Source organism: Gallinula chloropus (genome assembly GCF_964237585.1).
Source record: "Gallinula chloropus genome assembly, chromosome: 28".
Taxonomy (NCBI): domain Eukaryota; kingdom Metazoa; phylum Chordata; class Aves; order Gruiformes; family Rallidae; genus Gallinula; species Gallinula chloropus.
This window is the reverse complement of record NC_140113.1, coordinates 2,855,785-3,129,238: the sequence shown is the minus strand read 5'-3', so window position 1 is coordinate 3,129,238 and position 273,454 is coordinate 2,855,785. Positions and strand designations below refer to the sequence as shown.

The window sequence follows — 273,454 nt, the reverse complement described above, 5'->3', positions numbered from 1 at the left end:
TGTGCCATGGCGTGCTGTGCTGAGCTCTGCTGAGCTGTGCCATGCTGAGCTGTGCCGAGCCAGCCTGGGCCCATGCTGTGCCATGCTGTGCCATGCTGTGCCATGCAGTGCCATGCTGTACAATGCCATGCAATTCCATGCAGTGCCATGCAATTCCATGCTGTGCCATGCAGTGCCATGCTGTACAATGCCATGCTGTGCCATGCTGTGCCATGCAGTGCCATGCAGTGCCATGCTGTACAATGCCATGCAATTCCATGCTGTGTCATGCAATTCCATGCTGTGCCATGCAGTGCCATGCTGTGCCATGCAATTCCATGCTGTGCCATGGAGTGCCATGCCATGCAGAGCCATGCTGTGCCATGCAATTTCATGCTGTGCCATATAATTCCATGCTGTGCCATGCTGTGCCACGCCATACTTTGCTGCCAGGCCTGCCCCATGCACAACTCACCCCCCAGACCACGGCCCTGCAGCACCCACCATCACCTCTGCCCCCTCAGTTCCCCTGTGCCCCCCCTTGCAAACCCTGAGCTGAGGCCATGGGACAGGAGATGTGGGGGGACACCCCCCCCAAAGCTGGACCCCCCAGGGTGGGGCTGTCTGCATGAGCCCCCGTGCAAAGGGGCGAGCACAAGCGTGCCCATGTGTGTGTCCCCCGCGGGTGCCCGGCCAGGCAGCCATTGCCTTAAAAGGCCTCCGCCGTTCGCTCCCGGCACGGCGAGCGGCTCCTCTTCCCGTTGCCAAATTTGGCGCGAGCAGTGCGGGCCGGGGGTGTCGGAGGGGGGTGAGGGGGGTGGCCCGGGGCTCGCTCTACCCGAAATGACGTCAAAGCAGGGCGCTGGCAGCAGGACGCCCGGTGCGGCACATGTCACCGCAGGAACCTGAGCCACTTCCTCTCCCAGCCCCGGCTTCCTCCAGCGTTCAGCTACCCTCAGGGGCTTGGGGGCTGGCCAGGCCCCCCCCAGCCCCACGGCAGGACCCCTGGGAAGAGCCACTAGCCCCCGTGGGACAATCCTGCCCCAGGGTGCTGAGGCCCTCTTGAGCTCTGGATCATCCCCTCTGGCCCCAGGGTGCAGGATGGGGGCAACAAGGACATATGATGGTTTGGGGACTCTCCTGCCCTCTTCCCAAGTAACAGCCCCACAGCTCAGCCCTTGAGGTCGGGCTTCACCCCCCCACTTCTGGGGTGCATTGGGGACCTGGGGGTCCTGGTACCTACCATGTCACCGCATCCCCACACTCCAGCCCACGCTGACCCCAGCTGTGGCACCACCCAGCCCACCACTGCTCGCCAGCCTCCACAGTTTCCTCCTGGGGACCCCCGGAGTTGAAGGGGGTGGGGGAAGCAGGTGCTGACGCGTGTCCCAGTGCAGGATGGGGTGACACATGTCCCAGGGCCATCGCCAACCTCCCTGGGGTGTGGGAAACAAACCGGCAGGTGGGGAAACTGAGGCACAGCGCCAGGGATGGAACCAGGCATCAGGGCAGCAGCGGGTTCATGGCCACTGAACCCCCCCCATCCCAGCCTGTGGCTGCCCCACCATGACACAGGATGGCCGGCGAGGCTGGCGTGGGAGGGATGGTGCCGGCAGCCAGCCCAGCCGGTGGAACCAGCTCAGCTCCTCGGGGCAGCGGTGCGGCACCCTGGTGTAGCCAGGACCGCGCCGGGTTCACCCGGTCGGGCGAGCACCCCACAGCCCCACGGCTTAGGGACCAGCGCCTGGCAAGCGCTGGTGACGCCAGGCCCAGCACGTCCCCACAGTTGGGTGCCCAGGGCAGCCCAGCACCCCCTTCCCTCCTCACTTTAGGGGCCAGGATACACATGGACCCCCCCCCACACCATACATGATGCATGTGCAAGGTGTGTGCACACATGTGCAGTGCTGAGCATGGATGTGGGGCTGGACAGAGGGCTGTGGGTACAGGGAGGTGTGTGCACACACATGTCATGCTGAACACAGGTGTAGCTACACCCCACCCCTGAAGGTGAATGACTTCAAGGTGCCACAGCCAGGAGAGTTTGGGGTGGAGGGGAAAGAATGACATGGCTGCCCCTACACCCCTCAACCCACCCCACCCAGGGACACAGCCAGCACTGCTTTGCCTCCAGACTGCCCAAAATTTATTTCAAAAATAAAAAATAAAATATTAAAGACCGAAAGCCTCACGCTCTCTCCAACCCCCCCCCCTCCCCCCCAGAGACACACACACACAGACACACACACACAAAAAAAAGACTTTTACAGACAAAAAAAAAAAATAACCAAACCACATCACAGGGGGTTCTCTATTTGCACAGATCTCCTGACCAAACGGAAAAATAAAATAAAATTAAAAAAGAAAATGAACTCAAAGTGGGACAAGAACTGGGATTCCTACGGCCTAAGTGAGACTATGTCAGTATTGGCTCAGTCGGGTAATTAATGTCTATAAATATCAGCCCCACGGCTTGCAGACAGGGTTACTTTTTGGGGGGAGGGGGTGAGGGTGGTGTTTCCACCTTTCTTTGCTCTTTCTCTCCTTTAAGTTAAAAAAAAAAGACCAAAAAAACCCCCCCACACCCCCCCCCCCCCAACCATCCAAGCACAGGGGTGGCGGCGGGTGGGAGAAGGAGTCCAGCGACTCGGAAGTTGGTCTCGACCATGGAAGGGAAGGCACCGCTGCGTTCCCCTCCCAAAACAAAACTAAAACCCACCCCAGAACAAGGATCATCCCACCCCCCCACTGCACACCCCCCCCCAACCCACCTCCCACCTCCCCACCCCCAAATCCCACCCTCCCACCCCCGGCTGCAGCAGCGGGGCCGGTGGCACCCAGGCACACGCGTGTTTCCCAACCCCCCCAGCTCCTCCCATACACTCCCCCAACCCCAGCCCTACGCCCCATACCACCCCCCCCCACCCCACCCCCCCCCCAGCCCAGCTGCCCGGGGGGATCCCAGCCCCACAGCCGAGCGATGCTACATATAGAAGGGAAGGAAAAAACAAACGGCCCCCAAACCTGGGGGGGCCCCAGCACCTCCGAAAGAGACTTCATCTCCTCCTGCCTGCACTGGGATGGGGCGGGGGGGAGGGAAACACATGACACACACACACACCGGTGGGGGCTGGTGCCCACCCTGCTGCACCTCACTTCACAGCAAAGCAGCAGCTTCGATATCCCCCAGGGACCCCCCCCATCCAGGCACTGGGACCCCCCCCTCCCCGATCCTGGAGGATGCAGGAGGAAGAGGGGGTGGAGGGGAGGGGGCAGCACCTCCTGCTTGGCCCCCTTTGTCTCCCCCAAACCAAGCCCTGAGGGAGGGGGGGTGGGGGACACACACACTATGTGAAGGCTGCCCTCCCCCCCACACACACCCCCTACCCCTTTCCCACCCCCATGAAATGCTTCCCCCCACCACCACCCCAACCTCGGCACAGGCAGGGCTGGTCCCGAGGCGGCCGGTCGCAGGAGACAGCAAATCTGGAGGAGATCCAGCCCGTGACAACAGAAACGACACCACCGCCAGCCGGGGCGGTGGGAGCGGGTTCCCCACACCCCACACCCCCCCCGCCCCACCACACACATACACCCCCTCTTTTCACCCCACACCGCCTCAAGTCCACAGCCCCCGGGAGGCCCCTTCCCCGGGCACGGGGGGGTCTCTCTCTCTCTCTCTCTCTCTTTATGCTACGACAAACTCAGATTTCATGTCCGCCTTGACCTCCGGCTTCCAGACTGAGTCCTCGAAGTCCAGGTCCAGGCTGCCCTCGCTGGAGACGCTGCTGTTGCTGTTGGTGCGGCTGGACTTGCGGTTGGGCAGCCAGTGGTAGGGTGCCCGGGCGTCCCGGCGAGCCTTCCGGCGCAGCCGCTTCTGCTGCATCAGCAGCTGCAGCCGCTCCACCTTGCAGCGCGTCGCCCGGTTCTCCGTCTGCCGCAAGCGATCCCCTGCAAGAGGTGGGGGGAGGGAGAAAAGGTTGGGGGGGGGTCGCTATGGGGGTGGGGGTGGGGTATTGTGAGGAAGAACCAACCCACGGATCACCACCCTCCATCGCCTCGCGGCACAGCGCCGGCATCGCCAAAGCTGGGTCCCCTCTGGATGGGTAGCATGGGACTGGTCCCAACTGGGAGGGAGAAGCCCCTTTTGTGGTGCTTTGCCATTTTCAGGGGGGTGTGGGGGGTGTGTGGGGGGCTTTTCCCCAGTGATGGGGGAGCAGTGCCGGCCCTGGCTGCCTCCTCTGCCACGGCACGGCAGCCGGCGCGGGCCTGGCCCCGCTGCGGCGCGTGGGAGGACAAACAATTGAAGCTCCAGACGTGGGCTCCAGCACCGGGAAGAGGGAAAAAATGGGATCCCACTCCAGAGTGAACCTGGCTGGGAGAACCAAAAGCCCATCCCCCCAGCAGCTGGGCTGGGGGAGGGTTGGAGGGGAGGGGTGTGGGTCTTCTTGGGACACAGCAGAGCCACACAAAGGGGATGCAGCAGCTCTGCTCCTCTCCTGCCTCAGTTTCCCCCACCCCAGGATAGGGACACGGCTGCATCATCAGAGCCCAACACCACTGCTCCCTGCACAGCCCCCCCACCCCTGACACCGCAAACACGCTGGCATCCCCCTCCAGATCATGGGTGGAAAAATGGGGGGGGGGCACAACATACTCAACAGCCCCCCTGCAAGAGCTCTTTGGGGGGAGACCTGGGGGGCTGGCATCAGGCAGAGCTGGGGGTCACCCTGCCACCAGTGCCCCCAGCACTGGCTTCCCCATCATGGAGCCACGGCACAGGGCTGGCTGGAAGGAGGTGGGGGGGGGGGGGGGTACAAAACCACACTGAGGGGCTGGGGGTGCTGGGGGGGGGTCAGGCCAGGCAGGGTGAACCAGCCAGCGCCAGGAGGACACATCACTGCAGGGGGAGGTTCTCCCCAGCACCAGCGGTTTCACTTCTTTTCTCTAAGCAAATCGGGGGAGGGGAGGGGAAAGGGGGGGGGGGAAGGAGGGAGGGATGGGGCGGGCACCTTCCGGCCCCAGGGCACGCAGGTGTGCACCCCACAAGCGCCTGGGGGGGCTGTGCCAGGAGCCTCAGCCAAACCCACCTTCACCCCCAGGCCAGGCTGGCAGGTTTGCAAATGGGGAGGTGGGCAAGGGGCAGAGCCTCAGTGTTCCCCCTGCTGTCCCCCTTCCCACCCACACTATGGTAACTGAGACAGGGACACTCCAGTCCCCCCACACCCCATGGGGACCCTCTTCTCTAAAGGGTTTTGCAGCTGGTAGAGAGATCAAAGTGGGGCTGGGGTGGGGGGACCTCTCTCAGCACCCCTGGGGTACCACTATCCCCCCCACCTCTACAGGGTCAGACAGAAAACCTCTGCCCCAGTTGTCTGTGTCCCCCCTCTTGAGCCCCTCAGGGCTGTGGGCTGCAGGGGGTCCTATGCCCACCCCCATGTTCCTCAGGGCTGTGGGCTGCAGGGGGTCCTATGCCCACCCCCAAGTTCCTCAGGGCTGTGGGCTGCAGGGGGTCCTGTGCCCACCCCCAAGTTCCTCAGGGCTGTGGGCTGCAGGGGGTCCTAGCCACCCCCTCTGCCCACCCTGGCTGCAAACACCCCCCAGCCCCACAGGGTGGGAGGACCCTGATGCCAAACGGGAGGTGCCAAACCCCACATTCTCCCAGCACTGCCCATCACCATGACACATGGGCAGCAGCGTATCCCCCCCACACACACACCCCACCAGGGCTGGCATCATCCCCCCCATCCCCAAGGTGTGGAGGCAGCCAAACTTACCACTGGGCTTGCACATCCGGATCTGGCTTTGGCACTGGACGACGGGGTGCAGGGGGGGGGATGCTGCGGCCGCCGGCAGCGGCTCTGAGGTAGTTTTGGTGGCGAGGTCCGGGGAGGCAGGGGGCGAGGAGGAAGAGGAGGAGAACTGCGTCTGGCAGCGGAGCTGCGTCAGGGACTGGGGCATGCCCTGGTAGTGTCGCGTGGCGCTGAGGAGGTCGTTCAGGATCTGCAGGATGGTGCCGATGTCCCGCCGCGGCCGCCCGCTGCTGTCCTGGCAGTTGGGGTGCAAAGTGCCTGCGGGAAGGAAGAGGAAGGCGTGAGATGAGGAAGAGGAGGGCGTGAGGTGAACGCTGTTCATAGAATCTTAAGGGTTGGAAGGGACCTCGAGAGATCATCAGGTCCAACCCCCCCCTCTGTTGTTCCCCCTCCCTGCCCCAGCCCCCATGTCACCCCCCCTCAGCCCCCAGCAGCATCACGTACCAGAGAAGGTCCCTGAGAAGACCCCAGGCGCGTGGTTGACGAAGCTCTCGATGACCGCCCCGGGTTTGCGGGATCGGGCCGTGGGGGCAGGACTGCTGCCCGGGGGGCTGCTGCCGCGGGTGCCGCACTCCACCTGCACGGGAGAGACACGGCGTCAGCTGCTGGGCAGGGGGCAAGGTGGGGTGGAGGGTGGGGATGCAGCCCTGCTGCTCCCATGCAAAGACAGTTGGGCCAGGAGACCCCTGCAGCAGGCAGGGAACAGGGTGCTGCAGGTACTGCCCTGTGTGCAGTAGCACCCCCAGCCTTGGGGGGGAGGGGGTGGGGTGTGTGTCTTGGCAGATATTCCCACCCCAAGCAGCCGTGCCATGCAAGCAGGGGAAGCAGGGAAGCAGCAGCAGAGAGCGCTGGGAGGCAGCTCCTGCTGGGCCACGGGGTCAGGGATGAGCAAAGCAAGACCTGGATCGCACCACCCAGCCCTGAACCTCCCCCAGGGACATCCTGCAAACTGGGCAGGGAAGAAGTTTCCCCTTCTTCTGCATGTGGGGGAACTGAGGCAAGGAGGGGCATCGCACCCTTTGCTCCCCCCAAAAAGCAGCGGGACCCCAGGGGCTCAACTCACCTCTGAGCAGGAGGAGACCACGCTGCTGTTCACCGTCTGCGCGCTGGCCCCGTGTGACCGGAACATCCCGGCGGTGACAGGAGTGGGGTGAGGGGTGTTACAGTACATGGGGGGGGGCGGTGTGGCAGGCGTGGGGCTGGGGGCTGGGCTTTGCTGGCACGCTGGCACCACGGGGATGCGGGTGAAGCCGGAGCCGGTGCCGCCGTGCAGCGTCCGACAGTGGGGGCTGGCGGCAGCCCCCGCCTCGCCGCGGCTGGCGATGACGTGCCGGTGCTGGAGCTGCCCGCTGCTCTGCTGAGCCGCCAGCTGGAGCTGCACGAACATCATATGGTCGCCCACGCGCAGGGCCAGGGTCAGCGGGGACCGGCCTGACAAGAAGTCGTTGACCTGGGAAGAAAGAGACAACACCCCCCCGTTAGCCCCAGCACACAGTCTGACCGCTGCATGGACCCCCCACCCATACCCTGGTACCGAGCAGAGGGGGCTGATGCCCTCACTGGGGCCATGCTGCTGTAAGGATGGGGCAGCCCCCTCCCCACAAGTGCAGCCATCGCCCCTGCGCACCCCCAGTCTGGTGCCAGCTCCATCAGCTGACAGCTCAGGGCAGGGGGGCAGTTGGGTTGGGGGAAGGGGGGCATTTTCCTCCACCCTGCCCTCCCCACCCAATACATCTGCACCAGGCCGCCCGCGGTGCTGGTGAGCCTGCTGCAGCCAGGGTGCTCCCGCCAGCACCCGGCGGGCAGGGACAGGCAGAAGCCGCAGCCAGGGCTGCCACGCAGCCACACGCCCACCCCCAGGGCCAGTGCTGCTCCTCTGGCCAGCACAGAGCAGGGGGGCAGCCCCCCCCCCCCAGCACAGTGTGCAGGCTGTCTCGCCCAGGGGATGGGGAAGGAGCAGGTGAGGACACGTCAGGTCCCTGCTGCACACATTGCTGTGACGTGGGGATAGCCCCGCGTCTATCAGGCAGGAGAGGGGGCAGCAACGCCCCCCCACCCCCACAAAGGCAGCCCAGGGGAGGGGGGACACCCAGCATAGTGGCTGTGCGGGCAGGATTTGCCTTGCCCACCCCACAGGCTGCAGCGCAGGCAGGTGATGCAGCAGCTGCAGCACGGAGACAAGAGCGGGTGCCTGACCCTGCCCAGGTCGTGGCTGGGGAAAAGGGGGGCCCCCCAACCCCTCAGCACCTGCTATCCCCCCCTCCCCCAGACACATAAATCATTCGACATCTGTGCTGGGAAACAGGGGAGCCCCCCCCCAGTTCCACTCAGCATCACCCCCATCCCTTTGGGGGGGTGTGTCTGGGGCTGCCATGACATTCCCTTCCCCCCACCCTCCCCACTCCCCCCCCCTCCCCCTGCCTTTGTGTGCTCTTGGGGATGGAGGCAGGGGAGGGGTGCAGAGGGAGTGTGTGCCTCTCACCCCTGCCAGCGTACTGCCTGGCCGGGTGAAGGGCGCAGGCAGGGCTGTGGGCAGGACACCGGGTCACAGCTAATGGGGATGACGCCACTGCCGCCCCCCCCTCCAGCCGAGAGCTATTCTAGGGCACAGCAAGGACTGGCTTTCCCAGCCCGTCACGTGCAGCACCGTGCACGGCTCCCAGCAGACGTCACCCACCCACACCCCCACCAGCACCTTCAGGACGCAGCCAGCACCCGCAGCAGGATGAGGCAGGGGGTCCTGAGCAGACCCCACTGAGCCACCCTCCTCCAAGCTCCCCCCACGACCCTCCCCCATCCCCCAGCTGAGGGCTGGCACCTCAGCTAAAACACACACAGTTCCCCCTGACCCCCCTCCCCTCCTCCCTTCCTCCTCCCCAGCCCCATCCCGGCTCCCCCGCGCCCCGTTCCAGCGGAGGCCGGTTCTGAGAAGCCGTGGGAAAAGCAGCTTTAAAAATACCAGCAGCAAAGCCCCGAGCATGTCAGGCGGAGGCTGCAGAGGAAGAGGTGGGCGTGAAGGAGACACTGCAGCTCTGGACACGGAGGTTACGGGGCGAGGGGGCGGGAGAGGACGGCAGGCACACGCATGCGCGCGCACACACACGCATGTGCGTTCACACAGCACCTGGCTGTGCCACCCCAGGTCCCATCCTGCCCCGTGGCTTAGACCCTGCCTCAGTTTCCCCGTGCTTTGCAGCCGGGGATGGACACATGCTCAGCTGGCAGCTCCAACCCCCTGTTAACGCCAGGGCCCATCATGTTCAGTCACGACATCCCCCGGCTCCAGCCACGACAGCCTCTCCGGCATCACCAGCGCAGCCGGCACGACTCCGGCATGGAGCTCCCCGCGGGTGGCAGTGCCGGGATGGGCAGCGGCTGCTCACAGCCCCCCCTGACCCCCCCTGCTCCTGCAGCACCCCAGCCCTGCTGCTGCTCTTGCACGCAGCGCAGGTGGGATGCTTCCCACAGGGCACAGACACTGGGACCCCACAGACCCCTGCAGCGGGTCCAGATGGCAACCGCTCTCCCGACCAGGGTGCTGAGCCCCACTCCTGGCACCAGCAGAGCCCAGCCCTGTGCAGGAAGGGATCCCATCCTTCTCCTTTCACCCAGATCTTTAGTGGGGTCCTGTCACAGCCGTCCCAGCCCCCTCCCATACACCAAGGGGAGGCACCTGGGGTAGGACCACCCACACCAACCCATGATGCCCCCCCCCCACTACACCAACTGCCCCAGGTCCCCACCCAGGACTGCTGGGGGGAGCCCCACACACGTCCCCGGGGCACCCTGACGTCACCGGGGCCGCCTCCCCACTTCATCTGACTCACACCTGCCTGTGCCCTGCCTGACCCCTCACCAGCACTGGGAGAAACCAGAGCACCCCAAACCCACGCCAAGCCTGCGCTGCCAGGCACTTCTCCCATGGGGCACCACACTAACATCCCCCCCCCCCCCCCCCATCCCTGACACGTCTGGAAAAGGGGGTGAGGGGGTCTCACAGCACATCATTCCCACACCCCACAAGCAACTGGGAGCTGAGGCACAGCGCTGAGCCCCAGGCAGGGCGGCCAGCCTGGCGGGAGCATAGCTCCGGGGCTCCCAGCACCCGCCCCCACGCCGCTGCCAACCCCCCCCACCCCCCCGGCGAAACCGGGCCGCTCCAATGCAAACACGTCCCACCCAGCCGCCTGCTCGGCCGCCCACGGGCAGCCGGGAAGGACCCCGTCCCTCCCAGCCCGCACTGCCACGGGGACAGACCCATGGGGTGGGAATCTGGAGCCACCAGGCCCCCCACTCCCACCCCAGCACCCCTGAGCACAGGGGTCCCCCCAAGGATCCTGGCCAAGCCCTGTGAGGGGATCGGGCTGCACCGAGCTGGGCTCAGGGCCCACAGGGACAGGGCAAGTGTCTCCCAGCTGCTTCTCAGAAACACGGATGAGTCAGAGAACGCCGCATTCCCGCCTCGCTCCAACGCCTGGCCCCACGTCACCCCGGCCCCCCCACTCCCTGGGCTGGCAGAGAGCGGGAGCTGCCCCCCACAACACACACTCCCCCCCCCAATGCCCCAGAGACAGGGTGAGCAGCACCCCCCACATAAACACAGGTGAGCTGTCCCACTTTGGATCTGGACTGAGCCAGAGAGGAATGACTGTCCCAATCAGAGGATGAGGAGGGGTGCAGGAAATGACCCCCCCCAAGCTCCCCCAACATGCCCTCCAGCTGAGCACAGCTGCCACCAGCAGCCAGGTCCCACTGCCCCAACACTTGTGGGGCAGGAGGCCAGAGCCCCTCAGCTGTGTTCCTCCAGCATCCCTGCTCCCCCCACACCCAAGGAGGGGCTGCAGCCGCAGGGTGGGATGCCAGCTGCCCGCTCTGGTGCTGGGGCAGCGGGCACAGCTCCCTGGAAAGCGGGGGCCGAGCGTGCCTGGCGGAAGGAAGGAAGCGCGGTGAGCCCTTCCAGGAAGACTCCACGCCACTCAGCCGGGGCACAGCATCACCCACCCCCTGCTTCCCCACAGGGACCTGGGTGGGGAGGGGGTGGCAGCGCTCTGGTCATGTCCCCCCCCCCAACCACCCCCAGAGGAAGTCGGCACAGCAGCTCTCCCTGCGCTGCCGGAGGATGCGTGACGCAGGCAGAAGCGAGCAAAGCATGAATGAGAGGAGTGGTTTCCTGCCACCCCCCCGCCCCCCCTCGCCCCAACCCTCCCCACCCCCCACCCCCCCGCCCCCCAGGTGCTGGCGGTTCCTCCTGCACAGCCCCAGCTTCCTGAATCACCGACCCGGGAGGAACCTGCAGTGGGCAGGGAGGCATGGAGCTGCTTCCCACAGCCAACACCGCCCGCCTGCCGCGGCACACCCAGGCTGCTGGGGCCCCCAGCACCCCTCACACACACCCCCCGGCAAAGCCTTCAGGGGAAAACCAGCCTCCCCTGGTCCTGGGGGGGGCCACCTGACCACAGGCCCCCCCCCAACACCTCTCCTCTGCCCCTGCTGTGCCTGGCTGGGAGGGACTGCAGTCACCCACCTGATAGGAGTCAGGTCAGGCATTACAAACCGCCCCACATGCAGAGGGTACCCCAAGCACCCCTACTCCAGACAGCTCCATGGGTGCCCTGCTGCCCCCTCGATACATCCCACCTCACAGCCCCACCAGAAACAGTTACAGGGCTGAGGCCAGGACATGCACTGGGACCCCCAGTGCACCAGACCCCTTCCACATCTCTGCCCCCCAGGTAGGACAAACAGCACCCCAGAAGCAAACCAGGCTCCCAGAGGATTTGGGCAGGGGGTGGCAGCAGCAGCAACCAGCTTATTCCCTTGGCCCACACAGGGTTAAACCAGCTCCCGAAAGTCAAGGTCACCCCAGGCAGCCAAGAGCACTGCTGGGCACTGAAGGTTCCCGTGCCACGCTGGGGCAGCCCCAGCCATTGCCACATCCCCAGGGGGATGGAAGGAGGAAGGGGCGGGGAGGGGGGCACGGAGGCACAGTTGTGCCCCCACCAAGCTCCCCCCCTGCCCTGGGCAAGCCCCAGCACAGCTCTACCCCCAGCTTCACCACCCTCAGCAAAACAAAACCCCAACCAGACAAAAAAAAAACGACCCCAACACCTTGAAAAGATAAAAAAAAACCCCTAAACTGCAACGCTGGCCAGAGGAGGAAGGAAAAGAGTTGACGGCAATAATAAAGAGCCTGAAAACAAAGAAGCAGGGCCTGCACGGCTGGGGGTAAATTCCACCTTCGCGGCAGGCAGCCGGGGCTGCGCGCGCACCCGCCGCGGCTCACCCAGCCCTGGGAACGCTTCCTCCCCACAGGCAGCGGGCGGAGGAGCCCCCCACCCATGACACCTCCCGTGCTGAGGCCGCCCCACCAGCCGCCAAGAAACTTCACGGTTATTCTGAACGCGGCCCCCGCCAGCAGCAGCACCCCCCCCACACCCCCACCCCCCCTTCCCTGCTCCCACCCACGCACCCTCCTCCTGGGTGCCCCCGGCACAAGGCCGCTGGGGAAGGCGCACGGAACACTCGGGCATTCCACACACACACCCCTCAAGGACGGCTCCAAGGAGAAGGATGGGAGGAGAAACTGGGCTCTGCAACCCCTTGAGTAGCTCAGTGCCCCCCCCCTCGATGCGCACCACCAGCCATGGGGCAGGCAGCCAGCCCTGCCACTGCACCAAGGGGACAGGAGTCTGCTGCAAGGGGGGAGTAAAAAGGGGTTCAAGCCCTGCACCCCCAAGCAGGGCCCAGGGCTGCCCAGCTCTGCCGCCGACCTGCTGCGTGACCTTGAGTGAGTCACTTCACCTCCCAGCGCCTCTGCCCTCCCTGGCTTGTTTGGGCTGCGAGCGCTGCAGCGTGGGACCTCCCTGCGCTCGGCGCTGCGCAGGATGACAGTGCCCGCCCCAGGCACCACCCTCGGCACTCCCAACCCCTTCGGAAGGCGAAACCTAAACGAAGCACTAATTTTGGGGAAGGGAAGAAGAGTCAGGGCCCAGTAGTCCCTTCCCATCCTTTGTCTCCATTGCTGCCCCAGCATCGAGCCTCTCTCACCTGAGTTTCAGTTAAGCTTTCCAGCGCTTGCATCACCGACTGTTCGGGCCTGGACGCCTGGGACTGGAAAAAAAAGAAGGGGGGGGAAGAAGGGGGGGGAAAGGAATGGTGGTGGTGTGTGTTTTATTAACATTACAAATGCAGAGAAGGAGGGGGCGTCTGTGCGGCAGGAGGGGAGGGATGACATGTCACTTCCACTATTTCTACACGAGCCCTGAGAAAGCAGTGAAATATTAAACCTGCTGCCGAGCCCGGCCCAGCGCTGAGCTGAGCTGAGCTGCCTCCTCAGCGAGGGCTGGGGCCGCCAAGCCGCAGGGCTGCCAGCACATCCTCGCCCGGGGCTTTAATAATAGATGGGGACGAGTGGGAGGGAGGGAGGGAGCAAGAGGGGGGGGGAAAAAGAGAAAGGCCTCTTACCATCAAACCGGCCTCCACGGTGGGCACCAGCGTCAGCTTGCTTCCTTCCACGACCCCCAGGTCCTGCAGTTTCCCAGAACTGAGTCGGCTGTGGGAGGGTTGGGGAAAGAGGGGGAGGGAAGGGGAGAAGGAAGGGAGTGGGCAAGGGGAGACAGATGCCAAAAGCGAGGTCAGCACAGGCTCAGCAGGCCCTGGCTACGCGCCCTGATGTGGGGGGATACCCACCACAAGCTTGGCTGTTCCCAAGGGATTAAGTCCCCTCCAGTCCTCCACACCCCCCCCAAACATTTCTGACACCTGACAAGCAGGAGGGGACCCCAGAACCCGGCTGCCTCTGCCCCATCTGCCCCCTGCACTCCTAGGGGAGGCAGAACACACTGCTGGGGTACCCCTTCTCTGTGCACGGTACAAACGGGGTGTGGGGCAGGGCCGGGGGGGGCAGCTGCCTCCATGGGTAAGCTGGGAGAGGGAGCCGGTGAGTGACGGGGGGGGGGGGGGGGGGGGCGGGGGGAGGCCGGACACACAACACAGAGCTTCATGGCCCAGGAAACCTGCCCACAGGGGGAGGTGGGAGAGGCTGGGACCAGCAGGGGTGGGGGGAGGCGGCACCGGGAGGGGGGGTTACATGCTGCCTCCAGAGCCGTCGGTGCCGGCAGATGCACACTGTGTCCCCCCCACCTCACCGATCCGAATGAGACTCCTCAAGTTACTCCAGGCCGGGGCTGAGCACAGCGCCGAGCAGCCCGGCCCCACTCGGGGGATGCTGCACAGCCCCCTCGGACCGGGCCTTTAGCAGACAAAGGACATCCCCCACCCCACATCCCGCCTCCCCCCCTCCTCCCTACTCCCCCCCCCCCCCCCCCCCCGCCGCCGGCCGCCCCCGGCCCTCCCAGCGCTGGGGGTCGGGGCGGGTGGGAAGGGGGGGCCGGGCCGCGCCGCCGCCGAAGTTGAGCCCAGAACAAAGGGCAGAGCCCCCGCGGGGCACGGCCGGGGCCCGCCGCCCACAAAGGAGCCCCGGCAAGGGCCGAGCGAGGGGGCGGCGGCCGCGCTCCGGTCCCCAGCACGGCCCAGAGCCTCTCCCCCCACCCGCCGCCTTCCCCCATCCCTCCCTCCGCCCCGGCTCGCCCCCGCCCGCGGCCCCCCGGGCTGCTGCTCCCCCCCCCCGGCTCTGCCCGCCCCGACCCGCGGAGGAATGGGGCCAGGCAGGGGGAAGGGGGGCGGGAGCCTTTGTGCGGTGCCGAGCCCGGTGCGAGGGGGCCGCCCCCGCGCCCAGCCCTACTGCCGGAGGAGGGGGGGTGGCGGTGATGGGATGGTGTGGGGGGTGTGCAGACCCCGGCGGTCCCCCCCTTCCCCCCCCCCCCCCCCCGAGCCCTACCTCTCTTTGTGCAGCAGAGCCAGCCGCTCCTTGGGCACCTTGAGCCGCTGGGACAGCCGCCGCTTCAGCCCCTCCACCGTCTCCTCGGCAGGCACGGAGAGCTCATAGCGGGTCCCGGTGGTGGTGTTGATGTAGAGGTTCATGGGGGGCTCGTTCGGGACCACCTCGCAGGCGGGAGCCCCGCGGCTGCAGCTCCTGGCGCCGGGCTGCGGGTCCATCCGCCGACCTGCGGGGGGGAAGCGGCGGTCGGTCGGTGCCGGGGGGCGACGCAGGAACGCGGAGGGGAGGTGGAATGAAGGGAGGAAGCGGAGGGGAGGGGGGGGGGAGGAGGAGGGGGGGGAGCGGACAAAGGAGAGACGGGGCCCGCTCCGCCGCACGGCCCGCCGGTACCCACGGGAACTCTGGCTCCGCTTCAAGTCCTCCGTGCGGGGTCCGGGAGGAACCGGGAAAGGGGGAACCAGGGGTGATCCCCGGGCCGGATCCTCCGCGGCCCCAGCAAAAAATCAATTAAATAGGAAAAAAAATTTAAAATAATAATAATAATAAAAAAAAAAATCCCTCGTTCTCCTCCCGCTCCGCCGGCGGGGCCGCGGGGCGAGGGGAGGCGGCTGCCTGCGGGAGGGGGGCGGTGGAAGCAGCGCTGCCTGCCCGCCCTGCCCGCTCTGCCGCCTCCTTTCTTTCTCCTCTCCGCCGCTCTCCTTTCTGTGCGGGGCGTCTGGGGGCGGGGTGCGGGGCCCGGAGGCCGCGGCGAGGGGCGGGGAGGCGCCGAGGCCTCCTGGCTTTCCCCCCAGTCCCCCCCCCCACCCCCCCCTTCCCTCCCGCTTTTAGGGCCGGACCCGCCGAACCGGCAGCAGCCGCCGCCGCCGCGAAGCGCCGACCGGGGGGTGGGAACGGGCGCGAGCGAGGGGGGGAAGTTACAATGTAGCAACGTCCCGCGGGCGGGGCCTCGCCCTCATTCACTCCGGCTCCTCCGGGGGCGCCGCGGCCAATGGGAGAGCGCCAAACGCTCAGCCAGCCAACGGGAGGAGGGCGCGGGTTCCCCACGTGGCCCGGCGGGAGGGCGGCCCGGCCGGATTCCTCCCGCCCACGCGGCCGCGTGGCCACGCCCCCTCCCGCCCCCCGCGCGCCCTCGCGCCCGGAGCCATTCATAATCCCGGCCGCACAACAAAGGGGCCCCGGGGCAGCGGCGGGGGGCGGCGGGCAGCGGCCGGGAGCCGCCGGGATGGACCGGGAAAGGGAGATGGGGGGAGGATTGGCGGGGGGATGGAAGGTAGGGGTGTTGATGTGCGAGGCCCGACAGCCGCGGAAGGGGTGAACGCGGGACACGAGCGGGCGGCGGCCCGGAGCGTTGCGGCGGGGGCGGTGAGCGGCCTCCGCACCGGAGGAGGCTGCGGCGGGAGGGGACTGCCCGCGGGGCCGGGCCGGGCGGGAACCGGAGCCCCCGGAGTCGAGTGACGCGGGGACACCGAAGCGGAAAGGGCGGGGGGTACACGAACATACACGCAGAGTCACCCGCGGACGGTCACGCCCGGCCGGTCACACGCACCCGGCCGGTCACCCAGTGACGCCGTTACAGCTACAGGGAGTTGCTCTGACGTGGGGCTGAGCCCCCCACCCCGCGATTCCCGGACCGGTCCTGACTCCCCTCACCTCTCCCTCCCTCCTTCCCACCCCCCCAAATTCCGCAGCGGGGATCCCCGACCCAGCTGCTCCAGTCCCGACCTCCCCGGGAGCGGGGCGGCGGGGGAGTGGACAGGACACGACACGACACGCAGACGGACCGGACAAACCGCAGCCCCGGGGCCCCGGCTCGGCACCCTCACCGGGGCGGGGGGGGACGACCCGGGGGGCTATGAGTCAGCAAAGCGCGGGCGCCCTCTGCCGGCACCGCCGCGCCTCCTGCTCCCGGGGGTGGGGGGGGCCTCGGCGGGGGCCGGAGAGCCCTTGCCGAGACACCGGAGTCTGGCCACGGCGCGCCCCGAGGCCGCTGCCCGCCCGTCGGCACGGAGTGGATTGCCGCTGGCAGCCCCCCACCACTAGCTCGGCACGCCGGGGCTCGGGGCCTGTCCCCGGGACGCGGCAAGGAGCGAGAGGGGCTCAACCCCCTCACCGGGAGGCCGCGCTCAGGGTTCCCGGCAACCGGAGCGAGGGGAACCGGCTGCGCTGCCCGTGCCCCGGGAGCTGGGAAAGCCAGGAGTGCCCGGGGATACGGTGGGTCACGGCGGGTGGGAAGCGCTCCCGGACACCCCAAGCGGGGAGGGGGAGGGGGGGGCTCTGCCGCGTTCCCTCCCAGCAGTCGCCTCTCCCGCTCCGGGAAAAGCGAGCGCAGCCCCGGTCCGCGGATCCCTCCCACAGCTCGGCCCAGGACCCCCCCAAAGCCGGCCCGGCCCCACTCACCGAGCCCGGAGCGCTGCCCCGCGGTTCCCCGGCGCGGCTGGAGCTCAGCTGCCTCCGGTAGCAGGAAGGGAGGATAAAAAAAAAACACCCTCAAAACTTCCCAGGGGGGTCGCGGTGCTGAGCGGTGCCCCCTCCTGAGCGCTGGAGCCTGTCCGAGCGCAGCCCTGACGCGGAGCTGCCGGGGAGGTGCCCCAAGTTTTATCCCGCACCGCCCGGGGTGGAGCCTGACGGGGGCAGGGACCGGCCTGGCCCCGGCACCGGCCCCAGCGCCGGCCCCAGTAACCGGTCCCGGCCCCAGCGAGACCCGCAGGTGACGCGGCCGCACCTGCCCTCGGGGTGGGTCCTGGCCTCTGGTCCCAGTCCCTGTCTCTGCCCTGAGGGGGGGGTCCCAGACACCGCCTCCCGTTCCGGGTCCTGTTCCCGAGGTCCCAGCTCGGCGTCCCGCTGCTCCCGGGGTCGCGGCGGCCTTTCCCGGGGTCACGACTCTGCCCCGCCGGGGGTCCCGGTCCCAGCTCTGCCCCCCCGGAGCTCGGCGCTGCGCACGGGGCCGCTGCATCCCGCGGGCGGGCAGGGCGGGCAGGGCGACCCGCCCCCGCGGGCGGTGGGGAGGGGACAGTCCGGACACCTCTCCCTGCCCGGGTGCCCCATCACCGGGGTCAAAGCCGGCCCGTGCGAGGGAACCGATAGGCTGAGGTCTCCTGGGGGGAGCTGAGCTTCAAAGCGGCTCCCAGTGGAGACTCTCTGATCTCCAGCACCGGGGCTGGACCGCGTCCCCCCAGCCAGGGATCCCCTCTGCCAGACCAGCCAGGACTGGGACTCGGCCCCACACCATTTGCTGGCTGTTGCACCACTGGGCTGGTGCTGGGGCCCAGGTGCTGGGGCTCATGTCCCAGGGCCTGTGGAGTTTCTCCCCTGGACACAGTCAGCAGGGCAGGCAGCAGGAGGATGCTGGGGAGATGCTGCGTGACCTCAGGCTGCCTCCGCCGCTCGCTCCCTCGCAGACAATGCCCTGGCACACCGAGACACAAAGCAGCTGGAGGGAGGATCTGGCAGCCTGTGGCGAGGAGGGGGCTGCACATCCCCAACCCACGAAGCAGCAGTGAGGGTCTAGAGGGAGCCAGATAGAGGGGCGGGGGGGGCCTCTGTAGCCCTAAAATGCTGTGGCTGTTCTGCTCCCAAAGGCCTCCCCTGGGGTTGACGCAGATTGCTGCCGGAGCTGTGCTGGGATGGGAGCGAAGGCCCCTCCACGTGCAAGGAGCCGGGATGGAGGGAGGGAGGGAGCCTTTGTGGTGCAGCCTGCGGCCCCCCGCCTGCTCCAGCCCCCTCCGGGCTCTCAGCAGGGAGATGAGCTCAGGCGGCTCCAGCTCCAGCTCCTGTCATTGTTGTCCCTGGGAGAGGGGCCGGGGAAGGGACGCACCATTGTTCTCCTCGGGAGCTGCGGAGCCCCGGGCTTGAGAAGCCGCCCCTCCGGGGCCACGTCCCCAGTTTGCTGTGTGGGGTGAGGCCCCCGGCTCAGTGAGAAGAGAGAGGGGAGCAGCCAGGCCCTGGCAGGTTTAGCCCCACCATGGTTCAGGGTCAGGTGCCAGGATGTGCCATGGTGGGGACAAGGTGTCACAAAGGGCCACCTCCTTGGAGAGCAGCAGGGTCTGGCTGCTACCCGCAGCCTGGGGCAGGATCTGCAGGGAGGGACAAGGGGCCGTTGTGTCGTGGAGCAGCTGCTGTGGCGCTGACTGAGAGTGTGGCCTGATCGGGTCCATTAGCAAAGAGTGTCATGTCCCTGGGGCAGGGCATCTCCCGTGTCCCCACAGCCCATATGATCCCCATTCCTGGTCACCACCATCCTCATGTGGCTCCATCTCCTTCCACGGAGGAAGCTCATCTCCTCCTCCAAGTCCCACGACTCTGGGAGCCGGCGCTTGAGGAAAACCACACAGCTTTCAGTATGGTTGAAGGTATCAACCTCCGGAGACACAAGCTGGGAGATCCCAGGATTCCCAGCAGCCCAGATTTTGTGTGTTTAGTTTATTGTGTTGCCCTGGGAATAAATCGTTAAAGATGACAGTCAGACTTGGGCATAATTGCTGTGCGGCATCAGAGGCTCCCGCCGTCTCCAGAGGGAGCGTTCTCCAAACCCCACACGGCTTGGGGGAGAGGAGCAAATACCTACACAGATCCCGCCGCGGGCCACACGCAGCTCCCGCAATCCGCTTAGCCAACCTGGGCCCTGCGGATTAGCTCCCGCGGCGGCTCACACGCAGCAGCGCCGGGGCGGAGGAGAGGGGCTTACCCGGGGTACCGCAGGGACGCTTCCCACGGGGCCTGGCATCCCGGTGTGATGGGCAGAGTGGGGGACAGGACCGTGGTGTCGGTTCCTCTGCCTCCTTCAGCACTACCCCATCCCGCTGGCCCCCGGCTACAGCTGGGAGCCCTGAACCTTTTGGGGGCTGGTTCTTGGAAGTCCTGTCCCTCGAAGGAAGGGAATTCCCAGCCCTTATTCTTTGGGGAAATCCCCCACCAGCCCCAGGGCAGCAGCTTTTCTCCTTTCTTTCTTGCTTTTCTTTTTTCCTTTCCTTTCCCCTCTTGGATCGCATCCCTGGCTGATTTCACAGCTTTGGCAAACGGGGATTTTATCGCAAGTCTCTGCATTCCCTTTGCAGGCGCAGGGTCATGGGATTAGGGCAGAGCCGACTCAGGCTGGGGCGGAGGTGGGGAGAGCAGGGAAGAAGGGGGGTTCTCATTCCCATGCCTGCAGAAGCAGCATGTTGCAGACTGGGGGTCCCTTTACTTCTATGATGCTGCCAGCTTGGAGAGGGGAGCGATCCCATTCCCATGGGTGAAGGGGCCGATGCCGGCGGGCACAGCGCAGGCAGCTGGTCCCAGCCGCGTGGTGCCCGGACGGGATTTGGCTGTGGAGCTGCCGGCAGCGAGTGGGAGCGTTCCCACGGGCGTGGGGCCAGCGGCAGGGCTCGCACAGGGCACACCCCGGCAGGAGGGTGCAGCCGAACCGCTTCACCTCCGCCTGCCCACACCGGCCTGCCAGGCACCACCGGCATCGCCGCGGTGGGGGATGTGCAGGGCCGGCAGCTGGGAGGGTCCCAGTTCTCCCTCCCCATCCCCTGGGCCCCGAGGGGCCGAGCAGCTCAGCCTTAGTGACGGTGGCAAGCGGTGACTCACGTCACCCCAGCACACTCAGGTGAGCCGTCACTCCGCTGCTGTGAGCAAGGAGCTGACAATCCCACTGTCCCAGCACAGAGCCAGGCACAACCCCCCCCACCCCGTGGCTGCAACCCCCCCCATCCCACCAGGCTCAGGGCTGGGGTGGCTCGTGGCAGGCACGCGGTGTCCTTCGGCAGGACGGCAGCGCCGGTGACGCTGGCGGGGCTGTAAACACCCAGGCGTGTCCTTAGAAACACACAATCGGCTCCGTGTGTTTCCCGGCTCTCAGGGACGTGTCCCGGTGGCCCTTGGCAGCGTGTCCAGGCGTCGCAGCCTGGGGACACCCTTGGCTACTGGTCCAATGCAACCAGAGCCAGTGGCCCAGCCTGGCCTCGCCGGCTGTGCCCTGGCTCTGGGGCACCCCACACCCTCCGAGGGCTCTGCCCATCACCCCAGCCTCAGGTCTGGCTGAGGCCAGGCAAGCCCCAGAGATGATCACCTCTGGAGTGACTCAGGCAGCCACCTCAGTGTGGGGGACCCCAGCACCACACAAGGCTGGATGGATCCCACCAGACCCCAGGCTGAGGCTTGGCATCACCGAGGGGTGACTGTCCCCAGCCCCAGCAGGAATGGTGGCAGATCCCTCTGGATAGAGCAGCCCAGGTGTAGGGCCATACTTGGCTGTGCCAGACCACGACCCCACTGCCTGTGGTGAGGCCAGGGCTATTCTCGTCTTCCTGAGCTCACAGTCCACTTCAGGATGCTGAGCTCGCTGTCCCCGCTGACGCAGGGTGAGTGACTCCCTGCCTTTGGTTCCAACACCTCCCTGCCAGCCCCTGACGCTACTGGCACAGGGCTGGCACCCCCCACCCAGGCAGGAGTGGGGATATGACATGGGGAAACCACACACCCTGGCACCGGCCTCACACATCAGCTCTGCCGCCGCGGCCCCCAGTTCCCCGGAGAGCCCCGTCCCGCACCCCCACCCACGCAGGAGCCGGGGCCCCGTGGCGAGTGCCGGAGGCGGTGTGGCAATCGCAGAAATCCTGGGTCAAGAGAGGTCCCAGCAGTTGCATCAGCACCGCGGGCGCACGCCGACGGCTCGTGCCCACAGATGGACCCTCCCTTGAGCACGGGCTGGGGGCTGAGACACCCCCTCACCCACAGCGGGGCAGGATCTGGGGAGCAGCCCCTGCTAGGGTGGGAAGAGGCACTCGACACACAGGCCCCCACCAGCTGTGGCCAAGAGGAACCAGAGCCCCTCCGCCCCATGCCACTCCCTCCCATGAAAAGCCCCTTCCCAGCTGGGCTGGACCCAGCCCGTCGCGGCTCAGCACGGCGTGGTTGTTCCTTGGTTTGGTTTCAATCACTGGCTCCTGGAGTCAGATGACAACTCAGCTCCTCGTCCTTGTCGTCGTTGTTGTTATTAGCTTTAGTATTATTAGAAATGCATAAGCAAGTTGCCAGCCCATGGGAGGGGAAGGACTCAGGATACCGGTAGCCTGCTCGGGTACATGCTGAACCTTGCTCCTGGAGTGACCCAAGCTCATAAATTAGTGGGAAAGTACCCCGTCCCATCCCGTCCCATCCCGTCCCGTCCCATCCCATCCATCCCAGCCCATCCATCCTATCTCATCCTGTCCTATCCATCCCATCCCATCCCCCCAGCTCATCCATCCCATCTCATCCTGTCCTATCCATCCCATCCCATCCCATCCCATCCCATCCCATCCCATCCCATCCATCCCGTCCTGCCCCATCCCATGTCTCAGCTCCCACCGCAGGGGCTAGCTGGGGCAGATTGTGCTCCTGCCCGGGTGAGAGCGGGGTGATGGCTGCGAGCCAGCCAGCACATGGAGCTGATCCCTCAGCCCCACAGCCATGGCCCCCCACTCGCCCTGACACTGCCCCTGTTTGGGGTCTGTCCTGCCAGTATCGGCATCATGCGGGAAAGGGGAGCAATGCTGCTGGGGGCAGGGGCTCCGTGGGATATGAGCAGAGGCAGCAGTGCCATGGCGCAGAGCCAGGGTCCTCATTGCACCCCACCCCAGGTGACCCACGGCCTGGGGTGTGTCCCCTGGGACTACCCAGCCCATAATACACTGTGGCCACCCCAAGTGGGAGGGCCCGGAGTCCTGCACTGCGCTGTGGGGGGTGTAGTCCAGCTCCCCACTTTGGGGTGCACAGTTGGGGCTCAGCATCCTCAGCACCTAACCCTGCCCCATGGCCAGGCAGAGCTTGGTGCCCCCACCTGAGGGGTCCCACGGGGCATGGCCAGCTGCTGGGGGGCAGCTGCCAAAGGCGGAGTGGGACCGTGTGGGATGGGTCCTGCAGAGCGTGTGCCAAGGGCCGGGGGTGATGCCGGGGGGGTCCTGGGGCATCGCATCCCTCCTGCTGCCCCATAGGTGCACACCCATCCCCACCCACACCTGCCCACTCCTCCCACTCCTCATGGAGCCGCATCAGGAATGTGGGAACCTCACCCAGGCAGGGGGCATGACACCAGCACCCCCCTGCCTGGCAACCCCGCAGCACCGCTGGTTCAGCTGCCTCTGGCACGGCACGGGGCGCGGGATGGGGTGTGGGTGCCCTCGCAGACCTGCCCAGCACCACTCCTCCTGCCCCTTGCTGAGGTGAGCATCCACCAAAGCCGCCGACACCCGCGTGCGCTCACCCAGGCGGGTGCTGCACCCCCACCCCCACTCCCTGGCTGTGCCGGACGCTGGCTCACGCCGTGCACACACATCCCGTCATGGGCGCGTGCACCCCCTCGCTTCCCGGCCGGCCGCGCTCTCCCGCCAGCCACGGTTCCTGTTTACGGTGACGGAGCTGCCTCCCCGGCCATCCCTGCACTGGTGGGGGCTAGCCAGGGTGGGGGGGCACCCACCGTGTCCTGCCATGTGGTTCTGGCTGTGGGACACCAGTGCTGCGGCTTCGCCCCATGCCTGACCCCAATCCCGGTGCCGCGCGGGGCGGCGGGGTCAGCTCGTGGCTGATGGCCGTGCCGGGGTCACCCGCTCCCCCACGGATGCGGGGCCACGGCCTATTCTGGGAACGGCGGCAGGAAATCCTGGCGGGGGGGAGAACCGGACCCCGCGTGCCACCGGTATCACCACAGGGCCGGGCTGCAGCGGCTGGGTGGAGGCAAAGCTGCCGTGAGTGGAGCTGGGGATGCTGCAGACCCCCCACCCCATGCCATCAGGCACGGGCATTGGGATGTCCCAGCACCCAGGCGATCGCCCCATCTCCTGCCAGACCCCTCCAGCTACTCAGGGATGTCAGCAGGAACAGGCCCACCCTGTGCCCCTTCCCCAGCTGCGGGGGGATGGAGGGAGGTGCTGTGCTGTGCCCAGGGTTGGGGTGAGTCAGTGTGGAGCCAAGAGCAGACTGAGGAATTCAACCCTGGGCTGGACCCACTACGCCACATTCCCCAGCGCCGAGACACGCTGCGGGGAGACGGGTTCAGCTCATCCCCGGCGCACGCTGGCTGTGGGGAAACTGAGGCACAGAGTGGGGAAGTGACTCATCCTGCACTGTGGCCTTTTAAATGCTCTGCTCTGATTAGATAATGGGCGGAAGGATCAGAGAGAGCCGAACAACCCCTCATTAAACCTTTGTCTCCCTTCTAGTGCCTTCAGCTCCCAACGGAGACCTTGGCCATGCTTGGCCAGAGCCGGCGCAGCGCGGAGGCAGCCCTGCCCCGAAACACGCCTGCTCACATCCGCCACGAGGCCTGGGTGTGCTGGGCGGCCAGTGGCGTGGCAGCGCATGGGCTGGAGCGTGTCCTGGCACCCCACGTGCCAGCAAAGGCAGGCGCTGGCCTGGCCACAGTCGGGGTGCTGAGGGCTGTACCGGAGCTCTGCTGGACTCTGCTGCCTGGGGAGCCCAGAGCTGACTTCAGGTGCTTCCACAGCCCCCTTTCCTGTTGAGAGCATCCTGGGATGCTGCTGGCTGGGCAGCCCCTCCAGCAGGGCCAGATCATGGGCTCCAGGACCCCCCAGGGTTGGGGGGGCTGGCAGATAGGAGTCAGAGCTCCCAGTTGCATTAGCCATGGCGATGAGCCACGGCTGTGGTGGCAGAGCTGGAGCTACTTGTGATGGGGAGGGGGAGGAAGCACCATGGCAGGGGGCTACTCCCACCTTTCTCTCTCCCCTCCTTTGTGGGATGCAGCTGCTGCCCAGAGCCCGGTGTGAGGTTCCCACCATAGCTCCAACAGTTTGCAGGCAGGGCCGGGACAGCCAGCACGCAGCAGCTCCGGGACCAACATCCTGCTCCGGGGCTGGGGTTGGAGGCAGTGAAGGGCTTTGCCAGCGCCTGAACTCGTCTCACACCAGCTGCCAGCAGCTCCGGCACTACCCAGGCTGAAGAAGCCACAGGACGGCGAGGCAAGTCCTGCTCTCCTGGTGCCACAGCCCTGGCTCCCTGGGGGCTGCTGGCGTGACCAGGCAGTCACCCATCGGTGCTGCCGGCAGGACCGGGTCCGGCGCTGGGTGCTCTTGGCAGGATTAGGTTTTGAGGGGAAACGTGATACGGCAGCGATAGGTTAGGCTGCAGGAGATTAGATCATCTGTGGTTTTGGGAGCATCAGCAGAGTGGGGCTCTTGTGTAACCTCTGTAGCTCGGCGCCTGCCTCCCGCCACCCTCCCCAGCTGGCACAGCCCGCGCCGGCCCCCCTGCCTCCCCGAGCCCCTCATCACCCATCAGTGAGCCAAAAACGCAGCAGCGTCCCTTACAGCTCCAGTGGGAACCCAGAGCCCTGGGAGCTGCTGGCCTGTGCTTGGCGTGGGGTGGATGCTCAGCCAAACAGGAGCCGAACAAAAGCAAAAGAGAAACTTGCTTCGCAGCGGCCCCTGCGCCGCGTGTCCTTCTCTGGGGCTCCTGGGGCAGCCTTCAAACGACAAGCAGCAGCTCCCGTTTTACAGGAGGGGCATTTCCAAAGGAAAAGGCTGTCAGCTCAGCCCCCAGCACAGTTCCTTCCCTTTTCCTCCAGCCATTCATGGAACTTGAAGTGAATTCAGCAAGCTCTGGGCCAGCGCCCTGTGCGATGGCCGGCATGGCCCGGCTCCACTCATCCAACCCCTAAGGAGCAGGTATCCACAGCCTGTGGACTATGGCATCGCAGCTTGTCACACAGCCCCTCTCTGCCCAGCCAGGACTCCCACACCACGGACCTGCCCTGTGTATGGGGTGCTTCTGCTCCTGCATCCCATGGGACCTGGAGCGAGGAGGCTGCAGCAGAGCCAGTTCTTGCTCCCTTGACTGGGATGGGGGCAAAGAAGCCCTGGAGAAGATGGGGGAATGTGGGGCGCATGACTCCCCCTCTCCCCCACTGCTCATGGTGCAACACGTGCTCGTCCACACTCTGCACATCCCTAAAATGCCCTGCCTGCCCTACGCCCCACCAGGACCCCCCACCCCCCTGCCATGAGCTGGGGGGGCCATTTTGCAACCCACACAAGTGGGACCCTACATCCTTGGGGTGCCCAGCCAGGACACACGGTGCAGGGGCTGCCCTGGTCGGGTCCCATCTGCTGAGACAGGATGTGGGGACGGATGGGGGACACAATGTGGGGAAGCGATGAGAGGCAAGCAGGGACAGGGACATCCCACAGCAGCACAGGCAGGCTGGTCCTGGAAAGCCCCCAGTGGCAGCAGGGACGGAGAGGGGTCACAGCCTTTCCAGCCCCCAGCTCTGGGGCTCCTCCTGGCCCCTCACATCCTCCCCCTCCCTGCCACACTGAGCGCTCCCTGATGCCCTGCACCTGCCTGGCCTGGGGTGGAGAGGGCCCTGTCTGTGGGCAGCTGGGACGTGAAGGAGCTGGTTGGGCCGGGGTGGGAGCGGGGTCTGCTCAGCCCACACAGGTGTGGCTACCCGGCTGCAGGCAGCGAAGCTCCGCGCCCGGCTGGCCCCGTCTTGCTGGGTGGCAGAGCCTCCCGCGCCGCTCTCCCCAGGGCAGGCAGGCACACCCCGTCATTACGCCCCACAGCAGCTGCCGGCACTGCCCGGGCAGGGAGGGGGTGGCAGGGCCAGGGCAGAGCCGGCCGGCGTGGCCAGGTGGGGACGCGGGTGGCAGGAAGCCATGGCCAGCCCCACACGTGGCCCTGGCCTGCGTGCCTGGTGGGGAGCGGTGTAAGATGGGGGGGGGGTGTCGCATGTCCCCTCCCAGTGTGGGACACCCAGAGCTCAGCCCCAGCGTGCAGGGAGATGCAGACAGGGGTCAGGCTCAGCAGCTGCTCGGGACGTGCCGGAGGGGCTCTTGGTGCACAATGACCCCATTGAGGTCCCGCGGGGTGGCGGGGGAGGGACACCCAAGGTGGCGGCGGCAGAAGTGACTCCAGTGTCACACCAAGGCCTCAATCCCCACTATTTATACCCGGCGGAGGGGCGGCCGCTCGGCACACAGGCGGCCTTTGAGGGAGTGGGGATGAAAGCGCAGCCGGCACCTCCCCGCCGCACGCCGGGGCATCCCGCAGGGGCAGCCGGCCCCGACCCCCCCGGCTTCCCCTCCCCACGCCAGGCCCCAGCCCGGCGCCAGCCCCACCAGGAAGAGCCCCAGCACCGGGGCCAGCTGTAGCCGTTTCCTCCTGGTCTCAGCCCCGCCAGCAACCAGGGAGCCCAGGGAGGCTCCGAGCCCCCCCAGCTGTGCTGGGGCAAAAGGAACCGAGCAGTGGATGGAGCCCCAGGGCTTTGGGGGTTCGCTCTGGGGCGCCTGGGTGCTGGATGCCGGGCTCCAGCCGGGAACCTCCCAGCTTTACCAAGGGCGAAGTCCCGGCACATCAAAGGCAGGCGGGGGCAGCGGGAACCAGGGCAGGAGCCTTTGGTCCCTGCCAGCGCCTGGCTCCCCCACCCCACGGTGCTCCCGACGCCCTGTGCCGAGTCCTGCGCTGGCACCCCTGGGTGCGGGGCTGTGCCCCCCCCCCCCCGTGACGTGGCACCCAGCCCATTGCTGCAGCAACCGCCACCAGCTCCGGGTGTATTTTCTGCACCGGGGCCGCCGTGGGAACCTGGCCGGGCGCCACCTCATTCCGCTCGGGCTCTCTGGGCTGCCTTTGTAGCCGGCGTCGAGCCCAGCTGGCAGTTGCTTCCTCCCTGGCCTCCCCCTGCCCCGTGGGGGTCACTGCCCTGGCCAAGAGGGTGACGGAGGAGGGGGGGTCTTTGCTCAGCCCCCCAGCATGGGCACGCACACCCTCCTCCTCCCCCCTCCACATGCCCCATGGCTTTGGGACGGCTCCAGCGACGCCAAGCACCAGCGGCCGACAAGGTTGCCCTGAGCAAGGGCTGTGCCCGCAGCCCCTGAGCTCCTGCCAAGGCACCTGGTACCCTCCGGCCATGTGCAGCCCCCACTGCCCCTTGCCTGATCCTGGCAGCTCCCCAGGCCAGGGGGGAGGGGGGCATCCCCAAGCAGCACAGTGCTGCAGCAGGATCCGTGATTCTCACTTTCCCATCCCCCGCTCTCCACAGCCCGTGACTTTCCCGATCCGTGCCTCAGTTTCCCCAAGAGAGAACCTGCCTCGGGCCAAGGGTTTGCCACGCTCGCCAGCACAGCGCTCCGAGGCTGTTGGCCCAGGAGCTGCATGACAAGCACCGTCGTGCCGGCTACAACACCCGCCCTCCGCAACACCCGTTGGCACTGGCTCCCCAGCCTGGATTTTCGGGGGTGAGGCCGGGGAGGCTGGCGGGGTGACGGCTCCCCACGGCTCCACCGCCATCTGCCGGCAAATCACCCCAAAAAGGGGATGGGATCGAGGAGCCACAGCCGGGCCAGATCCTGCCCATCACCGTGCCCCGAGCCCAGGCCCCCTGCTCCTGCCTGCGGGGATTTTCCCTGAGCTCCATCCACGCTCCCACCGCGGGGGCCGCGGGCGTGGGAGGTCGGCGGAAGAGAAGCATTTTCCAGAGCTGGAAACCGAGAGGAAAAAGGTTGCAGGATGGAACAAGGGACGCAGCGCGGGTTAATCATTACAGCAGTGCTCCCCCCTCCCCCCCTCTTCCCCCCCCCCCCCCCCCCCCCCTCCCCGGAGAAGGAAGTTGCAAGGATACAGCCTTCCAGCCACCCAAGGGCACCACGGCCCAAGGACACGGCTGGGTTTGTGCTGGCAGCGTGCAGAGCCTCTGCTGACCTTCCCACGTCGGGATCGGGGCAGCAGGCAGCACCCTGTGGCCATGGGGGCTGGGGAGGGGTCCTGGCCAGAGCCAGGTCTGCACTCAGGTGCTGCAGGGACAGGCAAGGGGCTACCCAGTGCCAAGGGGCCCCAAACTCCTGGGGGTCTGTAAGTGGGGCTGCATCCTGCCTCCCATAGGACCCTGGGCAGCGGGTGCCTCCCTGGCAGCGATGAGGGGTGGGGGGCAGCCCGTGCAGCCCCCACCCTGATGTCAACGTGGCCAGTGAGGGCATGGGGCAAAAGCAGGCAGGATCCTGAGCATGGGGCACCACAGGTTTGGGCAGGGACGGGATCAGTCCAGGCAGGGCAACCCGGGGGCTGGGTGGGCTTTGAGGGCATGGGGAAGGGGGTTCCTGCAGAGGCACAAGAGCTCCGACCTCTCCCCTGCATTCGGGATCTGGGTGGGACAGTGGAAACGCCATGTGGCCGAGCACCGGGAGGATCCGGCCCGGCAGAGCCCAGCCCCTCTCGGAAATGGTCCCCCAAGAGAAGAGACGTCGGCAGCAGCGCGGGCAGAAACAGTGATGCTTCACTTTCCGAGCACTCCCGGCCCCGCTCCCCACCCTCCAGCTGGCAGCAGAAGCTGCAAGTCATGGGCGAAAGCCCTGGGTGGAAAGGAAGGAGGAGGGCGCCGTGCCGACCCCCGCCCCGCTCACGCCATTTCCCGGGCAGCCCTTCCCGCTCCCACCCGCTCCACTCCAAAGCCAAACACATCCCAGGCTCCCCCTGATAACCCCGCTGCGCCGACGCTCCCGCCCGCTCCCGTCCCACATCCCCCTGCCCAGTTGGAAGGACAGGGGTGAGGTGCTGCCCTGGCACCCACAGCCCCACACAGCACTAGCTGCATCCAGGGATGGACAGCTGGGAACAGCTGGGAACAGCTGGGGACAGCTGAGTGTCGTGCCAGTGCCACGGTAGCCAGATGACCCTGGCACCTCAGGGAGGAGATGTGTGGGGATTCACCGCTGAACCACGGCACGGTCCGGACCTGGACTCATCCCCATGGCACCAACACCGAGCTGGGAGCAGGGAAGGGCTTCACCTCCTGCACCAAGCAGAGGCAGAGACCATTTTCGTGGCATCCAGCAGGATGTGACTGATGGCAGCTCCCGGCGTGGGCAGAGGGAGCAGAGAGCTCAGCGTGGCGAGCCAGGGGAGGAGGAGAACGCTGCTCTGACAGAGCCAGATAATTAGCAGTGATGGGAAGGGGCAGAGGCAGGCAAGGGGCTGAGGCCACAGCAGCTGGACCCTGGCTGGGCTGCAAGGGGGAGCAGGGAGAGGCAGGAGGGCACTGCCCTGCACCCCAAACCATGGGGCAGGGAGAGCGTGGCTACGGTGCTGCTGGTTAAAACGCAAGCAGCCCCTGCCTGGCCTGGCCATGGCATGGGTGCTGGCAGAGCAGGGCTTCAGGAAAAGCCCCTTCCCCTGGCCCATGGGAGCCGGCAGCAGCCTCCCATGGCACAGCCAGAGTGCCTTGGTTATGGGGCGAGCCAGCAGCGCCATCACCACTCCCCCCAAACGCAGACTACAAATCCCAGCAGGCATCATGCCCCGGAGAAGCCATCTGAGAGCACCCTATGAGGGGGCAGGACCACATCCCTGCTGACCCTCCATCCCTCTTCCATTCCCACCCCCACACCCCCCCCCCCTCCACTCCAGCGCTGGCGGGAGGCAGTGGGAAGAGCTGGTGAGCGGACGCTGACGGAGACACTTTTTTCCCCCATCCTAAAAATAGCAGCTGGCCGTTTCCCCAGCTTCCCGGCCTCGCCAACGCTCTTCCATTAGCTGAAAAAACCCAAGCAGCAGCCAGCCAGCCACCTTCCATCAGGAGGAGAGCGGCTGCGTGCGTCGGGAGAGGCACCCGCCCCGCAAATAGAACCCGCGGACAGAGCGAGAGGGAGGGGAAGGGGGAGCAAGAGCCACCCATCCCTGCTTATTCCCCAGACGTTTTAATTAGCACTGGCTCTGCCTTGGAGGCTTTGCTTCTGCACGGTGTAACGTGTGACCTTTAAGAAAAAGGGGGGAGGGGGGAAAGGCAAGAGAGGGGAAAGGGAAGGGAAGGGAAGAGAAAAGGCGCTGGAGCAGCTCAGAAATGGGGAAGTCGGCTGAGCTTCAAATAGGCTCAGCGTCAGGCACTCAGAGGCTTTTAATAAGCTGCAGAGTGAGAAATTTAACACCACAGGCACTATTTTTGATCGTTTGTGGAGGGGTGGGGGGGGGGGTGGGGGGGAGAGAAAGACAGAGCGAGCGAGAGGAGGGGGAGGAGGTGGTGGCGAGAAGAAGAGGAGGCAGCCAAGATTACATCCTGGGTGGCAGGACCGAAAATAGCTGCTCTGAGCGCCGAGCCGCGGGGAGCCGAGCTCACCGGGAGGGCAGGCAGGAGGCCGGGCCTGCTGCCTGCTGACCTTTGCCGGAGCAGCTGCCCACACAGGCGAGCCAAGTCGTGTTCCCAGGCTGGCAGGCTGCAGGGAAAAGGGGATTAGAGCAAGGCTGAGGGACCGCAGCTCCGCTCAGCTGAGGGCCAGCGGCCGCCCGCCTCGGTCTCCCCCCGGCTGGTGAGCCCACGCTGGGGAGAGGGGGGGTGGGGGGTTGGTGCAGCAGCGGAAACCCAAAATCCCTCTGGGGAGGATGGCACCGAGTGAGGAGCGTCGTGGCAGATGGTGCCGCTGGCAAGATGCATCCTCGGGTGTCTGGCACAGACAGAACCGGCCCCTCACTCCTCCCCAGCCGCGCGCAGGGACCAGCGAGCTCGCTGCAGACACACCACCACCTCCTGCAGACCCCCCCCCTCCCCTCCCCAGGACAGACCTGGTGCCTCGCAAACCCCCACCCCAGCAAAGCAGCAACTTCAGCAGAGCAACACCATCAGCCACCCCCACCACACATGGATTCAGGAAAGACTCCCACCACACACGGCATCTGCTTCCCTCTCCGCACCAAGCCTGTCTCCAAGGAGCAGGAAGAGATTTCCCCCGCTCTGCGTGCCACACGCCCAGTGGATGGAAGCGCCGCAGCAGGGGAACGGGTCAGAGCCCAGGCAGCTGCTGTCCAGCTGCAAGAAGAAAAAAGCCCAGGCACCCTCAATTCCTGTGGACACAGAGCCAGGAGGCTGAGTAAAAGCCAGAGCTGGATGAGGTGGAGGAGCCAGGACAGGAAGCCTCTGGGCAGAGACCTGCGGGTGCCTCCTCCGGCGCTGCCATCCGCCGCCGTCCAGGCTGGCAGCACAGGGAGGGCTGTGCGCATCTCCAGACACGAATCTCCCATGGGAATCCCCAGCCGAACCCTGGAGCTGTGCTTGGAGGTAAACACCCTACCAGGGACACTGCACCCCCACAGAGGGACAAGAGCCATGCCACCCGGCCACCGGCGCAGCGCGGGCTGCCACGTGCTGCCTCAGAAGAAGGTGACACGCTACGAGACGGGATTACATTTCCTTTTAATTGATGAGAGCGTTTTCTCCGCCTCCATTTGTCCCACACCATCTGTACAATCGGGGAAAGCCAGGACAAGCAGGACAGGCTGGGGTTTCTCTACATCGATAGTGGGATTCCTGCAACACACAGAATCATAGAATCATAGAATTGTAGGGGTTGGAAGGGACCTCCAGAGCTCATCAGGTCCCACCCCCTGCCAAAGCAGCTCCCTGGGACAGGTCACACAGGTCGGTGTCCAGATGGGGCTGGAATCTCTCCAGAGAAGGAGACTCCACACCCCCTGGGCAGCCTGTCCCAGGGCTCCCTCACCCTCACTGTGAAAAAGTTCTTCCCCATGTTGGTGCGGAACTTCCTATGTTCCAACTTGCAGCCGTTGCCCCTTGTCCTGTCCCCACAGACACTGAAAAGGGGCTGGCTGATTCCCCCTGCATCCCCTGCTTCAGATAATTATAAACTTTAATTAGGTCCCCCCTTAGTCTTCTCTTCTCAAGTCTGAACAGCTCCAGCTCACTCAGCCTTTCCTCATAGGGGAGATGCTCCAGGCCCTTAATCATCTTCGTAGCCTCCTCTGGACTCTCTCCAGGAGACCCCTGTCCTTTTTATACCAAGGAGCCCAGAAGCGGGAGTCGGGTTTTAACACGGGGTGGGGGATGCTGAGTGCTTGGCCCCAGCTCCGGCCGTTAAACCGCTGCGAGGAACCAAGAACCACCAGTTCTCCCAGACCCAAGGTCCCAGCCAAACAGCACAGGGACCAGAGCTTGGGGAAATCCAGGGGAGCAGGTGCCAGGCAGAGGCCGCTCGGAGAGGCTTTCAGTGACTCACCTGCCAGGCACGGCACATGCGCTGCCACAGAGTAAATCCCCCGGCTGGGAAGAAGGGGGATGAGGCAGAGTCTTAGCAGGGCAGAGGGAAAAGGGGCCATGAGGTAAGCAGCCCAGCCCTGCCTCCCCTGAGGCAGACGCTGTTTGTTTTTCGGGAAGAGGAGTGCACAGAGAGCAGAGGCAGCACATTGCTCTCCCTGCGGGGCACCGGGCAACCAGCCTGTCCCCCAGCTGCCTGCCGGCACAGGCTGTCCCAGCAGGAACCAGGAGGCAGCAGTGAGCACCAGCAATTCCAGGCTGCCCCCCAGCCTGTCCCTGTGGCACAGCACAGCACGGTGGCACCACACAGCAATGGGCCCTGCCACCATCAAGCAGCTCTGGGCTGGCGTTGGGCAGGGACACCCCACAACTCCCCCTCCAGAGTTGATGCTCGAGTGTGGAAAGGGACAGCCCCGGTGTCACCGGTCCCTGGAAGTCAGGCACAAGGCACAAACCCCTGCCCACCCCTGGGCAGGTCAACAGCACTGACTGAGGGGAGAGAAGGGTCCCTAAGGGCAGCATGGAGCAGGAGCTCCTCTCCAGAGAAGGTCTGCCAATCCCAGGCAGGACACTGGTGACACTTACCTTAATTACTCCAGCGCTTTCACAAGGGCTTCATTAGCTTCTACTTTAATCTGAGCTTCTGCTTTAGCTGCTTCATCGGATGCTGCAGCCATCTCTGAAACAGCCTTCTCCAGGTTGGATTTCGCAGTCTGAACACGAGAGCACAAGGAACGTGTCAGGCAGAGACTGCTGCAGGACAAGGTGACGTGTCCTATGGCCCTCAGGTGACGTCTGTTCCACCCCTCCCTTGCTGCAGTCACTGGCCCTGTGTGCAGGGCCCCACAGACCTGACCATACAGCTGCCACATTGATGGGCCCTGCTGGGGAAAAGCCCTTTCTGAGAGGAAAAGAGGTGGGAAGGGGCAAACTCGGGATGCATCTGAGGGGAGGGAACCGGCCTGGAGAAGGGTGAATGGCTGTGTGGTTTCCTCTCTCCCCACAGCCTGTGGGGAGTTCACAGAGGAGGAGCTCTGAGCTCCTGATCCCCCTCGGCAGACAATGGGGAGCTTGTGATGAAGGCACAGCCCCTGATCCAGGCGTGCTTCCTGCAGCCACGGGAAGCTCCCAACAGAACCACCCCACAGGAGAGACCCGGGGAACAAATCCCCCTTCCCAGGCTGGCCCAAGGCCCACGGGGACCAGCTACTCACAGCCAGATCCAGCATGTCCATCGTCACCGCCTCCTCCGCCAGCACCTGCACCGTGGAGTCCGCGTGGACCGTGACGGAGCCGCTGCTCACTGCAAAGGCAGAGTGGTGGGGCTGGGTCAGGCAGCCACAGGCAGGGCTGCTGGACAGGCCTCTGCCAGGGGTCAACACACAGGACAGCGCTGGTGAGCTCATCCCGGGACCCTCCGTGATGCCTTGGCCACAACACAATATCTCCCAGGTCCCACAGGGACTCGTTCCCTGCTGAAAGGGAAGCTGGAAGCAGGGAATGCTCCTGGAGAGGCTAAGCAGAGCCAAGAGAAACCCAGGCCCAGGCCGTGGCCTCACACAGAGCCCCATCTTCCTCAGCACATCCCTGGCCCCACAGGGCAGCTGCCAGCAACCCGGGGGAGGCTGGGAAAGCAGAAATCCCTGGAAGCACACCAGGGCACACCTCGATCTGCACAGCCTCTCTTGTGAAAGCCCTGAGAACATCCCCCACGCAGCCTTTCCTCCCTCCCCAGCTCCACCTGCTTTACTTACCAAAGTACTTGGTGGCCGTGCCATCTTCAGCATAGACCGTCACGACGCCAGGCTTGAGGACCTGCAGGGTGGGGACGTGAGAGGCCAGGATACCGAAGGAGCCGGTCAGCGTGGGCACGTCCACCTGCTTCACGTTGGCGCCGTTGTAGAACACCTGGACCAGAGCAGATGGGAACAGTCCATCAGCAGGAAGGGAGAGGAAGAGGAAGGGTGGTTATCCCGACCCCAGAAAACAGAGGGATGTGGTGGGCAGACTGCTCCCACCCTGAGGGAGCTGCCCTCAGGGGGTTTAACACCCAGCAAGGTGTGACCTGGACAGCAGGGTGGGAGCAGGGCCGGTCTCCTGAGAAAGGGTCCTGGCAAACGGAGTGGGAAAGCGCTTGGAGCCTCCCAAAAGGTGTGGTGGTGGCAGGGAGGCGGCAGAAGAAGTCGGGAGCGGGCGAGAGGTGAAGGGCGCAGCTGGGAGAAGCCTGAGAAGAGCGCAGGGAGCCCCTGACGCCAAGTGACACCAAGTGTCACCGCTGGAGGTGCAGCCCCGCTGCGAGCTGCCCGCACGGCCCGGCCAGGGCTGCACAGACACCGCGGCCCCGTCCTGAGCGCCCTGCCCGGGCTCAGCAGCGAGCCCTGCAACCCCCGCAGCCCGGCGCGTCTCGGGGGCAGCCCGGGGCCGCGCCCCACACCCGGGAGCAGTGCCCAGGGCGGCATCCGGGCAGGGCCCGAACAGCCCCGGCGGCTCCGGTACAACGGCCGGGACTGGAAGAGCAAGAACGTCACCCCGCGGGCCCCGGCAGCGCTGCGGCGGCGGCGGGAGGGGAGAGGAGGGGAGGGCGGCCGGGGGCTCTGCGGCGGCGGGCGCGGTCAGGGCCAAGGTCAGGCCCCGCGGAGCCGGTGGCAGCGCGGCGGGGAGGGGGGGCGGGGGGGGTCGCGGCGCATCCCCGCACCCCACTGCCCATCGAGCTCGTCCCCCAGCCCCGGCAGCCGCCCCCTGACCCCCGCGGCACAGGCCTCGCCCCGCAGCGGGCACCGACCGGTCCCAGCGAAGCGGGGGCTGGCTCGGCGGGCCGGGGCAGGGGCCCTACCTGCGTGGGCGAGGCGAAGGTGAAGGCCATGGCGGCCGGCCCGGCGGCGGGCTCGGCATAGCCGCGGGCGCGGGGCGGCGGAAGGGCGGCCAGGCGCGGGAGGAGGCGGCGGGCGCAGAACATGGCAGCGGGGCGGCGGCGGCAAGGGCGAGCGGGCGGCGCGGGGCAGGCCGGGACGGCGGGACTACAGCTCCCAGCACGCCCCGCGCGGCGCGACTACACGGCCCGTGGGGCGGTGGGATCCGAGAGGGAAGTAGCGTCACGCAGCGGCGCCGAGGAGGCGCATGGGAGTTGTAGTTCCCGCGCTCCCGCCCCCCCCCTCGCCCGCCGCTCTTTGCCCCGCTCCGGGCAGGGGTTGGGACGGGACGCGGAGACCCCGCAGAGCCCCGGCTGGGCTCGGCCCCGCCACCCCGGGGGGATGGCGCCCGAGGGCAGCCCGCTTCTCCTCTCCGGCGTGGCCCCGACAGCTCGGGGGGCCGGTCCCGCCCCGCCCTTTGCCCGTCCCGCCGCGGGGGGGAGTTGCGGGGGGACTCAACCTGCGAGCGGGGCCGGGGAATGCGGGGGCTCGGGGGCGGGCAGGGGGAGGCAGAGGCAGGGGAGGCGGAGGTAGGGGGTGCGGGAGGGGGGGGGATAGAGGCGGGGAGGTGCGGGCAGGGGAGGCAGAGGGGTGCGGGCAGGGGAGGTAGAGGCAGGGGGTGCGGGTAAGGGGGGTGCGGGTAAGGGGGGGCAGAGGGAAGGGGGTGCGGGCAGAGGTGGGTAGAAGCAGGGGGTGCGGGCAGGGAGGTGCGGGCAGGGCTCGGGGCAGCCCCTGTCCCCACGTGACGCCCGCGCCGCGCGGGGGCGGCTCCGGTTCATTCATAAATCCCGGGGCCGCCCCGCTGCACCGAGCGCAGCGGCGGCGATGGAGCCCCGGTCCCAGTTGTAGGTGAGTGTCTTGGCCCCGCTGCCTCGCGACAGCCCATATCGCGACAGCCGGAGCACGCCACCGCCCCACCCGGGAGCTCCCGCATCCCTGCCGCCATCCCCGCCCCACACCCTGCCTGCTTCCCCCCCCCCCACCCCAGCGCTGCCCCACAGCCTGCATCCCTGCCTGCATCCCTGCCTGCATCCCTGCCTGCATCCCTGCCTACCTTCCGCATCCTTGCCTGCATCCTCCATCCCCGGGCTGGGGCTGGGGCCGGGGGGGCTCCGCACCCCGGGGAAGCGGGGCAGGTCCATCCACACCCCGTGGGACATACATACGCTTCGGGGTGGGGGGGATGTCAGACCCGCCCCGGCCCCCATCCCCCCCCCCGCCCCGCTCCCACGGGCACACACGTGTAGGAGCGCGGCAGCACCGGGAGCCCCCGGCCCCGACCCCCGCCCTGGGCACCGGCAGCGGGCAGGAACGCGGCCCCGTGCCCCCACCCCCGGGGACAGCCCCGGGACCGCGGGGACCGGCCCCCTCCTCCAGACAATGGCCGCCCTGTTCCCGCCGGGTCGCCATGGAGACGGGATTCCTCCATGATGGGGAACAGGAGGGATATTCTTCCCGCTCCCCCCGGCTCCCCCCTTCCCCCCCTTCCCGAGCAAGAGGGTGCCCCGCCGGATCCCACCCGCGGGGTGCCTGTCCCGCATGAAGCCACTGACCCCTGGGTCTGGGGTCCCCCCACACCCCCGGCAGAGCCGGGGCCGGAGGAGGGACCCTCTTTCTTCTGCCCCTGGGGGTCACGGGGTGGGTGATGTCACCCACTGCCAGCAGCTCCCAGATGCCCGAGGGCTGGTGCGGGCAGGGGGTCTCTCACCCAGGTGATCCTCAGCATCCCGGTAGCCCCCAAGGGGTCTGTACCCCAACCCGGGGCAGGGCTGTGACAGTCACCCCCTCACCCCCCCTGCTGTCCCCACAAGCGGCTTTTCCCACCCGGCTGTGGGGTCCCTTCACCTTTTTTTTGCTGACCTGATTTCGAGCGGTTTCCGGGTGCCCCAGCTGGTGCAACACCCCCCCCACCCCATCGCCCCCTGCCCCCTGCTCCAGGGCACCCCTCTGCCACCGGCGTTGCCCACCCAGCCCCCTCCAGCAGCCTGGACCACACGGATGGGGCCGCAGGTACCCTCAGCAGGAGCCAGAGCCCAGCAGCCCCCAGGAAGAGCCCTCCTGGGCAGGGGGGTTTCAGCTGGGGGGGGGGTTCTGAAGGCCGCAGGGTCTGTGCATGGGTGGGGGTGTGGAGGCATCTGTCTGTCTGTCTGGCCCCGGTGGGTCTCGCTCCTGGGGAGCTTGGCCCTTCCCTGGCAGCCCCGTCCCCTCCAGCGCAGGGACAGTCCGGTGACGGAGCCGCTGTCAGGCTGACTCAGAAGCGTCACCCGCCATGCTCCAGCGACACCCACGCCAGCACCGTTCGCGTGAGGTGTGGGGTGCCCATCTGCCACCCTTCCCTGCCCTGAGCGCTGCTCCCCTCGTGCTCCCATGGGCAGGGACCAGGCAGCCCAGACCCCCGGCAGCCCCATCCCCTCTGGCAGTGGGGGGTGGGGGCTGCGGTTTTGCCCCGTGGCTCCCTGGGGATGGCAACGGTGGGGCTGTGCGATGTCACCTCCTTCCCTCGAGCCATCCTGGGTGGACCCCCCCCCCCAGACCAAGGGCAGACCCCCCAGGCCAGGGACTGCCACCACTCCAGAGCTCTGGCTCCCTGCTGGCATGGGCAGCGTGGCCTCTCCGCACCCACTGCTGGTGTGGAGCACCATGGGCGCAGGGATGGGGGCTGTTCCCCACGCGAGCCCAGGGCTGGGTGCAGCACAGTAACGGTGCCCATGATCCCCAGGGGCTGGGGTCGAGGGGGCTCCCCGGAGAGGGGCAGTGGTCCTCCCTCCATCCCTCCTGACCACACCCTCCGCCCCTCCCTCCATCCTCCCTCCTGACCACACCCTCCCTCCATCCCGGTCCCTCCGGTCCCTCCCTCCATCCCTCCATCCCGGTCCCTCCCTCCCGGTCCCTCCATCTCTCCCTCCATCCCGGTCCCTCCCTCCCGGCAGCTCCGCACCGCGGTGCCGGGCAGGGCCCGGGGCCGGGCAGGAGCCGCCGCCGCCGCCGCCCCCCCGGCCCGGCCCCGCCGCCCCGGTCCGGTGCCTCCCTCCATCTCCCCCCCGCCCCAGGACGCGTTCGGGCCGGGACGGACCATGAGCGATGACCCGACGCCCTGGGACAACGCGACGGAGAGCAGCACGGTGAGCAGAGCCACCGCCCCCCCAGCCCTGCTGCCGTCCTCGGGGTGCCGGGCAGGGTGGGATGTGCATCCCGGCGTGGGGCAGTGCCAGGGGGCTGCGCAGCTGCCGTGGGACTGGGGTCTGCGCCTGGGTGCTCAGCTGTCACCTCCCTGTCGTCCACCTCATTCTGGCAGTCCTGGGGGTGGGTGACACCTCCCTGTGCCCTGCATGGCCCCCAGAGATGCTCCAGGTCCAGGGTGTCTAAGGGCTCCTGGGTGCTGTGGCTGCATCATCCTCTGTTCTGGGTGCTGCCGGCTGGAGGGGGGGGGTGCGAGCACTGACACCCCGTCTGGGGCAGGGCTGGGGTCCTGTCCCCGCTCCCACTCGGCGCGGGGGCCGCTGGCAGCTCAGCCCCCCCGGCTGCGGTTGCCTTGGTGAAGGCAGGTCCCTGGAGCCGGCAGCAGGCCCGGGGGTGGCGGGGGAGCGCGAGCGTCTCTGGGGAGCTCAGCATCAGCCTCGGCGCGGGAGGGGGGCTGCCCGGCACCCCGGTGAGGTAGGGCTTTGGGGGGTGGTGGAGGGGGGAGAGAGGCCGTGTTCCCCTCCAGCAGCTCAGCCCTCGCTGCCCTGCGCAGGTGGTGCCCGGCGAGGTGTCCCCCCAGGATGGGTACGTGCTGCTCCTCGCCCTGCTCTCCATCTTCATCGGCGGCACGCTGGTCCTGCTCTCCGGCATCCTGATCATCTGCCGCCGGTGCTGCGAGGCCGACCGCCGGCACTCCAGGTGAGGACAGGCTGTGGGGACAGGTGATACCGCTGTCCCTGGCACACGTGGCACTGCGCGAGGGGTCGGGGTGCTGGGGTGCCGGGGTGGGGCATGGCTGACCCCCTCCCCTTTCCCTTGCAGAGCCAGCGATGACCCTGAGAAAACCAACACCACCTACCTGGATGACTCGCAGCCAGCCCAGGGTGAGTGCCACGGTGGGGTGGGGACACTGCGGGGACCTGCCACACCGACTGACCACCAGTAATGCCACTGGACCCCGGCAGCCCCCACCTCACTCCCTTGGTGGGGGAGGTAAAGCAGCTCATGGTCCTTCCCCTCTCCTGGGTGTAGGCCCCAGCCGTGGGCAGGGATGGCTGCACGGCCCCCCATATCCCCCATTGCACTGGTGCCCCAAGTGCAGGAGCAGGACTGGCAGCCAGGAGCAGGGACCCACTGGGCTGGCATTGAGGCCCTAGCTGCAGCGAGTTTGCCAGGCCTCAGCTGGGGAAGCTGGCATGTGCTGCAGGGGGGAACCCTAGTTGCTGACACCCCCCCCCCCCTTCCTCCCCACAGATATCACCATCAAAGTGGAGGACCCCGACTGCCTGTCGTCCTCCAGCTACCGGGATGTGGAGAGCGAGCGGTTCCTGTCCTCCAGCTCCTCCACTGCCCGCCGCGTCTCCTTCAACGAGGCCGCGCTCTTCGAGCAGAGCAAGAAGACCCAGGAGAAGGGGCGGAGGTGAAGCACTGGACTAGACTGGGGGGACTGGAAGGGGGGGGTGTGACCGGGGCTGCCCCTCCTAACCCAGCGTGTTCGGCAGGTACACGCTGACAGAGGGGGACTTCCACCACCTGAAGAACGCCCGCCTGACCCACCTGCACCTTCCGCCGCCCGCCCTCAAGATCGTCACCATCCACGAGTGCGAGTCCAGCGAGAACAGCCTGGCCATGACACCCTGCCTGCCCCCTCCCAAGCCTGGCCTTGCCATCTTCCAGGTGAGCCCCCAGCACCCTGGGGGCACGGGGGTCCAGGTAACTGCTGGGCCTGGTGTGGGAGTCCCAGGGCAATGCTGGCTGCGGGGTAGGGGGGAGCCCCAGGCTGCGGGAAGCCCATCTCCATCCCTGAACCTTGTGCGAAGCCCCCTGAGCCCGCTCTGCCTCGCAGCCTCCTGCAGGGACCCTGCCCCAGCCCGCGCTCCCCAGCCACGCCATGTGCCCCAGCTCTGCCCTGCCTGGGGACACCTACAACTCCACGGTGGACACCAGCTTTGCTGAGGCCAGCCCGTCCGCCTCCTCCGACTCTGGGGAGAGCCCTTCGGTGAGTGCCGGGGTCAGGGGCTGGGACTGGGCAGGGGAAGGGGAGCTCCAGCCTTGGCAGCCTGCGTGGTCCCAGAGCCCCCTGATTCCCCCAGTGCAGAGCCAGCCTCTGTGTGTGTGTGTGTGTGTGTGATGTCATTCCCCCCCCCTCATCCCCAGTGCAGGGAGAGATGTGGGCATCCAGCTAGAAACTGGCTCTGCCCCCACCCTCCGCCTCGTCCCCTGCCCCGGGGGACATTCGTGCATCTGCTGCAGCCAAGCGGGGACAAAGGAGCCGAGCTGGGGCTGGGGGGGGGACTGGGGACCGAGGGGAGCACTGGGAGCCCATGGCACTCACTCCCCCGCCCTTCACCACTCCAGTTCACAGCAGCACCCAGGAGTGGGAAGGCAGCTGGGACGGGCAGTGCCGGTCCCGGGGAGCCCCCCCCGGCCCCCACCCAGGGCACCGTCCTGCAGTTCTTCACCCGCCTGCGCCGTCACGCCAGCCTGGATGGGGCCAGCCCCTACTTCAGGATCAAGAAGTGGAAGCTGGAGAGCACCCAGCGGGCATCCAGCCTGGACACAAGAGGTCGGGGGGGGGCACCGGGGTGGGGATGGGGGCACAGATCAACCAGGGGGGTGTGGGCATGGGGGAGAAATGCAGTGCCAGGAGGGGAGTGACCAACCCCCCTCCAGCCCTGTCCTGTAACCCCCCATCAGGGTCTCCCAAGCGGCGGCAGTTCCAGCGTCAGCGTGCGGCCAGTGAGAGCATGGACCAGGAGGACCGGGACCCCCACCAGACCGACATCATCCAGTACATCGCCCGCACGGATGACGTGGCTTTCCACCCCGCGGGCAGCCCCTTCCTGCCCTCCCCAGCCAGCCCCCCACCCTCTCTCGGCAGGTATTTTTCAGTAGATAGAGGGGATGGGGACGGGGGAGGTGGGCAGCGGGAAGGGGCCAAGGGACCCTGGGCTGCTCTGTGCATGGTGGGGGGTCCCGTCTTCACGTGGCTTTGGTGGGGGGAGGCTGTGGGTTGCCCGGGTCTGGGCAGAGGGACCTGGGTGATGCTGGAGAGGGTGTCCTTGGGCAGGGGCAGGGTGGTGGGGACAGCATGGGGGGGTCTGTGTGGCATCACGGCGAAGCCTGCGGGAGCTGGGTCGGTGTCGTTGCTCGCTGGGTCTGTGGGGGTTCCTGATGTGACACCAGGGTGCTGCCCGCAGGCTAGAGCCGGGCGAGGGGGGCGCGGGCAGCCCCGGTGAGGCTGGCGTCCCGGAGCAGCCCAGCGCCTACCATGACATCTGGAGCCTGCGCGCCTCGCTGGAGCTGTACGCCTCCTCCGAGCGGAGCAACGACCAGGACTCGGTGCGCAGTGACGGCGGGGACAGCGTCTCCTCTGCCGGCGGCATGCCCCCCTGCCCCTCCTCCTCCCTGGATGAGGCCGAAGGCCCCGACGAGAAGCTCTGGGGTCGGCCCAAGGCAGAGGATTCGGAGCCCGGCACACGCAAGCTGCTGCAGATGGACAGTGGCTACGCCTCTATCGAGGCGCCCAGCCGGGGGGGTGAGGAGGGGCCCCCCAAGGACCAGACGGCCTCAGAGAAGCGCATTTGCTTCACCAGCGCGGGACGGAAAGGCACCATCTTCGAGAGCTTTGAGGGCCGGGAGCCGGAGGAAGAAGAGGAGGAGGAGGAAGAGGAGGAGGAAGAGGAAGAAGAGGGGAGCACGGCCCGGGGTGCAGCAGGTGGAGTCCCCCCCCATCCCCACAGCCCCCTGGCCTGGTCTCCATATGGGCAGATGTTCCCAGGGCGCGACGCGCTGCCCCGGCGGGACTACAGCATCGACGAGAAGACGGACGCCCTGTTCAACGCCTTCGTGCGCCACGACCCCCAGTTCGACGAGTCGCCGCTGCGGGGGAAGCACCGCTCCCGCACCCACCTCCGCAAGCAGTGGCAGCACGCCAAGCAGTACAGCGACCCCGGCGTGCGCTACCCCGCGCTGGAGCGGCACCGCACGCCCTTGCGCCGCGGGGACAGTGCCAACTACCCCCTGGACGCCCGCTTCCACAGCCCCCTGCCCCGTATCGTCAGCGCTGGTGATGAGGAGGCGGCGGAGGCGGCCGATGGGGTCTCCCCTACCCCGGCGCTGCCCGATCCTGAGATCCAGGTGATCGTGGAGGAGCCCGGAGAGGTGGCCCCTGAGCCCAAGGTTGGCTCTGACCCCCCCGGGGAGGACGATTGCCCTGGCTCTGGGAGGTGTCTGGGGTTGGGCTCTGGGTCGGAGCTGATGGACAAGATCGCCGGCAGCCTGGAAGAGCGGCTCTACGGGCACTTGAGGAAAGTGGGAGAGAGCGCCGAGCCCACAGTGGCCGTGGCGGCCAGCGATGCCCCCCCTGACCACAGCCCTGTCTAGGCCCAGCGAGGGGGAGAGACCCCGGCACAGGGGGTCTCAGCTCCCATCAGGGTTCAGGGTTCCGTCCCCTCCTGCTGCCACTGGGGCGACCAGCCCGGTGCCCGTGGCGCCGTGGGAAGGGTGTCCCTGGCACAGGAAGGCCAGGAGGGTGCGTTGCGGGGGGTCCCTTGGCCATACCCCCCCTACACTGCAGGGGTCCGGTAGCGCGCCGAGCCCCCTCACTCCCAGGAGCGAGGTGCTGGCGGAGGACCCAGGACAGGGGTGCCCAGGGGTGCCCAGGGGTGCCCAGGGGATCGGGGCCCGGAGGTGGAGCAGAGTGTTGGCCGTGAGCTCAGTGCTGAGTGCCGCGGGCAGTGCCCCCGGCCCGGCCCTCACCGCAGGCAGAGCGCTGGAGCAGCTCCGTGCTCCCCTCACTCTCCGGTGTTCTACAAGCAATAACGCCTCCGGTCCACGCGAGGAGGGGGCCAGAGCTGGGCATCCTCCCCCCCAGGCTGCCTGGGGGATGCTGTGGTGCCACCCTGATGGGGGTTTGTGTGTGTGTGTGGGGAAGTTATTTGGGGAGGGAGAGTTGCCTCCTTGAGCCCATGATGCCCCAGTTCCCAGGGAGCCCAGGGCAGGAGGATGCTCAAGAGGCCCCAGGGGTGCAGGGGAGCTGTGGGTGCTGCAGCAGTACCCCGGGGAGGGGGGGGAAGCAGGATCAGCCCTGGGTGTCCCACTCCCCATCCCCTCTGCACAGGCGTACAGGGCGAGAGCAGAGTGTGGGGTCAGGCCAGCATGTGCCCTCCCCCACACCCCGCACCCACTCAGGTGTTCAGAGGGTACTTACTGGTTTTTACTGGGGTGGATGCTGGTGTGCCAGGGGAGGGAGAGGGGGAGGCTTTTTCTCAGCCATCTATTTCCAAGGATGGGAGGAAAAAAAGGAAAAAGAGGAAGAGCCCAAACTGCATTACCTGGGAGAGGGGGCAGTGGGGGTGGGGGGGTAAGTGTGGGGGGGAAGGGGCACAGTTGGGGCCCTGTGTGTTGTCATTCCCCCCCACCAGCACCCCAGTTGCATGCAAGTCAAGGGCCGGGCTGCTCCTTCCCTCGGCGAAGTCTCTGTCCAAAGCACTAACTCCATCTACAACTCAGCGTTTTTAAGTCTATAAACAAAGAAAAACAAACAAAAAAACCCCAAAACCCAACAACTGTGACTCCTCTGAGCTTCCTTCTTACCTTTCCCTCCTCTCCTTGTCAGTGTGTGTGTGTGTCCCAACCTCCTGGGTTTACCTGGGCTGGGGGTGTCCATTCCAACCCCCCCTCCCCATCCTTAAAAAGGAAAGCAGTGCAACCCCTTAAAGGAGTGAGGTTGGCCCAACCCAACCACCCCTTTATCCTGCTTGGAGCAGGAGGAAGGACATGAAACCCACCGTGCTGTTTTCACTTTATTTTTTTTTTCTTTAAAAAAAAAAAAAAAGGGGGGAAAAAATAAAGGGAAAAAAAAAAGGAAAAAGGAAAAAGGGAAAAGAAAAGAGACGCCGCACGCACCCGTTCCCTTTCCGAGCCCTTTTACAGCATGCAGGTTTAATAAGAGTTTCACTTTTGTCTTAATACCTGTTGGGTTTTTTTGTTTTTTGTTTTTTTTCTGGTTTTTGGGGGGTGTTTTTGGGTGGGGTTTTTTTTTTTTTTTCCTCCTCTGGTTTATTTTAAACACATGACGATGTGTAGGAATCTCTAAATATACTGCAAATATAAACAACAACAACAGAAAGAGAAAAAAAAAAACAAACCAACCCCCAAGAAGAGGAAAATATATAATATATACCAGTAGTCTAAAACATAAAGTGCACGGCAATGGCTTTGCACGACTTCTACACAGCCAGGGGGGGGAACGACACGGCTGGGCCCGGCGTGGAGAGGGTCCCATAGCCCCCCCCTTCCTCCCCCCAAACTCCTCCACCGTTTCCCCGCCCCCAGCTCTGCTCAGCCCACCCTTCCCATCGCAAAATGAAACCCAGAATCAGTGTCTTGATTGGCAAAGAGTGATTGGGGAGGAGGGGCAGCATCTTCGCAGCCAGAGGATTCATCTGCCAAGGTTGGGAGCGGGGTCTGGTCACCATCAGGTTCTGGTGGTTCCTGGCGTTGGCCGGAGGGGGTTTGGTGGGGGGGGTGTCGCAGGGAAGAGGTGGGGGGTGGGTTCCTTGGTTGGTTTCCTCTGGTTTCTTTTTGGATTGCAAGCACAGTCCGCTCCCAGGAGAGAGGCAGAGATGGGCGAAGATGGGGGGACGCAGGCGGGCCCGGCCCTGGGGCGCTGCTGGGGGGAGAAGGGAGAGAAGGGGGGTTAGTGGGGGGTAGTGCTGGTCTGGGGGTGCGAAGCTCCGTGCCCGGCCCCTGTTGTGCTCTCCCTGCTCCAGGTCTCCCAGATGAAGCTGTGTGGGTGGGACGAGAGGGTTGGGGCTCCAACACCTGAGGGGAAAAGGCTGTTGGGGAACATCACTGCTCCCTGGGAGCGTGTTGGGGTCAGGGGGTCTGGCTAAGGGGGCAAGATGGGGCGATCCCAAACTCCAGCCGGCCCCGCAGCGCTGGCGGGACGGGGAGCAGAGGCACCGACCCCAACCAGGCTCCAGCAGTGGGACAGACCCTCTCCCTGCCCAAGCAGCCAGTGCAGAGCTGGGCACCCAAGGGAGCGGGACAGGGCGAGAGGAGCAGCAGCTCCCCGGGGAGCCCCGGATCCGAAGCGGCTCTTTGCTTGCGATGCAGTGACTCCCCGTGCAGGTGACTCACTCCCAGCCATGAATTAAAGATGAAAGCAGCTACCGGGCGAGCGGGGCTGACAGCTGCGGGGGGAGGAACAGGCTTTTATTTCTGGCTTTTTTCACACCACAAAGCTGGTCGTGATCCAAACAGATAACGGAGCCTCAGCCCCACAGAGCGCCGTGACGAGCGCAAGCGTGAGGCCGGGGGTGGATGAGCTGAATATGAGTCATTGCTGGCTCACTTATGAATGAGGGGTGGGACGGGGAAGGGAGAGAGGGGGAGACGGGGCTGCGGCGCCCAGGGAAGAGCGGGAAGGAGGAATGGGAGAAGCAGGGAGAGCTGCTTGGCTTCCACACCAAGAGGAAGAGGCTCGGGCACAGCAGTGACCTGTCCGTGGGTGACAGGGTCACCTCTGGAAATGTCCCGATACTCATCCTGGCCCCTCCACATCCCAGAGGATTTGTGGTGCCCCCAGTTAGAGTGACTGAGAGCAGCAGGGAACAGAGCTGGGGATATGATGATGATGATTCTGGTGCCAGGGAAAGGGGTTGTCCTGATGCAGCCTGAAGGGCAGACAGGGTTGCACTGGCAGCTCTCGGCTGCAGCTTGCAGGGATAGAGTGGAGCAGGCAGGCAGCAGCGCAGAGCACAGGGACTGGGAGGGGGCAGGGGGGTCTCATCACTGGTCTCTGCCACCCCAACACCGCAGGGGACATCGGCACAGGGACGCTCAGGGCCCAACCTCTCCCGTCTCCACACTCAGGACCACCCAACGCCCCTTCTAGCTCCCTCCTGCTGCCCGCTGTCAGGGCAGGCCTGGATGTGCCCCCCACCACGTACCTGTGTGGAGCTGGGGGGCTCCTGCCTCACTGCTGCTTGCAGGTGGAGAGCTTGCGGATCTTGCTGCTGGCGGAGCAGGCCTTGCGGGAGGGGTTGGAAGAGGCGCTCGCCCGCCGCTCTGCCTTGGATTTGGTGCTCAGCTGTCCCGTCTCCGTCCCGTTCATGCACACGGCCTTGGGCAGCCCTTTGCCGCGGCTCTGCCCGTTCTGCCCTGCCTCCTCCTCAAGCACCTGTCCTGCAAGGGAAGGGAGATGGTGAGGCAGAGGAGGGCACGGCCCTGAGCATCGCTTCGGCCAAGGAGCGACCCTTCCCCATGCTGTCCCAAGGGATGGCAGAGCCCTGAGGCCACAGGAGAGGGGGGATGTGTGAGGCAGGACCCTGAGACTGCATCCCCCTCCCACCGCACGCTGGTTTCACTTCCATCTCCCCAACACCCCAGAGAGAAGAAAACCTGAGGGAACGAGCAAGAGCGTGGGCACAGCCAGGCCAGACCTCGAGAACATCCACCCCCTCCTCCCTGGGCAGCTGTCAGAGCCCACCCTGCACCCCCAGGCTCCTGGTCAGAGGGTAGCCGTGGAGGAAGTCACTCCTCCTCCTCCTCCCGAGGGCTTGAGGCCCAGCTCCATCCACACCCCCACCCCACACAGTATCCTGGGCCTTCACACCTCTTTGCTTCCCTGTGGGGGCACAGCCATGGCTGGTGGGGGCCATGGTGCAGAGTGGGTCAGGCGTGCCCCCATCCCCAGCCGGATCATCCAGGCAGGAGCCACCCAGCCCAGCCCCTTAGCCCTGGCTCGGTGTGGCAGAGGAGCCATTCCCAGAGGCACCTGCTCACTGCCACAGCTGGATGAGGCTGGGGTCACATCCCTTCATCATGGAGCAACAAAGGGACCCCCCACCCCAGCACAGCCTGGAGCAGGAGGGGATGCATCCGCAGCTCAGCGTGCTCCCAGGGGTAATGCAGCACAGCACCCAGCCGGACATGGAGCTGGAGAGAGGATTCATCAGGCTCCCGGCTCCCCCCCCACCGGATCCAGCCGAGGCAATTTCCTTCCATCGGGAACGTCACGCTCCAGGGCCCTTCAGTTATGACTCAGAGGTTTGAGTGGAAGCGAAGGCTGTAAGACGATTATGTATAATTTTCTTTAAAGGATGCTCAATCCTTTCTCCGCCAAGGCCGAGCGGCACGTCATCTCTCTGTACGTGCGCCAACGATCACCCCACGGCTGAGCTCGGGGAGGAGGGGGACGCAGCGGGGATGGGGGCCCTGGGAGAGACGTTTCTCCTCTGGAGGAGGAGATGGGGGTCCAGCTCACAGCCCTGCACTCTGCTTCACCTCGCTGCTGCATCCTTCCCGGGTACCGCTGCGGGGCTACCTTGAGAGACTGACCCTGTCGATTCATCTACAGATCAAAGCAGGCAGGTCTTTAAGCTGGTCAGCGGCACTCCCAGCTTGCTCAGTGCTGGGAAGCACCTTCCTGGGGCTGTGGTTTGGATTCTGGCATACCAGAGCCAGGACAGAACAGGGCAAGGGGCTGCTGGAACAGGAGGGCAAGACAGACATCCCTGCGGCAGGGCTGCTCCGGGTTCCAAGTGTGATGGTGCCGGTGAGCTGCCCCACGCACCCCTCCCTGTGAGGGCTGTGCTGAGCCCTGACCCAGCTCCCAGGCCTGCCTTGCTGCTGCTTACCTGAGCGCTTCTGCCTTGCCAGGGCAAGGATCGGCGTGCCGGGGACGGCAGCTGGCTTTGTGCAGCCAAGCCCATCACTGCTGGAGCCGGTGGCCAGCCTGGCGCCTCCCGAGAAGCGCAGCCCCAGCTCGCTGCCCAGGAGGCACCTCGGGGATCTGGTCTTACCTCAGACCTTCTGAAAACGCTCAGCCAGCCAAGAGGCTTGGGAGCACAAAGGGGTGACTCCAGCTCTGCCTGGCTCATGGACCTGCTATGGAGCTGGCCAGCCTCCTGAGGAGGAGGACCGGCTAGCAGCTGTGGGGTCTGAGCTCTGGAGCCCCTCCAGAAGAGCCCAGAGCTCCTCCGGGCATGGGGCTCTTCCAGGGAGCAGCGCAGCCATGGGGTAGGCTGCAAGCCCCTCTCCTGGCCATGCCCCCATCCCAGAACTCAGGGGTTTGCCTCTTCTCCCTCCATCCCAAGCACACGTCTGCAGAACCTCAAACAACCCCACTCAGAGCAAAGCGAACCCTTCTCCTTCCCCTCCCTCAGCTGAACTCAGGCCAAATCCATTAACATTTCTGACTGGGGAGGGGAAAAAAAACCCCAACCCCCATCCAAACAGCTCATTTGTCTTTTGTGTGACTCTTCCCTCTCCCTCCTCCCGCCCTGCTTCCAAAGCAGGGTCCCAGGAGTCTATTATGGATACCAAGGAGGGAGGGCGAATTGTGAGCTAATTTTACCTCCTTCACCAATGACAGTTGCTGACGTTCAAATTAATGAAAATAAAAATCCAACATGGGATGAAGTCTTGGCAACTGTCTGCCCACGCGGAAGCCGGTGACCCAGCGCTGTGTCTGCTCCAACAGCTCCATCCCACCTCCCCATCGCCGGCTGAGCGCTGCTATAAATACAATGAACCAAAGGAGGGCTGGGAGAGGCGTTGGGAACGCGCCCCTGTGTCCGTCCTTGCCACCTCTCACATTCCTTAATGGCTCCATCCAGCTCATTCAGGCACAAAAAAAAGGGTTTCCGAATAAAACCATGAAGAGCTTTTGAATTGCTGGGTGTGTGTTTGTCAGGAGAACACGTGTGATTTGAGGCTGGAAATGCACCTTTTCAAGTGCCTCCCCGGTCCTGGCTCTGTTTTCCAGCCTCCAGCTTGAATGTTAAGGGAGGAAAGCAAGAAATCCCTCTTCCCAGCAGAGGAAAGGGTTAAAGGGGAGGGGAGGGGGAAGGGGGGTGGGTGGAAAAAGCAGAGCACAGCCTTCTAGATCTGAAAGGCAGCACAAAAGCCACAAGCAAGATGCTTGCATCCATTTAGTGCATATGCTGCCTCTCTGCTCCTGGCCAGGATGCTGGTCACGTGCCCAGCGCCACAGCTACTCCCGGCTCTTCCCTGGGCTGAGCTGTTTAACACCGATTGAACCAGGGGCACAGAGCGTTTCCAGCTCTCTCCAGAGCTGCATAAATCTTTAAATAACCCTTTAAAAAAAAAATGAAAGCACATTCTCAAAGCCCCTTCTTCTTCTGAAGAAGGCGAGATTTAATGAGGTTCCCTCTTTTCCTCTCCCAAATTGAACACCCACTCCCACCTATGAGTCACTTGTGCTCTGGCTGCCCGGCAGAGCCACAACTCCATCAATCAGTCAGTTACAAGGGGTTTGGGGGGTGTTTAATTTTTATTTTAAGATGGTGTCGCTGCTAGAAATGTAACACTTGGATGGAGCTAGGTGAGTTCAAAAGGATCCCACAGGAAGACTCAGGGAAATTAAAAATAATAAAATGACCATTAATTCCCTGTGGAAGCTGCCCCCACCCCCTGGTGCCTCTGCAAATGCTGGGTCACCCTGTACCTGCGCTGGGCTCCCTCCTCCAACCTGCTCCTCATGAGCATCACACTTTTGGTGAGGGGATCTCTGTCTGTCACGAACATCCAACCTTCACATCCCACCTCAACAGCGTCAAAAGGGGAAGGAGGGGCTGGGAACAGCCTTGTTTTCAGGGATCCTTACAAGCCCTGGGCAGCTTGGCCCCCGGCACAGCCTGTTCAGAAGTTGTGGGGTAAAGAGAAGGATCCCCACGCCCCAGTTCTTGGCTGTTCTGTGCTAAGTCCTCATGGAAACAGGTCCTGCCACAGCTGGGCACAAGCTGGACCTAGTTGCTGTCCTTTCTAGAGTGAGCCAAGCCAGATGCTTTTTTTCTGGGGGAGAAGATAGTGTTCCACACTCAAAGATGTTCCCAAATCAAGGGTGGTAACGAGCCACGTGGGTTTAGACTCAACAACCATCCTAAGCCAGGGCCCTGTGGATAGCGGCGGCTGCTCGGGAGCATCACAAGCACATCCACAGTAGGGAAATCTTCCTCCAGATGGTTCCCTGGGGACTTCCTGAGCCCAGGCTCACATCTGGGCTGCTGTTTAACAGCCCCAAAGAATCCACCCTTCATGGATGCATCACAGTGGCCGACACTGCCAGAGCCTAACACCCAAGTGCTGGGAGGGCAGAGGACACTCAGGCTGGTGACATCAGCGCTTTGTTTCACTAACAGCAATTTATTTGGCTCCTCTAAGCAGTTAAGCAACAACTCTTGAAATAACAGACAGGTTAAACCTTGTTAAACCAGAATCATGTCCAGCCCACCCACCCCAGGTAACTGTAATGTGGGAAGGGTCGCTCTGCAGGGCCACAATGAACCATTAGGTCTCTGATTCCCCCCCCCATCCCTGAAACAGCACAAATTACAAATGAGAACTTAACAAAAAATTAATAAAACCTTCCAGTAATTTGCCTGTCATCTGCTGAAGTGACAGCTCTTATTTGGGTTTAAATACTGCTGTTTGCATCGGGAGTGTATAATAGCTGATATTACAGTGCTGGAGATGCTCTCCCACCATCAGTCACCTGCCTGGGTGTGGGGGTACACCCAGCACTGCCAGCAGCTGCAGGGCTGGAGGAGCTGTGGCATGGCCAGGCTCTGCCCAGGCTCTGCCCAGGCTCCTGGGCACAGTGGGGCAGCAGGGCTGCCCAAGGGCTGGGGTCAGACCCTGACATGTGGGCACAGCACTTACACCCAACTGGGTGCAGGAGGTACTGGCACCCCAAAGCTGCACCTGGCACCTTCTGCTGCTGTTCCTCAGAGGAAGGGCAGAGTGTGGCGGTGTTTTTCCAGGCACAGGTGGTAAGGTGGGACACCCAGCTGCAGGGCTGAAGGCTGGAGACCCTCAGTGACAAGCAGGAGAGGCAGCTCCGTGCCGCGCCTGCGGGACACGCGCTCACAGCGCGGTGGAAGCCCAGACTTCCAGGTTTCAATCCCACTGAAAGGCTTACAGGGGACAGCACACAGGCTGATCCCCACTGGAGAAGTGAAAGGGAAACAAAACGTTTGAACAAGAGCAAGAGCAGAGGGGAATTCACCTCCTGTACAGACCCATTGGTGGGGAAGGTCTGTAGGGAAGGCTAACCCGCTCTGAATGGGCTCACAAACCACCTTCCTCTGCAGTGTGCTGAACCCCTATAGCTCCCCTTTGCTTAAAAACAAAGCCAAAACCTACAGAATGACCCCTTGCATAGCAAAGGCCTCTGCTTTCTAAACAGAACCACTGTCCTGGAGATAGGCAGGAGCCTGCTGAAGACTGGGGGAATCAAGGAGATGATCCTGCCCTTTGCAGCTGCTGCCACGAGCTCAAGGCAGGGAAGCCAGAGAGGGCAGCAGCTTTGGGGCTGCAGCTAAGTGCCATGCTCCTCTTCCATGCCTGTGGCTGATGGGAACACAGCTTCCTCTGCAAACAGCTTGCCATGGCTGCTCACTGCTCTGCTCTGTCCTCTAAGCCCTGCCTCAGCCTCCTTCTCTGCAGCTGGGAAAGCACAGGGAAGCAACACAGTGCTGTTAGACAATGCACATGTGTCTCCTCTGCTCTGCCACCACAGGAGCAGGAGCAGACCCAAAGCCATAGGATGGTCAGTGCCAAGGGTGACAGATCTGCTCTCAGAGGTTATCTGCTCGGGACCCTGGCCCCAGGGCAGGCAGGGGCACATGGACCAGCCTCACCTTCCTTCTGCTTCTTGGAGCCCATGGGGAAGGGAAGCTATAAAGAGAGGAAGGGAAGCAAGCCATGCTTGCTGTGGATTTCCAAGCCTGGCTGCCTGCGACAGTGCTTCCAGCTTAGAAACTGAGAAAGGCCCAACCAAGCAAGGCTGTGATTCAGTGAGCATGCTGCATGTTTTAGAGGATCCCTCCTTTCCAAAAGGCTCCTCTAAGCAGCCTGACTGGTCAGGCTCCAGCACAGAAGCCTGTGGTACATCAGAGCAAAGGACAGAGCTCTGCAGGTCACCCAGCTGGCACTGGGACATCAGCTCGATTAGAAAAGGTTATAAATTACCCGACTGTCCCCAGTGAATCAGCACTTGGAAATAGATGGATCTCACTTTGATGAGCCTCCCTTCTTCTTGGCAGGCTCCACCTCCAACCCTCCTCCGTATGTGTTTGGTGGAACATCTGAGCAGCCACCCTGTTGGGGACTGTCACCAAGGATGTCACCTGGTGTGGAGCGACACTCTGGCTTAGCAAGCCGTGCTGGAAGCAGCCTCTGCCTACCCTGCCTAGGAAGCCAACCTTCCTTTGAGCTGCTGCCCAAATAAGTTTTAAGCATTGGGTACAATTTGAGGCTTATTACAGTTCTTCCTCCTTCCACGACAGTGCTTCAAACAAGCTGTTTCTGCCTAACCAGGAAACCAGGAGAAGACCAAGACCTTCACGTGCCTTGGTAAAACCAGACCTTGCTTTACTCCAGCCCATGGAAACCCACCCAGCTCCAGTACCAAAACTAAAGCCATCTGGTTAGTCCCGAGCTCCAGAAACCAGAACCTTCTCCATCACAAAGCAAGGTCAGCTGTGGGTACCTCTAATCACACTGTAATCAGCATCCCTACAAACAGCACATGAAACCTTCCCTCTGAAACAATTCAACTGGGCTGGAGCAATTTAGGGACTCTCAGTGCATCAGTGCAGGCCTCAAGGTGAGGATTAACTGATGCCTTGGTCACACAGCTCTGTGCCTGCAGCAGCTGTGATGCTGAGTGGCCACTGCCTCTAGTCTCCCCACAGACATGTCTGTCAGCCTTCTGCTCGCCACCGACACGGCTTAAGGGTACAGAGAGGCCAAGGCAGCAAAGCTGCTGGGGTACCACAGCTTTGGGAGTACTGCACAGTCAAACCCACACACAGCCCTGTCCTTCCAGCTGCTTGCCTTAAACCTACAGCAATTCCCTAATACTAAAGGAAGCAATTCTGCAAGGAGACAGTTACCAAGACTAGAGCAGGACAAAGGTCTAGGTAAGGCTAAAAGCACCCTTCTTCCCCAGATGTGCCATCTACTCTGAACACTGAGTCATTTTAGGGCTCTGCCCCATCTTGGCCTAGCAGAAGTGGCCAGAAGAATTGAGTGTGCTAAGGAGAGTCAGGCTGGAGCAAGCTGACTTGGGTCAAGGAAGGGGAATTGGCATGTGGGTCCCACATGGGAACAGGCACCCTGGCTGATCCAACCAAGGCATCCAGAGCAGCCTGGCATGCTTACTACGTGTCACTTAATAATCAGTAGGCTCCTTCTCTGCTGAAAGGATTGTTCAGACCTCAGGGCTTTTCCTAAAAAGCTTTAAACAGCACCCTCACCCCCCGGCCAAAAGAAGCCACCTCCACCTTACCCATCCCAGCATCATTCTCTCCTACCTGGTACTGTGAAGTCCTGAGTGTAGATGATATCATCTTCCATGTCATACAAGTCATCATCTTCTTCCTCATTGTAGCCATGCAGATCTTCCAGATAAGGCACCGCCGTCATACTCCTCCACCTGTCCTTTGTTTCTGGGCTGGGAGGTATGGGTACCAGAGCCTCTGCCTGAGCGTGTTTCTTCCGAAACCAACTGCAAAGAGCCCAAGAACAGAGTTTCATCAGTACAGCTGCCCTATTCAGGAGGCATGGAGAAAGCCTCAACACTATGAGAAGGTCCCATTCCACCCCTGTACTCAAAGGCATGTGCAGTTTGTTTATGGAAAACTTCCTAGCTGGTTTTATGCCACCATAGGTAGTTTAGGGTTTTTTTTTAGCGTGTAATAACCAAGAGAGATGAACACTGGGAAAGGCCAACGTGGCTGACAACGCTGCAGAGATGCCAGCAGCTGTGTATGCTGCTCCATGAGGTGCTTGGTCAGCTGCAGGAAGGAGCTCTGTGAGCTGCTGGCACACTGATGTCTGCTGCAAGACACACTAGTGTGCTGGATGCCTATGGAAGCGCAACTCGGGGCTGGGAGACAGCCTGTGGGAATGTTTTCTCCATCAGCAGCTCAAGCCCAAGCTACCTACTTATAAACGTAAATCAGAACGTGTCATTAGAGCTGCTGGAGCTCCCGAGTTCTAGTGCCAAAGGCAGCAGCAAAGAAGAAACTCCTGGCCTGAAGTTGAGGCCCATTCAGCACAAGACAACAAGGAAAGCCTGAGGAGAGCAGTACTTCCTTGCACGCTCCTTTAATAGGCAGTTTGCAACAAGACCCCAGGAAAAATGCTTATCCTTTATCTTTTTATCCCAGCTTGGTCCCAAGGGACCATTAAAACCAGTTGCCTTAGTGCTGCCATCTGCCCAGCAAAGGATATCAGTTCTGAAAGCCGTCCTTAATCCGATCAAGAACCCCAAAGGCTTGTGCCACACCAACATCTCCATACAGGCAGCCTCTCACTGTCCTATCCTGCTTTCATCGTGGGGCTCTAACACCAGACTGCCTCTGGGACACCTCTTGGCACCAGACATGGTCACCAAAAGCTCCCTGTAAGTCCTGCTGGAGCCCCAGCACCCCTCAGGACCTTCTCACAACGGGTGCAGGAAGAATTCTTGTCACATACAAGTCACCACATCAGCTGTGCTCCTGTGGTCACCTTGCTGCATGTTTCAGAGATGCCTCTTACCTGTGCAAAGGGACCTGCAGAGTCTTTCACAGCAGGAGCAGCCTAGAAAGGTGAAGCCTTTTTATTTTTTTAAGCCCTTCCCAAATTTACTTCAGGCTACAAACAGCTGCTGCTTTAGGAAGCAACTGGAGATCTCTGAAAACACACCTCAAAAGCAGAACAAGATGGAAACTCATCTCTTCAGGGCATATTTGCTTCTTGGCCCAAAGACTGCTGCCCTACACGAGCACTTTCCCCTCCATAGTTTGCAGGGGCACCCAGGAACTTCTGGTTCATCACCACTGGGGAGGGCCTGAAGCCACTCGCCAAAGAGCTCTTATAAACCTGAGCTGCCATCTGGTTTGTATCACTCCTGTTCCAAAATCATCTTAGGAAGCAAGGGTTGCATGAACCTCCTGCACAGAAGAGACGTAATTACCATTCTGTTCTGGTCTTAACGCTGTTTTGACAGCAGGTCTGGGGAAAAAAAAAAAAAGCAGCACTCTAACAAAACTCTCCAGCAAAAGCAAGGAGGTAGGAGATAAAGGAAAATCCTGGGACAACGAGCTAGGAGTCATAGGAGGAGGTGGCACTGCTGCAGTGAGGTCAGATGTCATCCCAGCTACTGCACTACCAGGAGGCTGGTGTGTCTGACAAACCAGGTTCTGGCTAAATTTTAGCCCAGCCTGTGGCTGGCTTCCTTGGCAACACAGAGGGCATTCCCAACCCCATCGTTTGATTTCCTTTCCTTGGGAGACTGTTTTCATCAAGGAAGCGACTGCCAAGGCAGCAAAGACTGATCAGGCCCAGGGGGAGCACCCAGCACAGGAACAGAGACCCAACACAGGCTCCACTGGTTTTGCCAGGGGCAATGAGCTGGAGGGACCTAAGGGGAAGGGAATAAACGGGACCAACGGGATGAGAACAACTGCTGTTAAAAGGGTATTGTGAAGGGATGAAATCTAGAGCAACTGGTGTTTATGTTTTGCTGTGTTTCAGCTCTGCCTCTTTCTTTCCTTCTGTCCTACTTAGCAGGGGAGTAAAAATAGGTTTTTATTAACAGCAGAAACCTGAATCACTGTACTCCAGTCATAATGCTTCCATCCTCTGGGAGGTGATTTCAAATACTTGCATATGCATATATGGTAATGAGGAGAGAGTGAGAAGAGAAATTCATTGAAGTTCTAAGAAAATCAAAGACCTCTTGGAAGGAGCCTCAAGCAATTCTGTATGGAGTAGCAGATATTTCCTGGCAAGCAATTTTCCATCAGGGACAGAGATACTGCCTTCTGCACCGATGCTCAGTGTCTCTAGTGAAGGTTTGCTCTTCACCTGAGGACTGCTGGCTCCATCAAACCCCCAGATCTGGTTCAAGGAAGTACTGGCCACTGAGCTGGAAAGGGGGTATGCTCCCACGGTGGAACCTCCACCACTCAGTGATAGATGAGACCACTTCATTCCTCAGTCTGCCTTCCCCCCTGACCCCAGCACGCAGGCTGGGCTAGCACAGTGCCCTATTTCACCATTACTCCCAGTTTCACCAATACCTTCCAAGCCAACCACCCTGGTGCAAACGCAGCTGTTTACCCGGTGCTCACAGGCTGCTGCTTTTCAGAGCTAAGGGAAAAGAAAAGCTCCTGCAGGTCTCCAAAGTGCCCCTGGCCCAGAATGTTCCCTGGAAGAGGCAGATTCCTCTCTGCTCTGTGAAACAGTTCTTAGCCACGCTTGCTGGAGAAGGGCTGGGAGGAGGGAGGGGTAAGATCATTTCTCAGTACTTTGCAAGCTTGTGGAGAAAGCCTGTGAAGCACAGGAACTCCAGGCAGCAGCAGCATGAGTATTAATTGTGATCCTGCCAGTTAAGAAGCGGTGTCCAGACGGGTTGCTATAATCTACAGGGAGATAAGGCAGTAAGGGTCAAGGACTGAATGAAAAAAGGGAATCTGGGTCGACCAACGCTTAATGAGCCCGTCTGGTTTGCAGCTTCCGAGCTCGAATTTTACATCAGAAGTCATCGCTCTGCTCTTTTCAAGTTTGGGGATAAGCAAGGTTAAAATAAGAATCAGTAAGCACAGCTGCAGCTTCCAAATACTCACAGCTAATTCCCTTCCCATTCTAGGTCACGAATATTCCAGTTTGCCTGGTGTGTATATGGAGAATTTTCTCTGAAACCAGACGTGGCTGCAGATCGCCACCAAGGATGGGTTCTGAATGCTTCTCCCAGGATACTGGGCAAGGGCTTTGAGCTTGCCAGGAGGTCACCAGCACCACAAGAAACCACTACCAGCATTCCAGTTTGATTCAGCCCTCTTGCAGACAGAGGTGGAAGGCACCCAGCAGCATGCCCTGGGGAAAGGCCAGCGATGAATACATCGGGCATCCCTGCAGCCGCTGCTCCAGCTCAAGCAGACATCTCTTGATGCCACAGAAGTCAGGGTCATATAAAAATAGATATGAGTAGGAAAGAAGCGATTCTCCCCCAGGGCCAAAAGGTGCAGCTCAGACTCCTGCAGGAGAGGTGTTTGTGCACAGATGGAGACTCACATTCCTTCAGCACGCCAGGCACAGGCACTATGAAACCCATGTGCAGACTGTGGGTAGAGACACCAAGGAGTCCTGCCCTATGCCTCCCGAAGGGAAAGGAAGCAGAGCCAGGTGCTTCATCAGGAAAGGAAAGGAAAAGAGCTTCTGTGCATGTTTCAGTGAGGAGAGATTCATCTGTAGTAAGGATGGGAGAAGCCCATGAGTATACGTGCTGTAAAGCACTGGTTTCCCAGTAAAGGGAAACCCCCCCCTCGCTCCTGCAAACTTGGGCAGAGAAGTCAAGGAGGACACTCAGCATCTGCCAAGGAATCCACAGTGGCAACACAAGGAGGGCTGCAGGGCAGAGCACCCAGCAGTTTCTCTCCAACCCTTCCAGAGGATGCTGAGGCAGGCACAAGCACCTGGGAGGGTGGCACAGAGGAGACACTAGCCCAGTGGGTTAATTTGCACCGCCACTAATCAAAGGTGGAAGTGCCTTCCCTTTCTGGCTATAAACTCTTGCAATCGTATCTATGACTGAACAAATTAAGTGTGACACTTCTGGAGAAGGAAGGCGAGATGGTTGCCTTGGAAACAAGGGACAGAGGTAGAATTCTGCATCCACTTCATCACTTTAAGTGCTGCAGCGGGGTCAGGGAATTAGTTACAAAATGCAGCGTACGAGCATTAAGCCCTTCAGCAAAAACAGGGGGTAGAGAGGAGATGAATAATCTCCAGGGAGCAGGCTGCTAACTCTGGCTCTCAGCAGCTTTTCTTCACTGCCCTGTGCCCCTCCCCACCCCCCCCAGAGTACAAAATATATACACAGGGGTGAACTAAAAGTGTCAGTTATCCATCGGTCATCATCCTAATCTGGGTCCTTCTGGGAAGGGCAGGTTTCGAGGCTTGCTCATTGTTATGCAGGGGTCAGCTTTGGGCTGTCCATAAACTCTTAGATGTCTGGCTGAGAGAGTTTTAATTCATTTCAATTTACAGCTCACAGGTCTGTGCTGCACAGGCTGCCCTGGCTTGGAAAGCCTTTGAAAGCAAAGCAGGGAATTTAGCTTGGTCCTGCTGAAGTAAAATGAAGTGCAGGAATGGGAGTTTGATGCAAGGGTCCAGCTATGGAGGTATCAAACTCTGCAGACTCTTCACACAGGGCTGCAGCTAAGGGGGTAGGGGGGGAAGTATTTGGAGTAGCTGACAAGAATAAAGGGAGGAATTACCATTGCTGGACCATAAACATGTGCCTGGCTGCCTGCTCCGCCTCCTGAAGCTCCGCTGCTGTGGGGAGTGATGCTCAGTACTTCCTCAGGGGCTCCCCTGACCTGCTGAATCTCAGCTGTCTCTACAAGCAAGTCACCAGTACCACTAACACAAAGAGCAGCACAGAAAGGCACCAGGTAGTTCTGGTCTGTGCCCGTATCCCTTGTGGCAGCGCAGCCCAGGGCTGGCCCTGATGTTTCTACAGTGTAGTTCCTGTGCATCAACACAGGTTTTTGTGGGAGGAGCATAAAGTCAACCCAAAATCATTAATGGCTATTACTCCCCCCCCCACCTCCCCAAATCTAAGGATTCTAGAAATCAAGTCTTTTCTTACTAAAATGCTTTCCAACCCCCCTCTGACAGTATCTGAATGGCTACCTGCTGTCCTTCTGACTGCTACAGTCCATTTAAAAGCTATAAAAAAAAAAAATCAGGGTCAGGTTAAGCTTCTCTTCTATTCAAAGAAAAGCCAGGAGAACCAAGCACTGGGTTCTTTAGCACAACGCTGCTCCACAAAAAGGAGATGGACAGACACATCCAAAGCCAAGGCTGCCAGCTCTGCTGTGCTTGATGTAATTATTAGGATGCCACAGCAGGAGGAAGGAGGCAATTACTAATAGGGGAGAAAAGCCTGTTAAGAAGCACTGGCTAAGCTCACAGCAAACTAATGAGAGACTAAGCCTTGGAAACGCTCCTCCGTTTGCAGGTAGAGTCTTTCTGCAGCCCCTCCTGGTGCTGGGAGATGAAAAGCCTCCCCTCACCAGCAGCCCTGCCCAATTTGAGGTCTGTGGCTGCCCTCTGCGCCAGCGGCACGTTCCAGTTCCTCCCACTGTCTAACTACAGGCAGGGTCTCTAGAGAAACCATTCTGCTTCCAGCTGGGCAAAGCTGACACAAAAACTCACTGCCACCCGGGAGAAGTAGAAAATTGAGCACACAGAGCTGGATAACTAGCTCAAATACCTAGCAGGTACCATGCCAGCACCAGCTACGCTGCCCGAGCTCTGGGGCAGCTCACTGCAGCTTTTGGGCTGCAGGAGAAAGCCCAAAAGCTTTCTCTCAGCCCTCCTGGTACAGTCCATAGACTGAATTCCTGCCATGCTTCCTCGTAGTGCTTACCAACAAAGCATTGGTTTGATGGCATGGCAGGCTGGTGGCCTCAGGACAAGCTGTAAGGAGCAGAAGCACTTCATTGCAGACCACAAAAGCACACAGTGCTCTGCTGTCTGGCTTGAAGCACTCTACTCCTCAGTGGAAGATGGGAGGACAGCGGGTAACAGTGGGAGCTATTGTTTCCAAGCCCAGCTCTGTGTGGCGCAGGGAAGAGGCCAGCCCCAAGCAGCCTCTGGTAGGGAGGCATGTGTGGGGAAAAGGCAGCTCCAGAAAGCAAATGCCTGCTCCCCTCACCTCCCAGACCCAGTGAAACAACCAACGCGCAGTTCTTGGCTGCTGATTAAGACAGTCAGCCTGGCTGCTTCATTAATTGCCTGGGCAGCTACACCAGGACCCCCCCTGTTCCCTGCCCAGCCTCTCTGATCTTCACCAGGGGCCAGGGGGCAGCTGCCCCTCCGCAGAACGTGTCTGTCGGGTTGTCTGTCCTGCGGCTCCCGCAGATGCTTCCCCATCCCATCACACCTCCCAGGCACCGCGGGCTGACAGGCTGACAGCGCACAGCCACCACTGCTGGCTTTTATCCCAGAGACACAAGACAACCGTGCTCTTCCTGCCCACAGGCAGCACGGAGCCGGCCCATCACCTTCCAGGATGGGAAGCTTGTTAAAACAGGGCTTCCCAAAAAGCTTTCTGGGCAAGCTTGCAGGCAGGACCTCTGCCGAGCAGCTGCAGTCCAGCAGGCAGCTCTGCGTGTCCTCAGAAGCACTTCCTATTCAAATAGGAGATAAGCTAATGCAGCCTCCGCGATGAAGCATCCTTATGATGCTTTTTGTTCTTGTACTTTTATCCGCCCAGGAAATCTCTGCTCAGAGGCAGCATGTTCAAACAGAGCCTTGAAAAAAAAAAAAACCAAACCTTTCAGAGATAACGGGGCCTTTCCCCCCCCACCCCACCCCCAGACAATGGCAAGGATAAAGGGGGAGGATATGGGGGAGGGAAGAGTATGACATTAAAGAGAAAGGAAAAAAAAATAATCATTTCCTATTGTCCTGGAGCGCTTCCCCACATACTGATTCCATATGGAGCAAATACCAGGGGATATTTCTGTCACCAGCCTGTCCAGAAAACCAGAGCTAACACACGTTACTAAACAGACCCAGCTCACTAACCCAGCTCTAAGGAACCCCTGTTCTGTTCCATTAGTGCTAGCTGACCTCTAGAAGACAAAAAAAAGCCTCATCCAGAACCCTTAATTATCAAGAACCAGTCATGCTGGAAGCATTTTCAACATATTCATTATTTACTGGTTAGCAATTCAAATGCTTTAACCGGATGCTCTAATAGGAGGGGAAAAAAAAGCCAAGTAGAGGTTGCCAGAGCTCCAGCAGAGCTGGAGGAAGGATATCTAGTGACTTCCATGTGTCTGCTGTCAAAAGGAAAAATGAGTTGAGAGCAATAGCACAGGTACATTAGCATAAGAAGCAGAAAGAGAATGACTAATAGGAAGAAGCTGAACACTCACTTGTGCTGCCTTATCTGCTGTATTGAAAATCTCTTGGCTGGGTCGTATTCAAGCATCCCTGAAAAGAAGGAAAAAAAGTCCAGGTGTGATCACAGATGCTCTCAGCCAAGTCGAAGACAGGAAGCATAAAGCTCTGCCCTTCCCTCCCACCTCCCTCCCCCCAGACAGAGACCGGTGTGCCCAGTCCTCTGGGCAGCTTAGGGAGCCTTTACCTCCAGCAAGAACCTGCTGCAGCGGTCACAGGACGTTCAGCACAAAACCCCAAGTCTGTTGCTGACTACTTGGTCAACTCTGTTCCTCAGTTTCCCCACTTCAGAATGGATACAACCTTTCCCTCCCTCACACTGTGTGAGGACAGAGGCTTGTACAACCCTGGATTGTATATCCAAGCATGTCTCCAGACAAAGGACATCAAGACTTAGCATTTCATCAGATACTGCTATTGAGTTTTCCCCATGGAAGAGCCAAAGCCCTAGGCACAGCATATATCCAGCTGCTCAGCATCCCAAAAACTCCAGTCTAGTGAAATGCTGTTCTGGAAGCACAGCTGGGGAGAACTGACAACACTCAATCCTACCGTCCATCCTTCTGCCCTAGCCAGGAGTTTGGTTTCTGGCATGATCTGCTAAGATAACTGGGGTGGAGGTGAGAAGAAGAGTAGCTTATCTGTATCCTCTCTAGGAGAGAGGGACATGGGTTCCTTAGACTCCTGAGATGCCCACTCTGATCCTCTGTTTGTAGAAAGCTTCACAACTCAACCCAAGGGAAGCAGCCAATTTTCCCTGTTCTTCAGAAATTAGGCAACAGAGCCTAACAAGTCACATCCAGCAGCATCCAAGATACTCTCCAGTGAAACTCCAAAAATATATTCATCACTGAATGGCCATAAAGTCTCTCTGCTGCACATTGCAAGGAGTTTTGCTGTTACTGGATGGCACCACCTTGTTGCTCTTGAAGCACTAGCACTGTCAAATCTTGCACAGGTAGCAAGAGAGTGAGGTTTAGGAAAGAGGTGAGAAGACAGGAGAACCCTGTCTCCAACAACCAGAAGAAAAGAAAGGTTGGGAAGCAGAACAGACTGTAAAGTGGGACTTAAGGAAGTTGGGACAAAGAGCAAACAGTGCAGAGTGCTGAGAGCCAGCACAAGGACACAGCGAAAACACGAGGATGGCAGATATGTTTGGATGGATGCTTAAGGAGAAAGGGCTGGAAAAAAGACCTTGTAGCTTGAGTAAGAAGCTGCAAGGGCTTTGCAGATGGATTTCTGCAACACTGTTGAATGAAAGCAGCAGAGAGAAAAATCATCAACAGCACATGTGAGAACAACAGCTGGTCCAGGAGGTCTTCCCTGTCAGTTCATCCTGGATCCCCTCACTAACAGTAATTAACGAGAGCAGAGAAAAGGTATAGCACAGAAGGGCTGAAGTTATTTTCCCCTCCAGAAACCAAGCTACACTTTACCATGGTGATTTGTACAGGTTTATCAGTGCTGATGACAGCACTAATAGCTTTAAGGCCGATGGGGTCACCACTGATCCCCGTGACATCGCTATGAAGTAGGTTAAAGCAGGACAGCAAGACCTCTCCAGGCTAGAGAAGGTCAAGTGCAGCACAAAGCATCTGGTTTCACACACTCAGGCAGGAGAGTCTTCTGAGCTCTGTAGATGGGAGTGAAAGAAACTGATACCTCCCTTGCTGGCTCCTGCTCCAGAGCTCTAAACCTCTGCTGGGGTGTCTCCCCACCCCGAACCCGCTGAAGCCCTATAAACACACAGCATCTGTCCAGGCTGCAGCTACAGACCAAACCTGCGTGTGGCAGGAGATGATTGATGCCAGCGGTGCTGCCAAGAGCTGAACAGCTCAGCTCCCAGCTCTGCTGCTGAGAACATGCTGAACAGGGATTTTTTGAGAGGGGCTCACAGCAGGGGTGAGAGGAGGGAAGATACAGGTGAGCCTCCTTCAGTGGGGGGGATCTGACCCCGAATCCTGCCGTCCTGCTACAAACCTCCTAATACAGGTAGATGCTTTTGCAGGGCTGCTTTGGAGTGGTTTCCTCAGCTGAGCTGCTGTTAGCAAAAGGACACTAGAGAAAGGCCAGAGAGTGCTGCAGAACAAACTCCCTCACTGTTAAAAAATATGTTACTGGTGTAACACCGAACACAGCCTTTACCAGGGATGTTCCCAACACAGGGGCCCTTGCAACATGTGTTCCTCCTTCCTCCTGTGCTCCAGTGTGTATGCACAGTCCCTGCCGCCTCCTGGGAGTCCCAGAGCAGCTGAGGGTGGAAGGGGCCTCTGGAGACCCCCCCCAATAGCTCCCAGTGGGGACAGCCTGCCCCAGACTGTGTCTGGGTGGGTTTGGAATGTCTCAAAGGATGGACCACCACCCAACCCCATCCCCGATGCTCAGCCACCCCTGCAGAAAAGGAGCTCTCACATTCAAACGTAATTTCAACTCACCTTACAAGAAAAGAAATAATTGGGAAACAAGATTGGAAGGGGATTCAGAGGAAAAAATCCCACACCTAATTAAATGACCTATTAATAACATTATTAGGCAGTCGCTTCACAGCTGAGCTGCCCAAATGTGTTGGCTTTTTATTTTTTAAAGAAATAGGACTGCAAAGACATCTTTCACAATGTCTAGGGGACACCAAGCAACTGCTGGCTAGGTTATCTTATGAATATCACCAGAAACAGGTAAGGCAGGACACCACCCCACCCCTCCAACTTATTTGAAGACCACGTTTCCAACTGATTCTGGAACCCAGTGTCTTCAAGTTGGGGGTACATTTCTGCACACCCATGCAGGTACAGCTAGAAACTCTTCAGTGGGAGTGTCCTGAAGCTCCAGCACTTCCACTTTGGGATGAGGCTCACTGGGGCACTGCAGAAGAGGGCCAGAGCACCCTCATAAGCAGCTCACAGTGACCAAAGGAAGAAAATAAACATAGAATCATAGAACCACAGAATGCTTTGGCCTGGAAGCGACCTCAAAGATCATCTAGTTCCAACCCCTCTGCCACGGCCAGGGACACCCTTACTAGCCCAGGTTGCCCAAAGCCCCATCCAGCCTGGCCTTGAACACCTCCAGGGATGGGGCTTCCACAACCCCTCCGGGCAGCCTATGCCTGGGCCTCACCGCCCTCTGAGTAAAGAATTTCTTTCTAACATCTAATCATGCAGTAATTCAAGCCCAGTTGAAGGAATGACCAGGCTACCAAAGTCATTTCAAGCACAAGATGAAACTGGTGCAAGCAGAGGCTAAAGGTCTATGGTAGGTTATCCAGTTATACCAGCACCAGTTGCAAGTAGCTACGGTGCAGAGCGCTTCGTTGTTCTCGAGGACTTAAAAGACATCAAGTTGCTAATGGAGCAAAAAGAATATTGAATGAAAGAGGATGTATCTTGGGGAGTGTTTGAAAGAAAACGGAAGGTCCAATGGTGGAAAATGTACATTCATGAGCTGAGCTCTGTGACTCACTCGTGGCAGCGCTGTGGCTGAAGTCCTGTACCGAAGAGAGACTTCGTCAAGACAAAACATCATGTACTATTCACCAGTCAAGTCATCCGAGGGTGTCTGCCCACAGGAACCACACACACTCTCTACCATTTACGGTAAAGATTTCCAGGCAGTTTATCTGTGAGTAGAGATGAAACACGCTGTAACGGGGCGACGCTTCAGGACGCAGCCCCCTGCTCCCCTGGTATTTCAGAAGGGCTCGCTCTGCCCATACATGGGATGTCACGCCTGCTGTGGCACGCCGACAGGCTCAACCCCCTTTCAAATGATGTCAACTGGCAAGCCAGAAACTGGAGCCTGCAAACCTGTCCTGAGCTCCTTACAGACTCCAGCCCACACACTTCAGTAATCCCGAACAAGCACAGCTCTCGAGCGTGTGCTGGAAGATCCGGCTTTCAGAAGCTGTCGCTTGAGAAGCAGCAAGAAATCCAACAGTAAGAGCAAACAAACTCAACCTGAATTTGACAGAACTAAAGAATGCTTTGGGTTGGAAGGGACCTCAAAGATCATCAAGTTCCAAGCCCCCTTCCATGGCCAGGGACACCCTTACTAGTCCAGGTTGCCCAAAGCTCCATCCAGCCTGGTCTTGAACACCTCCAGGGATGGGGCTTCCACAACCTCTCTGGGCAGCCTGTGCTAGGGCCTCACCACCCTCAGAGTAAAAAATTCCTTCCTAACACCTAATCTAACCCTGCCCTCTTTCAGCTTGAAGCCATCACCCCTGTCCTGTCACCCCATTCCCTGGTGACCAGCCTCTCCCACTTTCCTGTAGGACCCCTTTCAGTCTCCAACTCAGACTGACATTAAAAACAGCCGATACAAAGGCAGTACAAGTCCAACCTGTAAAAAGAGGCTGGATTTTTTCCCTCTCCTCCACGCTCCACTGGCCTCTGACCAGAAGCTGCCTCTCCAGACAAACCCTTGGCTCACCCTTGCCTCTGGAGGGGTTACAGGCCTTTGGGACTCCCTGCTACTCACACTGCAGCATCTCCCCCCACCCAGACACAGGCCTCTCACCATCCCGCACCCAAAGGGCACGGCAGCTCCACTGCAGTGAGAAAGCAAAGCGCCCAGGAGTTAAAGCACCTTGGCCCTGGGCACAAAGTCTGCAGCAGAGCCTGGAAATAAATCCAGGTGTTTAATGCAGAGGCTGCAGTATCAGAGCTTTCTCTTTCAGTTCAAGCATATTAGAAGAGGAGGAAGAAAAGCTGACCTTGTGCATTTTTCTTGTCCAGAAGCAAACTGCACACGAGTGAATAAGTCATGTGCAGATGGTGACAGAAGAACCTTAAGGCTATTTATAAATGCTTCCACCCTGGCACATCTTTACTGACTGTACACACAGATGCCAGAACAGTGCTTGCCCTCCTCTTTTCCATCAGTGAAGAGTATAAATAAAGCTTCATCCCTGATTAGGGAGACAAAAAGAGGAGCAGCATCCCAACTAATCTGCTGAAATACACAGTCGTTCAAGTCTCTTTACAAGTCAAATACCACAGAAGCTTTAAGTCCTCTAATTTCTGTTTCATCTGGAAAAAGGAAGAAGAAATAAAACCAAGCTCAAGGTGGGGGATGGGGTGTGTGGAACAGTGAAAAAAACCCAACCCAATGTAGTCAATAGAAGAACAGAAAGAAACTTAAGATGTGTATCCTAGTGTTTGCTGCACAGCCAGACCGGTGCTGTGGTCACGCAGCGCTCGCGGCCAGAGAGGAAACAAGCGCTTTGCAGCACACTGAATCCTTCCTCACAAAACCAGAGCAAATGCTTGCAGCACTGCAGAGCACTTCAAGGCTTTGAAAAGCAAGGCAAAGGCAAAACAAAGCCTCTGGTGAGACAGAGCTGAGCTGTGGGTGTCTGCACTGCTCATCCGAAAGCATCAGCCAGCCATTGACAATATCTGATCTCCAGGCTCCTGATTCACTTTCAACCTGCTGCAGGAGTAGCAGGCACCTACCAGGAAATGCAGATGCTCTGGAGGAAAGGCATGAACTAAATAAAGCATTCTGGTTCTGTCACCATAGCTACGTAGCATCACCGCAGCAAGGCTCAGCCCTGTCTGCGGGCCTGAGGATGCTCAGGGCTCCAAGCGCCGAGGGTGCCGGGGCAACCCCACCCCAGAGTTCAGTGGCCTCGGGTCCACTGCATGCTGCAACCACTGCAAAACTAAAGCATGCAAGCCAAACAGGGAGAACATCAGGAGTTTGCACCAGATTTTACTGTCTAACAGGCACATGAGACAAGACAAGGGGTGGGAGAGTGTTCTCAGGCGGGATGGAGGGAGGACAGTCAAAGGAACCCTTGGATCTTCTCACTGCTGCAGAACAAAGGGCCAAGTTGGTGGAGACATCCAGGCATGTCCCTGCAGTGAGCTCCCCTGCCCACTGAATGACACAACCTCGCTTCTCCGCAGCATCCAGACACAGGAGGGATGCAGACAGACAGCTGCTAGGATGAAGGAGGCAAGTCAGGCTGGAAGAGGCCAGCAGCTTTGGACAGAGGGCATCGGCGTGAGGCTCCTCCTTAAAGGGAGGCACAAGGAAGAGCAGGAAATGCCGAGGCTCATACAGCAGATGGAAAGAGAACTAAAGAGGGAGCTATTCTGCTAATGAAGCATAAGATTTGAAGCTATCAATATCCCCAGGATGAGGAACTAGAAAGCTGCCACACTCATTTTCTCTGGGGGACAGCACTAAGTGCAGCTGAGACCTTTATCATCAACCCCCCACCCCATGATTTCTGCCGGGTGCTTTAGACCGCTGGACTGGCTGCACTCAGGAGATTCCCAAGCTCGTAGGAAAGGCTGGGTTTTGAGTCAGCACTCACAAATCAAACCCCACACGTGGGTCAGGACATCGCTCCCTGGGGTGAAGCACATCCCAAAGTGCCGGGGCTGAAAGCAGCAGCCACGTTAGTGTCAGCAGAGCCGCCGAGACTGAAGCTGTGCCGCACGGAACGCTGCCCAAAAGCTGTTAAAGCCAGTTAAGGCTTTTTGAAACGCACGGAAATAACTTGTTTCATAATCGGCACGGGGCCAGATAAGCTAAAATAAGTCTCTCGTGAGCGGGGTTGCGGGGGGACTGCGAGGGGAGCCCCGGCGGAGGCGGCGGCGGGCAGAGCTCGGACAGACAGCACCACCTGCCGCCGCCACCGCCGCCCAGCACGGCACCGAGCGAGGCCACCCACGGTCCCCAGCGCTGCACCGGCCCAGGGTTCCGCAGCCGATGGGCAGAAGGCGAATCCAGGCTGGGGCTGCAGCTCCTCGCAGCCGCCCATGCACGCCCACAGGAGCCGGGGAGCCCATGGGCAGCACAGCCTTTCCTGTAGAGAGACACGACAGCGCCGGCGGCAGCACCAAGCGCAGCCACAAGACGCTTTGAAACTGTCACCCTTTGGTCTGGCCACAAACTGCCGGAGCAGCGCGGCCGCGCAGAGCGCACGGCGCAGCACCCAGCGCCCCGGCTGAGCGGCAGCACCTATAGAGCTGCCTGTGCTGCAGACAGGAGGGAGGCCGGCTGGGTTTGCTCTGCAGCCCTGCACCCACACTGACCTCCCAACCCCACGCAGCATGAGAACCAGAGAAATAAAGCTGAACCAAGAGAGCATCGGTTCCTGCTTGAGGTCTGCAAGAGGGAGAGCACAAGCCTGAGTGAGGGCTGGGTGGGGAGCACCAGCTCACCAAGCTGTTGCAGTGCCAAGAAGGAAGCAGGAATTCCGGTTGGGATCTCCCCACCCTGCACTAGAATTGCATCCTGCCTGCTGCTAAGTGGGTACCACTGAGCTGGCTGCTATGCACAGCACAACTGCTGCCCTGACTTTCAACAGCAGCAGAGGCCGTCCAACGCCAAACCTCAAACTGTTGCAGTAAGCAACAGGAACAAGCCCAAAGCCCAGCAAAACCCACAACCCTCCCATCCCACCCACAAAGTGCTGCTCCTGTTTCTTCCATGGCCCTGTTGTGAGAGCAGGCACCCGTCCCCCCGCCCCAACATCCTTGCAACACTAAATATGGGGGGAAGGTGACACCAGCTGGAACCAAAGCAAATAAATTCAGACAGAGGGTGATGAGGAAGGACAGCAGAACCCCAGCACTCATTATTTCACCTAGAAAGCTTGGGCAAGGAAGCTGAGTGTCCTCACTTGCAGAACCCACACCAACGTTGTGACACCATTCGAAGTGCAGCCTCTTGTGTGCTTTGTCTCTGGACTGAAAAGCTTCTCAGTGCACAAGAAACAGAATGCAAGAACCAGCTCTATAAAGAGCAGTGCCTGCACACCACACAGGGTTTGACATATCTTGGGAAAAATACCAGTGTCAAAGATCTTCCAACACCTCACAAATTTCGCCAAGATGATTGCCCTTCCTAACAGGATCCTCTACCCACATGGGACATCCCAAATGCAGCTCTGCCCTGGCGCTATGCAAGCTGAGTGGTTGTTGCATCCTTAACACATTACCCTTTTGTAGTCCAGTGGGACACTCACCTCTCAGGAGGTCTGAGAGCGGAGGACCACAATCCTCTGGAATTGTGTAGTCACCTTTCCCGATGTTTTCAAATAATTTATAGATATTGTCCCCTTCAAAGGGGTATAGACCCGTTGTAATGTTGTATCTGTAAAGGCAGAAGGAGAAGCTGTATGAGAAAATCCACACAGAAGAGGTGTTCAGTTCTTACGTGACTACATAACCAAAATAAAGCCAGGAGGAAGCTAAAAGATGAATATTTGACAGTATTTGGAATGCCGCTTTAAACTTAGCCTTCCTTTATCACAGTATCTTCATTCACATGAGTCAAAACCACCAAGACATCTCCCTGACAGGCTGGGATGGAAGAAACTTAAAAATAAATACTAGAGGTATTTGTGGTTTCTATTATTACAGTAGCTGCGCATCTCGGATGCTGAGAAGGGGCTGGCAGAGTTACTCACCGACAAAGACTACTTTCTTCAGAGTTACAAGCATTCTGCAGAACACACCCCCACCCAAAGCAGGGACCAACACTCAGACAACCTCCCTTCTCCCCCAACTGCATAGAGGAGAGCAGCAGTGACAGCAGGTAACACAAGACTGAGCAGGTTGGGGGCTTGTAGGGGGTTTTTGAATTGCAATTCGTGGGTGCTGCGTGCGTGGCACTTACAGTGTGACCCCTGCGGACCAGATGTCTACTTTAAAGCCTGAAAAGGTGTCAAGGCCATTGGCAATTTCTGGTGGCTGGAATGCTGGCGACCCTTGGCTTGTTCTGCATGTGTCGTCCTCTGCAAACGGATGCAACGCCTGCAGCAGGAGAGACCAGTTAGTTTCAAACTATCAAGACAAACTGGAACCGTTCAAAAAGCTTCACCTGGTGGGGGGTAATCAGAGGAAAACTCTGCCACTGATCACATACTTCCAAGAAACACATGGCACTACAATCACAAGCCATCAGGGAGAATTCTCACCCCACTCCTACCTAGCTGAGACAGGCTTCGTGCAGCCAGGATGAGGTTATTCAGCTTCTTGCCATTTCACTGCACTTTTGGGCTTGTCTAAGGCTGAGGTTTTCCTCTCTCTGCTTCCTGGGTGGAAGCTTTGTGCTGTTACCGACAAAAGTGTTTTGCCAACAACAATAAAGATTCAGAGTCACCCCAGAGCACTCTGCAAGTTTAACCAAACAGAAGCCTAAACACACCATAAATCAACTGACACCACACAAAGGTGACCTAAATCCAGGATGTCACGCTTCCCACACTCCTGACTTTGCTGCAGTTCTCACATACCTCTGCTACGCCTAAATCGGATATTTTTAGTGTCCCGTTGGTTGTTAGCAGGAGGTTCCCTGGTTTTATATCCTTGTGGACAATCCCTTGGCTGTGCAAGTATTCTAGGCCATCTATAAGCTGACAAAAGTACCTGCAGAAAGAGTTAAGAGGGAAAAAAAGTCAAGCACTTCCATAGACAAAGACTGTGTGAGGTACTGCTAACACAGAGCAGAGTGTGCTGTTACTGGCAACAGGTCAGAAAGGTATTTACATTTGGTGTTTTGGAACTTGAGATGGAACTGTGGTGTATAAGAAAGGGTACTTCATCTTCCAAAGCCCCCTTCATGAGCCTTCCTGCTCTGTGAGTGCAGAGCACCCCCACTGCACAGACCTGATGGGTAATTCTCACATCTGCTTCAGTCTGGGCTAAGGTGAGCTACCCAAAATGCTCTTTCAGCCACACAGCTTGCTCTACCAGGGGGTAGGGAAAAGCATTTCCTGGAGCCAGCAGGAAGAGCATTTTACAGGCTGAGCAAAGGTAACTTGATATGGGCAGAGACTCTGGGCAGGGCATTACTGTAAGGCAGCAAGCCTTGTGCACTGACAGTCTGGCAACTGTTGTACACGCATGTTTTCTGTCTCACAATATCCAGAAATAACACTGGACTTGATATGCCTGTATTTCACTGAGGCCACCCATAATCTCAGACACCTCTTTAAATACAACCATGAAAATATGTTACCACAGCTCTGCTGGGCTGCACTGCTTTGATAAACATGGCAGCCTTTGCATATCTATTTCCAGAATTCTAGGGTTCCTTTACTTGCAGAGTGAAAGGGGCTACAGATTATCCTTTCTACCAGCTAAACAAGCTAACAGATCATGCTGGATACTGCTGATCCTTAATCCATCCCAAGACCTTTAATCTCTTTGCTGCTCTGAAGGAGATGGTGTGCCTGCGTTTGGGCAGAGCAGGTCCTTACAGACCCCCTCCCCACTGTGCCCATCTTCACTGATGGGCAGAGCTGCAGGAAGGGGGCCAGGAAGGGTTGCCATGCATTTTGTGAAGCAAAACAAAAGCAACAGAAAACTCAAGAGAAAGATTGTTTTACTCCCAAGAATCTAAGGGCTGTCCCCACCACCACCTCCCTGGGGTTTCATATCTTCCACGGATGCAGAAGATGCAGTTAGCAGACCAAGCCAGTTTTACTGTAAAGTGCAGCCAGCAGTCTGAGCAAGAGTAGGATGAGCTCTTGAATTCAAGGAAGCACAACAGTGAGAGGCTAAGGCAGCCATGGGAATGGAACTGTACTTACCCGTGAGCCTGAAAAACTGGAAACCTCTTTTCCGGGACACTGTCCAGCATCTCCTGCATCCCACACACACAGTACTCCATCACCATATACGTGAAGGCAGAGTTAAGGAAGCTTTGAGGTTCAAAATGCTGTGTGAGGACTGCGGCCCCGCTCCGGCGCGGCGGGAGAGCTGCTGGTACCTGGTACACACACACTGGGGTGGCAGAGCCTGAGCTCGCTGCACCTCCCGGGGCAGCTGCCTTCCCCAGCTAATGGGAAGAGGCAAAGAACCCAGGAGGAAACTCTTTTGCTTATGACCAGGTAAAACTCTGACCTGAAACAAGATGTGAACTCCACAGAAATGAAGCTGGACATCTCACAGGAGAGACAGACATAGGATAAAACTCTGAAGGGGCTACAAGAGGCAAGGAAAGCCCTGGCAGAGGAGCCACAGGCTGTAGCATGCTGGCCCCATACCCTGGCTGTTTCGCCCTTGATGTAAAAGCAAGCCACCCCATCACCTCCCCCAAAGTTCAATGCTCTTCTCTTACCCTTTCAAAATGAAGTGGCTGTGTGAACTGTTCAATAGATGCTGCTCACCCCCATGCCCACAGCAGTATTTCAGGAGCAGGAAAAAGGATCCCTGGAGAGCTGGGAAGCTTTTTTGAAACTGTGTGGACTATAAAAAAGGCACAAGAGAACAGCAAGAGCTGGTGGCACTTTTGAGCATTTGCTCCCTTGCAGCACGTTTTAGCTTTCATCCCCTTAAGCTCTAACACTGGGGCTGAACAACAGCAACTACACCCCTGCCTAAAGCACCAACTGCCTCTGTGTCTCTCCTCCCTCTCCCGGGCTGCTCATGGCAGCCTGGGAGTGCAGAGGGGCTCATGGGGGGCAGTCCCTGGGATGGCTGGGGGCTTTGCCAAGGGAGTGCACCTTCAAGATAAACAGAACAGCCTGACCATCAGGAAGCCCAGTCCTCCAGCAACGCAAAGCCTTTCTTTGGTCACTCTAATTACTCCTGGCAGATGCCTTCTTAGCCTAAGCTGAAAATAAGTTCCTTCTGTCGCAGGATGCCATCCTGACTCTCCTGGCAGGAGAGGCCAAAGAGATGCCCCACGCTTTCAGCAGGATCTTTACTGTAGGGATTGCGTTGCCCTTTTGCATTCTACCCAGCTCAAACCAACATGCAAGCTTGTTACACCCGTGCTACACTCTCAGTGTAAGCTGTCCCTTCTTGGGATTTTATGATATGCACAACACCACCCAGTAAATCAGCAGAAGCCAGAACAGCAGAGAAAACACTCATAAAATACTCCCCTACCATTTCTTACTGTGGAAGAAATCTGTGAACTAGTTGCATTGGAGGGATGTGGAAGACGTCAGCTCTCTCATCTTCAAAAGGAGACTACTACCAGTAGATTATACAGAGGAGCTCCTGGGAAGCAAAACCCAGCGCTCGTTCTCATCTACAAAGAACAGCCTGGGTTGGGTTTCATCAGCTGCCAGGCTGCTCTCACCCCTTCTTCTGTGACTGAGCCACCTCCAGCACATCAGCCAGAGGACAGCAAGCTTTCAGGCTGGAGTATGATCTATTACAGGTGCCCCAAGAAGACTGAGGCTCTTGGTTCTTCCCCCGCACAACAGCACAAACTGGTGACAGAAGCTGTCGGAGAGGGGGCCAGCTGGGACGCTGCTTATTGAACCGGGTTTGTTTTCTGCCTGGATTAGCTCTCTCCATTCATCACCAGCTCGGTGTTCCCAGCCACAGCAGGCCATTGAAGCAGCCCATTAAATACAAAATGTAGCCAATATTTTTAATCCAGTCATCACGGCTTTCCCTCCACCAAAGGAAATCACAGAAGGCTTTGACTAGCCTGGCAGGTTGTTAAGACGCTGCCTTCCCGAGCTGAAGCCTGTGGCTCACTCCTGTCAGCAGCAGAACAGTCAGGTGAGTGCAGAACCCATCCTCTTCCTCCTCCAGGCCCAATTCCAAAGGCCACAACAGTCATTCTGGAAACAAGGACTTATTTTGTTAGTAAGGGAGAAGCTGACATCCCTCCCCTGTACCCCACTCAACCCTCACTCGTGCTGCATCCCGCAAGGTGCCCACACCAGCATGTACACAGCTGTACAGAGCCACTGGTGAGGGACCCAACCTCCACAGAAGCTGGCCTGAAAAGAAAGGTACTTCTTAGCTAGAGCTGTCCCCAAACCCGTGACATTTGTATGCCACATCCTTGGATGCACTGCACAGACACTGGGAACACAACAAGCTGGAGAACAGTTGAACAGAGAAGACAACAAACTTCTCTGGGTATTGCCACTCACATGCATGGAACAGGCAGGTGCAGAACCAAACTCTATGAGGGTACAGAAGCAGATAAAAACAGTGGAACCATTCTGCTGTGCTCGCAGGGGAAAGCACTGAAAAACAACGTGCTGTTTGGATTGGAAAGCACAGCAAGGAACCGTGTGTCCTGGCTGGGAGAGGTCCCATCTCAAGTGACCACCCTGGGCTGTCATCACCTGTTACCAACACACGAGGTCTCTCTCGGGCTCTTTTTCCCATGCTTCTCCTCCAGCATCCCAGCTTCTTATTAATTAAACAGCATCTTTCTATAGACAATAATCGAATTACAGTCCCTTCGGTCTGTTAAAGCTACAAAACACGAGCAAAAGTTGCCATGCTTTTTTTATACTAACGATTTGGTGGAAGAGTATTTGATCTAATTAAAGCATGCAATTAAATTACCCATTTTATGAAGTACTGTAATTGGAAGAGAGTATTTAGAAAACACTGTCAAAAATAAAAGCTGCCATTTACAACGGGAACTATGACAGCTCAGCTCAATAAGCTCGCGGACCAGTTCAAGTCCAAGTGCAGCCACCGTGGCAGATTCATTAGAAACCACCCAGCTACTCACTTGGCAGTTAAGGCACGTTACTACATACAATCATAGAATCCTAGAGGTTGTAAGGGACCTCAAGAGATCATCAGGTCCAACCCCCTGCCAAAGCAGCTCCCTAGGACAGGTCACACAGGTCGGTGTCCAGACGGGGCTGGAATCTCTCCAGAGAAGGAGACTCCACACCCCCTGGGCAGCCTGTCCCAGGGCTCCCTCACCCTCACTGGGGAAAAGTTCTTCCTGTGCTCCAACTTGCAGCCATTGCCCCTTGTCCTGTCCCCACAGACACTGGAAAGGGGCTGCCCATTCCCCCCTGCATCCCATACTGAAGATATTGATAAACATTAATAAGATCCCCCCCTTAGTCTTCTTCTCTCCAGGCTGAACAGCCCCAGCTCACTCAGCCTTTCCTCACAGGGGAGATGCTCCAGGCCCTCATCATCTCCATAGGCTCCTCTGGACTCTCTCCAGGAGATCCCTGTCTCTTTTATCCCAGGGAGCCCAGAACTGGACACAACACTCCAGGTGGGACCTGACCAGGGCAGAGCAGAGGGGGAGGATCCCCTCCTGTGACCTGCTGGCCACACTCCTCCTGATGCTCCCCAGGATCCCACTGGCTCTCTCAGCCCCCAGGGCACACTGCTGGCTCATGGCCACCCTGTCACCCACCAGGACCTCCAGGTCCTTCTCCACAGAGCTCTGCTCCAGCAGGTCATCCCCCAGCCTGTACTGATTCAAGCAGTTATTCCTTCCCAGGTGACATGGATTAACATCTCTGCACACATGGAGGGGACAGCACAGCGAATACCAAGTAAAGTCTGAAAGAGTCCTGGATCCGATTGAAGAGCTGAGCGGTCCAGTATCAGAGCCAAGATATCAATGTCACAGGAGCTACGTGCTGTTCGCTGCTTCCAGTCACTTAAAGCATGAGGGAGTTTCACACCAGCAAAACAGAGGGGGCTCGGGCAGGGTTGGGAGCTCACCTTTGCCTCCTTAAACCAGCAAAGCACCCCAGCTGCCCACAGAAGGCAGCGCTGCAGCAGTACAGACCTCCAAAGGGAAGCAGAGCGCTGCCAGCATCCGCGCGCCAGCCACCACGAGAGATGCTGTAACCCCACACATGAATCTTTCCCACCCTACACAAGCCTGCAGTTATGGCAGGGTTTCCATCGACCCAGGTTGTGCTAAATTTTGCCAGTCTGAATGCCACGGTCCTTGTTTCAGTCTCCACTGAACCATCCCCTCCACTGTACGCACTGCACAGGGTTCAGCAAAGAGACTGGGACAGTCCTTTCGTGTCGGGGACTTGCTGGGACTAATGACACTTCAATTAGCATAAGGTGCCTGGTAGAGAATTAGAAACACAAATTCCTTTTGGATTCTTTAGGAGGAAATCTTAAAGCAGCCCAGGCAACCAGAGTAGTAGGGTGGCAGGACCAGAAGGATGGTGTGAGTAGTTTACTGCATGCTCAGCCTCCTAGAATTTACTTAGTGAATGGCTCTTGAAGTAAGCTTTGTGTGTTTGCCCAGACAGGTTGTGGAAGCCCCATCCCTGGAGGTATTCAAGGCCAGGTTGGACGGGGCTTTGGGCAACCTGGGATAGTGAGGGTGTCCCTGCCCATGGCAGGGCATTGGAACTAGATGCTCTTTGATGCTCCTTCCAACCCAAAGCATTCTGTTACTCTATGATTCTTCTTTTGAGGGAAGGAAAGTAACATCTAAACCATTGCCAAGGACTTAAAAGCATTAGAAAAATTGATTTAACAATAAAAGGTCCATCTTTGGGGAGAGAAAGCCCTGAGAAAGCACTGCTAGGACAGGGGCATGGAAGCAACAGACCCACAGTGCTTTTTTCATCTCCATGTTGCTGAAGGTCATGGAGCAAATCATCAGATTCGAGGGACAGTTCCCCCCTCGTCCAGCCCTGGTCTGTAACCTGGGGACAGTATTTCCTTGCCTAACTGGGAAGCTGGGGAACTGAAGAAACGTACTTGTGTGGAAAGTATTCCAGACATCCAGAATGTTTAATACCAGCAAAAGCAATTTTAAGCTTAAGAACCATTCAAAGGGGCCTTAACAAAAGCAGAACTATAATGATTCAGCACGCTAGGAGAGAACAACGGGAATTCAAACCTTATTAGCAGCTGTCTGAAAAGGATATATTTTCTGCTTCTCCTCGTTGTATAACACATCTACCAACTGGATAACATTTTTGTGCCGCAATCGTCGCAGGAGCTGAATTTCCCTGCAGGAAGAGAGAAGGGAAAACGTTACGGTGACAAAGCCTATTACTGAACGTCTGCTGAACCACAAGGGTTTTAAAGACACTTCAGACCGTATCAGTCCCTGCTGCTTCACTCAAGACTACCCATGCACGCTGTGTAACAAACCTTCCCTCCCATTAAAGCTTTTCAAACGATGCTCACCATCCCTCTCCTCAGCTAACCCCCTAACGCCGCGTTACATTTGTGTTGACCCTCATATCTAGGACAGTCACTTCCAAGACAAAGCTTTTACGTTGGCACTCGGTGCTTCTTTCTACCTCAGTGTTATCCATAGTTATCAGAGCAGAAATAAAACTCCCTCCTCCATCAGGGGATGGTTGTAATCAGCATCCTGACCAGGAGCAACCCTGCAGATGACAGCAGAAGGCAGCACCACTCTTGCGGCGCAGGCAGCGCCCGGTGCCAAGTGCTGTAGAGGAGTCCAGGCACTACACAGCCCGTTTCAGCACAGATCTGCTATTTAGCTGGGAAGTAACTGGAATTAATCACTTGCCAAGAAAGAAATGGAAAGGTTCTGTGCCTAACGAGCAATACCATCTGATAGCTGTGGTACTGTGAGCAGACATAAGTCATTTAAACAAATATAAAGCCATCAGAAACAATTTAACCTACTAAAGAGGTGAACCAATGACACTAAATTGATTTTATTATGATACCACATATAATTCACCTGGGGCGGGGGGGGGTGTCAGCAGAACCTGATTTTCTCCAGGACACATAACGCATGGGAAAACTAGGAGATGCTCTTCACTGCTGAGGAGACAAGTGCATCACCAGAGGCACAGTGTGTGAAGCACGTGGTCTGCACCCAGCAGAGGGGAAGACAGTCAACATGCCCAAGGGGCACTGAGTTGCCAACGCTCTTGGCTCCCAAAAACTTCCCATCACCAGGGGACAAGCATGATGGGTGTTCAAAGCTGAGGGATGGAAGAACTCTACAAGTTTGGAGGCGGGAAATACCACTGGCTTCTCGGCAGCCCCAAACACTGCCTCGGCATCTCTCCAGTTCACCTCTGAGCTACCCAGAGACCTCTTGCAGCAACCACAGTGGGCTACTCAGGCAGTTTCCCTGTGTCCTTTATTAACAACTGGATCCAGACTGATCCAGAAATCCGCATGAAGTAGTTGCAAGATATATCAGCATCACTGAGACACGACATTAAATCCCAATTTTCAGTTTGAAGTCAAACTAACCAGCCTGTTTCAATTCAAACCTACTGAACCAAGTAGCCATTCTCATGTGGTTTTAGCCCACAGTGACTGCTGCACAGGACACACAGCTGGACTGGGCCCAGTGAGGTGGGACATCGGAGCCCCAGTGCATTTAGGTTGCTTCCCAACAAGGTTATCAACAGAGGAAGGAAAAAGAGAGCACCAGCTGCCACCACTCATCCATTCCATGGGTTGTCCTCACTCTGCTAGGGCCATCCGCTCTTCAAGCGGATCCCCCAAGAGTGGTCTGGCTTCCAGACCATGAAAATTAATCAGCCAATATAAGAAATATAACATTTTGTCCCAAGAGTGAGCCCAAAATGGAAGTTCCAGCTATAACTCCATTTCTCCCAAACTTTAGCCCTAACTTGCCTGAATGGTTCAGAGATCTGAACTGAGGCCTCTTGTTTGTAGAGGATAAACTGAGCAGAGAGACCTTTTCCTCTGGCTACAGAAACAGACCCTTGTGTGCCAACGTGCATCAGCTCTTTCAGTCTTTGCCTCTTGAGATTCCTTACCGTGCTCCAAACCCCATTTTCGTCTCTTTTGCATTAAACCCAGCCTGCAAATTCCCACTGGCAGCCAGCTGCAGAGCAGAGGAACAGGAGAAGCTGGACAGTCAGGTCAGGGTGGTTCTGCCAGTGCCCCAAGTGCAGGTACCGCTCTTGGCTGCTGCAAAGCCACACAGGGATCCTGTCTCCTTCCCTCCATGTTTTCCAGAGTTGCTTTAAGGACCATGGTTACATTTCAGCAGTTCACATTCTGGAAAGCAGCATTACCAAGAGCACAGAACACAGCTTGGGAAGCAGGAGCCTCTGCTCAGCCACCACATGCCGAGCTCAAAGCCACTTGTCCCTCATCTGCACCATTAGCCAGGTGCTAATAACAAGCTGTGGCCAGTACAAAGGCTTGTCAATGCATCATGTCTGATTAACAAGCCAGTAACTGCTCCTTCGACAGGCTTGGGAGGTGTGGGAATATAAGAAGGCTTTTTAAAAAACTTTTTTCATAGAATCATAGAATCACAGAATCACAGGGGTTGGAAGGGACCTCGAGAGATCATCAGGTCCAACCCCCTGCCAAAGCAGCTCCCCAACTCATATTGCACTGGTTGGCATCCAGACAGGTCTGGAATATCTCCAGAGAAAGAGACTCCACACCCCCCTGGGCAGCCTGTCCCAGGGCTCCCTCACCCTCACTGTGTAGAAGTTCTTCCACCTGTTGGTGCAGAACTTCCTATGCTCCAACTTGCAGCCATTGCCCCTTGTCCTGTCCCTACAGAGCACTGAAAAGGGGCTGGCCATTCCCCCCTGCATCCCATACTCAAGATATTTATAAACATTGATATGGTGCCCCCAGGATCTCTGAGCTGCAGCATTACTTTGCTACCAAAGCTGAGGCTGGGTACTCTTTCTTTAGTATATATTCCTTTAAAAAAAGTAATCACAGTAGCTAAACAAACCCCTGGGATAATAAGGCAAAGCTCGGAAGAGCGTTTTGTTTAATGGCAGACAGATTTGCCAAGTGATGCAGCCACTCTAATTATAGTAATGACCAAAAGGCTGAAGTGGATTAAATTAGCATGGAAACCACAGCCAGCATTAGCCCAGGTCGAAGAAGTTCTCTGCATAATGGAGGGAGCTGGGCTGAGCGCTCAGACCAAGTCAGTGAGAGAGGGACTGAGCACACCTACTTGGTACTTCAGTAAAACAACTTTGCTGTGAAGGCAAAGTAAGCTCTGACCTTAGGAAGGCAGCACCAATCCTGCTCCTGACAGCTCACTGTCTGCCACATGGCTCAGAAGCGCAACTCATTCCTTCCACCTTTACTGGACTCACATATTTCACACTTCTCTAATGATTTGGGGCTTGGGGTTTTTCCTCCCCCCACACCCCTCAGGAGACTTGATGCAGGGACAGATAGTGCCAGTGCAGTGCACCCACCTCGGGGGCAGAGGCCAAGCTGCCCATTTCCCAGAGGAAAGATTACTTCTATTTTTAGCTGCTCTTGCAGCCCCAACACCCAAGGAACAGCGAGCCAGACCAGTGAGCCAGACCAGTCACCGCCGATTCCACATCGGTTTTCAAACTTCACCGAGCAAGTGACCGTAGCTGCTCACCTCAGCACAAGGTGCCTATGTTTTATTACATTTATTCCCCCAAATTAACACCACCAAAAGCAGCACAGCCCACTGCTTGCCCTGCAGCTTGCCTGTGTTAACAGCGTTTCAGTTTTCAGTGCTGGGAAAGGGTTCACCGCCTTTACTCTGGGGCCAGGTGGCTTCCTGCCCTTCCCATGCCAGCCCAGTGAGTCTGCTTGGATGTTCAGGATAAATCGAGCTGTTCCAACTTTCCTGCCTGTCTCCTTGGCACCTTGGAAATTTAATGTTAGATTTAAACCACAGCAGCTCCTTTAGAGAGCAGCCCTGTGCCTGAGGCAGCAGGAGGGCTGTGCTGTGCTCCCTGTGGCGTGGCAGCCCCTTCCACTCCCCACACCGTTATCCAACAGCCAGACAGTCTCCAGCAAGGAATGCCATTCCCAGTTTTCCCAGACTAGAAAGCCTTCGAGTGCACAACAAGGCAGTCTGCCAGAGTACCAGGCCTGCTTCAGAGCATAACCAGCTTTGGAGGGAGGACAGAGATCTTCTATAGCTCCAAGGTCTCTGCGTGGCTCTGGCAGACCTGTTAAGCTCATCCTGACAGATTATGGCTGATCCCCAGCAAGGTGCCTGGCTTTGGCACATAACAGGGAGTGGTGATGTCACTTGGGCCTGCATATAACAAAGCTGCCTACTTCTGGGAGGTGCCAAGGACAGCCTGGGAAGCAGACATTCCTTCCTGGACCATCCCAGTACCAGCACATTTTCACCCTAAGGTTTAGCATTCTTTCTGCCACTCGTTTCAGGCCTCAGTTCCCTCAAAGCCAAACCTGCTGCTTAGAGAAAGATGAGCAAGGCAGCCAGAATTGTCGTTCCTTCCTTTGGCTGACAAGGGTCCTCCACAGCTCTGAGCATTTAACTGCAGGAATGAGACGGTGGATCTTTCCTGTAGGACCTACAGGGTCGGATCCCACATCAGAAATGAGGGTGTGCAGGTCTGTGAGCTCACCCTCACTCCTTGGCACATGGCTTCTCCACATAAAGGCTAAGGACATGGCCCAGGGCCCTGGCACAGCTCCACCCCAGTGCTGGTGCACAGCAAAGGGCCAGGATGTGCACAGCAGCAGCTCCATATGCCCAATCTGACACCCACCAAAAGTCCACTAACACCGTTCATGCCACAGGGGACTCAAGAATCACTCTGTCAGCCTTTAGGCAACTGAATGATGACATTATGTATTTATTTAGATTGGTTTCGTAATCCTGCATAGCCAAAGCAAGCTGCAATTACAGGTTAGTACCCTGATATGCCACAAAGCAGATTCACATGGAAAACATCTAGCCTGAGAACAGCCTTTTCCTGCTGATTGCACCGAAGCAGCAGCTCTCCCCTTGGAAGGATGGAGCTCGTCATCCACCCCTGTGAGAAGCTGCACCTCTTTGCTCTCACAAGCGATACTTCAGGTAAGAGATGGAGCAGAGCACCTCACCATTTCCTCCTTCAAACCACCCTCTGCACATCTGAAAGACCTGCTGTGGTGGATGAGGCCAGTGCTGACCTATACCTTCCAGGTTTTAGTACCCAAACCGTTCTTCTCTGGCCATTCCCCAAAACAACCAGGAGCCTTGCAGCATCTCCACTGCGCTCCCACCACCTCGCCCTGCCCTGAGGACACGCCTGCACCCTGTTTCCTGTCCCTTCTCTGTTTGGAGGAGGGACAGGAAATCAGATGAGTCAGTTTTAGCCCATCTTCATCTGAAGCACACACCTCTGTGGCTCACAACAAGTCCTTCCTTCAGTACAACTGGCATCCCCCCCATGCAGGACTCACCACTCGCAGAGCCAAGGAGCACACACTGTCAAACTACAAGCTTACTACACATCTGAAACCTCTGAGGAATTCTAATGAGCATATATTCAAATCTAAGTAATCACTGAGTGGGGTAAGTACAGCACAAGACACTTGGGAGACAGGCAGGAAGCCCCGAACACTTAATTAAAATGTGAGGCTATTAGCACACAGTTTAATAAAACTTGTGCTGCCAGAGACAAAGAGACTTCCAAATTTTCTTTCTTCTTTTTTTTTCCCAGTCTCATGAAACCCTCTTTTTGTCTTGGCTGGAGTGGTGAGGAGCTGCAGTGCTGCCTGGTCATCTAAACCAGCCCGACCTTTCTCAATAGCAACCAAAAAGAAACGCAGGTTCCCCAGACTGGCTTAGGGAAACACATCTCTCATGAGTTTAAACCCTCAGTGTCCTCGTGGGGATTCCCAGATCCCTTAAGCACTCATTTTGCAGGGGCAGAACTAGAATATTTTAGGGTAGAGATGAAACATTCCATTTTCTAACTCTCAAACATTTTTTTCAGTCAGAATTTCTGTGTCTTTCCTGAACCAAGAGACAAAAAGCTGGGGCAACCAGCACCTGCAGCACAGGGCTGCAGCCCCAACCTTCAAGGACTAACACAAAGCCAGAGCTGCCCAGCCCGTGGCACCAACCTGCACGGCCCTCCACAGCCCATCACTGCCATTACTCCACATGTTACGTGCTCAGGTAATTAATTACTCAAGGGCTAATAGTCTAGGAGCTGTTTTCTAGGGAATTTCTTTGATGACACACTATCAACGCAGGTTTCACCGTCAGGACAGCGCCACGACACCGCAGCACCCCATGGTAACAGTTCCCTGGCAAAGCCTCTTCCTGCATGGTCAGAAGTTCTGGGGATCCCTTCGAGGGGAACTCTGCAGGTGGAGAGAACACCAGACAACAAGGTGCTCTGAGACTGGAGTAGCAAAGGGCACTTCCAAGGGAACCAAGCCTGATGGCAGCCCCTTCAGTGCTCACACCCACTGGCAGCCCCCTTCTAACACACCCGCAGCGCCAGAGGATGAAATTTCAGTTTAACTAACTCTTCAGCAGAAGAATCACTAAAACACTTCATGAGGGGTTCAGAAGACCCTCACTCCCAACTGTTTCATTCACCATGACAGCAAACGCTTTGGAGGTGCCTTCAGCTCACACATCCCTCTGAGGACACGGGAGCACCGAGATGGTTTCATTCTGGTGACTGACAAAGAGATTTTTTTCATCTCAAAGGGCACCAACTGAAGTTGGGGTGTTTACAAAGATTAGACAACTAATCACAATCGCTTCTTGCACGTACCAAGCTGCAGACATCCTTGTCCAGATAAGGACAGAAGCTGAGTGGGAAGCAGCGCTCCCTAACCCAGGAGTTACACGGCCACTCCTTGCTGCACTTATCAAGGAGCTTCCAAGAAAGCAGAACCTGATGGTGCCACTCAGTCCACAACCTGATTTCCCTGCTGCTCCTGTCCACAGGAGCCGCTCGCTGAGGTATAAACCACTCAGCAAAGCTGCTCAGAGGCCGTTGTAGAAAGTGAAAGTTTAATGGAGCCCAGCCAAGCGACGTGACATTAAAAAAACCCCAACGTTAGCAGAGCACGTTCCAGCTCTACCTGGAAATACTGCAACAGTTTGCTCCCCCTGTCCATGCTGACCAGCCCAACCATACGGGTTTGGTGACTTATCTCACCACAGCAGGTTTATTTGGAGTGGAGACAACTTTCACTGCCTGTCGCAGAACTGCCAAAGGGTTTCTGTAAGGTCCACAGGGACCCCAAAATGCAATGCTTTGCCATAGAAAAACCTCCTCCCTGAAGAAGATAAAGCAAACAAATAAGGGAACAATGTGGGGAAAAAAGGGTAAAGTGACAAAAATAGGAACCTGAAGTGAAGTAAACCCTCCTTACAAGGCAACTTCTAAGATCTGCCCCGGTGTTTTGAAGTGGGTGCGGCTGAGCCAGAGAAACATCCCCAGCCAAACAGCAGTGCTTGGCTAGTCTGTGTTAATAACCAACCCCAACGAAACCCAACGAGACACAGACAGGCTCTGGGCAGGAAACAGACTCCTACAGAGTTCACTCCAGGACACGGGACCATTACCACGGTTCTGGTATCGGGAAGCTCTCCTGGTATCTGGTTCAAGTCCTTTTGCACCATGGGGAGGGGGCACATTAAATTTCAGAGTTGCACTAAGGAAGAAAAAGTCTCCCCCTCCTTCAGCAGCTCTCAGGAGGAGGGAGCAAGGGTGGAAAGGAACACTCACACCTTTCCCAGAAAAACATTTTATTACACATTAACCAGCAGCTTACTCTGATTCTGAACTCGAGCCAGCCAAGGAGAGAAAGGGAGGCCCTGGCATTGGGATCCGTGACTATTCCGTAGCTATGTCTGGCCCTGAAGGTTAGAAGGCAAACTTAAAGAGCTCACTGACACAAGTCCCAGTACAGGATGTGAAGTATCTCACAGCTGAGCTCGCAAACTCAAACCAAACTGAAAAACAGAAACAAGACTCTGCCTGGTCAGGGCTCTACACTCAGCATGTCACAGCCAAAGACGCAAGACAAGTCTCCCAAACATCTCGCAAGTTCAGCCTCCTGCTACGAGATAAACCCTGGCAGAGAGTTTGTTTGGCTGTGCAAGGTTCCCCTTTGCAGCAGATAAACAACCACCTCACAGGGCTGGGACAAACGGCCCCATGGAGAGGGAGAGGTCCTCACGCCCGGCCAGGACGGAGCTGACACCGGGCTTGTTTCATTAATTATCTGTGCCTTGACTAATCAGGATGTACCCAGCCCTTCGACAGCTCCCAAGCACAGATCTTGAGCCACCCAAATAAAAAAGGTTGACAACCTTTGTCCCTGCTTCACAGCTGCAGAAATCAACCAAAAAGAGCCCTGGATGACTTCCCCAACTCCTCAGTCAGAAGTGAAGCCAAGGAACACACTCCCATGCACACCAGGCACACAGTCCAGCGGGTCACGTCAGGCACTGGTACAGTGTGGGAGTGGGAACTGCCACCCTGAAGCACCACACGCCCCTGGACAGGCACAGGAGTAACGCAGGATGCAACAAACAAAGCTGTTTCTCCTCCCAGCTACACCTCTGCTCACCTTTCCTAGCCAGCAGCACCACACTTTACCTCTTCAAGGTGAAATCTCAAAGAGGGATTTCTTTAAGAAATAGGGTTTTGTTCTTTGAGTAATACTTACAAGAAAAAAAAAAGAGAGAGAGAGAGAGAGTGCCAAGCTGTTAGTTAAAATGCTACAGAGCTTCAGCTGGAAAATAACCACAAAGTTTAACCCCTCAGCTCCCAGCTACTGGAAACGTTTACTCACTTTTTCACATTTGCCTCCCCGTTGGGAATTCGGCGTAGTTTCTTCTTCTTCAGTATTTTCACAGCTCTCCTGCAGAGGGTTTCAGAGTCCAACATCTCCTTGACTTTGCCATAAGACCCTTCTCCAAGTAAGTCTCCCATCAGGTATTTGCCAATGAGCTTGGCCCTTTTCCGCCGCGGCTGGTAGATGACCTCAGTAGAGTCAATGCGATGGATAAAGGTGTCCATCCCCACAGACATCAGCTCACTCTCTGCAAACATACCCAGCTGCTGGGGTTCCTGCATATCCATCCTGGATTAAGTTCCTTAACCCGTTTTCCTTAAGCGCTCGGGGTTTTAATCCTGTTTGTTAGGTTCCACCACACTCCCTTTTACTCCCTTCTTGAAACAAAAAGTATCCAGAAGATTGTACAAACATGTATTTTTTTTAAAAAAAAAAAAGAAAAATTAATCAAAGCAAAATAAAAATAAACCAAACAAAACCAAAACAGACCTACAAGCTGCTTCCCAGCTCAAGTGGATGCTAAAAGATCCGGGTGTGGCTCCAGTAACACAAAGTCTTTTAAAAAGAATAAGTATCTTTGAGCAGATACCCTCAAGTTTGGGACTCACGTTGCTTCCGACCTGACCCCACTGGTAGGAGGGTTCTTTCAAGTCAACTTGGCCTTTACCTGGGTCCAGTTCGGTTCTAAGTGCTAGGTCATCCTCTGGGACTTCAGGCCGCCACTGCCGAGTCTCTCTCGTGGCTTTCCATCCCTAGCAGCTCAGTCACCGGCTCCCAAGAGGCGGCAGGGGAAGCGGTTCCGCCAGGTACCAGGGCAGAAAGGGGCCTTTCAGCCGTTGGGAAGCTGGAAGCAAGTTTCTTTGAAGGAGTTTTCAGGGACAATTCTAACGTCTTCGCTTTGCACGCCTACAAAAGTTTGAGGCCTTCGGTGCCTATGGAGATCTCCCAGGGGCATCCTTCAAGCGCTCCGATTGCGCCTGGCTCATGATGTGTCACCACCCGTCCAGGTCTCAGCTGGTGTCAGACAACCCAAAGCCTGCTACAGCCTCACTCCCTCCCCCCCCCCCTACAATGGGAAAGCCCGGGAGGAAGTCAGACCCTCTGCCCCACACCCCCAACGCCCCATTCCCTCTCCGAAGGTCAATGTGGAGGTGCCAGACCCACCCCCCCCGCGGGTGTAAATAGGGGCGGGGGGGAGATACACAAGGACCACCCGCTCCCACCCCTGGCCGGGCAGGGAACGGGCAAAGGGGGTGAAAAGCTTTAAGTGCGACCGAGCTGGCAGCGGGGCCGGGAGGGAAGGGGCTCCCCGGGGCGGGAGGTGACCTCTGGTGCGGCCCAGCCAAGCTCCCGAGGGCCCGAGGGCAGCCCAGCCGGGACGGGGCCCTTCACCTACGGGCCGGGGACAAGCCAAGTCGGGCAGCTCCGGGGCCTCCGCGCCCTGTTCTCGAATCGGGGGAGGGGGGCGGGCGGCCTCGTCCCCCCTCCCCACCGCCGGGCTCGGGAACCGGGCCGGGTGCCGGCGCCGCGCTCCCCCGCCGCGTCCCCCCCTCGCCTCAGGAGGAGGGAGCCCCGCCAACCGCCGTCCCCGCTCTGCCACCGCGGCCCTGCCCCGGAAGCGCACTGCGGCCGCCACCCCCCCACCGCCCGCTCGCCCAACGGCTCCCGCCGCCCCTTTACCGCCGCCAGCCCCGCAGCAACGCGCGGGCCGCCGCCATTTTGTTTACCTCCCGCCCCCGCCCGGCCCCGCCGCGCTCCCGCCGCTGCCCCCTCCGGGCCTCGCGCCTCCCTGGCGACCGACGTGCGCTCCCATTGGCCGCGCGGCCCGCCCCGCCCCACAACGCTCGCCCGTTGATTGGTTGCGGCGGCTGCCGCCAAGAGGCGGGCCCGGCGGTAGGGTTTTCGCTTCCGGTTGGCTCCCTGCGCTTCCCACCCACCCGCCCACGCCGGCGGGCGGCGGGCGGCTGCGATAGGCTGCGGGCGCTGCCTGTCACCGGCTGGGGCGGGGCTGGCGGCCGGGGGCAAAGGGCAGGGGGCGGAGGGCGAAGGGGAAGCGGGTGCTATGGAGACGGGGCGCGGGGCCTTCCCGGAGCCCAGCCCTGCCGGCAGCCGGGCCTGCCCGGAGCGGAGCCCTGCGCGGAGCCCCGCCCTGTCTGGAGCCGAGCCCTGACGGGAGCCGGGCCTGACCGGAGCCCCGTCTAGCCTGGAGCCCTGCCCTGCCCTCCCGGGAGCCGGTCTGCGTGGATCGGAACGGCGTGGGGAGCCGGGCCTGGCCTGCCCGGAGCGGAGCCCCGCCGGGAGCCGGGCCTGCCCTGCCCGGAGCGGAACCGCGTGGGGAGCCGGGCCTGCCCTGCCCGGATCTCCGCCCTGCCCGGAGCGGGACCCCGCCGGGAGCCGGGCCTGCCCTGCCTGGATCTCCGCCCTGCCCGGAGCAGAGCCCCGCCGAGCCGAGCCGGGCCTGGCCTGCCCGGAGTGGGACCCCGCCGGGAGCCGGGCCTGGCCTGCCCGGAGCGGAGCCCCGCCGGGAGCCGGGCCTGGCCTGCCCGGAGCGGAACCGCGTGGGGAGCCGGGCCTGCCCTGCTCGGATCTCTGCCCTGCCCGGAGCGGGACCCCGGCGGGAGCCGGGCCTGCCCTGCCCGGATCCCCGCCCTACCCGGAGCGGAGCCCCGCCGAGCCGGGCCTGCCCTGCCCGTCCTTAGGCAGCTCTGCAGCATCCCCGGGGTTGGGGTACCGCTGGGGTCTCCCCGCAGAGCCCAGCTGCAGCTCCCTCTCCGCCGCTGCCCTCCTTAAGCCGTACCCCCGACCCGGCCGGGTCCCGGTGCCCTCCCAGCCCCGCGGGTTGGCCCTGCAGCGGGGAGGGGGCTCCAGTCCAGCCGGGAAGCTGCTCCTGCCCTGCCGCCTTCCAGGAAGAGCCGAAACGCGGTACTGCGCCTTTCTGAGCAGAGCACCGAGCTCAGGGGCAGAGCACACACCCCTGGGGAGCCTCTGCTGCCCGTCTGGCTGCTGTGCTGTGTAACCTGGCTTAACTCCTCTTCGGAGAGCTCTCTGCAGGCAGGATGCCCTTTCCCTCCTCAGCAGCTGCTGACCTGCCTGCTCACACCCCATTTTCCTGTCCTCCCCTCCCAGTTTGACCCCTCTTTCCTCCCCGTTGCCGAAGCATTTTGGGAGTTTTCATGCTCCAGGATACCAAGCAGCACACGAAACCAAATGTGGGTTTTTATCCGTGACCCTCGGGGGGGCGATACAAGCACCGGGGACACCACAGCAGCCTCTGAGGTGAACCCAGCGCCCTTCCAGCTTTCCTCCTGCTGTGCCAGGTCTGCACTGCCAGCACCATCCCACACGGATGGGAAAGGAGGGTTTCCATCCAGCCAAACATGGTGTTCACGCTCCATGGCCATCTTAAAACCCAGCAGCAATCCTCACCACTCCCCCCAGCCCCACTCATGGGCAAAGGGCACAGCTGATGGCTAGGAAGGAGCTGCCTTTACTGGGGAATTTACCAACCTTGCTGCTGGTTTGCATTCCCTCCAGTCCCCTCCTCTCCCTTGCCTCCTCTAAGACTAATTTGCCATTATACTGCCAAGTACCAGTATAAGTTGGGGACTGGCCTGTTGGGAGAGCAGCGTAGGTGAGAGGGACCTGGGGGTCCTGGGAGACAGCAGGATGACCATGAGCCAGCAATGTGCCCTGGTGCCTAAGGTGGTGGCCAGTGGCATCCTGGGGTGTATGGGAAGGGGGGTGGTTAGTAGGCCAAGACAGGTCCTTCTTCCCCTCTACTCTGCCCTGGTGAGACCACACCTTGAATACTGGGTTCAGTTCTGGGCCCCTCAGTTCCAGGAGGACATAGAACTCCTTGAAAGAGTCCAGCTCAGGGCCACCAAGATGATGAAGGGAGTGGAACATCTTCTGTATGAGGAAAGGCTGAAGGAGCTGGGCCTCTCTAGCCTGGAGGAGACTGAGGGGTGGGCTTATTAATGTTAATAAATATGTAAAGGGCAGGAGTCAGGAGGATGGAGCCAGGATCTCCTCAGTGATGGTCAATGATAGGACAAGGGGACAAGCAGAGGAAGTTCCATGTGGATGTAAGGAGAGACTTTTTCACTGTGAGGGTGAGGGAGCACTGGAAAAGGCTGCCCAGGGAGGCTGTGGATGCCCCTTCTCTGGACACATTCAGACCCCTCCTGGACACGTTCCTGTGGGATTTAGTCTGGGTGATGCTGCTCTGGCAGGGGGGTTGGACTGGATGAGCTTTCGAGCTCCCTTCCAACTCCTGACCTTCTGTGATAAAGTGATTCACCACCTTTCAGCAGCAGCACCCAGGGATCTCCCCAGGCCCAGCAGGCACGTGCTGCCCTCGCAGATAATCCTGCCCAAACAGCTTATCTCCCAGGCAGGGACGCTGCTCCCACCACAGCCAGGCCTGAAACACAGGGATGCCAGGAGCCCCTGCTGTCCCTCCCTCCTCAGCACAGATCACCTCTGGCATGTGTTCATCCACCCTTTGGAAACCTTCCCACCCCCACCCACGTCAGCCCTGCGCTGCCTCTCTTGAGGGAGAAGGTTCCTAAAATGTAACACGAATGTCTCAGTGCCATAAATCTGCCTTTCCACAGGTCTCTGATTTCTCTGCCAGCACCAAAGGCTCCATCCTCACTCCCATGCCTTGGAAACCTCCCACAGCAATCCCAGCCAGCATCATGTTTAAAAGCCCTTTTCCTGGAAGGAATTTGGTTACTTTTATCTCCACTTATGGAAAGAAGGAAAGAGCCTGCTTGTCCTCATGGCCACACACGACAGCTTGGAGAAGACAAGGGGGGGGGGAAAAACAGGCACAGCAGTTCCAGAGATGTCTGTGGTTTCCTTCAGCCCCTCTGGATTTGGGCAGAGGGAGCCTTTCCCCTATGAAGGGAGGCTGGGGGAGCTGGGCTGGTTCAGCCTGGAGAAGAGAAGGGGGGGACCTTATTGCAGCCTCCCAGTCCCTGGAGGGAGCAGAGAAACAGGAGGGGAATCAGCTTGTTCAAAGGGGAGATAATGGCAGGACAAGGGGGATGGATTAAAGCTGAAGGAGGGGAGGTTAAATTAGATCTTAGGGGGAAGTTCTTTGCAGAGAGAGTGGTGAGGGGCTGGAACAGGCTGCCCAGAGAGGGGGTGGGTGCCCCATCCCTGGGGGTGTTCAAGGCCAGGTTGGATGGGGCCCTGGGCAACCTTGTGTACATCCAGGCCTGGGGGTTGGTGTCCCTGCCTGTGGCAGGGGGTTGGAGCTCTGTGATCCTTGGGGTCCCTTCCAACCCAGACCAGGCTGGGATTCTATCCCCCATCCCTCCTCCTCACCCCGGGCAAGGGGATGCCCTGGACTGGGGGGGGGGGGGTGACACCCAGGAAGCAGATGGGGCCAAACAGCTGCCAGCCCAGTGCCTGGCTCCATGGCTCTGTCCCTGAACGCTGGCACATCCTGAGGGGACAGGCTCGAGCTGAGCCCCTTCTCCTACAGGGATTCTCCACCGTCTCATTAGGGTTGGGCTCTGCACTGTGGAAGGGTCTCACTGGGTGCATCGAGCACTCTGCAGCCACCCTCCCTCCCAACCCAGCACCAGGGTTTGTGTTACAGCAGCCAGCTCCGGTGGGGCACAGCCCCTTGCCAGCTCCTGCTGGGGCACAGCTGGATCCAGATGCCAGCACACTCAGCCCATGCCCTGCCCAGCTGCACACCCACTTCCAAACATGCAGAGGAACAGAGATGTTCTCCGCTGCAGCTCCTTCCCAGGCCCTGCTGCACTGGCTGTCAGAAACCCTTTAGCAAAGGGCTGGAGCCTGGCTTGGCTGGGAAACACGCCCAGGGCACCAGCTCTGAGAGCCAGCCAGGACAAATCCTGCCAGGACAGGACAAATCCACAAGTTCTGCCTTTTCACGACCGCTACCAGCACTGCAGGGATCCCAAAGGTCAGGGATCACAGCCTCACAGCACAGCCCCCAGACCCTGGGATCCCCAAAGGCTCAGTGAGTTCCCAGGGACAGGGGGCAGAACACAGTGACACCCTGGGTCTTGCCCCAGCTCCGTTGCTGCTTCATCTGGAGGGTCCAGCGCTGTAACAACAGGAGGCAGAGGAGGCTCTGAGAGCTGCTGAGCATCTCTGCAGCACAGAAGGGAGGGTATGGGGGCACACTAAGCCCCCCCCAAAGGCTCCTGCATTTCCCTCCTGCCCCCTGCCAGGCTTATTTTCATGCTGGTGCCTGGCTACATGTGATTTCCTTCGATCTTGGCACCGAATCCAGAGTGCTGGAAAGCGATCACCCAAATTCTGGTAAGTGCTGTGTTTCCCCTTCTTCCCGAGAGGGACGTGTTCCCAGCAGCATGAGGGCAGGATCGATTGGAAAGCGTCCACAGCAGAGCAACTCCCATCGCTTGGGTTGCAGCTCCCTGTCTGTGTTGCATCAGCTGCACTCTGCTCCCTGCCTGTCCTGCTGCCTGTCCCGCTGGGGCGGCAGGGAAACGAGCTTCCCCAGAGTGAAGTCCTGCCCAACCCTCCAGGAATGGGGCAAACCAAGGTCTCCCTGCAAGACCCAGCTCAGCACATTTTGGAGGGGGGGTTCCCCATGTCCCTGTCCTTCAGCAAGGGCTTGTGGCTGCTTCAGTTTTCCCAGGCATCCACACCAGCATCTTCACCTCCATCTGGGAGGTCAACCAGCCCAGGAGCCAAGGGGAATTGGGCTGAGACCTGCAAAACTCATTGCACAAGGCATCTGCTGTCCATCGACAGCCCCGCTTCCCAGCATGAAGGGTCTGTCCAAACCCAAGGTGGATTTTGTAGGACACCCACCCCCAGGCCCCATCCCTGCACCATCCAGCCCCACCAGCAGCGGGGCAGTTGGGTTCCCTGGGGCTGCCAGCCTCCCCCACAGCTGCCCCTTCCCGAAGCTTCGGGGAGGCGTGGGGCCAGCTGGGTGCAGGGCTCCTCGCTCCTCACCCCGGCGGAAAGTCAGGGGATTTACAGGCTGTGGGAACAAAACAGGAACTGGCTGTGCAGAGCAGCAGGCAGAGCTCACCCACCCCGACACGGCCACAGCCCTGCAGCACGCACGAGAGCAAAGCCTGGGGGACCAGCATCCCAAAACCCCCATCTCAGACCCCGCTTCCCTGGGATCAGATGCCCTGCAGGGACTCAGCTGCCCAGGAAGGGCTTTTTCTGGGGAACTCAGATGATTTCCAGGGACAGACTTACCTCCCACACTCCTCAGCAGATCACATTTCTGCACCTCACATCCCACCGCCCCAGACCAGCATCATCCCACTCCTGCCTCATCCCCTTCTCAGAGGGTTCCTCTCCAGCTGCAAGGTCCAGGGCAGACAGGGCCACCACAGAGAGGGGACACCCCACATGGGGGGTGACAGGGAAGGCAGAGCCCTCTGCACATCAGCACCACCCCTGCCTGCTCCCCAGCTCTGGGGGCTGCAGCTGAAGGTGGCTAAACCTGAGCCACTCACTCACTGCCTGTGGCCAGACCTCTGCTGCAGCTTCAGGGCTTGGAGCATCTCACATCACAGCAGCAACATGTTCACCAAGAAAACACGTGCTGGGGCCTCCTCCAAGCTGCTGCCTTCTCCTTGTGCCACTGGAGCAATGTCAGGCTGGGGGGGTGGGGCACAATTATCCCCCACCTACACTTACCCCACAGCCTCCCAACCCAGGTGCCCTCCCCTGCCTTATTAAGGGGTGGTAATTAGTGCAGAGGCTTTATCTGCCCTGGGAAGCTGTGCTGGTGCAGAAGCATCCTCATCTCATTGCCCACCCACAGCTGGAGGGGTGGGGGGGCTCTGTGGGGTGCAGTGGCTGAACATTGAAATGTGGCAGCACCTCCCAGTCTCTGCTCTCCGCAGTGGGAACGCACTGGGATGGACCCTGGGGCTCACTGGGACCGTGGGCTGGGGCAGCGCTGGCAGTGGGGCCAGTGGGTTCATGTCTAAAATGGGAACTGAGGAGGTGTGTGTGTGTAGGGGGGGTGGAGGTGGTTGTGGTGAGTGAAATAAGTGGTTGTGGGCCCAGCTGCAGAGGCGTTGGTGGTTATGGGAGGGGACTGGTTCATTGCTGAATGGATCAGCACATGTTCTTCCAGCGTATCTTATTCATATTCAGACTGTGCTAAATAAGCAGCTCTGGGGGGGTTGGGCCCCTGAGGATGTATGGCCAGCTGGACTCCAGCAATTGCTCTCAGAGAAGGTGGCTGGTAGCCTGGAGGGGCAAATCATGTGAGGAACGGCTGAGGGAGCTGGGGGTGTTCAGCCTGGAGAAGAGGAGGCTGAGGGGAGACCTTCTCCCCACCTCCCCTGCCCTGCCAGGAGGGTGCAGAGAGGTGGGCGATGGTCTCTTCAGCCAGGGGACAGGAGATGGGACAAGGGGCAATGGGCTCAAGCTGCCCCAGGGCAGGGTCAGAGCTGATGGGAGGGAAAAGTTCTTCCCTGGCAGAGTTGTCAGGGCTGGAACAGGCTGCCCAGGGAGGGGCTGAGTCACCTTCCCTGGGTGTGTTTAAAAAAGGGGAGATGAGGTGCTCAGGGATCTGGTTTATCTTAGGATGGGAATGGTTGGACTTGATGATCTTCAAAGGTCTCTTCCAACCTTGTGATTCTGTGATGTGTTACTGGGACATGACCAAACAGAGCCAGAGCCTTTGGCTCAGGAGAGAGGGTATTTCTCAGAGCCTGACACAGTGGCTTTGATTAATTGAGTGAAGAAAGCCTTCCGCTCCCTGATGGGATTAAAGCCCAAATGAAAGGAACCTTCCCCTCAGGGCTGGGGAGGGAACTGCCCTTCCCTGTGGGGGTGGGGGTCCCGTTTTGGGGTGCTCCAGCTGTGCCGTGGGGTCTGAGCTCCCCTCCACCCTTGGGAGGTTCCCTGGCTGGTGTAAGGGGCCGGTGTCTGGGTTCAGGCAGTTGCCAGCTAAAGGCAGCAGGTTGTGGGAAAAGTGGGGACCCCGGAGGCAGAGACTTTGGACCAGAGCTCCCCAGGGTGAGGTGTTCAGCTCCCAGAGAGGGAACAGGACCAGCTGAGCGTGTCTGCGCCCAACCAAGCTGCTGCATGACACCCCAATCCTTCTGTTCCCACGTCTCCTTTGAAGACAGCCCCTTTGATGGGCACGATGCAGCTCTCGGCCAGCAGCCAGCACCCAGACAGGCTTGTGCTGCAGTGCCAGGGGCCCTGGGGACTCCTGGAACCCCTTCAGAGGGGGCTCGAGACCACTCAGCTCCCAAAAGGGCCTTTGCCCCCCTCAGCCTTGTCGGATTCGGATGTCCCTGGTCCAAGCTGCCCAGCCTGCGCCTCGCTGCGGCTTCACCACGGGCGCAGAGCCTGGGGTTTCCTGCAAGCCAGCTGGGATCCAGTATCAATGGGATTGTTGCCATACCGGAACCAAGAGCCTGGAGATTAAACCACAGCACCAAGCCTGTGCCAAGCACCGCACAGGACATGCCAGAGTGGCGAGTTCACCCCATTCCCCTCTCCTGCTGTGGTGCCACAGACCTCCCCAGGCAAGGTTTCCCCCTTCCCTCCTGCTGGTGCCTCTGCCAAGAGCCTGAGGTCTGGAAAGGCCAAGCAGATAAGGGTGTTATCTGGTCTGCTGGCGTTTTCCTTCTTGGGAATAAATCAAACCTGAGATGTCCTGCTGCTGCATAGGAATGCCAACGTAAAAATAGACCCTTCTGGCAAGCTTTACATGACCCCATCAGGGTTTCTGTTTGTGTCCTGGGACTTAGAAGGGGCAAAGATCCAACACAAGCAATGGAGAATTTAAAAAAAAATACCTAAAAAACGACTAGAAGGGTTGGGAGGGAGAAGCAAGGCATGGGGGGTGGGGGTGGGGGCAGGATTTGCCAGAGTGGTTTATCTCCCATCTCTGGGATTCAGCACTCCAGCTGATGCTTTGCACAGGGCTCTCTGGTGGCAGCGGGTGGGTGTCCCTGGGAAGTGGGTCAGGACTTAAGCATTCCCCCTCTCAGAATCCCAGAACCACCAGGTTGGAAAAGACTTTTAAGAGCATCGAGTCCAACCATTCCAGTCCTGTGCTAAACCACATCCCTAAGTACCAGATCTGCCCGTCTTTTAAATCCATCCAGGGTCGGTGACTCAACCCCCTCCCTGGGCAGCCTGTTCCAGTTCCCCATAACCCTTTTGGGGAAGGAGTTTCCCCTGATGTCTGCTCTGCCCCTGCCCTGGGGCAGCTTGAGCCCATTGCCCCTTGTCCCATCTCCTGTCCCCTGGCTGAAGAGACCATCGCCCACCTCTCTGCACCCTCCTGGCAGGGCAGGGGAGGTGGGGAGAAGGTCTCCCCTCAGCCTCCTCTTCTCCAGGCTCAACACCCCCAGCTCCCTCAGCCGCTCCTCAGAGGATTTGCCCTCCAGCCCCTTCCCCAGCCTGGTTGCCCTTCTCTGGACTCGCTCCAGGACCTCAATGTCCTTCTGATGCTGAGGAGCCCAGAACTGGACCCAGCACTCGAGGTGCAGCCTCCCCAGAGCCGAGGAGAGGGGGATGTTCACCTCCCTGGCCCGGCAGGGCCCAGCCCTCGGCACACCGCGGGCTGCCACCCGCCGCCCCGGCCCGCAGGGAGGAGAACCGGGGCTCCAGGGAGGAGAACCGGGGCCCCGCCTCGCCCGCGGGGGGTCACATCCCTTCCCCCGGCGCCCACTCGGGCTGCGGGCGCACGCCGAGGCCGCTCCCGGGGCCCGCAGGCGGTGCGGAGGGGCCGCTCCGAGCCGAAACCGAGCGGGACGGACCCGGAACCCGCGGGGAACGACCCCGAAGCCGCTTCCTAACGCCGCGGGCCCGATACCGGGACCCGCCCCGGCCCCGCCCCAGCCGCTTCCGGCCCGGAAGTCCGTGTCCCCCCAAGATGGCAGCCCCGCGGAACCCGGAAGCGCGGGGAGGTGGAGGTTGCCGGGCGGGAGCCTGAGCCCCCCGGACGCAGGTAAGGGCTGCCCCCCCCCCCCCCCCCCCGCCTCGCCACCTTCCCCCCGCCGCCCAGTCCCGGCTGCGGCGCTGCCCCGGCCGGGATGAGGGTTCGGTTGTCCCGGCCCGATCCCGTCAGCAGGCGGAGGGCCCCGGGTCCCGCTCCCGCTCCCTGAGGCCGGGCCGGGGCGGCCTGGGGCCCCGTGGGAGGAGCGCGGCCCTCCCTGCCGGGACGGGCCTGCCCTGCCCGGGGCCACCTGTAGCCGCCGTGGTGGGGTCTCGGGGGCTGGGAGCCGGTGCGGGGGCGGGAGCCGGTGCGGGGGCAGGAGCCGCAGCCCCCGCTTCCCTCCAAAGCCCGGCCGGGCGGAAGGCCCGTGTGTCCCCACGCGTGCCCGCGGCCCGGCCGGGGTTAGTGCCCTGAGACCGGCAGTTCCCGCGCTCCGGGGGACGAAGAGCCGCTCTGCGCCTGGGCGAGCCGAGAGCTGCCGCCGGGCTGCGACCGCTCCCTCTCACCCCGGGGCAGGGGAAGGACCGTTGCGGCTCTGCCCGGGAGGCAGCGGGGATGGCGGAGGCTGGCGGGCTCCCGGCCTGCGCTCCTCATCCTGCCGCTTTCACAGGAGGGCTGGGGAAGCCCGTACAGAATCGCCGTCCCGGGTTGGGGCTGTGGCAGCCCCGTGGCGCCCTGAAGAGCCGCTGGAAGACGCTTCCTTCCCCTCAGAGGCCGTGAGCAGCAGCGCTGGTAGCGCTCACCCGGCCTGCGCGGCTCTGAGGCTTAAGAGCTCCCTCCGCCAAAGGAGCCGCCGCTGCCGGCGGGAGAACTGCGGCTTCCATCAGCTCTGCCTCTTGAAGGGCCCGTTCTGCAGCTCCCCCGCTGGCATCCAGAGGCCCGGGAGGGTTTGTCTGGTTCGGGTGCTGGTGTAAGTGTGGTGGGCTGAGCGGGATCGGCCGTGCTGGTGTCTCCTGCACATCACCTGCAGGTTGAGCTCCCTCTGCCCGCTGTGGGTACGTCTCAGCTGCAGCGGTTGGTGGGAACGTGGTTAAGTGGAAAACTACCTACTGATACCTTTGCTTTGGATTCAGGGCGCGTTAAGCAGGGAAAGTGTTGCAGGATTTGTCAGCTGGCGCCTTTGGAAGGCTGAATTCTGTTCTCATCTCTGCCTCTTGCTCTCTTTATCAATCAACAGAGGTCTATTCACTTGGCATTTGCAGCTTCACTGTCTCCAGGCAGGCTTTGTACCTCCAGCAGCTCAGCTTAGGGAAAGTCTCCTTCCAGCTCTGGTGTGAGTACAGTTGAATGAATACTTGGATTGTATGACATGCTTGTTTGGTCATTGCCAAGGTGGTGCCTCAAACCATCTCAACTCTCAGCAAAGCTGATGTTATCCTGAAGTGCTGGAAACCACGGTGTGCTGCCTGCCCGGCATTAAATGTGGCTGTGAACGGGACTGTGATGGGGTTTTGTCTAATTGAACAGTGGTGGTTTTTTATTTGGGGCTGTTCCACGTGGTAGCAAGGAGGGCTGATGAAAGAAGTTGAACAAGGAAGGTGCATTTCCACTTCCCTCCATAGAGTTTGGCCTGTTCTTGGGGCCGTACCTGTGCTGCTCCTGGGCTTTCAGACCACCTGAGAGAGAGATTTCTTTTCTTATGAAGGGAAACGTCATGGTAAACCCACGTGACAAACCCACAGAACCTGTTGAGCAATTTTGCAACTTTCTTTATTCTTTAATGATTAGATCTCAAGCTTGATTCTTTAAAAATGTTCAGAAAGACTTTCCTGAGTCCCACGTGTGGATTTCTGTTACTTACGTATGAGCTCAGACCCACCAAACCTTAGAAAAAAATCCTGAGTGCTTTGCTAGAGGCCATTTCTTCCCACACTCCACCTTTTTCAGGGTCTTACACCCTCATCCTTGAAGAGGAACAGGCTTTGGAAACGTTGTCCCCCCCCTCCCCTTTGCTGCCTGGCTGCTTGCTGTTGAGTGTGGGTGTTTTGTGCTCACTGACCGCTCTGTGCAGCGAGTCCCTGCTGAAGCCCAATGACTGTGTTGGTCTCTGCCCAAGCTACAGGTGATGGGATGAGGGGGAATGGCCTCAAGCTGTGCCAGGGCAGGGTCAGAGCAGACATTAGGGAAAAGTCCTTCCCCGAAAGGGTTATGGGGAACTGGAACAGGCTGCCCAGGGCGGGGGTTGAGTCACCGCCCCTGGATGGATTTAAAAGACGGGTAGGTGAGGTGCTCAGGGATGTGGGTTAGTAGAGGGTGGAAACAGTTGGACTCGATGATCTCAAAGGCCTTTTCCAACCTGGTGGTTCTGTGACTTTGGAATAAAACCAGTGAGGCCAAGCATTGTGTTTCACCATGTGCCAGGTGTGGGACAGGCTGTGTCTGCCAGCCCGGTCGCTCTTTGGGACGCTACAGCCACTCCCCTTGCAGGGGGTTTTTTTAATGCTCAAGTACATGTTGGCAGGGATTTTTAACCTATTGATGATGTTTAAAGTTGTGAACATCTGGTGTGTTTGAGGGTTGTGTTTCCTGGCTGAGGAGGTCTTTGTAATGGCCGAGCTGCAGAGCCCTGAAATAGGGTGTAGAATAAAAGAGCTGACACAGGTTTAAAGCCTTTTTGAATAGTGACATTGGAAGGTGACTGTGTAAGCACTGAATGCTGTGCGATGATTTTTAGTTGTGAGAGTCTGGACCTCTCAGGAAAACTTTCTGTGCATAATTAGGAGCTTTATATTCTCCTGAAATGTTTTTTCTAGCTTAAAACTCTTCAGTCTTTTTCGGGAATGGGCTCCAGGTTTGTAACTGTGGCTTGAAGGAGGCTAATGTGCCTCTCTCCTAGACACAATGTATGTTGGGCCTTCCTGAAGGTGGGCTGGTTTGAAGTGCTCTTTACATGCTTACAATCGATGGCAAAGCTGGCTTTGATGTCCTGGTGTGTGATTGCTGCTGTGAGTGGCTGTGTGTCCTGCTCAGCTCCAGTGCAGAGCGTTCCTCCCAGCGCAGCTCATGACTGGGGAACGGGGGCAGAAGCGAAGTGTGATGAGCCTGAGGGTTGTGTGTTCCTGGCTTCCAACCTTAGCTCAGGTCCTGTGCTCTACTCCTTTCCCTTTAATTAACTAGCATAATAACACATGTCTACCTTGCAGTGTCCTTCTGAGGCTGACTTCACGGGTGCCGGACCACAGCTGCCGTGTTAGCTGCCAGCCAGCGCACGTTGTGCTCTCACCGTGGTTTGTGTTCTGCTGGGGCTGTGACAGGCCTGAGCAGAACAGCTCCAGAGCTCTCAGTGCCTCTTGCTCAGGCTCTGCCCTGTGGGCAGGGGGTGTTCAGGGCCCTGGTTTTGGAACCCTGTGTTCGCTGGGGGCTGGGCTGCCTCAGCCCGAGCTCTGCCTCGCGGGGCTGGTGTGTTCAGGCTTTGGAAGTTTGACATGTGGCAGTGTGAGGATGGTGCTGTGTAGATTTACACCAAAATGTGGGGAGTATTTCTTGGCAGAAGCACGTGTAGCTTGTGGGGAAGCACTTTGGCTCTGTCCAGAAACAGTCAGACCCGTTCTCCCAGGTGGAAGAGCAGGGGCAGATGGAACCTGTCTCTGCCCCACGCCAAATTTTGCTGTGGCACCATCTATGTTCCTGTTGGACCAATGTTTTGTAGCTCACAGCAGAACGCTGGATTTCAGAGAATTACAGTGTGAGTAGGCTGTGAGCAGAGGGAACAGCTGTCTGCTTTGCAGCTGCTTCATCCTGGGGAAGTAAGATGAAACTCGGAATGGTGAGATGAGGACCTGCTGCTCTGCTGCCAGAGAAAGGGTCTAGGGAAGCAGGAGAGATAACGGTCTGGAGTCAGCAGGAGCTGAATGAATGAGTAACAGTGAGGGCAGCACCGCAGGGTGCCTCAGCAATTAGCTTTAATGGTGCAGCCTTGAAAGAAAAGTTTCTGTGGAAGATTTATGTCGGTGGATAGATTAACAAACCTTTCTGGTGTTGCCAAAGCTGCTGTGCTGCTTCATCACCTGATAGCAGTCCCTGGAAATTTAGGGAATGGCACGTTGGGGCAGATGGCAGCAGCAAGTCTCTGGATTTGGTGTTTTCCCCCTCTCAGTAGTTTATTCCTGTGCAAGCATTGAGGCTGCTGTGACCCTTGGAAGTATCCAGATGGCACCAGGGAGCATCCTGGGGACAGGCAGTGCCAGTCCGGGTGCAGTATGGCCCTTGACTGGTGTGAAGATGCTTTATGCTGGTGTTGACCCTTCTTGGTGGGGAAAGCAGAGAGACCCTGGGGGTGTTTGGGAGTGGTGGGTGGGTGAGTGGTGGGGAGCTGAGCTTCCTTCCCCTACTGCCTGTGCTTGGTCCTGTGCTCGCACACTGTCTGCACAGCCTGGCTGCAGCGTGGATTCACGTGGGTGGGCTGTGTGAGGTGACTGTTTCTGTGGCAGTCTGTGTGCACAAACACTGTGCTCTTCCCCAGGAAGTTGGATACTGCCCTGTCTTTGTCATCTGCAGTTCCTTGCTCTGGTCCTTGTTCTTGCCTCTGCTCCTACAGCCCTTCCAGCCTGGCCTGTCTTGGAATGTGGTGGTTTTCAGCTTTTGTTTTCCTGGCACTTGGCTTAGTTAAACCTGTTAGGCACTAATCTAAACTTGCCTCACTTTAAGCCTACCTGTGTTGGACACTTAATATTTTCTTGTAAAGAGGATTTTTCCTTCCAAAAAGCTGTCTTTGGTTACTTATTTTTTCTTTTTCCCTTCCTATATGATCTGAGCTTCAAATGGGGATGGGGTGGGGGGGCAACAAGCACTTCCCCAAGGTCAGAGCTCTGCCTTTTCACTCCAGAAACGCCGCTGTCTTTGGAGAGCAACTTTGCTCTTTTGCCTGCGTCGCCATAAATCTTGCATAGATCTGGCAAAGAAGCTTTGGCATGATCTCAAGTCTCCTTCCCTTTGCTTACAGGCTCTCTAATTCCAGCAGTTAATCTGTCAAACAGATTGCTTCACGCTGCGGATCCGTATCGACTTGCAGAGCCCAGGTGAGCAGCGGGGTTTGCCCCGTGCCCTTCGTGGTGCTGCTCGCTGGCTGTGCTGTGCCTGTGCAGTGCAGGTGCTCCCCAGCACCTTCTTCCTTGCTGAAGGCTTTCAGGAGATCAGGGTGGCTTAAAGCACTTGGGTTAGGATGCCCTAAAGTGATTCCCTTTTCATCACAGGTAATTAGTTTAGATTGGTGTTACCCTGTGCGTTTGTAACCAGACTGGGTTGTACTCCTCATCTGCTGGAGGTCAGATCTGTCACCCCTTGTTTCTCTAACTCTCTCTGATATTCCTTGGAAGTTGTCTCCATCAGACACTTTTTTTCTCCACCCTCCCCACACCCCCAATGTCTCCTAACACACAAGTTTGAAGATGTATTCTCCCCTTTTGTGTTTTCATTGAGATAAGTGCATGGAGTTGGCATAACTCTCTTCCAAGAGAGTTCCTGGTAAGGAACAAAGTTTGGATTCTTTGGCTTTTAAATACAGATTGGCCAGGCTTTTGCTGACAAATGGAGAGCCAGAGTGAGTCACCCACGGTATTCTCTGTTTCTGCATTAACTTCTGCCTTCTCTGTAATTTAACTGAAAATTCCTTTTCCAGCAGTGTGTCAGATGCTTAAGCAGCGCTGCATTTAGTTTTACTCTGGATTTGCCTAACATAAAAGAGCAGAGAGAATGAAAAAATATATATATTTCCATTCATATTTTAACTTTTCCACAGGAAAAAGACCTGATAGTTCTGGCTATGTTGAACTTTCGTGCTCAGATGCTGCCTTTTGTCCTCTGGTCCCTATTCTATGATGGAGCCTTATGGTAGCTCTGCAAGAAGCCCATGATTGTCTCCCCAAGGTAGATCCTGGCTTCTCCATGGGTTTTCCTTCTGCTTGGAGTGAGTCGCTGCCGGTGGTGGTGTTGGGGGCTCTGATTTGGACTCTTCCCTTCTCATCCCTCAAGGCAAAAATGTTGTTTGGTCTAAACTGTCCAAAAATATGACAAGAAGCAACATTAAAGAGGAACTTGAGGCCAGCTTGGCGCTTGAGACGTGACAATGGCTTTTAGGAGTTCCGGAGCCCGGAGTTCCCGTTTCTGTACTCATGGCAGTGTGAGGAGCTTCCAGCTGCCACTCCTGCCCATGCCCATCTGGATGGACTGGCGATGCTGGTGGGAGGAGTGGATGGAGAGGGGTAGAGGCACAGTGGGTGGGCAGCTGGGAGGGGAATTAACCTGCAAGAGCAGAGGGAACTGGCTCAAATATCTGAGGTCTATTTGTCATTATCCAGTGCGTGGTAATTCATGATCAGCAGGTTTAGCTCTGACTGCTCCATGCATACCTGTGGTTTCCAAGCTATTTTCTTTTAGCAGAGCAATTCAAAACTCACTAACAAAGAGTGTGGCACAACAGGAGGAAGCGCTTGCGTTCGCTGAGTGTGCCGTGGGTGGCTTTCACCTCTCTTGGTGCCAATGCTCCTGATCTGAGCCCTTCCCCACAGCTCTATCCATCCTGATTATCATCCCAGAGCACTTCATTGCGTTTTTCAAAGTGGAAACTGCCTGCTGAGGTGCTGGTTTGCCACATGTCTAGAAAGCTCAGGCTGTTAGAAGTTGAAACGTGTGCTCCGTGACCTCGAGCTGCGATGAGTTCCCCAGGGAGTCCCAGCTGGAGCTGCTCCTCACCACCCAGCTGAATAGCAAACCCTCTTATTAATATTGAAACTGCTCCTATAGCTTAATCAGAAGAACTTGTGATATAATCAAATTGCTCATGGGGCTTTATCATGCTGCTCAGGGAACCAGTTTCATTATTAAACATGGGCTGCTCAGCCGCAAAGGAGCGAGTCCAATGGGCTTTTCATGCTTGTCTGGTCGCTGCTGGAGCGCTGTGGCTGCACCTGGGAGATCTCTTTGCTGTCTCTTAGCAGTGCTTGTGGAAGACAGTTAAATTCTTAGAGCTGGGAACACTATCCTCAAGCTTTGGGGTTCGCCCTGGGTTCTGGACCAGGTGCTGGTCTGCAGGTCTGGGGTGGTTCTATCCCAGTCTCTTACTGCCTTTATGGGATATGGGAGCTCAGCTTCAGCAATCCTGGCAAACTTCTCTGCTTGCTATGAAGTAACCAGCTTTACAGATTGTGTTTTGAGAGGTTTTTTAGGTAATCTTACAGGTGTTGTGGCAGGGAAATGGAAAATTAAAATCAATTCCAGTGATTTATTGGATTTTTTTTAGGGGATTTATCCTTGTCCTGTTTAGTTGTGGGTTTGGGTGCCCTGGGTATTTGAATGGGTTTGGGTTTTCTTTGCCAGCAGTGTACCCAGGCAGCCAAGAAGGCCAATGGCATCCTGGCTTGTATCAAAAATAGTGTGGCCAGTAGGTCTAGGGAAGTAATTGTGCCGCTGTACTGGTGAGGCCACACCATGAGTGCTGGGTCCTGTTCTGGGCTCCTCAGCATCAGAAGGACATTGAGGTACTGGAGCGAGTCCAGAGAAGGGCAACCAGGCTGGGGAAAGGGCTGGAGGGCAAATCCTCTGAGGAGCAGCTGAGGGAGCTGGGGGTGTTGAGCCTGGAGAAGAGGAGGCTGAGGAGCGACCTTCTCCCCACCTACAACTGCCTGAAGGGAGGTTGTAGAGAGGTGGGTGATGGTCTCTTCAGCCAGGGGACAGGAGATGGGACAAGGGGCAATGGGCTCAAGCTGTGCCAGGTCAGGGTTAGATTGGATATTAGAAAACAAATTGTTACTGAAAGAGTTGTCAGAGCTGGAACAGGCTGCCCAGGGAGGGGCTGAGTCACCTTCCCTGGATGTGTTCAAAGAAAGGGTAGATGAGGTACTTAGGGATCTGGTTTAGCTTAGGATGGGAATGGTTGGACTTTATGACCTTCAAGGTCTTTTCCAACCTTGTGATTCTGTGATTCTTGGTTGCCTTGCTCCCTGAGTGGTTATCGTGGCACTGTAGTGCTTCAGTTAACAGCCAAATGACATTGTAGTTACATTTTGATGCACTTGGGAAGCTTTCTGAAATTCCTTGTGGTGTCTGGTACCTCCCAGCACTAAGGACCTTTTCCTGCCCTCCCGGGATGTGCCGTATTCGGGGTTGGTTTTGCTGTGACACCCTAAACGTGATGTCTGTTGCCAAGCCCAAGGTGGCTGTTTTCTGTGATTCTGCATTCTCTGTTTTCTAGTGCTGTGAGAAACTCAGCTCAGCTCTCAGCTCTGGGGTTTGGTACTGATGCTCTACCTGGGTTGGTTTTGAAATTCCAAGAGTGAATAACCAGCAAACATCCCGAGTCTGGCTGCCAGGGTCTGGCTGCCAAAGGCTGGCAGCCCAAAGGAGAATGTTTTTCTAAAAGCTTTTTTTCATCTGTGACTTGTAAGACTTTCCCCTCTATGCTTTGAGTTTTAGGTGGTACTAGGGTTACTCTGAAACATCAGGAAAAATAGGTTTAGTTACATCATTTAATACTCAACTGTTAAGGTCAGAAGTTGGTATCAGCAATTTTTCATTCACTACTGGCCCTGGAGTTTTGATGCTCCCAAGTCAGATCACTTGCTGATCCTGGCTGGGGTTTTGGGGTTTTTTTAACCAGATTCTAGTGGGTCCCTAACATGGTTCTGTAATAGAACTGATCAATTGGAGAGCTCTGATTTCCCTTAATGGTGGGAACTGTTGCTGTGTTGGAATGTGGTCAGAGAAGTGGTGGGAAGAAGGTTTAAGGAAAGGTTTGCTGTAACTTGTGTGCTGTGGGTCTCTGTGTCTATCAGGTGTTACTGTTACAGTGACAGGATGGGATGTGGGAACGAGAGTGCTTTGGCTTGCAGGGAACTTGCTGATAGTCTTGGTTTTCTGTGATGAGGCTGCCTGGAGGAGGGCGGCGAGACAGGCACATGCCAAAGGCTCTGCCCACTTCTCTGTTCCCATGATGGGTGTTGTCCTGCCCTCCTCAGGCTCTCACACATCTCCAAAACTGGTGGTTGGGGGGGTTTCTTTCTTCAGTGTTTTCTTGGTGTTTGAGTGTGTCAGCAGGCTGGCAGCCCTCTCTTCTCAGGGTGTGAGCCTCCAGTCAGAGCTGTTACAAACATCCCAGGACCTGCTCTAACAGCCACGTTCCTGCGTGGGGAACGGAAGATTATTTTGCAGTACTGGAGCTTTGGCAGAGTGGGGAAGTCGGGTTTGGGGACATCCAGCATGTGCTCTGCTGCTGGTTACTGATGCTGCTCTGGTCGGACAGGAAGCACCTTCAGCATCCTCTGGCACTGAGGCAATGGATGGAAGGATGCAGGGTCTACAGGGATTTCTGGATGCCTCTTGCTTCCCATTGTTGTTGATGCTCAAGGTATTTTTATTTTTGCACTATACACTAGCTGGAGACCCCCCCCTAAACCAAGATGATGGAGTGTTGTGTCTATATTTGGACTTTTTTGGTGGTTTGTCCTGTATCCCTACATGCTGATGGGACATGGTTACGTTTATGGGAGCTAGTGAGGAGTTCCCAAGGGTTGGGAGCTCACAGCAGCCTTGTGGTGATTATTAAGCTGCCGTGTGACATCGGAGCAGTAAGGAAATGTTTCTCAGCAGCACGCTGGCTTGAGTGGACTAGGAGATGTTGAGGAGATTCATCCTCTTTCAGTGTGGCCTGGAAGACAAGATGAGCCCACGACATCTGGGTTTCATCCTTAACTGCATTCCTGATTCTTCTTGGCGTCTCCAAACAGAAGATTTTGGGTTGCCCATCCATAAGGCTGTGTGCTGCTCGCTTTGATCGCTTCAGAGGAATTATGTCATGCAAATCCAATGCATTGTCTTTTACCATCTGACCATTGCTCAAGCCTGGAAGTTTACAGTTCCTTAAGCAGTTTTCCTTCACGTTGCTAATTGGGTGTGATCTATTGTGCAAGAGTTTTCCTAAGGAACTAACTCTGCTTCGGAGAAAGGGGCTCTGTTCCATAGAGAATCCATCCGGTGAAATCTGGCCTTGCCAAGGCACGAGGTAATGCAGAGTGGGCAGGGACAATTCTGATATTGATTTTACCCTTTGTAATTTACTTGGGATGTGTAAGTAAAGCTGTGTATTTGCTACAGCTGTTACGGGAATAACTGCTGCTGATTTCCTACTGAAAGCTGTTACAAATGGAGGGGGTGTGAGGGAAGCAGCAACCCCCTGAAGTCTCCAGCAAACAGACCAGATACAGTATTTTCAAGGCACCAGAGGATGTCAATATCTCTAAAGCAGTCTGTGATGTTGACCCTTAGGTCGGCAAACCTCACCACCTCTATTGAGGAGCAGCTGGGTGGTAAAGGCAAACTGTCAGAGCAGCAGGGGCTGCCTCCCCTGCAGCCTTGGGCTGCCCACATCACTTGTGAGTGGGAAGGTTGGAGGATCTTAGGGCAGGCTGATGGAGGTGGAAGACAAACTGAATTGTGGAATTGCTGCTCTGCTGCCCCATTTGGGGACTGGGATGCTGCAGCACAGGCTTCAGGTATGATTTAGGTCCCTTTGTCAAACCTACCGAGAGGAGATGAAAAGCTGGAACTTTGTGACTGGGAGAAGAAATGAGGCAGGGCCCTGTTAATGCAAACCCTTCCATGTCATCTGTTCTGCATGCTGGAGATAAGAGGAATTGTGACAAATGTTTCTCTTAGTGTAGAATCACAGAATGTGTTAGGTTGGATGGGACCTTCAGAGCCCATCTATTCCCACTCCCTGCAGTGGGCAGGGACATCTTCACTAGATCAGGTCACTCAGAGCCCCGTCAAGTCCAACCTTGAATGTCTCCAGGGATGGGGCCTCCACCACGTCTCTGGGCACCCTGGGCCAGTGTCTCACCACCCTCACACTGAAGAACTTTTTCCTAAAACCCAACCTTAAATCTCCCCTTTTCTAGTTTAAACCATCACCCTTCATCCCATCGCTCCATGCCCTTGGGAACAGTTCTTCCCCAGCTTTCCTACAGGCACTTTTTGTCTCTCCTTGCTTTCCTTCCCTAGATGTAAGTTAAAATTTCATAGGATTTTAGAGAGCAGCTTAAAGGACCAGAAGAAAGCAGCACCAATGGTATCCTGGGCTCCATCAGAAGAGGGGTGGCCAGCAGGGACAGGGAGGTGATTGTCCCTCTCTACTCTGCCCTCGTGAGGCCCCATCTGGAGTACTGTGTCCAGATCTGGGGCCCCCAATACAAGAAGGATGTGGAACTGTTGGAGAGGGTTCAGAGGAGCCACAAGGATGATTAGAGGGCTGGAGCACCTGCCCTACAAAGAGAGGCTGAGGGAACTGGGCTTGTTCAGCCTGGAGAAGAGAAGGCTGCTGGGGGACCTCACTGCAGCCTCCCAGTACCTGGAGGGAGCTTATAGGCAGGAGGGGATTCAACTTTTTAAAAGAGCAGATAATGGCAGGACAAGGGGGATGGACTAAAGCTAAAGGAGGGAAGGTTTAGATTAGATATTAGGGGGAAGTTCTTTCCAGTGAGAGTGGTGAGGGGCTGGAACAGGCTGCCCAGAGAGGTAGTGGATTCCCTGTCCCTGGAGGTGTTCAAGGCCAGGTTGGATGGGGCCCTGGGCAGCCTTGTGTAGCTCCAGGCCTGGAGGTTGGTGGCCCTGCCTGTGGCAGGGGGGTTGGAGCTCTGTGACCCTTGGGGTCCCTTCCAACCCAGACTATTCTATGATTCTATGAGCACTGACGCCCCGAGAGGAGAGCAGCCCCTGGGACGATGGCGTGACTGTCGCGCTGAAGGGCAGGTTGTGTCATTGCTGCCTGGTGAAGCTTTTTACTGCATCTCTTCCCGATGGGCTGGGGGGGGTCAAAGTCTGCATTTATGTATCCCTGCTTGCAAGTTCTGTTGCAATAAATGGGGTGGCTCAGGAGGAAGAAGTCCTTGAATATTTTCATGTCTTTACAGTCTCTTTGAGCGCAGGGCTGCTTGATAGGTGGAGGCCAATGTTGGGCTGCCCGAGGGAGTTCATCTGCAGCCCCACATCTTCAGGAGATGTAACAGACAGCAGGTTTTCCTTAAATAATAGGACTTTGCTTGGTGCATGAGTGGGGCCAGAGCAGCCCTGGGTAATGCTGCTGGTGAGCTGACCTCTCAGGGAGAGCTGGGATGAAGCAGAGGGGGATAGACTGCACTTTGGGAACCCTCCCAATGCCTGGTTAATGAAGCAAGAGGCCTTGGCTAATAAATCAAGGGGCCTGAGGCCAGTGTAACAGTATTCATTAGGATGCTGTGGTGCTAGCTAAGTGTTTTCAGCTATTTTTTTTGCCCTGGGGCGTATGGATTGTAAAGCCTGAGTGTGGATTTTATGGTGTAATAAAAAGAAACACTTCTGCTTGTGAAGGAACGAGCCTGCAGTAAATCTGGTGTAAATAAAGGCACCGAAAAGGATCTGGGTGATCCCAAAACTTTGCAGCAAGTATTCTGTTAGCGACGAATTCAAGTGGCCTGAGCTTTTTGTAGCTTAACAGTCTTTTCAGGTAGCTGGTGTTACCTCTGTGGGTGTATACACCTCGTTCTCCAGAGGTGAGGTTTCGTCCTGCTTTCCTTGGGAAGGCGCTTGAGGCTCGGTCGCTGAGCTTTTTGCCTTGGCTTTTGGGTTTGTTTGGTTTTGGGGTTTTTTTTTCTAAACAATCTGTGAGGCTGTGGGAAGAGGAAGAGATTGAATTAGCAAACTCTGCAGCGTGTTTCATCCCGTGGCTGCAGGGAGATGGGAAGCTGCCTTCAGCTCTGCAGCCCCACCCCGGGCAGCCGCTGCTTTCGTCCGGTCCGTGAGCTTGCGCAAACCGTGTCCGTCCCGCTGTCGCTGCCTCTTCAGCTGAAATAAAAGGGGGAATACTTTTGTGTTTTAAACCACAAAGTGCTTAGCCTCTGGCAAATGATTTAATTCAGTCTGGAAGCCTGTGAAGGCATTTGTGTGCCTGCGGTTAGAGGTGCAGGGGCAGTGGGATGTCGGTCTCTGCCCAGAAAAGCCCATGAATGCGAGGGCTTTGCTGATGACGTTTTGCCAGGGGACTGGTGATGGCCTCTCCTCCCTGGGCCTGGGGCATGTTGGGGGCTCCACATCTTGCACACGTGAGCCCTGCTCTGACAGCTCCCCCGGCGTGGCCGCTGCCGCCAGAGAGAGAAAGAAAGAGTCACTTTAATTTCGCTTTCCATTACAACTGCAGAAATCGTTTTGTCTGCTGAAAGGTCATTTATTTTTAAAGGGACTGACTCAGAAATGACTTTTTCAAAAATATTCCTTGTAGCAAATAGTAACTGTTGGAGCTGGCATGTTTTCAGTCACAGCTTCGGTGTGTGGTGCTGGCTAGTGTGCTCAGTGAGTCTGTCAGCCCCATTCCTTCACTTGGCTGATGTGATGGTTGAGAGAGGTAAAGAAGGATGTGGTGGAAGTAAAGACGTGTTACAGATGCATTTCTCTTGCTTCTCTGGTTTGTATGGGTCACTTCTACCATCTTTCTTTATTTTCTTTCTTTTTCCAACTGAATTTAATAGATTTCAACTGATGTTCTGGGGAATTTAATAGGGAAATAATCAGAAGTTACCTTAGAGGTTTTGACTGAGAAGGTGCGCTGAAGGCAGCGGTGGTTTATCGCGGAGTTAATCCCTGCCAGAACAGTCCTCTGCTTTAGCAAGCACGATTCTGAAATCCCATCTTGCTAGCAACAGGGAAAACGTGAACACAGACCATAAGTTGTTATTTGTTAGATTAATGGTGTCCAGGCTAAAAATATACCATCCGGTTTGACCTCTGTGCACAGCACTGGCGAAAAGTACCGGTACACGCTGAGTGTCTGCTGTGAAATGAGGGGGATGCCAAAGTACAGTGTGAGTAGAGATGTGAGTGCTGGCTGACCCCTGAGGGACTGGCTCCTGGCTCAGCTGTTCTGTCTGTGTAGTGTGTATTCATGGCAGCCAGGGGTTGAGGGATGGATTGCCACCAGCTTGCTGAGCAGCCCAGAAGCGTTTTGTGGGTCAGACATGAAAAATCCCTCCCATTGACAACTGGTTGTGCCTCTACTGTGAAAGGGGCAGATGCCTGGGATGATCTGCCAGCCTCCTGCAGCGCTTGCAGTGAGGCAGGAGAGGTGTCTCCAATGGAAGTTCGTTGGTCTGGGTGAATTCCAGGTGTGGTGATATTTGAGACCTCCGTTTCCTGGTAAAAACCTCTCTTTTATGAAGAGGCAGCAGGCATTTCACAGGCTGACGTCTGTTTACTGATCTCCTAGCTACATTTGGTCTTAGAAGCAGGTTCCCGTCCCCCCACTCCCCCCACCTCCTTTGTCATAAAGTCTAAATGTGCCTTTCTCTTCCACCCTAGGACATGGTGCGGGGTGAAGAGCACAGATAAAGCCCCTTCGGCCACTCCACAGCCTTTTCCACCCGCCCCGAGGACTTCATGCGGCAGGACACAGGCTGATGCCTCAGCACACCCTGCCATGGATGGGGGCAAGAACTATCCGCAGCATGAGCACCAGCACTCAGACGACATGCTCTGCGACATCCCCCTCTCCCAGCTCAGCATGCCAGCCGTGGAGGTGAGGGGTAGGGAGATGCTTTTGGAGGGGCTCCCTGGAAGGGCTCTGGGCAGAGCAATCCAGCCTGTTAAGTCCTTGTGTGTGTTTACAGGAGCTGTTTAGCAGACTTTCCAGGCAGCTGTCCAGGGGCATGGAGTATTGATTGGGAATGCTGGAGGGTTGGGGTGCTGGCTGGCTGGCTGCTGCCTCTGGAGTGGGAGGAGACTGCAAGGCAGTCATTACAGCAGTGCAGCTCTAAAGTTGGTAGGTGCCAGGCTCCTTGGGGAAGCACTACAGAGTCCACGCAGAATTACAAACTCTATTTCCACCCCAGGTGGTGTCTGAGACACAGTAAATCTGTCGCTGGGCCCAGCCATGCCTCTTCTTGAGAGTGGCAGGGATGAGAGGGGTTGTGTTTGCCCTGGTGCAGCTGTTAAAATGCAACCGGGTCCATGACACGTTTCTTCTCGACAGGGCAAAAAGCAAACCTCTGTCCCAAAGCAGCTTACATGTTCCCACAGTTTGCTGTTAAGTTTTGGCACATTTAGGAATATAGAGGTTAGAAAAAAGAAAACAAAGAGGCCCATTTCACCAAGCACGTGTTGCTTTGGACCCAAAAAAGGACAGGTGAAGTGACCTGGAGCTGAGTAGTAAGATACCGTGTTCTCTCCACAATTGTATTGGTATGTGCTGGGCTAAAGGCTTCCCTTGGTGTTGGGGCTCTTTGGGGAGGTGGGAAGGCAGGAAGGGAAGAGGGATGTTTTGGGGAGTTTACCTGTGCAAGCCAATTCTGAGGTAAAGGTTGGTGCTCGCTTTCTGCAGAGGCTGAGATGAAAGGGCTGGGCAGGACAGGAGGTACAAAAGCTGAATGAGTGGAGCGCTTGATTTCTCCTCCTAGGGAGAATCACAGAATCACAGGGGTTGGAAGGGACCTCGAGAGATCGTTGGGTCCAATCCCCTGCCAAAGCAGCTCCCCAGCTCATATTGCACAGGTCGGTGTCCAGACAGGGCTGGGATCTCTCCAGAGAAGGAGACTCCACACCCCCTGGGCAGCTTGTCCCAGGGCTCCCTCACCCTCACTGGGGAAAAGTTCTTCCTGTGCTCCAACTTGGCAGCCACTGCCCCTTGTCCTGTCCCTACAGAGCACTGAAAAGGGGCTGGCCATTCCCCCCTGCATCCCACACATATTGATAAACATTAATAAGATCCCCCCTTAGTCGTCTTTTCTCCAGGCTGAACAGCCCCAGCTCACTCAGCGTTCTCACAGGGGAGATGCTCCAGGCCCTTCATCATCTTTGTAGCCCTCCTCTGGACTCTCTCCAGGAGAGAGGGAGAGCTGCCTGTGCTTACAGGAAGCACTGAACCAGAGAAGTCCTGAGCCTGGCCTCAGACCTGCAGCCACAGGTAGTCACAGTGCCATAGCTCTGCTGCTGTAACTGTTGGGTTTCTCCTTCCAGGATTCCATGCTGCCTAACGACTTGTGGAGTAGCTGCTACCCTGCCTCTGTCCCGACCTCATCCTTCCCAAGTGAAAACCAGTGAGTGCTGTTCTCCTTTGTATAAATCCCCTCTGCTCTAGCACACCCTGTGATTCAACTGTTTCTTTACTTCTTTCCTTGTTTACTTTATTTCACTAACTGAAATGGGGAAATAATTACATCACAGGCTGTTCTTGTGGCATTTCACAAACTGCCACATCTTGGAAAAAGGAGCAAACAGCTTGTTTGTTGGTTTGGGGTTTTAAGAGAAAAACTTTGATTTCTGGTAAACCTGGAGGCTGTGAGAAGGGAGGAACAGTCTTGGTTTAGCCTGGATTTGTTTCACTAATGGAGCTCTTAAAAACACCCCGTTAGCACCATCGAGCTGAGCAAACATGTCATGCAGCCTCTAGCTTTATTCAGACAGATGAGGAGGAAGGTATTGCTGGTACCAGGTGGCAGACATGCAGGGGGGGAGTTCATCTTTCACTGTGTTGGTGACTGGAAGCTGACTAAATAACAACCATCTCGTGCCTGTGTTGAGAACCGGTGCGCAGCCCCAACAGCTCAACCCGGAGCTCATCGAGTCGTGACTTTTTCCTCTGGTTATGGCTGATGTTGGTTGCTGATAACCTCGTCCCACGAGGTGTTGAGGGGATGAGCACGGGCTCCTGTGAGAAACCCTGACTGACTCAGTAGAGCTGCTGCGTACGCAGCGCTGAGCTGTGCTGGGTTTCAGCAGCCTCTGCGCAGTGACAGTGATGGGAAGAACATCAGATGGGCTCTTTGGATTCAGCACAAAAACTTTTCTAGACTTCATGCCCAAAATAGCTCTTTTGAGGGGGGGACTGTTGCACAACAAAGAACATTGGTCTTCCTTCTCCCTCCTTATGATGAATCTCTGTGGATCAGAAGGTAGGACAGGAGGTGTTTGGGACAACATAGATGGACCTCCTGCCACCACTGAGTGACTGGGATGTGCTGATTGTTGGGAGGAAAGTTTAAAGGCTGATCCATGGCTGCTTTGGTCTCTGTGAATGCAGGGAGTGGCAGAGATACACAGGATGTGTTTTTATTTAGGTCAGGGGTGGGAGGAAGGGAAAAAAAGAAAAGAAGCAGAGCTTGGGACTAAATAACTTGTGTTCTGGGGGCTCAAGGATTTAGTTTAACCCCCTTCCAAAAGGGATTTTAGCATCTTTATGGAAAAGCACAGATCCATCCTTGGCAGTGTCAAAGTTCCAGCCTGGGCAGCTGCAGGGAGGGTCAGGCAGTGTGCTCAGAGGGGTGAGATGTGCTTTGTCTCCATGTTGTCTCCTCCACCTGCAGAGTGAGGTGGCCAGCAGCCACGGGACGGATGGGGTAGGGGCTGCCAAGAAGCTGTCCTGCAGGTAGCTCTCTCCTGCTGGCTGCTCCCCGGGGTGAGGATTTGAGGAGTTAGCAGATGGGTATCTGTGCTCTTAGCTGCCTCTGATTGGAAGGGGGGGTACTTTTTGAGCACGATTCCTGTAAATTACACTTTGTGAATCCTCCAGAGAGCTATAACAGAATTTCTGTTTTGCTGCATCGAACCACAAGATTAGATTGTGTTTATCTATTGTGTTGGGGTTTGGGGTTTTTTTTTTTCCTTTGTCCATTTGTTCTGGTTTTGTCCCTTGCTTTTTTTTTTGCTGTTTGCTACTGATCTGCTGCTGGTGTCAACTGCTGGAAACACTATAGCCTGGGTCCTGCAGAGACATGCCTGTTTTAATGCAGATGTAGACTTGTTGACTTTGCTATAGTTACTTTCAGAAATGAGGCTCATTGTAGCAGTTACTTGGTAGAGAATGATTTAGCTGGGGCAGCACCTTTATCTTTCTGGGTTTTACATCCTGCTGACTGTAAAAATTACCTTTCAGGTGAAACTTTCTGTATCTGTGTTTCAGGGAACAAAACCCCACAATAAAAAGTTTGTCCTTTTGTATTTGAAAACTGCAGCTGAATCTTTTTTTTTTTCAGGTGGATTTAGGGTTAGGGTGTTACAGGTGGGAGTCCTGAAAGGGATGGAACCTTTGAAAATGGGACTGTAAAGGGAGTTGTAATTACAGCTCGTGTTGTAAAATAGAAAAATGCAGATGGCATTAGTGCTAGTACAGGTTTCTCCTCAAAATCCTTGCAGAAGAAATCTCATTTGCAAGTGGCTGTGTTTGGACAGGGCTTATTCTCATGGCAACAGCTCTGGCCTGAAGCAGGTTTTTCCTGTTTCTTTGCAGTTGTTAACTTCCATGCTAGAGAATTTCCTTAGAAGATACCCAAGCTTGCCTCTTTGTTTGGGATTTTCTTAACCTGAAAAATGCAAACAGTGTATTTCAGCCTTGCTGAAAGAACAATGAGGTCTGGGTCTCCCTGGGGCAGAGCCATAGCTCAGTTCATCTCTAAGGCCTCTGAAGGGGTGGTTTCCTTTGCAGCTCTAGGCTCAGTAAGTGACCACAGAACCCCTGACTGGTTTGTGTGGGCAGGGCCCTCAGAGCCCCTCAATGCCCCCCTGCCATGGGCAGGAACACCCCCACCAGCCCACGGTTCCCAAAGCCCCATCCAACCCTGCCTTGAACCCTGCCAGGGATCCAGGGGCAGCCCCAGCTTCTCTGGGTGCCGGGGCTTCCCTCCACTCCTTGAGAAGGATTTCTACCTCCCAGCTCCTCTCCAGCTGCCTTCCTGCAGCTCGAGGCCTCTCTGATCTTCCCCTGGCCTGAGATGTGGAGCCTGCATCTCCAAACAGGCTGGACATCAGAGCAGGAGGCCTGGCTGAAGCACACATAGGAGGTCTCCAGTGAAATCACAGCAGAAGAACTTCAGATGCATGGGGTGCATCGATGAGCTGCTGGTATGAAGTGTGTGAGCCATGCATGATGTCTCAGTGGTCCAGACAAGTGCTGCTGTAACAAGCTCGAGCCGTGCCCTGGGAGGGCTGTGGCATCGCTCGCTGCCCAGGTGTGGGTTCCTGTTGTAGAAAAGCCTGAGGAATGTTGCTTTGGCAAACTGTAGAATAAGTACAGTGTTTTTCTATCCCCACTTGAGGAATAAAAGGCTCAAGCTGCCTCATCAAGAATCATTTACCAAAGGCTTAAGTGGTCTTACGGGAAACTGAGGCCTAAAGCGAAGCCTTACGGTAAAAGGAAGGTAAAGGATAATTGTCAATCAAGATGTGTTAATAAAGGGGCAACAGTGAAGGGCTGTGGAAGATGAACAATGGTAAGATGTTGCTTTTTGCTCATTAAGCTCAGGAGTATTCTTCACTGAGGGGAAGCAGGAACCTGCCAGATGTGTGATGGCTGTTCTATTATGTACTGTCTGAAGGAGGTGCCTCCGTTGAGCCTGTAAACATCAGAAGTCCTTAACTCATGGGTAAACAAGGGATTTTGGTTGGGAATAGGGTATCAAGTGCTGAAAACTCTGCCCACAGGTGTGCTGACTTTGCTAGGACACCTGCTCTTGCAAGAACACATAATAAGTTGCTGCTTCACTAATACATTGACTGTGAGTCCTTTCTTAGGTCCTTTGGCATTTCTAACACTGTGAAGGTCTGTGGCAGTGTGTTCCTGTAGGTCCTTTGGCATTTCTAACACTGTGAAAGCCTGTGGCAGTGTGTTCCTATAGGTCCTTTGGCATTTCTATCACTGTGAAAGCCTGTGGCAGTGTGTTCCTATAGGTCCTACTGCCCAAAGTCCTGGGCTTCAGGAAAACTAAGAGAAATGACCGAGTTCTGTACAAAAAATAAATCAGACCATACCCAGTGTGTTAGAAACACCAATACTTACCGTGCAGTTTGCAAAAGCAGCGTTCCTCAGCATGTGCTACAAAAGCCACCCAGCAAAAACCCCACCCAGCAACATTCTAGTGGAGTCACCCTACCCTGAGACCCACTGGCTGGACTGACATCAGAATGATCTGGGTGAGTCAGGTGTGGGCTCAGGTTGGCCTTGTACCCGGCTCTTCCTCTGCTGCTATGTTTAGTGTGGGTGGCAGCAAAAATAAAAGCAGTCTTGCACTTTATAGCAATTGTTTGAACTTGGTACAACCCAGAGATGCTCCTCACCCAGCCCATAATGTCCCACCTCTCCAGGATGAGTGAGTTTGGGCCAGCTGCTTTGCTCCTTGAAGAAGGGTAGGAACTGTCTGTGCAGCGAGACTCCTGGTGCCTGTTGGTGTCTGACCGTTGCACACCTTGTGCTTTCCATTGTGTTTTCCTACAGAAAAATGTCCTCCTGGTTAGATTTCTAACCAGTCTTTTTCATAACAGTGGAATTTGGGGGCCTTACTTTGCTTGTGGGGTGGGGAATAGGCGCTGGTTTTTCTTAACCAGTGCCTGTGGAAAGCTGTGTACTGGCTCAGCACACGTAACTGCTTCTTCACACACTGCAATGTTGGGTTCTTCAAACTTGAGCCAGAATCCCTCTTTCTCCTTTGTGAAACACATTCAGACAGAGGCAGGAGACCAGCATTCCTTCCCTTTCACCTGTGCATCTCATCAGGTTCCACCAACCACGGTGGTGTTGATGCTGCATTGTGATGGAGCGTTCTTCTGGGGGGTGGCTGGAGCCAGTGCAGCCTCTGTCTGCAGAGCACAGTGCTTTCCCTGCCTAAACTTTAGCATGGAGTAATTTATCTTGGAACTTTATGGCTAAGTGTGTTTGGACATTGGGGTTTGTGGTGGTTTGACCCTGGCTGGAGGCTGGATGCCCACCAAAGCTGCTCTGTCACTCCCTTTTTCAGCTGGACAGGGGAGAAAATAGATATTGAGTAGTAATTGATGTAGGGCCTTGATTGCATTGATAGCCAGCCCCAATGGTTGAATTAAATTGATGGCTGAGGGGGACTGGTGTAGCACTTGCCCACAGTGTTGGATGGACCTCAAGTGTGCATGTCCCTGGCTGTCTTTATGTCCTGTCAGAGGAGTTGTGGTGCTGGGATGGGCTGGGTTAGCTGGAGCCTGGCAAACTGGGTGTTGAGGTTGGTGAATGCAGATGTTTCCAGTTGTCCAGGACAGCTGGTTCCTTCTGTAGTGCTGCAACTCCAAGGCAGATCTGGGGATATGAGTGCGAACAGGCAGTTTGTGTAAATCCAGTGGGATTAAACCCAGCATAAATTTCCTTTCTAAACTGATTTTTAGCTCTCCAGTGAAACCCCTCGACGTCCCTGAGCAGCTCCCATGGAGCAGTTTACCAGTAACCACAGCCTGGAGTGGGTGGGCAGGTTGCACAGGGCTCTCTTGCCATGGGGCTGTTCCCAGAGCTCTGCTTTGCCATGCGGCGCGGTTCCCGTACGCGGTTCTTCCCACTAACTCCTCTATTCTTGTGGCTTAACTCCAGCTAACATGTCAGCAGCCTTATGCCAGCTCCCCAAACAAGGGCGAGGATCTTTAAGCTCTGATTGAAAGGAAGGTGCAGCACAGCACCCAAGGTACTGAAAGGACGTTGGCAGACACCGCGTTGCTTGGTGGCTTTCCGAAGGATCTCAGAGCGGTGCTCTGAGCTGCTCTTGGCTCTTGTTTCACACTGCCAGGAGAAAGTGCCTCTCATGTTCACTGATTTGAAACCCAAGATTAAAGGAAGTAAAATAACACAGCGAGCTGGTCGTTCCGGGGCAGTTCAGGCCAGGGAGGCTGGGGCTGTCTCAGTCTCCTTCCTGTTACCTTAACTGACTCCTGTCCAGACCCATGAGGTGCTGGGGAAACAGGAGGCGGTCTTTCCTTTTCCAGTAAAAATACTTTCCCCCTTCCCTGGTTAGTTCATTAGCACTGGCCAAGCTCCATCCTCGTGGGAGAGAGACGGTGAGACCCCAGCAGTTTCAGCTTCAAAGCAGCTTCAACGAGCCTTCCCCTCTCTGTGTCCATTCATCTCCAGAACTGATGGGCAGATTTGAATTTGCCTGAATAGATTAGGAGGAGCTGGGGAGTTGGTGCTGGATTGTCAGAGCTGTGATAGTGTGAGTGAGCTCAGCCCAGCTCCGTGTTCACTCAGGGTCAGTCGCTGTTTGGTGGATCCCTGCAGTAGGAAAACCCAGTGGCAAAAACAGCAACTGGGAAAGAGGGGGTGGGGAGCTGATCCTTTCCAAGAGTATTCTCTTTAATGATGAGTAGGAGAAATGTATTTAGCAGCGTGAGGTAACTGTGTTTGTACATAAATACATATGCAAATCTTAAGCACGTCGTATTAATGAGCTGCTAGCCACACATGGCATTTTAATTGCTTAATAATACCTTGGCAGTGCACTCACTCCCCAGCTCTGCTCCTGGGTAGTATTTCTTTCTAAACTTTGCTTCTCCCTCCCCTGGTGCCTTGTTAAAGTTTATGGCTGTGGGTTCTGTAACCCTGGCGTTAGGAAGAAGGTACAGCTCGCCGCAAGAGGAAACCAGTCCCATGGGGTGAACGGTTTCAGCCGTCCCAGCATGCAAACGTGTTGGGTGGCGATTGCCCAAGCAGCCCGAGCACGCAGCCCTTACGGGAAAGATTACGAAGCACATTCCTTGCTCCTGCAGGAGAGGGAAAGGGCTTGTGTGTGCAGCAGTGAGCCCAGAAGACAGTCATGTCATAGGGGAAGGAGCTGCTTTTGGGCAGGGGGCAGGGACCCATCTCCTCTCCTGCAGTTCTTGCCTCCGATTTGAGGAGGTTGGTGCAGGGGCAGGGTGGCAGGAGGAAGCGCTGGTATGCGCCCTGCCCAGGAGGGAGCAGTCAGACCTTTGCTTTTGTCACTTCCTAGCCTGGCAGAGATCTTGCTTTGTGGCTGGGTATGATTGCTTACCTCTGGAATTCACCTCTCTGGGCTGATAGGGCCATGTGACCCCAGGCAGCGCTGAACCTTTCGATTTTACCTGTCTTCAGGGTAAGATCTGGCACCCCTGTGTGCACAGGGGGTTGTTTTCTTGCCCTGTCCTTGCTGGCTTATGGGGCTGTTTAGTTTTATGGCCCAAACTAGCGTTTGGGTGGGATATTTCCCAGAAACTTGATGCTTGTCCTTACATGATTGTCAGGATCCATCGCACCCATCAAACACTTGGTGCTGGGGTGTCTTGGGGGCTTGATTTTTGCTCTGTCGTCAGGACTGAATTATTATTTAGTCCCACTGACCACTTCTGTCTTAAATCCTTCCTGCTTTACACAGATACTCAATTGAATTCTTAAATCAGCCTTCCAGACTCTCATGCTTCTGAGTTTGGGAAGTAGTGTGTAACTACTAGGTGTATTGTTTTGCCCAGCTATTTCTTCTGGATAAACACAGCTTTTCTTAGTATCAATCCCATATATGTGTCATCCTGCACTGCTGCTGACAGAGTCTGAAGCAACCTGAGGAATCCTCAGGACTGACAGGAAATAACTGCTTTTCCCATTTCCTTACAGGCAATATTTTAATCCCCTTCCTGATTTTTGTATGAATCCCAGCAGCAGACCACATTTCTTCGATACAAACTATGCATCTGTGGACCCCACTGACTTCTTACCAAAAAATGGTGATTTTCCTCAGGTAAGTGCATAGCTACTAATGGCTTTGGGGGAGAACAGTGCTTGATGGTGTTGGGCTTTATTTTTCAGTCTCCTGGGGAAAGGATGAGACGGGCAATATCTTAAATCTGTCTGGCACCTGGTAGGGATTGTGTGCAGTTGGGATAGACTGACTGAGAACAGCAACTCAGAAGCTGTTGGTTGGCTTTGGGAAGAACTTCCCTGTGGTAAAACTCTTTTGGTCCTTTAAAGTGATGTTTGACAGGAATACTGATGGTATGTGGGACACCCCACTTTGCAGGAGGGTGTATTCCAGGGTAAGTGTGAGTTTGAACATGCTTTGGGCAGTTAAATCATTTGCCTCCTGAAAAACTCATCACTTGCCTGTGCTGCATGTGCTTTCCCACTGATTGCAAGTGGTGGATTCCTGAGTAGTGAATATTTAGGGATTACATCAGCCCAGTGCCTAGCAAACTGAGATTGGAGCCCATTTAGGTTCTGCAAAGCTGAAATGTGTCAGGGATGAACAGGCACCCTGGTTCAGTCTGCATCTCTGAGGACCTGGAGGGATCCTCACCTCAGGGATCTCTCTGGGTGGGAAGGAGCTCTTTCCATGGCATTTTGAGATGTTCTGGCTTTTGGCAATGTCTTGTGGTAAGACTGTCTGGTGGTTTGGCCCTGGCTAGAGGCCAAATACCCACCAAAGCCACTCACTCACTCCCCTTTTCAGTCAAAAAGGGAAGAAAATAGATATTGGGAGGCTCAGGACTCAAGATAAGGACAGAGGGATCACTCTGCAATTAGTATAATGGGTAAAACAGACTCAATGCAGAATAAAAGAAAGAAAAGTGATTTATTACACTACAGCTACACACCCAGTGACACCAGAGGTGGGTGATGAGAAGCATGGCCAGGTCTTAAAGCACCTTCCCCCCACCCCTCCCTTCTTAGCAGACTTAAACTTCATCACGATTTTACTCCCTTCTTCCTCCAGTGGCAAAATGCAGCTGCCTGCAGGTTTTTTTTCTCCTCCCTGTGATTCCCAGAGGCGCTGTGACCGTCGCTGATGGGCTGGGCCTTGGTCAGCAGCGACTCTGGCCTTGACATGGCTGATGTTTGCAGTCTGGGGCCTGCAGAGAGCTTCTGGCTGCTGCTTGCAGAAGCCATCACAGCAGCAGAGCTACACAAAACTGTGACAAAAGTCTGGAAGGCAGCTGATGTGCCAGAGCTGACTTGGAGCAAAGAGAGGGTGAGCTCTCTCTAGAAGTTAATATGGATGTTTTCAGTGCCTGGCTGTGTGTGTTCTTTGTATTAGGGTCTCCCCCAGCAGCTGAAGCGGAGTGATGAGTAAGTCACAGCAGATCACCCTGCTTTGACCTAGCAGGACAGCAGCTTTCAGCTCTCCTAGCTCAGTAAGTCCCTGTCTGGTTATTTGGGAGGCACGTGGGTGCCAGACACAGCCCAGCCCTGCTCTGTGTTGAGGTGAGAATGGACCTTTCTAGATGTTTCCCTCTTAACTCTAAAGGTGCTTTACACACATAGCCCTCCATGGCTGCACACAGCCCAAGGGACGCGCGAGGACAGGCTGGGGCAGCGCGGATGTACCTGGTGCTCACTCCGTGCTTTGACACCCTGGGCAGTGCTTTGGTGGCCCCAGCAGGGTGCTGTCAGCTTGCTTTGGTAACTGCTGGGTGTCAGTTCACACATATAAACAGAAACCTTTTCCTTTGGGCCTCTTCTTCTGCCCAGGGAAGTGGTGGAGTCACCATCCCTGGAGGGATTTCAAAGGTGTGTAGATGTTGTGCTTGGGGACATGGTCTGGAGGTGGGCTAGGCAGGGTCAGGCTGTGCTTGGACTTGATCTTGAAGGTCTCTTCCAACCCAAGTGATTCTGTGATTCTTTGATCAGTGCATCAGCAAATTGATGCATTTCCTGCTTCTTGAGGGGGGTGTGTCAATTCCCCCTAATTGCTCTTTTATTTTCTTGGCATGGCTGACTAGAGGTTTGGAACCTCCTCAGGCCTCTGATTTCTCCAGCTTTGGATTTCCATGTGCTGAGGATTTGTGTCCTTTGAGGTGAGCTGCTGGTGGGACAGCCCAAATCCATCTCCCTGAGCAAAGCTGCTGGGGCTGCCTCACGTTGGGGACCGGCCCGACGCAGCGAGTCTGGTCAGTCACCAGTAGCTGCTGACCAGAGGCTCCTAACTCAATAAAACCAGATAAGTAAATGAATTGTAATAACATTGATCTTTGCCTCTTGCAGAATTAATTGCCGGGGGAATGAGACAGAAAGGTGATCTCATCAAATTCTGGAAGCCATTTAACAGCCTGCAATGGGGAGAGGGAGAGAGAGTGGTCCTCTCCATAGGTCTCAGCTTGCAGGTCTGGTGTAGGTTGGTTGATGGGTTTAACGGGAAAAGGCCTTAATTATTTCTTTACCTTATGTATTTTCTAGTATTTAAGTGGTCGATCAGCTTCCTTCCCCTGCTGCATCACAGAAATTGATCCCAGCCAGCTTGGAAGAGCAGATTTTTGGAGATTCTTTGTGAAAAGGAGGTGATGCTTTGTATCAGTTAGGTGGTTCCAGGGCAAACCAGGCATAAACCATGTCAAATGATTTCCAGACCAAGAAATAATTCCTGTGCCACTTGCTTCCTTCTGTAAAGGAGGTGGCAGAGAGGAACAAGGTGATGGTGGGCAGTTGTGGTTTTGCTTGGACCTTTTCTTTCCAAGCCAACCTTTGTTAGACTGCACCCATGCAGCACGCTGAGAGTGTTCCTCTGTTTCAGGGACAGAAACTCTGCGATGTCTGTCTCTGGACCTGACAAGGCCAGGGCAGTCCTGACTCAGGTGTTACACTATGTAGTAGCAGGTGGTGCTGTGTGCGTTCCTCCAAGGAGCTGAGCATTTTGGTGGGTGCTTTTCTGCCCTGCCTGGTGGCTGTCTGTAAGCCTGTGCTCTGAGTGCTGCTGCTTGGGGCTTTCTGGAGATTGCTGCAGATAACCCGGGGCAGTGATGTGTCACCCAGTGTGCTGTGAAACTGAGAAACACTGAGCAAGACCTTTGTCAGAGCTTTGTTTTCCAATCTGAAACTGGTCTCTTGAGCCTGACCCTCTGAGGGATGGTGTCTGTCTAGAGCTGCCATGGGGCAGGGGGACAGCAGCACTCGCCAGAGTGTGGTGTGCCAGTGCCCACTGATGTGAAGTAACACTACTGTGGTGCTTCACCATCTCTTGAAGAGGCATTTCAGTCTTTAGTCATCCTCCAGCTTGTCCTGCTGAAGTATGGAGCCAGATGAGCCCTTCTGAACGCTTGGCTTTTGACTTTTGAGCTTTCTATGTGGCTTGCTCTTCATGTTCTCTCATATTAGGGTGCAGTAAGTATTAACATGGAAATCCATTGATAAAACTCAGGGCTTCCTGAGCTGCAAGTCATTGCTCATGTGAAGAAAAGCTGCTGATTATTTTCCACGGGAGCCAGAACTGGAGCCTGGATCTGGTAGAGCAGCAGGCAGTTAACTGGAGGCAGTGGCATCAGTCTGGAGTCATCCAGGAGCATCCTGGAGCTTTTCCATCTCTTGCTTCAGCAATATTTTCCACTTTACTGATTTCTTGTTGCCCCAGATGCCAACTGTTAAATATTAACAATCTGCCTGGAGAGCTGAAGCACGCCATTCAGAAGGTGTGGGAGCAGCTCAGGTGGTTACATCCTTCCAGGTGACTCCATAGGAAAGTACCTGTCTTTCCCACCCGCGCCTAGCGTGGTGGTGGTAGGAGTGGCAGATCCTGTTAAGCTCTGTGTTGTTACAACCATGCCAAACAGAGGAGCAAAGCCAAGGAGAGAACATGAGGAGCTTGCTGCGTGCTTTGGTAAGGGATTCTTGATTAAATCTGTGGTCGTTGAGCAGACAAGGTGAGTTGGGTGCCTATGCAAGAACCTGGGCTGCCTTCCTAGGTGAACATAGACTGCTCTCCTGCCTTTGCTCAGACTCCAAAATCCTGTCTCTGACAGGTCAGCAGTACGAGGAGCTTGCTGTCCCCGTGGGTTACAGCTCTTTGTGTGTCTCAGCAGCCTGCCAGCACCTGGCTCCTGCATGCTGGAAGTGTTGTCTCTGGCCCAGAGTGGAGCTCTGTGATCTCTGCCTGGGATCTGCCCTAAGCCAGTGAATGCTGCCTCCCCAAAACCTCCCTGGGCCATTCTGGGCCCCAGCCTGCCTCCAGACTGTGGAGCCTGCAAGCACTGTGTCTCCTTAAGGTGTTTTCCAGGAATGCTGAGAATAGAGTTAAGAGGTCTAAAGAGCAAATGAGTAATGGTTGTGAGGTGTTTGTGTAGTAAATATTTTCCGTTGGTGGTGGTGATGGGAGGGTTGTTCTGTGCCCTGGGTTTTGGGGGACACGAGGGCTCAGGAGTGGGAAGGTTGATGTGTTTTCCTCCAGCAGTGGCTTTTGCTCACCCATCTCCTCTGCATGCTTTGTTTCGGAGTCCTTGGCTGGCCTGAGGATGCCACAAGTGGGAGGTGCCAATTTTTTTAACTGCTCTGGGAATTGCTTTTCAGTGGAATCATTCACCACTGCTGCTCAGGTCAGTGAGGAGTGACTTCAGTGTGTATCACGGGGCCTCACCGAGCGCCTTCTGCATGCTGGAAAAGGTGTTCGTCTGCACAGCCAGAACAGCCAAATGTGAACTTGAACTGGTTTCCTCCACAGTATTTTTGGGGTTTGGCTTGCTCTTGGGTGATTCATCCTTGCCGATCTATTGGCATCCTTTATATAAACAAGAGGCTTAAATTGAGGTTTAGGAAATAGTTACACGAGGCCATCTCAGGGTCTGATAGCATTTCTTGATCTTGGGTGCTGTTGTCTTTGGCCAAAGTCTCTCCCTGACCCTGCAGTGGAACAGATCTCCTGACTGCACATGTGTCCTCGGAAGCTGAAGCTTGCAGGGATGCAGGTTTGGGTTTCCATCGCTTCTCTCTCTCTGTGCTCTTTATCCCTCCCCTCTCAGGTGCTGGCTCAGGATCCAAGCTTCACGTGCAGTGCCTCTGCTGCAAAGGCGTGTTTATCACATTGGTGGTATCTTGTTGCTGATGGTGAGAGCTGTTAATTGCCACCACGGAACTGAATCCAGGCAGTTTTGCTGGCATGTGGTGAGCTGTTGTCCCTCCCCAGAGCCTTACCATAAAAGCAGAGCAGCCTCTTCTAGCAAAGCATACCTGTCACAAAAATACTTGCTGCTTGTGGCTGCCACAGATTTTTCCTTAAACTTATCTGTTTAGTATGACTTAAAGCTGACTGCCTGTTTCCTCCAAGCCTTTTGGTATCTAAAATGCTCCTGCCTGTTCCTGAGAGTCAGTCTGTGTTTCCTTTCAATTTATTTGACTTACTCCTTGTGGCTGTCCAGGCCGGGGGCGTTTCTGAGCCTCCAGCAGCCTCCTCTTCTGAATCCTTTTGCTGTAGGTTACACTGAAGAAGGAATCCGATCTTTTTGGAGTGAGGGTGAGCATGGAAGGTGTGGATGCAGCCAGTGTCAGAGGGGGTTCTGGGGGAGCTCCTGCCTTTTTCCCTCTGGGAAGCAGGGCTGCCTATAAATGCTTCAGCTGGAACCTTGGGCACTCTTTTTAAAATTTGGGTCCTGCTTGTATTGGAGGAAGGAGGTCGGTCTAGCTTGACTTAACTCACAGGCACAGGGAGGAACTGGCTGCTCTTGGCTAGAGCCACTTGCAGTAATGCTGTAAAGATGCAGTTACAGCCTTGTTTGATCTGCTTGTGTGCATGGGGGCTCTTGACCGCACGTGTTAATCATAAACCAGCCCTCTTTGCACTACCAGCCCCTTGCAAGCTCCTATTAATCTTTCTTGTTAAAGGGGGGAGAAATTAACCCGCTCTTAAAAAAAAGTATTAATTTTTAAAAGGGCTTCAGCACGCAGAGCTGTGGTGATTTAAGAGAAATCAATGTAACAGTTATTAAATTATATGGAAGACTTGCTTCTGTCTGAAACAGAGCGTTTCCTGGAATAAGAAACGTCCTGGAAGTGCCTAGCACTGTCCTGGAGTCGTGTCTGCAGGGAATCCAGATCTTAGACTCAACTGAATCCTGGCTCTGGGGCCTTTGAGGTGTTGCAGGAGCAAGTTGCTTTTACACGCTGGTGTTGTTTCTGCAGTCCGGGGTTGGGCTCTTGGCTGACGTAATCACACCTCTCAAACGCCTTCGGTGAGATGCCTCACACTTACTTCAGGCCTTGGTTTAGAAAGATGAAGGCTGTGATGATAACGGCTCCTCTGACCCAGCTACTCTGAGCACGGTGAGGTGTTGGTGACGGCGGTGTGCGCGGCCCCGGCAGGACGGCTGTGAGCGTGGTGTGTATCCAACGCTGCCCTGCTCTCGGCGCCTGGGTGGCGTGGCCACGCTCCCACCGTGGAGCTGAGCGAGTGGTGACTGTCCATGTATGAGGAGACACTGGCATCAGCCCAGGCTGCTGGCATGTGTGAAGGGGGGAGCTGTGCTGGAGCCAGGGCGCTGGGCGCTGTGTCGTGCCCACGCGCTGGCTTCACCCGGCATCGGTGCAGGATTCACTGACCAAGTGCTGGTTGTCTCCGATCCTCCGATTTAACCGGCTTACTGAGGAGGAGGGATACATCTAGGGTGCTGCTGATGTTTTTCTAAAGCTGCGTCTCCCTGTGGTTGGATCAACCATGCTTTGGAGTAAATCTTTCCCTCCCAGGTATAAGAGGAGCTGTCAGGACTCTCTCAGATGGAGATACCTGTATTTAAGGGAGAGTAATTCTGGTTTTGCAGCGTCATTTGCTCTCAGTTGTGCTTGGCTGCGAATTGCAGGAGCCAGCTGAGATGTCCATGGTGTGGAGAGGGAGTAGGAGGGCCTGGAGGGCTCTGGTGTCTCCCTCCTTCTCAGACACATTAGTTTTCATCTGTGTTGCTGCCTTCAAAGAGGTGTTACATCCGGGCAGGGGAGGAAGGAGGAGGGCAGTAGGCGATGGAGAGTTGCCTTCCGAAGCTCTTGGTGAGTACTGTTCCTGCCCCCTTCCCTTCATAAAGCTAACCAAAGCGGGAAAAGCACTGCTCTGAGACGCAGAGTGCTCTTCAAAAATGCCAGTAATACCATTTCAGAGCAGACCACTGGGAGATGTTTTAAAATAGCTGCTTTAATTCAAAGCAGAATCGGTCTGAGTCAGTCTTCTGCAGCGAGTTCCCCCGGCTCCAGTTCTGCTGGCGGTAGCTGTGTGTCCTGACCCGTAGCGTGCTCAACGTGCCTGTGCCCCTACTCCAGCAGTCACCACAAGAAGTGTTCCCTCTGCCTCCACCACCACCTTCAGTCCTTTGCCTTTCCCTGGCCTCACGCATTCACATCTCTCTGCCTGCAGCCATGTGGTTCTTTCCTCTGGGCTCAGGATCACCTGCAAGAGGCGTGCGCTCTCATGCAGCATAAAAAAAAAAAAAGCCTGTGAGTTTTCTTGGTTTCTCTTTATTTTCAGAGGAAGCCCAGCCTGGGGCTTCCCCTCTGTGCTTGCTCGATGGCAGGCGTTCTCCTGGTCCTCTCCCTGTTCCTGAATGCCCAGCAATTGCCTTCCCAGCTTCCCACCCTCAAGGAGCCAGGTGCTGGCAAGGCTTGCCAATCTGACAGCCCCTCACACACGCTGCCTTTTGACTCTGGTTATAAAATACGTAACCAGCTGCTTCCTTATCCTTGTTCTTGATGTCTGTTTTAAAAAGAAACCATTTGTGGTCTTGCACTTGTCACAGCCGCTGGGTGCAGTCACTCGCTGTGCACCTTGCTTCCTCTTGCTTGCTTTTGAAGTCAGAGCAGCGGCTCCAGGGCTTGTGGTTCTCAAAACCTGAAGCCTTTACCTGCCTGGGGCCAACCAGCTGTACCACAGGAACAGGAAGAGCAAGGCACACTCTGTACCATGCACACTGTCCCTCTGAAACCCCTCGTGCTGTCAGGACAAACTGCACTGCTCAGGTAGTTGCTCCAACCCCCCCCAAGCCTGCAGCTCCTCTCAGGTTTGGTTTTGCAGATGCATTGCTGCGGTCTGGTGATGCATCCTCAGGGTGTGCGGGTGTCCTTCCCACGCCTGCAGCTGCCTCTCTGCACGGGGGTGGGGGGGTTCCCACCAGCTTGGCCCGCAGAGGCACCGGGGGCTCTTTTCAGGAGCAGCTCAGGAAGCTGAGCCTGGAGTGGCCTGGGGCATGTCTGAAAGCCCCCAGCTTTGGAGGGGGAGAGGGAGGAAATTCAGTCCTGAGGTCTTTGGTTGAGCAAGAGTGATGAGCAGCCAGATCTGTACGTGTGTGTCAGTCTGTATTGATTCATATCCCTGCTCTCCCATGAGCTTTCTGGAGACCATCCGCATGCCAAGGGGGCTGTCCCCTCGGACAGAGATGAGGAGCAGAGGGTGCTGTGGAGTTTGCCCAGCTAAGTAACCAGCTGGTTTCTGCATCTGGAGCTTTGCTGGGGGACAGCACTCAGATCAATGTCAGTGCTGGAATACTTCCACTTTCCCATCCCTGTCTGTCAGCACATGTGCTGGTGAATTAATGATGGGGAGCAGGAATGGGGTGGCATGCCCTGTGTCCCCCTGCGTTCCAGGTAGCAGTTCCTCAGTGGATTATCTTATCTTCTGTGATTATACTATGTGGGTTTGCAAAATCAATTTAGCAGTCCTGGGTGTCTCTAACGAAGCCAGACACTTTTGGCAGTCTGGTTTTGTTGCCCAAATTTTGCCCCATTTGTCCACTAATGGAAAAGGAAGAAGAAACAAACCACCTGCTTTTTAAAGGCTGCATAAATAGCAAGACCTTGGATGGTTTAAGGAAGGGTTGGTGGTTTAATCCAGGTCACCCAGCAAAGCAGTCACCAGGAAGTTACTAATTAAGACATTTCAAAATTGCATTTGGTCTCTTCATTTTGAATGTATCGTTAAAGCACCTCTCCCAAGCTCCAGGGCACTGACAGCTAATGAAACGCAATCAGGTTCAGATAAAAGCAGCAGCCAGATATCCCCGCTGCCTTTCTCAACCCCAAAGCAGCTGCCCACAGGAACCACCCACTTCATTTTCACCCCAGGTCCTGCAGAATGTCTCTTCTACCTGCAGCCTTCACCTGGGGCCCAGATGTGCTCTAACAACAGTAGGGGCCCAGCAGCGATGCTCTAGCTCCTCCTGGGGCAAGGGATGCTGGCGTTGCCCATCCTCGCTGTCTCTGGCCGCGGCACCGGCATCCCCGGCTACAGGCAGGGTGCAGATGGTTTTTCTTTCCTGATTGCTTATTGAGAAAGCTCCTTTGGACAAGGTGTGTTGCAAGGTGGATCCTCATTATTAAGGGCTCTTAGCATATCAATCCCTGTGGAACCTCTGTGCTGGGACGGGTCCCTGGCTGCCCTCAGGAAGGAGGATTTACTGCCTGCCCAGGGTGTCTTCTATTCTCATCCCATGTCCTAAAGCAAAGCTTACCCTCTGTGGTTTGTCCCCCTGATTCTTAGAGGGGATGGAGAGCACCTTGTTTTCTGCTCATCTCTCGCTGGCCTGGCAGAGGCTTGGCTGCTTTCTGTCACCCCAGAGTTTGGGTTTTTGAGAAGTGCCTCTCAGCACGGGATTTTCCAGCCGTTCTCTGCATGAGGCCCCAGAACACTTCACATTGGTGACAGCACCAAGGGCCAGCTCTTAATGCAGGGCAGTGACGAGCTGCCTGTCACTTGAAGCCGTGCTGTGGATGTACGGAAAGAGATCCGCAGCCAGCGCTCCTCTCCCCACGCTCGGTGCTGCTGGGGTTGTGCTCTGTGGGGTTCACTGGCCACGTTTGCTCCCTCTCCCTGCTCTCCTCCTGGCACGACAGTGTGTGGCAGCCAGCCTTGCCAAAGCCGTGCTCCTGAACCCAGAGCAGCGTCCAGCCCAGCTCTGAGCTGGGAGCAAAGGGCTAATCTTTTTCTAATTGGAGCCTTTGGGGTGGGGCAGATGCTGAAGACAAAAGAAAACACATGGTGGGGGGAGAACCCAACTTGCAAATCCTTTTTTTATCATCTTTTTCAGTTTGATTACTTCATCTGAGCCCCTGGCATCAGGCAGGCAGGAGCCCCCAGCCCTGAGCTGGTGGGGGAAACGCTGGTGTTTGCTTTCGTGGATGGGGTGGGAAGAGCAGAGGGCAGCCAGGCTCCTGCCCAGACCTCTCCTGCCCCGTATCTGGCTGCGCCTGCGGAGCGCAGCTTTGTTTACAGTGTATCTGTGGTTGAATTACACCACATACAGTAATTCTCATCGCATTGCCAGTAATTTCACTGACTTACCAAGCAGGCATCATTTCCTGAAAGTCAGCCCTTGTACTTAGAGGAAGTAAGAGCGCTCTCCATGACTAAACGCTATATGCAAATTTCCCCAGGCTTAGGACAGACGTGCTGTATGGCTGTCCTTTTTTCCTCCATTTTCACTCCTTTCTTCTGCATGTTAATTTTTAAAAACCCTTGATGAGCTCTCTTCCTGGCTGTCGCTGCCATCGCGGTCATGAATGAAGACCTTTCTCCGTTATATGCTGAAAAACCTCACCTCACTGCCTCATCCAAGTCCTGCTCTGCCGACAGCAAACCGAATGCTGGTTTAAAATGTCCCAGATGCAGTTTTGGCTAAAGTTCCCATCTCTCTACAAGGTAATGCCTGCTTTTTCCTTCTGGTTTTGGGTGGTTGGGATTTTTTCTTTTGTTTTTCTTTTCTCCCCCTCGGAATTCCTGGGGTGTTTTGTGTGCTGGGATACCCAGCTCCAGCAGCTCTCCTGGGCTCCTGTGTCTCCTGTAATTTTTGCAATGGCAGCAGAGGTTTCGGGGCCGCGAGGCTCCGCTGAAGATGTGATTTGTCTTTAGCTGAAGCCTGTGGTGCTTGGACACTGTTCCTGACGGTCAGAACTCTGGCACTAACTGCAAGACTTGGAGGAACAGGAGCCGTGTGGAGGATTTATCGGGGTCTTTATGGAGTGGTAATAGCTTTCAGGAGGTTTATTTTTAAACCAGATGCTGGGTACAGAAAAGGAAGGAGCCGCTCACCAGCCAGAGCACCAAACCCTTAAGCCTGCACGTTTTACCCCATATTTAGGAAGACTTTGGGGGTTGTCAGCTAGAAGATATTCTTTTAGTGATCAACTGCTTGCATTGCAGCTGTTAAATCTTGATTCTGTCTTCCCTAAAACTAATTTGTTTAATCTCTAGTTATCAAGGAATCCAATCTACCTTGTCTGGCAGCATTGCTCCGTTTTGTTTGTATACGTTGGGTTTAAATCCCCTGTGCTGGGCAGCAGAGCAATCAATAGCTGCTGTGCAGAAGGAAAACTTGTTTCCTCTGTGAGTAAATAAACTGTTTATATTGATGGCCTCATGGTAAAGGAATATTTTTCAGTTGCATCCTCCTTCTGTACTTAGACTTCACCTGTTCTTTCGTTAGTTTTAACAAAGCCCTTGTGTTGACTAAGAGCACCGAGCAGTTTCCAGGGGCTGGGAGTAGGAGGTTAAACTTTTGGGTTCATTTACCTAGATATTTATTACTTCCCCCCCTCCCCATATCTTTTCTCAGGAGTTCATTCTTGGTTTTGATAACTTTTCTGTGCAGGGATAACGATAGAAGTAGCGTGTGCTGTGATGTGGCATGGACAGGTGACTCATGTGAATCATAGCTCAGAAGTCCAGCAAATGATTATACCAAGCTGGTCACTAGAGCATCATCTGATATGAAGACCAGGTGATGATTTGTGATTCTCTATCCCTTTTTTTAGTACACTGACGTTGTTTCAGCTTCAGTGTAGAAAAGAACATGCTGGCAGGACCGTGCATGGCCTGTGCATCAGCTGCCTCTTGACCACCTATAAAACTCTCCATTAAGCAGTCACCAGTCATAAGGGAATCATCCCATTGCTGTTTTATACCGGCCTTCTGTGTGTTTCATCTCTGACTCCAGCAGCTCGTTCTGAACTGTGTTCTCACAGCAGACTCCAGGGTCTCTTTGTGTCTGTCCTTCCGTAACAGGAGAAACTGGGGGGGGGGAAAAACCTGTGCTGCAAGATGCCACACTCTAGGTTGAGATTGTAGAGTTTCAGCCAGGGGTTTGCTGTCCTGGTGCTGAGGTGTGTGGGGGCAAAGCTGGTCTGCCAGCCCTGGGGGGTAAGTCTTCTTTGCTGGGGTGGTCTGCAGTTTGGTTGTAGGCTGTGATAAATTGGAGGCCTGGAAAAAAAAAGACCAGGAAAGAAAAAAGTCCTCCCCCCAGTAAATAGCATAATTCCAGAAATAAGATCTGCACAGGGAATGGTTGCAGGATGGTGTTTGAAAATAGAGATCCTGCTTTGTGGATAACTTCCATCTGTCGCAGAGATCGGACCTGCACTGAAACGTAAAGTAAGTGCTGTTTGTGTAAAAACCTCTTATTTACAATGAGGAAAAAAATCAAATTCTTATTAATTAATTTTAAGCAGGGCCAAAATAACTTGCTCCAGATCCTGACGATGCAGACCTCTTGAGTGCTTTCACCAAGCAGCTTCCCAGTCTCGTGAGGTGAAGCAGCAGCAGGGCCTTTCCCCTCAGGTAGCTGGCTCTGCATCCCTCTGCTTGGCTCATCGTCCCTTCCCAGTGCCTGCTGCACCTGGAACCTCAGCGCTCTTCGTGATTCCTGGACCATCTCTTCTACCCCTGATGCCTTCATCTCTGTTTGGGCTCCTGGCTGTGTGCAGGAGCTCGGTACCTCTCACTGAGGGGCTCTTCAGACTGGGATCAGCTGTCCCCAGGATCGGGGACACGAGCCGATGGTCTCAGTGGTGATCCTTCCGTTCCTGTGAGGAGACGAAGGTGGCTGCTCCCGTTTGCTCCATATAAAGCGGTGAGGTAATTAGTCAGGGCATGGTTTATAGTGATTCAATTAGAGGATTACACTGCATCTTGCATAGGAGCAAGTCCAGTTCACTGGGGTTGCACTGTAAGCGCTGCAGGGTGGGGACCCAGCAGTGCAGTGCTCTTTAGATAGTGTAATTAGGTGAGGCCAATGGGAGGCTCTGAAAGTTTGTGACTAATAGTGCAAGAGGATGGGCTCACTGCAGTCATTTCCAGGACTAATACTATCTTCCTTCTGACTTGGAGGCTCATTTCCTCTTCCCCATTTCAGTCCAGTGCCCTGAGCAGGGGGGTGGTGGTGCTGGGGGTAGAAGGGGCTGGGCTTGGAGAGATAAAGAGGGTGCTTGGGGTTGTCTCTGGTTGTGTTACATCATTCCATGTGTCCCACTGTTACTCCAGCCTGGCTCTTCCCTCTCTTTGGGAAAGTGTTGCTATAAAATTGATCTAAATTGGTGTGATATGAGAGAGTAGCATTAGGGGAATTGTGAAAGTCTTCCTGAGCCCAGATGGCAATGGTCTCCGCTGTACACGTCCTGGCTGGATCTGAAGAGGTGTGGAAGCACACGAGTGTAGTTCATGGTGACAGTCAGAGGCTGTTGGACTCTGGCAGTGCTTGTTCTGTAAAAAAGACAGATCCTGGAGCGTGTCCAGAGAATGGCAACCAGGCTGGGGAAGGGGGTGGAGAGCAGCAAAGCTTCCAAGGAGCGGCTGAGGGAGCCGGACCTGGCGCTAAGGGGGAGACCTTATCCCCACCTACAACTACCTGAAGGGAGGCTGCAGAGCGGTGGAGGTTGGTCTCTTCGCCCAAGTGACAGATGATGGGACAAGGGGAAATGGCCTCAAGCTGTGCCAGGGCAGGGTCAGAGCAGACATTAGGGAAAAGTCCTTCCCCGAAAGGGTTATGGGGAACTGGAACAGGCTGCCCAGGGTTGAGTCACCGCCCCTGGATGGATTTAAAAGACGGGTAGGTGAGGTGCTCAGGGATGTGGGTTAGTAGAGAATGGGAACAGTTGGACTTGATTATCTCAAAGGTCTTTTCCAGCCTGGTGATTCTGTGGTTCTTGGGATCTTGGCTCCAGAGGAAGAAGCAGCAGCCTGGTGAGGACAGCAAGGGGAGGGAGGTGATGGCTTGTTTCTTGACTGTGAAACTGAGTCCTATTTCCAGACATCACTTAATTGCGGGATGATAAATCTAGGGGCCTGCTTCAGTCTCTGAAAAGCCGTGGTTTCCAGGCAATCCTAAAATAGCCACAGCAATAGCAAGAGTAAGAGCTGCACAGGCAACACTGCCCATCTGCTGCGGGGCACACATCAGCACAGCCTAACGAGCAGCCCTTCCTCATTAAGCCTTTGGGTCCCCCCAGTTGGTTTTTGATGAATACAAACCTCACACATCGTGCCTCCCTGTCTGTTCCTGCTCACCTTAGCACACGTTTGCACAGCTGCACCTATGGCTTTGGAGAAGAGAGACCATCTCCTGGGGTGTCAAGTGAGGAGGGTCTGGGAAGAAGGTGGGAATGTGTCCTGATGGCTGCAAACCCATGGCTCTTGATAGCAGCAGGGCAGTGACCCAGCTCCTGGCTCGAAGCCCTTGGGAGCAGCACAGGCAAGCTCCGCTGCTCCGGTTCTGTCAGGCAGGGCGAAGGGACTTTGGAAAACCTTTGGCTGCCTTTCTGGCTTGTAGTAGGAGATTGGCCCTTAACTGGAAATGAGCAGCGATTTCTCCAAATATCAGAGGCTGTGGCCATCCTCCAGCTGCACCACATTACTATTGGTTATCTGACCTGGCTGATAGCGGTTATCTGACAACCCCGACCCTTGTGGAGAGCCACAAAGCTGGTTTGTGTTGGCAGAGTCCTTGGGGGCACCGAGAAAGACCCATTGGTCTGTCCGCATGTTCCTTTGGGACAGAGGGACATTTCCAGCAGGACCTGTGTGCTGAACTCAGTGTTTCAAAGGACGTTGCTCTTCGTAAACAGCAGGCAAAGGGGTTTTTTTCTGCTTTGAAAAAGTTTGCAAGTGGTGTTTGATGTGAGAGCTTGAGGTGCTGTGGTGGACTTGGGGAAGGTGCTGTGGTGGACTCGGGGGAGGTGCTGTGATCTGTGCTGGAGCTAAGGACGTGGAGCAGGACGGCTTTTCAGCTGTTGGTTCTTGTCCCCTGAAATTGGAAAAACCAGATGAGGAATTGGGAGGGGACTGAAGTGGCAGACCCCTGATCCTCATCACTGCATCACATTCCCTTCGTGTCCGGACTGAAGCATGCCCTTGGGAAAAGGAATGGCAGATCTGCCAAGATTAATCTAGGTGCAAATCCCAAGGATACTGGCACTCCTTCCCCTCTGCTCCTGGCAGCTGTGTTTGGGCAGGACCTGCCACAAGGAGACAGAGGTTTTCCCAAAGTCCCCAGGTATTGCTGTGCTATAAATCATCATTAAATGGCTGTGTCGTTATCAAGGGAACTGGTACTTTAGGCTTCTGTGTGGGATCCTGGCAGGACTTTTCACCCCTCAGCAGTCTTTTTAGTCAAATACAATGTTGAGGTGAGTGACTCTTCCACTCCTCCATGCACAGAGATGTGCACAGTGCAGGATAGACTTGAACATGTTCTGGCACTTCTGGTCCAGCCAGTGGTTTTCCTGTGTTTGCAAGAAATAAGAGGTTTGAAAACAGCTGCTTGGGGCACATCCTCATTTACAGGTTAATTTCTAAGTTTTGTGGTGCATGAAGTAACGGAGCTGCCCATGTACCAGCAAGAAATTAAACTGCCTGGGTGGGTAGGTGTGAGGAAGGAGATCAAACCTTCTGGTCTTCTCATCCTGTCACTTCTCCATTTCAGGACTCTTCATACCTCGATGAGCTCTCCAACAACAACTCCCTCTTCTCATCCCCTGCGGATTCCCTCTCCGACATTGCGGATCCGAAGGACTTCTTGTCTGCTGATAACCTGAACCATGTGCCAACGATATGGGATGTGAACACGCCGCAGCAGAACCAAATACAGGTACAGGCTGCTCCTCCTCCATCCTCCCCATCAGACAGTAAATACCTCAGCCTTCATCCCGTGGTGTTTTCACCAAGGAATTAAGATTCCAACCCAGTTCACTACAGGGGCGAAGTTGTGATGTGATGATGTTATTTCGCTACTACCAGCTTCACTTGAGGAGGGAAGGGGTGAAGTGGTTACACATACTTTATTCTCCTGGAAGGAGGAGGAGTGCTGGACATACTCTGAGGGATACATGCGCTCTTTGAGTATGGCACAGGCTCTAGCTCTTTCTCCTGACAGCTGTGGCAGGTAGGTGGTCATCAGGAAGTCATATCCCTAAAACACTCAGCAGGACCAGAGCAGCCTGTGACAGTGTGCTCAGGGGTGCTCAAGAGATGGACTCGAGGTGAAACACTGGGACAGAGATCACAAACTGTCCCCGCAGCAGCTGCCACCATTTGTTTAATCTCCATGGCAAATGTTGTAGTAACAGCAAGTAAAAAACAAACTCTATCTCAGCTTAAGACTCACCATTTCTGTTTACTTTGGGAGCCCAAGGGCCTGGGAGCTTTCGCAGCTCGGAGTTTTCCTGGGCGTGTGATCCCCCGGCAGCCCTGTGGCAACATGTGGTTCTGTGCGTTTCCACCAGCCTCCTGCCATCTGGTTCCCCTCATCTGGTGGGACTGGTTCCTCACCATTGCACAACCTGGTGTCAGTGGCTGTGGGAAGCCCTGGCTCCTGCCAGAACCAGACTCGTACACATCTGCCGAATCTCTAGTGTCGGCTCTGGGGGTGCGTGCCCGGCCGTGCTGCAGGTTTCCTCAGTAGGTTGTTGCCTTAGGAAGATTGTGGGGGGGAAACCATTCAGTGTTCATGCCCCAGGAGACAGCCTGGTGTGCTGTGCTTTAGTCACCCTCATATTTTGAGGTCCTGTCGTGTTTTTAGAGGCTGTTTATAGTGTGTCTGGCTCTGTTTCCACCATGAACACTGGCTGGTTTTCACAGCGTGGCAGCAGCTCTGCTTTGAAGTCCTGCTGTGTGGCTCGGCGGCAGGTTGGCACTGAAGGAGTGTGGCTCGGGTCCTGTCCTGCTACTCAGGAAATCAAAGCTCCTGTCTTCCTCAGACTTCTTGTGAGCACTTAGGCCAGATCCTCAAAGCAAACACCTGAAGTCCTGCTGAAATCTGTGAGATTTGATGCCTTTATAGACCTCTGCAGCATCTGCTGAGCTCTCAGTGTGTCTGATCGGAGGCAGAGAACACTGCTGCCCTCCTTGCTGCGGGCGGACCCACTGGGGACGAAGAGCCAGGCTGCTGTGTGGGTGATCCACACAATAACTTTGGACCAGAGTGAAGTTTGAGACAGTGAGAAGAAGGCTGAGCTATTTCAACTGAAGGAACAGCTGGAGACATTGCAGGCTTGCAAACTGTGTGGCTAAAAAAAGCTAGGCAACAGATACAGCCCCCAGACACAGCAGGTGTGTGCCTTACTCCTCCTGTGTCCTGTTATTGTTGGGTTTTTAGGTAGAGGCCTAAATCACTACAGGAACAGTTCTGTAGTGTCCCATTTCTAAACCCATGAACTCTGCTCAAGATACTCGGTGCTGAAAGGAGCTTGTAGCTTTGTGTCTGCACGGCACGCAGCAAAAAGCTCCCTGGGAAGAGCTGTTCTGGATCCAGCCTGAAGAATGCACATGGAAAACAAATTTATGCCGTTGAAGTGTGAGACTGACTTTGTCTGACTGTAGCAGAGTGGCCATCTCAGGGTCTGTGGCCTGGTCACATGCTGTTCTTCACGTCCTCCCCTCACCCGTGGTCCTGCACTTCGGTTCAGATAAGGCTGAACAAGCCCTGGGAACTCTGTTAGTAAACAACTTCTTTTGGCAAGAATCTGGCTGCTTTATGCAGTGTCATGCCCTTGTCTTTGGAATACAGGGATGGGGGTTAGTTGCTTTTTTGGTAGGGGGGGGGGTTGACATTCTGTGACGAGGTGTCAGTTAAGTACATCCCAGTCAGGAGATTTCGGTTTTGCTTTGCCCAGGAGGCAGCGACTGGCAGGAAGGACACTGTGGATGTGGGTTGTCGGGGTGGCTCCTGAGTGGCACCTGCTTTATTACCTGCATTTCAGATGTGCTTTTTCAGTGGGTGTTAAAGGAGGCAAACGAGTGATCTGTAGTGAAATCCTGAGGCAGTGCCAGAGCAAAGATTCCTTACTGTAACACTCAGTACAGGACAGAGGCTCTGCTGATGTTCTGCACCGATGTACAAGCGGTTTAGATAACGTTTCCCTGCCCCCACATCATTAGGCCACCATGGTTCTCCATAAAATCACTGGAGTTTAGGCTTTTGAGGAGCCAAATTTTGTTTGCAGAGTGGAAACAGCAATCTCTGACCAGCCCTTATCCATGGTCTGTCTCCTGAGTGAAGCTGGATGTATCCTTCCTGTAAGAACTACACTTCGATCCTGGGTACAAGAGCAGCCTTGGACCTTGACCTCACTAAGGAAAGGAAAGGAAAGAAAAGGCAGATGAGCTGCCTGCTCTCACACAGCAATTTGCAGGCATGGCCTGGGAAAGACTCTGTCCTTATTTCAGCTTTCTGCCACCTTGCTGCCACCTGCCCCTCGCCCCGGGGAAGCGGGTTCACCAGTCACAGAGTGAAACTGGGGTGAGTCGTCACGGTGAGCCTGTGTGATGCCACACACCTCCAGCTCCCTGTGAAACCCTTCTCTCAAGTGCCCAGTGCCAGAGCTTTCAGTGGGGTGTTAGTGACCAGGGAGGAACAGACCTATACAGAACTCCATTTATAATACAGGAACGGGCATGGAAGGAAGAGCTGCTACCCTGTTTAATGCTCACAGGGGTTAGTAGATGAAACACACTTGCTTTGTTTGTGATAAAGTTGTGAAAAACCTTTTTGAAGTAGTTCATTGTGTTTCTTCCACAACTGTCTCCAAAGCCTGTAGCTAGAATTTTTGTGAGCTGCTGCTGCTGTGTTTCTTTTTCTGTCTAACTCATTCTTGGCACTTGAAAAAATGCAAGCACCCTTCTCCTAGCTCAGTCTGTGGGGAATGAATTGATGCAGGGGAGAGTTGGCTTGTCAGCCAGGTTTGACTGCTGCTGTTCCATGAAAGTCATGGCAAGGTGGGACAAAACAGGGAACAGTGGAAAGAGGGGAATCATAGAATCACAGGGGTTGGAAGGGACCTCGAGAGATCATCAGGTCCAACCCCGCTGCCAAAGCAGCTCCCTGGGACAGGTCACACAGGTCGGTGTCCAGACGGGGCTGGAATCTCTCCAGAGAAGGAGACTCAACACCCCCTGGGCAGCCTGTCCCAGGGCTCCCTCACCCTCACTGTGTAAAAGTGCTTCCCTATGTTGGTGTGGAACGTCCTATGCTCCAACTTGCAGCCATTGCCCCTTGTCCTGTCCCCACAGACACTGAAAAGGGGCTGCCCATTCCCCCCTGCATCCCATACTGAAGATATTTATAAACATTCATAAGGTCCCCCCTTAGTCTTCTTCTCTCCAGGCTGAACAGCCCCAGCTCACTCAGCCTTTCCTCACAGGGGAGATGCTCCAGGCCCTTCATCTCCGTAGCCTCCAGGAGATCCCTGTCTCTTTTATCCCAGGGAGCCCAGCACTGGACACAACACTCCAGTGGGGCCTGACCAGGTCAGAGTAGAGGGGGAGGATCCCCTCCTTTGACCTGCTGGTCACAATCCTCCTGATGCACCCCAGGATCTCAGAGGAAACAGAGTAAGAGGGAGTCTTTGTGTGGCTTCACTGAGCGACGTGTTCTCATCTGTGCTGTGTGTGGCTCTTCTGTTAATGTTTTTTAGGTATGTAGCATAGAGGAGGAGACAATCAAACTGGGAGGTGAGCAAGAGTAGAGAAAGGAAGGGATTGTACACATTTGGGCTGGAGCAAGATGATGTCTCGCTCAGTAGCTCCTGGTCCCACCTGGCTTGGCCCTCACAGCAGATTCTCAGTGATGGGGTTGGTTTTTCAGTGCCCCAAACCATGGGGGTTTCTGTCTCTTCCTGGGCAATGCCTGAGGTGAAATGTTACACCCCAAATCGGCTTTGCTGAATTGGGGGAGCAGGGATTTCTACTTCTGCAGATTGTGGGATGCAAAACCAGGGCTGCCTCAACGTTCTGCCAGCAGAGCTGTGTCGTGTGTCCCACTACTGCAGCAGGTCCCTGTCCCACTACTGCAGTGGATCGCTGTCCCACTGCCACAGCAGGTCCCTGTCCCACTACTGCAGTGAATTGCTGTCCCACTGCCCCAGCAGCTCCCTGTCCCACTGCTGCAGCAGATCCATGCCTTTCTTCCCGAGAAGAAAATCGTGTGCTGAGCTCAGATTTGTAGGTGGAGATGTTTCACCTGCTCTCCAGATTTGTTGGCACTGAAAATAGCTCTTCTGTCCAGCTTCCTTCTGGTAATTCTGACTCAGGCTTCCAGTAATGGAGGGTGTTTTTTTTCTTTTTTTTTTTCTTTTTTTTATCTTTTTTTTTTTAATTTTAAAAAAGGAAATAATCGGAGTGTTTGTGCTGAAGAACTTCCCATCTTTCACTTCTGCTGGTGGAGCGTGGGTCTCTCTACATCTGGCACTCTTCACAGGCTATAAACTTGAAGTAGTGCTGCTTCTGGAGTTGCTGATTGCTTTGGATGCCGTGAGCTGCTGGCTCGACCTTCCTCGCTGTCGGGAAATTCCAGTGTGATTTTGTTTGCTTGGGGGCAGGCAAAGGATCTCCTTGATTGTGCCTTCCCAGCTGGGAACCTCTCTGGGCTGGCTGCAGTGCAGCAGACTGGCTGGTCCAACGCCACAGCTAACTCAGAGACAGCCATACAGCAGCCTGACCCCACTGTCGCTGGCCTGGTGAGGGTCTCCATGTGGTTTGAGCTCCTGGGCCTCGTGGCTGGTCCCTGGAGTTGGAGGGTCCTTGGTAGTGGAGGTCCTGCTCTCTGCAGAGTGTGGTGAGCCTGTGGAGCACCTGGAAGTGGCTTTGGTGGTCTTGGGCAGGGGTACTCACATCAATGTGTGTGGGCTTTGGTGGTCTGAGCCTCAGGACAGCAGTGGATCGGTGCTGGCTGTGGGTTGTGTTCTGGTTCTGGGTGTCTTAACATTAAAAATGTGTTTTTAATGTTGAAAACAAAAATGCAGCGTTGTTAAGTAAATGGTTGACTCAGAGGCAGTGTGTAAGAGGAGTGTGTAAGAGGATGTAAAGTGTCAGTACTCAGTCCATTCTCAGCAATGGCTTTTGGTTGCAGTTCTGTTCAGCCTCTCTCATTCCTCCTCTTTGATCCCCTCAGCTCTACTGCAGTCCTTCCCTTAGCAAATCCACCCCAGAGCTCTCAGCTGGACTCACCAGTTCAGAATAAAACCCAAGATCCTGCCATGAGGATCTTATGCCTGAGACCTCATGTTCTAAAGGCAAACGGTGGCATTTTGGGATGACCCGTCCTGATGCTGTGCAGTTTGGCAGAAGGACTCCTGTCCCACAGTGTGGGAGGCCAGGCATCCCTGCAGGCTTTGGGCACACGTGCAAGATGTTCACACTTCTTGCAAGAATGTGTTTACCTTGGTCAGTTGTCCCACGTGTGTGTTGACAAAGGCGTGTGTGGCGTCTGCAGGATTTATTGCTCTTCGGGGTGATTGCCCCGGGGCTTTTCATTCTCAAACAGAAAGTATTAAAGTCCACTGACAACATCAGGGTGGAAAGGCTGAGTACAGAGCACAAGTATCTTTACTGTTGTGTTTTCACACCGGTGGGGGTTGGAGGGCTGAGGTTCAGTCTGCTTTCTCACCTGTGCCCTTTCTGTTCCAGCTCTTCTCACCCAGCAGATCGTTCACCGGCCTGAACAGTTTGAATGACCATGTTCCTGCCGTGCCCAGCACCCCGCTCCTCATAAGCTTACAGGTGAGAACAACAGTCAGATCGGACACCCGGCTCTGAACTTGGTGACACCCCAGTCCCGACTGTTCTCCCTTTGGAGGGAGTGAGACAAGGAAACCAGCCAGACACGAGTCACTGTCCCTGCCCCAGAGCGTGTGGTGTTTCCCTTGGTGGAGCCCCACTGGGTTAAAGGATGCGTTGGGCTTTCATTACGTTAAATGCACGCAGAGCTGCTCTCCCTGCAGTAACAGGACTTTGCTTTATGCTGCTGAGTACCATGCTGACTTTAAAGCTGGTCTGGGTCCCTTATGCAGCTCAGCAGGGTTCGTGCTTCCCCACAGACCCCTTGAAAAGGAATATAAACATCTCCCTAGTTTGGGGTGGGCTATCCTTTGGAAGTAGTTCCTTGAGGACATGCTGGGTGTCCAGGATGGGCTCTTGCAGAGGCTGTTCCTTGTGTTGCCACAGTCTATAAATGAGCTGGATCGTTGCAGGGTTTGTGAGGCTGTGCTGGGGTGGTTCATACGGCAGCTTCTGGCACAGTGCAGCACTCTGTGTGTCCATAGTTCAACATCATCATCAAGATTTGTTCAATGCTGTTTCTTCGCAGTCTCAAACTCCTGCAGAAGAGGAGGACGAAGGTGAGGAGGAAGAAACAGAAGAGTTGGGGCAAACGGAGACCTATGCAGAATATGTACCTTCAAAGTGTGAGTGTCTTGCCATCGCAGTGGCAGGGAAAGTCACTTAGCTGCTCCCTTGTTTTCCCACAAGTGGTTTATGGTCTTTGCTGTGGCGCATCCCAAGCTTGTGATCTTCTAGATGAACTCTGCCAGGGTACCGATGCTTCGGTGGTGCTCTGCCAATTAGCCAGAGTGCTTCCCTTGCTTTCAGGGAAGGCATGGCTCAGTTTTGGCAATCCAGAGTTGTTACAGCTTGAACAACGGTTTCCTCTGTTGTCTTTTAGCCAAGATTGGGAAGCACCACCCCGACCGCGTGGTCGAAACGAGCACTCTGTCCAGTGTCCCCCCACCTGACATCACCTACAGCCTTTCCCTGCCAAGCTCCGTTGCTGACAAAGGGTCCCTTTCTGCACTACAGCTGGAAGCCATCATTTATGCCTGCCAGGTATGGGGCTCTGCCTTGCCCAACCTGCATGTCTCATGTGAGAAGGAAACTGCCTCTTGTATGTTCAAGTGTGTTTTAACATCACCCATAGTGCAGGCACTAAACTACAGAACGAAGCATGATTAATGCCTTTTCAAAGGATTATTTGAAGCTGGGGGGACTTCTCTGGGGTCTGTTTCCCAAAGAGGCAAAACCCCTTGATGTCTGTCGCAGGGAGGACTGCTTTAGGTTTCTGGGTCCTGAGCTTGGCTGTGATGCTTGGCCATCCCTGCCCGTTGTTGATCTGCGCAGGAAACGTGCTTATAGCGATGGGATACGTGAAAGGGTTAAGTGGTGGCACTTACAAGCTTACAGGAAAGCTGGTAGCAAAGGCAAACCTAGTTTAATTTCCAGCTCTGTTCTTGATTTTGCAGCAACATGAAGTTTTATTACCCAACGGGCAGCGAGCTGGGTTCCTCATCGGGGACGGTGCTGGAGTTGGAAAAGGCAGGACGGTTGCGGGCATCATCTTTGAAAATTATCTTAAAGGGAGGAAAAAAGCTTTGTGGTAAGTTGTTGGGTTTGGGTTTTGTTTGTTTTTCTCTATTCCCGTAAGACCTTGGAGTTAGTTTGGATCTGGGGGTAAGGAATTCCTTAGTGCTGATGTTGGCTTTATAGTTGAGTCATGCTGTGGCCTTGGGTAAGTCGTTTCCACCTCTTTGTGCCTGTGAAATGGGACTATTTCCCCTGCAGCAGGATGACTCACTACAGCAGATTATGTACTGCTTGGAGTGCAACGTCAAGCTTAGCCCCACTGGCTTTGAAGTCAACAGAGGGGCGTTCGTGGACTTCCCTGCTGCAGACTCAGGGCCCTGGAGTGTGGGGTTTTGCAGCTGAAGTGGCAGACCAGAGTCTGCTGTAGGGATCTTTCCTTGAGGTGTGTGGGCTGTTGGAAATGAGACCTCCTGCTGCTTTAGTCAGAGCTATTAATCACCGCGCCTGCCCTGACTATCTCCTTAGGAGATAACCAGACCCACGTCTTGCTTTGCAGGTTCAGCGTCTCCAATGATCTCAAGTATGATGCTGAGAGAGACCTGAAGGACATTGAGGCCTCCCACATTCCTGTGCATGCTTTGAATAAGGTGGGGAGAGAAGCTGTGAGGGTGTTGTGCAAAGTCAGCCTGCGGTAGCAGTTAGAAGGATCTGCCTTAGCGTGTGCGGCAGCGACTCGTGGCTTCTGCCTCCGCGCAGCTGCTGGCACAGGCAGCAAGCTGCTCGCTCATCCCTTCCCTCAGCGTGTGCTTCCCCCTCTGGACTCTGGCTGCTTTGATGTGCTGCAGAGCTGTGCTGGGAGCACCACATGGCTTGGCAAGTGCAAAGTGCAGCCGGGCTCAAACCTTTCTCGCTGCTCCCAGAGAGCCCCGCAGAGGCTCCTCCTGTTAGTGGGGGCCGTGCTCTGCTCTCCTGGGCTGAGGTTTTGAGCCAGGGAGAGCATCTGAACACACAGATTGGTGCCTGGCCAGGGCTGCAGACCCACCGTGCTGGGGCTGAACATGCAGGTGTTTCCCCCAGCCTGGGTGAATCGGAGTGTTTTCTGGAATGTGATTTTGTTCCAGTTACTCAGTGGTGAGGGTGAAGCATTTCCCAAAAGACATGGCCAGCCCTTGTGCAGTGGCTCCTCACTGTGTGCCCATCAGCCTCATCCAGGCTCATGTTTGCTGTGCCACTGGCCAGTTTGCTGAATGGTCTCCTCTGGTTTTAATGGTGTTGAACAACCAGCTGTTAGGAGGTCAGCAGAAACCACGCGTGTTCGACGTCTCTGAGTGTCTCTGTTAAAGAGACTGGAAGGGATGTTCGTGTTCGGGCCAAAAAGGCTTCAAATGGAGTTTTCTTCAGCTTCTTTGTGCTCACCTGGTCAAAGAGAAGGTTGTTTTCTAGAAGTAGTTAAACCAGATGGGAGGGTTCAGCCTGATCAGTGTTCTCAACTGTCACTTAAACAAGTGAAGTGACAGGGCGCTGCGTGCATCCAGATGTGCTGCCACACTGCCTGCAGGAAGCTCGTCCAGATGTTTCAAGTCCCTGTTACTGCCACATCTCAGCACCAAATAGAAGTGCTGAAGGTGTCAGGTCCCAAATCTTCTGCTCACAGGCTGGTTTTGTTCTTGCAGGCAGGGGAGCATGTGCCCTGCACAACCACAGCACGGTCTGTGATGTTGATTGTGGGTGAAGAATGGGTGCGATGTGCTGGGGACAAATGTCATGAGCACGTGGGCTTTGTGCTTTCTTTCCACAGATTAAATACGGTGACACAGCTACCTCAGAAGGAGTCCTCTTTGCCACTTACTCTGCGCTGATTGGGGAAAGCCAGGCGGGTGGGCAGCACAGGACGCGCTTAAAACAAATTCTGGACTGGTGCAGGGAAAATTTTGATGGGGTTGTATCCTTTAAATAATCCCAAACACACCCTCCCCTCCTCTCGCCCCCTGCTCCCCAAAAAACAGCTGGAGAGAGAGAAGATTGTACTTCAGCAGGGAGAGGAGAGCTTGGGGCTGTCTGAAGTCACTGTGCCTGGGTGGATATTGAAATGCTGTAAGCACATGCATCCCCCCCACGCTCCTCTCCCCTCCTCTACAGGCTGCAGAGTTAGTGGGAGGAGGGGAGGAATGCAGCAGGGATGAACCTTTGCAGCTTGCTTCTCCCCCAGCAATACGAGATGAGGCACACCTTGGAAGTGGAGGGAGAGGGAAGGGGAGGTGACTTCAGGTTCTGAGGAGCAGCGGGCTAGGCAAAGCCAACAGATGTCACGCAGGGAACGAGTCAGTCCTGCTACCAGGACTGGTTGTCAGTTGGTTGGAGGAGGCTGGGTTGTATTTTCTGTCTGCTCTCAGCCTCAGGATGAAAATAGCTCCTTTGTCCTTAACTCACGTTCCCTGCCAGATTGTGTTCGATGAATGTCACAAAGCCAAAAACGCCAGCTCTACTAAAATGGGCAAAGCAGTGCTGGACCTTCAGAACAAACTGCCTGGAGCAAGGGTTGTTTATGCCAGTGCCACAGGTAAGCTTCTCTCAGCACTGCCTGAGTGTTGGGGTCGCCTCTGTGGTCTGCAGGGTGCCCTTGAGATGTGAGCAACACACTGTGTGTGCACACGCTTGTGTAAGAAGAGGTGAATGGTGCTGTGGTGTTAGAGCCCCAGGAGCTGCCCTGAGCTCTATCACTGCCATTACTCGTGGCTTTTTGGCAAGTCAGGCTCCAGTTGAACTTGTTCCTGGCCAATTCTTCAGCTGTAGGGTGACTCTTCCTGCCACGGTGTATGGAGGGTCTCCAAAGGCCCCATGGCAAATGACCGTCCTCTTAAGAGCTTGCTTGGCTGGGGTCAGATCGATCCACAGCTACTGTGGTTCTGCTGACTGAATTTTGTTCAAACAGGTGCCTCTGAGCCAAAAAACATGATTTACATGAGCCGCCTGGGCATCTGGGGGAAGGGCACCCCTTTCAGAGCCTTTGATGAGTTTCTGCATGCGATTGAAAAGAGGTGAGTCCTGTCCAGCCTCCCTTTTCATCTGGTATATGTCTTGTGGCAGCCTTGCTTTGGGAAATCAATGCCTGAGGATGGTGTCTGAGGGCTGCTTGAGCCAGGGGAGGTGGTGGTTCTGCTGAAGTATCTGCCCGGTGCTGCAGTGGAAGGGCTTTCATGGCTCTCTTTCTCTCCCAGGGGAGTTGGTGCAATGGAGATCGTGGCGATGGACATGAAGGTCAGTGGAATGTACATTGCCAGGCAGCTGAGCTTCACTGGAGTCACCTTCAGAATCGAGGAGATCCCACTGGATCAGCAGTACAAGATAGTCTACGACAAGGCAGCGAAGTTGGTGAGCTGGCCCTGCTGCGGTGGGGAGACTTAGCATTTAACAGCTCTTTGGGCACGGCTGCTCCTTGTGTGGGAGGGTTTTAGGCCCCCAGATGTGAGGATGACCACAAACTCAGTCTGTTTGTAAGAAGGGGATGGGGTACACACGCTCTGCTTGTGTAAAAAACCAAACTCATCTACTTTTTGGCTGGTATTTCACAGTTCTGTATTTGCAAACCAGAGGTGGTGCTGTCCTACTAATGCGGGGAGGGGCGAGTGACCAGACTTTCTGTTCAGCCTTAACACAGTGTCATAAATACTGATGTGAAAGCAGATTATCAACCCCAGACTGCTCCAGTAACCTCCTGCCTGCCAGGAATGAAAACCGAGATACTCACTCAGCCCTTCTCGGTATCGTCTGCAGTGGGCAGAGGCCTTGATGGTGTTCCAGCAGGCAGCCGACCGCATCGGCTTGGAGTCTCGGAAATCCTTGTGGGGTCAGTTCTGGTCAGCTCACCAACGCTTCTTCAAGTATCTCTGCATTGCTGCTAAAGTCCGGCGTCTCGTTGAGCTTGCCAAGGAGGAGCTGGCGAAGGACAAGGTGCGGTATCCGAGCCGCGCGGCGGCACCCATCAGGCTTCCCTTACAAAGTGATTGATTTTTTTCTTGTAGCCTGCAACCAAAGGGAGTTCAATCTCTTTAAGCCTGACTTGAAAGCGATCTCAGGCCTCTTGAAGGCTGGATTTCTCTCTAGATTAACCCAGCTGGGGAGCGGTGTCTGGGGTTCTGAGCACAGTCGTGGGAGATGATGCTGGGTGGTTAACACGGTCTCGTTTCCTGAGATGCTGCCTGCTGCTCGTTTATGGTAGATGTGGGCATGCAGAGAGATCCAAAAAGCTACTCTGGGTCACGTTCAAACCAGAACAGCTACCAGATCCTTTACCTCGAGCACAGCTCTGGCCCTTCATCCATCTGGCTGCAGAAACGACCTAGCAGAGTTAGCTGACTCCTGAAAGCAGAGTCATCCTCCCCACGGTGTGGTTTGGGATGCTGGTTCTTCACCAGGAGCCCAGCTGCAGCCCCCACACCTATGTGGGACACTGACCTGGGACTGTGGGATCCTGTCTCTTGAGCCTGTAGCTGTGGTACACCCTCCCTGACGCCTCTTTGTCCCGTCCCTTGTGTTTCCCTGCAGTGTATCGTCATCGGCCTGCAGTCCACCGGCGAGGCTCGCACCAGAGAAGTCCTAGATGAGAATGATGGGCACCTGAATTGTTTTGTCTCTGCTGCAGAGTGAGTTCAGAACAATCCCTGGTTTTATTTCTGCTGGGGGGTGCAGGGGAGGCGTGCTGGGGAAAGCCCTGCCCTGGGAAGGTCTTGAAATTCCGTGTCCCCACCACCTTGCCCAGACCAGCTGTGTCAGGGAGGACACGTGCATCCTGGAGGCACTGCCACTGCAGTGTGACTTCATGAGCTAGACCATGGACTTGGAAGTTTTCCTGTAGTCCAGACTTGTGTGAACAGCCTGATTCAACTGTCTACACATGTAAAAGGATTGGCAGGTGCAGGGATGCAAGCTCAGGTGTAGTCTGAGTGGGTCTGGCCCTGGAAAACAGGGCTATTGACAGTGAAGACATGAGCAAGAGAATCTCATGTACTGGCAGAGGCTGGGATGATGATGGGAGGTGGCAGGTGGAGCAATGAGAGGAAGGAGTGGGCCCGAGGCGTTTGCATTCACCAGTGTTGCCTTGCAGCGCGCGTACGAGGCAGGACTGGTGTCCTAGTCGTGTTGCCTTCGTTCTGAGCTAAAAGGAGACTTGCTTGTGCCTGAAGCAAGGCCAGTGGCAGGGCTCGTGCTGCCCTTTCAGCAGAGAAGGAGGTGTATGCTCCCCTCATTTCTGCACCTTTCCAAGGACCAGCCTGTCCCACGCACGGGGCTGTTCCTGCCCGACGGGTGCCGAGACCCTGGGCTGCGGGGTTGGGTTGAGTTGCGTCTCTCTGTGCCGCAGGCGGCGGGGCTGGCAGTGTTTTCTTTTGAAGTGACTGTTAACTCAGGTGAAAGCAGTGAGAGGTGCCAGAGAGAGTTTTTTAGGCAAAACTCTCCTCCCTGACTGGCAGAGGGGTTGTGTTGGGCCGTGTCACTGCTGTTCTCCAGTCCGTTCCCGCTGGTGACAGCGCACGCGGCAAGTCGTAACAACCGCTCGCGTTGATGTGGTGTCTTGGGATGGCTTCTGCACCACAGAACTCTGAGGAATCGAGTCTAGAGCCTGCATGGTGCCCTTGAGCCTTGCTCAGCAGGCAGAGGAGAAGGGGCTGCTGGCCATCACGCACAGCGCTCGGCTCTGTCCCCAGTTGGAGAGGCGAGAGCGATGCTGGCCAGATAACCGAGTATCTCCTGGCATCTGCCGAGCCTCCGGCTGCCACGTCCTGGTTTCACAGCACTGCAGGGGATTTCTTGAAGGGAGTGTGCTGGGAAGTAACAGCTGTTTAAAAGATGCTGAGAAATGGGGTTAAAAATAAACAGGGATTGCTCAGTGAGTGAATAGCAGCCCAAGCCTTCGTTTCCAGGGAAGGAGGGGAATGCCAGTGTCAGGAAAATGAGCGAGGTCTCATGGCAGGGAGGCTCCAGACCTGAGAGTGAGCTCTTGTGTTTTGAGCCCTGGGTCACCCCAGCACGCAGGGCCAAAGGACAGAAGGGCCTTTTCTGGTGCCTGTCATCGCAGTCGCTTCGCAGCTGGCGCAGGGCTCTGCCCCTTCAGGGAGCCGTGCTGCCTGTCCCCTCCAGCCCCTCACGCCCAGCATTCAGAGCCTCCTCCCCAGTTCCTGAGACTCCCTTTTGCTCACATAGGCAAGTTGGCATGTCCATACCTCTCAGCTGTCACTTTCAACATTTGCTTTGGTTTTGGGGGATTTTTTTTTCCAACCAGAGCTCATTCAGCACTGCCTTCTCATTGCACTGGGTGTACACCCCCACCCTCCCTGGCCCCAATCAGCATTTAAGCCTGTGCTCTTTTGTTTGCAGAACATCCCACCGAAAAGTTTGTTTAATTTCTGCCTCCTCTGATTTTTTTCCACTCACCTGAAAGCTCTACATATCCCTGTTTTGCCGCTTCTCTCTGTCCCGTGGGCAAGCGACCCACATCCCGTTCATCGGAGGACTTGGTGGAGCGCGCGGAGGACCTGGTGTTGGACAGCTTGGTGTGGTTCTGCTCTCCTAGCATGGAGAGGAGCTGAGACACTGGGACTTACTGGATTTTTTCAGTAGTGATGTAACACCTCCCCAGTGTAGCGTTTTCTCTTAATTGCTCTTTGAAAGTCCTACGACGTTGTCGTGCCACGTGGTCCATCGCAGTGTCTCCGTGGAACAGCCCTGCTCCTTCCCAGGCAGGAAGCCAGAGCAGACAGCATTTTCCCCAGTGTTACGATGCTGTGCATCCCCTCAGCACACCCGTTTCATGGCTGAGGATCTGCTGGCACAGCCCACACTCCTGTGGCCGACTCCTGCATCCCCCCAGCAGAGCCCTTTGGTCACGGCTGTCCCAGAGAGCCACGCCATAGCAGTGGCTGGCTGATCACCCACTAGTAGTTGTGGTGCAGGATTTCCCTCCCCTTTCATGAAATGTGGTGCTGTCTCAAATGCACATTGCTACGTGATAACCCGCAGATGTTCCTGTTCCTGGTAGCTAGAATAAATTTTGCATCTTACTTTCAGAGGCGTCTTTCTATCACTAATTCAGAAGCACTTTCCTTCAACCAAAAGAAAGAGAGAAAAAGGAACTGGCATTAAAAGAAAACGTAAGAGCACACTCCACTGCCCAGCATCTGACCTCCTGCCTTGCTGCTTCCCCCCAGCTACTCAGCTTTTTCTTTTCCTTTGTCCCTTTCCCCTACTTCACGCTTTTTGCTGCTCTGCCCTGGTTTCAGTTTGCCTTCCTGCACATCACCCATCACTTGCTCCCCTCCGGAGGATGGCAGCTCTAGGTCACTCACCCCCTCCTCCCTCTAACCCGCTTCCCTATCGCAGCAGAGGTCCTCGCTCCATCACTTGCCCGGTAGCTGTGTCCCTCTCCCTCAGCCGCTTCCTTGCCTAGGCTGGTGGGCAGATGGTGCCAAGAGTCCTGGCTGCATGTCCGAAGCCCTCCTGCCGCAAGGGGTGTTCTCTGCTCCCACTTCTAGATTGGGGGGGGGGGGGGGCGGTTTAAAAAAACCCCAAACGCTTCCCCTGCCAAATTGTTGGCTGCAGTCACAGGTAAGAAGAGCTGTGGGGTTTCTCTTCCATTGTGAAGTGGGAATGGGGAAGAGGGGGGGACGGGAGCGCTGGCAATTCTGGAGCTGATCCTGACTCTGCAAGCTGGTGTGTGAACCCCCTGGCGTAGCAGGGACTTGTCTTACCATGCTTGGAAGTAAACAACATCCTGAAACACCGGCACCTTCCCCTGTGCTGCACGTTCCTCCAGCAGTGGTCAAACCTGTGGACTCCTTCCTTGAGGAGTCAGCCTGACGTGTGCAACTAGCTGCAGCCCTGACAAAGTTTGCCTCGTTCTTCCTTTCTCCTTCTTCCTTTCCCTTTGTCTCTCCCCCTCCCTCCCCTACTGCTCACCACCCAAGGGGCTCAGTCTTTGAGATCAGCCTTTCATTTGGGGAAATCTCAGCTATTTTGTGATTTCTCATCCTCTTTCTGAGCTGGCATTGCTGCACAGAGCTTCGGAGACTCTCCCTTGACGCTGCTTGCTTTGCCTTGCAGGGAAGCAGAGGGGCCGCTGCGCCAAGCCTCTGAAGGGCATGTGTGACCCCGTGGGTGTGATCAAGATCAGTGATGACAGCAGCACTGACTCTGACATGGGGCTCCACAGCGACTTCAACTCCTCCCTGGAGTCCGTGTTTGAGACGGACGACGTCATCTTCATCGAGCACACCTACAACGGCTTCGCAGCCGAGGACAGAAGTAAGCAGAGCGGCAGCAGGGGGTTTATCTCCTTCCTCCTTCCCCTGCCAAGTCAGGGGAAAGCAGAGAGGGAATTTGTTCCGAGCTCAGCAGCATTTATTGCAAGTCAGGGTGTCTTCACTTGCTCTTCAGCCCATGCCCCAGAAGCCCTCTGGGACAGCTCTTTGCCCCATCTTTGATCCGCAGTTCCCAGCTAACTCCAAACTTGGGCATTTTGCATTCCAGGTAATTATCATGTGCTGCCTTCCCAAAAAGAGATGCACGGCCTGCGAGAGCTGGAGCAGGTGGAAAAGATGAAGCAGGACCTTCTCGCAAAAGTAAAAGCACTGGGCAAAGAGCTACCTCTCAATACCTTGGATGAACTGATCAATCACTTTGGGGGCCCGGAGCACGTGGCAGAGGTACTCCTCACAGTCAGGTCTATGTTTTGGTGGCACTGGGAGAGGAAGAGGGGCCAGCAAAGGTGGTTCTGCTAGAAGAGGGTTTTCCTCACCTCCTTTGGAAAAGCTGTTGAGAATTGACTTTCCAGACTGATTCACTGCACCGTGCAGGTCTCTGCCCTCCACTAACGGCCTCTCTCCTGTGTGCTGTGTGCAGATGACGGGGCGGAAGGGCCGGGTGGTTTGCAGACCAGATGGCTGCGTCGTGTTTGAGTCCCGTGCAGAGCAAGGCCTCTCTATAGACCACGTCAACCTGAAGGAGAAGGAGCGGTTTATGAAAGGGGAAAAGGTGGGTCGGGTTCGAGCTAAGGAAACCTCCAAACTTAGCCAATGGGAGCGAATATGCTGGGAGGGGAAGGAAAGGGAGCATGCCTCTGCATGCTTGTGCCTTGCCAACCTCAGGCCAGCAAGGCTTTGCAGCTGGCTGACCTGCTGGAAGGTGACCAGGAGTCCTGTGTCTCTTCTTAGGCTGGGGGTGGTCATTGCTTCAGGCTGTTTCTTGAAGCAGTTTTGCAGATGTCCAGGAGCTCATCCCCTTTCTCACCTGTTCTCTCTCTCCCTTAGCTTGTAGCAATAATCTCTGAGGCTTCCAGCTCCGGTATCTCTCTCCAAGCAGACAGACGGGTGAAGAACCAGAAGCGCCGGGTCCACATGACACTGGAGTTGCCCTGGAGCGCGGATCGGGCCATACAGCAGTTTGGTGAGCACTGAGTGTTCCTCATCACCTTTCTCCTTCCCCTGAGTGTGGTTTCAGACTGTGATGCCTGGGGCAGCCCTGGGAAGGAGAGGCACATGTGGCTGCCCAGGCCAGGCTCGTGCTGCGCCCGGGATGCAGCAGCTTGCGGAGCAGAGTGCTGCTGGCTTTTGCTGAGATGGAAGTTCAGACAGAAAGCAGTTGTGACTGATTTATCTTGTGGGGAAGGTTTGTATTGACTGGGAAGGGGGAACCCTCCAGTCCCTGTGAGCAGAGCGAGTGCATCCTTGTGGAACGTGCCGGGGGATTTCTGTCCCACCCTGGGGAGGCTCTGGAGGATGGGGAGGGGATGGTTCCTCACTACACATGAGCACAAAAGAAACAATCCACATCCTTGGTCAAACCAGAGAGGGTCAGGGCTACAGACTCAGCTCTTCCCGGTCTCGGCAGCACCAGGGCGGTGTGTGTGCCGCTGCCCTTTGCCCCCCGGGATCTCCTCTGAACACCAGCCGTGACATGGAACATTGTTTTGGTGTGCTTGCCTCTCCCTCAGCTTCCCTTCTGGTACCAGACAGGCTGTTCCAACCTCTCCTTTAGGGAGAGGTGATTGTGCCCCTGTACTGGGCACTAGGGAGGCTGCACCTCGAGTGCTGGGTCCAATTCTGGGCACCTCACCATCAGAAGGACATTGAGGTCCTGGAGTGAGGTCAGAGAAGGGCAACCAGGCTGGGGAAGGGGCTGGAGGGCAAATCCTCTGAGGAGCAGCTGAGGGAGCTGGGGGTGTTCAGCCTGGAGAAGAAGAGGCTGAGGGGAGACCTTATCACCACCTACACTGACCTGAGAAGGTTGTAGAGAGGTGGGTCTCTTCAGCCAGGGGACAGGAGATGGGACAAGGGGCAATGGGCTCAAGCTGCCCCAGGGCAGGGTCAGAGCAGATGGGAGGGAAAAATTCTTCCCTGAAAAAATTGACAGGGCCTGGCACAGGCTGCCCAGGGAGGGGCTGAGTCACCTTCCCTGTGTGTGTTTAAAAAAGGGTAGATGAGGTGCTCAGGGATCTGGGTCAGCACAGGATGGGAACAGTTGGACTTGATGAGCTTAAAGGTCTTTTCCAACCTTGTGATTCTGTGATTCTTTCACTGCTGTTCTCGTGTCCCTCTAGGTCGAACACACCGATCGAACCAGGTTTCTGCTCCAGAGTATGTCTTCCTGATCTCTGAGCTGGCAGGGGAGAGGAGGTTTGCATCCATCGTGGCGAAACGGCTGGAGAGCCTAGTAAGTGCCCAGCAACAGACAGATTAGTGTGTCAGTTCCTACTGGCACTGGTGTAACTGGTGCGGGGGATTGCATCACCCCCAACTGAAGGCATTGCTGTTGTGGAACTTTGGATGCTTTCAGCATCCTGGGATTTGGGAAGGGAAGTGAAGAAGAATACGTAACCAAGGCATCAGAGGAATTTCGGGGAAGCAGTACCCAATTCAGATGCTGGAATTCCCCCTCTTCTACGAGGAGCGTAAACCCATCTGTTTCCAGAAAGCTGCTGAAATAATGAATGAAATTATTGATTTGCTGCTGGTTTTTTTTTTTTCTTCACTTCCCATAAAGCCCCAAATGCTCTGTAATCCCAAGGCACGCTGCTTCCCGGCGGCACGCTCTTCTCCTGGCCTTTTCCCAGCCTTCTCTGGTGTCTTGCAGCAGCTAAAAGTAAGAGCCGTTTGCTTGTTCCACTTTCCCAGGGTGCCTTAACTCACGGAGACCGCCGGGCCACCGAATCCCGAGACCTCAGCAAGTACAACTTTGAGAACAAGGTAACACGGGGGTGCTCTCGGGGTAGCTGGGCCAGGGGGGTGTGGAGGCGTTTAGCAAACGCCTTCCGTGGGAGCTGCTAAGATCGTTGCTGGCATCTTCAGGCGGGATCTGGCCTAGCACCCTGCTCCCTGCCTGCAGCCTCCTGCACCGCACAGAACTGAGTTAAAATCCCTGTGGTGCATCCCAGCACCACGCTGGCGAGAGGCTTGTGCTCCCACGAGGGAGCAGGGAAGGGTGTCAGGGCCTTTATGCCCCAGAGAGCCGATACCATCACTGGGCTGTGGATATGTGGAGGGCTGTACTTGGTCCCCTGGGACAGAGGAGGCCCCTGGCACGTGGCTACTCCCTTGGCATGGCCACCAAGTCGGTGGCCCTTTTGGAGGCAACAGCTTTCTCAACCATGCCGGCAGAAGTGTTGTGCCGCGCTCAATACACCGCCTGGCTCCCAGTGTGGGCTCATCCCATGTGTGACTCTCATCTCCTTCCACAGTATGGGGCTAAAGCACTCGACAGAGTCCTGTCCACTATCCTCAGCCACACAGAGAACAGAGTTCCTGTGCCCAAGAGCTACGACAGAGGGGAGGCTGCGTTTTTCCACGGTAAGAACTGTACCAGCTCAGGTTTCTGCTATATCTTGCTGGCCATGTTGGGCTCAGCTTTGGGACACCTGAAGAACCAAACAGAAGATGAGAGGGAGGGAATGGTACTTTGCAGCCCATTGGTGGGCAGGGCAATTGGGCACCCAGATGCACATCACCCTGCCAGGTGTTGGGAGGGGAAGGAGTCTGGGAGAGACCGAGCTGTGAAGCAGAGAGGAGCCCTGTGGGGCTGCTGAGGGGAGGCTTAACCCTGAAATGCACAAGCTGTCTTCTGCCATTCCAGAAATGAAACAAGGTCTCATCTCTGTGGGGATCTGCTGCAACCAGATGAAGTATGGCACTGTCTCAGTGGAGAAAGGTGAGTGTTAAGCTTTTCCTGTCCACATGGGGGAGAAATGAGAGGGCTGGGGCTGTCATGGCCCGTCCAGTCCATCTGCACCAGCGCACAGCCTTGATGCTTGCTTTAGAGGGGAGGGTGGTTTCCCTGCAGCAGCCTAGAGCTGACGGCAGCCTGGAGTAACAGTGCTGTACTGACGTTGGGGGGCTTGTTGGGGGACTGTCTTTGGGAGCTGGTGGGCCCAGTGCCAAGCTGCACCATGTTCTCTGACCTGCTGTGCCCTTGCAGACTGCTCCATCACCAAGTTCCTGAACCGCATCCTGGGTCTGGAGGTGGACAAGCAGAACATGCTCTTCCAGTATTTTTCTGACACCTTTGATTATCTGATTGAAAAGGACAAGAAGGAGGGCAAATACGACATGGGCATCCTAGGTACGGAGAAAGAGGGGTGGCTGGGTCTCTCCTTCCTGCAGCCCTGAGGTTCCCTGTTCCTCTTGGGCTGGCTGATGGCTGTTCCAACTGGTGCCCTTGCCACAACCATCTCGGGCACTGCAGTATCCCTGCATGGCACAGACCCCGAGGCTCCTGCAGGGAGAGGAGGTGGTACTGGACAGTGGATCTTAGAGCTGACACATGTTTTGGTCTTTCCTCCTGCTGTAGATTTAGCCCCAGGTGTGGATGAGGTCTATGAGGAGAGCAAGGAGGTCTTCCTGACCCCTGGGCACCCGCAGGATGGGCAGGTCGTGTTTTATAAGGTAGGCAGCCTGCACAGCTGTCTGTGCAGTCCAGACATCTTCAGAGCTTCCCAGTCTGGGGCTGTGAGCTGCTGGGTCCCTGCCCTGTAGATTTGTGTCACATCTGTGCCACATCTGCCTTGGCTGTGAGCTGGTGACTGGAAGTTCAGCAGAGGAGCTGAGGAGAGGCCCTGCCCCGTCATGGGGCTGGGGCTGCTGTGTGCAGCGTGTGCTTCTGTGGTGCCTGTTCTGAGCTGTGGGAGTTTGTGTGGGGCTGTGATTTGTGAGATGGATGCTGATGGGTTTATCCTGCTCCTGAAGCTACAGAATCCCCCTGTTTATCCCTGTTTAGATCAGCGTTGACAGAGGCTTAAAGTGGGAAGAAGCTTATGAGAAGTCACTCAAGCTGACAGGATCATTTGATGGGTTCTACCTCTCCTACAAGGTGGGTTCCTGGGCTCTGCCAGGGGGGGACATCCCAGCTCAGAGGGGGCCTCCAGTACGAGAAGCTCTGCTGTGGGTCTGAGAGGTCTGTGCCTGACCTCTCACTGGGGGCTGGGAGGTGCCTCCAAGAACCTCCATCCTGAACTGAAGGGGCTTAATTTAGAGAAATATGGACTTGGGGAGAGAGGCTGGGACTGTAACCATCAGCTCTACCCCAACAGAGGCGAGGCACCAAATACACCTGTCTGCTGGCAGAGCAGAGCCGTGGGAAGAACTTCATCCTCTACAAGCCAAATATCGGGAAGCAAAGCCAGCCAGAGAGCCTGGACAGTCTGCAGAAGAAGTACCAGCGGGTAGGTGGGGGCTGCAGCCCTCCAGTGCAGGGAGAAGGAAAAGCCTCTTTCCCTGGGCAGGGGTGGCTTTGGAAGGATGTTTACTGTAACCCCCACAGCAACTCGTGGCCCCTGACATGGGCTGGGCAGAGCTGGCAGTAGCACCCGGGTGTCCTGACTCCCAGCCCTGGATTTCAGGTCTCTACCACTGTCTCTCTGATCTGCAGGTGCCACCAGAGGAAGCCAAGGAGCATTGGGAGTCCAGTTACCATTTCTCCTTGACGAAGTGTAACCATGCCATCTGGTAAGGCAGCCCTGCCCTCCCTGAGGTGGTGGGGAGAGGGTCCATGGCCGTGAGAAGGGCTGCAGGTGGGGAATCACGCTCTGCCAGGGATGCTGTGCTGATTCAGGTGGTTTTCTCCTGGTTGCACTGAAGGAATGGGAGCTGTAAGCTGACCCAGGAGAAGAAGAAGTGCTTCCAGGGCATGCGCCTGCGTCACTACTACATGCTGTGCGGTGCCCTGCTGCGGGTCTGGAGCAAGATTGCCAGCATCATGGCAGACATCACCAACACCAGCTACCTGCAGATCGTCCGCCTCAAGACCAAGGAGAAGAAGAAACAAGTCGGTGGGTGAAATGCTGGGGAGGGGTGTGCGGGGCCTTTTAGGAGAAGGAAGAAGAGGTCCAGCTGCCCAGTGCCAAAACTCCCTTCCTAAACAGGAAACAGGGCTGTGTGGGAATGGGGGCTAACCTGACGTGTGTTTGGGCACAGGCAGAGGGCGAGCACGAGGCCCGAGCCATCCCCTCGATGCCCACACGAAGCGGTGCTGTTGCTGCCAGCTCTGAGCTCGCCGTGAGCTGCTTTTGCTCTGGGTGCAGTCCTGTCTCTCCACTCCACAGCCCGGCCAAGGGGCAGAGCAGGCTGGGGGTGTGCTTGGCACACGGCTCCCGGTGCTGCTGCCCACCTGTCTGTCCCCACAGTGCCTGTCCCTGCCCAAATGGCTGTGGGGACTGATGTGCGTTCCTCCCCTAGGGATAAAGATCCCCGAGAGCTGTGTCCAGAAGGTGCTGGAGGAGCTGAAGCAGATGGATGAGAACGTGAAGCGGAAGCACAACCAGCTCCTCCAGGCCCAGGAGCAGAGCTCGCAGTTCCTGCCGCTGCACATCCTGCAGCAACCCCTGAACCTGCCGCAGACAGGGCCCACGGTCCCCCCACCCAGGCACTCCCTGTGCCAGGATGAAGTCCTGGACTTGACCTACAGCCCTCCTGGCAACAGTGTTCCCAACATGATGGTGAGCCAAGATCCAGGGCTGTGCTTCCCCTCGGAACACGTTCTCCAGTCCCACCAGCAGCACCAGTTACCCATTGGCTTCAGCTACCCTTCTGCCTTCAAGAGCCCAGCCCCTGGCCTTGAAGGGAACATGCCTCTGAGCTCCTCGCTGCACAGCCACCTGCATCCGCTTCACCAGACACCCTTGCAGACACTGCAGCAGCCGGAAGGGACTATCAATTATAGAGAGGTCCTGGAGGACCTCATGCTGAGGCCACTGAACGGGGGCTCCCAGGAACGCCAGAGCGTGATCCAGTTCAGTGGCCCTTTCTGAACACCAGCTGGGCACACCAGTGATGCTGGGGCCGCTGTGGATCCATATCCTTCGGTGCAGAGGTGAGAGCTGGGGAGCCATGGCTTTTCTGCTGGTTTCAACTGACCCTTTTCTGGATTCGAGGGAAGAAAAAAAAAATGACAAAACCCAACCAACCCATTCTTTTAAAGCAAAGTTTATTTATATATGATATTCAGTCAGGCGTCTATAGATTTGTATATAACATGCGCTATGCGGGGAGCTGAGCGGCGCCGAGTTTGGCTCATCCGGACTGATGGTCTCTGCTGTGTTTGAGTCCTGCACAAAGGTCAGTGCCCAGGCAGGGCTGGGACAGATGCTCCCTCCCCTGTGCCCGTCCTCCCCCCGTGCCCATTCCCCTGCAGACTACTGAGTTTCTGAGCTGGGTCAGCACTTTTCCCGGCTCTCCAGCCCAGAGCTCTGCGGCTGCTGCTGCCTGCGCTGGGCAGGGACACGTCTGGTCTCCATGGTGACCAGAGCGCTGGTCCCTCACTGATGGCTGTGAGCCTGGTGTCCCCAAGAGCAGACTGCAGTGGCTGCCCTGGCTGGGCTGCAGACCTTGGGGCTGCCCTAGAGGGCTGGCTTGGCAGGCTGGGTGAGGGGAAGGGAATGTGGCCCCTTGAGCCCCTGAGTTTGTGTCCCTCCGGGCAGGGCTGAGCAGTTAAACTAGGTTCTCTGCCCTTCCTGGGGAGGGACATGGCACCTCCGGGGCTGCTGAGCCTCATAGGAGAGGGCTGGACCTGGCTGCACCAATGCTTGTTTGTTGGTATGGTAGTAGAACTCATGAGTTTGTCAGAGCTCAGCCATGCCAGGACCGTGGGGGATTCCCTGGAGCAAAGGGCCGCTTGTCCCATCAGCCTGTCCTGCACTTTAGCCTCGCGGGGTCACTGCAGCTGGCTGTGCTTTGTCCAACTCGTCACCGTCACACAGTGTCCTTTCCCCCCACCAGTCCCGTTCTGCAGGGCTCGTCCTTGGCTGAGCCACGGACACAGGTCCCAGGTGTCTGGGTCAGAGTGACCCAGCTCCCGGCCCCTGCAGGGAAGAATTCCCCGCTGAGCGCCGGGGACACACAGTATTGCTGCTCGTGCTACGAATTCAGCCTCCCAATACCAAAGAGCAAAGGTCTGCTTTGCACAGCACTGCCCCAGCCACCCCACTGCCCCTCAGCCCTGTGCATCTGGGCCAACTGCCTCTCCCCAGGACAGAGGTGGCCTCCAGCCACCTCTGCCACCCTCTCCATCCCTGCAGCATCTCCCCTCGGCAGGTTCCGGGGAAACCAATCTAAAGGAGTCTGGTAGGAAGCTGCCTGCTGGCAGGAAGGCTCCAGGCCTGGCAGCTCCTCTGCAAACTTCCTCTCCTCTGCTGTGTTTCTTTGCCTTGAGTCACCGAGGCGTTTCCCAGAATTGGCACCAGGTTATTTCAGGGGAAGAACTCAGACCTTCCTGGCCCTTCCATGGGGAGGACCTGGGGCAGGAGTCCAGCAGGGAGACACCTCTGCCGGGGTCCCCCATGCCCTGACAGGGCAGGGTCAAGGGGGCTGGAGCTTTACAGTGCCTGGTGGACACCCCCTTACCCCCCATGTTGTCCCCAGGGCTTTGGGACTGGCCGAGCATTGTTTGCTGTCAGGTGCTTCGGGTCAGCATCCGCAGGGTCTGTGCTCCTCCCGAGACCAGAGCTCGCTTCCTCTGGTGTGTAAAGACCGTGGCCCTGCCCTGCACAGGGCATGAGTGGTGGGCTTGTCCTTGAGGCCACTCTGGTCCCTGCCCTTCGTTTTGGGGGAGCTTGTCCTTACCCCTCACCCTCCCCAGCCAGCATCTGCCTCCCAGCACCCTGCCTGGCTGGGGCCACTCCGAGCTGCATCTCGCTGCGTTCAAGGAAACCTTCTTACCTCAAAGTAGACACCAAAGATGGGGGGGGGGGGGGGGGGGAAGGAGGGGAGGACACGACCCCCTGTGCGCCCCCCACCCCGGGGCCCTGCTGCTGCCCTGAGAGGTTTGTGCTTTTCCTCAGCTTTGCCCACGGCAGCCGCGCTCGCCTCTCGCCCCGGGGACCGCTGCTTTCTCGGGGTGCCGTGACAACCCTTTCCCCATCCCCATCAGAGCAAAGGCTCTCCCCTTCCCAGGACCCCTCCTCTATTTAAAGTGCGTTCCCCGTCCGTACCGCTGGCGGAGAGGCCCTGCCTTCACCCGTGTGTCCTGGTTCATCCACTCAGCACTCGCCAAACTCCCCGGCGAGGTGAGAAAAGGGCACCAGGAAAACCCATTTCAGAGAGGCTTAAACTCAGGAATAGCCAGGAGGAGCTCTCCTCCTGCAAGGCACCCGCTGCCAGCCACTTCTCCACTGTCACCTGGAGCCTCACCCGGTGGCTTTCACCTTGATTTTTAAAATATATGCAATTGTCCCTCCCTGATCCATGGGAAGACAGAGAGCACCTTCGAGGAAGCCCTTCCCTGTCCCCATCCTGTGTTTTTTTTGTCAGCGTTAATAATATGTAACAATATCTTTTAACTAAATTATTATGCAGTGGTCCTACTGATTGTATGTATTTTTAAACCAGTCCCTTTTTATTCCTTCCCTTCCACCTTTTTGTTAGCACTTTTTAATCCGCTTGTGGTTTTGCCTTTGTTTTTCTATGTGTATTTATAATTAATTGAGATGTATATATGTAAAGAGATTTTTTTTTTTAGAATATGTGCCTTTGACTAATAATTCCTGAATTTTCTACTTGCCTCAGAAGGATAATTTTTCATTCTGCTCAGTAAAAATGGAAAGGAAGCCAAGCACCAGACTCCTGTAAGTACCAGCTCTGTCTGTCTGTCCGGCCGGAGGTGTAGACTTGCCCCAGGATCCCATTTGGGGCTGGGGTCATGATAGGGAGCCCAAGGGGCAGGGTCCTGCTGGCAGCTGGAGCTTTATCTCCCGTGTCACCTCCTCTGGTGGCAGCTGCAGGGGCTGTGTGGAGGGTCATCCCTGGAGCCACCCTGGCCTTGAGTGAGGCTGCTCCTTCCCCGCCTCGCTGGGGAGAGCAGATAAAGGAGCCGCTGTTCCAGCCTGTTCCTGCAGCTGGCACAGAGCTGGGACATCTCTCCCTGGTGCTGCCAGCCCTGCTCTGACCCCACGGGAGGTGGGAGGGTGGTTGGGAGCTGCAGCTGTTATGGGAGGACTCAGACCCTGGGGAAAACAGGAGCAGTGACGCTCCCACGCAGCACCTCGCCTGTAAAACACGAGCTCTCCCTGCCCCTGGGAGCCGCCGGCCCTCCATGGGTTTGGCCGGGCGCCTCTGCGAGTACCAACAAGCTGCAGCCACGTCCTCCTGAGGAGGATGGATGCTCCCTGGGTCCTGCTCCGTGAGGCACCACACCGTGTCCCAGCACGACTGGCTCTTGTTTTGCAGCAGTCGCTTGCGCCACTGTTGGAACCGGCCCCTGGCGCCAGGCCGGGGCACCAGGGTCAGGAAACAGCCAGAGTTTGCCTTTGGCTGTGCTCTGAGAACCCACCCCCCTGCCTCAGCAGGGCCAGGGCCCATTGGCTCGGGGAGGATGCACACCCCTTCCCCCTGCTCCCTCGTGACCCTGGGGAGCGGCGGCTGGCCCAGGCTTTGTGTGCAATTACCCACTCAGTGCTAAGGAGGATTATCCCTGCCAGGCTCAACAGAGCCTTGCGTAAGGTCTTGGCTCTCCTAGTAAAGCTCTGGGTTCCTACCCAGAGCAGGGCAGCAGATCCAGCCCCCTCTACCCCGCACCCAGACACAATCAAGCCTTTCTACTGTGTTTATTGCAAGGGGACAGCAGAGCCTGCTTTCTGCCCAGAGCAAAGGGCTGCCCAGCCTCAGCTGCCAGCCCTGGGAAGCCTTCCTCCAGCGGGTGCACGCCACATCTTCAGGTCTGCCTCACCAGCAAGCTGGCTTGAAGGCAGACCATCATTGGGGCTGGATGAGAAGACTCCAGGGCAGCAGGAGGGGCTGGTGCTGGGGCTGAAGGACAGTGCAGGCGTGAGGTGAGATCTACAGGTAGGCAGGTAGGTCCTTCTCAATCACCTGGGAAAAAGAAGGGAGCACTGAGCTACACAAGCATCCTTACTGAGCTGTGCCCTCCCAAGGCACAGCTCAGAACCACGGCCCCACCCTGGGCCAGGCACCTACTTTCCCAGGTGCTGCAGCCCCCCCCTTTTCCCAGCACCTGGGGCAGCCTTTTGTCACCCCCCAGGCAGAGGAAGAGATTGGAGATGTGGCAGCAGAGCCTGTCCCTGGTCAGGCAATGCTCTAACACTTACGTAGGGATCCTCCATGGGGCTGTACCTCTTCACCACTTGGCCCTCGCGGTTAATGAGGAACTGTGGAAGTGAAGCAACACCCAAGTGAGCAAGTCTGGCTGCACCAGGGGCTCTGCAGCCCCCCAAGAGAGGCAGAACCACCCTGGGAGCTGCTTATGGTGGAGCTGGGCTGGGGCTGATCTGCCTGTGGGGCCGTAGCTCCCCAGAAGCCCAGCTCCCCCCTCAGCTGGTTAATGCTTGCTGGGCTCCAGCTACCTGCTCTCCAGGCACAGGGAGGATGATGGTGCAGGAGCCCCTGAGGTCCCTCCCACCTTGGGGTAACCCCACAGCCTGAGCCATGCACGAGGATCCCCCCTCCCCACACTGCCTTAGGCCACCCCTCCCAGAGAGGGAGGGTGGAACCCAGGCAAATCCCGGAGAAGGCAGCTGTATCCTACCTTAGTGAAGTTCCATTTGATTGCGCTAGGAGAGAAAAAAACAGGAGTGAGATTCTGGCAGGATATCTATGCAGCTGGAGCAGCCCAGATGCCCCCCTTCCCACCTGCTGGGGTGCCTTCTGCATCCCCCCCTTTTCCTCCACACTCACTTGCCCAGGGTGCCTCTTCCTTTGGGCTGATCCTTCATCCACTTCCAGAGCGGGTGGGCATCGTCCCCGTTGACGTCAATCTTACTGTACATGTCAAACTTCACACCGTAGTTTTCAGCAAACGCTTTGATCTGAGCGTTGTCCCCGGGCTCCTGCAGCAGCAGAAGGGGCTGTGTGAGAGGCACAGGGACCCCAGCACTGTCCTCACCTTCCCAGGGAGCCCCTCTTCCCCCTCCTACCTGTTTCCCAAACTGGTTGCAGGGAAAGCCCAGGATGCGTAAACCCCTCTCAGCGTATCGGGCGTGCAGGTCAACAAGCTGAGTGTAGTTTACAGCGGTTTTTCCTCATTTCGAAGCCACGTTGGTGATGATACAGACGTAGCCGCTGCAACGGGAGTGAATCAGCACCCGGTGCCCGGCGGGACAAGCCGGGAAGGTGCCGGGGCTGCTCTCCCCGCCTTACGCAACGGCTCGTCCCAGTGCGGCTCAATGGGCCCGCAGCCCTCCGAGACGCCTTCCCCGCCCCCTCCTTTCCCCCGGGGCGCTCGGCCCTTCCCTCCTTACCGGTACTTCTCCAAGGACACGTCGTTGCCGTCGATATCTCGGGCGTGGAAGTCATAGATGGCCTTGGCCGAGCGCCAGTCGTCCGCCTGGGCACACTGCGGGGACACCGTCAGCGGCCCCGCCGTGCCTCACGTTACCCACCCGCCAACCCCCCCTCCAATTCCCCGGGGACGGCGGCTCCGCGCCCTTCGCTTCCCCGAGCGACCCGACGGAGGGATCGGCCGCGCCCGGCCAGGCTGCAGCACCCACCGCCTGCCCTGGGCGCTCCATGGCAGCCCCGGGCCGCGCCGCCCGGTCCCGACACCCGCCGGTAGCCCCGGCGCCGCCACCCGGTCCCGGCAGCCCCTGTTCCCGGCAGCCCCCGGTGGCCCCGGCCCCGCCACCCGGTCCCGCCAGCCCCTGGTAGCCCCCGATCCCGGTAGCCCAGGCCCCGCCACCCGGTCCCGGCAGCCCCCGGTGGCCCTGGCCCTGGCCCCGGCCCCGGCCCCGGCCCCGGCCCCCGCACTCACCATGCTCCGCACCGAGCCCCGCGCTGCCGCTATGCACAAGACGACCCGACCCCATCCCATCGCTCCCTGGCGCCTCAGCCAATCAGCGCCTAGAACGCCGGGAAGCGCCGCCCCTTTGGCCAGAACAACCAATCACCTCGCCCGACGCAATGATGGACGGGAAGCCGACCGATGTCAAAGCAAAGCGGGCGGCCTGAGCCGCCCCGCCTCTCAGCGGGACCCAGTGGACTACACCTCCCGGCAGCCCCCGCGGCCGAGGCCCCCTCGCAATCCATCCTTCATCCTCTTGCGACTGCCTTGGAGCCGCCTGTCGCCGTTCGGGACGGGCATTAGCTGGGGCAGCCCGTGGCGGGGGGGCTTTGGCTGGTGGAGGCCGCCATGGACGACGAGGAGGAGACGTACCGGCTGTGGAAGATCCGGAAAACCATCATGCAGGTGCGAGCGGCGGCGGCGGGGCTCGGGGCCGGGGCCTGGGATGGGGCCGGGGCCCGGGGGAGCCGGGGCCGGGGCTTGGGATGGGGACGGGGCCCGGAGGAGACGGGGCCGGGGCCTGGGATGGGGCCGGGGCCTGGGATGGGACCGGGACCGGGGCCGGGGCCGGGGCCTGGGATGGGACCGGGACCAGGGCCTGGGATGGGACCGGGGCCGGGACCGGGACCGGGACCGGGACCGGGGCCTGGGATGGGACCGGGGCCTGGGATGGGGCCGGGACCGGAGCCGGGACCGGGGCCTGGGATGGGGCCGGGGCCAGGGATGGGCCCAGCTGCCCCGCAGCCCCACCGGGCCCATCCCCGTCCCTTCCCCCCACCCCGTTTTTCCTGCCTTATCCCCCATCTCTCCCGGCAGCTCTGCCACGACCGGGGCTACCTGGTGACCCAGGACGAGCTGGATCAGACTCTGGAGGAGTTCAAGGGGCAGTTCGGGGATAAGCCCAGCGAGGGCCGGCCCCGCCGAACCGACCTGACGGTGCTGGTGGCTCACAACGACGATCCCACCGACCAGATGTTCGTCTTCTTCCCCGGTGAGCGGAGGGAGCTCTTGATGCCGGGCGGGGGCGGTACTGCTGTCTCTGCCTGGGTGGGTGGGGAAAGAAGGGGTGGGTCGGGTGTGGTGGGGAGAGGCTGAGCCCCCCCCCCCCCCTCCTCGGGAGAGGGGAGCCCCCCCCCCTCCAACTCCCGCCTGAGTCTCTCCGACCCCAAATGATCCCTCCGACCCCAGCCTGACCCCCTGCCAATCCCCCACCTGACTCCTCTGAACCCCCACCTGATCTCCCTGACCACTACCTGACTCCCCCTGACCCCCTGACTCTCTCCAACCCTCTGCCTGACCCCCCCTGACTTGCCTGACCCTCCCTGAGCTCCCCCACCCCTACCTGACCCCCCAACCTCATCCACCTGGCTCCTCTGACCCCTACCTGTCCTGCCTGACCCCCCCAACCACCCCCACCCCTACCTGACCCCCCGACCTCCTCCACCTGACCCCACCTGAGCCCCCCGACGTGCCTGACCCCCCTCGACCTCCTCCACCTGATCCCCACCTGTCCCCCTGACCCCCTCCAACCCTCTGCCTGACCCCCCCGACTTGCCTGACCTCCCCCCCCCCCCGAGCTCCCCCACCACTACCTGACCCCACAACCTCCCCCACCTGACCCCTATGACCCCCACCTGACCTCCTTCAACCCTCTGCCTGACCCCACCTGACCCCCCCAACCTACCCCACCCCTACCTGGCCCCACCCCTGATCCCCACAGACCCCTCCTGACCCTCCCCCTTTCCCGACCCCCTTTCCCCAGAGGAGCCCAAGGTGGGGATAAAGACCATCAAGATGTACTGCCAGCGGATGCAGGAGGAGAACATCACCCGCGCGCTGATTGTGGTGCAGCAGGGCATGACCCCCTCAGCAAAGCAGGTGGGGAGGGGGCTGGGGTGCTGGGGCTGGGGTGCTGGGGCTGGGGTGGTGGGGCTGGGGTGGTGGGCTGGGGTGCTGGGCTGCCCAGGAGAGCCAGGGCGCTGTGGGCGGGCGATGGGTGCTGGGGTGTTCCATGGTGCTGGGTTAGGTGAATAACAGCCACCTGCAACACCCTTCCCCAGGTAAAACCTTCACCAAAGCCTGTCAGGCTGACACGTGGGGTGTTGCTTAGTGCATGGGGGTGTTTAGATCCCACATCTCTGTCCCCACACGAGCAGCTGAGGGCCTGGGAGTCACAGGGATTGGTGAGAGGACAGGGGGCATTTGCCCCTCTGCTGGGTGAGCAGGGGTGTCACCATCCCTTGGTGCACCCTGAGGAGCTGATCTGAGCACAGGCAGAACTCTCCCAGAGCGGCACCACCACCTGACAGACCTTTCCCTTTTCAGTCCCTAGTGGATATGGCTCCCAAATATATCCTGGAGCAGTTCCTGCAGCAAGAGCTTCTGATCAACATCACGGAACACGAGGTGAGGAGTGTTGGGCAGCAGAGCTGGGGCAGGATGATGCGTCCTCAGTGCTGAGCTGCAGCTCAGGCTGCTCCCAGAGGCCTCTGGGCTGGAAGCAGCTGAGCAGGGTGGGTGTAGGTTTCTTCATGACAGACTTCAAGTCGCCTCTCTCACTGCTGGGAGGAGCCAGTCGCTTCCTCTGGTTCTCTAACCCCAGCGTGTGTCTGCTCTTGTTTACAGCTGGTCCCAGAGCACGTGGTCATGACAAAAGAAGAAGTGACTGAGCTGCTGGCCAGATAGTATCCTTTGTTTGCTCCCTCCCTTCCTGCCTGGGGGGAGGCATGCTTGCTTTGGGCTGAAAACAAACACAGCCACGTGTGCCCTGGGTTCTGGCTTGTGCCAGGGAAGCTCCTCCTTGACTCCCTGTGCAGCAAACTGAGAGAGAACCAGCTCCCCAGGATACAGGCCGGGGATCCGGTGGCGCGGTACTTCGGAATCAAGCGTGGTCAGGTGAGAGAGGGGTGGGCTCAGGCAGCAGCTCCCGTTGGGCAGGGTAAGGAGGGGGAGTTGGGGCTCGTGGGGACACGAGGGGTATCTCTAGCAGGCGTAAAGCTGCTGTAGGTTGGTGCTGCTGAGTGTGAGCTGAGCAGGCTCTGAGTAAGGCCAGAGCAGACCCAGCTGGTACCAGGCAGCAGCTGTGGCACCAGCCCTGTGCTCTGCCACCTGTGGTGTTTCCACACTGTGCCAGCTGAGGCAGGAGCTCAGTGCTGGTGTCCCTGTGGCCACTGAGTGCCGCAGTGAACAGCCACCCTGCCTGGGTCTGCACACACACCCAGCAAGGGGGAAACTTGCTGTCAGCTCCTCTCCCTTCTGTTGGCCTCCTAGGTAGTGAAGATCATCAGACCGAGCGAGACCGCGGGCCGCTACATCACCTACAGGCTGGTGCAGTGAGGTGGAGCTGTGGGGTAAGGTGGAGCACGAAACCCTCTGGCTGTGGGCAGCACCACAGGAATTAGGCTGGGGCTTTTCTGGGATGGACTTGAAGCGAGCTGTCTGGGAAAAGATTCTCTCAGGACTTTAAACTGACTGTGGAGGGAGCCCTGGGTTGAGAGGATAGAGCAGCCAAGGCTTGACCAGCCTCTCACCTCGGTGCCTGCACTCGGGATGTGCCTGTGGGAGTTCAGGGTGCTGGGGGGGGAACTCAGCCTTGGGGGAGGCGTGAGGTGGTTCCTGTTCCCAGTTTTCTTTTCTTCCCAGTGCAGGAGAGTTGTGAGACACCTCCTGATCCTCCCATCCGCCGTGCTCTGCACACCCTGAGCTCTCCATCTTTCCACTGATGGCCAAGAGGAGTCCCTGCAGCTCTGTTACTGGGCCCAAGTCCTGGTTTTGCAGCACAGGCTGTAGCTCTGTACCCTTCCTTAAAGGACTCAAGCCATGGAGTAACATGAAGCGACTTGCAGTGTGCAGGGAAAGAAGCAAGTGGAAAAAGGCTTTTGCTTTCCTCGTGTTTTACAGGATCTTATTTTTAATAAAGCTGTGTAGTGGCTGCTCCTCACGGGTCGTGCCCGTCTCAGCCTCTCCCTTCACCACAGCCCCCTGCGCTTCCCCAGTGCCGCGTTTCTCTGGCGCATCCCGCTGCCGAAGCGCCGAGGGACTCTCCCTGCAGAGCTCCGCTCCGCCTGGCGGGGGCAGTTGTGATGCTGCGGTTCAGACTTCCCTCCCTCTTTACCTCGTCCTTCTACCCTCTCCCCCTGTGTTCAGAGCACGGTGCTCCCCCCTTTTGTTTTAATCTCTTGAGGGGTTTTAAACTTCAGTTGAAACTCAGCCTCCTGCAGCCGTGGGTGTAGGAGGCTGGAACCCTGCTCTCCAGGAGACCTGGGTTGGAACACACTGCTTTTATTTATTTCATGTTATATACATATTATATATACATCCTTCAGCATTAACATGTCATTCTGAACACAGCAGAACAGGTACTGCAGCTCTGGGCCCTGCAGCCGTGGGGTAACACACACACTTGGCTGTCCCCAGGCTGGGTTAATAAACAGAAGGGTGCCCGTTGGGAAGTGGAGCTGAAGTGGAGCATCTGTCCCTTCCCCTCACTCACACACACCCAACACCCATCCTCACACACACACCTGGTACCGACATTCCTCTTGCTACCCTGGAAATGATCTGCTGGGAAACTCCAGCCTCCTGGAAGAGCTGTGAGCAGGGTGTCTGGGGCCGGGCTCCAGCCCTCCTTTGGCTCCACCCCAACCCTGCGGCCAGGAGTGAACTCTGGGGTTGTGTACCTTGAACCTACTGCACTGAGCTGCGTTTCCCTCCAGTCCTGGAGAGCTCTGGGAGTTGGAGTGTCCAGGCCCTTCCCCTGTGCTGGAGACTGACACTTGCTGGGCTCAAACTGGGCTGATTGCCCCCCTCCCCAAATGCTCCCCAGTGCCGGTGTATCTTCACTCCTGCTTCCCACACTTATCTTCTGGGGCCAGAGATCTCCCTCTGCCTTCTCACTGTCCTGCCACGGCGCTGGCAGAGCGAAAGGATCTGGCACCTGGGGTCCCAGCAAGGAAAAGGGACAGCTGATTACTGGGAAACAGCTTTGGATGGATGTGGTTTCCTGGGAGCTGTGGGCTTGGGGGGTGGTTGTGCTGGAGGTCTCATGGTCTTTGCTTGTCCTGTGCCCACCCGGGTGGGGGGAATCGCGGTGTGCTCAGCAGCACTGGCAGGGGATGCAGCCCAGGCACAAGCAGGTGATAGAAGGAAACAGCTTTCAGCTCTTAAGCTTAAACTCTACTCGGTTCTCTACGCCTCAGTGCAGAAAAGTCTTTTTTTTCCAAAAGTTTAGCTTTCAAAAAATACTTCAGTCTTTGACCCTTCGAGTTCCTTTGCCAACAGAGGTAGTAGAATCATGTTGAAGGGTCGTTGCTTTACCGAAAGGAAAATAAACCAAAAAGAAGCCTCTTGAGCTGGCAGGGGCTGTGACTCAACTCAGGCTGTGGAGGGGAGGAGGAGGAAGAGGAGGCAGCATCACCCCTTGGTGATCTGTGCTTTGCCCGGCCCCATCTCGGGGACAGCTGGAAGAGCTGAGCTCTACTCCTGGGTTTGCAGCTTCGATTTTTGGAGAACAAATCTCTACCTCCCACCCCAAAAATAAAAAGGAAAAAAATAATCCCTGAGAGTTTAGGCTGCTGCAGCCAGGGAAACCCCCCTGCCTGGAGGAGAAAGGCCCCTAAAGCCGAGGAGCGACGCAAACCCAGCGGGCTGAGCCAGGCAGAGCCCATCGCTGGATGGGGCCTGTGTCACCTGGAGCTGCTGAGGCAGCAAATTCAGCGCTGGGTGTCAGGTACAGTCAGTGATAAACGTCCCACGCACCTCGTGGGGCCCGGTGGATGCTGGGGGTGGCTTTTAGCTGGCGACACCGGACCCCTGCTCCTCCCGCCGGTGCTCCTCAGCCTTCCCGGTGATGCCGGGCAGAGCCTGTGCACGTGCTGCTCAGCATTGTCTGTCTGTGCTGGGTCTGTGCCCTGGTGTTGGGGAATCACAGCTGCATCACCTCCAGGCAGCCTTTGCCCCCCCTCCAGCCGCAGCCAGCGAGGAGGATGAGCTCCTCTGACTCCTCCTCGCTTGGTTTGTGCGGTAGCAGCTGTAGGATCAGAGCTGCAACGCTCAGCACAGCCCACTGCTCCTTCCCAGCCCTGGGAACAGCCAGGGAAGGCTCTGCCCGGCTTTGGGGGTTGCCACATGGAGTCATGGCTCCCAGAAGTCTCAGACACTGACCTGAATTTCCTTGCCTGGAGCCGAGAGGCTCAGGGTGGGGGGTGGTTGTGTGAAAACTCCAGCCAGGAAGCAGCAAGGACTTGTCCACAGCTGACACACCAACCCACCCCCACCCCCAAGCCCCCCAAGCTGCGCACAGCCCCGTGTCATCCCTCCCCAGCCCTTCACAGCTCTCTGAGGCCCTACAGCCCAGAAACTGGGGGGGTTGCCCCTTCACCCCCCCAGCCCAGCGGGCACAGTACTTCTGTTTGGTGGGTTTACATGAACTGGGGGGGCTGCTGCTGCTCGCGGCCAGCCCAGCGCCCGGCTGCCAGATGCCGGCCAGTGGCAGACGTGGGCACGTTGTTGGACTGGTTTGTGTTATAGTCCCTGTTGGCAGCAGCAAGGCGGCTCTCGGGGTATTCGTCTGCATCGCTCTGCTCTTCCACAGTGGGGCTGCGGCAGGGGAGAGCAGCACCCTCTGCATCCGACTGGCCGGCGCTGCAGCTCCGGCTCCGGCGCCCTTCGCTCCCGTCATCGCAGAACTGAGCTTCGTCCGTGCTGGTCTCGCTCTCCTGTTTGGTGAGGTGGGTGCGTGGGCTCCGGCCTGTGGCAGTTGGCAGCTCCCCACCGTCCTCCAGCTCGGAGTCGGAGTCCACGGAGCGGTCACCAGACTCTGTGGGAGAGAGGGAGCCCGGTGCCACGCTCTGGCCTTTGGCTGTGCTCAGCACACACGTGGTCTTCAGGAGAGGGGAAGGGCTTCGTGTTCTCACCACCTGTGACGTGACCTGCACCACCGTGTGCTTTTCTTTCACTTACCCACCAAGGAGTCGGCACTGTAATCCAAATTCCTCTTCTCCGGGGGCAGGTCCAGGAAGGGGACGCTGCCGGGGGGAGCTGTGGGCTGGCAGCCTGGCTTGGCCTGGAAGGGAGAGGTGAGGCAGTGAGGAGGAGGAGGAGAAGGAGGAGGAGGAGGAGGACAGAACTCTCATTCCCTGAGAGGCGGTTCCAGAAAGTGTCCAGCACGGAACCACCATCCTTCTGTCCCCATGTGGTAGCTCCCTCCTCCCGCCACCCGCCCGTCTCACCCACCCAGACTGTTCTTTTGGGGGATAAAATCACTCCTGAGGAGGGGTGGGGATGCACACAGGGATGTGATGAAGCGAGGTGAGTGTCCTAAGCAAAGGGCAGCAGTGTTGGTTGGCCCATCACAGGGCACGGCAGGGATGGGGAACGCTGCTGCCGCAACCCGCACAGCCAAACACAACGCCAGGGCACCATTCAAGGGGGGGTTGGGGGCCATCCCAGCTTATCTCCTCCAGGTTGCAAGCACAAGGTGGCTGCCTTGGCTGGCTCTGCATCCCCTAATGATCCTCCCATCCCCAGGGACTCCTACCGGGTTGGAGCATCTGGCTGCCTCCTCCGCGCTGCCCGTGGAGTATTTGCTGGGGTCGGCCAGCACCGCGGTCTCCTTGTTCTCAAAGATGGTGGAATAGAAGATGATCAATGCCTCGATGATGCGGGCTTGGTGGGGGTAATCAACCAGTGAGGACAAGGAAATCGTGGCGTCCGTGGGTCTTGGGCGCATCAGCGTTGGCCCGAAGACGATGCCCAGGTTGCCTGAGGTCATCTTGTTGTCTTGTTCCACTTCCACGATCCTGGGGAGGAGGAGGAGGAGGAGAATGGACTCGTGTGGGAGGGGCAGACAGGCAGGGCTGGCGGGAAGGTGCTGGGCTGCAGCACGGGTCCCCCTCTCGCTGCACACAGGAGTTTCATGAGCAGCACAGGAGGAGCTGCCGCCCTGGACCAACCTCCCAGCTCCTGGTAAGGGCTGGGTTGTCGCCACCACCAGCGTGGGTCCGTCAGGGAGCCTGTTCTTGCCTCCCCACCCCTGGAGAAGCTGCCCCAGCACCTGTGCCAGCTCCAGCCCTGCCCTTCTTACCTCCTCAGGTGCTGCAGGAGGTACTGGAGGGTGGCCATGTTCTCGCAGGGCAGCTCCTTCAGCAGCTCCTTCAGCCTCAGCACCAGGTTCATCACCACCTTGTCCGTGTCGGCCCCTTTGTCCACCAGCTCAGGGCCCCCTTTCCCGCTCTTGCCCTTGGCCTCGTCGCCCTGCAAGCTCTCCTTGGCCAGCCCCATCAGCTCGTTGTACATGCGGAAGGGCATTATGGGCTCCGGCAGCTGCAGGGGAACATGGGGAGGTGGGTGCTGGGGAGCTGTGCTCCCCCCACCCCCAGCCCTGGGCCCTGGGACCACCTGTCCTGTGGTGCTAAGCTGAGCAAACCCAGGGCCAGGGGCCGTGCCCAGTGCTGGCAGAGATGCCACCCAAAGGTCCTGCTGCTTCACCCACCTCCTGACGCGTGGAACCCGGGCTCGTTACTCCCAGCCAATTAACACCTGGGTGCTCTCTGCTGATGGGTGCCTCTGGCTCAGGGTGAAGGGACCCTTTCTCCCCCCCCCTCCCAAAAAGCCCTGACCTGAGGTGGACAGGCGGGAGGTGGCTGGGAAGGGGACAGGAGGGAAGGGGATGGGGATGGCTGGTTCTGGTGGGGGTGGGGGCAGGATGGCGTCGGCACAGCCTGAGTGACGATGGGGCTGTGCCCAGGCAGGAGCGTTCAGCCAGAGCAGAACCTTCGCTGATCCCCGCTTGGCTGAGGCCTTTCCAGAGCCTTAAACAGAAGGTCTGGGGATGGGCTGCCTCTCTCAGAGGTGTGGGTGCCCTCCAGCACTCACAGGGCCTTTAAACCCATCCGTTTGGGTCACGGCTCCATACCAACCCATCCTCTCTGCTTTTCCTCTCCAGAGAGATGGCAGAGGCAGGTCTGAGCCCTTCTCCCTGTGCAGTGGCCCAGGACAAGGCTCCGTCCTTGAGCTGAACCCCATGAGCTCCCGGGAGCCCTTCTGCAGAGCCAGAGCCGTGCCAGCCCTCCAGAAAGGCAGCGCTAAGGAGTTAAGCAGCAGGGCCTCAGCACGAAGGAGGAGCTGCTTCCTCTCCTCCTGCCTTGCGGTGGGGCTGTCAGAGGATGTGGGTGATGCCGTTGGCACCGGCCGGGCTCCGGATTTGCCTTTCGGCGTCTGCTTGGGGGGATGGGAGGGGTGGGGGGGAAGGGAGCGGTGGAGAGGTGCTGTGAGGGAGGGGGACACACACACACAGCACCCATCAACCCACCGCAGCGGGACCCGAGGGGACAGCCCTGCTCGGGGAGACGTGAGCTCAGCGCCGGCTCTGCCGCCAGCAGCGACCTTTGTGGGAGCACTTCCCTTTCTGCACGCCCGGTTCCCCAATCGCAGGGGCCAAGGGGGGGGTGGCAGTGGTGGGGGAGGGCTGTTGGGTTGCTCTGCACGTTATTTTTCTGGGGATATGAATGCCGTGGTGGCAGCAGCAGGGGGGGAGCTGTGTGAGGGCTCAGACGGGGAGTAGGGTGAGGGTTCCCCACGCACGCAGGTGGTGATGGGGGGCACCCTGGTACCCATGTTGCCACGGTTAATGAGCCCTGGGACTGCTCCCACCTGGCTCGCTGAAGCCAGGCTTGATGTCAGGTAGTTCCCAACCCTCTCTCCCCTGTTCCTCCCCGCAGAAGGTATCGCCAGCCCTGACCTGTCTCAGGTAGAGCTTCAAGACGTTGCTGATGTCATGTGGGGAGGCCTGGGACAGCTCCACCAGCTCCTTCCCGTTCTCAAAGGCCTGGCAAAGCTTCTCCACGCGGGTTTTGACACCGTTAACTCGGTAGATGCCCTGTGGAAGAGAAAAGCAGAGTGAGGAGAGGTGTTTCTCTTCCCGTTTGGATGAGGTGGTGGTGAGCTTCGAGGTCCCACCCTCTCCTCCTGGAGGGGAGATGCTTCTCAGAAGTCGTTTTGGGACATCCCCATCCAGCTGAGACGTTCCCATGACTCCTCTTTGGTAGGAAAGAGGGGGCAAGAGAAGTGAGGCTGTGAGGACAGCGTTTGGGCTGCCGGTGCCAAGGCACCACCCGGGACTTTCCACCTCCAGTAAACTGGAAAAGGGCTGGGCTGGGTTCCCCACCAAGGCAGAAGAGCGGTTTGGGAGGAGGCAGCTGAGCCATCTCAGCTGAAGAAGGGGGAACAGAGAGTGCGTCACCTTGGTTTTCAGCGCCCGCTTCTCAATCTCAGAAATGCACTTCCTGATGATGAAGGGGATGCCATCAGAGCTGCTCTGGGAAGCCTTTGTGAAGTCTTGCCCGAAAAGCTGCAGCTTCCCTTGGAGTTTCTTGTGCCCACACTGGATGGCCAAGGTTTCCAGACACTTCTTGTGGCAGGCCAGGTAGCACTGGAAGATACAGGGAGGTGTGTGTGGGGGTGGTTGGTGTCCCAGGCATCACGTTCAGGATGAGGAGCTCGTTGAGCAGGACAGGAGAAAAGCCTGTCTTGGCAAGACCAATGCCAAGTGTGTGGAGCCCTCCCCAAAGCAGCAGGAGGCAGATCTTCTGAGCTTTTGAGCAAGTCCCTGGGGATCACATCTCCTGCGCAGCACAGGAGTGGGGACAAGCCCTCCTCAGCCCCAGCACAAGAGGGATGGACCCTGAGCCACGACGGGGCACGAGCCAGTCCCAGAACTGGGGGGGGGGGGGGGGGAAGGAAGCAGCAGCAACTGGGAATGTGTTGTAAACACCAGTTAGAGCTGGGTGAAGGACATCCTGCCCCGGAGCTCATGCTGGCACCGTGCTTCCCCAGGGAACTGGGACCTCCTGGCCACGGTGCCGCCCGCGGCTTCGACCACGCGTGTGCCCCCAGAACCCGCTGCGGAGCGGGCGGCTCATCCGAGGGCTGGTCCATGGGCAGGTGGAGGTGAGGCCCTCAGCTCACATCCCACCTCATCCCACCCGCTCTTCCCACTGCTCCCAGCCTTACCTCCTCGCACTCTGCTCCCTGGAAGTAAACGTAGCTGTTGCACTCCCGACACTTGGAAGGGGTGCGGAGCTTCCTCAGCCGGTGAGTCTGGGCAGCCTTGGACAAGCCGATGTTTCGGAAGGGCCCGGTCGGAGCCGCCATCTCCGGGCTGATCCCGTTGATGCCTGGGAGGACAGAAGGAAGGAAGCCCAGCTGTGTGCTGGCTCCTGTGGACCTCAGGCCAAGCCAAGCCCGAGCAGCGGGGTCGTGTCACGGAGCGGATAGGCAGGGGGATGTGCCAGGTCTTTCAGTGGGTAACCTGTATGCTGAAGCGTGCAGCCCCCCGCCCATCTGTTCCCCCTCATCCCTCCCACCCCCCCCCTGCACTGCCACATACTCTGCTCAAAGGGGGTGGCACTCTCATCCTTCTCCTCCAGCTCTTCGTTGGATGACATGGTGCCATTGGAAGACAGCTGCTGGAGTTTTTGGCTGAATTCACCTGTCAAAAGACAACCCATGTGGCAGTGAGGTCCTGGCAAAGCTGTTTCTCTTTTGAGTGTGCTCTGATGCTCGTGGCTGGCTCCCACAGCAAGCAGCCACGTGCCTTGAGCTGCTGGGGGAGCTCAGAAAACGAGAAATTGGGATCTGTCAGGGATGTGCAGGCTGCAGCCAGTGTAGTCTAAAGCTTCAGTGGTCCCTCTTCCCATCCCTTCTCATCTCATCCCACCCCCTCAGCCCATCCTTCCCTTCCCTTCCCACCCCACCCCCTCAGCTCACCCATCCCATCCCATCCCATCCCATCCCATCCCATCCCATCCCATCCCATCCCATCCCTTCCCATCCCATCCCCGCCATCCCTTCCCACCCCATCCCACCCCACCCAGCCTGTCAGAGATGGGGACTGGAGCAGTTATTTACAACATGGTGGTGTTACAAGGCAGATGAAAAGGGGAAGTGGCAGGTCCTGCCTAACCGATGCTCTGGGTTTAGGTTGCCCTGGAAGGGGAAGCCCTGCCTGCCCTGGGCTGTTTTCTGTCTCTACCTGCGTTTGAGTCCAGGCTGCCGTCACCTTCAGTCATGGAGGTTGGCCAGGACTTATGGACCTGGTGTCCTCTCCCACCTGCCAAGAACACAGACAGCCCAGCTGAGACTGTGTCCTGCCAACACTGCAGGACAGCCTGGGCTCTGGGGGACACCGAGCTACTGAAGGAAGCTGCTTGGTTTCCTGCTGCCATCCTGGCAGAGGGGCTGCAGGGGTGTGATGCCTTCTGTAACCACCCAGCCAAGGGAAAGAAGGGACAGGAAGATGGGCAACGAGTTGTAAGGCGCCACTGGGCAGCTACAGCAGAAGCTGATTTTGCATCCTTTGGGAAATTCAGCTTGCAAAGCTTCCAGCCTGTCCCTCTGCAGCAAAGAGAAGCCCCCCCTTGGCACCATGGTGGTCCCGCTTTGCTCCCCACCGGGGGATGGCGATGCAGAGGGTCCCCTCTGCTCCGGGCTCACCTCTCCGCTCGGCCGCCGCAGCCCCGCTCTGCTGCTCCTTGGCTCCTGCCCCTCCCTCAGAGACAGCTGCATCCTTGGGCAGCCCATCGGAGCCCCCACTTGTGGAGAAGTCGTTGGCATTGAAGCTGCCTTTCCGTGCGCGGGTGAAGGGGGACCTGGCGGGCAGGACGGAGGGGAAAAGGGAATGTCCAGGTGGGTGAGAAAGAACAACTGAACAACTTATCCATGGCTGCTGCCTTCCTGCCCCAGGGTTTACAGCCCTCCCTTAAACACCACCAAGCCACCTCACCACTCAGAGAGGATACTGGAGCAATTCCCAGCCCAGCCATCCCCGCAGGAGCTACCTGGGGGTACCCAAGAGCACGCTGTGCCAGTGCAGGGTGGGGAGGTGGGGGGGGGGGATAAGCACAAGCCAGGAATGATCCCCCCTCCTCCTTTCCTACCAGGCGTTGTGTGACACGTAGGGCTCGAAGTCGTACTGGATGTCGGGCTCGTCTCCTCGCTGGAGCTGCTTGACGTGGGAGGCGTACTGCTGCCCGGGGTCGTAGAGCTTGCTGCTCTCACACAGCGTCTGGAAGTTGACAGGCAGTGGAGCTGTCTGCATGTGCATGATCTGGTAGAAGGAGATGGTGGCCTAAAAAAAAGACAACGTGGAGGAACCCCAACGTGAGCTGTGCAGCCACCTCGGGGCGTGGGGTACGAGGGAGCGAAGGGAGCTCTGCCTCCAGCCAGAGCTCTGCCCCAGCAGCAGCCAGACTGGGGCTGCTGGGAGGGATGGGGGGAGCAAGGGGCAGCCCTGAACCCCTGCTGAAGGCTGTGCAGCCATCCCACACAAACCCTACTCACCGACTTGATGGTCTGGTCGCTCTGTTTGATCAATTCGTGGATCTGCCTCAAGGAATTCACCTTGGTGTCCTCCAGCTCCTGCTTCTGGGTATTGGCATCCGCCACGCAGGTGCGGTACGTGGCCATCGCCTCTTCTGCCTGCGAGCGGGGAGAGCAAGAGCCCGGTGCAGGTTAAGGAGAGCAGCTCTCTGTGCTCACACTCTTCCTCCAGGCATCCCAGTGCCGTGCCAGATCCGCAGGGAACCCACACCAGTCCATTTCACCCCGGGGTGGGGGGGGGAGTGGGCTGCTGCTGCGTTAGGGCAGCGAGCAGGGTAGATGCTCAGCCAGAGAGCCAACGTGTTCCCACCTTGTTCTTGGCTTCCTCCTCCAGCCGCCTCTTCTTCTCCAGGGTTTTGGTGGTGATGCTGCTGGCCGTGTTCTGCTGCTCTTCCTCGGCTTTCACTGCCATGTACTTGGCCTTGTCGTGCTCCTCGCTGCGCTGCATGTATATCTGCTTGGCCTTGCGCAGGTTCACCTCTGCCTCTTGCTGCCAATGAGAGCAGACACCCAGGGTGAGGGCTGAACTCTGGGGTGGGGGGGTTGTGAGCTCCTCCAAGCTCTCCCAGGGTGCCCCCTGAGACAAAGCACCCAACGCTACCGGAGAGGGGATAGGTGCTCAACATCCTCAGAGGGGTACGTGGCACGGGGATGCTGGGTTTGGGGAGCACAGCCCCGGCTGCACCGTGAGCTCACCAGCTTCCTCTGGGCCCGGTGCCACTGCTCCTTGATCTCCTTCCTCCGCTTTTCGTGTTCGAGGCGTCTCACCATCAGCGGCTGAAGCGGGAGGGAGAAACAGCCCCAAGGTGGTGTGAGCCAGGCACGGCCGTGCTTCCCTTTGCCAGAGGCTTCCCCGTGGCAGGTGTTATCATCCCCAGCACATCTGGGCTCCCTCACAGGGAGGGTTTGTGTTGTGGGCAGAGACCTCCAGCCTGGGAGGTGCATACAGCCTGTTCCCTCACTGGATCAAGCTAACCCTTGGCACTGATGGGACATCAGTCCCCTCCCTGGCCAAGGGTTCCAGGGAGCGGCTCTCCCTAGCATTGGGGGAATGCAGAGAGGCTGGGGGGGAAATGGAGGTGGTGGCTTGGGGGCTTTCTCCTAACCATGTATCTAACCCCTCGATGGACCCAGTGACGCCCCAGCAACTTGCACTCATCTGTCCGCCGAGGCCAGAGTGGAGCCAGGGGATGCCGGCGGCTGAGCCGAGCAGCAACCAGACTCCAGCTTCTGCACGAGCTGCCTGCAGTGGGTGGGTGAGGAGACCACCAGCCCCTTCGCTGCCTCCCCACAGGGGGAAGCCCCTCACCTGGAGGAAGGTCTGGTGCTGCAGGGTGTTGGCTGCCTGCAGAACCGACGTCCCGTGGTCCATGTCCTGCTCCAGTGCCAGCAGGTAGATGGAAAGGAAGGGCATGTTGGTCTGAGGAAGGAGAAAATATGGTGCCCCTGAGCCCCAGCAGCAGGAGCCAGAGGTGAACCACCCTCTGGTGCTGTGATCGGGGATAGAAGAATGAGGCTGGGCATGGCTGGTTTGGCAGCATCCCATCCTGGACCAAGACAGTGTGGTCACAGGCTGCCAAGAGACTGCTCAGAGGGGGCTGTGGTGCTGCCTGCCCAGTGCCTGGGCTGGGGAGTGGGGCTTGAGGGACACCTCTGCCAGCTGCACGCCCAGTACAGCTGGGCAGAAGCTGTGGCTATGGATGGAGGAGGTTCTGCAGGGTCTGGGTGTTACACTTTGGGTTCGGCTGCATGTGCTTGCCAAGCACAGCCTGGAGAACTGCACTGGCTCACTGAAGCTCTCCAGGGCCAGGGCTCCTGAGACAGCCCAGGAGCCTGGAAAACGGGTGGCTTTAGGGACACGAGGACCCACCTCCTGACTAATGGTCTGCTTGCAGCTGTGGGCCATCTTCTGAAGCCCTTTGGCAAACTCCATCTCTGGAAGAAAGAGTCAGAAGTGAGAAGAAATGTGAGACCTGAGGATTTCCCCACAGATTTGGGCTCCTTTCAGAAAACAAATGGGCAACTTGAGGTGCAAAGCCCACGACTGTCCTCACAAGGTCTGGCTCCCACAGCCTGGCTGTTTGTAGAGGACCTTGGCCAGTTTGGGTGGTGCTGCAAGGGGCTAAGCCCCGCTCCAGAGAGCACCCACCCGCCACCATCCCCATCTCACCCAGCGTGGTCCTTTTCTCCAGGTATCCAATGAGGTCCTTCATGTACTTGGAGATGTTTTTGGCGTACTGGAGGGCAGCATCCACCCCCCCCTCGCAGCGCTGCAGCATCACATCCACTTCCTCGGCAGGAGGACGGCCTTGGGATGGGATGGGGCAGGGGGGAAGGCCAGGGAGAAAGAGGAGAGAGATGCTGGAAGCGCTGCTGTGGCCATGCTCACCCACCCGCTCCTTCAAAGGCCTCTGAATTCCCAGGAGCACGGGAACAGGTCACCTCTGGCTCAGCCCTGCAAGCTCCATGAGCTTTCAGTGCAACCCTCTGGGTGCCTGTGCTGGCATCGTGCAGACACCAGCACCTGGTGCCAGCAGCAGCTCTGCTGGCAGTGCTGCTCGGCACCACAGTGGCCATGGGGATGGGGAAGATGCTGGTTCATGCCATCCCCCCTGCTCAGCCATGGACCGCACGACCCAGGACCCTGCAGCAAGCCCAAGGGCTCACCTGTGTCACAGCTCTCTGTGCCCGATGACATGCCGTCTCCTCCGGGCCCGGGGATCCCACCATAGAGGCTCTCCACAGTCTGTGGGAATTGGGAAAGGAAAAGGATGGATCAGACTGGAGGAAGAGGGATAGTTGGCGGGACAGGCTGGTGGAGGGGAGGCAGAGCCCGGGGCTGCCAGAGCCCTTCTGCTGTTGCTGGAGATCTGCTGTGCCCAGCCCTGCAGGATTGCCATCAGGTAATGGGAATGTTGCTGGGAAATACCTTGCTCCAAGCAGAGCCAGAGCTGAAGCCCTGCATCCTGCCTCTGTTGGCAGGGATGCTCCATCCCTTCCCCAACCACCTTCCCCTTGGGTTGAGCTGCTGGGTGGTTTTCCCCACCCGCCCACCCCTGGGACAGTAGTGAGGACAGGACCAAAGCTTCTCTGGGCTGGGAGGTGAGCTGGGAATCCCACGCCTGCAGCTGGGTGCTCAGCCACTTCCCGAGCCAGGCCTGAGCTCCCTGGCAGCATCATGCCCACCGTGGCACGGGCATCACTCACCTGGTTCTGGTCGCTGGGCGGGATGGAGAGGATGGTGCTGCTGTCTGCCTCCCCCATGAGGAACTCGGACACTCTGTGATGGGAGGAACACGGCTGGGGCTCAGCAAAGGGTGGTGGGCAGTGACAAGCAGGACCGCCACCCAGCAGCACCCAACCCACATCCGAGGGACCGGGTGAGGACCAGGGATGCAATACTGGGGATGAGCCCAGCTCCACACAGTGGGGTCCTGGTAATTCTGGTGGAGGAGCAGAGCTTGGCTCAGCACTGAGGAGGGGCTGGGAGATGGATGGCTTTGGGGTTCCTCCTCAATGCTGGAGGGCTGGCTGGTGTGAGCAACAGGAGTGAGTCTGTTCTCCTCTCAGGGGTCTCTCCAGCCCCCAAACCAACCCCCTAAAACCAGCTGCTGCGTGTGGGGCTGTGTGTGGGCGAGGGGGCGGGGTGAGGGGTGAGATATGGCTGGTCTGGCAGGGGCAATGGGGTCCATCAGGGACCTTCTCCAGGGAGCAGCTGGCCAAAAGCCCCTTACGTGCTGCTGAAGGACACGGCGATGGCCTCCACAGCCTTCTCAAACTCCCACTTGTTTGTCTCATTGCTGGATTCGTAATGGAAACCTGGAAATGAGGACACACAGAGGCTGTCACCTCAAGCACTTGTCCCTATCTCAGGCACAAGGACCTGCCGACTCCTGCCAGTCCCAGCCCTGCCGAAGGGGTCAGGGTCTGGTGCCGGGTTGGGTTGAGGGGAGCAGTGGGAGAACAGGATCATCCCTGCGGATAATGGGCTTTAGCGCAGCAGCATCTCTGTGCCCTGTTTCTCCCAGGACTGACTTCCCTGCCAGCATCACTTGACCCATGTTTCTCTTCTCTCCTGTTACCCCAGCCTCCTGGAAAAGGGCTGCTGCCTGGGGACCTGGGGTCCTGCTGCCTGGGGACATGCTGTCTGGGGACCTGGGGATGTGGTGTCCTGGGGACCTGCTGCCTAAGAACCTGGGGTCCTGGAGACCTGGGGACCTGGTGTCCTGGGGACCTACTGCCTGGGGACCTGGGTCTGACAGCAGCTCCAGAGCCCTCTGCTCCGAGGCAGGATGGCTTCTTCCAGGACAGCTCTTGCCACAGCTGAAAGTGGAGCAGCTGGTGGCACTGGGAACCAGCACAGCCAGCACCCAGAGGAGCCTGGGCCAAGGGAAGCTAGCCAGCTGCCTGGGCTTCTGGGCAGATGCGGTGCCTTTAGGGTGGGGGCCAGCAGGCAGATCCCCCCCCCCCGGGCTGCGATCTGCCCAGGGAGATGGGCAATCTGAACTCCCAGCAGCGCAGACTCCCCTGCAGCAGACCTCCTGCCACATGCCACCAGGTTTCCTGTCCCTCGCTGCCGCTCCGTGTCCAGGAAGCAGCACGGTGACGCAAAATGTTGTGCTCGCTGCGGTTAGCGCACTCATCCCCCTCCTGCTGCTGTCACTGCAGGCGGGGGTGGTGTCCTGGCCAGGATCTGGGCTCCACAGACCCCACTCTCATAAACACGAGGTGCTGCCGGGACCAGGATCCGATTATTTCCATGTTTTTCCTGCGGCTGTGTTTGGAAACCCCCCCAGGGCAGGATCTGGGCTCTGTCATTTCTGACTCTACATCACTCTTAAATCTGGGACGCAGCGAGCAGCCCAGCCATGCTTTCGCCCTCTCCAGCCACCTGTGGGGCAGCTCAGCTCCCCGCAGCCCCACCATGGGCTCCCTGCACCCCACGTGTCCCAGCATGGGGCAGGAGGGAAGTGGGACAGGACTCCCAGCCCCGTTGTCTCACCCTTGACTTTGGAGATGAGGGTCCCGGTGGCCGTCAGGGTCTCCAGGGTGTTGAGCAGCGGGTACTTGTTGATGATCTGGCGCTGGATGCGCAGGGTTTCGCCCAGGCACTCGTGTGCCAGTGGGCGCCGGTTTTCATTGGCATCTGTAAGAGAAGGGGGGGACTTAAAGGCTGCCCCGGGTCCCTGTCCCACATCCCTGCCCTCAGAACCTCTGGTCTACCACCTGCCAGTCATGCCCCAGGCAGGGTCCTGCCAGACTGTGCAGCCCATCCCCTTGGCTTCAGGGCTCCCTGGGACTGGCACGGCCACATCCCGCTTGTCCAGCATCTCCCAGCTCTCCATTCCCATCCCCAGCACGGCTGAACCCGCTGGCACAGCCCCTGCCCGCTATCACAGTGGACCTGGAGCAGCCTGACCTTGTAGGCATATTTTTCCTCAGCAGTAACTTTTTCCCTTGAAAGCGGTCTGGGAATTTCCTCCTCACTTCCTTCCCTTCCTCCGAGCCGGATGGGCACTCCCAGCCGCCGGCAGGGACGTGGCAGGTCTGTCCTGCCTCCATGCCCCATCCAGCCGGGCTCGTCGCATCCTATGGGCTCCATCCCTGGGCACCATCCCCTCCCTGGGCTCCGGCTGCCAGCCCAGGGGTCCAGCCCAACTCTCTGCCAGCTCGGTGCCAGGGCTGGGGCTAGGAATGGGACTGGGAACAGGGCTGGCAATGGGGTTGGGAATGAGCCTGGATGGGTGCAGAGGCGAAACGGACTCTAGAAACAGACTCTCAAAGCTGTGACTGCAGGCCAGCCCTGGTGCAGCCCCGACCTCTCCCCGCCTGCCTTGGGGACAGCACTGTCCTGGCTGTCCCAGACCTGGCCCAGCAATAACCACGGACCACAAGCAGAGACAACACCAGCACGGTCACCATCCGGCTCAGAGCTGTTTCCCCTCTGCCCTGCAACACCAAACCTTCGCAGGGACACGGAGGCATCGCTCCCTAGCCCAGCAGCACCCGCCCCAGCTGCATCCCCACCGTGGATCCAGCCCCTGGCGCCATCGGCACCGCTACCCCGGGCTGGGTGCTGCTGTTTTTCACGGCAAGTGGGGATGTGTCAACGTGTTTGCAAAGCCAGTGCTGAAAAACACGGCATCATGTGACCCCCCTCCCCGCAGCCCCACCACGAGATCACCGCGGTTCCTTCGCCTCTCGGGCAGAGATGCCCACCCGTGGCTCTACAGCCCACCACACCAGGGCATTGGCTTCATCCCACTGACTATCCCACTCAGGCTGTGCCAGGGGGCTGAGCCGGTGCCCAGTGGGGCTCTGGGGGCCCTGGCAGGCAGCTGGCACCGCTGCGCTGTAAACAGGAAAGCAGGCGGATGAAAATAGCTCGCAGGCAGGAAGCTGGGTTATCCTGGCTCTGAGCTCCCAGCAGCCACCCACCACCCTCTGCCCGCAGTTCTGTGCAGCCCCCTGGGGTCCCGGTCCCCTGCCGCTCAGGGCAGAGACCCTCACCCACTGGTCTGGTGTGTCCCCAGGGAGAGGATGCTCCAGTGCTGGCCCCAGAGTGGTGGGTGATCTGGAGCTGCAGGGGTGATGCCGGCACTCACCGTCGTGCAGCACCACTTCCCGCAGGTTGTTCAGGGCGTCGGCGAAGCGGGACACGTCTGTCAGCAACTGGTCAATGTCCTCCTTGTCCATGAAGGGGCTCTCCCCGCCATCCATGGGGCTGTAGGATGCAGGGGTCTTGTGGCCCTTGGGCACGGCCCTGGGACCCCCCGGGGTGAGGGGGAAGCCGGCAGCACTGGCATGGCGGCTGAGGCTGGTGGGGCGCTTGAGGGTGCCCACAGTGCTGGGGCTGGTGCTGAGCTTGCAGCTGGCAGAGGGCAGCTCCCCCAGGCCGGAGCTGGGGGTCTCCAGACAATCCTTCCGGGAGAGGTCCTGGGGAGCAGGGACAAGTGTGAGAGCACAGCTGGCACCATGGGGATGGTGGGGGGGACCCCAGCTTGAGCAGGGAGAGGGCAGCACCCTGAGACCTCCCATGCCACCAGCCTAGAGGGACAGGCTCTTGTCTGAGGGACTGGTAGCTGTGCTGTGCCTCAGTTTCCCTAGGTCTGTACCCCAGCAGAGCCTGAGGATCCAGCCCAGCTGCAGCATGGGGATGAGGTGTAGCCCTCCCTGGCATTCCCAGCCCTTGAGGGGTTGGGGGTGCTGGTGGGGATGGACTTGAGGCTGTTCCACAGGTCAGAGACAGTGGCCCTGCAACCAAGCTGGCAGACTTGGGTGCAAGCTGGCAGACTTGGGTGCTCGCTGTCCCTCCAGTGCCGCACCACAGGCAGCACCCCCAGCAGCTGGCATCACCTGAGGCTCGTGGCAGATTAACCAGCCCCAGCACAGCATCGGGGGGACGGCACAGCATCAGCTGTGGTCTTGCCAGCACTCATGGGTTCCGGCTTGTCCCGTGGGGTGCACACACACTGAGTGTGTAGGTGACCCTGCCTTGTCTCCACCAGCACCCACTGTGCTGGAGCTCCCCATCCCCAGGGCCTGGGGGACCCTGGCACACACACAAGCACCAGCAGGATCTGGCCCTGTGCATCCCTTCCTCTTTTCAGCCTGTCCCAGGCCCGGGTTGGGCATGCCCCCCACCCTGGCAGGATGGGGGCAGGGACAGGGGCACCTCCCAGGCCACTCTCTGGAGACATGTCAGATATTTTAGAGATGGAGGCACCCCCATCTCTGGGGTGAAATAGCCTGGAGGGAGGGGCTGGCACTGGCACCTTCCAGGACTGTGTGCCATGCAGGGGCCACACTCCCAGCGAGGGTCCTCGCAGCTCAGGGAGGGGGCCTGTGGCCACCCTCCAGCCCTTCCCCTCAGCCGCCCAGGTGTGACATGAGCCTGCAAGGTCTCAGTACCCCCAGCCAGGTGCTGGTGGCTCAGTGCTGCCACTTCAGTGGGGCCGGAAGCCAGATTTAATGCTAACGAGCCAAACACCATACACCATCCCCTTGGGAGAGACCCGGCCGGAGCACGAGGCTGCTGTGGGTGATTGGTAGGACCTGGGGTGGTTGGTAGGACCACCACGGGGCTGCCCACAGCACCACCCCCCCACACACACCCCTCCCCCCCCACAAACAGCTAGGGCTAACCCAGCTCTGGAAAACCAGTCCCCATACATTGCCCCCCCCCCCTTCCCCCTGCCCCGTACCGTCAGCCACACGGGCGCGTGGGGCAGCGAGTCCAGGGAGCCAGTGGGCGAGTGGGCTTTGCCCATCCTGCGGCGCCCCACCGAGTAGGGGCTGTAGCTCTTCCTCCCAGCCGCCCGGCCCAGCATCCCTCCGTCCGCCACCCATAGGCCCCTCTCCCGGGCAGATGGGGAGGAGGGTGGGGAGGGGGATTGGGATGGGGACAGGGGATGCCCCTTATTAAGGAGCGGCGGGTGGGTTTTGGGGCCCCATAGGCTCCGTCTTGCCAACCCCGTCTTGCCCCATGCGCTGCGGGCTGGGGCATGGGCGCAGCGCAGGCGCGGGGCGGGCAGTGCTGGGGTGCGCAGTGTGGCCCCAGCCAGCGCTGTGGAGGCGAGGCGCTTCCTCCTGATCCCCTTCGGCACGGGGGGGAAGGGGGGGGGGGCCAGTAAATAAATACATGGCAGAGCCATGGCACTGGGGCCACCCAAGCCTGGGAATTCCTCCCACCTCTGTCCCCCAGGTAGTTTGGGGGTTTCCCTGCCCCCCTCAAACCTCTGGCTGTAGCCTCCAACACCGGGCTCCCCCACCCTTTGCCCATTTCCCCTCTAGTCCCGCTCACCTTCTCTCCTCCCCAGGCAGCTGCTCCATCCCCTTCATCTGGGGCAAAATCCACCCCCAGGCCCAGTGAGCAGAGTCCTTCCTCTGCTCCCTCCTCCTCCTTGCAGACCGCTGGCCATGCCCAGATCTCCCTTTCCCACCCCATGGGTCTTCCCAGCAACTCTGTGAGCACAGTGACCCCACAGCCCCCACGTCCCCTATGGCCCCCAAGGCTCCCACGGCCCCCACAGCCCCCACCCCAGCAGGGAACACGGGACACTCACCGGCAGGGTCTGTGGGACGGGGCTTCCTGCTCGGGTCTTCTTGGAGATGGAGGGGGTTTTCATCAGCTCCCGCTTCTTCCGGGAGAACATGGTTGCTGGGGTTGGGGGTGGGAGGGGGGGTGGCCGAGCCCCCTACCCTTGGCAGCCCTGGCTGGGACACGGGCGCGATGCCTGGCTGCCCTCACCGTGCTCTCCAGCACACCAGCCACATTCGGGGCTAAGTGTCAGCAGGCGCGTGTGACGCCGCCTTATTTCCTCATCAGCTTCACCAGCAAACCTGAAACAGGAAAAGCCAAATGCTCACTCAGGGCGCGAGGCCATGGGGGGAAGGGGGACCCCAGCTGCTTCTCGGGGGGCTGGGGCCCACCCCCAGCTGTGTGCTCGGGGTGGTGGGCTCTTGGCAGCTGCTCGCAGGGGGATTGGGTATACCAAGGGGTTTGGGGTGGGGGCAGAGAACCCCACAGTGCAGGACTGGGGCTGAGCCCCAGGGGACCCCAAGCCCTCGTTGGGGTGTCTGTCAGTCCAGGGAGGTGAGGGGGATGTGGGGCTCCATGCTCCCACTTGTGGGATGCTCCCAGCGCTGATCCCACCATGGGCTCACTGACCCCAGCTGCATCCCGCCCCCCCACCCAGGGGGTCACGGCCCTGCCCCAGCCCCCTCCACCCCGCAGCCTCTGCACACCCTCGGCCCCCACCCATGACTCACCCACCCACCCGTGACACTACGCAACACCTCAGCCGTTTGTTCACCCCCGGCAGCACCCAGGGAAGGGGTAGATAAACCCTGGGGGAGGGACAGGACGCATTCCCCACGCCCCGAGGTGCCGCTCCCGCAGCTCGGGGACCCCCGGTCGCTGCCCACCGGGCTGCTCGGGGCGGCTGCCGGCCCTCGTGGGGCGGCCGGGGGGAGGGAGGGATGGACGGAGACACCCCACACACACCCCTCGACCCCGCGGGGCCGCCTCTCGAGGGCCATCTGCCGGCTGTGGGGCGGGAGCGGGGCGAGGGCGCGGGTGGGGGGGGCTGGGGGTGGGAGATGTGTGCGTGGGGGGTGCGGAGGGGGTCTGTGGGGGTCGGGGATGTGTGTGGGGCGGTGAGTGGGCGTGTGGGGATGCTGCGTGGAGGGGTGCGGAGAGGGTGCGAAGGGGGGGGTGGGTGAGTTGGGGGTGAGTGGGGGGGGGTGGGGGGGGTTGTAGATGCTGGGGGGGTGCACGGGGTTTTGGGGGGGGGGAGTGAGCTGGGGGGTGTGACGTGCCGTGGGTCGGGGGGTGCGCGTGCCTGTGCGTGCTCGTGCGTGGGGGGGGGGGGGTGGTGTCCGCGTGCCGAGCTGCGCCCACGCGCGCACGGGACGGCTCCAGCCCCCGGTGCCCCCCCCACCCCCCCCCGGTGTGTCTCTCCAGGTCGCGGTGTCGGGGTGCAGAACCCACCCCCACACCCCGCGATCCGGCCGCTCCTGCCCTTATTTGGGCATTTCGGACCCGTCCAATCAGCGCGGGGGGGCCGAGCCCGGCCCCGGCTCCCTCCCCACCACCCCCCCCCGCCCCACGCCCCGCCCGGCCCCTCCCGGCCCCGCCGCTCCCCGTTCCCCGCTCCGGTGCCGGCTCCGCGCCCCCGCTCCCCGCCATGAGCAGCACCCAGTTCAACAAGGGCCCGTCCTACGGCCTCTCCGCCGAGGTCAAGAACCGGGTGAGTTCCCCCTCGGGACAGGGGCCTCCGGGCGGGGAAGGAGGGGTACGGAGGGCACGGGGCGGGGCGGGTCCCGGTGCTCCCGGGGGCCCTGGAGAGCCGGGCATCCCGGTGCCGCCTGGGGGTCCCGTTGTATCCCGGAGTCTCCTGAAGAGCCGCCGAGTCCCGGTGCGCACGTGGAGCTGGAGGGTGGGGGCCGGGTGCTACCGGGGGCGGCGAGTGAAGCCCCGGGGGTGGGGTCCTGGTGTGCAGGGGGCACTGAGGGGGGGATGCCGGGGCTGGACTTCTGGTATCGGGGTGCCCTGGCTGTGCCTGCAGGGTCCCGGGGGGATGTCTTGGGGGACCCGGCCTGGGAAGTGTCCCAGTGACTGGCTGCCTCCCCCAGCCCTGTCCAGGCCTGGGCAGTGGCCACTGTCACGCCCCCCAAACCCCGGGACACCGTTCCGGTCTGCTGCGGGGCTGGGGGCAATGGCCCTCGGCACTCCCCCTGTGGCTTTGACACCTTTAGCTGCTGCTCCCCACAGCTCCTCTGCTTCCCCACGGGATGCTCCAGCCCGGCCGGGGCCCCATGGCTCTCACTGGGGATGATGCTGGTGGCCCTGGCAGAGCACAGGCAGAGACAGCCCCTGACCCACACCTCGCAGCCAGGGCCCCAGCTGGGTGCACCCGGGGCACCCTCATTGCTCAGTCCTTGTGCACCCGAGATGCTCTCCTGTAGAGTCGCTGCCTCTGTTGGACTGGAAGGGGAAAGGGGAACCAGTGCCTCCGGATGGGCTGTTTGCACCCCGAGGAAGGAGCTGAGGTGCTTGCAGGGTGCAGGCAGCTGCCCTCCCATCCAGCACCAGGCAGGTGAAATCTCCCCTCGACTGAAGCACTGAGGAGGGGGCTGAGGTGCTGGAGAGCAGCACTGGATGCCCGTCCACACCCCACGTCTCCAGGTGCCGTCATCCCTGTCTTCTCTGGGCTCCATGCTGGGGGCTCCACTGCTGTGGTGGGGGCTCTGGCACCATGGGCACAGGGGTCCTGATAGGCTGGGGAGGAGCTGGGGGACGCAGAAACCCCTTTCCTTGGCCATGCTCCCTGCGCAGCCCAGGGTTGTGGTCCAGGCTGGGCTCCAGGGACCTCTGGCACCTGAGGCAGTGGGACAGACTGCAGCTGTGGTGCTGGCCATGGCTGGCTCCAGGCGGGCAGAGCTGGAGCTGTGGCCACCCCTGTCCCCAGGGCAGTCGGCCTTATGTGGCTTCACCCTGCCTGGGGACATGGGAGCTGCCGGGCTGCGGCTGGGTGCTGCCTGCATCACTGTGGGCATGTGGTGGCCACAGCTGGGGCAGGATCTCCTTGCCTGGCCTTGCAGGGAGATTGCGTTTCATCCTGGAGCGGAGACGGGTCCCTGCTTGCTTCTGGGCTGGGCTGCACCAGTGCTGAGAGGGTGGACATGCGCTGGGGCCTTGCCACTGCCTGCTCGCAGGTGCTTCAGCTTGATTCAGCAAGACTTAAGCCAGTCTAACTGCCCCAGTGTGCCTGCTGGAGGCTGACATCACCGACTGGGAACCAGTTAAACCAGTGGCACTCTCCACCCTAGCAGACTGGGATAGGGGGGGGGTCTGCTTTGGGGCTGGTCCCCTCTGCCCTGTCCTGTGCCCTGAGATACCCCAGCTGTGGGGTGGGAGCAGGAACCAGCACTGGCTGCCTACGCACCAGTAAATCAGCTGGTAGGGCACTGGGATTCCCCGTCCGGGACACGCGCGTGGTGCTGTGACAGTGACTCTGCTCGGCTGGCCTGTCCCGGCATCCCCTCCGGGCTGGGGCTGTGGGGTTGGCGTCTCTGCACTGGGCAGCGGGATTGGACTGGTCCCATGCTGGGGTCTCCTGGTGATTGGGATCCCTGGGGACTCACAACCCCAGTGTGGACCAGGACCAGGATGGGATGTGATGGGACAGGATGGGATGTGATGGGACGGGATGGGACAGGACATATGAGAGGTCAGTGGCTTCCTTGCAGCCGTCCTGGTCCTGGGGCTGGGCTGGGGTCATGGTGGCACGTGGGGCTCACAGGCTCTTCCCGTGCAGCCCCCTCCTTCCCACCCCAGGCCGGGGTACCTTGTACCTTGCCCTCCCCTCACGGGCCGGGGCCAAGGCGATGCTGCCGGTGATGCCGGCCCGGGCAGCTGGTCTCCATTTGGGAGGAAGCATCCGCATTCCTGGCATAGTCGTGGTGACCAAGGAATCTGCGGCCGCGCTTTCGGCCCCGCCAGAGGGGAGAGTTTAGTGGACGGAGGGGAGGGTTTAGTGGATGGGACTCCTTGGGACCAGGTTCCTGCAGACATGGGGGTGGGGTTGTCATTGGGGCAGTTTTCCCCCTGAAAGAGGGAGGAAGAGTCCTCGCGGGGGGAGATTCTTCCTCCCCCACCCTGGGCAGCTCCTCCTTATCCCCCTCAAAGGATTCAGAAGCCACTGGCCATGCCAGCACGGGGTCTGATGGCAGCACCGTGCTTGTGGTCCTGGCCCTATTCCCTTGCGAGGGGCACAGGCAGGGACGTGGGCAGGGATACAGACAGGGATGCAGGCAGGGATGCAGACAAGGGCAGCCCAGCTGCTCCCACTCCCAGGACTGTACATACAGACGGGTTAAACCAGCCAACGGGTGGGGATGTGGGAAGTGGAGGTGGGGGGTGTCCTCCCCCCGTGATGGGGTCACACTGTGGCTTCCGTCCCGACAGCGGCTCTTGCCACCCACAGCCCCCAGGGGGGGTTCCTGCGCTGGGGGCTGAACAAATATCCCACAGCACCTGCCTGGCCTGCTGTGCACGTGTGCCCCCCCCCCAGCTTTCTGGGGCTGGGAAGCAGCTGGGCTGTGGAGTGCACCCCACTTCCCTGCAGAGGTTGGGGAGCAGGCAGGTACTGCTGGCATCCTGAAGTCTCCCCAGGTGTGTGCCCAGGACAAGGCTGCAGGTCTGTGCCTGGGGTGGGGGCAGCTGCCCCTCCATGAGGGGTTCGGGGTGCCTGCAGGCCATCCCTGAGCTGCCCCTCGCTGTCCCCTCCCAGCTCGCCCAGAAGTATGACCCACAGAAGGAAGCTGAGCTGCGGACGTGGATCGAGAGCGTCACGGGGCAGCAGATTGGGGCCGATTTCCAGAAGGGGCTGAAGGACGGGGTGATCCTCTGCGAGTGAGTCCCGCCGTGCTCGCCCGGCAGCGCCCTGCTCCGTTCGGATGGGGATGCTCCAGGGGACCCCTGCCCATCCTTGCCGTGGGAAGGGTGGGGGATCCACTTCTGGGATCCACCAGCTGATAGCAAACAGAGGCTTCCTCTGTGGTGCTGCCTGGCCCGAGTCATCCCCAAAGTGCCTGTGTTTGGGGGGAGCCCTGGGGACCACCAGGGACCTCGGGGGTGGTAGAGGGATTGCCTCATGCTTGCAGGGGGGTGACCTGGGCTGGACCTTCCCAAAGGGTCCTGTGCTCCCACCACAGCCCCTGCTCCCCCTGCTCCCTCCAGGCTGATGAACAAGCTGCAGCCCAATGCGGTGAGGAAGATCAACCGCTCAGCTCAGAACTGGCACCAGGTAGGCGCAGGCAGCTCTGGCTGCTGCAGAGCCCCAGCTCCATCCCTGCCCTTCCGCTCCCACCTACTGGGGTCTCACCCCTGTCCCCTCCACCCCCAGCTCGAGAACCTCTCCAACTTCATCAAGGCCATGGCCAGCTATGGCATGAACCCTGTTGACCTCTTCGAAGCCAACGACCTCTTTGAGAGCGGGAACATGACACAAGTGCAGGTGTCGCTGCTGGCACTGGCGGGCATGGTGAGCACACCGGCACCACAACCTGCCGTGGCTGTTTGGGAGGGGGCACAGCCCCACCGGCTGGGAAGACCCCCAGCTTGGGGTGGTGCCCGTGGGCCTCCACAGCTCCCCACTGCCCAGGGAGAGGGGGAGAGGTCTGGGACCCCCCAACCCTTCCTCACCAGCCTTCCCTGGCAGGCCAAGACGAAGGGCATGCAGAGCGGCGTGGACATCGGGGTGAAGTACTCGGAGAAGCAGCAGAGGAACTTTGATGAGGCCAAGATGAAGGCTGGGCAGTGCGTGATTGGGCTGCAGGTGAGCTGGCCCTGAGGGCTGGGGGTGCTGGCTGAGTGGGCCCCAGTTTTACCCAGCCCGCTGTCACAGATCCAAGTGGGGCTGGGGGAACCTGAGGCTCACAGCACCTCAGGTGTCCTCAGGATCTGGTGCCATCTCAGCTCCGTGCCTGGCACTTGATGGCTGGGAGCCCGGAGTCCCATGGGGCCGTGGAGGGATGGGGTGGGAGGAGAAGGGGCACATGTGAGGCAGCACTCGTCCCTCACTGGACGACCCCCTTGTCAGATGGGCACCAATAAGTGTGCCAGCCAGTCCGGCATGACGGCCTACGGCACCAGGAGGCACCTCTACGACCCCAAGAACCAGATCCTGGCGCCCATGGACCACTCCACCATCAGCCTCCAGATGGGCACCAACAAGTGTGCCAGCCAGGTGAGCCACCGTGGCCGTGGGAGGGAGGGATGGCAGTGGGGACTGTGGCTGAGCCCTGCTCCATCCTGTCTCTCCAGGTGGGCATGACAGCTCCCGGCACCAGGAGACACATCTACGACGCCAAGACGGGGACGGAGAAGTGCGACAACTCCTCCATGTCGCTGCAGATGGGCTCCAACCAAGGGGCCAACCAGAGTGGCCAGGTCTTTGGTTTGGGCCGCCAGATCTACGACCCCAAGTACTGCCCACAGGGCAGCCAGGGCGAGGTGGCCAACGCTGCCTGCGACCAGAGCGGGGACCCCTCAGGGTACCACTACTACCGCGAGGAAGAGGAGAGCTACTGAGCGGGATGTCACCCAGCCCGTCTCACACCCATCTCATGAACAGACCATGCTGCCAGCACCATTCCAGTCTACTTCCATCATTCCCTCTTTTTAAACTTTTTTTGTTTATTTGGGGTTTGGTTTTGGTTTTTTTTTTTAAATGTTGGAATGAATCTATTTTTCTGAAGGAGGAAATAAAGAGCCCATTTCTAGACAAGAGCCCCCCAGCCTTTTTCCTGCAGCCCCCCCAGCATCCCCAAGCCCCAGCGCTGCGCCGGCCTTCGCAGCGGGACAGCGGCTGATGCTCCAGCGCTGAGGAGCAGACGGTGTCTCTGCTCCTACAGCCGAGAAGATGCTTTCCCACTGTGCCACCCCTGTGATGTGGCCACCGGTGCCTCTTCTTAACACCACAGAGGAGCTGTGGAGCCTCGGCTGGGGAGGGGGATTGTGTGAGTCTGTCTGTCTGTCTGTCTGTCTGTCTGTCTGTCTGTCTGTCTCTTGTGCAGAACTTGTAGGGACCAAGTTTTGGAGGCTGCGGTCTGTGGCCACAGCACCGAGCTGGGAGCCGGCACACCCGGGGGCAGCTCCACCAGCCGCGGTGCTCCCATCGCCTGGGCGCTGGAGCCAAGGTTCACTCCCATGGCCGCATCCTGCACCAGTGTGGGGAGCTGCTGGGGGTGCTGCTGATGCACAGCACAGCCCCTTGCTGTGCCCAGCGGCTGCTTCACCTTGTGCAGGGTTTTTAATGCAGATTGTATTGAAAAGCTTGTTTTTTAAACCCAACTTTTTAACTTAAGCAGGAGCTGGTTTCTGGTGCTGGTGCCTTGTGCTGAGGCTTAGGCCAGGTCCCCCCCATACTTGGGGGGTTTGGGAGCTGACACAGAGCTGGGCAGGACCCCGGAGCACCTCAGCCGTGGGGTGGGAGGCTGCACGCCGTGGGGCTGAGCCATCACGTATCCCCAGGGAGCCGAGCGGGAGCTGGGAACTGGCCCTGGGGTTAACGGTGTCACCACATGCTGGTCCCCAGGCTGTGTTGGCTCTTGCTGGGGTGCAGGGCAGAGCTGGGCGCTGCGGTTCACGTGGTGCAGCCACAGCCTGACGATGCTGGTGGGTCCTGGGATGCAGCTTTGCACCCAGCGCGGCCGAGGGACCTGCAGGACCCTCATCTGAGTGTGTCCCAGCAGCGGCCCTGGGCTCACAGCCCCATGGCTGTGCCCGCAGGAGCTCTGACCAGGCAGGCCCCACATTTTGGGGTGAAACTTCGCCTCTCAGAGAGCTGCGCTCGCTCAAGCACAGGGTGGGTGAGGTGGGGCTGGGGGAGAGGGACTTAAGCCCCTGGAAGGGTTTAAGGGGGCGTGGCCTAGGACATGGGGCGGGGCTTGGGAACCGGGTGTGGCCTAAGTGGGGGTGGGGCTTGTCCCAGGAGGCGGGGCTTGAGGTGCTGGGGATGAGGGCAGAGGAACCCAGTGGGTGAGGCTTGAGGGAGGGGCAGGGCTTGGGAGCCAGGGGTGGGGGTTGGGGATGCGGGGGTGGGGCTTAGAGAGGGGAGGGGGCATAGCAGGGGAACCCCCTGGGCGTGGCTTTGGGGAGGGGTGGGGCTTGGGGACCCAATGGGTGGGGCTTTGAGGATGGGTGGGGCTTTGAGGACCAAGGCAGTGGGACTTGGGCAACCCAATGAACCCCACCACCAAGGGGTGGGGCTTTGGGTACCAAAGGGGCGTGGGTTGTGGGACAGTGGGTGGGGCTTGAGGAGGGGCGTGGCCGTAGGAACCCAGTGGGTGGGGCTTAGGGACCCTGTGGGTGGGGGTTGTGAAGGGGTCGGGCCTTAGGGGACCCAATGGGTGGGGCTTAGTAAGGGGGGGTGGTCTGTGCTCAGTGGGCGGGGCTTAGGGACAGTGACTGGTCCTTCCCCCCCCTCCCAGGGTTGGTGTGTTTATGGGGGGTGGTGTGTTTATGGGCGGGCCCCCACCCCATGGGCATGGCCCAAGCCCCCCCAAACCATGTCCAAACACCCCCAGCCCCTCAACCCCTCCCAAACATACCCTAACCCCCCCTCAAAGCCTCCCATTCCCTGTGGGTCTCCTATGCCTCACTCGTAGCTACAATTGTCCTTTAGACAACTCATCCTGAACACACTATTGAAATAGTTACCGTCTTAGCAGAGGGAAATTAATGACTCTGTCTGAGGAGGTTCTATAATTAATCCCTGTGGAGAAAAAAATCTGCTGTGGAGGAGAAAATGAAATGAATAGGTAACTAAATTATTAGTCCTAAACAGAAAACAATTAGCTGTGGGACCTCTTAGTCTCCAGTTCGACGAGTTCTTGGTTCTCAGGTACAGTTCATCCAGCTTTAATCCGTCATAGTGCCTTAGAGCAACGCAAAGTGAGTTCCCTGGGAGTTCAAAGCCCTGAGCTGTAATGTTCGAGCGGCATCTGGTGGGCTAACAGGAGAGGTTTCAGGCCAGGAACATCCTCCTGTGCTGGCAGCTCTGGTCTGAGAACTATTCCTGGACCTTTATCGATTTGCACAGAGGATTGTCAAGTAATGCCAAGTTAGTTCCCTGGACATGGAAAGCTCTGAGCTCCAGTGCTGGTGGGGTACAGCTGGGCTAGCAGGGGAGTTTCCAGACCAGGAACATCCTTTCCTTATGGCTCTTTTTCCTTGGGAGCTCTTGCTGGGCGTTTAGGATTTGGCTGTCATAGTGCCTGGAAGTGATGGGAAGAAAGTTAGTTCCTTGGATGTGAAAAGGCCCAAGTCCAATGTTACTGGGGCTGCTGGTAGGCTTCCAAGGGAGCTTTCAGGCCAGCAACATCTTTCTGTGCACGTTTGCTTGGGGAGCTTTGGCTGGATGTTTAACATGGGCTGTCGTGGTGCTTGAAAGTGATGGCAAAGGAAGCTGTTCCTAGGACATGGAAAAGCCTGTGTCCCAGTGTTAGTGGGGCAGCTGCTGGGCTGCTGAGGAAGGTTTCAGTCCAGGAACATCTGTTGTGCTGGCTCCTTTGCCTGGGGTGTTATTGCCATCGGTTTGTGATTTGGACAGTGGGTTGTCATTGTCCCTGAAAGTGATTGAAAGGAAAGTTAGTTCCCTGGCCATTAAAAGCCACGAGCAGTTAGTGAGGCAGCTGGTGGGCTACCAAGGGAGCTTTCAGGCCAGGAACATCTTTCTGTGCTGTCACATTAGGTTGGGGAGGTGGTGTTGGGTGTTTAGTGTTTGGGATGGTGAGCTGGCTTAGTGCCTGGAAGTGATTTAAAGGAATCTTAGTTCCTTGGACGTGTAAAGCCCTGAAGCCCAATGTTAGTGGTGCTGCTGGCCGGCTATCTGGGGAGGTTTCAGGCCAGAGAGATCTTTCAGTGCTTGCTCCTTTGTCCTGGTAGATATTGCTGGTTGTTTAGTGATTTGGATGATGGGCTTTGTAATTCCTGAAAGGGAGTTAAAGTAGAGCTAGTTCCCTTGATGTGGAAAGCCCTGAGCCCCAGTGTTAGTTGGGCTGCTGTTGGGCAACCTAGGATGGTTTCAGGCCAGGAACATGTGTCAGTTCTGGCACCTTTGGGTGAGGAGCTGTTGCTGGGCACACAGTGATTTGGGTGCTGGGCTGTCGTAGTGCCTGAAAGTGAAGGAAAGCAAACTTAGTTCCCTGGACATGGAAAGGCCTAGTCCCAGTGTTAGTGGGGAGGTTCAGGCCAGGAAGCCCTGTCAGTTTGGGCTCATTTGAGTATGGAGCTGTTGCTGGATGCTTAGTGTTTTGGAAGCAGTCTTACTGACTGCCAGTAATGGAAGAGGAAAGAGGCAGTTTTGGTTAATGGCTCCTCCGGGGTCTGAGGGTGCCCCTGGCCCCATGGCTCTTCCCTGACACAGCCCCTGCTCCCTGAAACCCAGCTGGACACAGCAGCTTCCTGGGGCTTCGGGACGGGACAGGGCACCCGGTGGGGGATGCGACCCCCGAGCAGCCCCGGGACGGGACGGGTCACCCCGTGGGGGATGCGGCCCCCGAGCAGCCCCGGGACGGGACGGGGCACCCGGTGGGGCTGCGACCCCCCAGCAGCCCCGGGACGGGCCAGGTCACCCCGTGGGGGCTGCGGCCCCCGAGCAGCCCCAGGAAGGGACGAGGCACCCGGTGGGGGCGGCGACCCCCGAGCAGCCCCGGGACGGGACGGGGCAATAATAAAGGAAATAAAGCAGAATAGAAGAAAATAAAGTAAATGAAGCAGAATAGAAGGAAATCAGCAGTTGCTCCACGACGCCGTGTGCGGCGCCTGTCTCCGGCCGCTGTCCCCGGCCCCGCAGGCGGCTGGAGCCCGCGGTCCCTTTAAGAAGTAGTTCCGGCTGCCCGCGGCCGCGCGTAGGGAGGGATCGGCGGGCCGGGGCGAAGTGCTGCGGTGCGAGCGGGAGGCGCGGAGCTGAGGCTGCAGGGCCGGGCCGCTGCCGCGGATTCTCTGCCGCCAGCCAGGTGCGGGGGAGCGGGGGGGGGGGGGCTGTAGGCTGCGGGGGGTCTGGGGGAGGCTGGAGGAGCCCTGCCGGGTGTCGCCGCCCCCGCAGCCCCCCGGGGTGGGTGGCGGTCGGTGCCCTGGGCTGGGCTGGGCTGGGCTGGGCTGGGCTGGGCTGGGCCGGGCTGGGCTGGGTCAGGCTCTCGGCGTGCGGGGTCCCCGCGGCCGGAGGGAGCGGCTCTTGCCCGTGTGCCGGGGTCTGGTTGCGAGCGGGTTTCTGTTGGCTTTGCGCTCCCCGAGCTGGACAGTCCGGCCTGGAAACCCTTCCCGGGATGGGGGGGGGGACCCTTCCCGTCCCCTCCCAGAGCCGACCCGGGGTGGGGGGGGGGGACCCTTCCCCGAGCGGCCCCAGCCGGCGCTGTCAGCCCCTCCTCGGGGTCCCTGGGCGGGGGTACCCGGCGGCGGCACCAGCCAGTCCAGCATCCCGGGATAGGGGGACAGGGGGAAAGCAGCGGCAGGAGCGGGGGCTTTGCCGGCGTCTCTGCGAAGCCGCATCTGGGATGCGCTTGGGGTTGAGTCCATCTGTCCCCTCCCACCCCGTCCCTCCCCAGCGATGCGGCTCAGGGTTTCTCCTGTAGGGAAAGTGAAGCTCCAGCTCCTCAGGTCTGTAAGTGTTCGGGGAGGGGGAGGGAAGAAGGGGGAATTCTACACTCTTTTCTGCTTGTGGAGAGCGGTGACTTGGCTGTCTGGAGGGAGAAGGGTGCCTCTCAGAAACAAGCTCTTGTTCTGCAAGCAGAGGAATGCCAGGCGTGGGGTGGCTGCCCCCGCTGCCATCTGAGGTGCTGCTCAGCTGCTGCCGTGTGAGGGGAGGATGGAGAGAAGGGAAAGGGCAGGAAGTCTCTGGACAGAGAGGAAAGGGATTTGAAGTTGCCCAGCACGGGATGGAGGTGTTAGGAGAAAGCATCTCTGTTGTTCGTGGGTTGTGGCCCTGGTGAAAGGCAACTTTCCCTCCTCCTGGGGCTCAGAGCTGAAGTGTGGCCACACTTCCTCCATCCCTTCTTTGTTTAAAGCCCCTTTCCAGCCTGAAGGTCTGCCAAGTTGGAGGGCAGGGGGGATTTTCACTTGGGGAAGGGAGGTTTCCCCCAACACCTGTTTATCACAGTCCCCAGGGCTTTGTCCTTGTACTCTGATTCCATTCCAGGCTTTAGGCTGGCATCCAGTTCTGTTTATCTCCTGTTGTTCCTTGGTCTGTATATTCTACCTTTCAGATTCACTTTCTGTCTTACTCAGGTGCTTGTGGAGTGAACCTGGGCAGAAGGGCGAACCTGTAACCTTTTAACATCCCAGGAAAGGGAGGAGCAGAGGGCTGGAAGTTTGTGCCAGATTGTTGTGGCAGCAAAAACTGGTGCTCTTGATGTATGCTGAGGAGCAAAGCCCAGGGGCTGAGCTGGTCCTGTGCCTGGCTTGCCATTCAGAGATGCTCTTACAGACATGCTCTTTGGTGTTGTGCAGCTGTGGTCAGACATGGAACCAGGCTCTCCTGCCCACTTGGCTGGGGGAGCTCGAAGTGCACTGAGCATCTCCAGCAGAGCCCTTCCTGACTTCAGCTGTCCTCTGGCACAGGATTGTCAGGTGCTTCCTTGTCCACGTTTGGCTCCAACGTGGTTCATTGATGGGATGCAAAATACCACCAGAACATGGGCCAGGGATCTCTGTGGCCACAATCCACAGGGAAAAAATGCTTCCCTTGTCAGCAGTGAGAGCGTGTGGGGTCAGCAAAGGGAGGTTGCAAAGCCTAACCAGGAGGATGTGCACAGCATCCAGATCTGGGGGAAGAATTGCCTTCAGCCTCAGAGTTTTAATTTCTGATAAGACAGAAAAGTGTTTTATGATACTTGAGCCATAAGTGCTGCTGTAAGTGGATCCATAACCAGCTTTGCTGGAGGTTTAGGAGCTTATCTTTAGAAATATCCAGCTAATGCTTCCAATGAAGGGTGCACCTGAGGCTGCCTCTTTATCCTCTCTTTTCCAGATGCCCTGGGAGGCAGAGTTATTTGTGACTCCTGGGTTGGTCTGTGCCTTGCTTCCCTGCAGAGCTGGTGGTGTGCTGAAAGTGCTGTGGTGCTCCTGATGAAAGTGCTGTGCTGCTCCTGATGCAACAGGCCAATTGTAGCTCCAAGAACCTGAAGCAGCCAAGGAGCAGAGGGGATGGAGGCAGCAGAGGCCCCAGAGAAGCAGCTTGGGAAGTGTGCAAAGCCAGTGTGCAAAATCCATCAGAGCAGGGCAGCTTCTGACCTCCAGAGAAGTCAGGTGAAGCCTGAGGAGTCTGGTTTTTATCAGTGTTGAGTAAACCTGAGGAGAGGCAGAGGTGGTGGTACTGCCAGGTGGTCTGTGTGCTGCTGCTGCTCCAGGGCTCTGCCCACCCTCCTGCTGCATCTCCGTGCCCAGCACTTGCCTGTGCCTGCTGAGGGACCAGCACGGTGCTTCCCAGGGGCTGGCTGGGTTTGGGTGAGTCACAGTTGCATGTCTCTGTGCTGGTAGAAGAGGAGATGAGCTAGAGCCATCCAAGACATGTTTCTGTTCCAGGCAGGAGCCTTGTCAGGCCTGTGGCTGTTCTGAAAGCCACTGTAGTTTCTTTCTTCATCCTCACTGCAGGCTTCTCTTCAGGCTGCTGTCTGGGCCCTTTTTTTTCCCTCCTTCTCCCTCTCACTGTGTGGCAGGAGGTCTTATGATGTGGTTTCTCTTGAGGTGATCTCTAGTTCCACATCAGTGGGCTTATTCCTTGCCTGGAGACATGCTAATTTCTTGGGTTCCTGCCCATCTCCTGGTGGAGGGGAAAGAGCAAGCCTTGTGGGCAAGAAACAATACTGTGTTTCTTCTGAAAGCATAATGTTAACATGGGGAGAAGCAGTATTTGCCAGTGGGATTAGCCCAGCCTCTGGGAAAGGTTGACCCTGTAGCCAGCTCATCTTCTGGCTCAATCTCAGGTGAAGGAGCTCATGGCCCTGACATCTCCAGGGTTCTCCAACCCACGGCCACACTGTTGAGAAGTACCTCTTGATGCTGCCCTTTCATCAGCCTTGAGGCAAAACTTGTGTCCCAAACTGGTGTCACCTCTCACTTGGGTGGGAGCAGATCCCAAAGTTTGAGTAGATTCAAAAATATCCCTGCCAGGACAGTAACACAGAGCCTGCAGAAGCTGGAAGAACATGTAGCTCACAGCTTGGACTTGATAAATACCACAGAGTGGCTGAGGAGTCCTCCAGTGGGGTCAAAGCCGGGCTGGGGGACAGCCAAAGGTCTTCTTGAAGGAGCAGCCTGCAAAAATGTGGCCCCTCAGAGCTGGAAAAGAAAAAACAGGACAAGGGGCAATGGCCTCAAGTTGGAGCACAGGGAGTTCCCCACCAACATGGGGAAGAACTTCCCAGTGAGGGTGAGGGAGCCCTGGGACAGGCTGCCCAGGGGGTGTGGAGTCTCCTTCTCTGGAGAGATTCCAGCCCCATCTGGACACCGACCTGTGTGACCTGTCCTGGGGAGCTGCTTTGGCAGGGGGTTGGACCTGATGAGCTCTGCAGGTCCCTTCCAACCCCTGTGATCCTGTGATTCCTGTGGCTTAGGGGCAGCTGAAGAGACTGTCGTGCTCCTGGAAGGCTCTCTGGGAAATGCAGGGTGATGGGGTGGCTGCCCAGCTTCCCATTTGGGAATTTCCAAGTCATGCAGCAGATTTAACTTGCAGGCAGTGGGGAGGGGGGTGGCCAGTGACTTTGTGGTGGAATATAAAGGGCTCTTTGTTTACCTGGACCTTGGGAATTCAACATTTCATATTCCTGCTGGCAGGAGCATGGAGGAGCAGAGAGAAGAGGTGGTGCTGAGGGTAATGCTGGAGCATGGAGTGATCCTGCAGTAGGAAAGACAGAAACACTGCAACACAGAGCTTGTAGAGGGGAGTAATTAGCTTCTGGGAAATCATTAGCAGCTACCTGGCCTGGGAGGCCTGACTCAGTGCCAGGCAGGGAGCCAGCTGATGTGGAAGTGCCACTGCACCAGGAATATGAATGGCCAGACATGCCTGCTGCAGCCCTGCTCAGCCCTCCCCTGCTGCCCCATGTGCTCCTCCCAAGCTTTGCCCTGCTCAGGGGAGGCACCAGGACAGACTTGTGTTTCTCAGGTCCTAAAACAATTCAAAAGAGCAGCTGAAAACCTCTTCCCATGAAGGCAAGCCACCTTGCTTCGTTCTGGGCTGGCTCCAGAGGTGCAGAAGCTGGTGCTGCTGGTGCCAGCCCAGCCTGACCCTCACTCTCCATACTAAAATTTCTCCTTTGATTGTGGAAACCCAGGGTCAGCTTGTACCAGACACTGAGGATGGCCATGGGAAGGGATCTGTGAAGGGGGTTGTGTGTGTGGAAATGGGGTGTTCTGGAAAAAAAACCAGCCTGTGTGCATCTGGCTTTGGGGTTTTCAGTTGTCCTTTTTGAAGCCATTTGCTCCTTGGGTGCACACTCTGATCTTGGCTTGAAGCACGTGCTGCCTCTGGTGTCCTGTGGCTGCTTTTATCTAACTGCCATGGGTGGGTTTGTGTCCTGTCAGCAGCTCTGGCCTGAGCGATGGCATCACCAGTGGGTGAGGACACCAAAACCAGCTTGGGGTGTGGTGTGGGCTCACTACCCACCCCCCCCTCTCTCACCCTGTGGGGACAGGGTGGCTGGCACAGGTTTGTCACCAAATAGCTGCAGGGAGCTTTTGGCTGGGCTGGTGTGAGTGCAGGCAGGGTGGTGACCTGCTGGAGAAGGACCTGGGGGTGCTGGTGGGTGACAGGGTGGCCATGAGCCAGCAGTGTGTCCTGGGGGCTGAGAGAGACAATGGGATCCTGGGGGGCATCAGGAGGAGTGTGGCCAGCAGGTCACAGGAGGGGATCCTCCCCCTCTGCTCTGCCCTGCTCAGGCCCCACCTGGAGTGTTGTGTCCAGTTCTGGGCTCCCTGGGATAAAAGAGACAGGGATCTCCTGGAGAGAGTCCAGAGGAGGGACAGAGATGCTGAAGGGCCTGGAGCATCTCCCCTGTGAGGAAAGGCTGAGTGAGCTGGGGCTGCTCAGCCTGGAGAGAAGAAGACTAAGGGGGGACCTTATGAATGTTTATCAATATCTTCAGTATGGGATGCAGGGGGAATGGGCAGCCCCTTTGCAGTGTCTGTGGGGACAGGACAAGGGGCAATGGCTGCAAGGTAGAGCAGAGGAAGAACTTTTCCCCAGTGAGGGTGAGGGAGCCCTGGGACAGGCTGCCCAGGGGGTGTGGAGTCTCCTTCTCTGGAGAGATTCCAGCCCCGTCTGGACACCGACCTGTGTGACCTGTCCCAGGGAGCTGCTTTGGCAGGGGGTTGGACCCAATGAGCTCTGGAGGTCCCTTCCAACCCCTGTGACTCTGTGCTTCTTTGAGTAGTGATGCTGTATGGCTCATCCCCTGGCAGGGCAGCAGCCTGGCTTCCTGAAAAGGCAGCTTGAGCAAGGAGTGGTTTGAAGAGCAGCGTGGCTGGCTGGGGCTTGGGGCAGGGCTTCCCTAGCAGAGAGGCAGCAGGACACGAGCCACCCCAGCACTGGGGTGGTTGGGAGGGAAGTGGCTGTGTGTCTGACTGCTGGCCAGCCTGTGCAGAGCCCCACACTGCAGCTGTGCATGACACAGGACTTCTGTTTCCCCCTCCTGCCTCTGAAGGAGGAACCTCTGCCCCAGTAGTGCCCATACAAGTTGTCGAGACGAGCTGAGCAACTGGGGAGTAATCTGCTGAGGCCAGAAGTGCAGGTAGGAGCTTGCTGATGTGCTGGCTTGCTCTTTTCAACCTTTATTTTTCCCCCTGACTGTTGTTAACCCTGCATGGTGTTAACAGCAGTGAGGAGCACCAAGTGCTGCTGGGGCAGGCACAGGCAGAGCAGAGTGGCTGTGGGCTCCTGGAAGAGGACTTTGGCTGTCTCTGCTGGGAGGGCAGGGCCTGCCAGGAGCAAAAAGTCAGGAAAGCCTTGGGAAGGCTGTGGCTGGCTAGTGAGGGAAGAGGGTTTTGGGCAGAGCCCAGCCCTGAGTGGCCATCAGCAGAAATCAGCATTAGGGAAGGGAATAAAGGGGGGGAAAATGAGCTCTCTGGAGGGCCAGGCCACCCCTTGCCACCCAGGCACATCACCTCCTTAACCTGGATCATCCTGCTCCTGTCCTTAGGAACAGCAGAGGAGCCAGAGGTTGGTTTGTACCACAGTGTGGGGCTTTCTGTGGTGGTTGAGTGATGTCAGAGGGACAACCAAGGTCCTCAGCCCACTGGTGACATGTGCTGCAGTCATGGCTGGCAGGGAAGGAGGCGTAAACAACAGGCACTGCAGGTTTCAGGGGGGGGTAGAAGGGGGTGGATCTTTTCCCTTATATCTGAAGCTTACAAATACAGCTCAGGTGCTTTGCATGGCACGTATCCTGCTTGTTCCTCACCCTCCCTCCCTCTGGTGTGTGCAGGCAGCGTCCTAGTGCTGCCAGGGCTGTGAGTCCTGCCTGTGGAGGTAGGTGTTGTCCGTGTGATATCATCTCCCAGCAATGCCAGGGATGCTCCTGCTGTCTGCTTCTCTTCTTTTTCCCCTTCTTTTTTTTTTCTTTTCCCTAGAGCTAAGTGTTTGTTTTAGCTTGATTGCAGTCAAAGACCATAATTAAGTAGACTGCATCTGCTTGAAGTCTTAGCTACTCATTTTGCTAATGCCTTCAGACGCTTATTTGTCTGCTGAGACGGTTGCTGCTGCTGTGTTGAGCTCCCCAGTTCTCATGAATGATGTCTCTGTAGGAGGAAGGAGTTGTTTATAGGACAGGTCCTGCCTCAATACCAAATAAGCCATATTAAAAGCCTCTTCACCCTGCTGAAATGACAATCTCTGCTGGAGAATGGTTGGTGTTTGCTCCTTGATGTGCGTGGCCGAGCCCAAGGGGAGTTTGGGGTTTGTTTCCACTGTAGTTTTGCCATTTGGTTTCACCCCACCCTCTTCTCCATGGGGTTCTGCAGCCACAGCCTGACCCCTCCAGAAATGTGTCCTTGGCCAGGGACAGAGCCTGGCTGCAGCCTCAGGCCAGCGTGGATGTGAGTGTGGCTGCAGCCATCAGACAGATCCTGTTGTGCCCCTGGACTGGGCACTGGGGAGGCTGCACCTCGAGTGCTGGGTCCAGCTCTGGGCTCCTCACCATCAGAAGGACATTGAGGTCCTGGAGCGAGTCCAGAGAAGGGCAACCAGGCTGGGGAAGGGGCTGGAGGGCAAATCCTCTGAGGAGCAGCTGAGGGAGCTGGGGGTGTTGAGCCTGGAGAAGAGGAGGCTGAGGGGAGACCTTCTCCCCACCTCCCCTGCCCTGCCAGGAGGGTGCAGAGAGGTGGGCGATGGTCTCTTCAGCCAGGGGACAGGAGATGGGACAAGGGGCAATGGGCTCAAGCTGCCCCAGGGCAGGGTCAGAGCAGCTGGGAGGGCAAAGTTCTTCCCTGGCAGAGTTGTCAGGGCTGGAACAGGCTGCCCAGGGAGGGGCTGAGTCACCTGTTTAACAGACAGAGAGATGAGGTGCTCAGGGATGTGGGTCAGCACAGGACAGGAACAGTTGGACTTGATGAGCTTAAAGGTCTTTTCCAACCTGGGGCTTCTGTGATACAGGAAAATAGGTGGGAGCAGAGTCACACTGTGCCAGGGATGCTTCCAGACCTCCGGGGCTCAGCATGGAGGGCGATGCTCCCGCTTCTTCAGGGCTTCTTTGTGTTCCAGGGCATCTCTCTCTCCATCTCCAGCATAAGGAAACCATTGTGAGTGCTTCTCTGGGACCCATTTCCTGCTGGAAATCCTGCAGAGTCAGCAGCCTGCCATCCACATTGCTCCTTACCCAGAGGCTGCTCCTGCCACTGCCCCAGACGTGGCACCGTGGCTGGGGTGGGCACAGCCCCCCCAGTGCCTCTGCCCCGCGGGGTCCCCTCGTCGCTGCTGCCACAGGATGTGGTGAGGCTGTGACACAGCTCTGGGGAACCGTGGCTGCTGCCTCTGCTCAGCTGCCCCTCCGAGCTGCTTTGCTGCTTCCTCACCCCACGTGGTGTGTCCACAGGCCTGTGATACCATCAGACTCCTCCCAAGGACACGGTTGAGCTTGGGGAGGTTCTGCTTTTTCTTCTCTCTCCATTCCTGGCTCTCTGTGCCTTGCAGGGGCTGCAGCAGCTCTTACAGCACCAAAGGGGTGCAAGGCCCTGACTTCACCTTCCAGCCTGGGGTGGATCTCTCAGAACCACATTCAAATGCCTTTCTGGTTGCTCCCAACGTGTGTCATGGCCCTTGTTGCCACAGGAGTTTGGATCTCTGCTCTGGCACAGGGCTGCTTGCTGAGCCTGTTCCCATGGGAAAAGCAGCGCTGGGAAGTGGTGAGCTTGTTCTTCATGGGACGAACCCAAAGTGGTTTGGGTTTTCTCCTGCACTGCAGTTAAACAGGGAAACACAAGGCCTTACTTGAAAATATCTTTTAAAAACTCTTTTTCTGGAGGATAAATGCTGATTAGCACTGTGCAGCATCTGGCAGAGGTGGGCTGAACTCTGGCAAAGGCAGTCTTGACCTTGAAGTAGGGATTTTCTTGCCAACCTTTGAGAATACTATTTACCTATTTAAACAGCACTGTGGCTTAATGTAAATCTAAGTAGATTTCTGCTTGGTGAAAGGGATTTGTTCACTCACCACCTTAGACAATGATGGAAACTCTTTATTTGCCAGATTCTGGAAGGCATCAGCCTCAGTTAATTTCTGCTACTTGATTTGTTTCTCTGTCCAGCACATGTACAATAATATTTTGGGTACACTCAGCTCTCTGCCTTGAGCTTCCATCAAAGAGCAGCTGGACACAAATTATATGAGGGGATGGATGTGGGAACAAAGGAGGTATAATTAGCTACTGATAAACAGAGCTGTGTTTCTCCTCAGCATCCTTTCAGATCTTGACTTGTGTCTCAGCCTCTCAGAGCTCATTCTCCACAGACTGCAAGAGGAAGGTGAGCCTTCCCCAGGCTTCCAGCTTTCAGACAGCCCTCAGCTTGAAGTGAGCTACACTGAAATGAAAAACAAAACCTGTTTATGGTCTGTCTGCACCTGCAGAAGAGGCTGTGGCTGGTGGTATTTCAGGGTGATCTCTTTCCGGATGCCTGAGCTACGACTTCTTCTTCTTCTTCTTCTTGTTCCCCTCCACCCTTTCATGTCCTGTCACGGTGCTGTGACAGTGCAGCTGTCTCAAGTGACTGTGCTGTTGGGCTATGTTTGGCAATGGACCTGAACTTTGCTGTAGGTTGTCACAACCTTCCCTTCTCAGTAGGTTTGTTTCCAAAGAGGGGGAGGCAGCGTAGGTGAAAGACCTGACCCAGGTAAAACCCAGCTTGTTTTACCCTTCTCAGCTCTTTGGGGTGTTGGAGCTCAGTAGGTGGTGGTTTCTGCTTGTTGCTGTGGGTTTGGGTGTCTTGACATGGGGATGTGGTGGGACTGTGCCTTGACATCTTCCCTCTTCCTTGGTGCCCCCATCCCCACATCGCTCAGGGGGACCTTGCAGGGGTGACTTCATTCAGACATGCTGCAGACCAGGCTTGGAGGGAGGCAGAGGGGGGGAAAGCAAGCTGTCACTGGCCTCCCCTCTTTCTCAGATCTGGAGTGAGGGCCCAGATGGTATCCCAGATCTCTTCCCATGGGATTTACACAAGGTTTCCTGTCGAGAGAGCTGCTCCTAATCGCTGCCCTTCTGTGCTGCCTTGCAGATCAGGACCAGATGAGCAGAGGGAGGTTCCTGTGAAGATCAGAGCTACCCCAGCCCTGCCCTAGGAAGTGGCCCAGCAGTGCTGTGTCTCCACCTGTCATCACTACAGACCTGGAAAAGCAAGAAGAGGAGAAAGATGTCCCACGCCTTAAAGCAAGTCTTTAACAAAGACAAAACCTTCCGGCCCAAGCGCAAGTTCGAGCCGGGGACTCAGCGCTTTGAGCTGCACAAGAAGGCTCAGGCCTCCCTCAACGCTGGCCTGGACCTGAAAGTGGCTGTCCAGCTGCCCCCAGGAGAGGAGCAGAACGACTGGGTGGCCGTGCACGTGGTGGATTTCTTCAACCGCGTCAACCTGATCTACGGCACCATCAGCGACTCCTGCACCGAGCAGTCCTGCCCGGTGATGTCCGGGGGCCCCAGGTACGAGTACCGCTGGCAGGATGAGCACAAGTACAGGAAACCCACAGCCCTCTCTGCTCCCCAGTACATGAACCTCCTGATGGATTGGATTGAGGTGCAGATCAACAACGAGGACATCTTCCCCACTAACGTTGGTGAGTTCCGTTCCGCCCCGCGCCTTGAAGGGGGAGGGGAGCTGGTGCAGAGCCTCCTGCTTTGAGACCTCAAGCCCTGTTTCTGCTCCAGGAGATGCACAGGTTGCCCCTATGGCAGAGCTCTTTCCTTCTCTGCTGCTCAGAGGTTGTTAGTATTAGCAAGCTCCTGAGAAACTTCAGAGCTCTTCTGGAGAGCTAAACCACCCAGAGCTGTATCAGCTCCTATTTGGAGTCACAGGTACCTCAAGGAAAGCTGAGCTGAGCCTAGGCAGTGAGAGTAAGAGGCTGCTCTTAGTCACTGATGTGACTCTTGGGTGGTTCATGGTCTTCTGAAGGACAGTTCTCTTTGAGCTGGTTGCCAGCTGGGGTTCACTCCACGGGCTGTGCATCAGCCTGGTGACGGTGGCCACGCTCCCAAAACTGCTCTCTGGCCTTGGCTGACTCTGCCCTTTCTAGCTCAGCACTCCCTGGCCCATGCTCAGTGGTTGGTTGCAGCAGGCTGGGATGCTGCCATGTGCATGGAGGGAGGGAGGGACAGGGCTTCATCTGTTGCCAGAGCCACTGAAATGAGAATTTGGCCTAAGATACTTAAATCTGCATATCCACAGGCAGCTTTGGGTACTGGCTGTGGGACAGAGATGTTGAAGGACAAAGATGTTGAAGGGAGCAGAGGAACAGGAGGGGAATCAGCTTGTTCAAAGGGGAGATAATGGCAGGACAAGGGGGATGGATTAAAGCTGAAGGAGGGGAGGTTAAATTAGATCTTAGGGGGAAGTTCTTTCCAGAGAGAGTGGTGAGGGGCTGGAACAGGCTGCCCAGAGAGGGGGTGGGTGCCCCATCCCTGGGGGTGTTCAAGGCCAGGTTGGATGGGGCCCTGGGCAACCTTGTGTAGCTCCAGGCCTGGAGGTTGGTGTCCCTGCCTGTGGCAGGGGGGTTGGAGCTCTGTGACCCTTGGGGTCCCTTCCAACCCAGAATATTCTTTGATTCTGTTGGGTTTTCTGTTTATTTTGTGCTGAATAAGATGTGAGGATTCAGCATCTAAAGCTGTAAGTAAATGTGATCCATCCTGTTGAGAGCTCCTGTCTTTGAGATGCAGAAGACACGATGCAGCAGAGCTCCCTCCCTCCTGCCCTGGTGTTTATCCTGCTGATGCTCTGAGGAAACACAGCTGGCCCCTGTTTGGGACACATCTGCCATACAAGCATCAGCAGGACTCCTCCATCCCTTCCTAAACCTGCCATGAGCAGGCAGAGTGATTCTGTGATGCCTTTAAAGAGGACCTGAACATTTTAATCTGTAACCGAAGAGCTGAAGACATCCCAAAATAAGAGATAACTGTAGGGAGTTAACAGCACCAGCTTGTTCTCTTGGGAGGTTGTGTTTTGCACTGGTTTGTATAAACATGCCAGAGAGGAACAGAAGAAAACTGGATCAGGCTGAAACAGCTGCTGTTTCCAAGGTTGGTCACTTGCTTTGGTCACTAACAGTGATCAGTGGTGTGCAGCACTCTCACTGAATAAACTTGTGTTTTGAAAAGCCTGAGCACAGAATCCCCAGGTTGGAAAAGACCTTTAAGCTCATCAAGTCCAACCATTCCCATCCTGTGCTAAACCAGATCCCTGAGCACCTCATCTCCCCTTTTTTAAACACCCCCAGGGAAGGGGGCTCAGCCCCTCTCTGGGCAGCCTGTTCCAGCCCTGACAACTCTGCCAGGGAAGAACTTTTCCCTCCCATCTGCTCTGACCCTGCCCTGGGGCAGCTTGAGCCCATTGCCCCTTGTCCCATCTCCTGTCCCCTGGCTGAAGAGACCATCGCCCACCTCTCTGCACCCTCCTGGCAGGGCAGGGGAGGTGGGGAGAAGGTCTCCCCTCAGCCTCCTCTTCTCCAGGCTCAACACCCCCAGCTCCCTCAGCTGCTCCTCAGAGGATTTGCCCTCCAGCCCCTTCCCCAGCCTGGTTGCCCTTCTCTGGACTCACTCCAGGACCTCAATGTCCTTCTGATGGTGAGGAGCCCAGAACTGGACCCAGCACTCGAGGTGCAGCCTCCCCAGTGCCCAGTCCAGGGGCACAATCCCCTCCCCAGACCTACTGGCCACACTATTCCTGACACAAGCCAGGATGCCATTGGCTTTCCTGGCCCCTGGGCACACTGCTGATCCAAACAGGGTGGGGAAAAAAAGAGGGGAACTGGGAAACACCAGGTGCAGGAGCCCTTTTGTGTCAGAGCTGCCTGTGTGGCTGATGGATTTTAGCCCCAAGGAAGCAGTTTAACCCTGGCTGAAAGTTTCTCATGGTTGTGTCACCCCCAAGGTACTCCCTTCCCCAAGAACTTCCTGCCAGTGGTGAAGAAGATTCTCTCCAGGCTCTTCAGGGTCTTTGTCCATGTCTACATCCACCACTTCGACAGGATCACCCAGATGGGCTCAGAGGCCCATGTGAACACCTGCTACAAGCACTTTTACTACTTTGTGAAAGAGTTCAATCTCATAGACACCAAGGAGCTGGAACCACTGGTGAGTGTCTTGGATGGGCATATAGGGTGTGTTGGGGTCCACAGGAGGTGTGGGCTGGGGCTGGAGGAGTCACAGGGGTCTCTGGTACCTTCTCCAAGATTGGTGGCAGATTCAGCACATCAGTTGGCCTTGGAGTTGGGCTGTCCAGGATACTCAGGAGCCTGAGTGCAGATGGACTTAGGGGACTGGGAGCCAGGATCGTGTGGGCATCAGCTGGGGGATGTCAGCTTGTTTTCCAGGCCAGGTTGGATGGGGCCCTGGGCAACCTTGTGTAGCTCCAGGCCTGGAGGTTGGTGTCCCTGCCTGTGGCAGGGGGGTTGGGGCTCTGTGATCCTTGGGGTCCCTTCCAAGCCACACCAGGCTGGGATTCCATGATTCCAGCAACTTCCTTGTGTTTCTAGCAGCTTGCTGGCCCTGTTTGCATGTGCTGTGTCTGCCCAGCACTGTTACCCAGCCGAGGTGGGGCTGGTGTAACCCCCTCCCTGTGCTTTGCTTCCCATGCTGAAAAACAAGGCCAATACCCCCCCTTCACAGGGAGTCTGAGAACAAACCCAGATCCCTGAGGTGGTGATGGTGTGTGTCAAGCTGTAGGCAGCAGAACAGCCTGAATAGCTGAGGGCTGGTGGCAGGGGGGGTGTTGGGGCTGGTGGCAGGGGGGGTGTTGGGGCTGGTGGCAGGGGGGGTGTTGGGGCTGGTGGCAGGGGGGTTTGGGGCTGGTGGCAGGGTGTCCTACCAGGGGCTGGTGGCAGGGTGTCCTACCAGGGGCTGGTGGCAGGGTGTCCTACCAGGGGCTGGTGGCAGGGGGGGTTTGGGGCTGGTGGCAGGGGGTTGGGGCTGGTGGGAGGGTGTCCTACCAGGGGCTGGTGGCAGGGGGGGTTTGGGGCTGGTGGCAGGGTGTCCTACCAGGGGCTGGTGGCAGGGGGGGTTTGGGGCTGGTGGCAGGGTGTTGGGGCTGGTGGGAGGGTGTCCTACCAGGGGCTGGTGGCAGGGGGGTTTGGGGCTGGTGGCAGGGGGTTGGGGCTGGTGGGAGGGTGTCCTGCCAGGGGCTGGTGGCAGGGGGGTTTGGGGCTGGTGGCAGGGGGTTGGGGCTGGTGGGAGGGTGTCCTGCCAGGGGCTGGTGGCAGGGGGGTTTGGGGATGGTGGCAGGGGGTTGGGGCTGGTGGCAGGGTGTCCTGCCAGGGGCTGGTGGGAGGGTGTTGGGGCTGGTGGGAGGGTGTTGGGGCTGGTGGCAGGGGGGTTTGGGGCTGGTGGAAGGGTATCCTCCCAGTCCCTGGGAACAGGAGTTTGGGGGGGACAGAGGGGTAAACAGGGACCTTCCCAAGCTGGAGCCCTTAGTGTCACTATGTGCCTGAGCTGACTATTTGCTGCTAACCAAAAGTGTGGCTTCTTCATCCACACCCTCACCTGGCAGTCTGGCTCTTCAGTCTCAGTCCCCTGCCTTGTCTGTCCCTTTGGCAGAAGGAAATGACCTCCCGGATGTGCCACTGAGCCTGGACCTTCCTGCTCCCACCCTGGAGCCCCTCCTGAGGCCTCTGAGTCCCCTCCTGGGTTGGAGCCAGATGTGAGAGACGTTTTGTTAAAGAAATCTCTATATTTTTAATGAGTTTCAGTGTAAAACTGTGAGACTGCAGGAATATTTTTGTAAAGATGCTCTAGAGGAACTAGTTTTTTATAGTAATTTCTATATATATATATATATATATAAAAAAACACAAAAAGAAGTCAAAAATATCTTGGGCCTGTGGGTGGCAAGGCCCCCTCTCTGGGGAGGGCAGAGCTGCCCTGTGCTGCCCCCTCCCCTCCCCTTCCCTTCCCCCTGGCAGCACCCAGTGAGCTGAGCACCCAGAGATGCTTCAGAGCCTCTTGGTGCAGCTGGTGGTGCTGTGGAAGTGGTACTTCCCCTCCAGCCCCCCCATTCCCCACCTGTGAAAGGAGGTGATGTGGGGGTTGGGGAAGAACATGCTGCCTTGCATGGGGCTCCTGGGGTGCTGTTTGGTTCCAGTGCCTCTTCCACTGGCTCTGAGTCTGGTTTTTGGACAGAGCTACTTTTGTGCCCACCCTCCACTTGGCATCCTGGCCCCAAGGCTTGGCCCTCCTTGTGTTCCCTGCAGAAAGAGCCTACACCAGTGCTGATGGCATCTGTGCTGGAGCTGTTGTGGATCTGCTCTTGCCCCTTGCAGCAGCTTGGAGCTGAGCTGCTCCCCATGCACTGAGGGATGGGGACCTGCACCAGCAGCATCAGGCCAAGCAGACCCCTTCCTGGGGGGAAGGAGCAGCTGGGATGGGCAGAGGGAAGTAGTCTCCTTCACCTGAGCTTCCCCATCTCTGGGGTATGCTGACCCCAAAAGGCACAGGGCTGTTTTTCCCCCCCCCACTGCCCCCATGGACCATTTTCTGCCTCCCATCAGGGTACAGAGCTTCTCCCTCTTCCCCAGCAGCACGTCCCCACTCAGCTGCACCCAGAGCCCCCCCCACAGCCAGCACCCACTCCCCTGGCCAGCTCTGGTGCATGATGAGAGCCTTGTGGTGCCCCTGAGGTAGCAGGTTGCTCTACCTCAGATTTGGGGCAGGGAGCAGGGTTTACAGGAAGAGGAAAAAGGTGTTTCTATGAACAGTGACCAAACTCTCCCACTAACCACTTGTTCCTTGCAGAGCTTTTCTGTGTCCTGGAATCTCTGTACATATGTGACTTTAGTTTCTTGTACTACCCTTAGGACACCTGTCCAAACACCACTAGAGTTCTTCAAAATGGAACCAATAAATTATGTGATATTTACCTCCCATGCTCTGGTGCCTGGCTCCTGCTTCCAGGCTCATCAGGAAGGTTCTAGCAGCAAAGCAGACAGGGGCTGTTTGGGCTCCTGGGGCAGCTGGCTGCAGAAATGCTTCCTCTGCTTGCTGGAAGTGTGTGTGGTGTGTGTCCCTGGGGGGGTGTGATGTCCCTGGGGGGGTGTGATGTCCCTGGGGGGGTGTGATGTCCCTGAGGGGGTGTGTGTCCTTGATGTTCTATACCTCCTGCTCTTGAGGTGCCATGGCCAGGCTGGGCTGAGCCCCTTTCCCTTCTTCCCAGGTCTGTGGGGGCAGAACCAGGGGATCCAGAGCTCAACCAGCAGCCTGGGCTTGTCCTGACTTGTCTCTGCCCTGTCCCTGTACCCACAGGCTCCTGCTCCCAGCTCTGAAACGTGGATGTGTGTGTGGATGGGGAGGCAAATTCAAGCTTCCAGGCTTGGTGCAGGCACTCTGCTGCCCTGAAAGGAGCTGTGGGCACAGCTCTAGAGGCTGCCAGGGTCCCCAAGTTGTTTTCTCTGGCCTGGAGGTAAGAGGCTCCCAGCTGTAGCTCCTGGCTGTGCCAGATGTGGCTGTGCCAGATGTGGCTGTGCCCAGCCTGCAGCACCCTGTCCCACCTCTCCTTCCTGTGTGGTGAAGGAGCTGAGCCCCCCTCAGCCCCCTCCAGCCCCCTGCAGTGTTTTCACAGGCACAGAGCTGTGTCAGCCCCAGCTGGGTGCTGTGAGGTGGGTGCCTGGAGCAGAGACCCAGCGTTGCCTGGGGGGGGGAGCACAGCACCCCCAGCCCTGCTGCACACCAGGAGCCAGGCTGGGTGCTGTGCACAGAGAAGGGCTCAAGCCTGCAGGGCCCCAGGCTGTGGTGGGGCTGCCAGGAGGCACTGAGCAAGCTGGGGTCTGTAGTGCCTCTCACACCAACCTTGGGTGCTGGGAGGGTCTGGGTGGGAGCAGCACCCATGCAGCTGGCACCTGAGGGGTGCCAGCTCCCTTCTGGGGACCAGTCTGCCTGCTGCCCTGGGAGACTGGCTCAGCCAAGGGAGAAGGAGGAGAATAAAACACCTTCCAGGGAGAAGAGCTGCCCAGGCCCAGAGCTGCTGCTGCAGCCTCCCCATCCTCCCTGGCCTGTGGCTGTTGCTCAGACAGGTTTGCAGAGCCACCCCAGCCAGTGCTTGGCCTTCCTCTACCTCTGCCTTTTCCCCTCCACCACCCAGGCACCACCCTGCTTCACCTCCCTGTGCTGGGGGGGCCTTGTGTTCACCCACCCTGAGCCACAGCTGCCTTGCTGCATGGCAGAGTCTGCAGGTGAGTGGGCTGCAGCGAGCACCCAGAGCCCAGCCCAGCCTGGCAGAGGGGGGGTGGCTGTAACCCAGCCCCCCTGGGAACCATCCCTTGTCTCCCCAGGCACTGGGGGGGGGGTGCAGAGATGTCACAGAGACCTGTGTGAGAGCCCCCAGGGGAACAGGTTTTGCAGAGCTGCATCACAGCACCTAGTTTGGGTGGGTAACGTGCCCAGGGGCTCCAGCAACCCCTCTCTGTGGGGCTGACCCCTTCCCAAAATGTATCTGCCCTGGAGCTGGAGCAAGCAGAAGCTCACAGGGTGCCCTGCCCTGCCCTGGCAGGGAGGGGGCTGTGTTCAAAGGGAAAGATTCCCTTTCCCTGGCTCAGGGTGATGATGCCCATGGTGCCTGAGGAAGGGGCTGCTCACCCTGCACCCACACAGGTGGGGCACCTGCAGCCCCTGAATGCTGAGGAGCTCAGGAGCTTTAAGACCTCAATTCCTAACCCCCCTAAACTGGGGTTTGCTTAAAACTGGATGGTGGTCTCTGAAGCTGGGCAGCAGTGACAGCACAAAGCCCTTAGTGCCCAGCCCCAAGGGGCAGAGGGGCTGGGGGGCTCCTAGGGTGGCTGTGGCTCAGTCAGGGGACGTCCCTGGTGTCTGTGCTGGGTGAGGATGGGGATGTCCCCAGCTGCTGCTGCCTCCTCGAGCAGTGGGTCCTGCTCAGAGCATTGCTGGGGCTCTGCTGTGCCACTGAGTGTGGCCTCATCCCTGCCCTGCCCCTGCAGCCTCATCCCTCCCCTACCCTGGCCAAGGATGCTGCTCACTGCTGCTCTGGGCCCTGGCCCATGGCTGCCCAGTGTCTGAGAGCTGCAGCCTGGACCAACCCTTTTCCCATCCCCAGGAGCTGCTGCCTCCTCCTCCTCCTCCTTCCACCTTTGGGCTTGGGAAAACAAGGGCACAAGGTGGCAGAGGGACGTGTCCCTGAGCAGCTCAGCCTCCCTCAGACCTTGGCAGCACCGTGGCCACCCACTCCTCCATCCTCCATCCTCCATCCCTCGGCCTTGGGCAGGCAGCTGGCAGCTCTCCAGGTGCTCTGAGTGTGCTTTGTTTTCTTTTCCCAGGACAGCAGCTGCCCCTGGGACCGGTTTTACCCCCCCCCAAGGGCCCTGCAGGACCTTGCAGCCCCACAGCCCTGACCCACCACCCACCTCCCTCCCTCCCCAGGCAAGGGGAACGGGGGTGATGGGGGCTCCAAACCCCATCTGGCTCCCAGGGCCACCCTGCAGTGACTTGGCTGCAGTGGGTTGGGGGCTCCTCCTGTGGGTTTCACCCCCTTCCCCAGGGAATCTGGAGGATGGAGAGGTACAAAAAGAGCCTGAGGGGTTTAAGACCTACCTGGAGGTGCTTCTCCCCCCTGCTGCTGGCAACCAAGGCAGGACCCCCACTGCAGTCTGGCACCAGCCCTTCTCCACAAACACCCCAAAACCCCAGTTCCTGGAGCTCTTGCCACTGGTTTTCCAGGCTTGCAGGGAATTCCCTCCCTGTGGGGACTTGGCCCATCTTCCCCACAGGTGTCTGTACTGAGTCCTGGCCCAGCCCCCCCAGCTCCCTCTCCTTGTCCCCTGGGTTTGGCTGTGGCCCCATGAGGCTGCTGGGCAGTGGGGGATGCTCCCTCCAAACTCAAGAGGCTTTTTTTGGGGTGAAACCACCCTGGGGTGTGTTTCTACCCTCCCTTGGGGTCACACTGGCTGCTTCAGCTGTGGGTTATAGCTGCTCCTCAGCCCCACAGCCCCTCCTTTGACTGGGGAAACTGAGGCACAGCACCACCTTCCCCACTCAGTGTGTGGCCACATCCCACCACTATCCCCAAGACAAGCTGGGTCAGGCAGCTCTGCCATGGGGCTGCAGGGGGAGGGTGGGGGGGGGCAACCCCAAAACGTGGCTGCAAAGTAGGAGCTGGAAACCCAAGTGGGGTTCAGCCTGGCTCCTTTCCTGCAGCAGACAGGGCGTGAGGCACCAGGGTCCTTGAGTAAAGCTGGGATGGGGGGGGGGGGCAAGCACTGGGATTTGGGGGTGTGCTGGAGCCCCAGCATCCCACCCCCTCAATGGGGAGGCAGGTTGGGGGGGGGTCAGACCAGCCTGAGCACCACAGGAGCTGCCCAAATTCCCATGGCTGTGGCATCAGGGCAAGGAGGGATGTTGGGAAACCCTGGCACGTGAGCCAGCGTGGCCGTGTGCCCACGTGTGCCTTGGCCTTGCACATGTGTGTATCCCCTGTGGCCCACATCCCTCCCAGCCCAGCCCAGCAGTAGAACCAGCACTGGGAGGGACAAACCTCTGGGTTTGTGCCTGGCAGGAAATTCCAGGGGTTTTTTTGCAAGGTTTTTTATTTGAAATGGAGCCAGAGCTCCAAATCCTCCCCCTTCCAGGAGAGGCAAGCTGGGCCCTCCTTGTGTCAGGGAAATAACACAAGGAAAAGGGATTTTTTAGTGGCTTTTCCCTTCTAAATCAGAGCAACAGGGTAGGGGGGGGAGGAAGCTCTTCACACCCACGAGGGGCCACCCAGAGGAACCCCCTGCTCCTGCCCACGCTGGGGCTGACCCCCCATCCCTGCTCAGCGTCAGGGCTTCAGGACAGGCTGTGCCAGCTGCTGGAGGGGTGGCAGGTGGGCAGGGTGGGCACGGTGGCCGCCCTCCTGCCTCACACTCTGCTCCCCACAGCAACAATAGCCGCCTTCCGGGACAGCCCCGCTCGCTTTCCTGTTTTCCTTTGGCCTCTCCCAGCCTGTGGGGCTCCAGCAGCCCACAGGGATCCCCATCCTGGCAGCACCATGGGGTGCAGGGGCAGGTGATGCTGTGGGGTGGGGCCCAGGGGCAGGTGATGCTGTGGGGATGGGGGCCCAGGGGCAGGTGATGCTGTGGGGAGGGGGTGCAGGGGCAGGTGATGCTGTGGGGAGGGGGGTACAGGGGCAGGTGATGCTGTGGGGAGGGGCCCAGGGGCAGGTGATGCTGTGGGGATGGGGGCCCAGGGGCAGGTGATGCTGTGGGGAGGGGGTACAGGGGAAGGTGATGCTGTGGGGAGGGGGGTGCAGGGGCAGGTGATGCTGTGGGGAGGGTCACAGGGGCAGGTGATGCTGTGGGGAGGGGGGCACAAGGGCAGGTGATGCTGTGGGGAGGGGACCTGCTGCAGGCTCACACTGGCTGCCCTGAAAGAGGGGTGCAGCCCAGGAAACACCCCCCCAACCCCGACTTTCACCCCTAAAACACCCATGCACAGGGGAGCCCCAGAGGAGAGCAGCCAGAGTTGAGCTCTGGGGGTGGGGAGGGAGGGTGTAGAATTTGGCTGGACCCCACATGCACTGAGCTGTGGGAGGAAGAGAGACCCCAGCCTGGGCTTGGAAACACAGGGGATACACCAGGATGCAGGCAAAAAACTCCAGGGAGGAGGATGCCAAGGTGCTGGTGTGTAGGTGTCACATGCAGGGACACACGTGTGTGTGTGTGTGCAAACACCTGATGAGAGGATGCTGGGCCACCCCCTGCTTCACCCCCACAGTTCAGTGCACAGCAGCTGCCACACAGCACCCAGCCCCACACAAGGGCCTGTCCCCAGGGTGCTGGGGGATTGGGGGGGGTGAGTATCCCAGCACCAGCAGGAACCCCCAGCAAAGCTGCAGTGGGCACTCGCTCCCTGCCTGCAGCAGCCTGAGACCCGATGCTCTCGTCACACCTGGCTGCAAAGCTCTCACCCACAGCCCAGCAGCTGCAGGAACCTGGTCCTCGTGCCCCTGCTGCCTCCTGGGGCTCCTGGGCCTGGTTTGGAGAGTCGCCCCAACACCTCCTGGGTCAGGGCTTTTCATGGAGCAGGGGGGGACATGATGTGGGAGGCCTCAGATGGAGAGCACGCAGTGAGCGTGCAGGGAGCGTGAGCACGGAGCGTGTGAGTGTGCAGGGAGTGTGCAATGAGTGTGCAGTGAGTGTGCAGTGAGCGTGCAGTGAGTGTGCAGCTGGTGTGCAGCTGGTGTGCAGTGAGCGTGCTGCTGGTGTGCAGCGACTGTGCAGTGAGCGTGCAGCTGTTGTGCAGTGAGTGTGCACCTGGTGTGCAATGAGTGTGCAGCCAGCGTGCAGCAAGTGTGCAGCTGGTGTGCAGTGAGTGTGCAGTGGGTGCGCAGCTGGTGTGCAGTGAGTGTGCAGCGAGTGTGCACCTGGTGTGCAATGAGTGTGCAGTGAGCGTGCAGCGAGTGTGCAGTGAGTGTGCAGCTGGTGTGCAATGAGTGTGCAGGGAGTGTACAGCTGCTGTGCAGCTGGTGTACAGTGAGTGTGCAATGAGTGTGCAGCCAGTGTGCAGTGAGTGTGCAGGGAGTGTGCAGTGGGTGTGCAGTGAGTGTGCAGCAAGTGTGCTGTGAGCGTGCAGTGAGTGTGCAATGAGTGTGCAGTGAGCGTGCAGCGAGTGTGCAGGGAGTGTGCAGTGAGTGTGAGCATGGAGTGTGCAGTGAGCATGCAGCTGGTGTGCAGTGAGTGTGCAATGAGTGTGCACCTGGTGTGCACTGAGTGTGCAGTGAGTGTGCAGCTGGCGTGCAGTGAGTGTGCCCTGAGTGTACAGCGAATGTGCAGCTGGTGTGCAGTGAGCGTGCAGTGAGCATGCAGTGGGCGTGCAGTGGGTGTGCAGTGGGCGTGCAGCCGGCGTGCAGCCGTGCAACAAGCACCACGCCGTGTGCCACACGTGCAGCCGCCAGGCAGGGGCCAGGCAGGGGCCACGGGACAAGCCCGCGGCGCAGCCACGCGCAGAGGCCACGGTGACTGCGCGTGCACCACGAGTGACACGACCTGCCCGGCACACGGGACCCGCCAGCGGGCAGGGGCTACCGGCGCTGCGGCCCCTGCGCCGTGACCGGGAGTCCCAGGGGCTGCCCACGGGTGTCCCCACTGCACCCCCGGGTGTGTCCCCGGGGCTGTGGGTGCCGGCGCTGCCGCCCTGTCATTACCGGCTCCGTGACCTACATGGTGGCGTAGGCAATTTTGGAGGCATCTGCCTGTGCTGGAGCCGCCCAGAGTCCCAGCGGCCAGGGCACCCCAGGGCAGCATCCCCCCCCCCCCCCCCCCCCATCCCCATCCCCATCCCCATCCCCATCCCCATTCCCATCCCCACCCCTCCTCTAACTCCGGGAGCCGAGACCCTGCACCCCCCCCGCCCCATCCCCATCCCCACCCCTCCTCTAACTCCGGGAGCCAAGACCCTGCAACCCCCCCCCATCCCCATCCCCATCCCCATCCCCATCCCCATCCCCATCCCCATCCCCATCCCCATCCCCATCCCCATCCCCATCCCCTCCCCATCCCCATCCCCATCCCCATCCCCATCCCCCCCCATTCCTATTCCCATCCCCATCCCCATCCCCATCCCCATCCCCATCCCCCCCCCATCCCCCCCCCCATCCCCATCCCCATCCCCATCCCCATCCCCATCCCCACTCCTCCTCTAACTCCGGGAGCCGAGACCCTGCAACCCACCCCATCCCCATCCCCATCCCCCCCCCATCCCCATCCCCATCCCCATTCCCACCCCTCCTCTAACTCCGGGAGCCGAGACCCTGCACCCCCCCCCGTCCGTCCCGCACGTACGCGCCCCCACCCCCCGCCAGCCTAATTGGGCAGCCCCTCGTTAGCAGCTCATCAAGAAAGGGCCGGGGCGCCTCTTTCACTCCAGCTGCTGCCCGCGGGACCCGTCAGGACCTGGCAGAGGGAGGATGCGAAGGGATGGGGGGGGACACAGCCGGGACCCCCACTGCCAACCCCCCAAGCGGGATGACACGGGTGGCTTTGAGGAGCCGCAAAACCCCCGGCGACACGTCCCCTGAACAGAGCGGGGTGGGGAGGGGGATGTCGGGTTGCGGGGGGTCGGGGGGCTGCATCCCCGGGGGGTGCTGGCGCGGGGCGGCCCGGGGGAGGCAGCGGCGGGGGGTGTGGGGGGAGCCGGGTGCGCAATGGCGGCGCGGGGCGGGCAGCCAATGCGCGGCGCGGGCGGTGAAGTCATGTACCGCGGTGCCGCAGCCATTGGCCCCGCCGCGGCCGCTCGGCGCAACGAGCGCGTCAGTTCTCAGCCCGGCTCGGCGTCACGCGAAATACCCGGGGGGGGGGTGAGGGGTAGGGCGGGGGGGCGCGGAGACGGGCAACCACACGGTGAGGGTCTCCCACGGTGTCACACACCCTGGATTGGGGGGTCCCTGTCCTGAGCGTGTGCCCCCCCCCCCCTTCCCACCCCCCCCGCCCCGGTGCTGCTGGCCACATCCAGTTAGGCCTTGACGGCCTGCAAGGGACAGAGGGGGGGACGTGAACCCTGCGCCCCCCCCCCCCACGTCGGTGCGATCTTCTGGCTGCGGGGCTGAGCACCGCCCTGCTCGTGACATGGGTGGGTTTGGGTGGGGGGGCGCTCAGGGCCGGCCCCCACCCCCCAGCCCTGGGCCTCAGGGCTGTGGAAAATGAATAGGGCGCCGGAGTGTGGCTGGGTGTAGGGGGAGACCCCAAAGGGATGGCCCTGTTCCGGGGTGCACTGTGGGGTGCCCAGGGGGGGCCCTACCCTGTACCCGGGTGTGAAGTGGGGGAGGGGAGGGGTCCCGAGGGGTGTCATCGTCCTCTGGCGCAGCGCACAGCGTTCGGAGGGGTGTCCCTGTCTCGGGGTGCGGTGAGGGGGGGGTTCTGGGGGTGTCCCCGTCCCCCGCTGCAGGGGTGCACAGGAGGGGAGAGGGTGTCCAGGTCCTGGAAGCACCACAGCGGGGGGGAGGAAGGAGAAGGGGGAGGGGGAGGAGGAGCTCCGCAGCAGCGCGGGGGTCCTCAACGGCATCTTTGCGGCCGCGCTGCCCGGGGTCCCGTTTGTGTCCACGGTGGGTACGAGGGAGGCGGGGTGGGGGGGGCCTGTAGCCGTCCCGGGGCGCAGAGCTGGGGCGGGGGGGGTGCCCGGGGCGGTGGCGCCCGGCGGGGGCGGGGCGGGGCGGGCCCGTCTCTATAAAGCTGCCGTCGGCAGCGGCGCCGCGTCCCCTCCCGGCGGCGGCGCGGAGCGGAGCGGGCGGCGGAGCGGCTGCGGTACCACCAGCAGCGGCGGCTCTGCGGGGCCGGTGAGCGCCGCCGGGGACGGGCCTGGGGGTTTTGGGGGGGGGGCTGCGGCCGAGACTGCAGCCGCCTGACCACCCAACCCCCCCCCCCCCCAAACCTCCTCTCCCCGCAGGTCTCGGCCAACCCCCGGACTCCCCTCCGGCTCTGCCCCCCACCCCCCCACCGCGCCTCCCCCCTCCCCCCCTTCCCTTTCCCCCGCCCCGGTTGTTGTTTTTGTTGGTTCGGGTGGGTTTTGCCCTTCGCTCCCCCCCCCGCCCCGTCTCCCCCAGCAACGCCGCCCCCCGCCGCACCCCTCCCCGCAGCAAAATGGTGCAGAAGAAATCAGAGATCCCGGGTTTCCACCGCTCCTTCAAGGTAAGGTGCTGCCCCCCACCCCCCTCCCCCCTTCCTCGCTGCGTCCCGGGGGGGGGGGCTCCGGGGCCTCTCCGGGGCCGGGGTGCGGGCAGGGCCGGTGCGGGCCCGCGGCGTCCGGATCCTGCGCTCTGCAGCTCCCAGCGCCGCATCCCCTGTCCGGGGGGGGAGCTGGGGGGGGGGGGGGGGGGCGCGATCCGCGTCTTGCTCGCCGCGCCCCCTTCCCCTCCGCCCCCCACGACACCCCCAAAGGAGAGAAGGGCTGGGGGTGTTGCCGTCCAAATCCCTGTTCCCCCGCTTCCTCCCCCCCGGGGGTGCTCCCGGGGGTCGGATCCGCAGCCCCCTCCCCGGGCGGGCGCTGGGATGCTGCAGCAAAGCTTTGCTCACCCCGCTGCAGCTCCCAAGGGGGCTCCGTGGGGGGGGGTGGGGGGCGGGGCGTGTGTGGTCTGCACCCACTCACCCTAAACCTGCAAGCGGGGGTGCTGAGCTGCAGTGGGTAGGTGGGCTGCCTGCGGGGTGGGGGGGTCCGTAGGGGCTCAGCAAGGCCCAGCCTGGGACCTGTTGTACAAACATGGGAGGGAGAGCCGGACCCGGCAGCACCCCTTCCCCAGCCTGGGGGTGCCCTGGGCACTGTCAGCCCACAGATGTCCCGGCTGGTGTCATGCCAGGGGTGTGTGGGAGGGGGTCAGATCCTCTGGGGTCCTGCTCCCCTGAATGCTCCCTCTTGTCCTAGTGTGCGGCCCGGCAGCTTGGTGGGATCTTTGTTTAGTTTGGCTCCCAGCACTCCGAGGGATGCTGGGAGCTCACCCGAAACCTGCCAGTCTTATTTTAGCTGACACCTAATCCTGCTTTTAAGGCTTTTGGCTGGGGGGTTGGCTCCCACCACTACCACCACCACCACCCCCCTGCCCTGGGTGCCTGGGGGGTGAGGGGGGGGACACCTTGAATGAGCTGATGGTGTGCAGTGTCCACCCCATACCTCCAATCCCCCAACCCTTTTGTGTGTCGCTGCTGCAGCAGCTGGTGGGACCTCATGCCCCTCACCCCCACCCATGTGCTCCCCCAGGAGGCCTCATCCTGCCCCTTGTGCAGGGACTTGGGCTGGAGCTGCTGGTCCCAGGGGTTGGTCACACCTCAGGGGCCTTGGCTCAGGGGGGCTGCCAGCTGCAGGGCAGTGCTGCACTCACAAATCCAGATTTTCTTGGAGGGGTTGGAAGCTGGCAAAGCGCTGGGCAGGAGCGTTTTGGCCGCAATATCTGGACTGATGCTTGTTCAGGGGGGTGCTCCTGGCATGACCCCACAGCCCTGCATCAGGGATGGGGTTCTCCCCAGCCCCCTGACACTTCCCCAGGCAGTAAACAGGCACTTTCTGGCTTTTTCTGGCAGCAGCAGCTGGGGTTTGCTGTTCGTGAGACGTGCTGGGGCTGGCAGCTGGCCCGGGCACCAGGGCGGGTTTGGGAGTGCGCCAGGAGCTGCCATCTCCACCCAAACAGATTTTGTAACCCCACAGAGAACAGGACCCTTTCACCTCCCCGGCCAGGTGCCCCTGGCACTACCCTTCCTGCGGTGGAGTGGCTTGGGGTACTGTGAGGAAGAGGGTCCTGGTGTCCCCTTTGGGGTTCTGGGACTGGTGCCGGTGGGTTTGGGGCAGGGGAGCCAGTGGTTCCCACACCCTTTGCTGATCCAGGGCACTGGGAATGTTTGGGGTGGGGGCCTGATCCTGCCCGAGTCACCGGTGTCTCGCAGCCCCACAGGGCTGAGCTGGCTCTGGTGTGCTGTGACCTTGCAGGGAGCCGGGAGGACACACAGCAGGGTTCTGCTGGAGCCCATCCTGCTCGGGCCTAGTTCAGGCCTAGGGGGAGATTTGGGGTTGGGTTGGCTCAAGTGTCCCCAGCCCCCTCCTCATCCCCTGGCCTGGTGTGGAGGCATTAGCCCCACAGCACTGTCACCATCAGGAGAGGCAGTCAAACCCTTCTTTCTCTTCCTTCTCCCATGTCCCCCTGGCAGCAGCACGGCCAGCCAGTGTCCTGCACCGTGGGGACAAGGCCAGGCCCGTGCCGGGTTTCATGTCTGTACAGGATCTGCTGGCTGCCACCTCACTGCACTTCTTGGCCCTTGCAGGGACAAAACCCCTTCGACCTGGAGTTCGACCAGTCCAACCCCCTGGAGCCCGTCTTCAACTTCGAGTGCCCGTCCCGTCCCGGTGAGCTGCGGGGGCTCTCCCACAGCGCTGTGTCCCCGGGGGTCTCCTCCCATCCTCGGCCCTGGGATGTTGGTCCTTCGTGCTCCCCCAAAGGCTTTGGGGGGCTGCCCCGAGGTGGTGCTGAGGAGGAGCATGGGGCAGACGGGGGTGGCTCATGGCAGTGGCTTTGCTCCGGTGCAGACATGCCTTCGAGTCAACCCATCGACATCCCCGATGCCAAGAAAAGGAACAAGAAGAAGAAGCGCTGCAGAGCCACCGACAGCTTCTCGGGCAGGTTTGAAGGTAAGCGGGGGGCTGCCTGGGGGTACCCCTGGGCTGGGGTAGGGCTGAGGCCCTCCTGGTGTCCCCGGGTTTGGGGACAGCTCGAGGAGAAGGGGATGGATGTGGTGTGCTGTGGGGCTGGCAGCTCAGGTGACCTCTCCCCTGCCAGATGTTTACCAGCTGCAGGAGGAGGTGCTGGGAGAAGGGGCCCATGCCAGAGTCCAGTCCTGCGTTAACCTCATCACCAACAAGGAGTACGCAGTGAAGGTAAAAGCTCTGCTGCTCAAGGCCCAATTCCCTCCTGCCTCAGTTTCCCCCTCTGCTTTCCACATCTCGTGTTCTCCCAGCTCCCGTGATCTGTGCTGGCACAGAAGGGTGGTTTCATGGGCTGGAGGGGAAGGAGAGGGGCAGGTGGCACCCCGTCCCCTGCTATCACCAGGCTTTCAAACCTCAGTCAACCCCCTTAGCCACGCTCCTCTCCCTGTAGGTGAGGGTAGATGGGAGGTTAAACTAACACTTAGGATGCATCTGGGACTTGGGGCAAGCAGGGGCCTGTGGTGCCGGCAGGATGGCCCAATCCTGCTTGCCTGGGGGGGTCTCTGTGCCCCTGCAAGCACATGGGTGCTGGGGGGGGGGGTGGAACAAGCCAAGCTCTTTCGGTGTTGGGGTGGTGGTCCCACAGCCCACTACTCTGCACGGCCCCAGCCATGGGGTGGGAGGGGGTTAGGATGGGCCCCGTGTCGAAATACTGCCAAATTCAAGGGGCTCTTGATTTTCCCCATGGCCCTGGGGGGAGCTTTGGGTGCCCCAGTGGGGAAATCGAGGCAGTAGGAAGGGCCGAGTGGCAGTGGGGGTGCCCCCAGGGGCTGGGCCCGTGGGAGCACCCAGCTCTCTCCCAGCAAGGCTGGGGTCCCCACCCTGTGGCACGTCCCGCGGGCACCCGCTGTGTCACATGGACCTCGGCTTGGCTGGCCCGGGGAGGGAGCGGCTTGGCACAGCCTGGGAACAGCCTGTTCTGCTGCCTTAACCCCTTCGGGCACTCCCCTGCCTGCCTCCTCCCAGCTCTAGGGGTCTGCAGGGCCAGCAGTCGCTGGCCCCAGCTCCCACCCGCAGCGGTGCCGCTCCCTGAGCCTCCCCCCTTTTGTTCCAGATCATCGAGAAGCGCCTGGGACACATCCGCAGCCGGGTCTTCCGGGAGGTGGAGATGCTCTATCAGTGCCAGGGCCACAGGTACTGCAGGGCAGCCCCTGCCCACCCTCCCTGAGGGTATGGGGAGTAGGCTGAGGCCGGGCTGACACTCGTGACACCCATGGGCAGCAGCCAGCTCCCTCCCCTCTGCCTCTCTGGGAGCATCTTGAGGTGCCGTTAAGCAGTTTGCCATGATGATGAGGAGGGGGGGTTTGGTGGCCAAGTCAGAGGGGTGTTGAGTTGAGCTGAGCCGTTTGCCCATCAGCTGTGGAAAGCTGCTGAGTGGGGCTGTTTGTGGAGAGGGGCAAGTGAGCCAGGAGGGTCTGTGAGCAATTAGGGAGCTGGGCAATCAAAGGGCTTCCCTCCCTGGAATGCAACTGGGGGTCCCAACCACAGGGTTTCAGTTGCTGGAAGCCCCGTTGCCCCTTCCTGTGTCCCCACGGGGGTGTGGGAGGCTGTGGGGAGGGGGAACCCCAGGGGGGTTTTGAGGCTGATGCCCCCTCCCTGGTCTCTGCAGGAACGTCCTGGAGCTGATTGAGTTCTTTGAGGAGGAGGACAGGTTTTATCTGGTGTTTGAGAAGATGAGAGGGGGTGAGTGCCATGCCGGGGTGGGGGGAGTCAGGGGGATGGGACCCCCCACAAGCTCCCCCTCTGCTCTTGCCTGGCTGCAGGCTCCATCCTGACCCACATCCACCGGAGACGCCACTTCAACGAGCTGGAGGCCAGCGTGGTGGTACAGGACATTGCCAGCGCCCTGCACTTTTTGCACAACAAAGGTGAGCTGGAAGGGTCTGGGGTGCTGCCTGGTCCTGGGGGGGGTGTGGTGCCTCCCCCCATCCTCCTGCCAGGGGCCAGTGCTGGCCCCAGGCACAGGGTCAAGCCCAGCAGCATCACAAGGCGTTTTGGGGTGTGGAGCCTGTTCCTCTGGTTTGACCAGGACTTGGGGCCAGCAGCAATTTATTCTTTTGTTTTTTTTTTGTCAGGACACAGGTGGTGATTTGGGGCAGGGAGGGGTCCCTGTGCCACCCCCAGACCTTTTGCCATGGGCAGAGGTCTTAGGGGAGAACTTTTTACCCTCATCATCTCTTCTTCCCCTCAGGAATCGCACACAGGGATCTGAAACCAGAAAACATCCTGTGTGAGAGCCCGGACCAGGTGAGTGGGGGGGAGGGGGGGGCAGCAGGGGGGGCTGCTCCAGAGATGGGGGGGGGGTGCTGCCTGGTTGGGTGCTGCAGCATGTGGGGTGGTGTGAAGCATGGGATAACCTGGCATTAACGACCAGGCTGAGCCATGACAGCAGGGCTGAGGGAGCTGCTGAGTTGGGGGAGTGGGGGGTCACAGCCCAATTCTTCTCCCTCCCAGGTCTCCCCAGTGAAGATCTGTGACTTTGACCTGGGAAGTGGCATCAAGCTCAATGGCGATTGCTCCCCCATTTCCACCCCGGAGCTGCTCACCCCAGTAAGCATGCAGTGCAAACTGGGGGGCTGGGGGGGTGGTGGGGGGTGGGGGGGTGTTGTGGAATGTCTATGGGTGCCCCCTCCCCCCCACTGGCTGGGGACAGGGCTGCGTGTAGACATCCCCTCCCCTGCTTATCGCTCGCATGGCTGATGCTGCGTGTCCCCTCCCCGATGCGGTTACATAACGCGGGGGGGGCGGGACGGGGCGGTGCGGGGGGGGGTAGGGGGGGGCTGGCAGGCAGCCCAGGCTGCTGTGAGCCTTAGCAACAGCCGGCCCCGGTGGAGGCGGCTGCGCGGGGAGGGGCTCCCGGGAGAAGTGGGTCAGGCCAGAGCGTGGAGGGGGTTGGGGGGGGCTGCGTGATTCCCCCGGATGCTGGTGAGAGGGGGCTGGGGACCCCCCCCCGCCCCCCGCAGCAGTGTATTGTGTGCCATGCACCCCGTGCTGGGTGGGCACCCCAAAAGCTTCCAGGGTGACCCCTGCGCTGTAAGATGTCTCTAAGTCTGGAAGGGGGGGGACACACACACAGCCTGCCCCGCCCCCACGGGAAGCCCTGCTCCTCTTATCACCAGCAGCAGGATCCTCCCCCCCCCACAACACACACACACACCCCTCCCCGTGCAGGGTGTTGCCCTACACCCCCACGCCTTGTGGTTGCTCAGGCAGGGGAGGCTGATGCAGGCACACAACAGCCCGAGTGCCGGCCAAAACACTGCACCCACCCCCCTCCTCTATTCCTCTGCCCTGGAGCAGGGGCCACGTTTCTGAGGTGTCCCGAGTTTCCCGTTCTCAGCAGTGGGGGTGGATGGGTGGGCAGCTGCCCTGTCCCTGTGGGGTTACAGCCCAGCTCTGGGGCTGGGCGGCCTTGGGAGTTCTTTTTCCTTCTTTCTTTATTCCCCCCCCACGCCCTCCCCTTTTCTCCTTGGGTGTCATCAGCTGCTGGGGCTGTGGAGGCCTCTCGTTAGGAGGCCTCTCGTTAGGTTGCAGGGTGATTATCTGCTGGCTGCAGCTTTTTTTTCCCCCCCTGCCCTCGTCACGAGGCCTGTGTGGGCCGGGGGGTCACGTGCGCTGGAAAGCCCCAGAGTCCCGGAGCGATAGGGGAACAGGCCCTGGCTCTGCCGCTCCTTGCGTCAGCATTAACTCCTCTGGCACCGGAGCCCACACCGGGCAGGGGAGCGGGCAGGGCAGGCTCGTCCCTCTGCCTGCACACAGTGGTTTGCAGCCCCACCCAGGCCATGGGGCCTTCTCCTCCCTGAAGGGAGCGGAGGAACAGGAGGGGAATCAGCTTGTTCAAAGGGGAGATAATGGCAGGACAAGGGGGATGGATTAAAGCTGAAGGAGGGGAGGGTTAAATTAGATCTTAGGGGGAAGTTCTTTGCAGAGAGAATGGTGAGGGGCTGGAACAGGCTGCCCAGAGAGGGGGTGGGTGCCCCATCCCTGGGGGTGTTCAAGGCCAGGTTGGCTGGGGCCCTGGGCAACCTTGTGTAGCTCCAGGCCTGGAGGTTGGTGTCCCTGCCTGTGGCAGGGGGTTGGAGCTCTGTGACCCTTGGGGTCCCTTCCAACCCATGCCATTCTATGATTCAATGCTGCCATGCTGATCTGGTCAGGTGGTAATGGTGGCACTGACCCCCCTCACGGGATGCCTGGCAGGGGGTTACAAACCTTTATGCTTTTTTATTTTTAAGGGTGTCACCCCCCTTCCCTCCCACACCGAGGGGTGCGGCAGGTCTGTGGCAGCCCTCGGTGCTGGGGTATGGTGGGAGAACTGTGTGTGTGGGGGGTGATCCATCCTGGGAAGCAGCTGTGTCTGCACCCAGCTTTCAGAGAGCGCAGCCCTGTACCTCCAGCTGGACAACCCCCCAGCCCTTGTCCCATCAGCCCACCACCCTTCAAGGCCCCCGTGCTGAGGCTCAAACCCCTCTCCCCCTCCCTGCAGTGTGGCTCCGCTGAGTACATGGCCCCGGAGGTGGTGGAAGCCTTCAACGAAGAGGCAACCATCTACGACAAGCGCTGCGACCTGTGGAGCCTGGGTGTCATCCTGTACATCATGCTGAGCGGGTACCCCCCCTTCGTGGGCCACTGTGGCTCCGACTGTGGCTGGGACCGGGGCGAGGCGTGCCATACCTGCCAGGTGCGCGGGGGGGACCCCGGCATCGCCAGAACCCCCCCCCCGGCTGGTTTGGCAACTGGGCTCCCAGCTCAGCCCTTGTCATTCCTCCCCCAGAACATGCTCTTCGAGAGCATCCAGGAGGGGAAGTACGAGTTTCCTGACAAGGACTGGGCACACATCTCCTTTGGAGCCAAAGACCTCATTTCCAAGCTGCTGGTGAGAGATGCCAAGAAGCGGCTCAGCGCGGCCCAGGTCCTGGAGCACCCCTGGGTGCAAGGGGTGAGTGTTGCTGCCCACCCCTGCCACCCCACCCCCTGAAAGCCACGGTGGGGGACATCCCCTTGCAGGGCCCCTGGCTCTGACTGGCTGTGTTTTGTTGCAGTGCGCCCCGGATAACACCCTGCCAACCCCCATCATCCTGCAGAGGTGAGTGCTGGTGACCTTGGGGTGGGACACACGCCCCCTCCCCACCCCCTTTCCATCCTGGCTGCTCTCCCTGGAGGTCTGCTGTCCACCCTTGCTGCTTTCTGGGGGCTCTGCCACAGCTCTCACGGTCTGGGCAGTGGCTGTAGCGCACAGTTTGGGTTTGAGCCATGGTTTTGGTGCCTTCCCAGTGCCTTGTGGCATGAACACAAAGGGGGGGGGACATGACACACCTGATACTTGACCCTCAACCTCCCTCCACCCCCCCCATCCCCACCACTCTGAACCCCCCTCTTCCCCACAGGAACAGCAGTGCCAAAGAGCTCACCTCCTTTGCTGCCGAGGCCATTGCTGTCAACCGCCAGCTGACGCGGCGTGATGAGGATGAGGAGGAGGAGACGGAGGAGGAAGCACAACCCATCATCATCAAAGCTACCTCACGGGCCATGCAACTCTCCCCCCCCTCCGAGTCCAAGCTGGCCAAACGACGGCAGAAGAGCAACCTGGCCAAGGCGGTGGCCGCCGGGCAGCATCTGGTGGCCCCGCTGGTCCTGGTGGCCGACCAAGCCTAAGCTGTGCCCCTGGGACCTGCTGTACCCCTCCGTCCCCCACCTCTTTCTTTCTTTCTTCCCTCCCCACCCCTAGAAACCCACCGTTTCTGGCTAGTGACAAGATCAGGACTCGTCCCTGTGGCTGGTTTCCAAGGTTTTGCTGATCTTGTGGTCTGGGGGTGGGAAGGTTTGGTGAAGATACAATATTCTTATTTCTTTTTTTTTTAAAGGTATTAAATCAAGCGTGAGGTTGCTTCACCCAGGGCATACTCAAGGACATCTGACAGACACATGGACTTTTGTTTCCTGACTCTTTGTTTCTCCTCTGACATTTCCCCCCCCCCCCCTCTCCTCCTCCTCCCCAACGCCAAAGGACTCTTTGTATCTGCGGCTGCTCTGACGATTTCAGCTCATTTCATACTGTGAACAAAAGACCCTCGGTCGCCTTTGGAACAATGGGAGTCGTGTTTTAACCTTGTCCCTCCCCTCAGAGCTGCAGATCTTACTCCCATGTTTGGGGTACATCCCACAAAAAAAAAAAAAACAACCACTCCCCTTCTTGGGGAGTCCAGGAGGCACCTCCCAGGTACGGGGAGCCCCTCCATCCTGTGCCTGGGGGTGTCCCTGCCTGAGCTTTGGGGGGACACGGTGGGTGCTGTGCAGGGAACTGCTTGGGCCATGGAGAGACAGTGTCGGCAAGGGGAGCAGCACCCTGTCCCACCAAGCCACCCTCTCTCCTCAGCAGCCTGCTTCCAGAATAAGCTATTCACCCCCTTGTCTTCTCTCTTTTCTTTTTTTTTTTCCTTTTTATTTCTGGTTTTGGTGGGTTTTTTTAACTCTTGTTGGTTTTAAACTGCTAGCTGTGCTTCTCTACAGGGCACGGAGAAACGTCTTCCTTTCCTCCTGCACTCTGGCTGGCAGCTCCCTGGGGGTAAGGTCAGAGCTGGGGAGGGATGTGCAGGGATCTGGGGCTGTGCTCTTGTGCTGGGTCGGGTGTTGCACCCCTGGTTTTTTGGGGGGGTGGGGGGGTAGAGGGGTGGTCACTGGTGGTTGTGTGCCCTCACATTGGTGCAAGGAAGGGATGAGGTCTCCAGGGCAGCCAGAGTAGTGGAAAGATAAATTTCCCTCTGGGAACAGTGGGGTGCTTTATGGAAAGTGAAGGATCCCCCAAACACACTTAAAGAGCGTTGGGACCCGCTGCAGGGTGGTGTGACCTGGCGTGGCTTTGGGCTGGCCCCAAGGCTGCTGTGGATGGAGGGGTCTGGGGGTGCAGAGGGTACCAGTGCCCTGGGATGCTGGTGGGCAAGCAGCTAGGCTGGCAGCAGCATCCCAGGGACAGGGCGTTGGTTGGGCTCAGGATGTGGGGCTGAGGATTTGGGGTGAGGGCAGCAGTGCTGGAGCAGTGTGTGGTCTGAGGGGCAGTGGGGAAGAGTTGGGTGCACGTGTTTGTGTGTGTCCATGTGCATGGCTGTCCCCCCCTGTGCTGCACAGTGCTGCCCATGGAGCTCTGGGGAAGGGGGGGATGCATGTGGAGGGAGGACTCAAGGCTCTTGGCTGGTTTCTGCCATGCAGGGCTGGCTCTGGTGAGTGAGTAGCTCCCACACTGAGAGCCAGGCTGGCATTAGCTCCCCAAAACCCTCTGCACCCAGCCAGAGCAGCAACCCTTTGTGCCTGTTGTGTCCCCAAGCTGCGCCTGCTGCCGTCCCCGTGCCTCACCAGGAGGAGGGAGGGAGGGAGGGAAGGTGCCCCCTTCATTAGCAACATCCTCTCCCACCTCAGTGCTTTGAGCTTTATATTGTGGAAAAGCAGCCTTGGCCCATCCCGTGGGCAGGTGAAGGCTTTGGGAGCCTGGAGCTGGGGAAGAGACTCCCCTGGGTCCCCAGCTCAAGACAGTCACTGTGGCCAGAAAAAAAAGAGTTCTCTTTATTTTAAGACTGCTGACAGCAATACTATGCAATATATGTTGTTTTATGTTTCAGGGAGGTGTGTGTGAGTTACCTTAGGAGATGATGATCTTGGCTGTTGATGGAGTTTGGGGCAGGGACTGTCTTTTTTTTTCCACCCTTCCTGGCTCCTGCTCCAGCTTTGGTGGGTTGGGGAGGGCAGCCCCCTCCCCAAGCCACCCACCCCCTGCCATACTATCAATTTGCCCTCTTCCCTGGGTGCCCCTAGTCCCACCATGCAGGGTGGGGAGGAGTGTGTGGGGGGATGAGGAGGGGAGATCCCCACACACAAGACACAGGGACACCCCAGAGAAGCCTCCTTTAAAGGAAAAAAACAAAGCCCATCTTGATTGTACATTTGTTACTTTTTATAGCTCATCCTGTTTTATCAGTTGTAGATAATTCCTTGTTGTCTTATATTAAGAAATACTTGAATGGTGTACAGTAAGCGCTGCCTTGAGCTGGTATTGTGAGAGCTGTTGGTAATGCTGCCACCTGCAGCCTTTTTTTTCTTGTTTTTTTAAGGAAAAAAAAAAAAAAACCCAGCTGTGGGAAGGGGATGGCAGGGGGATGCCTCTGAAATGCTGTTTCTGTCCCCTGTGCTTGTGTTGGCAAACCATTCCTCTCCACTTCCCACACATAAGACCTGTCTCCTATATATATACACACACTCTTTCTCTCTTCTGATGGCTGGCAAGGGGCCTGGGTGACCCATGCTGTGTGGAGCTTGTCCCCACAGGTGCTTTGCTGAGGCGTGGGTGCCCTGGGCTGCTGGGGCTGCGTTTGCACTGAGGGGCTGGACATGCTGAGGAGCATCTGAGCTCTTGGCTGGTTGCTCAGCCCAGGTGTTTCAGCTCAGGAGTTGGGTTGGATGTGGACCTGGTGCTCCTGGCAGAGCATTCTTGGGTGAGGACCAGTGGTGAGCTCCCAGCAGCTGGTGTGTGGCAGGGTCTGTGTGTGTAGAGCAGCCTGGAGATGATCCTTAAGAAGATCCCATAGCCTGGGTGGGGGGGTTGACTCTGAAACACCTCTAGCCCTGGCTCGCAGTGGTGTTGGGCACCCATGGGTGCCTCAGCAGTGCAGGGCTCCATGGAGATGCTCCTGCCAGGGCTGGACATCCCCTCCCTGCTGCTGGTGCCTCTCCCAGGGTGGTTTCCATGCAGATGCTCCCCAACCCACAGTCTAGCACCAGCTGACCCTTCTTGTCAACACCCTCCTTCCTCTTCCTCTTTCAAAGCCTTTCCCCCCACCCCATAGAGCATCTGTCTTGGAAACCAACTTCAAAAAGTTGGGCTTTTTTTGTTTTGGTTGTTTTTTAAAGCTGGAAATTTTAGGCATTTTGGCTTCCTCTCCTTCCCCCCCCCCCTTCCCTCAGCTGACTAACTCGACTTAGAACTGGTTAGGAATGTTTACTGTGAAGCTAACTTTTTTTAATTCAAAACAGGAGAAAAAAAAACTAAAATAAAGGTTTCTCCACTTCACAACTGATGAAGACTGCCAAAGCTGGGTCAGCAAGCCACGTTAAGGCACTGTTGGTTTGATCACTGGCAGCCTCTGAGTGGGGGATGGCTGGAAAATCAAAAGGCAAATTAAAAGACACCCCCCCTTCCCCCCCAAAAAAAACCAAACCAAGCACTTTACTGTATGTACCAGGTGACCTGATACAGCTAAATTGAAGTTTTCCTTTATAACAATTGTTGATGCCAGAATTTTGTATTCTGTTTTGTAAGAATTTAATAAAAATGCATTGAGACCTATGTGGTGGGTGTGGGTTTGCCCCAGCTCAGAGCTGGGCACCGTGCAGCTGCTTGTTCTTTAAGGAAGAAAACCCCAGAGACCAGAACCTCAAGGGTTGGGGTAAGGAGAGTTTACTGGGGTAGCAGAGAGGTGTAACAGGACAGCATGTGGATGTGGGCAGCCTGGGACCAGCACTGGTTTCTCCAGGGCAGTGAGCCCCTCCACTGCTCCATCCAAGGGTCCTTCCCAGTCTCTGCCAGCTCTTTCTCAGCATGCTCCTGGTCCCTGGGAGCCAGGCAGGGCTCGAGCAGCAGGGTGGTGGGTTCAGGTGCCAGGAATAGAGGCTGGCAGTGGCTTGGGTCCTGCCTCACTTTTCCCAGCTGGGTGGTGTGACCCATCAAATCCCCAAACACAGGGTGGGGGGTCATGGTGCAGCCCTGTGCTCCCTGCTGGGGGGCTGGGTAGCTGCTGCTCCTGCTCTGCAGGCTGGGGAGGGCAGCTTGGAGCCAAGGAAAGGTCCACAGCAACTCGCTGCTGCTAAGTCTGTGCTTACAGCCTGATAACCAGTGCAGCTGTTTCCTGTGGTACCCGGGCAGGGTGGCTGCAGGACTGCCCATTCCCAGGCTGCTCCAGGTCCCCTGGATGCAGAGGATGAGGAGGAGCATGTCCCATTCTGCTGTGCTCTTCCTGTCTCTGTTGGATAAAGCTATTGCTCCCTCCTGTGCTTGGGGTCACCACATTGTGACCCTGCACATTTTACTTCCAGCTTTCCTTTCCCTCTTGTGTGTTGTCTCACCTGTGCTTGGACCCTCAGCTATCTGCTCCAGCCACCCTTCCTCTCCTGCTGTATCCTGCTGACAATCCACCTTCCAAGGTGCTGTGGGTGTGCCAAAGGGGGAGCTTTGCCATGGAGGGTGATTTAGGTTTTAATCTCTCTAAAACTTATTTGTGTGCCCTCCTCCCCTCTCCCCCTTCCTCCCCAACCACCCCTGGAAAGCACCTGGTAGCTGGAAAACATCTCAGGGCACGTGCAAAGAATGGCAGCTCCAAAAATAAACCAACGTTGAGTTAAAATAACCTGCCCTGCTCTGGTGCTTGAGCATCAGCCCAAAATAGGCTCTCCTGCTGGGATAAAGGAGCTATAAATAAGTCTCTTGTCGATTTGCATTGGAGAAAAGCCCTGAGGCAGAGGAGCAGCGATGCCACCCACGCTGGCCCGGTGGCTCCCAAGAGCCAGGGAGTCACTGCAGAGCTGCTGGGATGGCCCAGGTGATGTAGTGGGTCAGTTGGGCTTTGGGTGACGTGATGGTGTGTGTCAGGATTGAAGGGAGACCTTGGGTTGTGGGTGGCCGGTGGAGTGGTGCCTGGTTCCAGCACAGGGTGAGGGTGGGGGAGCGGGCACACAAAGTGTCTGCAGGATTTTGGGTCTCAGCCTGGCTGTACCAGGGACAGGAGACACTCCAGTTGATTAACCCCTCTTCTGGTGCACAATCTGCTTGGAAAAAAAATCCTGACATGAGGCCCGTGTGTTCCTCAGCCCCCAGACTGGTCTCCTAAACAGTTAGGGAGCCCCAAAACCACTTGGAGCATGTGGAGATGGAGGCGTCAAGGGCTATTTTGGATCGAAAGAAAGGTTTCATTGCTCCTTTCTATGTTTTTAAATTGTTTTATGGGATGGGGAAGAGAAGGAAAGAACCACTGTTCATTTTACATCACCACTCCTGCCCAGGCAGCCAAAACAAACCAATTTGGGGTGGGGTTTTTTTTGGTAGAACATGCTATTTTGGTGTCATTTTGTGGCTGGTGTGTAGGTGTGCAGGTTTACCCTCTGTGGCCATCTCAAGGATCAACATGCACCCTGGCAGAGCCCTGCCTGCGCTCATCAGCAGTTGCTGCAGCTGAATGCCCTGCTTGAGCCAGCCCCTCTGCACCAGGACAGGCTTTGGTGGCATGAGTGCTGTGCAGCCATCTCCTCCATCAACTGGAAGAGGTCTTGGTCGGTCTCCTATTTGTGAGGTTGGACAGTGAAGTGTGTCTTTTGGAGAGCCACAGGGTGCAGGTTCAGCTTTCCCTCAGGATTTCAGCTCCCCTGAGAAAGGGGAGTGAGCGAGTGGCTTGGTGGGCATTTGGCCTCTAGCCAGGGCCAAACCACCACAAGCTGCCTCCACATTCCTGGCTTGTGCTTGGGATACATGTTCCAAACTCTTTTTTTTTGCCTCTGAAAGGTAAAGAAAGGCCAGGTAACCTCTGCCACCGAATGCTGAGCCCTCCACTCCCACCGGTTTCATCCAGCTTGTACAGCTGAGCCCCTTGATTTCCCAACCTGTGTTTGGTCAGCCTCCATCAAACACCATCTGAATCACACTGACACCTCTGCCCAGAGCTGTTACTCTGGTTAGACTTTCCATTGTCTTGCCATTACCCCAGCTAAAACAGTGCTGCCTTTTGCTGAGTGCCTCACTTGTGAAGAAATCTGCTGGCTATCAGCTCCAGAAATAATGGCACTGGGCCATTTTTAGGAGTGTTTGTTCTCAGGTTTATTTTGGGGATGATAAAAGTCTCCCATATGGCACTATTATTTTGTCTCCCATATGGCACTTTACTTCTTTTGTCTAATACACAGCTCATCACTGCTGCTTTGCTCAGGGGACTCTGTAGCAAACACCTTGTCCCACCCCACAGAACCAAGACGACAGTGTCCCATGAGGATATCTGTGCTATCTGTATTATCCCTCCTTATTTCTGCAGCTCACTCGAGCCTCTGGGTACTGCCAAAAAATAAACCATCTTAGTTTATTTCATCCTGTGCCAAATAAATTGGATGTAATGACCCACAGCAGGGCCAGGAGGGTAAAACGGAGAAGGGGGGTGGTGCTGGGAAGATCGGCATCCAACGGGGAGGATCCGATTGCTGGCTCTGTCCCACTGCTGAGTATCAGATTGCCTTCTTGTGTGACAGAGAAGCTATGTCCTCCTTGGCAGGCACACCAAGCCCTCTGAGACATCACTGTTTCCTGAAGAAGGCCCAGCCATGGATTTGCTGAATTTAGGGAGCTGAGAGCAATACAACGGCGAAGGTTCAGCCATCCCCACCAGCACAGGCTGGGCTGGATGCTCACACACTGCCTGAGCAGGGCAGTGGGCTCTTGGTGACCCTCCTGATAGCACTTCTGGAGCAGAAGGGCTGTGCAAACACACACACACACACACACACACACACACATACACACACTGGTGTCCACCAGAAATCAGAAGTGTCTGTGTCCATCCCTCCAGCCACTCAGCTGGGCACACGCAGCAGTCTTTAGCTCCCTCTAATGTTTATGGCCCGAATGAAACAGCCAAAAGCCAAACAGGCCTGAGCAGGGACTGGGCAGGTGTCCAGACAGCACTTTTACAAGTCAAGGAAAAAAAGAAGTGATGCTGAAATGCGTGGAGCCAGCCCAGCCAGCAATGGGGTGTGAGCGTGCGACGTGCCAAGCACATGGTGTGAAAGACAAAATGATGCAGTGTTTTTAAATTAAAATGCACTTGTGTTTAATTCATGGTTATTATCTATGTAAGAAAGATTCTGCAACAAAAAGAGCTCTCCATCTAAAGGCTCCTACTCGTTCCTGCAGGCACAGACCAGGTGCCCCAAGGGACTATCAGTACGGCCAGCTCTGGACTCTGCAGAGCTGTGGCTACAGGAGTTTCCCAAACTCATCCATGTGAAGTTGTTACCCAGCAGTAAAAAAATGTAACAGAAACCTGCCAGCATGTAAGACAGCAGAAATAGCTAGCTGACAACAGGATAAAAACTCAGGTCAGAAATTCTCAATCAAAATTAGTGGTGTAACAACATCCACTGTCATGTGTCATGAGAGCATCCATGGTGGTTAACTGGGGATCCCTGAGCCGTGTACAAGGGTCTGAAAGCTTTGAATCGATATAAATAGCATGTCTTTGTGTACTACAGAAACTGTGACACAAAGGCACACAAACCAGAAGGGGCAGGCAGGACGTCTGCTCGCTGAACAGGACAAATCAAGGAGCACACATTTGCTCCCTAATGCACGTGCAGGCACTTCACAGAGCTGAACACAGACCAGGGGACGTGTAACAGAGAAAGGGGGAATCTAATGACCCCATGAAGAATAAATCCCTGTAATGGTTCAGTTACTGAGACTGTAGCAAGGCAGTTGTACAGCCTCTTAATTAATCTTCTGCTTTTTGGACTCCTCCTGCGATTTTCCACCTCAGGCTGGCAGGGCAAGGAGATGGTCATGGGTGGGGACCTGCTGGCCATCTTCTGGGGGCTCGGTAGCCATGGGGCACAACCAGGTGAGGGTTCAGGCCGCTGCAGATCAGCCTGTCCCTGAGGAGAACTGCAGCTTCCCGGTGTGTGCAGGGCCATACCCACACTGCTCGCGGTGACAGGGTGCTCCAGGCCTGGTGGCAGCGGTGGCAGCCTGTAACTGAGCTTGTTACTCTGAGGAATGCCCATGGCTGGGCACAAAGGAGGGTGTCCTGGGCACAGCGGAGGCTTGAAAGGAACGGCTGTTTTGTGAGAGCGGGGAGGGAGTGATACCTGCCGCCTCCACAGCCCCCTCCCCTGCCACCCCCCCCCCCCCCCCCCCCCCCCCAGGACTGTCTCCCCATCCCCCTGACTCCTCACCCCCTCACCTCCCAACCTCCCCTCCTTAAATTGCCGCCCATTTTCCTCATCCTTTTACCAGCTGCCCTCTGGGTCCCTCCCCCATCCTCCCCTGAACGCCAACGCTCAGGGGATGCCCCCCCCCAAGAGCCGGCCCTCAGGGCATCGCCCCTCAGCGATGGCCTCTCCTTCCCTTCCGGGGTGGCGCCGCTTCTCTCCCGGCTCGCCCCTCATCCTGCCGTGGGATCGGCTCCGCTCCCCTCCCGGCCCCGCCCGCCGCCTCACGCCTTCTCCCCGCCCCGCCGCCGCTTCCCTTCCCTCCCCCTCCCTCCTCCCTCCCTCCATGGCCCGGCCGGCGGCGGCGGCGGCGCCGCGCGGTGCCCCATGAGCCGCTGCTGCCTGTCTCTCTGCATCAGCCCCGGCAGCACCGCCCGCCCCGCCGCCGCCGCCATCGCCGCCCCTCTCCCGCCCGCCGCCGTGTCCCGCCCGCCGCTGCTGGTGCTGGTGCTGCTGCAGCGCCGCCCCGCGCCGCCCGCTCCTGCGCCTCCGCCGCACAAGATGGCGGCCGGTGGGAGCGGCGGGGGCCCCGGGGGCCTCTCCTCCTCCTGCCCGCAGCCGCCGCCGCCACCTCCGGGCAACGGCAGCGCGGCCTGTACTAACGGCGCCCCCCCGTCGCCTCCCGGCCTCACCTACAACCAGTGCGGCGCTGCCAACCCGGCGGCGAGCGGCGGCGGCGGCGCGGGGGGCCCGGCGGCGGCAGCGGCGGCGGCGGCGGCTGCGGGGGCGGCGGGAGCCGGCGGGGGGGCGGGTGGCCCCGGCGGGGCGCTGCAGCGGGAGCCGGTCTACAACTGGCAGGCGACGAAGCCGACGGTGCAGGAGCGTTTCGCCTTCCTCTTCAACAACGAGGTGCTCAGCGACGTGCACTTCCTGGTGGGGAAGGGCCGCGGCTCGCAGCGCATCCCGGCGCACAGGTGGGACGGGGTTTTGGGGGTGGGGGGGGGCGTGGGGTGGCACCTGGGGGGGCTATGGGGGGGGCTGCGGGGGACACGGACCGCGCAGGGGAGGCCTGGACAGGTCGTGGCCTGTAGGCCGTGCCGGGAGCCTGGCGAGATGGTCGGGGCTCCCGGGTCTCGGGTTCTCGGGAGTGGGGTTCGCCCAGGGGTCGGGCAGCGTCTGAGGGTGATGGGGTGGGGGGTGCGAGGCGGGCCCTGCCCTGCCTTCCCCAGGAGCGCTTGAGCTCGGGGTGGGGGGGACGACGCGCCGGCCTCGGCGGGGCCCAGCTCCGCTCCGGCCTCGGGGCCCCGGCTGGGTGTGTGGGGGGTGGGGGGGGCCGGTGTCCGCAGCGCGGGTGCTCCGGTTTGGTGTTTGGGGAGGTGGTTGTGTCTCTCGGCGTGGTCAGGCACCTGGGATCGATGCCGTGTGTCCCCTTTGCAGCGCCAGCCCGGGTGATGGGCTCCAGATTTTGGCTGGGGCTGCCCTCCTTGGGAGCGTGGGTGGTGTGAGCAGGGCGAGGGTCGTGAGGGGGGAGACCCAGGTCCCTGCATCCCACCGGGAAGCAATGCTGGGTTTGTGGGGAGCGGAGGAGAGGAGGAGGAATAGAGCCTGCCTGGTGTCTGCTGGCAGCCACAGGGATCCACGAGGGTGCTGGGCATGCAATGGTTTGACACACCAAACTCATTCCACCACGTTTAATTTCAAAAATAACCTTTATTGAATCCTTTCTGAAGCCCCCTATTATGGGGTGTAACCCTCTTCTGTAAGAAAAAACAGCTATGGTCCTTGGAGAGCTGCACTGAGAATGACATCTGGGCGTGAGGTAACCAGCTGAGGTTGATGTTTAAGGCTGAGCTGCCATTTAACAGTTTGCAGCTCCAAGAATTTCCTCCACCTGCATCATGCAGAGCTGATGTGGCTGACTGACGTTCAGCAGCTTTTTGGGCTAGCTGGGTGAATCCATGCATGCCACTGACAACCTGCTGCTCTGGGAAGTGCCTCCTGGGCTGCTTGGCTGAACCACCACAAAGACAAGAACCTTTTGCTCAGAAGACTGGACCTGCTTTCATTGGGATGGAGGAAGGCTTGTTGGTGTGCTTAGAAGTGCTGCTTGGCAAAGGCAGCCTCACCCCAAAGTATTTCAGACTGCCACTTTCAATGTACGTGCTCATGTTCCTGGAAGTTGCCCCTTAAGATTTCCCTTTTCTTCTTCTTTTGCAAACAAAACATGCTTGTTCTAGGCTGGTTTGAGCATTCAGGGTGTCAGACCTTCCCTGGATGTGTTCAAAAAAAGGGTAGATGAGGTACTTAGGGATATGGTTTAGCTTAGGATGGGAATGGTTGGACTTGATGATCTTCAAAGGTCTTTTCCAACCTTGTGATTCTGTCCTTTTATAATTTGAAGCTTGGTTAGTTTTTGAATAAGCTTGTTGCTGCCCTGGGAAGTAGGCTTCCTAGGTGGGGAGGGGCAATGTTCAGCCTAGGAAGAAATGGAAAATAAATGAAGCTTAAAAAAAAACCCACCCCAAAATAGCCCCAAAGTGAAATGTTGCTTAATTGCTCTGAAATCCATCTGGTGTTCTGGGTGGGAATGGCAGAATGGAGTGTGTCATGCCGTGACATCCCACTTAGGGATTATACAGATTTTTAGTAAACCTTTCCTTTGTGGTGTTACAGTTGGGAAGTGCTGATGATTCCTGAAGTGCTGTGGTTATTGCAGCTACAGAGATCTCAAAAGAAACCCACCCAGACCCTTTCTGTGCTCAGTTCTCATACATCCATGCTTAGGACCAAAGTGTCCAACATACAACCTCACCCTGTTTTTACAGACTGGGTTTATTGTGATGATTTTCAGGCTGGGCCAGTGTATCCTACGTGGGGATGTTGGGAGCTGGTGGAGCAGCCTGTAATGTCCCAATGTCTCAGTGTCTTTGATGGGGCTGCATGGTGCACAGTGGACTGGTTAACACAACTCTGAGAGGCACAGACCTGCAGGAGCTGGAGGTGGTAGTGCAGCTGCTCCCTGGTTGGGCTCCTCTGGGAAGGAGGAGCAGAGGTGGTGTATTTGTAGGATGGGGTAGTTAAATAACATGTGTGCTGAGTGATTGCAGGTGCTGGTCTCTGCATGTGCTCCTGGTTCAGGGAGGAGGTTTCTGAGCACGACAGAGCTGTAGGTTCAGGTGTGTTTCTAGGAGTTTGGGAAGTTCAGCAGTTTGAGTAAATCACAGAATCACAGGGGTTGGAAGGGACCTCCAGAGCTCATCAGGTCCAACCCCCTGCCAAAGCAGCTCCCTGGGACAGGTCACACAGGTCGGTGTCCAGATGGGGCTGGAATCTCTCCAGAGAAGGAGACTCCACACCCCCTGGGCAGCCTGTCCCAGGGCTTCCTCACCCTCACTGGGGAAAAGTTCTTCCCCATGTTGGTGTGGAACATCCTATGGTCCAATTTGCAGCCATTGCCCCTTGTCCTGTCCCCACAGACACTGCAAAGGGGCTGCCCATTCCCCCTGCATCCCATCCTGAAGATATTGATAAACATTCATAAGGTCCCCCCTTAGTCTTCTTTCCTCCAGGCTGAACAGCCCCAGCTCACTCAGCCTTTCCTCACAGGGGAGATGCTCCAGGCCCTTCAGCATCTCTGTCCCTCCTCTGGACTCTCTCCAGGAGATCCCTGTCTCTTTTATCCCAGGGAGCCCAGAACTGGACACAACACTCCAGGTGGGGCCTGAGCAGGGCAGAGCAGAGGGGGAGGATCCCCTCCTGTGACCTGCTGGCCACACTCCTCCTGATGCCCCCCAGGATCCCATTGTCTCTCTCAGCCCCCAGGGCACACTGCTGGCTCATGGCCACCCTGTCACCCACCAGCACCCCCAAAAGCCACAGAGGCAGACAGTAGATACCTCATGTAGCAACTAGGAGCAGACATACATTTTTTTACATGAGAGCCCTGTTTGTGGGTAAATAAAGTGGATGTGCAGGGTTCCAGTGAAGGTTCATCTGTCCTGTGAAGTATCTGCAGCCCTGAGAAGGTTGGATGTTTTCCAGGTTGAGGGGGCTCCAGGCCCTGCAGAAACTGCCTGCCTTCCCTGGAGCTCTGCACCATGGGCTCAGCTTGCTGCTGAATCAGCCATGGAGAAGGTGGAATGGCCTTAAGGGGTTTTTTTGGTGTCAAGGCTCAGAAATGCCAGACTGAGTAGCCTGCCTCAGAGCTCCACAGTAACAACACAGCCAAGGCCAACACCTTCATTAGGCCCAGAGGAAAAGGGAAGGTTGTTGGGAGTTTTTTTTTGTCTTTTTCCAGATCTGCTTCATCAAGCACAACACTGGTGAGATTAGAAACACCTAAACCTCATCAGCCATGGGTGTGATAACTAGGATTGTTCAGCTCATCCTGTCTTTTCTTGGATGCTTATTAACTTGTACCTCCAGTGTCGTGAGCCGAGGTGTCCTAGTGCTTGACTCCTGGGCTTGTGTTGTGAAGAGCTTCTCCCTGGGGATTTTGAACCTGCCTCCTGCTTCCTTCACCTGGAGTCTCAGTCCTTGCCCTGGAAGGATGCAGCAAGTAGCTGATCATTGTTCATTAACGTCTCCCTACCGCTTCACCAAGCTGCAGCACGTCACGTGTTGCTCTGTTCCTGTGCCAGCTCTTCTGGAATAGATATTTTAAGACTTCTCTGCAGTGGAAGGGATGGAGGAGGGAGGTGGTGTGTGGTGGCAGAACAGTCATGGTTCTCAGGTGGTTTACTTTATTATTGGTGTTACTGTAGTGCATGGAAAGGGAGCAGGACTGTTGGGTATAGAAATTAAACTAGGTGGCAGGTGGAGACACTAGTGTACAGGAGGAAGCTGAGAAGATGGGTGGGTAGGAAGCTACAAGTAGTGTAATGAAAGACATTTTCTTGCAGACCTTCAAAAGCCTTCAGGAGTCAACTTTGCATCCTCATGAAGACGAGTCCAATGATTAAACTTCATGGAAGTTCCTGTGGCTTGTTGCTGAAAGTCAGTGTGATTTGATTCTCACACATACAGAGGGGATGATGAGAAATCAAGTGTGGCTTTATGAGTTCTTTTGCTCACCTTCTGCTCACTTCTCTGCAGCTTTTCAGGCTTCCTTTATCTTGGCCCTTACACAGTTGTTAAAAATAACCCTCTGCATGAATTCTTCCTCTTACAAAAGTGGGTCTCTATGCTGCACTTAGGGTATGCCCCTGGACTGGGCACTGGGGAGGCTGCACCTCGAGTGCTGGGTCCAGTTCTGGGCTCCCCACCATCAGAAGGACATTGAGGTCCTGGAGCGAGTGCAGAGAAGGGCAACCAGGCTGGGGAAGGGGCTGGAGGGCAAATCCTCTGAGGAGCAGCTGAGGGAGCTGGGGGTGTTGAGCCTGGAGAAGAGGAGGCTGAGGGGAGACCTTCTGCCCACCTCCCCTGCCCTGCCAGGAGGGTGCAGAGAGGTGGGCGATGGTCTCTTCAGCCAGGGGACAGGAGATGGGACAAGGGGCAATGGGCTCAAGCTGCCCCAGGGCAGGGTCAGAGCAGATGGGAGGGAAAAGTTCTTCCCTGGCAGAGTTGTCAGGGCTGGAACAGGCTGCCCAGGGAGGGGCTGAGTCCCCTTCCCTGGGGGTGTTTAAAAAAGGGTGGATGAGGTGCTCAGGGATCAGGTTTAGCACAGGATGGGAATGGTTGGACTTCAGCTTAAAGGTCTTTTCCAACCTGGGGATTCTGTTGTTTCCTTCCTCAGAGTTGCAGGTCTGTGTCAGGCTCCTGGGGGTTAGGAGAGATTTGCTGTGTGCTGGTTGCTGCAGCACTTCAGAAAGTTAAGAGGGGAGGACTGAGACAGCCCTGTGACTCTGCCAGGTTGGCTTAACAGTTGTGTTTCTCCCATCTGAAACTCTTCCCAGCTCTTCCTTTTGCAGATCTGAGTGGTTGGGGCAAACTGTTGGACTGTGTAGGAGAACCAGCAAACATCCCTGCTTTCCCTGGCTTTAGGTGCCCTTTCCAGCAAGAGTAAGAAGACATCATCCTCTGGCAGGGGGGTTGGAACTCTGTGATCCTTGGGGTCCCTTCCAACCCAGACCAGGCTGGGATTCTATGATCATGAAGACAGAGATTTTCTTATGTTAAGTTTATTCCCTTAATGTTTTAAGGGAACTTGAAATTTGGGGTCCTCTGTCTCTCATTTGGACTTGATGATCTTGAAGGTCTTTTCCAGCCATGATGATGCTATGATTCTATCTCTGGCACCTTCTGGGATCTCTTTAGGGCTCAGCAGGTTTAAAAAAAATGGGGCTCACTTGTCCCAGAGTGAAATGGAACCAAAACTTGGAGAGTGGTGGGGTTGATTGGTATTTTTTTTTGATTGATGCCCTTTTCAAATTGCTTCTGAATACTGCTTGTTCACTGAGGGTATATGCTGTGCTGGCTGTAAGAATGTAATTTTAGAATGCAATTAATTTATAGTAACTTATAGTAATTTTTAGTAGCAAATAATGCCTGTGATCAGCTTGTTGCCATCACTGCTTTTGTAGGAACAAGGACTTTGGCTTCATCTGGCAACTCTAGCATTGGGAAAGAAGGTTTTTTATTTGCTCTTGACATTTTTCTTCAGAATTCTTTGACAAAAATATGCATATGTGTGCTTTTTTTTCTTCTTAGCTTTAACCACTGTGGTTTGTCCCTGGCTCTCTTAACCCATCAGAAACAGAACAGCCCAGCTTGTCAGCCAACTGCTGTGTGACAGCAAACAAGCCTGGCACATCCATGGCACTTGGCTCTGTGGTGTCCATGGAAGGCTTCCTCTGGATGGGAGGGGAGTGAAAAGTGAGAAAATGAAAAATGTTGGTTAAGAGAAGACCAGAGAGGCTCCTGTGTCACTGCCCACTGCAGAAGGAACTGAAAGGTGGCTTTTCCCAGGCTCTGAGTACTGGGGGGTGTTTTGTCTTGTGCCTTCTGCCTTCTGCCTGTGGTTCTTGATGCTTCTGTCTGTCCCAAGTCTGCATCAAACTGCTGCAGGCAGAGCACCTGAGTTTGCCATCTCCTCCCTTTGTGCAGCTGGTTGGAGAAGTGGTTGCAGAAGCTGCTCCTGCAGCCTGGGCTCTGCTTCCCCTGTGCTGCTGGACTGGGACCTTCTGGCCTGTGGTGTGTTTGCCTTGAGGGAGCTGCTTGGTGGCAGACACCAGGAATGAGATTGCTTGGGGGGGTGGGAGGGAGGGGAACTCCCCTCTTCATTTCCAGACAATAACAGTTCTCAAAATGGCTTTTCTGTGGCATAAGGCAGGTCCAGCAGCTTAATAACCAGGTCTGTGCCTCCTGGTAAGGTGGGAGGTGGTGTTTTATCATTAACATGAGCTGCAGTCCTGTCTTTGGTCTCTGTCTGAGGGAGCTCTTGCTTCAGTTTTCCTCAGTTCTGAGAAGGTGCCTCTTGCTGTTGGTGACCACCTAAACTCACAGCAGTGCAGGGAGGGTTTGTGTGCACCTCACAGTGCTGGTTTTCCTCAAGTGAGGCTTTCTCTGCCTTCAGGGCTGAGCCTGGAGTGGGATTTGCATGGAAGGAGATGGCAGTCTGCCTGGGAAGGGCAGCTCCTGGGCTGGGTGCTGCAGGATGAGCTGGTGTCCACAGCTCCTGGTGATGCTGCCCCAGTGCATTGTGTGTGTTCTGAGAGCTTGCTCTGCTGTCACCAGGAATGGAGGAGGGTGGGTAGCCTGCAGGGATCAGTTTTCCCAAAGCATTTTCAATATGTGACTGTGGGGAATTGCACCAAGACATGGGCTCTGCCTCCTGGAAGAACTTCAACTCCTTAACTCAGTTGGTTTTCAGCTTCTCAAGCTGAATGGTCTGTAAGCTCTACAAGGACTTTGCAACAGGCACAAATACACCCTTCTGTGATGCACAAAATGTGGGGTTTGGGGAGTTGTTTCTGTGCTGTGTACTGGGACAGGGCTCAGAATGAAGCTACTTGCAACTTTGAGTGAAGGACCAGAAAGCCTGACACTCCCTTCTGTTGCAAAACATCTTTGCTTGAACACTAGGCACAGTTTGCTTTCCCTGGGGCTGCCCTTGGGGAATAGCAGCTAGCCTGGGATTATTGTAAAGTGAATAGTGTTTAACCTGAGGTTTGCTGTCTGTTTGTTTCCACACCAGGTTTGTGCTGGCTGTGGGCAGTGCAGTCTTTGATGCCATGTTCAACGGTGGGATGGCCACAACTTCTACAGAGATTGAGCTGCCTGATGTGGAGCCTGCTGCCTTCCTAGCCCTGCTGAAGTAAGCCTCTTCTAATATACAACTGGAATAAACAGATATAGTGGTGAAAAGGGTATTTTCCATGAAAGCATTGAACCATTTTGCAGGGTGATTAAGTTTCTAAATGCCTCTTTGGTCAGTGTTTCAATGCTGCTGGTAAATCCCTCTTCTCCTGGGTCAAAGCCTGGTGTGGCTGCTGCACAAAGATACCTGATTGACTCTGTGCTTTGGTTTAGCAATAGTTAACACACCCTCATGCTGCTGATCTGCAGTGTGGGCAAAGCTAGACTGCATCATTTATAATTCTCTAAGTATGTCATTACATCTAGTTATGCCAGGCAGATGCAGCACTAGGGAGGTGTTTTGGGTAGCAGTTGGAATGCATGCTGGCCCTTGCAGTTGAGTTGATACTTGCCTGTTCAGACATTTATCTCTCAAAATCTCATTGATGAATTGCTTTGATTTGATCCAAATGATTGAGGGAAGTGGAGGAAAGTAATCCTCTCCAAACTCTGCAGGTTACAGATACTCAGAGCTCGTTCAGGCAACAGGCAAATGAGCAAGTTACAACAGGCAGACAAGGGTGTGAAGTCAGTGTCAGACATTCTGTGTAGTGTCTCCCCTTGGACAGGGATTTTTTTATTACTGCTCTTTCAGAGAGCTGGATTTGAATTTGCCAGTTCAAAGGAGGAGGAGGAAGGGGCTGTGACATCCTGTTCACTGATTTCTTTAAGCTTGGCTGGTGCTGTGTGACATCCAGCAGCCATCCTGAATGGATGCTGAAAAGCCATTGTCCCATTTCTATAGGATTTCTGTAACCTACTTCCAGGGGTTTCCAGTCCTGTGCTCTTGACATGTTCCCTGCTTGCTTCCTACTGGGAACAATGACTATATATAGCTTTGGCACGCTTCTTCCTTTACCTTCAGAAACTGCTGCTCATGACTGCACTGTGGTAGAAGATATTAAAATTGATCTTTGCTGGAATGCAAAGCCAGAAATAATAGGGAGCCCCTTGCCCCCTCCCCTTTGGCTCATTTTAAACCAGCACATGGGGAATCCCTCTAATTGGCACATGACTCCCTCAGCCTGGTGGATCTCTGGAGTGCAGAGCTAGTATCTATCTTTAAAATATAGACTTAAAATACCAAATTAGAGGCAAAGTAATGTTTCCTTGCCAGTGCTGGGATTTCAGCATTTGTATAAACAATCTGATCTTGGAAGAGAACCGTCATCTGGGAACACTGAAGTGCTGAGTTGAGGTGGATTTCAGTGGGAACACTGATGTTTTGTATAGGAGGAATTGTGTGGGGGTTATCCCAGTGCCTCCAGATTTCCCAGTTTATGCAGCAGCAGCTGCACATGTGGTAGGATGATATCTGAGATACTTACATCTAGAGTCAAACTGTCACTTTTAAGATGTTCAGAGATTGAATGTGCCAGAGGAACTCTGTTCCAGTGGGAAGCTTCCCATGTATGTGGTGTGAACCTTCTCAGACTAAAACTGGTCCCTCCAGACACTGATCTGAAATGGCAGCTGATCCTTATGTATGTCTCTGGGCTTGGTCCAAGCCATGACTGTGTAGGACCAGGAGCTTATCAAGGGACAAAGTGCCCACCCTGAGCATTCAGCAGAAGGTCCCTTCTGGACCCTAGACTGATTGTGTTTGTAGGCTAGTGGCCTTTAATAGGTCTGCTGTAATTGTGTGAGAAGGCCTTTTTCATTATTGTTATTATTTCTATTCTCCTGGTAACCCAAAGAACATGTTTGCAGTTACAATCCAAACCTCCTTTTAAATTGATACTATGCTTTTTCAGTTTGAGCTGCTTTTGTTACCCCTTTTAGCTGCACTGTTTGGACTGTTATAAAAAATCCAGTTGCAGTGATTGCAGTAAATAGAACTGGTTGTTTTTAGAGCAACTGTGTTCCTTTAAGCTTGTAATAAAAAAAGATTAGCTAGTGAAAATAGGGCTGGTGGAGGGATGTGTGCAGAATACATTTGTGAACTTGTGGCTTGATGTTGTTATTAACAGAAGCTCTAGAGCAGCCCAAAATTCTGCTTTCAGCAGCAAGGAGAGCGCTTCCCTGCCTCTGAATCCCCCTGTTCATGCATCCCTGAGCTCCTCTCCAGCCAGAGGACCAGGAGCTGCACTGCCTGGTGTGTCCTGAGAAGAGTGTGAAGCCTCCAGGAACAGCAGCCACGTGATGTGTTGCTTTGGAGAGGCACAGGAGAAGAAATTGCTGGGGTTTCCCACACACCCTGTGGAGTAGGAACACCAAGCACAGTTAATGTTACCCCTCTGTGCTTCCTGCCTTTCAGATCCTCATTGGCAAACGCTCCACTGGCTCAAGTTAAAACAGTAAACAAAAACTACATGGGATTGGGACTAAGATTAAGTGTGTAACTGGTTTTACTGAGCTCAGCCTGCCAGTTCCTGTTGCCTCTAATCAGCATGCTGGGGTAGGAAGAGGCTTGGTCAGGCTTCCTTTGTTTTTCCACGCGGAATGAATGTCCTTCCTTGTTTTGGCCTAACAGGGAAGGCTGGTGCTTTGCTTGCAGCATGGCAGTCCTTGTTTTTCATTACAACTAACAGTTAGCTGAAGTTCTATTGTGTGCTGGACTCCTGAGGGTTGTAAAATGAAGCCAGACAGGTCAGGGTGTAAAGTGAAGAGGTCGGGGGGGAAAGTTGGGTGTAGATAAACACACCTCGGCTGTAGTTGGGTGTATGTATTTGAGTGCTTGGAATGAGCATGTCAAATGGAGCTTCTCTTTTGAAGTAAGCAGGATTGATCTTTTTTTCCTTGTTTACTCTTAATTGAACAGCTAAAAATGTTAATTTTAAGGCCAGAGATTGTTCCAGCCAAGCTAGTGGCAGGCTGCACAGCTCACTGGTGGTGAGATGCTTCGAGGTGGTTTCCTAGCTGTGCCATTCAGTAACAGTTGCACTGTAAAGACTGTCTGTTCAGAAAAGAAAAAAAAGAGAGAAAAACCCCAAAACTTTTTAAACCAGAGTCAGTGGAAGGGATGTGCAAACCCTTCCATCTCTCAAGTTCAGGAGATGGGGCCGATGAGCAGCAGCACAAACATAGGGGTGGTTTTTTTTATGACTTGTGGGGGGGTTTTACCCTGTTTTCTTCCTGCCTTCACCAAAGCAATGTTTGTTTGCATGTTTCCAGATTCCTTTATTCAGACGAAGTACAAATTGGACCAGAGACTGTTATGACAACACTTTACACAGCTAAAAAATATGCAGTTCCAGCCCTGGAAGCTCATTGTGTGGAGTTCCTGAAAAAAAACCTCCGAGCAGACAATGCATTCATGCTGTTAACACAGGTGAGTCCCTTGAGCAAGGCCCACTTGGGAAAAGGAAGATTTTGGGAGTGTTACAGAGTTGATCATCTCTGTGGTTTTGAATCCTTCCTCACAAGAGGCTAGAGCTGATGGGTGGGTTCATTCCAAGAACAGTGAATTGCAGCAAGTGTTGCTGACCTTTCAGAACTGTTTAGTGTTTTGGTGGGGCAGGTGATTCCTTCCAGAGTGTGAGCTGGGGAAGAAATTAACGGTGTGGAAAAATTTCATCTGCCAAGAAGAAGAGTGAAATGAGAGGATTTTCACTTGTGTGGATTCAGGACTGATGTGATAAGCTTTATCTGCGCCAAAACTTGCTGGGTCTTGCTGGTCAGAGGTTCTCAGAAGGGCTTTTCTTGCAAGAGCTTCACTGAAATGGGGATGAAAGACAGAAAATACTTTTTCATGAGTTTTTCATTGGTTTATTTTCCTAGGAGACGTACAGAGTCACCTCTTCCTCAGCCTGTTCCAGCTCAGCCCCCTGCTGTGCTGAAAGCACCCACTCCTGGAATTTCTGTGCAGCTGTTTCTCAGCTCTTTGAGGGGCTGGTTATGCATCCTTGTGCCCCTCTGATCCCATCTGTGAGGGTTGGACTCCTCTTTCTTCCTCTGACTCCTCGAGGCAGCAGACCAGTGTTTACAACATGTGCTTAGTTTGGAGGAGATGAGACTTGGCAGGCGGGCTGATGAAAGAGTGTTGCTGTCCTTACCATGTCCCAGCCCCATCTCTTTTCTCTGCACCCTCCCTTCAGGTAGTTGTAGGTGGTGAGAAGGTCTCCCCTCAGCCTCCTCTTCTCCGGGCTGAACACCCCCAGTTCCCTCAGCCGCTCCCTGTGAGGTTTGCAAGTAATGCCTTTGAGTAAGGCCAGGGATGGCATATCACTGCCTCTCCTCTGCTGCAGTTTGCTTTGGGTTTGGCTGCAGTTCTGAGGAGGTGTCTTACACTGGCTGTCACCTCGTGAGGATTAGAGGTGTCAGCTTGGTGGTGGTGGTCTTTATTAGGGCCACAAGGATGATCAGAGGGCTGGAGCAGCTCCCCTACAGAGAGAGGCTGAGGGAGCTGGGCTGGTTCAGCCTGGAGAAGAGAAGGCTGTGGGGGGACCTCACTGCAGCCTCCCAGTCCCTGGAGGGAGCAGAGGAACAGGAGGGGAATCAGCTTGTTAAAGGGGAGATAATGGCAGGACAAGGGGGATGGATTAAAGCTGAAGGAGGGGAGGGTTAAATTAGATCTTAGGGGGAAGTTCTTTCCAGAGAGAGTGGTGAGGGGCTGGAACAGGCTGCCCAGAGAGGGGGTGGGTGCCCCATCCCTGGGGGTGTTCAAGGCCAGGTTGGATGGGGCCCTGGGCAACCTTGTGTAACTCCAGGCCTGGAGGTTGGTGGCCCTGCCTGTGGCAGGGGGTTGGAGCTCTGTGATCCTTGGGGTCCCTTCCAGCCCAGACCATTCTATGATTTCTGTGGCATGCTGAGTCTCTGCATCCTGACTTTGCTGCTTTGGTGAGGTTACATTTAGGTTCATGGTGACATCTTACAAGTCACAAAGGTGGTTCTTTGGCAAAAAAAGGAACTTGTAGGTGTCCTAGTTCTATGAATATCTGAAAAACAAGATACTGCAGGGGAGTCTGTCAGCTGTGCTGGGACAGCTGAAATGCCAGATGGAGACAGACTTTCCTGTTCCTTTTGTTTGTAACTTACCTGTCATAATTAATTATCAGTACTGGTATGTATCTAGTTTGTGTTTACTATTGCAGCATATCAAGCCTGTGAAATATTTGAGGCCAGGGTTCTTTAAGAAACATTTCTATATCTCAATGACTGGCTGCTTGAGGCACCTCACTTAATGGATCTGTTCTCCAGATGCTCTTGTCTGGTCATTCAGTGTGAAAATCAGCCTCTGCTTTCTGCTTTTACTGCATCAGATTGATAATTTGTACAGTTGGTTCCAGACCTGAGCTGTATCTTGTATAAAACATTTCCCAACAGGCTTAAGATTGTGCACCTCAGATTGCAGCCCCCCAAACCTTTGTGTGTGTCACTGCTGAATCCTGCTGGTCCAGCAGCTGTCACTGACAGCATTTCAAGCAACTGCAAACCTCTGGCAGAAGGATCAGTGGCAAATAGGTTTCCTAATTGATTGTGCCTCATAATCCTCTTTTCATGGCAGATGAACATGCAAACATCACTTTGATCAACAAGGAAATAATAGCTTGCCTAAAGCCACTGTGTGGGATAATGGTGTGTGATGTAAGCCCCTCACGTGTCAGAAGGGAGCCACTATGGCAGTGAAGTCAGAGTCAGTCTCTTGGCATCCAGGAGCACAGAAAGCTGGTAGGACTCCAGCCCTGGAAGCAGGTGGAGGCTGCTGGAGCATCCCTGGTCCCTGAGAAAATGGGAAGTTGTTCCAGCTCTCTCTGTCTCAGCAGCAAAGGTGGGTCTTGCTGGGTTCTGCAGCCTGTGAGCAAGGGTGAAACAGGAAATGCTCCATAGTGACTGGATTCCCAGCCCAAGCCACAGACTTTAAACCTCACCTGTGGTGGTGAGTTCAGGTCCCAGTGTGCTCCTGTGCTTGTGTTTGGTGTGATGTTAGAGCAGTTCCTTCCTGAACAGCAAAACCAGTCCTGGAAACAAGAGGTTGACACAGTGATGTTTGTGTGTTCCCATCTCACTGCTGTTGGTTAGGCACAGAGATGGTTGGACTTGATGATTTTAGAGGTTCTTTCCAACCCAAAGGATTGTGTGACTTTATGAATCTCTGTCTTGGTGGTCCAGGGGCATCTGAAGCACTAGTGAAATTATTAGGAGACTCTGCTTGCATTGGGCACAGAGACCCTGAGCAGTGGTCCAAGCTGTGTACAGGCTTCATGGGAAATAGTAACCTGTTGGGGGAGTGGGGGGGATTCATTAAAGTACTGAGTTTAAAGTAGCTGTTTCTGGGTGAAACACACAAATGCATTAAGCAGGGTATGTACCCTGCAAGGCTTTGCACATCCCCATGGGACACAAGCATGTGCTCACACGTGAGCTCAGTGTGTCTGTGTTCTTCCTCATATCCCTAGAGTGGGCAGGCCTGGAGCCTTTGGGCAAAGCTTTTACCTAAACAGCAAAATGATACAGTAAAAATTACTCATCCTCAGCTGACATGGTCATTATAGTGCTAGGAAAGAACTATGGCCACACTAACTGATGTGATGTAAATCTCTGAGACCAACAGGATGAGGTTTAACAAGGCCAAGGGCAGAGTGCTGCACATGGGACAGAACAACCCCCTGCAGAGCTACAGGCTGGGGGAGACTGGCTGGAGAGCTGTCAGGCAGAGAAGGACCTGGGGGTGCTGGGTGACTGCAGGCTGAATATGAGCCAGCAGTGTGCCCAGGGGCCAGGAAAGCCAATGGCATCCTGGCTTGTGTCAGGAATAGTGTGGCCAGTAGGGCTGGGGAGGGGATTGTGCCCCTGGACTGGGCACTGGGGAGGCTGCAGCTCGAGTGCTGGGTCCAGTTCTGGGCTCCTCACCATCAGAAGGACATTGAGGTCCTGGAGTGAGTGCAGAGAAGGGCAACCAGGCTGGGGAAGGGGCTGGAGGGCAAATCCTCTGAGGAACAGCTGAGGGAGCTGGGGGTGTTGAGCCTGGAGAAGAGGAGGCTGAGGGGAGACCTTCTCCCCACCTCCCCTGCCCTGCCAGGAGGGTGCAGAGAGGTGGGCGATGGTCTCTTCAGCCAGGGGCCAGGAGATGGGACAAGGGGCAATGGGCTCAAGCTGCCCCAGGGCAGGGTCAGCTCAGATGGGAGGGAAAAGCTCTTCCCTGGCAGAGTTGTCAGGGCTGGAACAGGCTGCCCAGGGAGGGGCTGAGTCCCCTTCCCTGGGGGTGTTTAAAAAAGGGGAGATGGGGTGCTCAGGGATCTGGTTCAGCACAGGATGGGAATGGTTGGACTTGATGAGCTTAAAGGTCTTTTCCAACCTGGGGATTCTGTGAAAACAAAGATGTGCCTGAAGACATGCACAGCTAAACCAGAACTGATGCCAAGTGCAGGTTTTTCTAGTGTTTGCTGCAGCCCCTGAACTGAGGGTGCAGTTGGGTGTGGTGTTGCTAATGAAGATGGCTCTGTGGGAGAAGGAGGGGGGGATCCTTACTTGGTATAAACTTCAAAATACCTTTTGTGTTAACAACTGTTTCCTCATTCCTAGGCAAGACTTTTTGATGAGCCTCAGCTGGCCAGCCTCTGCCTGGAGAACATAGACAAGAACACATCAGATGCCATCAATGCTGAGGGCTTTACAGACATTGACCTGGGTAAGCTTTGTTCCCTCCTGCCCCTGCCTGCTCTCCTAACAAGCTGCCCTCAGTTGCAGGTTAACACTTGGCACTTCTCTGCTGTGGCTCTGCTCTTCTGGAGCAATCTCTGGAAGGTTCATTCCCTGGAACTAAGTGCCCAGAGACACAGCTTCTGCAAAAGAGCATCCAGAAATACCCTGGAATCAGCTTACTTTGGTGCAACTTGAGTTTTCTGGGCATGCTACAAAGCCTGTTTCCTCTGTTGACGTTGGCAGGTTTTGGGTGGGTGTAACTTGCCTGCTTTTGTGGAGTTGGCATTTTCCTCTGAGTCTTTGTCAGGTTTTGAAGTTAAAAAGGTGCTGTGTTTTGCTTTGGAAGCAAGAACTGATTCTTTTAATTACCACATGCAGTTTGCAAACTTTCTGGGCGCAGTTAATTAACAATGAAAATTTAGACTTTAACCATCTCCTGCTGAGGTGGACTCAGGGAGGGTGCAGGTAACCTCCTGCCTTCCCTGCTGCTTGCTGCATCCAAATCTAACATCAAGTAAGTTGCAATCCCATTAACATGCCAATTAAAAGGAGTTGCTCTCTTGTGGAATATGCAGATTTCTCTCCCCCAGAGGCTGCCTGCAGCACTGTGGGGAGATGCTGATCAACTCCAGTGCTGCTCCCTCCCTTCCCTCAGCTGTACCTCGGGTGCTTCTGGCTACACAAAGCGGGGGTGACTGTAGTGAGTGCCTGAAGCTGTCCCTGTCTGTCCTGCCTTGCAGACACCCTGGTTGCAGTGCTGGAGAGGGACACGCTGGGGATCCGGGAGGTTCGCTTGTTCAATGCGGTGGTTCGCTGGTCGGAGGCCGAGTGTCAGCGGCAGCAACTTCAGGTGATTCCAGAGAACAAGCGGAAAGTTCTGGGCAAAGCACTTTCTCTAATCCGCTTCCCATTGATGACTATTGAGGAGTTTGCAGCAGGTAACTCAACAGAGGTGTTTCTGGCAACCCTGGTCTTTGCTTCCTCTGAACTACAGAGGATCAAGTACATGACAGTGGATGTTCTCTGTGTAACCTGGAGTAATTTGAGGTTGTTGTCCCCTCCCCTGTCACTGATCTACACAATCCAGTGTGCAAATGCTGTTTCCATCTGTGGTCACTCACTGTCTTGTGAAGAGGGTGGTTCTCCATCGTGGAGGAGCAGCTCATAGCTGACCATTAGTGCTCATGGTATGTGTAGGTGGGTGCTGTCTCCATTCAGCTGAGAGCAAAGATCCAAACAAGGGGTCACATACTTTCCTTTCACAGAATCACAGGGGTTGGAAGGGACCTTCAACCTCCAACCCCCTGCCAAAGCAGCTCCCTGGGACAGGTCACGCAGGTCAGTGTCCAGACAGGGCTGGAATCTCTCCAGAGAAGGAGACTCCACACCCCCTGGGCAGCCTGTCACTGGGGAAAAGTTCTTCCTGTGCTCCAACTTGCAGCCATTGCCCCTTGTCCTGTCCCCACAGACACTGAAAAGGGGCTGCCCATTCCCCCTGCATCCCATATTGAAGATATTGATAAACATTCATAAGGTCCCCCCTTAGTCTTCTTCTCTCCAGGCTGAACAGCCCCAGCTCCCTCAGCCTTTCCTCACAGGGGAGATGCTCCAGGCCCTTCAGCATCTCTGTCCCTCCTCTGGACTCTCTCCAGGAGATCCCTGTCTTTTTTATCCCAGGGAGCCCAGAACTGGACACAACACTCCAGGTGGGGCCTGACCAGGGCAGAGCAGAGGGGGAGGATCCCCTCCTGTGACCTGCTGGCCACACTCCTCCTGATGCCCCCCAGGATCCCATTGTCTCTCTCAGCCCCCAGGGCACACTGCTGGCTCATGGCCACCCGGTCACCCACCAGCACCCCCAGGTCCTTCTCCACAGAGCTCCTCTCCAGCAGCTCACCCCCAGCCTGTACTGATACAAGTGGTTTCTAACCATTCCAAGGGTTTAAACTACACAAAGCAAATGGAGCTGCAGATAATTGGTGTTGATTGTTGTTTGCTCCCAAAGAAATTAGGATGTTTCCCTCCATCCTCTATCTGCTGTTGCCTGTAATCCAGTGGCAGCCTTGGTCATGTCTTGCTGCTGCCATCCAGACAAGAGACACATAACTGAAACAAACTTTCAAAATACACTTTGAGCTGAAGGGCTGGTGTTGTTTAGTGTGGGTCTCAAAGTGTTTTTGAAGTTTATGTTAAGGTTTTGATCTACAAAGATGTCTAAATCATTTTAAACTGTTGACTAAAGTTGGGTTTTTTAAGGTGTTTTTATTTTCATTGCCTGTTACCTTTGACTTCACACTGGTGATTCTCTAGGGATTGAAAACTGGTGATTTAAAGAGTTTTCATGCTAAAACTGAAACTTGTTTTAGGCTGCAGTTATGTGTACAAAGAAGCAACACCACCAGTTCCTTTGCACATCACTTCTTGGGACAGAGATGGTGTTGGCTTCTTGGCACTGAATGGAGGAGTTTGTGTATACCAAGCTTGGCAGTTTTCTTCCAACCCTTCCTTCAGTTCTTGTGTCCTTCTGCCTCTCTGGGAGATAATTTTGACATATTTGAAGCCTTGAAAATCAACACTGCAGCCCATAGTGTCTGTCACAACTGCCTGTTCCACTTCAGCTCTTGCTCCTAAGTTTTCTCCAGCTGCTTTAACCTAAAGGATGGACAAAAGCAATACCAAAGCTGAGAGGCTGAGCTGGTCACTTGCTCCTTGACCAAGGGACTGCCTTGGAATTACTTCAGCTTCATCCTTTTTCCCTGTTTCTGAGTTATCTCTTTGCTGGTCACACCCCTCTCCAAACAAAAAAGGGATTTCTACAGGCAGTGGTTTCACCAGTTTGTTCTATAATCTGGCATCAAATGTGGAGTTTTGCATGAAGATGTTTTAACTGGCAAATGTGTCACTCCCTCCCCTCAGAGCAAGTAATAAGAAACATTTGAGAACTGAATTGCAGCAACACAGGATAAGTTTAGACATGATCAATGGCAACTAATTTTTGCTGAGCATATCCATGACTTCATTTATCTGTTAATTTCCTGAAATTCTTTCATCTCTGTCTATTGCAGCTTGGGCTGCCTTATGTCTGCAGAGTGTCCTGCTGAGTTTAACCAACTACAAGTTGCTTTAGACCAACAAGTAGCCAAGGATTTGCTCCCCACATTAAAGAGCCCTTAATACAGGTGTTTCTCCAGCATGGTCTGGTGAACAGAGTTGTGAAGCAGCTTTTGACTCTTATGCTAGAACACTGATTTTTACCTAGTTCCAGTTTTGAACTAGAATCATAGAATCCCAGCCTGGTCTGGGCTGGAAGGGACCCCAAGGATCACAGAGCTCCAACCCCCTGCCACAGGCAGGGACACCAACCTCCAGGCCTGGAGCTACACAAGGTTGCCCAGGGCCCCAGCCAACCTGGCCTTGAACACCCCCAGGGATGGGGCACCCACCCCCTCTCTGGGCAGCCTGTTCCAGCCCCTCACCACTCTCTCTGCAAAGAACTTCCCCCTAAGATCTAATTTAAACCTCCCCTCCTTCAGCTTCACTCCATCCCCCTTGTCCTGCCATTATCTCCCCTTTAACAAGCTGATTCCCCTCCTGTTTCTCTGCTCCCTCCAGGGACTGGGAGGCTGCAATGAGGTCCCCCCACAGCCTTCTCTTCTCCAGGCTGAACCAGCCCAGCTCCCTCAGCCTCTCTCTGTAGGGGAGCTGCTCCAGCCCTCTGAGCATCTTTGTGGCTCCTCTGACCCCTCTCCAACAGCTCCACATCTTTCTTATACTGGGCCCCCAGCTCTGGACACAGGACTCCAGCTGGGGCCTCATGAGGGCAGAGTGATTTCCCAAGCTTGAGTTCAGCATTGCTTTGGGGAAGAAAATCCAGTTACCAGAGGAAAGGTGTGAACATGTTTCAGCTCTTGCTGAAATCCCCAGTGTTTTTCCCTCCATTCTAAACTAAAGGTAGTAAAAAACCCCAAACAAACCCCAAACTGGGCTTTAAATGCCTGAAGAAAGGAGAGAGTCAAAGCAGGGTGTGAGCTAAACCAGCTTTGTCATGACAGAACGATATTCCTGTGCTTCCTAAGGGGATGATAAGCAGGTGCCATTCCTTCCCACTGCCCTTGGTAGGCTTTCACAGTGTCCTGTTAGAAAATACCAGTGTAGATGTATGAAAATTCCCATCTCTTACCAGTGCTGTCATCACTGGGGGAGCAGGGGCAGGGCTGCCAGCCTGGTGGGGGGTTTTAAACTGGTCACAGAATCCCCAGGTTGGAAAAGACCTTTAAGATCATTGAGTCCAACCATTCCCATCCTGTGCTGAACCAGATCCCTGAGCACCTCATCTCCCCTTTTTTAAACACACCCAGGGAAGGGGACTCAGCCCCTCCCTGGGCAGCCTGTTCCAGCCCTGACAACTCTGCCAGGGGAGAACTTTTCCCTCCCATCTGCTCTGACCCTGCCCTGGGGCAGCTTGAGCCCATTGCCCCTTGTCCCATCTCCTGTCCCCTGGCTGAAGAGACCATCACCCACCTCTCTGCACCCTCCTGGCAGGTAGTTGACTTCCCTTTGGGTTAGGACCTGCAGGTCCTGTTAGCCAGGAGCATTTCAGCTCTGCAGAGCTCTGTTTCAGGCTGTGGATGCTCCCAGCCCACGCTGGGCACACAGACACCAGGCAGCTCATGTCTCCCTGGGGTTTCTCTCCTGCCACCCCAGCCAGACACTGGGTGAGAGGAGGGTTTGACCTGTGAGTCAGATCCCCCTCCCCATGTAAAACCCCAAAGGATTCCCTCCTGCTTCCCAGAAGCTTGACAGCACGGCTGCTTCTGTGTCCCTGCACAGGGCCTGCCCAGTCGGGAATCCTCACGGACCGGGAGGTGGTCAGCCTGTTCCTCCACTTCACAGTGAACCCCAAGCCGCGGGTGGAGTTCATCGACCGACCACGCTGCTGCCTGCGGGGGAAGGAGTGCAGCATCAGCCGTTTCCAGCAGGTGGAGAGCCGCTGGGGGTACAGTGGGACTAGTGACAGGATAAGGTCAGCTTCTCTGCTAATTCTGCTGCTGATAGATGCGTGTGTACTGAGCTCTGAGCCTCCTCTAGACCTGAACCCACCAGGTTAAGTGCTAGACCCCGACTTCCAGCACCCAGACCCTGACTTCCAGCACCCAGACCCTGACTTCCAGCACCCAGACCCAGACTTCCAGCACCCAGACCCTGACTTCCAGCACCCAGACCCTGACTTCCAGCACCCAGACCCTGCCTTCCAGCACCCAGACCCCAAGGGGGAAAATGTTCTGCTGGGTGTAAAAGCCTCTCCTGGTGTGTTAAGCTGAGTGTGCAGCTGCAGACTGCCACACTTCACCTCTGTATTGGTAAAGACAAACTGTGGCCCTCCAGCAACTGGCTCTTGGGGGAGATTCTCTCTCTCCTTTTCAAGTGGCTTCCTGCAGCTGTACAGGCTTCCTCCTGTGCCAAACCAGTGCTCCATCAGGCCAGTTCCCTGCCCAATTCAAAGTGTAAATGTGCTTGTTGCAGCCCCTTAATCTCACTGATTTGAGGGAGGGATTAGGATAAAATGCTCCCTGTGACTGCTGTTCTGCTAACACCTAGTTTGTTTAGACCAAAACTTGTAGAGAAACAGCAAAGCCCAGTCCTGGTGCCACAGACATGGAGGTGTGGTCTGACAGGTAGTGGTGTTTCAAAAGCTCTGTGTGACCAGACAGTTAGAGCAAGACAGGAGGTCCTGGGAGAGCTGTGGTTCTGTCCTGTCTCTGGCCTGGGTGGAGGTGAGACTTGCTTTACTGTAGTTCTTTACATTTCTGAAGCTTTTTTGTTGCTGGTTCTCCTGCATATTGGCAGAGCTGTTAGTTGGATCCTCTGCTCCATTCATCCCCTTAGAGGAGATGCTAACTGGGAGAGCTGCTAGCTCCAAATGTTCACTGCTCTCAGATCTGCTCCTCAGTGACCTTTTGGAGCTTCAGTTTGTGTTCAGGCTCAACTGCTGCAGCAGAGACCTGTGTGCAGTTCCAACACTGAATACTTGGGCTGGTTGCAGAGCAGTGGCTTCTAGTCAGCCACAGGTGTTTTGTTCTTGAAACACACAGGACTGAAAGTGTTGATGGACAAGATCTCTTGGCAGTTTGGTGGGCACTGAGGGTTCCTGGCTGCCAGAGAAGACAGAGTGTAGCAGGGCAGTGGGGTGGATATCCTTGCTCCTGCTGCCTGGCACAGCAGGGATTCCTGCCTTCAGGAGCAGCAAATCTTATTTTCTACTCTTGTGTCAGTCTGCAGCACAGCAACATCCAGCAGATGCACAGGAGCAGGGCAACAATCCTCCAGTGCTCAGCAGGGACATATCTAAACTGACACTGAAAGTGTGACCTGGCTGGAGAGGCTGCTGCTGTTGGGGGAGTGGGTGCTGGTCCATGCTGTGCCAGCATCCCTGCCTGCACCTGCCTGGTGTTTTTGGATGCTGACATGGTACCACAGCCTGACCATGCTTTCTGAGCCTGGACTCTGAAGCCTGGTGATGGGATTGTGCAGCTTGATATTTTATGTGAGCAAACAACGTTCTTACCAGCCTGTTAGGACCCATTAAATCCAAGGCATAAAATCAAAGCCAGTGGAGATGTTTGTGTAGGATCCTTGTACTAAAACAGCACAGGAGTGGCAAGTTGGTCTGACTTTCCTCATCTGTTCCTGCAGGTTCTCAGTAAACAAAAGGATATTTGTAGTTGGGTTTGGATTATATGGATCCATACATGGGCCAACAGATTACCAAGTAAATATACAGGTAAGTCTCTGCTTTACCTCAATATCTGCTTCTAGAAGTGCTACCCCAGACATCTCAGTGGATATGCAAGAAAATCAGAAGTTAGACAGGACTGTATTTGTTGTCTAGACAGGGTGGTTGGCAGATGTAGTGAGGGCCAGATGGGGCACTGGGGATAAGAGGGATTACTGCTCTGGGTTTTATGCAGTGTCCTGTTGCATGCGTCACTGCAGCATCTCCCCAAGTACATCTTGGAGAGCTGTGATGCACCCTGAGAAGCTGAGTGTGTTTCCCCACACTGAGCAGGTCAGGCCAGTTCTGTTCTGCAGCAGCAGTTGGGTCTGGGGTGGTACTTGGACCATCTTTTGCTCTGAGCTGTGCAAATGCAGTGGAGCAGCCACTGTTCAGCAAAGGGAAAAGAATCCCAGCCTGGTGTGGGATGGGAGGGACCCCAAGGATCACAGAGCTCCAACCCCCCTGCCACAGGCAGGGACACCAACCTCCAGGCCTGGAGCTACACAAGGTTGCCCAGGGCCCCATCCAACCTGGTCTTGAACACCCCCAGGGATGGGGCACCCACCCCTCTCTGTGCTGGGCCTGTGCAGAGCTGATGTGCAGCCTCATGACATCAGTGTCCCACTCAAGATGATGAGTAGAACTGAGGGAGAGACCATGGTCACCTTGTTGAGACAGAGGTGGCTTACAGGAATCCTGTGGGCTTTGTTCTGGACCCAGCCTGGATCACTTGAGAAGACCCATCCCCAGGAAAGCTATCCCAGTGATGGGACAGGGGCAGTCTGTCTTCCCTATCCATCAGGTCTCCTCCTGGTGCCCTAAGCTCTTGGAGGAGAGAGGCAAGTGAAGGTCTAAGTGCAGAACACTGGCCTGCAGCAGGATGTTGGCTGGAGTCCTCAGTTGGGCCTTGGGATGAGGAGGGATTGTCTGGGGCTGCCAGGGACCCACAGCTGCAGCTGCTGGTGTGAAGGACACGAGCAGCGGGGGGTGGTCACCGCGGGGCTGGTTGCACCACGTCCTCAGGTTGGGTTTGAGGGGACAGGCTCCTGTGCTGGCACAGGGCTCAGCTCACCCTGCAGGTGGGAAGCTGACACGTGTCTTGCAGATCATCCACACAGACAGTAACACGGTCCTGGGGCAGAACGACACGGGCTTCAGCTGCGACGGCTCATCAAACACCTTCCGGGTCATGTTCAAGGAGCCAGTTGAGATTCTACCCAACGTCAACTACACAGCCTGTGCTACCCTCAAGGTACCGTGCTGGGGGGCACACAGGGGAGGGGCAGGGTGGGGAGAGGTGCAAGCAGCATCCTCAGTCCATCCTTCAGTGCCAGGTGGTTCCTGCTCTGCGTTTTTTAGGGCCTGTAGCGGAGTCTTGCAGGTTGGCTCTGCAGTCTGTGCAACGAGCACCTTCAGCACCAACACTCAGAGCTGGTTTTTAACTTGTAAGAGTGCAGCAATTAATGGGCCACAGCTGCTGATGCAGTGATGGGATTCATTTGGTCAGGAACCCAGAGCCTGCCTGCAGCAGCTCAAAGAAGTTGATGTTTAACTGTGGAGACCTGGTTAGAAGCAGCATTAAGCTCCGAGAGAGATGAGAACTTTGCTCAGAATACCTGAGGTGCAGAGACCAGAAAGAAAAGGGTGGTGCTGAGATCTCCAGAGCTTGGTGCTTCGGGCCGGGCTGGGAGGCCAGAGCTCACAGCAGGGTCTTGTGGGGCTCAACCCCTTTCTTGATCTGTTCTTCTCTGACCATTGCAGGGTCCAGATTCCCACTACGGAACCAAAGGACTGCGCAAAGTGATCCACGAATCACCAACAACAGGAGCCAAAACCTGCTTCACGTTCTGTTACGCGGCTGGGAACAACAACGGCACCTCTGTGGAGGATGGACAGATCCCAGAGATCATCTTCTACACATAGTGCAGCTGTGGAGCCGGCTCCGGACTCTGCCCTTCTCCTCCTCCCCGTTACCTTCCAAACTAAAGCTCTGGCTGAGTTTGACCACACCAATTGGAGCCACACTAGCCAAAGGTCTCAGTAAAATCATTTCAAAGCTCATGTTTTGCCTTTGTGCTAGTGATTCTGCTGCTATCATGTACCAGACTAAGTGATATCCCAGTATCATTTGTAGGTTGTCTGTGGCTAGTCCTTTTTCACTCTACCAATTAATCCTGTCTAACAACATGCAGTTCTTTTGGCTGGAATGAATGTCGATGCATTTCCACCGCTCTGAAGCATGGAGACGAGTGGCTCTGGTTGTGGTTACGCTCGCTGTGAGATGATGATCCTGCAAAAAGACACAGTCAGGGGCTGTGTGTCCCCCATCCTCTTCTGCTCCAGCTCCACAGGCGAGGGGAGATGGTTCCCCACACCTGCCGTGGTGGGGTTTGGCCAGCCCGTGCCTGGCGCCTTCCCTCCCGCCAGCCCGTGGCACCTGCCTTCTAAGAGTTCTGGAAAGTGCCCTTCTCCCGGAGGCTTCGCTGTATCAGCACTACGTGGGCTTGGGGGAGACCTCAGAACTCCAGCGGTTTCCCTGCTGTCCTCACCGATTGTGACAATCCTTTTATCGCGGGGGGTTGGTGACAGCAGACTGACCCCCCCTGCTGCTGGCCCCCTGCAGCGACTGGGAGCGGTGGCAGCTCTGCCCGGGCAGGTTCTCTCTGTGCAGGCTGCTGTGCTGCTTCTGAACTCCACAGCACCTTCCCCATGCCCAGGGAAAGGGACAAACCCCTGCGTGGCCTCAGCAGAGAGGTACCTGTACTGGCTGCTGTGCTGATCAACCCCCTTGGCAGACAGCGCCGGGGTTTGTGTGTTGCAGCAGGTGAGGGGCCGTTCCTCACCTGCCCTCACACCCCTGCCCCTGGCTGCTGTTTTCATGCACGTTTCAATGCATTTTCTCTCTTGTTTCTCTGCATTGCTGACCCACCCCTGGGCTGCTCCAGAGCCTCCTGCCCAGATGGGAAATAGGAAGAGGCTCCATGTGCAACTTGCCTGTTACCTAATAATGCAGCAGATTCACAGATCCTTGTCCAACAGTGGAGGAAAAAGGTTCCTCTGTTTGCCTGGGGATGTTTGCACAGTCTGCCTGTTCGGACAGGCAGGGGAGGAAGATGTCACCTGGCTTTAGGAGGGTGAGCTCACCCTGCTCTTACCTGTTCAGGGCTGGTCACTTTTCCCCAGCAGCAGGTACAGTGTAGCTGAGCAGAAGGCACTGGCACTGCCCTGACAGGGCTGGGTGGCTCCTACCTGTGGCTGCCTGACTGCAGTCGATGGGTGCCCGTGGTACAAGACTGTTCCTCCTCCTCCATGGAGGAAGCTGTAATTAAAGGACCACGTGGCCAGAGCCTACCCAAGCCTGCGTGGGACTTGCTGGTGGTGCTGCCTCAAAGCTGAGGTCCCCTTTGCAAACCTCCTGCTCTGCTCCAGGCACGTGGAGCCATCGTGACTCACCAGGCAGCAGCTCCCACTTCATTTCACTGCAAGAAGTTGAGACCTGGTCATCCTGGGCTGGTGCAGGTGGCTGGGACCTGCTCAGTCCCTGAGGAAGGACAACTCCTCCTGCTCCTTCTGGTCAGGCTCTGCCCTCTGTGGCTGGCTGGGTATCTCCTCCTCAGCCACACATCAGTAACGCTGTCGGGAACACCCTGCACCTCCTAACCAGTAGCTATTAGAGATGTTAATTAATAGTGTGTTACGTTCTCTAGGAAGATGTGTGTATCGTCAGCCTGCTTCAGGGTAGGATGTTCTAATATGGCCAGTACTGAAAGATGATGGGTCTATGATGTGGTTATTGAACCTGGCTCTGTGCAATGCAGCAGCTGTGGGACGGGCGAACAGCTGGTGGGCTGGAGGGGGCTGCACCCTGCTCCCACCTCTGCCCCTTCTCAGAGGTTGTAGGAACTGCACTGGGAGCACCTGAAGAGGTGTTTGGCCTGCGCTGCCCCCAGGCAGGTTGGCTGCTGCAGTGCCTGGAGGGGGCCTTGCTGCACATGGGTGGCAATAGTGGAAACATGGGATCGATTGAGAGGAGGAAAAGCTGCTCACGGGGCTGTGGGAAGAGCAGGACTGGCTGGCAGGTCTTGCTCAGCTGAAGTAGGAGCCTCTTCCCTGGAAGCATCGGGTTTTACTTCTGTAATGCAGATCCTCTTCCCAAATTCCCCCTTCCTGCTGTCACTCACAAGGTCTGGGGCCTTGTGCTGGCGGGAGGAGAGGAGTCAAACTGAACTCCAGCCAAGCAGCTTCTGTTCTTACGGCTTTTACGCAGTTGGATGCAATTCTGGCTTTTGTAGATAGATGAATGTAAGTCATTGTTGGACATGCTTGTTCCAAGAGTATGAGACATCCTGTTGTACCACGTCACCTTCTGAGCAGAGCTGGGACTGTCTTGACTCCAGTGCTGTACTGATGAATGTAGCCGATGCTCTCGTTCAGTGTTCACACTCTGCTTTTGGCCAGCTTTGTGATTTGTAAATAGAAAATCAATAAAGACATTCAGGTTGTCTTTACAGAGGTGTCTTTGTCATTTGAAGAGAGATGCTGCCCCTCCCTCCCCCAGGGTGTTGGGGGAAGAGGGTCCTTGGCCCTTGGCCCTGCTCTGCTGTGTGCAGCAGGAGCCGGGATGGCTGGGAGTGCTGGGGAAAGGTGGGTGCTGCTTGGTGACCCCCCAACCCTTGAAGGAGCCAGGTTACAGACCTGTGCTCCCTGGGGGGAGGAGAGCAGGAGGGTGCTGGGTGGGTGTTACCTGCCCTGGGGTGTACACTCAGCCTGCCAGCAGTTTTAACTTTGATTGGAGGGTTTTGACAGTTAAACACACGCTAGAAGCTGCCCTGGGCTCTGCAGGGGTTGGTGCCATCACTGAACTCAGGGACCTTGATTTAAGGGGCTGTTCCCTGTGGGACGGCAGCTCTTGGGGAGCTCTTGGGGGCAGGGAGCCCCTCAGCCTTGCCCTGCTGCTCTCCCCCATGGTTCACACCAGTGCTGCACTTGAGGAGGCACAAGGGCCTGTGCCTGGAGCACAACACCTGTCCTGGGCTCCCTCATCCTCAGCAGCCAGGCCGAGGGGTTCCCCTGTCAGGGTCCCTCAGGCTGGAGCTGGGAGTTGCCCCCCCAGCCCCACAGACCTCCCCACTCACCGGCAGGCCCAGCCCCTGGACTCAAGCTGGGCAGGGAGATGCCCAGAGCGTTTCCCTCAGGGCTGCTCCCTGACCTCCCCCCAGCCTGTCCTGCTGCTGCTGCTGCTGAGCACAGACACGGGGCTGGGGTTCCAGGGCTGTTCTGTGTTCTGCTCAGCAGTGGGACAGGCCCCTGGCCAGGGAGGGGGCTGAAGCAGCTCCTACCTGGGGACAGGGACCCTCCTCAGGTGAGCAGCGGGTGCTGGGCAGTGTCCCCACCCCAGGGCCACGCAGTCAAGCACAGAAGAAAATGTCCTGGTTTTAAAGAGGTTTGTTGGGGTTTTTTTAAATTATTTTAATTGCTTTTATATATATATATATATAAAAAAAAAAGCCCCTAAACTCTATGGCTTCCAGGAAGCATCAGAGAGATTTAAATGCCATTTCTGTACACTTTGTCTTAAAGCAGTAACTAAACTCACAACGGAACAAACGCCCTCACATCCACGCTCAGTATTTGGCCTCCTCGCGGGAAGGACTGTCAGGCTCAGGGGCCCATCCTCAGCTGCCCCCACAGCCCCTCCTGCAGCTGCCAGAGGGTGCAGAGATGGAGCTGGGCAAACACCCCTGGCTGCATCTCCCCCCCTCTCCCTGCTGCACCTTGGGCCTATGCTGGGCAGGGCTGAGCTGCTGCTGAGAACCAGCCGCTTCCAGTGACAGTTTAAGGCAGTTCTGTTCTGTTCTGTTCTGTTTTGTCCAAATTCTGCCTTGCTGGGGAAACAAGGCCAAACAACCCCCCCACCCCAGCCAGGGATGCAGCAGCAGCTCGGGCTGCCTTGGCTGACACCCCCCCTCCTGCCCCAGGCACATCCCTGCCCCACCAAAGTTGGGGCACAGACAGATTGAGGAAGAGGGGCCACAGCCTGGGACCCTCCCTCAAGGGCGCCCATGTGCAGCCACAGTCCAGGGGTGCCCAGGCAGGACAAGGTGAACCCCCTCCCTCCCCAAAAGGCGAGCACAGCCTCTCCTGAATCAAGGCCTCCAGCCTCCTCCCTCCACCCCCAGCGATGGGCAGTTCAGCCACATGTTTCTAAGCAGCCACAGACGGTCCCATCTCCCTCCCACCCCCCCCCCCCCAACCCCAAAAAAAGTCCTCAGGGCAGAACAGGGTTTGGTAAGGAGAAGTGCCCCCCCCCCCAATCACTACACACAGGGCACAGGTTCAGTCACGTGGGAAAGCTGCAGTGCCTGGGGGGGTGTGTGGAGGTTGGTCTGTCTGTGTGTGTCTCTGTGTCTGTTTGTGTGGAAGGTGTAACAAACAGCTGCCCGGCCCCAACCCAAGCTGGAGGTTGCCATGCCAACAGCTCCAGCAGCACCAGTGTGCACCAGTACACTGCTCTCACCCAGCCCACCAGCCACCCTACGCCTGCTGCCACCCCCGGGGCACTGGGAGGGGGGGAGAAGGGTGGGCTCAGACAAGTGACAACCAGTCTGTAAACCTACCAAGGGCAGGAACACCCCCCCACTGCCCTGCAAACACCCTGAACCACGGCAGAAACACAGGCAGGGTCAGGGATGAGGCCGGTGGGGCTCCCCCTGCTCTGCCACCACCCTCCCCAGGTCCCTCAGGTCTGGCGAGGTGCCCCTGGGCAGTCGGGGGTCTGGCTGTCCCCATCCCTGTGCCCTGGGGAGTCAGTGACCTGGCCCAGCACAACCCCCATCACCACCTGTACTGCTCGTGAAAGTGCATTGGAAAGTGAACTGTAAACGTGTTTCCTCCCCAGACCCCCCCACAAACCCCCCCACAACCCCCCCCCAACATCCCAGCGCTTCTCACCGTACCAGAGACCACACTGCTCCTCACCAAGGGCCTTAACAAAGGAGGGGGGGGACCCAGTGGGGGATGTGGAGCAGGGAGGGGGGGCTAAAGGAAGAGCAGGATTCGGTAACACTGCAGGTGGCGGTCAAAGACTGAGGACTCAGCACGCTGCACCGAGACTCACTTTAAATTAACTTAAGAGACAAAGAAGCAACAGAGAGGAAAAAACAAAAAACAAACAAAAAAAAAAAAAAAGAAAAAAAGAAAAAGAAAAAGGAAAGAAAAACTTTTCCTCCTTAGCCCACTGCTCTGGAAATTGTCTTCTGCTGCTTCTGACAGCCACGGGTCAGAGTCCGTAGAGTTGATCCCCATTTCCCATCTGGTTATAACTCAAAAGCAAGTGACACTGTGGATTTGTTTGGGGGTTGGTTTGTTTTTTCTTTTTTCTTTTCTTTTCTTTCTTCTTTTTCCTTCTTTTGACAGAGGCAGGAACTCAGCGAAGTTGGGGCTTGGTTGGAGTAAACGGCCACGCGCTGGGTGAGTGGCGGAGGAAAGGACAAGCAGTTTGGGGAGGCCCCGCTCCCCGCCTGCGCCTGGGGCGCTGGGGGAGACTGTCCAGCTCAGCTTCCCCCGGCCCCGGCCAAACCGAGGGGCTGCTGCCACCGGCTCCACGGGGCAAGATCCAGCCAGGGCTGGAGGGAGAGAGGAGCCATCGCACACGCTGCTCCACCCGGCCCGGCAGCTTCACTTGCGACGCTTGGTGGTTTTCCTCTTCCTTCTCTTGAAGAAACAGCAGCACCTGGGGGCAGAGAGGGACCCTGTGAGCACCCAGGCTTGGAAATAGATGGGACAGGGAAGATTTAGGGGGGGGGATGGAAACCTCTCAGCATCTTGGTAAGGCCCCACAGCTGCTCTGGGAAGGGCCCCAGCACACAATGGCAGCCACAGCAGGCAGGGGGGGCTCCTGGAGAAGAAAGGGCCTTGGATCCATGTGTGCCTCTCTGGGAAGAAGGTGTGATGACAGGGGGGAAGGTGGAGAGGGGTGGGAAGGGGTCGGGGCAGCAGTGGCTCTGCAGGGATGCCCCTGATGGGTTTCCCTCTCTAGAGCTGGGCTGTTCCCCCCTAGAGGGGATGGGACAAGGAGGGGAACAGCTGTGTGCACCCTGGGACCTGACAAGACAGGGGCAGGGGACTCTGTCCTTACTTTGTATCGTCTGTCACCTCCACCTCGGTGGGGGCTGTGATGGGGGCGTTCGAATGTCCTGCTGTCGGGTCGTCTGTGTTCAGCTCTCCGTTGGTGGAGCTCATCACCTGTGGAGAGGTGAGGGTCAGCGTGGGGCAGCTGGCGGGGCACGGGCTGGTCCTGAGCCTGGCCCCCTGCCCCGCAGCAGCGACATCCCAGAGAGGTGCAGTCCCAGAAGGCAGCACAGCCCCCCCCGGCCCTGCACAAGCCAGGAGCACCGAGGGCCCCAGGCAGGGCAGCAGGACTTGGCTGCTTGACCTCAGTGCCAAGCACTCCCCAAGCTGCCCCATCGCACACAGGGGTTCGATCCCCTCAGTGTCTCTGGGAGGATCCTGGTTCCTTGGACCCCCTTCACACCCCGCTGGGAGAGGGGCTTGCTGGCAGCCCCTTCCCATTGCCCAGGAACAGAACCCCACCAAGCTGTGAGCTCCAAGGAGACCTTGCCACGGCTGAGCAGCTGGATGCAGCTCTTGCTCCGCAGCCCCAAGGCCACTGGGCCCTGCAGGACTCAGCCCAGCCACCACCCTTGCGGGCTCCAGCCAGCTTTGAGGTGTCCCTGAGCTCCTGCCTGCTCCCTGGGGCAGCAGGGCCATGCACGCTGCCAAGGCCAGGAGGAGATCCAAGTCACCAAAGCAAGTACAGGGGTTGGCACAGGTGACTCAGACCTGCCTGAAACCCCCCTCCAGCACCCACTGCCCCCAGGCACCACAGCCAGGAGCTCCCAGGGGATGCACAGGTCCTGAGATCACCAAACTGCTCATCCCCATTGAGATGAGGAAGCCTTGACCAGACTCATAGAGGAGCTGCCACCTGGAAGCCACAGTGCCCAGCCAGCCTGGGTACAGCCCTGAGACCAGCCCGGAGACCCCCCCGTGCGTCACCAGTACCCCCCGCAGTGCCGGGCACAGGCAGAGGGTGGGGTTGGGGGGATGCAGAGCAAGAGCAGGGAGCAGGGAGTGGTCACCCACAGCAGGGGGTGGGGGGAGGATGTGGTACAGGAGGAGCAGGGCAGAGCACAAGCAGGCCCCACAGTCTGCCCCAGCCCTGCGACGGCAGCGGCAGGAACCAGGCCCAAGCCTGGGCCTGAGCACCAGCAGAGATCCACCGTGGAGCAGCAGGAATGAGCAGCAGCAGCAGGGATGGGAGCAGAGACAGAAGAAGCAGCAGCACAGGCCCAGCCAGCAGGACCCATCCCGGCCACCCACAGGGGCTGGCCCCCAGCTCCAGGGGGCTGAGGCGCGGCGGGCAGACGGCTGCAAGAGCGGTGAGCACACGGCCAACGGCGCGAGTGCCGGGCTGAGGCACGGAGACCAGGCTGAGGACTGCCCAGGGCAAGGAGGAAGAGCAGCACTCGGAGCCATTGCTCCGGTCCAACAAGGAGGCAGAGGGAAGTCCTCAGGTGGGATAAGGCCGTGTTGTCCGTCACTGCTGGGACCAGCGTCCCTGGGGGCAGAGCCTGCTGCGTGGCACAGAACCAGCGCTCTGTCTACCTCTCAGCACCCTCTGAGTCCCACCTGGCAGCACCAAGGGAGCCTGGCAGCCCCTGGCGAGCGGCACCAGCCTCATCTGTGAGCCACAAGCGTCAGGCACCACGGGCACAGGCAGTGCAGCCCCCGGGCCTGTGTGCTGCAGCCTCAGCAGGACCCTGGGCACGCGGAGCCCCCGATGCTGCCCTGGGCTGGGAGAGCGGGGCCGATCCCTTGGTACGGCCGGCAGACACACACACAGGGGCCTGCACCTGGCACAGGTTGGCTCTGCTCCCTCCCATGCCCTCCCCTGCCCTCAGCGCGTGGTTGCATGTACCTGGATGGACCCCCCGAGCCTGCCGGCTGCCAGGTGAGCTCCCAAAGGCTCCTCGGCAGGCTGCCCACTGGCCTGAGGATCCCACAACTCCGTCCCCTCGGGCAGCTGCTCGGACAGGCAGGAGGAACAGAATGAAAAGAAAACAAAAAGAGGAAGAATGGGGGAAAGAAGGGAGAAGGCGGAAGGAAGGGGCAGGGAGAAGAGTGGCAAAAAGGTAGTTGAGAAAAATAAGACATGCAAAAGCAAAAACATGACCGGAGCAGCTCGAGTTTGTGGTTGTGGAGGGCGCTGGCACAGCACTGTCCTGGAGGCTTCCCTGCAGTGACACCACGGCTCCACCTTCTCCCTGCTGCCACTACAGGCATGCACGCACCTGCTCCCCAGCGATGGAGCTGGGCTCCTTCCCCACCCCAGGAACGTCCTCCTGGAGCAGTGGGGGTACACTGCCCTGCAGAGCACGGCCAGCCCTGCACAGCTGTGCTGTGGAGCGTGCCGAGCCAGCAGTGCCACTCGCTGCCCGGGGAGACGCAGCCAGGCCAAGGTGACTGGCCATTCTCCACGTCCCAAGGTTGATGTCCCCACATCTCTGTGGGGTGACTGCAAGGCTGTGCTGCTGCTCAATGGCACCAGGTTCCTCAGCTGTCTGACAGCCAAACCCTGGCCACTGTGAGCGTGGCACAGCCCCTCTGCAACCCCAGGCTGGACACTGCTCCCACGCTGTGGGAGTTTTGTGGTTTTGCATTTCCCACTGTCCTCAAGAAGGGACGTCCAACATGGCATCTCTTGCAGGGTGGAGGCAGAGAGCAGATCTTACTGGCAACAAGTTCCCAGGGATGAGCCAGAGGCACTTTGGAGATGTCACCCACTCACTGCTGAAGCGCTGCCCAGCCACTGGCCCCCAACAGCCAGGACTGTCCCACACTCCTTGCACCCCGTACACAGCAGGAAGGGACCACTGGGCTGATACGTGGGTGAGGGAGGACAGGGTGCTGCACCCTCAGCTCCAGCCTCTTTGCAGGTACACTACTCCCTGCCAAGGTTCAAGGCCAGAGGACGAGGGTCCATACAGGACTGCTGGAGACATGTGTGAGGCTTGCTCCCAAAGCTCTGATTCCATCACAAGGGCAGGACACACCACAGCACTGGAGGAGGGCCGGGCAGCACAGCCCCCTTCCCACAGCGACCCAGGCAGGGAGCTGCCTGCACAGCTCTGCCCACCTGCCAGCCCCCAGCTGCTCCCAGCTCAGCCCCACATGCCCTGGCAGTTCCCAGGGCAAAGCCAGCCCCTCTCCCCCACCACTCACCACACACTGCCAAACTGCCCCACAAACCCCTGCCAAGGCCCAGACAGTCCCCTCCCTCGTCCAGTGTCCCCATCCCACTGATGAAAGTGGCACTGTGAACATCACCCTCAGCACAAGGTGGCTCAGCCTGTGCTGTGCCCGTACGCACAGGCCAGCGCTGAGCCCTGCCTGGCTCAAGCCCAGGCCTGGCTCTTCCTCGCCACGCTGCAGCCTCCCACGGCTGCTTCCTCCTGCTGCTGCCAGGCAGCCTGGCCCCAGGCACTCTGCCCTGCTCCCCCTGCC

General features: G+C 57.6%; 13 protein-coding genes across 17 annotated transcripts in view; 7 read left to right on the top strand and 6 right to left on the bottom strand.

Moving 5' to 3' along the window:
- Positions 1-3,598: 3,598 nt before the first annotated feature.
- Positions 3,599-17,180, bottom strand: MIDN (midnolin). The gene is made up of 8 exons (XM_084276550.1): positions 17,029-17,180; positions 14,632-14,857; positions 13,257-13,344; positions 12,840-12,902; positions 6,856-7,242; positions 6,237-6,369; positions 5,757-6,050; positions 3,599-3,930 (listed from the first exon to the last, which is right to left on the bottom strand). Exons 2-8 carry the CDS (start codon positions 14,847-14,849, stop codon positions 3,668-3,670), a joined length of 1,446 nt encoding a protein of 481 aa, XP_084132676.1. The 5' UTR covers positions 14,850-14,857; positions 17,029-17,180; the 3' UTR covers positions 3,599-3,667.
- Positions 17,181-31,767: 14,587 nt separating this feature from the next.
- Positions 31,768-35,639, bottom strand: ATP5F1D (ATP synthase F1 subunit delta). Its single transcript, XM_084276548.1, has 5 exons — positions 35,475-35,639; positions 34,396-34,549; positions 33,856-33,944; positions 33,227-33,354; positions 31,768-31,897 (listed from the first exon to the last, which is right to left on the bottom strand). The coding sequence occupies exons 1-4, from the start codon at positions 35,595-35,597 to the stop codon at positions 33,232-33,234; spliced, it is 489 nt and encodes a 162-aa protein (XP_084132674.1). The 5' UTR covers positions 35,598-35,639; the 3' UTR covers positions 31,768-31,897; positions 33,227-33,231.
- A 2,985-nt stretch (positions 35,640-38,624) lies between these two features.
- On the top strand, positions 38,625-43,116 carry CBARP (CACN subunit beta associated regulatory protein; the record flags this gene model as incomplete). The annotated part of the gene is made up of 9 exons (XM_084276540.1): positions 38,625-38,672; positions 39,284-39,429; positions 39,553-39,614; positions 39,985-40,150; positions 40,233-40,407; positions 40,577-40,729; positions 41,089-41,296; positions 41,428-41,611; positions 41,931-43,116. The coding sequence occupies 9 exons, from the start codon at positions 38,625-38,627 to the stop codon at positions 43,114-43,116; spliced, it is 2,328 nt and encodes a 775-aa protein (XP_084132666.1).
- Positions 43,117-44,524: 1,408 nt separating this feature from the next.
- Positions 44,525-87,062, bottom strand: STK11 (serine/threonine kinase 11). 3 transcript variants are annotated; one of them, XM_084276214.1, is made up of 10 exons: positions 85,968-87,062; positions 77,336-77,419; positions 72,287-72,376; positions 70,988-71,120; positions 70,369-70,505; positions 69,716-69,843; positions 61,710-61,767; positions 54,081-54,274; positions 46,689-46,923; positions 44,525-45,406 (listed from the first exon to the last, which is right to left on the bottom strand). In XM_084276214.1, exons 1-9 carry the CDS (start codon positions 86,255-86,257, stop codon positions 46,715-46,717), a joined length of 1,323 nt encoding a protein of 440 aa, XP_084132340.1. In that variant the 5' UTR covers positions 86,258-87,062; the 3' UTR covers positions 44,525-45,406; positions 46,689-46,714. The 3 variants fall into 3 exon arrangements, with proteins under 3 accessions (XP_084132340.1, XP_084132341.1, XP_084132342.1); XM_084276215.1 differs by having other exon boundaries at positions 44,525-45,403; XM_084276216.1 differs by lacking the exon at positions 44,525-45,406 and having other exon boundaries at positions 46,809-46,918.
- Positions 87,063-111,369: 24,307 nt separating this feature from the next.
- SBNO2 (strawberry notch homolog 2) lies at positions 111,370-159,387 on the top strand. The gene is made up of 31 exons (XM_084276426.1): positions 111,370-111,448; positions 112,885-112,964; positions 120,278-120,401; positions 136,084-136,248; positions 142,062-142,154; positions 142,741-142,837; positions 143,095-143,255; positions 143,669-143,802; positions 144,286-144,376; positions 145,528-145,671; positions 146,172-146,289; positions 146,662-146,767; positions 146,948-147,101; positions 147,504-147,680; positions 148,275-148,372; positions 150,792-150,874; positions 151,824-152,024; positions 152,250-152,425; positions 152,622-152,753; positions 153,029-153,164; positions 154,318-154,430; positions 154,892-154,963; positions 155,455-155,563; positions 155,847-155,921; positions 156,189-156,332; positions 156,561-156,655; positions 156,987-157,079; positions 157,300-157,431; positions 157,638-157,714; positions 157,847-158,037; positions 158,444-159,387. Exons 1-31 carry the CDS (start codon positions 111,401-111,403, stop codon positions 159,013-159,015), a joined length of 4,191 nt encoding a protein of 1,396 aa, XP_084132552.1. The 5' UTR covers positions 111,370-111,400; the 3' UTR covers positions 159,016-159,387.
- A 3,403-nt stretch (positions 159,388-162,790) lies between these two features.
- GPX4 (glutathione peroxidase 4) lies at positions 162,791-165,023 on the bottom strand (the record flags this gene model as incomplete). The annotated part of the gene is made up of 7 exons (XM_084276417.1): positions 162,791-163,069; positions 163,306-163,365; positions 163,743-163,767; positions 163,892-164,043; positions 164,131-164,275; positions 164,455-164,549; positions 164,964-165,023. The coding sequence occupies 7 exons, from the start codon at positions 165,021-165,023 to the stop codon at positions 163,037-163,039; spliced, it is 570 nt and encodes a 189-aa protein (XP_084132543.1). The 3' UTR covers positions 162,791-163,036.
- Positions 165,024-165,314: 291 nt separating this feature from the next.
- Positions 165,315-168,933, top strand: POLR2E (RNA polymerase II, I and III subunit E). 2 transcript variants are annotated; one of them, XM_084276329.1, is made up of 8 exons: positions 165,315-165,398; positions 165,810-165,984; positions 166,756-166,871; positions 167,319-167,399; positions 167,619-167,677; positions 167,810-167,888; positions 168,264-168,343; positions 168,641-168,933. In XM_084276329.1, exons 1-7 carry the CDS (start codon positions 165,342-165,344, stop codon positions 168,327-168,329), a joined length of 633 nt encoding a protein of 210 aa, XP_084132455.1. In that variant the 5' UTR covers positions 165,315-165,341; the 3' UTR covers positions 168,330-168,343; positions 168,641-168,933. The 2 variants fall into 2 exon arrangements, with proteins under 2 accessions (XP_084132455.1, XP_084132454.1); XM_084276328.1 differs by having other exon boundaries at positions 168,636-168,933.
- A 2,435-nt stretch (positions 168,934-171,368) lies between these two features.
- Positions 171,369-187,525, bottom strand: ARHGAP45 (Rho GTPase activating protein 45; the record flags this gene model as incomplete). The annotated part of the gene is made up of 23 exons (XM_084276462.1): positions 171,369-171,810; positions 171,954-172,056; positions 172,531-172,792; positions 173,077-173,315; positions 174,733-174,870; positions 175,234-175,422; positions 176,004-176,167; positions 176,380-176,481; positions 177,025-177,102; positions 177,486-177,640; positions 177,929-178,119; positions 178,332-178,469; positions 178,681-178,860; positions 179,067-179,147; positions 179,680-179,790; positions 180,241-180,305; positions 180,541-180,678; positions 181,038-181,116; positions 181,578-181,650; positions 182,105-182,189; positions 183,373-183,516; positions 184,976-185,306; positions 187,436-187,525. The coding sequence occupies 23 exons, from the start codon at positions 187,523-187,525 to the stop codon at positions 171,413-171,415; spliced, it is 3,534 nt and encodes a 1,177-aa protein (XP_084132588.1). The 3' UTR covers positions 171,369-171,412.
- Positions 187,526-189,058: 1,533 nt separating this feature from the next.
- CNN2 (calponin 2) lies at positions 189,059-194,158 on the top strand (the record flags this gene model as incomplete). Its single annotated transcript, XM_084276236.1, has 7 exons — positions 189,059-189,121; positions 192,167-192,288; positions 192,616-192,682; positions 192,782-192,919; positions 193,097-193,213; positions 193,478-193,624; positions 193,702-194,158. The coding sequence occupies 7 exons, from the start codon at positions 189,059-189,061 to the stop codon at positions 193,966-193,968; spliced, it is 921 nt and encodes a 306-aa protein (XP_084132362.1). The 3' UTR covers positions 193,969-194,158.
- Positions 194,159-198,329: 4,171 nt separating this feature from the next.
- On the top strand, positions 198,330-212,777 carry MOB3A (MOB kinase activator 3A). The gene is made up of 4 exons (XM_084276174.1): positions 198,330-198,398; positions 208,145-208,697; positions 211,007-211,209; positions 212,668-212,777. Exons 2-4 carry the CDS (start codon positions 208,280-208,282, stop codon positions 212,695-212,697), a joined length of 651 nt encoding a protein of 216 aa, XP_084132300.1. The 5' UTR covers positions 198,330-198,398; positions 208,145-208,279; the 3' UTR covers positions 212,698-212,777.
- A 9,559-nt stretch (positions 212,778-222,336) lies between these two features.
- Positions 222,337-231,180, top strand: MKNK2 (MAPK interacting serine/threonine kinase 2). Of its 2 annotated transcripts, none has more exons than XM_084276350.1 (14): positions 222,337-222,382; positions 222,493-222,734; positions 224,853-224,934; positions 225,115-225,216; positions 225,365-225,462; positions 226,346-226,425; positions 226,901-226,974; positions 227,055-227,159; positions 227,483-227,538; positions 227,746-227,841; positions 229,775-229,969; positions 230,063-230,227; positions 230,331-230,374; positions 230,676-231,180. In XM_084276350.1, the coding sequence occupies exons 2-14, from the start codon at positions 222,687-222,689 to the stop codon at positions 230,941-230,943; spliced, it is 1,413 nt and encodes a 470-aa protein (XP_084132476.1). In that variant the 5' UTR covers positions 222,337-222,382; positions 222,493-222,686; the 3' UTR covers positions 230,944-231,180. The 2 variants fall into 2 exon arrangements, 1 of the variants encoding a protein (XP_084132476.1); XR_014617889.1 differs by having other exon boundaries at positions 222,338-222,734; positions 230,676-231,076; positions 231,153-231,180.
- Positions 231,181-239,781: 8,601 nt separating this feature from the next.
- On the top strand, positions 239,782-264,111 carry BTBD2 (BTB domain containing 2). The gene is made up of 9 exons (XM_084276388.1): positions 239,782-240,209; positions 247,370-247,489; positions 250,645-250,801; positions 254,995-255,100; positions 255,855-256,052; positions 259,945-260,137; positions 261,808-261,895; positions 262,995-263,141; positions 263,651-264,111. The coding sequence occupies exons 1-9, from the start codon at positions 239,797-239,799 to the stop codon at positions 263,810-263,812; spliced, it is 1,584 nt and encodes a 527-aa protein (XP_084132514.1). The 5' UTR covers positions 239,782-239,796; the 3' UTR covers positions 263,813-264,111.
- Positions 264,112-268,991: 4,880 nt separating this feature from the next.
- Positions 268,992-273,454, bottom strand: part of CSNK1G2 (casein kinase 1 gamma 2) — a 42,625-nt gene continuing 38,162 nt past the window's right edge. Inside the window, exons 11-12 of the mRNA XM_084276348.1 lie at positions 270,027-270,133; positions 268,992-269,621 (exon numbers count right to left, since the gene is read on the bottom strand). Coding sequence (XP_084132474.1) covers positions 269,567-269,621; positions 270,027-270,133 — 162 coding nt within the window. The 3' untranslated portion in view covers positions 268,992-269,566. The remainder of the gene's footprint in view (positions 269,622-270,026; positions 270,134-273,454) is intronic.

Coding starts and splice junctions, on each gene's coding strand:
- MIDN (XM_084276550.1), bottom strand. CDS start 14,849: ATGGACCCGCAGCCCGGCGCCAGGAGCTGCAGCCGCGGGGCTCCCGCC. Junction 13,345..14,631: donor GCTCTGCTGCACAAAGAGAG/GTAGGGCTCGGG, acceptor ACCCTCCCACAG/CCGACTCAGTTCTGGGAAAC. Junction 6,370..6,855: donor TGGTCTCCTCCTGCTCAGAG/GTGAGTTGAGCC, acceptor TCTCCCGTGCAG/GTGGAGTGCGGCACCCGCGG.
- ATP5F1D (XM_084276548.1), bottom strand. CDS start 35,597: ATGTTCTGCGCCCGCCGCCTCCTCCCGCGCCTGGCCGCCCTTCCGCCG. Junction 34,550..35,474: donor CCTTCGCCTCGCCCACGCAG/GTAGGGCCCCTG, acceptor GCTCTGGTCCAG/GTGTTCTACAACGGCGCCAA. Junction 33,945..34,395: donor CACGGCCACCAAGTACTTTG/GTAAGTAAAGCA, acceptor CTGCCTTTGCAG/TGAGCAGCGGCTCCGTCACG.
- STK11 (XM_084276214.1), bottom strand. CDS start 86,257: ATGGATATGCAGGAACCCCAGCAGCTGGGTATGTTTGCAGAGAGTGAG. Junction 77,420..85,967: donor GGGGAGGCAAATGTGAAAAA/GTGAGTAAACGT, acceptor CTCTTCCTGCAG/GGAAATTCAGCTCCTGCGAC. Junction 70,506..70,987: donor CCGATTTAGGCGTAGCAGAG/GTATGTGAGAAC, acceptor CTCCTGCTGCAG/GCGTTGCATCCGTTTGCAGA.
- SBNO2 (XM_084276426.1), top strand. CDS start 111,401: ATGCTCTGCGACATCCCCCTCTCCCAGCTCAGCATGCCAGCCGTGGAG. Junction 146,768..146,947: donor CTGCATGCGATTGAAAAGAG/GTGAGTCCTGTC, acceptor TTTCTCTCCCAG/GGGAGTTGGTGCAATGGAGA. Junction 158,038..158,443: donor GGAGAAGAAGAAACAAGTCG/GTGGGTGAAATG, acceptor TTCCTCCCCTAG/GGATAAAGATCCCCGAGAGC.
- POLR2E (XM_084276329.1), top strand. CDS start 165,342: ATGGACGACGAGGAGGAGACGTACCGGCTGTGGAAGATCCGGAAAACC. Junction 165,985..166,755: donor GATGTTCGTCTTCTTCCCCG/GTGAGCGGAGGG, acceptor CCCTTTCCCCAG/AGGAGCCCAAGGTGGGGATA. Junction 167,400..167,618: donor TCAACATCACGGAACACGAG/GTGAGGAGTGTT, acceptor TCTTGTTTACAG/CTGGTCCCAGAGCACGTGGT.
- MOB3A (XM_084276174.1), top strand. CDS start 208,280: ATGTCCCACGCCTTAAAGCAAGTCTTTAACAAAGACAAAACCTTCCGG. Junction 208,698..211,006: donor CATCTTCCCCACTAACGTTG/GTGAGTTCCGTT, acceptor GTCACCCCCAAG/GTACTCCCTTCCCCAAGAAC. Junction 211,210..212,667: donor CCAAGGAGCTGGAACCACTG/GTGAGTGTCTTG, acceptor TCCCTTTGGCAG/AAGGAAATGACCTCCCGGAT.
- MKNK2 (XM_084276350.1), top strand. CDS start 222,687: ATGGTGCAGAAGAAATCAGAGATCCCGGGTTTCCACCGCTCCTTCAAG. Junction 224,935..225,114: donor CGAGTGCCCGTCCCGTCCCG/GTGAGCTGCGGG, acceptor GCTCCGGTGCAG/ACATGCCTTCGAGTCAACCC. Junction 227,842..229,774: donor CCCCGGAGCTGCTCACCCCA/GTAAGCATGCAG, acceptor CCCTCCCTGCAG/TGTGGCTCCGCTGAGTACAT.
- BTBD2 (XM_084276388.1), top strand. CDS start 239,797: ATGGCGGCCGGTGGGAGCGGCGGGGGCCCCGGGGGCCTCTCCTCCTCC. Junction 240,210..247,369: donor CAGCGCATCCCGGCGCACAG/GTGGGACGGGGT, acceptor TTTCCACACCAG/GTTTGTGCTGGCTGTGGGCA. Junction 263,142..263,650: donor CAGCCTGTGCTACCCTCAAG/GTACCGTGCTGG, acceptor TGACCATTGCAG/GGTCCAGATTCCCACTACGG.